The 288,358-nt window shown below is 34.5% G+C and overlaps 13 protein-coding genes and 1 non-coding gene across 70 annotated transcripts; 4 read left to right on the top strand and 10 right to left on the bottom strand.

Annotated features, from left to right (window-relative positions):
• Positions 1 to 20,958: 20,958 nt before the first annotated feature.
• Positions 20,959 to 45,783, bottom strand: LOC129799318 (rho-associated protein kinase 1-like). 2 transcript variants are annotated; one of them, XM_055843120.1, is made up of 7 exons: positions 45,261 to 45,783; positions 41,809 to 42,120; positions 41,540 to 41,688; positions 40,929 to 41,311; positions 40,667 to 40,867; positions 37,643 to 37,760; positions 20,959 to 21,017 (listed from the first exon to the last, which is right to left on the bottom strand). In XM_055843120.1, the coding sequence occupies exons 1-6, from the start codon at positions 45,732 to 45,734 to the stop codon at positions 37,660 to 37,662; spliced, it is 1,620 nt and encodes a 539-aa protein (XP_055699095.1). In that variant the 5' UTR covers positions 45,735 to 45,783; the 3' UTR covers positions 20,959 to 21,017; positions 37,643 to 37,659. The 2 variants fall into 2 exon arrangements, with proteins under 2 accessions (XP_055699095.1, XP_055699094.1); XM_055843119.1 differs by lacking the exon at positions 20,959 to 21,017 and having other exon boundaries at positions 37,607 to 37,760.
• A 16,866-nt stretch (positions 45,784 to 62,649) lies between these two features.
• On the bottom strand, positions 62,650 to 135,468 carry LOC129799312 (phosphatidylinositol-binding clathrin assembly protein LAP). Of its 50 annotated transcripts, none has more exons than XM_055843088.1 (16): positions 134,865 to 135,465; positions 105,498 to 105,640; positions 101,826 to 101,901; positions 101,343 to 101,363; positions 101,077 to 101,103; positions 96,270 to 96,494; positions 95,856 to 96,186; positions 91,703 to 91,868; positions 91,291 to 91,591; positions 88,490 to 88,585; positions 86,287 to 86,349; positions 77,394 to 77,526; positions 73,261 to 73,360; positions 72,690 to 72,779; positions 69,148 to 69,389; positions 62,650 to 65,758 (listed from the first exon to the last, which is right to left on the bottom strand). In XM_055843088.1, exons 1-15 carry the CDS (start codon positions 134,986 to 134,988, stop codon positions 69,177 to 69,179), a joined length of 2,109 nt encoding a protein of 702 aa, XP_055699063.1. In that variant the 5' UTR covers positions 134,989 to 135,465; the 3' UTR covers positions 62,650 to 65,758; positions 69,148 to 69,176. The 50 variants fall into 50 exon arrangements, with proteins under 50 accessions (XP_055699063.1, XP_055699054.1, XP_055699059.1 ...); XM_055843079.1 differs by having other exon boundaries at positions 69,148 to 69,386; positions 77,394 to 77,607; XM_055843084.1 differs by having other exon boundaries at positions 77,394 to 77,607; positions 86,287 to 86,346; positions 91,703 to 91,820; positions 134,865 to 135,464.
• A 3,546-nt stretch (positions 135,469 to 139,014) lies between these two features.
• On the top strand, positions 139,015 to 140,653 carry LOC129809793 (probable arginine--tRNA ligase, mitochondrial). The gene is made up of 2 exons (XM_055859887.1): positions 139,015 to 139,191; positions 139,250 to 140,653. Exons 1-2 carry the CDS (start codon positions 139,015 to 139,017, stop codon positions 140,651 to 140,653), a joined length of 1,581 nt encoding a protein of 526 aa, XP_055715862.1.
• Positions 140,651 to 201,196, bottom strand: LOC129799320 (28S ribosomal protein S9, mitochondrial). Its single transcript, XM_055843121.1, has 7 exons — positions 201,005 to 201,196; positions 200,733 to 200,939; positions 200,497 to 200,670; positions 196,347 to 196,677; positions 196,125 to 196,240; positions 140,939 to 141,101; positions 140,651 to 140,825 (listed from the first exon to the last, which is right to left on the bottom strand). Exons 1-7 carry the CDS (start codon positions 201,194 to 201,196, stop codon positions 140,734 to 140,736), a joined length of 1,275 nt encoding a protein of 424 aa, XP_055699096.1. The 3' UTR covers positions 140,651 to 140,733.
• On the bottom strand, positions 146,528 to 188,558 carry LOC129798452 (uncharacterized). Its single transcript, XM_055841601.1, has 7 exons — positions 188,211 to 188,558; positions 185,221 to 188,104; positions 172,605 to 172,738; positions 162,229 to 165,090; positions 151,612 to 151,681; positions 151,420 to 151,559; positions 146,528 to 151,362 (listed from the first exon to the last, which is right to left on the bottom strand). Exons 1-7 carry the CDS (start codon positions 188,333 to 188,335, stop codon positions 148,482 to 148,484), a joined length of 9,096 nt encoding a protein of 3,031 aa, XP_055697576.1. The 5' UTR covers positions 188,336 to 188,558; the 3' UTR covers positions 146,528 to 148,481.
• A 3,422-nt stretch (positions 201,197 to 204,618) lies between the features above and the next one.
• On the top strand, positions 204,619 to 221,135 carry LOC129799317 (poly(A) RNA polymerase GLD2-like). Its single transcript, XM_055843118.1, has 6 exons — positions 204,619 to 204,772; positions 205,120 to 206,197; positions 210,912 to 211,734; positions 211,813 to 211,956; positions 215,960 to 216,266; positions 219,493 to 221,135. Exons 2-6 carry the CDS (start codon positions 205,415 to 205,417, stop codon positions 219,776 to 219,778), a joined length of 2,343 nt encoding a protein of 780 aa, XP_055699093.1. The 5' UTR covers positions 204,619 to 204,772; positions 205,120 to 205,414; the 3' UTR covers positions 219,779 to 221,135.
• Trnat-agu (transfer RNA threonine (anticodon AGU)) lies at positions 210,465 to 210,537 on the top strand. The gene has a single exon. It is a non-coding gene; the product is annotated as a tRNA-Thr (tRNA).
• A 4,815-nt stretch (positions 221,136 to 225,950) lies between the features above and the next one.
• LOC129799322 (coagulation factor IX-like) lies at positions 225,951 to 228,100 on the bottom strand. Of its 5 annotated transcripts, none has more exons than XM_055843126.1 (3): positions 227,962 to 228,100; positions 226,750 to 227,343; positions 225,951 to 226,688 (listed from the first exon to the last, which is right to left on the bottom strand). In XM_055843126.1, the coding sequence occupies exons 2-3, from the start codon at positions 226,858 to 226,860 to the stop codon at positions 226,017 to 226,019; spliced, it is 783 nt and encodes a 260-aa protein (XP_055699101.1). In that variant the 5' UTR covers positions 226,861 to 227,343; positions 227,962 to 228,100; the 3' UTR covers positions 225,951 to 226,016. The 5 variants fall into 5 exon arrangements, with proteins under 5 accessions (XP_055699101.1, XP_055699103.1, XP_055699104.1 ...); XM_055843128.1 differs by having other exon boundaries at positions 228,069 to 228,096; XM_055843129.1 differs by having other exon boundaries at positions 226,750 to 226,928; positions 228,069 to 228,093.
• A 2,881-nt stretch (positions 228,101 to 230,981) lies between these two features.
• On the bottom strand, positions 230,982 to 260,458 carry LOC129799321 (uncharacterized). 2 transcript variants are annotated; one of them, XM_055843122.1, is made up of 3 exons: positions 260,283 to 260,458; positions 246,559 to 246,826; positions 230,982 to 232,185 (listed from the first exon to the last, which is right to left on the bottom strand). In XM_055843122.1, exon 3 carries the CDS (start codon positions 232,183 to 232,185, stop codon positions 231,148 to 231,150), a length of 1,038 nt encoding a protein of 345 aa, XP_055699097.1. In that variant the 5' UTR covers positions 246,559 to 246,826; positions 260,283 to 260,458; the 3' UTR covers positions 230,982 to 231,147. The 2 variants fall into 2 exon arrangements, with proteins under 2 accessions (XP_055699097.1, XP_055699098.1); XM_055843123.1 differs by having other exon boundaries at positions 260,181 to 260,458.
• LOC129799323 (uncharacterized) lies at positions 253,251 to 253,838 on the top strand. Its single transcript, XM_055843130.1, has 2 exons — positions 253,251 to 253,565; positions 253,638 to 253,838. Exons 1-2 carry the CDS (start codon positions 253,257 to 253,259, stop codon positions 253,797 to 253,799), a joined length of 471 nt encoding a protein of 156 aa, XP_055699105.1. The 5' UTR covers positions 253,251 to 253,256; the 3' UTR covers positions 253,800 to 253,838.
• A 9,129-nt stretch (positions 260,459 to 269,587) lies between the features above and the next one.
• LOC129809628 (uncharacterized) lies at positions 269,588 to 270,529 on the bottom strand. Its single transcript, XM_055859586.1, has 2 exons — positions 270,209 to 270,529; positions 269,588 to 270,147 (listed from the first exon to the last, which is right to left on the bottom strand). Exons 1-2 carry the CDS (start codon positions 270,425 to 270,427, stop codon positions 269,671 to 269,673), a joined length of 696 nt encoding a protein of 231 aa, XP_055715561.1. The 5' UTR covers positions 270,428 to 270,529; the 3' UTR covers positions 269,588 to 269,670.
• Positions 270,530 to 272,437: 1,908 nt separating this feature from the next.
• LOC129810213 (uncharacterized) lies at positions 272,438 to 273,333 on the bottom strand. Its single transcript, XM_055860537.1, has 2 exons — positions 273,064 to 273,333; positions 272,438 to 273,007 (listed from the first exon to the last, which is right to left on the bottom strand). Exons 1-2 carry the CDS (start codon positions 273,274 to 273,276, stop codon positions 272,561 to 272,563), a joined length of 660 nt encoding a protein of 219 aa, XP_055716512.1. The 5' UTR covers positions 273,277 to 273,333; the 3' UTR covers positions 272,438 to 272,560.
• Positions 273,334 to 273,678: 345 nt separating this feature from the next.
• On the bottom strand, positions 273,679 to 274,649 carry LOC129810208 (uncharacterized). The gene is made up of 2 exons (XM_055860533.1): positions 274,329 to 274,649; positions 273,679 to 274,262 (listed from the first exon to the last, which is right to left on the bottom strand). The coding sequence occupies exons 1-2, from the start codon at positions 274,563 to 274,565 to the stop codon at positions 273,732 to 273,734; spliced, it is 768 nt and encodes a 255-aa protein (XP_055716508.1). The 5' UTR covers positions 274,566 to 274,649; the 3' UTR covers positions 273,679 to 273,731.
• A 10,118-nt stretch (positions 274,650 to 284,767) lies between these two features.
• Positions 284,768 to 286,109, bottom strand: LOC129804439 (G kinase-anchoring protein 1-like). Of its 2 annotated transcripts, none has more exons than XM_055851744.1 (3): positions 285,755 to 286,109; positions 284,969 to 285,694; positions 284,768 to 284,911 (listed from the first exon to the last, which is right to left on the bottom strand). In XM_055851744.1, exons 1-3 carry the CDS (start codon positions 285,953 to 285,955, stop codon positions 284,870 to 284,872), a joined length of 969 nt encoding a protein of 322 aa, XP_055707719.1. In that variant the 5' UTR covers positions 285,956 to 286,109; the 3' UTR covers positions 284,768 to 284,869. The 2 variants fall into 2 exon arrangements, with proteins under 2 accessions (XP_055707719.1, XP_055707708.1); XM_055851733.1 differs by having other exon boundaries at positions 284,969 to 285,697.
• Between the last annotated feature and the right edge of the window lie 2,249 nt (positions 286,110 to 288,358).

Raw genomic sequence — 288,358 nt, forward strand, 5'->3', positions numbered from 1 at the left:
TCGAACCAGTGGTTTAATGCAGCTTTCTAAGGTCTGAAATTTTTGAACAAGTAAAAGTAATTGTAACATCAATTACTCTTAATTCAGAATGAAATCAAACAGCATCGTCTAGTTTTGAAAATGTTCGACATCGAATTTTCGAAAATCGATTTTTCGATTAATCCGTCTTTCGATTAATTCGGATCATCCTAAGTTGAGCGATATGATGAGTGAATCTCAGGTCTCGATCACTGTATAACTTGTTTATTAAAAGTCTAACAAACGGACCAAAACCTCTCAAAATTATGCCAATTATTTATGTCAATGTATTCCCACAGTCAGGCTCTTACAATATCTGTGGACTATTGAAGATCTCCTACTTAAAATTTGGTTATGAAATTCTATTGAATTTTCTAGAGGATTTATCTGTTTTGTTCTTCATATCTGCAATGAATCTTTCGCGATGCAATCTTACCTTAAAGATCCCATTAATCCGGAAAGGCGACCATCAATTACCTAATAAGCCAATCAATATTGGCAAAACTTTGACTCTGGGCTGGTCCATCGATAAAAAATCCAATCAACATAAATCACTTTACATCATCTCGCTTTTCTTCTTCGCATTTCTCCACCTTCACGTCCTCCTTCTAGCATTTGACAGACCATCATTGATGGTCCATGATTGTGTGTCACGAAATCAAAAATTGCTATCAAATGATCAGCCGGATAGGCCACTGCGGGAAAAAATTATCCAAAGGCCCAAAAGCGAAATATGAAAAATCTGTTGGCGTCAGGAAAGTGATTTCTGTGTTTTTGGGTGAGTGAGAGTTTGATGAACTGTAGAAATTCCTATTTGAAAAATATAATTAAATAATAGCGGTTACTGCATTGGCCATTACTTAATAGCATCTTTTCGGCAGACGAACCGGGATTGTTTGGTGATCTTTTGGGATGAGAAATGGGCAAAAATTTGCAAGAGATGACTATCTCAAATTTCTTTATAAACGCCACATGTTGTCCAAACAGCAGCAAAGTTTAAGATGTACTGGATTAAATTAAAAGATTTTGCACATAATGCTTTTGCTTGAGAACCTGAATTGATGATCGCGATCTTTTAATGCAAAGTGATCTCTTCAGTAGGAATATCATCATAGGGGAAGATAGGATAAACTTATACAGAGAGGTTTATAATTTCTGGCAAATTTAATCTAGCAAAAGGCTTTTCAAATAAATAATACTGCTTAGAATATTTAAAATTATTATTGCTGAATAACAATAATTTTTTATGTTATTACATTATTTGTTGTGAAATACCCAAGTAGCAAAATAAAGTCAGCATTACGTAATTTTTATCATATCGTCAGAATTTAGAAATTGGAATAAGTTTTGCGTTATGAAGAGGTAAATATTGATGGATAGTGTTAAGAAGTTAGGTTAGGGCCAATAGGGTTTGCATTGATCCTTCAATATTGCATGTCTGAAATCCTGTCAAGTGCCTGTGGTTTATGCTCGCGAAGAGCCTTGGCTAATTGTAAGATTAATGATTACTCTGGTTCTCCTGGAGGAGGTTGAGCGAGGGGTTAGCCAACAAATTCCCTCGTGCAAGACAGGATTTACGCTGAAGACCTCAGTGCCTTATGAGGCCTTATGATTTGGAATCTAAATTGCTTTGGGTCTCAATCGGCCACTAAAAATTCACTCCAGGACATGAGGAATTTTGAAGAAGTTAATGACTTCAAAGAAGTACCTTGGTTTGCTCCTATCGACGGGAAACGAAGACGGGATAGAGGTTAACGAGAGACTAGCAAGGAACATCTTGTGATCAACAATAATCAAGAGGTATACTCAAAACAGTCAAAATGTAAGGACAAAACAGAAGGTAGTATACAGTCGAAACATAAGGTAGTAAATGGATGATCTTTGAGGACCAAGGATCTATGGGCCTTTTCATGAGGCAACTAAGGGAAATCCGAATAAGGATGACCCTTGATAACTGGAAGAGTTAAAAAAGACCAACTTCGCTGTGCCTATACGGACAAGAAGATAAAGCTAGGTCAGAAGGAAAGATTACCAAGAAATTGTATAAGCGGTATCCGGTTAGTACAAGAAGCAGAAGATGAACAGCGGAACTTAGGCCTTCCCGCAAGGGGAGTTCAGAACATATTATTATTGTTTTCTTATACAAGGATAGGGTCGTCGTTTCCAGGCATATGAGAAGATGTCCTCAAACGAAATTGAAGAATAGAGTGGATTATATCTTCAGAACCCTGAGGTGGTGCAACGCTAGCGGACCGGTAAAGGTGTTATCCAGTAAGCTTTGTCTCTAAAAAAAACGTACACGAACTGAACATTATATCGACATAACTAAGGAAGCTACCTATTTTTCACTTCAGGAGAGTAAACTATATTCAAGACACCTGATACTCACTCCTTAAAGACTGAGGACAGTTACCTAAGGGCCCTAAAACAAACTTTCGGTACCCGTATAGGCACTCCCCTGGAATGTAGCCTACAGAGTTGAAGACAAAGCGCACTTTTACGTGCACATACGTATGAAAATTTCTCTGCTTTTGCAACGGTAAAAAATAACTTAAACACTTTTAAGTAACTTAAAAGTGGGACCTGTTCCCCTTTTAGAAGTTACTGCTGATCGGCTCTGTGAGATGAGTAAAGGAGCTGGCTTCAAATAGCTTCATATAAAAAAGAGAACTTGCCATGGAGGTGCGTATAGGATATCAAAGGATTTGTATTGGTTGGTTCAGCCCTTGACTGGGTTGACATGTGTCGAATAGACCGCACGTTTTTCATAAATAAGTAACATAGCCTAATATAGTGGCTATAACTGAGAGAATAATTCAATGGTAATCGCTAATACAAGAAAATACGTTTTACTGACGCAATTTTACCCCAAGAAAATTTCTTAAGTCCTCTAGACAAAACTTTGAAAAGACTGATGTTCTCTTTTGGTCAACCCAAATGTAATTATTTATGGTCAAATTAGAATAATAATAAGTCCACTCCAAGGACTCCAAGACTTTTCAAAGAATGACGTACATACACACAAAAAGTAAAAATTTGCTACTCGGGTATCATTAAACAAAGCGCGCGGGTGAAATCATTAAACCCGGTACAGTTGCGATCCATATTAGTGGTTCATAACGTAGAAGGATCCTCATGTTCTCGGTATCCATTGTCCAAAACTTGGATTCGGTTGACTGGTGCTTCTTGGCTGAAATACAAAGATATTTGAGGCTAAGGTCACACCAATCCTGATCGAAGTACCGAGCCAGATTAAGGATATCATTCCTCAGGATATAACTCCCGCTCTTTGTCAGTGCTTGAATCCTGGGAAAACATTCAAGGTCACACGTCTGTGAGATTACTTCAGTAAATTACCTCAGTGATCTCAGAGGTAAGTGAAGCTGTTTCTATTATTTCTCGACATTCAAATACCGATGAAGAACGAGAGTTATATCCTGAGAAGTATAATCAAACAATTCCGCTATCAGTACAACATTTACTTTCTTGTCAGAAACGACAGCCTGAGTCAGGTTCCGCACCCGATCGGAATTCCTGTGACTTTAACTTTCAAAGCCGATAAATTTCGGTTAATAAGTACCAATTCATCGAAATCAAGTTCTATACAATGGGTATCTGACACATTGCCAGTCAATGGCATAGCGAATAACGAGTACGTCATGATAGGGGCAGAAACCAAATTCATCGATATCGAACTTGCTGTTGCAGGATCCCCCAAAGTAGGATTAAGTCGAACAATACTAAGCGGTCTAGATTCTAGAAGGCTAGAATGTTCATGCCAAATGTAGTCAGGAAAAGGACGGACTAATTGTTGGGCAACAACCGCAACAAAGCACGGAAATTTGCTGACCTTCTCATTGGACATTGTTTAAAAAACAAATCAACAGATAAGGAATAAAGACAGGAAACGGTACTGTAGTAGTAAATATGTGACTGCACCAGTCTCTATAACAATACCAGGAGTCTCACTGTGTAAAGTAATGCTAGCTTCAGAAGGCCTAGCATAACTGAACCCAATCTGTCTAATGAAGCTCATCCAAAAACGAAGCTCAGTATACTGAACTAACTGCCTCAGTATAAACTACCCGCAAATCCTGATTCAAGTTATTATAAACGGAAGGGGATGTATAATGGGTCCAAATTGAGACCCAGGTGCAGACGGTGAATCAGTAAGGGCAAGAAGCACAAAGGAAATGGAGACCCATGAAGCATTTTCATCTCTTCGTCGTCGTGTATCGTTCTCTAAGTAAGAAATTGCGGAAGTAAATTCTTATAAACGGCTTATAGCATCCTTGGTTCCATTTCTAGAAAGATTCCCCAGAAAAACTATGCAAGCCATTTTGAGGAGGCGTCGATCTCGAGGCAGACCTAGGACAAGAAGGCTGAATTAAATTCAGGATCTTGCTTTGAAGCGCCTTTGGGATTAAACCTGAACATCTTCCTGAAGTTGAGGAGGATCGACAAACGTGGGCTGCTAAATTGGATCTAGAGATAAGCGGCTGAAAATTATGATAGTGGTTCCATTTCTGTGACTACTAGACATAAAGTGACGCATTCTTAACACTGTGAGAAAAAAAAGAGGGTGCGATTAACTTTTTTCCTCATAAATTTAACACTTTTTAGGTGTAAAAATATATCAACATTTTTTAATGTTAATTTTACACCTTTTGAGGGTAAAATCAACACGAAAAAAGGGTAACTTTAACCCCCAATACACCTAAAAAGGGTAATATTCACACCGAATTCGGATCAATACTGCAGGGTAAAATTAACATTTCCGGAATGTTATTTTAACTTTTTCGGATTTCTCTCAGTGAAGGGACTCAAGATTTTCTCCTGGAATTTAAACACAAAATTCTCATTATAAGTCTTTCAAAAGTGTATTAAAGAGATTTGCCAAGTCTTGGTTCTATAATGCTCTAGATAGACTCACGGCTTAAGCTGAGAAACGGCTTACTACGAAACTGATTATCAATGTAATCTAATCACTATTTTGATTATATTTACGTTAAGCTGTCTTTCGGCTTAAGTTGTAGGTGTGTCCAGTATAAGACAGCTATTTAGCTTCTTGGGGAGGCTGTTGTTTTCTAAGCTGGATTTAGAATCGACAGTGGATCTGAAAGGTGAATGGATTTATGATACTTGTCACTTCCAATATCTAACCTAAATCCGCTAAAGAATCGTTTTGTCTTAATGTACTTGATATAACATGTCAAAAGACCGGCACAAGATTTGTGATATAATCGAAGATACAAATAAACCGAACTTTTGTAATTTAATTAGATTTTGAGTAGTACAATTACCGTCTTCATCATTTGCAACGCATAGTCAAATTAATTTGGTGCGAAGCACCGTAACCGAAAAGAAGCTCTATTGTTGTCAGATCTTAACGTCAAACCTCAACACATTGACTAATCTGGAAATCACGACTACCGTGAGCCTTATAAGGCCTACCCCACAATTTTTGCTTAAATGTTCCTCATCTTTCTTGTTTCTCTTTTTTCTACTCTCACCAATTTCAATTCAATTTGTATCTTTCTGGGGGCATATTAATGTCATATTTGATCAGAAGAGTGATCAAAAGGCTGTCTATAAGTGTCTTCTTCAATTTTCTATGGGAATTTTGTTTGCTCTTTGTCAAAATTTACCATTCTCTCAAATAAAGGTAGCAGGGATAAATGCCATCGCGAGATGCTTTTAATGTAGCGACAAAGTAATTATTAAGTAATTCTCGATCAGGAAATCCGATGTAAAAAATATATATATTATGCTAATTGTGCCGATGGATTTGTTGATGTTGTGAAAGAATCGATTTGGCTAGATGTCGAATGGGAAGGTTAGAGTCAGAAAAAGGAGATTTCATCTTGTTTTTTTTTGTGTTCAAGAGATCATTGGAAGAGTTTTCAATATTGACAAATAATCTCTTTTGGAGGAGAGATATTACCTTTATACCAATGAGGTCAATCTTCCTCCAACGAAGATTTTTCTTAGAGATTCACAGGCGAGGGGGGCAGAGAGAGAGAAAAAAATTAATAATTACTTAAGCAAACTGAATTCCATATTTCTTTCTCTTCTACACCACCTCAATTGGGTCTTTCTTCAGCTGGATGCTGCTGCTGCTTTAATTGCTATTATTAACTAACTGCGATGAATATTGCAAGGCAATTCAATTCACGATTGATGCAATCCCACCGTTGGTGTGTATTTGGTGTATTATGTGCTTGAAGATTTTTATCTTTTGTTTATTCTCGCCATGGCAAAAATTCAAACATTATTGGGGGCTCCAATTGTGGATCAACAATGAGCAATGTGTGTTAATTTCCATTGATTCCAATAAGAATTGGACTTTTTTTTCCTATATTATTCCTAATCACCGGAGATCCTGGTCAATTGATCAAATTTTGTGATAATATTGCGTCTACAATATTTTCTGCAATTCCAATGGATTTGGATTGCATTAGGGTTTGAAATGTTCAAGCAAATTGTTAATTAATTACTATTGAAAATTATTGGTGGATTATTTAATTTTGAGAGAAATAGTCTAAAAATTTAAAAATTTAAAAAAAAAATTAAGAATACTTGTAGATTAATTGACCTTCAAATCCTAGGTTTAATTCTTAAGGCTAAAAATTTCTTAAGAATAAATACGCAACGTAGAATCTAAGGACCTAGGTGATCTAGGTCTAGCTTAAGCTAAACAAATAGTAACACTTACTGCGCTTCCGGAAAATAATTTGCTAATTTTGCGAATTATTCAATTAAACAGGTTTATAAATCTGTTCTGTTAATCCTGGATATAAGGACACATAGAGATGTGAGTATATAAACCCCTATAAATTGAAATTAAATTACATTTTCAACAATTTTAAAATCAGACAAATAAGACCTGTATATAAGATGTACCTGAAAGTGGGGAAACCGAGAGTTTAACTCAAAGGGGTTAGTCCGGTAGTCATCGGATATGAAAAGGTTAAGCCCAGATTGATAACCCTTGCCTTGGGAAAAGGATTTTTAATCTAAATTGAAACTTGTTTTCTCCAATGATTACCGAATCATCTATGTGAAATAAATTTTCAACCAAAATATTACATATTTTTGGACGATCAGAAAAAAATAACAGAAGAGATAAAGGATATCATTCAAACCTGCTTTAAAGCTTGAAATTAAAAAAAATGAATTATTAAAATTTTAATTATATTTTGAGATTTTAAAATATAAAATAACGGCTTAACAAATCAGAAACAAATACTATTAATACAAACAACTAAATTGTATTCCTTCTTTGTTTTTTTTTTAGATAAATAGTGAAATAGTCTAATTTCGAAGCTGCTCTAAACGAGAATTCTTCAGAACTCCTAATACTAAATTTTTATTTCTATAAAATAAATGTCATAATCTTATTATTTGTCATTTTGAGCTCTAGATAATTAGAAAATCCATTCATTATTGATAAGTTTTAATAAAAAAACTCGTCCTACTTGGAGAAGAATTTGAATTAGAATATTCTAACCTAAAATGCTTTCTAACATTTTTTTAATAAGGTCAGCAAATGGCGTGAAAAATTTAAAAAAAGTTGTAAAACAGAGGTCCGGGTCAAAATTCCAAACGCCAAAGTCCCTAATAGAACAAGATCCTAAAATCTGAAAAGTAAAAATCCCGAATGGGACAATATCCTGAAAGGGCCAAAATCTCGAATCGTTCAAAATTCAAAAAGAGCCAAATATTCCAAGAGCCAAAATCCCAATTGGTGGAAATCCTGAATTGGTAAAAATCCCGAATGAGTCAAAATTCCGAATGAAGCAATATCCTGAAAGTGTCAAAATCTCAAACGCCAAAATCCTGAAAACCAAAATGCTGAAAGGGCCAAAATCTCGAATCGGTCAAAATTCCGAAAGAGCTAAAAATTCCTAAAGCTAAAATTCCGAATTGATCGAAATAACCAATTAGTCGAAATCCCGAATGGGTCCAAATTCAGATCACTAAAATCCCAAATAGGTCAAAATCCTGAAAGAGCCAAAATCCTAAAAGACAAAATGCCGAAAATCTCGAATCGGTCCAAATCCCGAATAGGTCAATAAGTTAAAAGGGACAAAATCTCGATTCGGTCAAAATCCCGACAGGGCCAAAATTACGAAAGCCAAAATATTGAAAGACAAATAGGCCAAAAAGATCTCAAATAGGTCAATATCCCGAATGCTCAAAATCCAGAAATGGCCAAAATCCCGAAAGTCAAAATTCCAGAGAGCCAAAATCCCGAATTGGTCAAAATTCCGATTTTCGATATCCTTAAAGAGCCAAAATTCAAAGCCAAAATGCCGAAAGAACAAGAACCCCGAAAATAACTGTTTAAAAATTGATAGCTATTATGATTATGATGGCTTAGTTATCAAGATCCTGAAAATGATATTGCTTAGGATTACAATTTTGATTAGCTTTAAAGGATAGTCTATAGTTTACGTCTCGCTAAAAGTGAACTTTGGAACCAAATATATCAATAAACCTTATTTGGGGTCCGGATTTGTTAATTTTATCACGGGATTAAGCATCGATATTTAATGTAATCACTGTTATAGTATATCTGATGTTCCACAGCTATTTTGTTGGACTAAAATCTGGTATTGACACATTTTTAAGAATCTAAGTGACAAATATTGGAAGTGATAAAGGAAAATGAATTTATAAAAGCTGGAAGCCAGATTCCTATCTACGTGAATAATCCGTAAAATAAAATGTTAGACCGATTTTTTTAAAGGTTGTAAAATTATATTAGCCAAAAAAATCTTATCAGGCACATTTTGAAGCTTTATAATAGAGCTTTCTATGAAATAAAAGTATGAGACGAAATATAAATTAGATCTTGAGATATTAAACTGTTTATAGAGTATGTATTTTGATAATAAAAGCCCAAATTCGGTCATTAAACTAGCCTAGTATGAACAAATAAGTGAATAGTTTTATTAGAACATAAATATTCTTGATCGTTAAATTCGCCTCTCAGGTAGATTAAAATTCCTTTTGTGCAATTAAAAATTCGGAATGAACAATAAAATATGAGATTTAAGAATCATATCAACAACTTCAGAAATTAGAGGCAGGGGAAGGCATTCCGGCTTCGCACACACTCTGGCTTCGATCACTTCATATTTTTCCCATATTCCTTTAATAATGAATCTGACCTATAGTGGGGATGTATTTTAATAACTGATCTTAAGTGACAGACTCCTTGAAAAAAATAGGTCAGATTGATTTAAGGAATATGACAAGAACATGAAGAGTTCGAAGCCAGAATATGTGCGAAGCTTTAAAGCTTTCCCTTACTTATTAAATATTTAATAAGTTCTTAACTCAGTAGATTAATTTTAAGAAGTTGTAGAACATCCACATAATTGAACAATATATCAAAAAGGTGCAAATCTGTGCATGACTTAGTTTTAAAACTAAGTACAGTAAGGCCTCGATAGAGTCAACTAGTTACTTCTAGGTCTGTTGAATCCATTGACACTATTTTAGTCCGAAGAACATTATTTAAAATGAGAAATTTTGATCGAAATGCGTATCATTTTACGTGTGTAGGGGAAAGTGCCCATGCTTTGCACGGTCCCAAGCTTCATAATGCCTAAATTTTTCCTATGTTTCTAAATAAATGTGACTCCGCAATATTTTTTTTAAAAACAGGACACTTTCCCTTAGTTTTTAAAATATAAATGTGATGAGCCACATTTTTTGAAAAACATAGGAAAAATTTAGACATTATGATACAAGCCTAATAAAAAGTGAAGCTATTTTGCAGATATTGCACCGCGACTTAAACAAATTTCCTTGTAATTCTTGTATTATTTTGGCGAATATTATGAAATATGTATTTTCAGATAGCTTTTAATGCAGGATTTCGAAATATATCAGACTGATAACTCAATTCTCTTTAGGAAAAAACTTGTCAACAGTCTTCAGTGTCTCTAGGCAAAAACGTATGGAAAAATAAAATGTCGAGAGGCCCCTGGTGCAAAGCATGCGTACTTTCCCCTACTATGTCATTGATAAATTCAACACGATATTAGAATATTTTAGTAATTTAACTCATCAATTCTATTATTAAAGATTATTGTAAGTCGCTCATTTGGCTCCAAGTTGACACTACCGGAGTCCGTCGAGTAAAGAAATGGCCGTTGACTCTATCGAGGTCACACTGTATTTAATTAGTGTAAAAGTCCTTAATTAAGTAGTTTGCATTAAGGATTTGAAAAGTATTTTTATTAAGCATTACTTTAATTAGGTTAGATCCATCAAAGGGACATGGAAAAATTATGAAATGTTCGAAGCCAGAAAGCCTTCCATTATTAATTTTTATTTATCAAAAATGATGTGACCTAATTTTACCTATCGTTAAATTAGGGGTTATCGCCCTTTCTGAGTTATGTAAAATTCGTAAATTTTAAGTAATTTAAATTTTTCTCAATATAGGAAAGATATACATTAAGACCTTATGTCGAAAAGAATGTTTTTTTAGTCATTAAAGTGCAAAAGATTTCGCGTTGATTTAAATCAACGAGGAACAACTACAACTCAATTTTATTTTAATAAAAAAAAAACATAATGTCCCATAAAATTCCACTGCAATTTTGATTTTTTTTGTAAGATACTCTCAACATATTGAAGTTGATGCAATAGCGAATAGCATTTTGAATGAGTAATAATTTAATCAGAAACCTAGCTTATGTTATGTCATTGTCTCTCAAAAAAGCCTCTATAAAAGGTGAGACTTAAAAAATGCTAATTGCAATTTATCTTAGTATCTACAATTAGTTGTTTGTTTCATTATTGTCGTGTAATAAAAGTCTTTTAGATAAGAATGTTAGAATTAATGTAATTTAATATAGAGGTAAGTAATATTGTGGAGATTTGTGCATTTTAACCTGAAACATTTCCGTTTTATTTCACTTGAAATTTTAATTGATATTCCAAGAGGTTGTTTTCCTGATGTTTTTTTTTAGGTTTAAAATTGGATGGAGAGGTAAGATAGAAGCAGAGTTTGACGGAGAAGTCTTGCAATATTCTTCCCAAGACATCCAATGCAAAATTATGAAAAGGTTAATTGAATTAATTTCCATCCTCAGCCAAATAGTGCAATTAATTTTGCAATGATGTCGATATTTTTGGGTGGAAAATTGTGGGGTATCCCCTTTGTGAAGTCTCGCCAATCTTATTGGGATATCTTGGCTTTTTGGCAAATACCTCCAACAATTAAAATGCCATATCAATTTTGGGCTTGAGGAATATAAATGCAAAGTGTCTCTGTTGCTTCCGAATTTGCTGAGATGATTGCATCGTTTCTTTTACATAAAGGGGCAATTAAATAATTTTACTCACCATCCAAAGGTGTTTGCTATTTTTTTTTAGTGCTAGAAGAAATGTTTTTAAAAATCTTTTGGAGGAGGATCTCAAGAGATCATCTTCATCAGCTTCTTTCTTTTTCGCTTCTCTTTTTTTTCGCCGAGGTGAATATCCAAGAAAAGTGAAGAGTGAAAATGAGAGTATAGTCACACAATTCATCATTTTTCGAGACACAATTGTAATATAATATTATTTTATACCATACACACCATACCAACTCTCTTCTTGGATAGTGACTTGGGGCTTCTTTTGCCGTGTGGCATCGTCATGTTATGCCATCCAAATGAAGTCTGTGAGTATTCCCATATAATCTCCATCGTCGGAGGGAAAATGTTGCAAAAAGCCGCGTGCACTCAATCATAATTTTAATGCAAAATGAGTTAATTTTTTATCTCACACTGTGACTTTCCAGAGATGATGGCACACACGAAAAACAAGAAAAAAAACAAAGGGAGAGGCTAAAAGTGTGCTCAAAAAGTTTCTGCAAATTCTTCCATATCCTCAGGCCTCAGGGAACCACCTAACCTGGCCTTTAATACCAAATGACAAAAACCTTTAGTGATTGGAAGTGAATGGCCAAAGAAATGACCAACAATTTGCGATCGTCGCAGCTTCTGAACTCATTTTGAACGCCTATTAATTTAACGGCTATCTTGAGCAACAGATCCAATTTCTTCATTTTTTCGCACTTCAACGATCGATTTTTGTGCCATTTAGGCAAATCCCAAGTCGATTGAAGATTGCATGAGTTTTTTTTTGTATTTCTGTATCAAAAATAGTCACCTTCATTTGCAATCTTGAAGCATTAAAAAACGAGCAAATAAAAAGTGTTAGTTTTTTCACCCATTTTATAGTGGTACTATAAATTAAAATGCATTCCAATTTGTTTAAATATATTTACATGTAATAAAATGTACTAAAAAAAACACAAAACATTTTATTTCTTTTAAAATGCTTTAAATAAATCTTAATCAAGCTACCGATAGGAGATTTAATAAGAGATATAATTTTAATTTTAATTTGATAAATAGGAAATTATCCCATTAAAGTACTCAGTTTTGGAAGTACATTTTCTAGGGGAAAATGGTTTTGAGAATATGGTGTTTCTGTATGGAGTCTATTTCATTAAGATATTAAATTTAGGGTGTCCTGGTATTGATCTGAATCTATCCCATTGAGGTAATTGTTTAATGACACTTTGGTATTGATTTTAAGACAATCCGGTATTAAGTATATCCTATTTTGGTATCGATTTTAGGATATTTGGCTGTTGGTTCTATCTTATTGCGGTATTGACTGTATCCCATCGGGGACAGGATCAATACTTTAATAAAGAGAATCGATTCCATAATATCCTAGAATCAAAACTTCAGTGGGATAAAAACAGTAGGGTGGTGTCACCACTTCTCGCCAGTGACCCACTTCTCGCCACCTATAGTTAAATCGAAGAAAAATCATATAATATGAGTAATACAAAGGATATCAGGAAGAAAAAGTAACGCTGAATATATTTTTTTAATAATATTGTCGAAAATAATTGAGTTTGGACCTTTTCAAGTAGGTGGTGAGAAGTGGTTATTTTTGAATTTTTAATAAAAAATATATTTTTTAAGTAATCCACCGTTAAATTAAGGGACTATTAGTTTGATATATCTATAGACAACATATCTAAGTAACTTTGTGTCAAATTTAAGTTACTTTATAATAAGGGTAAAAAAATTATAATCAAATTAATTTCAGTTTTCCCTAAAAGTGGCGATAAGTGGTTACTCCACCCTACCGGGGTGTCCTAAAATCAATACTGAAGTGGGATAAAATCAATACCAAAATGGGATAGAGCCAATGCCGACATAATTTAAAAAATGTCGAAATGGAATAAAATCAATAAAATAAGGAACAGAATTAGTACCGAAATACCCTAAAATCAATACCAAAATTGGATATAACCTATACCTGATGCTCTGAAATCAACACCAAATATGAATTGAATCAATACCGGAATACACTTAAATCAATATCAAACAGAAACAGAATCAATACCAGAATACCCTAAAATTAATATCAAAATTGGGTAGAATGAATACCAGAATACCCTAAAATCGATAACCCAATGATATTAAATAAATGGCGCAGTGGGTTAAAATCAATACAACAACACCCTGAAATCAATACTGAATTTTATTAAAAATTAATTAATGTGTGGTACTCAATCAATGACAAGGAATTTTTGAATTGTACCCCAAAATACCATACAATTTAATATCCACGAGGTATTGGAGCCCTTCTAAAAATATCAAAAGCGTCTTATAAATTTATTGATTCAGGATTTTGAACATTGGGGATTTTGGCTTTCGGGATTTTGGCTTTTTCGGGATTTTGGCATTCGGGATTTTGGCTTTCAGGATTTTGGGTTTCGGGATTTTGGCCTTTCGGATTTTTAGCGTTCAGGATTTTGGTTTTCGGGATATTAGCTTTCGGGATTTTGGCTTTCGGGAATTTGGCCTTTCGGGATTTTGACCGATTCGGGATTTTGGCTTTCGGAATTCTGGCTTTCGGGATTTTGACTTTTCGGGATTTTAGCGCTCAGAATTTTGGTTTTCGGGATTTTGCATTTCGGGATTTTGGCCTTTCGGGATTTTGGCCTTTCGGGATTTTAGCTTTCGGGATTTTGGTTGCCACCAATTTTTTCTCTGTGTACCTATCTGCAAAATGTCAGATTGTGCGACTGCCATAAAGATCATAATGAAGTGGTTGTGTCCGTAGTAAAAGAAAGTGAAAGATAGTGTCTGAAGCGTTTTATACGAGAGGGTTTGAGGCTTATGATATGTAGGATATGTGATTATTTGAGGTTATGTCTTAGTAGACTTTAGTTAACTTGTGATCAAGAGATGACTCATTGAGAAACCCTTGCCAACTTTTTGAAACACGTTTCGAGGAACCCCAAAATTTCATCGCGAAATCTGTGAAACCCAAAAATTAAATCGCAAAACCTAAAAAACAAAAAAATGCCAGTAATTCTGAAGAACACTCGACGCGAAGATGATTTAAAAGAAGAAATGGAAAAAGTTGATGAATTTCCTTGAGAGAACCCCTTTGAAGACGAACGGCGGTAGTCCTTGTCAGTGAAGATGATAATGAGACACTCTTTGGTTATGATAAACTTGAAGGTTATGTCCTACAGATTTAGAGGTTATGTTTCAGGGTGCTATAAGAATAACTTGTGGAAAAATCTAAGATTATCTTGGGAGTGGCTTTATTTATTAACTTTATTTAACTTTTTGAGGTTAAGTTAAGAAATTCTTATTTGTTTTTTAATGTTTATAGGATTCAAGCGTCAAAATTGTTACTTGAAAAAAAACTTGAAAAAACTCATAAGGTCCTATTTAGTGGGCCTTCATTTTTGAACTCAGAATAATTAATATCTTTGTTAATATCGGATATTAATATCGGGGAAGGCGTTCCTGGGCGATATACGATCAACAGATTCTTCCAACACGAGGCACCTTGTAATGATTACATTGTAATACCGAATAAAATGTCTTGATACGATTAATAATAATAATAATATCGGATGTTATTATATTTAAATTTTTAGGTTATGTTCAATATGTTACTGTAAAACTATTAATGTAACCCTAAAAATAATTAGTGATATTATTAATGAGCATTTGACTGTTCTTAAGTGGTCCAAGATATTCGACTTTTCCTTGTAGTGGTTCCTGTCACGACTATTTTATGGTTTAGACCACGGTGAGAACTGGGAAAAACAGTCAAGACAGGAAGCAACAGAAACTTTTGGAAACAGTACAATTCTAAAAAAAAACATGTAATTCTTTTATTTGAACAGCATCCTAAAATATTCTCTCATCGCGGTAATGGTCTCTCGACAAAGTTTAAACAGTCTGCAAAATTATTGCATTTAGTAAAAGCTTTCACTCAACTGCAAAACCGTGCAAAACAATTAAAAATTGGCAAATGTAAACGGATAGTTTATATATTAATAACATTTAATATTTATTTACACGGGAAATTTATTATTTTACGTAAGACATATTTGTAGTATAAAATTAATTTGAAAAAAAAATCTCGTGGCTTTAACATCGCACTGTTTTTCGCGGAAGAATTGATGTTTTTAGTTTTTTGCAAACAAATTAAAACCCATTTATTCCTATCGTTGATTGTGAAATTTCTCATATTTTAGGATTTTTTCTTGCAACTATCAAAAACCAACAATTCCCACTTGAGAATTTGAAAAAAAAACATCAAGGAAATGGGTAAGAAAATCTCAGAAAAATGCCAAAGAGTTTTACAAAAGTGCAACATTTCGGAGATGTAAACCTTGAAAAGTCAGAGCATTAAAATGATTTCTGTTTCATCACATGGCCGTAATGAAAGAAAAAAAATTAAATTGAATCTTCTCACTGTCTTGTTAATCAAATGGCGTTAGGAGGAATTAATCAAGACCGATGGATTGGATGATCATCATTATGGAAGACTTCGACGGGTGGTGAGGTGAAAAAAGAAGCCAGCAAAACAATCTCACGCAGGGCCAAAAGTTTCGCACAAAAGCTCTCCGTGTGGGAAAGAAATTTGTAACTTTGAGACCAAAAGAGATGAAAATGTATTATCCCAATAAATTGGTCAAGGTGTTTATGGAAAAGCTTCACGTGAAAGTGATAATTTCCAGTAATATTTCTTTTCGACAAATAAAATGAATTTCTGCACCTCATAACAATTGAGCATTGAACCCATTAAAGATTGCAGAGCTTCTTTTTTCAACTGCCAAAGGTCATCTCGGTTAGCAATTTCTCGATCTCCCCGCATCGATTTTGTGGTGGAAAACAATGTACTGCGCTGACTTGAGATGCAATTTGAAGAATTTCCACTAATTGCCAGAGAGACTCAATGGGAGATGTTTGATTTTTGCGTGCAAAAGATCATCTATGGAGAATTTCTTATGTTTTGTTCTTGTACGTGATGCTGTGCCAATTCAATTTATACAATATACACGGTTGCAAATGTGAGAAAAAGAATTTTTGTGAAAGAGATCGTCGCGGAAAAGCTCACTCCAAGCAATTTACAATTCAATTAACGCACATGCCATAAATTGAATCTTTCACTCTCAATGGAGGGTATGAGAACGCAGTGGGATGTAAATGGTTGAGGGGTTCCTATTTTATTAAACAAAATGATCTGCTATTTTTTAATAATAAATTAGGAAAAGCTGTCTGGCTTCGAACACTTCATATTTTTCCCATATCCCTTTGATGAATTTGGCCTAATTAAAGTAACATAATAAAAACACTTTTCAAATCCTTAATGCAAACTGCTTAATTAAGGACTTTTACATAGGCCTCAATTAAGCACTTAGCATTAAAAGTGAGTCATGTACACGTTTGCACCTTTTTGATATATTTTTCAAGTAGTATATCAAGTAGTGTATCACAAACAACTCCTTAAAATTAAGTTACTGAATTAAGAACTCATTAGACACTTAATGAATAGGGGAAGGCTTTCAGGCTTTGCACATACTCTGGCTACGAACACTTCACATTTTGGCCATATTACTTAAATGAATCTAATCTTATGGCAATATATTTTAATAACTAGTCTTAAGTGACACATTTCCTAGATCACATTCATTAAACTGTTATAGGCAAAATATGAAGTGTTTGAAACCAAAAGTATGTGCGAAGTCTGAAAGCCTTTGCCAATGACTTAATTTTAAGCCGTTTTGGAACATCAAACTACTTAAAAAATATATCAAAAAGGTGCAAGCGTGTGTATGACTCAGTTTTAAAACTAAGTACTTACTTAAGGCCTGTGTAAAAGTCCTTAATTAAGTAATTTGTATTAAGGATTTGAAAAGTATAACGTAAGTACTTATTAAGTACTTTCGCTAATTGTGTCAGGTTCGTCAAAGAGATATGGAAAAAATATGAAGTGTTCGAAGCTAGAATGTGTGCGAGGTGCAAAGCCTAAAAGTCTTCCCCTCGTATACACTAATATTGTTTGGAAAGTTACTAGAACTTAAAGATTCTATGAAAATTTCTTTATAAGTCCAAATATTTTATTTTAGAAAAATAAATTTAGCTTTATAAAACTAAATTTAAGCCTTAGTCAACAGCCAGCGTATTAAAGAAAAGAAAATTCGTGTATTCGCATAAATACGAGGAAAAGATCATAACGTTTCTTTGTAAACATAATCTTGCGAAATTTGTAGATTTATGTACTCGGTAAAAATATTATTAAAAAAGTAGTACTAAAATTCGAACTTCAGGAAATATCAAGCTTGTTTTTAGTACAAGTTAGGTGACCCATAACACCTAATTTATTTATTTATTTAAATTTAATTAAATTAGATTTTTGTCCACATTCGCATATCTGGCTAGATAGTAAGAAATTCTGCAAAAGAGTTAAGGGAAGAGTACCCCGGATCGGAATGTTAAGAGACATGCTTCATATTTAGTTGAAAATATAATCCTCAAAATGTTTTTTTGGTATTTTTATGTATGCTAATTGATACATTAGTGATCCCTTTAACTGTATCCGTGCTTTCGAATTTTTAATTTTTACAATAAATTAATAAAAAATATGTGTAATTGCAAACTTGCACTGTGTACCTCGGATCGTCAGGAATTTAATCAGGTGTCTCAGGGAAAATTGGTTTTATAAATTAAATCTGAACAAATGCACTGTATTCTTGTTAGACTTAAATGTTAAAAAGTAGCTAATAATTTAAAAAAAATCATTTAATTTGGAGCAACAATGTGGTATTAACCTGACGATCCGAGGAACACTGCCGATCGCTGGTGCTCTTCCCTTATGCGTTTAATAGAAGCTTTAACTTGACTTCAAAATGATTAAAATTGGCAAAAACAAACAGAGAGTTTATAAATATATAGTACTTAAAACATTTAATATTATTTATAAGAGAAATTTACTTATTTTTTAATTATTTATTTATTAATTTAACCTATGTCGTAGCTACTAAAGCTCAGAAATGTGTAGTAACTGTCCGACCTGTTCGACCAGTTTTTTTTAGTACAATTCAAATAAGACGCCACATATACATACGTCTAATGGTGTTATTCTTCTATTCAAATGAAAAGTAAATATGCTTTTCAGTACTTTACTGTTCTCAAGCGCTTCTCCATTACCATACAAAGAAAAGTTGGTAATGCAGAAGCACTTGAGAACAGTGAAGTGCTAAAAGAAACATTATGTCAAAAAACACCACAAAACAGTGTTAAAAAACACAGGACTGTTCTCAAGTGCTTCTGCATTATCGACTTTTCATTCTATAAAAAAAACAATAATTTATATACATAATTTATTTAGATGGGATTTCACATTTATAGTTTGATTAGACTTGTTCTGAATATAGGCAATATATGTTTAGAACACGCATTAGTTTTAGCAGGCGATCAGACACCTAGGCTCTTCTGAGCCCCTTAGTCTACCCGACAATCTCTAAATACTCGACAATCTCAGTTTGGGTCATTTAATCAGTTTTAGTACTATCAGGTTTAGAGTATATTTTAGGAATAGTACTAAAACCTTATATAAGGGATAAACAATCAGGAAGTGACTTATGAGTATCAAATCCGGGCTGATGATCGGCAGCTGATCAGTGTTCAAAGGTAAACTCAAGGGTACCCTTATTTCTCCTTTATCCTTACGTTTAGAACAATTTTAAGAATTTAAGTTATGTGTGCTATTGTATCAAACATTATATTGTTTCAAATTGGAGCAACTTCATTAGAAAATGTTTCGAAATAAGATTACAAATTAAACTGTTTAAATATTTTTAGTACATGATCAATCATGATCAATCGTGTTTAACGTTATTTTGAAATGGTTTCGAATAAAGTAGCTCAATTTTAAAACATGGAATAGCACCATTGTTCTCTTGAAAAATAAATAAGGGAATTCTTTCTCCTGAACATTTTTTAGTACAGGTCTGTTCTCAATTGCTTCTGCATAAACAACTTTAGACAATTACAACTGGGATAAATAATCGTGGCAGGAACTAATACAAAGAAAAATCGATTATGCAGAAGCAGATGAGATCAGTCATTGGAATAGCACGATTAGTACAAGTTCTAAACTCACTCTTTTTAAGGATTATATAGTAATTCTTTCACCTAATTTGTAAAACAACTTTCATGAGCAAATCTCTCAAGATCCACGATCTCGATGACTATCTACTTTACCAAATTGATCACCAAATAGAGCTATTTAGTATGCAGAACCGTGTCTGCGGTACACCCCCTGACTTTCACGATTTGCAAGTGCGAAAAACATACAATGTTTGAGCCCGTGATCTCGGTGCAATGCCGAAAATTCAATTTCTCGCCATTTGACGCGCTAAAAAGCGCGTCCAACGTGTTGTTAATTGACTTGGGGATATGCACTATGATCACGATCACCTCTCACATAGGCATCGTGCAACAAGGAATTTTGCTCTTACTTCTTCCCAATGTCTCTTTGGGTATTTCTGTTCTTTTATTCTGGGGGAGAGACACACTTTCCTTTCCGAGGAAATTTTTCCTGTTTTTTTGGATGTCCCAAGAAAACTTTGGGCAGAAGGTTCAAATTCAATATAGAAAGCAATTTATGCGAACACTTTAATGTTTTTTGCCACAATCCGTGACTATGGCGATTTGTGACGCCTTTGCAGCTTCTCGAAACTGCGCAAAGATCCCCTGATGCACGAGAAGGTGGAAGTTTGTTAATAACAAATAAATAATAAAAAAAAAGAATCATGAGACGTTTGATATTCCAGGAAATAACTTCTGCTTTTGATGCATTTTCTTTCACTTTGTGGCCACCCGCGCAAAATACAAAGTGAAGAAAAGTTATAAGATAAACATGACACGAAATTAAGATGAATTTACAATTCTTCCATATTCAAATTACGGAACTAATTCGTGCGACCCGACAAAAGAGAGCTCACTTTGGACTTTTATTTTTCATTACTTTTTTCCTTCTAAAAAGATGATGGAAAATAAATTTTTACTGTCTACGGGTAAAATGAAGAAAACAATTTCCTGACTCTGGGGCGATTGTCCGGTAAAGAAGATGTCTATATGACTTTCGGATGGGTTATTAAGTTTTTGGCCAAATTGTTGCCATGTTTCTGCGAATGGGATGGCAAAAGAGAAGAAATCACTTTTGTTCCATACCACCATCATCTTCTAATGCGATTTATGTAATCTCATCAAGATGAGACGCACTTATCTTGCGCGTACATCTTACCGCCAATTTTCCATCTACCTCATCTTTTACACACAAAAATTAACAATAAAATATGATGAAAAATACTAGATACCATGTGACTAATCGAGAAGATGTACCATGGATGACAAAGTACAATGAAGGTGTTTTTGTCACTTTTTGCTTGCGCAAATAGGTACTTTTCACCTGAAAAATCGCACATTTTCTCGCATTCACTAAAATAACCATCCAATTTCACTTAAAATTCCCATTTACAATTAAACCATTTCAGCGTTAGGTGAATTTTGATTGAGCATCTCGCGTACTTACCAATCTCATTCAGTGAAGATGATCTGCGCGCCGGATGTGAAAATCAACCTGCCGGAGAGCTGTGAAAAGAAGTTCAATTAGTGTTGCAATTTGTTTTTCCTCTTAACTCTCTTTGATCTCTCAACATCGCAAAAAAACGCTAAAGGGGGTGTCGTTGAAAGAATTATGTCTTATCTGATATTGAATGAACTATGTCACTGAAGGACTTAAATTAATAATATTGCGATACATTAGGGGAAACTGGGGCACCACCAAACACGGGGTACTACCAAACACTGCGATTTTTTAATCGGATATTGGATATCAGAGGATAAGACCGATAGGAATTTATAGGCACTATAGCGATGCTTGTCCACTGAAGGAATGGTCAAGATAGTCCAAGTAGTTTAGAAATAAAAATTAGTGTTTGGTGGTGCTCCAGTTTCCCCTATCCTAGCTAGCAAATTAAGTACTTATTCAGTATTTAAAAAGTTCTTAACTCAATGACTTAATTATAAGGAGTCATGGAACATCTAACTACTCAAATAAAGCCTTTGTAAAAGTCCTTAATTACGAAGTCTTCATTAAGGATGTGAAAAATATTAGGTGAGATTCTTAACAATCTCACCTACTATAATCCTAACAAAATTTCATGTCGTCCGATCGCGCTCAAACTTGGCCAAAATGTGTTTCGCCACTTCCTGATCACGAATATATGGGGGGCTAAGTTACGTTCCCGGCCGGCCGGCCGGCCGTCCGTCCGGCCGGCCGGCCGTCCGGCCGCTCTTTGGAGCTTAATAGCTCCTAAACTAAAAAAGATATCGACTTGCGGTTTTCGGCAAAGGTTATATATCGGGTGAAAATTGCAACATGGTGCATAGACCCCCCACCCCCCACCCCTCCTTTCGCCATTTTGAAGACCCCCCTTTTTTTGTTTTCTCAATAGCTCCGCCCCTATGGCATTCAGCGGGCTCAAATTTTAGTATGTTATAGCTGGGCCTTAGAGCTTTCCATCAGTACTAAACTTAAGGTCCCCCGACCACCCTGACCCGAGCTATAAGGGTCCAAAAAAAATTTCTTAAAATGGCCATAACTCCGGTTCTAATTGTCAGAATTTAAAAAGTGAGGGCTTTTTAGAAAGCTCTCGTGAAATGCCACTTCCCCTTCTAACATCGCAAGTTCATAAAACCACCGCTAGGGGCGCTATTATTAAAAAGAAAATTTTTAAATCTTAAAAGTTAAATAACTCAAAAATTCCTTATGCAATCGGGCTGAAATTTTAGTATGTTGTAGCCGTTGATTATACCTATCAAACAAAAAAAACCTTAAGTCGATCCATAACCCCTGACCCGAGCTATAAGGGGTCAAAGTTCGAACATTGACCGGCCTCTATCTCCGGTTCTAATTTACATAGCGACCTAAATTTTACCTTTTTGGTTTCGTCTCGATGAACACTTTCAGATGGAAGTTCAAAAAGTCACCACAGGTGGCGCTGTGATAGCGTCAAAATTCAGCGACATTCAAAGTCACTTTTCTCAAAAACGGCATTGTGCAAGTTAATGAAATTTTAGTATGTTGTAGTCCAGTCTAGGACGTTTCCAAAATGGTGCGTAAGCGCGCTGTGGTTTCAATAGAACCGGAGATATGAGGGGTCAAAGTTCACGAAATTCAAAAAATCATATCTCCGGTTCTATGTGACCGATTTTGATTAATGAGGGCTTAAACGAAAGATCTCACCAAATGCTACAACTTTCTAGAATATTTGAACTTCGTGGGACCAACAACAGGGGCGCCACAGTCGAAAAACCAATTTCAATATCACATAACCTCAATTATCTCGACTGTCACTGAACCGATTTTGATGATTACTTCAACATAATTGTAGAGCACATTTGTCTCTACATTTCGTCCATACATTATTTTCCACTCAGACTACGCTATCACTCCGATTTTGCCGTTTAAGTGTGAAAAAATTGATTTTTCCCATAATAACGCTTTGAAATCACTCAGATGCCAATTTGACTGCCTCTACTCCACCAAGACACTTAAAATAGGGTTTTAAATGGAAAGTCCCACAAAAGACAACAATTCTTTGATATAGTTGAAGTTCAACAAATGACTACTTGGGCACTCTGGATGAAAAAACGAGTTAAGAAACAAAAAACCTCGATTATCTTGGCTTCTGAGTAATCGATGAGATCATGTTCTATGGAAAAATTATAGAGAACATTCTGGTCTACATTTCACCCATATAACACTTTTCAGTCAGTTCATCCAAATCCTTGATATTTTTGTTTAAATACAAAATTTGTATAATTTCACGAATTTGATTCAAGATAACTGAATGGCGTCTCCCAACTTCAGCTCTAAATCGAATTTGCATGCATTCCGAGTTAGCTCACGTTAAGAATCTCACCTACATAAGCCGGTTAGGATTATCTGTCCCTTTAAGTACTTAATTAAGGCCTTTCAGTTAATCACTTTTTAAGTAAGTCTAACAGATACTGTTATGGATAAATGCAACCCTGCATGTGGAACGAGTGTGGTGCGTGTGGAATGAAAGATTCCCTCCATATTAAATCAGGACGTAAAGAGAATCCTAAACGATTTTGACATCACACACCACCTGAGACAACAAAAACGACTGAACAACGCAGAGGAAGACGGCGAGTAATAGAGGATGCGTCTGCTCTTGCCTTAAAAAGAACCAAACGAATCCAAAAGAGAAATTATGGTTTAATAAACAGGTTCCATATGTTGTCTATTTTAATTTGAAATCTTAACAATAAGCAGCTTAAAAGATGGGAAATGTACTGTACGATATGAAAGTCCAATGCACGTAATTGGATTAAGGAAAGGCATTATACGTATAGGTAGAGGACTCTCCGGTCATGACCAGTGGCTTGCTTTAAAGTGAATTAACAAGTAGCGCCAAACCATATCACATCTAAACCCGTACCTCAATAAAAATTACTAAAAAAAAAAGTTGAAAACTAGTGAGAACTATTTCCTAAAAATACCTTCCCAATTGATAACTTGAAAGTGATGATAAAATGATCATAAAGTTCAAAAAACATTTAGTCGACCACTGAAGGAGGTCCATATCCAGGACCGAAAGCTCTGGGCAAGATTGAAGAAGTGTTTTTTTCTTGTGAAATAACTTGAAATGTACTAGCCATTACCGGAGAGTCCCTTATCTGTTCAATATAACCAACCATACGAAGCCCTAAACCCTTAATTAAACCCTTATTAAGACACCAAAGTTCATTATGACCATAGAGGTCCTGCAGGGACACATAGTGTATAATAATAAACCAATAGCTTAATCAATCATCAGTTTAGTCTCACCGAAGATCGTCCCTTGCTACTACTCGGATACTACAAAGTCTCGCACTGGATATGACAAGAAGTACAGATTCAAAACTATGACAAGTTTCCAAAAAATATCATGGTTTGTATGGCGATCTGCATATTTTGACGTCAGAGCAAGACGTTCAGAGTGTCTTCAAACACATCTATTGACATATATTGGATTATTATCAAAACGGACCTGAAGAAGGTTAAATCTCTCCAGAATATCGAGGACATTAAGAAAAAGTTGAATAAAATGGTCAAAAACTGCGACACGGTGATCTAGTAAAGTCCTTGATTGTACGAATCAAGAAAAAGCTGCGAAATATTACTAATTAAAAAACTTGAAGTAAAGCTTCAAATATGTTTTTCTTTTTTTATATATTAAGGTAAAGTACCCTTTATTCGACCGGTTCCTCTATTCGACCGGTAGATTTATTTATTCAATTTAATTATATTTGCTATAATATTTTGTGTATGATCTAACATTAATAGGTCAATTATTCTTTAAATAATACGAATCAGTGACAAATTCATAGAAATTGATGAAATTCACCATCAAATATTCAAAAATTTACCCACCGGTCGAATAGAGGAACCCGGTCGAGTAAGGGTACTTTACCTTATATAGTTTTTTTTGAAACATTTTGGGAACAATTTTATCATGGACACGCCTTACAATTAGACGCCGTAGATTCCACTTTCAATAGATTTCTCACTAAAATGACTAAAAATTTTATGAATGTTTCCGCTATTCTCTATTCCAGTTTCCACTTCCTGCTACAGGATGTACTACTAAAAAAGTTATTTATTAAGGACTTATATTGTGTACTTGTATAAATATCTTTTTTAAGAACATGAGCATTGTGTTATATGGGATCTTATAAAAAAAAATTAATCCAACGGATAATTACTGAATGTCATTAGATTAGGGTATTATTTTCGTCTTATAACATTTTTGATAACCTTAAACAGAATGAAATCCAGGGCATTTGCGTTATAGAGCAAGCGCCGTTCTCCTTAGTCCATGAGGTAAGGTGGAGTCATCACTTATGGACGTTATATACATTTATGAACAGGATGTAAAAATTTTAAATTCTTACCTACCACAAATTTGGAAAAATCATAAAATTGTTAAAAACATCATAAACTAATAATTTGATGATTTTTCGAGAATTTGTTTTAGGTAGGAACTCATGATTTTTTAAAGCTGTTCATAAATGTATAACGTCCATAAGTGATGACTCCGCCCTACCCAATTAAGTAGTAGAATTCTTGGTCTTCGATGCAAGTGTTATGGGTTCGAATTATCTTTACGCATCATTCCTTGATAGATCTAGGTTTAGGTACTTTAGTAGACAATAAGAGATTAACTCATAAAATCAGCTACAAAACACAAACACTAAGAACCAAGCATTAAATATTAAAATCACCACATTCCTATACTCTTGTATGTAAAAGGAAAAATAAATTTTTATTATTATTAAAATCAAAACTTAAGTGAATCGTGAGAATTTTTTAATTTAATAAAAGAAAACGATTCGAACCGTTTCAGGAATTCTAGATCAATTAACGTTTTTGAATCGAAGGCCAATTAATACAATGAATAAAATATTCTGATTTTTAAAAAGCAGGAAAAGTTAAAAGTATTATTAAAAACATTACTCAATTAAAATTTTTATCTTTTGATGCATGTGGCTCATACAACCTGAGAAAGAGTTTTCCACCGTTTTACTCTGGAGGTTGGTAACCAACGCTAAGACGGCGGCGGCCGCTATCACACAAACATTGAATTTCTTGTACAACTATATCTGTCAAAATTTTGCTTTCAAAAACTCTAGCTCAAAAGCAGTAATTGAAAATAAAGAGAAATAAAAATAAATAAAATTCCGAAAAAAACCTAAATTTCAAATTTAAGACAAGATATCCATATTTCAATTTAGAAGTTGTGTGTCCTTAATTTCCTAAATATTGATTGTTCAGATTCAAATCTACCATACTTAAGTTTCTCCCATTTGAAATTCCTCTCTGTGTGATGCGTATTATAAAACAAACAAATTTTACATTGGAGGCAGTTTTTAAAAAATATTTTTTCGCAATTTTCGTTTAAAGCTATATGATAACTATGAGGAGCAGTGGAACATCTTACTTTTTCATAATTACGGCTTTTTCAGTCTTCATACTACACGGTCGTTATAATTAGCTAAATTATGAAATTAGAAAAAAACTAATCCTATTAATTAAACCGACATTTTAGAAAAAAACCTTCTTCTAAGAAAATGATCACCTTCCCTGGAATCTCAAACATCAACATAGAGAACAAATTATAAAATTTACACCTTTTTTTGTTTGAGACATTTTGTAACAAAAATAATCTTTAAATTCCGATAAAAACTATCGTGATTGTGGCACATATATTTATTTAATAAATCATATATATTTCATTCTCTTAACATAAATGTGTGTATAAATTCCCATACAAGATTTAATATTATATAAATAGCAATAAAGGAAAGCATTTTTTTACCATTAGGTTTAAAAAATAATTATCAGCACACCCGGCGGTTTTTTTTTAAATTTTATTAGTAATTCCATTTATTTTTCAATTTATTTACTTAATTTAAATTCAAAGCTCAACCACTATCAATTTCTCTAATTTCTCTATCGAAAAATGCGCATTTGAAAACTTTTCTTCAAGAGTAAGAATATCATATTTTGTGCAATGTAAGGCTTTTGAATTTCGTTTTAATTTGCAAAAATTAAAAAGTTATTTAAAAATTATAGCCCGTACAGAAAGCTTTTTTTATATAAATATCGTTTTTAGACTTTTTATTTAATATATTGTAAAAGATTGAGATTCTTTTTTCACAGCTTTTATTTAATCCTGTATTTTCCGCTTTTTTTTTGAAATGATACTACAAATTTTAAGTTAGCTCCATCCTCATAATAAATTCTAAGTCATGTCCTTTAAGGAGTAATGACGGACTGAGCCCAAACAGAAGTAGATTTTGATTGTCTAATAGTGTCTTGGATGAAAGGTAAATGGAACTCTATTTGGACAAAAAGTCGTTGAAGTTCGAAGAAGTAAAATTCAACTTCGAATTTTCATACTAAATTTTCGAACAAGGTGGGGAAAATTTATCAAATATCACACTAAAAAGCTGGCAAAAGAGTTACTCAGTGATTATGGAGTGATTAAATACTGAGGCAAGAACGGTAAACGTCGTTGTTCTGTTTTTTTTTCCTCACAACAATGTGAAGACGGACACATTTTGACATTTGAGCACTTCGAAATTCTAACAGGATGTACCTCAGCCACCTTGCGGAATTATCAAGAAGTAAGAAAGTTTCATTTTTTGATTTTCAAATGGATTTTCGAATTTTTCAAGATCTACTTCTGTACGGAAAGACTAAAGACAAATATAAAAAAAAATAATATCTTATTATAATTTAAGTTATGGAAATATAGAATTATTTGTATGATACAGTCTGTAATAGAATGTACATTCTAATGACATTAAATAAGCATTTATCTATTTAAAGGCAACGCTCCAATTTTATCAGAAATAGTACCCAAAATATCTTTTTATGGTAAAATAAGCCACGCCCACTGTAAAAGTAAATTTTCAAAAATTGAAACAACACAATGTACCTATTTTTATAAATTTTGAGAATTATTGATAAAAATTGAAATTTTCTTTGATTTACAACAAAGTCACCAAGTTCGTTATAAACCGAAACTGTTGCAGGGGGCGTGGTTTATTTTTTCATGGAGTAAGACTATTAGCTCTACTTCTGATACTTTTGAAATAGCATTCGAAATTGCCGCATATTCTTTGGACTCTGAATTTTGGTAAATTTTCACTTGAGGAAAAGCCTTATATATTTCAGTAATATCTCTGCTGTTTTGAAGAATTCAATTATGCTAAATGATGTGCCCCTTGAGGTGTAATGTAATCAAATTAACAAGCTTCGAATATTTCTTCCATTCATACCATCTTGGGAGAGTTTTTGCCGTTCCTCCCACAATGTTGGTTCTGAGAGGGAAAGGTCTTTGCATTTCTTGGACAATGGTTAGGCAAATTAATATTTTTCTTCACTTGACAAGCCAGAAAGAAAAAAAATCCCTGTTGGATTTGCATGCCTACGTAAAATTTTGAAGATTCCTTCATTAATAATCTGTTGGCTTGTGAAATTCCGTTTTTTGAGGAATTAACGTAGAATTCCTGGGAAATTGCACAATCGGTGCAGAAAGGTGGAAAAAGTTAGTTCAAATGGTTGAAATAAAAGAAATTATTGAATGAGAAATTCAAATGAATCAGCATTGTCTCCAGGGAGACCGTAGTTGGTGCAGAACAAGATCAGAACCTTCAAATTGGCATTCGAGGGGTCAGCAATGGGGGAAAAAAATTCATAAATTAGTGTTTAATTAAAACAGCAATTAATAATAAATGTGATTTGTGTGGCAGGGGAGTCAAGTGAGAAAACAATGGAAATCTCTTGAGCACTATCGCCACTTCACGATCATGTTTCTCGTCAATTGAGGCGCCAAGAGCAAATCACGAGATTCCAGGGAGACCCTGGGCCAGGTGTTTTGTTCTTCTCTCAAACCTCATCTCTGGCCACCAGCAGACTCCCGGCCCCCCCTTCCCCTTGGACTTCTCATTAGTCTCTTGAGAAATTAATTACTGTAAAGAGTTGCTTCTGAAACATTTTTTTCTTCTTCACTCTTTCGCGCGAAAAACTTTCAAAGCTCGCCCACAAGATCATAAACACAATTTTCCATTCATGCCACTAAATGATCTCCTTGACCATTTAGATGTCTTTCACACGTGGCACCTCCCCCCGAAATAAAACACCATCCACCCACAATTAAATTATGCTCAAGAGTGGACAAAAAAAGGCGTGTGATTTCCCTTTGAGATTAGATGAGGTGCAAGTTATATGCAAATTGGGAACGTGTGGAGTATTCAAAGTGTCAAGTATTCATATTTACATCATTTTACTATCATTTTATTGTGCCACGAGAAGCCCAAGTTTCCTCTCAAGAGGCAGCCACAAAAGTCTCACGTTTGACGAAAGAACCCGTAAAAGATGACAAACGAACAAGAGGCATTTCACTGAAGTAATGTTGATGTTCTGTATTCTCTTTATTTACAACATATTCCAAAAATGTTTCTAAATTTTTCGCAAAATTCACAATTATTCGCAAAATATTAGGCAGTGATCAGCATAGAGGTTTAGCCTAGTTCGCGAAGCTCTCAAAATCCTAGCGATCATTTCTATTATTTTTTCATAAATCAAATAGATTAATTTAGATAGATAAATAGATAGATAATTTATTTCATCAACAATGTCTTAATAGCGCGTTACAATAGGATTTTTGTGAGATGTTTGTGACTTTGCGTCCACCGCCGTCTTAGCGTTGGTGCCCAACCTCCAGAGCAAATGCTGGAAAAGCTCTTTCGTATAATAATCCCTTAATAATCCAAATTGAAGTTAAATTTTTCGAAAAAATTTCGACTGATAGGACATAAGAGCCATTACGGTTTATGTTTAAGCTTTATAAATTTGAGTGAATTGAATACAAGTCAAAGATCACAAAATATTGGCGATATTCACTAAATATTCTCAAGACATTTTGTTTTACAATATTTGCACAATATTCGTAAATTGTTCTCAATATCATTTCTTCTCGCATTTTACGAATTACTCTCCGATATTCACAATATTCGAAAAATATAATACTTAAATGTTTTCGCAATATTCTCAGTAATAACCATTCCTACGCACTCATTGTAAAATATTTACGGTATTCGCAAAATAATCAAGATATTCACAAAATATTCGTAGTGCACGCACAAATCAATATTTACGATATTTCCAAATATACTTGCAATTGATTCTCAATGTTCCTGCAACTCGAGATATTTCAAAATTCGAGATGACATTTGATAAAAATTCGCAAAATATTTTCAGTAGGGTAAGATGAGGTAATTTGGAATCATGTCTAATTTGGAACTTTGAGATTTCCTAACAATTTTAGATGGCAAAAGAGAAAAACAACAAAGAAGTACTCTCGAATGTTAAGTCTCGTACTTCTTCCTGGTTTTCTTTTTGTCCTTGATTATCTGGAACAGTGGGAAAATTTCAAAATTCCAAAATACACATAATTCCAAATTGCCCCATCTTACCCTACATGGTGTGCTAATTAAGTACAACTTTTCAAAACGCTCTATTATTATTTTTATTTCGGTCTCTGAACGAGAGAAAAAAATAGTAATCTTTCAATGTTTGAGAATCTATTTAAAATTCTGGATGTAACCACTTCTGGTACCACCTACGGTCCTTAATCTGGCGATAAACCTATCGTACGCTGCCCGACTGTGAGCTTCTTCCGAATTATGAGGCCATGCGAAGGGCTGGGCTCAGCTCATCTACATTTTGCTATTTTTTAGTCCTGATTTTGGCCAACAAAATGCCATATACGGAAAAGACAAGCAGATTTGCATCCGGGAACCGTGAAGGCCATTGTGTGGTCGAAATGATCAAAAAAGACGTAATGTTTTCTCCAATTCTGTTTCCCGCGCACAATTTCTGTTAGACCGTCTTCAGACTAGAGGTTTGGCCTAGTTTGCGAAAAGCCTAAAAGGCTATCAATTATTTTTGGTTCTTCAGGATCTAATAGATAATTTTGGTTTAATAGCCCAATCCTCAGTCATTTTTTCGAAAAATCTTGATTGATAAGAAATTAGAGAAATTAAGCCATATGGTGTAGCCTAGATCTGAAGTCCGTATAATGGTACCGAGACTTGTTGGAACTTCCGTATCTCTCACGAAAATTTTTGTATGCAAACAGCTTCAGAATATTCCAATTTTATTCCATTTTTAGAATTCAAACCATTCAGCCCACCGCCCGGTATAGAGAATTTAAAAGAACTCGTTATAGTTCCGATACTTTGGATGTGTTTCATGAATAAAGCACATTTTCAGCACTTATTGTACTTTCTACGCTTTTTACTCCTTAAACTTTACAGAGAGAGCAGTGGATATGTATAATCCCCTCGTCAAGTTGTTTGTTCGTATGTGTGGTACAACCGCTATAAGTCAAAGGGTTAGAGACAGAGACTTGACAGTTTTGGGGAACCCCATAATTCGGCCCCCTTAGCATTAACATTCCCCTGATTATTCCTCTATCACTCCTCTTTCCATCCAAAACAACATTTTTCATATTATTAGAAATTATTTTTTCATATTATTTGTATTATTATTATTTATATTATTATTATTTAGATTATTATTTCATATTAGAGGTTTACCAAGCCGACATTTCATCGTTATACGAAAATATCATTTAATTATTCCAAATTACGGTTTTCAATATTAGAAGTTTAAAACACCCTAGAGAGCGTATTTCTCATCCGAATAATATCATGATCGCGCTTGTTGGAAAGGTCTTGGAATTTCTGATGTGTTTTGACGAGTTCAAATCGGTTGTGAACCGATTACGAAAAATTAACTAATTTTTATCAGAAATTCAATTTTATTTCTGTTGAGCTATTTTGAACAAATTTTTAAGCAAACTGATATGAAAGGGGCTTTTAGAAAACAAAACTAAAAATAGAATTCTTCAGAATGAGGAATTTACTTAAAAAACCGCTAATGTTTTTCTGAGTTTTTTTGAAAATGATACAAAGAATTTAAATCTTCAGTAACACAAAAAATCAAGCTGTTTTTTTCGTTATTTATAAACAAAAAAACATCTGAATTAATTCTGGTATTCTATATTTATTTTAAAATTTGGAAATAACTCAATGCAAAAACTCCCTAGGAAAGCTATGTAGGCTATTGTGAAGAGGAAGCGACCTCGGGGCAGACATAGGACAAGGTGGCAAAACAAATTCAGTATCATGCCCAGGGATACCTTAGGATCAACCGTGACCATTTTCCTGAAGTGGCGTAATACCGGCTTCAGACCTAAGGCTTAACTATATGGCTTGATTGCTCTAATTTATTATCAATTACAATTTTTTGGAAAAATTATACTTAGAATTGGATTATTAAAGATAAATAACCTATTAGGCTCTCAAAAAGCAATAAAATTGCTCGCTATTTAGGATTTTGAACCTTCGGGAACTGGGCTAAACTTCTAGTCTGAAACTCATATAAGATCGACAGGCTTAGGCTGCTAACCTGGATGTCTCAGACGCGCTACCCCGACTGGGGTAAGCGGTTAAAAATTAATAAATAACGGCAATTTATAGAAAACCCCAATAATATTTACAGCTTTTACTTTGACAAATGGAAGTGCTTTAAGAATAAAAAAACTTAATTACAAAGTTAATGAATGATTTATGTTTAATAGAAAAAAAATCAAGGTTAATGTCAAAAAGTCATAGAAATTAAAGGAACAAAGAAATATTATTCTTATGGGTACCGGATGAAAAAATCATCCATTACGAGGGATTGATAGTTTAAAACCAAATGATACTAGAGAATTTCATAAAATGGTTAAGATCGTGCAACAAGTGCATGTCTATAAAGTTCGAAACTTAATTTTCTTTTACACTTATTAAAGCGAATTTAATTAATGAAAGTAGTATCCCAAGTGATATTTGAGAAAATCAATTTTTCGTAATTTATTCTCAAATTAATTTGAATTTAAATTTCGTAACATAACTGCTTCTGAGTTAAAGCTCTTAAAGACATATTTGACATAAAGGATTTAAAAGAAGACCATGTCTGAGTGAGTAATAACAGCCACCACCGTCTTAGCGTCAGTATCCAACCTCTAAATTGAAAACGGTAGAAAATTTCTATTCCTTTCTAAAATTTTTAAGTCAATTTATTCTTGTAAGACACCACATAAATATATGTTTTCAATTTACTTTTTTTTATCTTTTCAATTTATTTCTTTTTCTCTTCTCTTTTTCTACGATAACGGTGCTTAATTTTTTAATTGTCAAGTTTTAAAATCTTTTAAGCATTGCTTAAAGCTAAACTGGGAGAAACTTCAGAATAAGCAAAGCTGACAAGCTGCAATAGAATTGTCAAAGTTTATTAAGTTCCCATTATCTGGTCTTATGCTTAACCTGAACTTAGAATTAAAAATCTTTAAATTGTAAAATAAACATTAAATCTTTAGGCTTTCAATTTTCTTTCCCCAAAATTGAGATACTGATTTTCAAAAAGTAACAGACATATTTCTAAATCAATCGGAAATTCAAAAATTATTTTAATTTCTGAAGACTTTCATTCACTTTCAATTAGTTTAACACAATCCAAAATAAACTTAGGCTGATTCTAAGATCTCAATGAAATCTTAAGATAAATGTTAAGAGAGATTTTTAGGGCTAAATCTTAAGCTTGAGTCTATTTAAGCCCTAGCCATTATATATTCACAATATTCGCGATATCTGCCTTACATGCAAACTACTCGTAATATTTCCATAATTCCCAGAATATGAGTTTTTATATTCGCCATTGAAATGCCCCCTGTGCCTGAATAAAGAGATCATCAAGCATTTCTTCAGCACGAGCCTGAAGATTTGTCATTGCACCCAAAGAGAAGCAATTTAATTGTTCCTCCCAGTAATCCGCTGAGTATGAAAACGAGCACACAGCTAGTCTCAACTCTGGAGGAATTAGAGCGCCACATTTTAATGGTGCAAGGGCAAAAGATCTATAAATTGACGAGAGAGACCACAAGGAATTGCCACATACTGCAAATTCCATATCATTGTCTTCTTCATGTGAGAGAAATTGCCCAATTTCTTATTTATTTAAAGCGAAAAAGATTTTCACTCTATCGTCTCGTCCGCCCCACTAAAAAAAAACCTTTTTATATGTAAATCGCTGCAAACAATTCAAAACAATTCGTTTTCATTGAAATATATTTCAATCTTCATCAGCACCGAAAAAAAATACATTTCAACGGCTCTTTTCCCTTGACTTGATTTGAGCGCTTCTTTTTTTTCAGGCAATAAATTTTTCAAACATCTTATGTAAGATCATCTTCTGTGGATTTTTCGCTGAAAAGATACCTAATTGTAGAGCTTTGGAGAAAAATCAACAAAAGATCTTTTGGAAATTGATTTATTTTCCTCGGCACGGAAAAGTTATGATGAGGTTGATCATTTCTAAGATGGATTGAAATTAATATTTAATATTTCTCAAATGCCAAATTTCTTAAAAATCGCAATTAAAGGGAAGTTAAATTACTGAATTCATTCTTTTCCCAAAAATCAGTTAAAAAACCTATACTTCGGGTTTTACGAGACGCTTTAATCAGAAAATAAATTTTTTATTTGTTTTTTTTTTTTGGTCAATAAAAAAACGAATTTATTTGTAATAAAATTCGCTTTTGATCAGTAATAAATCAATTTTGATCAGAAAAAAAGTTAATCTTGGTCAGATATTAATTTTTCTCAAATTTCTTAAATAAATCAATTTTTCTTAATAAAAGTCAATTTTAGTTAGAATTCAATCAGTTTTTCTCAATAAAACAAAAAAAATATTAGTCAGATAACAAAATGGATTGGACATATGAAATAATATCAATTTCAAAGTTTAAAAATCGTTTTTGATTAGTGAAGAAAACTGAAATTAACTCATAAACAAAGTTAAAATAAATCAATTTTTCGTAGTATAAAATCTAGTTTCGAGCGGTCCAAAAAGTCAATTTTGATTCGAAAACGTCATTTTCAATCAAAAATAAATCAACTCCGGTTATTAAAAAAATATAATTTGACCATACAAAAATTAATTTCCATAATAAAAACAAAGCAAATCAAAATTGATTATTTAACTGATTTAACTAATCAAATTGGATATCTGTTGCTTACTTTCAATTTTTAATGGCTCTGGCATACTTCTTGAAAATTTCCTAAAATAAAATTCACGTTCATTTCTTTCTAAAACTTTTCGAATGTGTCTATCCCAGTCTTTCACACCTCAAATTTGATTGAACTCAATTGAATTTTGTGTGATGTTTAAAAGAAGAAGAAGAGGCGAAAGAGTGGGATAGACATGCAAAATAATTGAGAATGAAAGATATGTGAATTTTTATTTTTTTGAAATTTTCCTGATCTAAAAGGGTTGTCGAAGCCATAACACCTCCGGAACAGCTTTTATATCAAGAAAATTTCATGAAATCAAAATTGACGTTCCCTTTTTTCTCAAACATTTTCATTTTGCATATGTTATCCCAATTTTACCGGTCTTCTTCTTATTATGAATGTCACAAGATATTTAAGCCAGTTAAATCCAATTTTGAGTTATAAAGAAGAAAATGGACATGGACATGTGCAAAACATTTAATAATATGGCTATTGCACATTTTATCGATCAGGAAAATTTCATGAAGTCGAAATTCGAATCTCTTTCTTTCTCACACGCTTTGCATATGTCTATCTCATCCTTTCGCGCTCTTCTTCTTCTTTTAAACATCACAACAAATTGAATTTAGTTAAATCTAATATTGAGTGGGAAAGAAATGGGATAAACGTATGCAAAACCTCTGTAAGAGGGAAAAGGATGTGGATTTTAATTTCATGAAATTTTCCTGATCTAAAAGGTTTACTGAAGCCATAGGAAACTAAATTGAATTTCAGCTGACCAAATTTGCTGCAGGAAAATTTCATTACATGTGAATAATGATTTAGTTAGGGGAATGTAGGCATGGTTCGCACAGAATGAACCTTCAAACGATACGAATTTTCTCCTTGTTTGCAAAGAGCTGATTTACCATTTATCATCTCGTCTCATGAGCTTAATAATTATCTATCTTATGGCTAAGATATGATGAACTAGCTCTTTGTAAACAAAGAGAAAATTTGCGTTGTTTGAAGGTTCACTCTGTGCGAACCATGCCAACATTTCCCTACGTTTATCCTTATCTCTTCTGCTATAAAATAATTTGATTCCATCGTGTTTTCTGCCTAGGGTAAAGTGATATAAGTTGGGCATAGTGTTACAAGTTGGACATGCCTTTTTTCTTGATAAATACAGTACAAAATTTGTTTTTAAGCACAAGGAACCAAATTATAAAATAAAGCATTAAAAATATACAAATAAAAAAAAAAGAAGTACTAAATTTATCAAGAGATAAAGCCCTATCCAACTTGTACAATTGTGCAACTTGTACTACTTTACTCCAGTTAAAGCTTTAAGAGCTTTAAATTTCAAAGCTTTAAAGCTTTAGCTAAAGAAAGCGATTAGAGTGGAATATTTTATGGTATTATGTGAAGGAGTAAACATTTTCCAGTAGTTGAAGAAGCAATGATCCACCTCTTTGGGTAAGTTTTATCGATTAAGCAATTAGATAACTGAGGAAAAATGATGACCAGAGATGATCAACACGAGAAGACACAAAATCAAACGATCGCACGGGAAATTTATTGCACGGTAGCTTCCGCAAAAGAAAATTCCCATCTGCAGCAGTGCAGAATTTTTCGCGGTGTCATTGGTCAATTGGAGGTGAATCTGGAGGAATTCCAACAAAAGTTGATGGCATGCACACGATCCCGCATATCAATTGATGTCACGATCAGTGAAAGTCCCTTTCTAGCTAATTCCATATGGTGGTTGCATTCTCCCAAGCCACCCGAAAAAGAAGATCAGAAATCATAGAGATCAATCACTGTGCAATGAGATGATCTCTCCTGATTATCTAAAAGAGTCTCTTAATTTATTCCACATTCCACATCGTGGTATTATTTATTTTCTCCTTTGCAAATTTCCATCGAAAAATTCAAATAAATAGAGAATTGGATTAAAAAGAGTCTTAAAAATATTGGATGGTGCAATTTTCAAACGAGAGAAGAATTTCATTAAAAAGTGATCACATCAGATGAAGTGAAAAATCCATAAATTTTATCATATTGAAGTTCTCGCGCAGACTGTGAGAAGAATTCTGTGAAATTTTTATGTCTCGCGGAATTTTTGAGAGACAAACAAAAAAAAAACATAAGATCTTGGGTATATATGAAGAATTTCTTTCATTTCTGTGCATTTTATAATATATTTTAATTAGATGAAGTTTGCACGCCATGTCAAGAAAAATATGACTTGTCTTATTCATCATTTTTTTTCTAGAGCTCTCTATGGCTCATTTTAGGCATAACAACCACAACACCTCACATATTAATTAGACGACGAAAAATTAGCTGCAGTTGCAGAACAAAACATACATTTTGCCGCTCTCAAAAGGCGGGATTGTTGAGTCATGGAGCCAGTCAAATGACTCCAAGATGGCAAAGAGGAAATTGTAAGCAACATAAAGGGGAGGTGAAAAAAGATTGAGACACATTGAGAATGCTTTTTTTTGCAGAGAAAATTGAGTCATATTTCTTACCTTTGAGAAGACAACAATTAATCCTTCCCCATCTTGTTCATTGACACAATTAAGCGGCTCATTCTCTTGATGTCCTTCCTCGTTGGAACATCGGACGTGTCTAAGCTCACGTTGTCCACTGTTTGAGAAAGAAAAGACATTTGCAAAACGATCTCGTAACATCGAACTTTTAATTGGGAATATAACTTCTAAGCAATTCAGCGAATTTATTAACCTTTTGAATTAAATTATGGGATATTTTCTTCAAATTCAGCGCATTTATATGAAATTCAGCGCTTTTACGTGCAATTCAGCACTATTACTTTTGATCTAAGAAACTTTTTGGGGATAGGTTGCAAGTATTCAGCGCCTTCCATTAAATAATATAAAGCCAACTTGTTACTTTTAAACACAATTCAGTGATTTGACATCAAATTCAGCCCTAATAGTTTTTTTTACAGAAAAACGGTTAGAAGTTTGATTAGAAAATATTCAGCAGGTTTTAACACATTTCAGTGGCATATCTTTCATTTAGCTGAGAAATATTCAGCGCTTTTCGTAAAAAATCTGCTTACTTGTAAATTCTAAAATGTAAATTTGAAAACAAATTCAGCACGTTTGAAGCCAATTTCCTACTTTCAATTCAGTGTTTTTACACTAAATTCAGAACTAAATAGTCATTTTCATATAAAAACGGTTTGAAACGATCATCTAAGAAGTTTTACAGATTAGCTTAGACATATTCAGCGCTTTCCTTAACAATTCTGCTCACTTTCAAGATCTGAAATGTTAATTTCAAAAGAAATCAACATATTTGAAGCCAATTTGCTGCTGTTAAACACAATTTAGTGTTATCACGATAAATTCAGCGACTATATTTTTCATATAAAAACAGTTACAAAATTTAATTAAAAAAATTTTAGGGGATTTCAATACATGTAAGCGACACAATTTCTCATCTAAGAAGTCTTTAGCGGTTACGGTAGAACTATTCAGCACTTTTCAGAACAATTCTGTTCATTTTCAAAATCTTAAATGTTAATTTAAAAAGAAATCAACACATTTGAAGCCATTTTGCTGTTTTTAAACACAATTCAATGTTATCACGATGAATTCAGCGACTATATTTTTCGTATAAAAACGGTTTCAAGTTTGGTTAGAAAGCACTCTACATGTTTCACAAAAACCAAAATATTTCATAAAAGTATCTTTTTGTAGTTATGTAAGAAATCTTCAGCACTTTTGTAGTATATTAAATAATATTTTGAGATTTATGGAGCAATTCAACAACTTAGTCGCCTGTAAAAAAACAATTTTATGGCTCTTCAGCTCATTTTTATAAACAGACAAATTAATTTTTATCAATTCAGCGCCTAACTTTGTTTTGACGAATTGCCTTCGAGAGGTTCATTAGAAATTCAGCACTTTATAGAATATTGAATAATATTTCGAGTTTAAAGTTTGATTCAGAAACTTTTCACCTAGTAAAATCTACTATTATGGCCATTCAGCAAATTTCGATATAATTTAGGTTATGTTTTTCAACATGCAAACAAATCAATTTTCATCTATTCAGCGCTTAACTGTGTATTACGAATTGCTTTTGATAGATTCTTTAGAAACTTAGCACCTTTATTGGGTGTTCAATAATATTAGGAGACTTATGTACATTTCAGCAATATTTTAGCAAGTATAAAACACCTGTATGGCAATTCAGCACTTTTCTATATAATTTGCATTACAATTCTCAAGCAAACAAATCGCTTATTTTCAATTCAATGCTTCAATTTGTGCTTACAAATTACTTTGGTAAGGCCCTTTGTATATTCAGCATTTTAATTTTTTGCTGGAATAATTTTATCCCCGAAATTTAGAATTTGCAAACAAATTATTTTAATTCAGTGATTTTTTGTACTCAGTGAATAATTTGAAACTTATTCCAGGAAAAAATTAAAGTGCTGAATTTACAAAGGCCTTAGCAAAGTAATTCGTAAACACAAATTAAAGCGCTGAATTGATAATAATTGATTTATTTGCATGAGAATTGAAATCTAAATTATATAGAAAAATGCTGAATTGCCATAAAAGCGCTTTTTACTGGCTAAAATATTGCTAAATTATCCATAAATTACCTAATAACATGAAATATCCTTGCAATATTCAGCAATTTATTTTTAAATCAGAATTAGTTTGTAAGCAACTTCAACAATTCAGCACTTTTATTTGTCTTTTAATTACTTGCAGAATACTTTCCAATAATTCGGCTTTTATGCTTTATTTTTTAACGAATTTTGACTAAATTTCGGAACTTCAATGGTGCTGATTTCAATTCAGCAATTTTTTGTTTAAATATGAAATGTAAAATTAGAAACTTTTATGAGAAATTCAGCGCTTTCATTTGAGCTTTAAAATTGTTTTTAATTCAATTTAAGTATATTCCATGGTAATTCAGCAATTCAGCAATTTAGAAATGAGACGCTCAGAGCAGAGGTGGTTACCTTTGTAAGCATTTCCCTATTAAAACAGTCAACTTCTGCTCTGAGCATCTCAAATGTAGAAATATATTCACATTTTCTTGCTGAAATGCATTTTAAAATATTTTAAATTTATTCAGCGCTTTGAATTCTATTCAGCACCTTCAGCACTTAGTCTACTTCTCAAAAAAAATCTTTGGGATAGTTTTTATAGTTTTCAGCGCTTTCAAATCAGTTTCTCTAATTTTCTGACATAAGGTAAAGTACCCTCGAGTCGGCCGGTTCCTCAACTCGGCCAGTTGAATTATTTAACCAATTTTTTAACATTTTATAGTCAATTTCTATGAAATTTTCACTGATTTACGTTATATACAATATAATAGACCTTATAATGTTAAATCGGTAAGACCATATTATAACAAATCTAAGTAAATTGAATAAATAATCCCACTGGCCGAGTTGAGAAACCGGCCGACTACAGGATACTTTACCTTATAAAGTTTTAAATAAAGTGAACTAATGAATCCGCTGACAAACATGAACTTTAAGATTTTTTTCAAGAGGTACTTACGAGTTTCTGCAAAGTTCTTTTCAGCTTCCTGCAGGATAGAAGTGAGTTTCTTGATATCCTGCCTCGGGGAGATCTTTTGCAGGACTCTATCCTGCTGACAATGTTCATAGACAGCAACTTGGTCTTTGGGAAGATTAAAGTTGAATTTATTCACAAGAATTTCGCATCGATTGTGGGCGTCACTGAGGATTTTTAGGGCTTCTGAAATGCATTAAACATTGGGTAATTTTCTTTTGTTGGTCTCCTTCCTGACCTGACTCACCTTCATGATTTTCCAGCTTAAGATCATCTCTCTTTCCAAAGATTGACCAATCAGGAGCTAGTTCCTGATCTTCTGGGCTATGATTTATATTTCTCAAGGAGAACTTTAGAGTTTCGAGGGAAGCGATCAGCTGAATTCTCTGCTGAGAACGCTCTTGAATCTCTCTGCAGTACTTCATCTGCCGATCTCTTTGTGCAGCAATCTTCAACTTGAGATCAGTAATCTTCTGATCACGTATTCGATACTCCTGCTCAGTTGTCTGCAAATATCTGTCATGTTGCAGCTCAATTTCCTTCCGCTTCTCAATGAGTGACACACGAGCTTCCCGGAGTCTCTCAGCATCGGCCATGAACTGCTCTGCATCCGGAAGTTGCTTTTTCACTCTTTAGGTGAAAAGATGGAAATCAGAGAGGTGGGAAGAGGTGCGAGATTTTCAGAGATTTTGCCCAGAAACGCGATGATGAGCCAAGTGTACATGCGATGGTAAAAGAGGAGAAAAATGAGCTACAGAGATTTTTGCCTAGATCTAATGATGGGCGCGAGTGTGAAAGCAATTGTTGTTCTTTCCTGATGGAACGATGAAAAATGAAAAAAAATGAAGAAGCCCTCACCTGGCTTCAATGCCTCCAAGTTCCAAGCATCGCGTTGCACTCTGCAGTGATCTTATCTCTTGCTCCACTTCCTCCACACGAATCTTGAGATCGCCAATTGTCTCATGACTCTCCCGCTGGGCCAGAGGCAACTTCTGGCCAGATTCGATCTGTTTTGAGAGGGAAAAACATCCATATAATGCGATGCGTGTGGTGCGTGCGGGAAATTATTCACACGCGAGAAAATATTGGAGGTCACATTACTCCCACGGCTACTCTGCCAGCATTACCTCCTGCTCCATTTTTCGCTGCATCTCCTCATGCTGCTCTTGCATCTCAAAGTACCTCTGCAAGTGACTCTCCAGATTCAGTTGCAGCTTCCTATAGCGATGCTGGAACTGCCCACTGAAGAAAGCCAGACGCCCAAGGCACTTCCTATGGAAGGTCTCTGTCTCAGCTGTGAGACTCTTCAGCATTTTTTGGTCCTGCTGGACATACTGGAGCTCTAATTTGGACTTTAGGGTATCTTCCAGGAGGAAATCAATGATCTTCTTGTACGAAGCATTGACGTACTGAGCAGCTTTGAAAATTGTGGAAGCATCCTAGTAATAAGATATTATGCTAGAAAGCATTCTGATCAAGGAAACTTTTCGGAATGACCGTTTGGGGCCACTACTCAAAAGAAGATGGAACTAACGACTTTCACTTTCAGTACCTAGATGAACTTTTCGATCATGAATACTTAGTGGAATGATCACTTGGTCACTTGATCACCAATTTATTAAGGTACATATTTATTTTGGAAATTTTTCAATTTTTCAATGTAGGGGAAAGTACTCTACCTTCGAACGTTCATGCCTTCGAATAATTTGAATTTTCTTTTATTTCCCTAAGAGACTTAGGGTAAGTGTGCCAAATTCCGGCCAGCTTGTAATTTCGGCCACATTTTTTGTTCCTCGAATTTCATTGAATTTTTAGTTTTTGCATACTCTAGAAATAATACAATGAAAAAATAACAAAAAATGTCGCTTCGACGAACAAGATGATCTAAAAAAAGACATTAGAAGAATTCCAGAAGGGTAAGGAACTGTGAAAATGAAGGTGGCCGAAATAGGCCACAAATGTAATGTCTACATTTTTATGCATTTTAGAATGTATTAAGAGTGAATTTAGAGAAAATAAAGATGATAGACTGTCTACAAGGTTCCAAGGAACACTCCATATAAAAAAGTAACAGATAAATTCAATTTGTATTAAAAATATTACATTTCAAACATAAGACTTTGGGACTTGCATGCAACTATGCCGAAATTTGGTACACTTACCCTACACGTAATTATCTTGTAATTATCAATAATTGATGATAATCTAACTAATATTTAATAGAAATGTGTAAGTCTTCTAGGAAAAACAAAAGAAAATTCACATTATTCGAAGGCATGAACGTTCGAAGGGAGAGTACTTTCCCATATAGTGAAAACTTGAGAAGAAGATAATATTGAGAAATCCTATTTTCACCTTCAGTCCCTATTTTCACTTTTTAACTTTCATTCAATCTTGCAAACTTAGTAGAATGACCACCTGAGCACTAGTTCAATTGGCGATTTTATTGGTTATTCGAAAACTGAAAACAAGCCTTAAATAGGCAATATTGGGTTCACAACAACAATGAACTATACCAACTAGTTTTATATTTTTATTGCTTTGGATCACAAGAACCTAGCGAAATGTCCATTTGAGGCGCTAATAGAGTTATTCAAATTCTTCAATCCCCGATAACAAAAAAAAAAGATTTAATGGCTCTATTCAGATATATAACGTGAATTCAGTTAGATTCTGAACGGAGCCAATGTAGAGATTAATACTTCCTTTCCTCAGATACAGTATAAACCTCAACCGAAGAGAGTTCTCAAATCGGGAAGATAATTACTGAAAATAAGGAGTATTCCCATTCATAACTGTAGTTCGATTTTCAAATGATGTCTTGGATAAAAGATAAATGGAACTCCAGTTTCACAAAATGTCGTTGATGTTCGAAGAATTTAAACTTAGTTTCGAACTAAATTTTCGCACAAAGTCTGGAAAGTTTATGAAATATCATATTAAGAAGCTGTTAAAAATATTACTCAGTGATCAAGTAAGAGAGATCGACACTTCGAAATTCGTACAGAAACTACTTCGGCCACCAAGTGTGTAAAACGAGAATTAAAAATGTCTTTTCTTTAGCTCTCGATATCCATTTTTGAATTTTTTCAAAGAATAATTTTGAATTGAATCAATAATAAACATAATATTATTCAATTTTGGACGATATTTTCTTTGCATAAATCTATCACTCACAAAGAAAATATTTAGAATGACAGTTTGGCGCGCATATTTATTAATTTATTTTACCATTTCATTTTTTATTCTCTTTTGAGTGAGAAAACTTTTCAGAACGACCGCTTGGGGCGGTAATGATTTTTTTAAAGACTTTATGATTGAACAAGGGGCAAGTTTCAAACAGAATAAAGTTGAAGCTTTATTCAAAATAATTCACATTTCTAATGTGTTTAATTTTCAATATTTTATCTCTTCTTAAACAAGGGAAATTTGCAGAATGTCCACTAGTGGCGCTGTTTTGTATTAAAAATGCTTTTAGATTAGGTTAGAAAAACAAAACAACTTAAAGCTAAGGTTTTTGTCACTTATTTTTTAAAAATATTTGCAGAAGTTATAAAATATTTTCAAATTTGGGTAAATTTTATTTTTCAAAAATGCTAAAACTAAGTAACTTCACGGAATTGCCACTTGAGGCGTTTGTCTAATTTACAATCTAAAAAAATCTTTCATGTAAAAATATATTCTGTATTGTTTTTTTTTATAAAATAATTTGTGAGACTCCAAAATAATATTGCAGTACACACAATACACTAATCAATGACTTCTTCACATGAAAATTTCGTAGAATTGACACTTGAGGCGCTCAAGTATTATCAAACTGTCACATCTGTCACATGATGAATTGTAATGAGATATAAATTATTTTAATTGCTTTTCTGAATTATTTGCATAGTTCTAACGAAAGATATTATCTAAAAATTAACGTAAGGAAAAAGTAATTTTGACGTAACGACTATTACATGATAACGTCAAAATTACATGCTTCTTACGTTGAGTTTCTGATTTTGTGATAAAATGTTCGTAGTAGCAGTAATTTTATTTTCTGCGGTGTTTCTACGAAAAACTGACTTTCAGAACAAGAAAACTTTGAGGATTTTTCACAAGGGGCGCTCCAGTAGTTTTAGCTGAAATTTAAATAATCCGAGTAAGAAATTGTAACGGAAACACACGTTTTTAACCGTTATTTTGGGAAATTTTCTAAATAAAGCATTATTAAAAAAAAATTCTCAACTTCGCATTTATTAGGAAGATCCAGCAATGGTACCTGGCATGATTTTCTTGATAGGGGTATTAAAACCGGGGTTATAAGGTAAAGTACCCTTACTCGACCGGGTTCCTCTATTCGACCGGTGGGTCAATTTTTGAATATTTGATGGTGAATTTCATCAATTTCTATGAATTTGTCACTGATTCGTATTATTTAAAGAATAATTGACCTATTAATGTTAGATCATACACAAAATATTATAGCAAATATAATTAAATTGAATAAATAAATCTACCGGTCGAATAGAGGAACCGGTCGAATAAAGGGTACTTTACCTTATATCGTTTCTGTCCCAGTATCTCCTTTAGTTACCTGAAACTCCACGTAAGACCTCTTTCCCCTAACATTCATCTTAGGATTCTTGTCCTTGAACCCCTCTAACCTCTTCAGCTCCATCTCCAGTCCCGGAAGACTTTTTTCAAGCTGAATCGTGCGACTCTGCACGAGATTCTTGTGATACTTGAGGTCCAGAACTGCAGCCTTCATCATCCTCACAATAAACTCCAGTTCCCGGTGTTCAATGTGCTGCATTTTGGGCGGAAGCCTCTTGAGGACGCTGTGATGCCTAAGATCTCCAGTCCTCCAGATCCTAAAGAGTTCCTGGCGCTTCTCAATAAGATCCTCATGCAACTTCTGGATATTTTCATGGAAGAACCATTCCTCGAGCATCTGCTCATGATGCTCCACGGTGAGTCCTCTGTCATGGAGCTTCGTGAGCTTCTGCCACAGCTGGACTTTGTCCTCCGTTGTCCACGAGACATCCCGCCCAAAGATATCCAAATCCATTTTCCGAGACAAACTGACGGTTATTTTTGTTATTCACGACGCAGCCAACTGCTCATAAATGCCAGGCGTGGGTGGTTAGATAATCCGATAAATGACTCGATTGTGGGATTATTTAATATTGGCAATTGATTCAGGAGGCACCACTAGCAGTCCATCAATCATTTTATCACTTTTTGCGATGCGATTTGAGAGGGAATTGAGGGAATAATTAGGGTGAGTGTGCGCGATTCCTTAATGATCACCCACGATTATAATGGCTTCTGATCGATCGAAAAACGGTGATCACGCGTCTCTGGCAAATTGATGGGGGAGAGTGAGATCTTCTGGCATTCACTTCTGGACACACACAGCATGGCCTTTTTTGTGCGCTCCAGCCATTCACGACCAGGTCAACGGGTCAGAGATGGAAGACGACAGCAATTGTCCGGGGATCATCGTGCTCGAGATTTGCATTTCCTGGACAGAGAGATTGGGATGGCAAAGAAAGTCACTTTCATTTTTGCCGAAATCAACGTGAAATCATTGTGAAATAAATGCCTTCAGATGACCAAATCTTTTGAGACTCATTGTCTCCTCAATAATCTTGCTGATCTCTGAGCATGTTCATCTTCGTGTTTGAAACTTTAATTGCTATCCCTTCTCGTGATTTTGCTTATCATCTCTCTCTGTGGGAGATAGGGTTATTTACGCTATTTAGAGGAGATGTCGCATTTTATAGACACCGTCGCTTGAGTCAACAATTATGCTATCAGAAATATTGAAATTTCCTATCTTGATCTTTATTATTTTCTCTTACAAAAGGAGTATTGAAAATATCACAATGGCATGCCAGTTTTTCTGGACGAGAAGAAAGGGCCTGGGCAAAGAACTAAACCACGGATTCCCGAGTCTGTGACTTTTGAGATATGTTTTAGAGATTTTCCTAGCGGACATTTCACTCACACGGTAACGGCGTTATCACACTTGCACATTAAAATTTTAATGTGATTCACATTAATTGTCGCTTGTGAGCGTCCAAATATGTTATTTGTGTCTTTGAGTCACTTAATATTTGGAGTTTTTCTATTTATTGATAAAGAAGTGGACTTGGCCTGCAAACATAATTTTAAATTTACCTAAAGCATAAATATTTTTCACATTAAAAAATTAAAGAGAAAATTGCATTAATTTTTCGCATTAATGCTATAAATCAATTTATATCAAATTTTGCGGGCCAAGTCTACCTTTTTATCAACAAATAGATCAAATTTTGAATACAAAATGATTCAAACACACAAATTACACATTTGGACTCTCACCAGCGACAACTAATGTGAATCATATTAAAATTTTAATGTGCAAGTGTGATCACACAGTAAGATTGGGTAATTCTGGTAATTCGGAATCATGTCTATTTTACAATTTAGAGATTTGAGATCACTGTTTCAGATCTATTCACTCTTTAAGCATGAAACATTCCGCCAGACTACGTCCAAAACATATTCGAAAATAAAAAAAAATCAAAGAGACGTATTTCCAGTGAATATATTGGTATTTCCCCTTAAAATTATGACTACATGTTTTTAGATTCATAAAAAAGACATAATATAATCCATTTTTGAGTGAAAATGTGTAAATCTATGTCGAAAATATCAAAAGTATAATTATTTTACATATTCTTGCTGTTATATTCACATAATGTCGTGAAATTGTATGAATATCATGTTCTGATATTTTAATTACATTTGTTCCGTAAAGGAGACAAGTTATATACAACTTGTGTTCTTTTTGTATAACACTGCCAGTTTGTCAAATTCTGCTTTATTTACTAATAAGAAATACATCTATGAGAAATTTAGAGTCTGAAAGTGCATCAATGTCACCAGTATAGTGGAATATTGAGTTAGAAGTGATAAAATTCAGCAAGATAAGGAAAATTCACAGATAAATAGTCAATTAATACTGTGTTTGTTTGCTAAAAATTTCTTTCTTTAATTGCAGTGTATAGCAAAAGTGAAAATTTCAGAACAGTTTTCTGATCATTTATTGTAAAACTGGAAAACTGCAGAAAGTGTGCCCAAAAATGCTGAAAAAGTTCACCAAGATCATAAAATTGCGCTGTTTTGAAACTTGATGTTGTGCTATTGTTATAAAGAAACTGTATTGTAAATATATTGTACGACATAATGTAAATAAAATAACAAAAATGTGTAGGGTGGAGTTACCACTTATCGCCATGTTTAGGTAAAAGAGGAATTAATTTTATTATAACTTTTGAACTCTTATTACAAGATACCTCAAATTTGACACAAAACTACTCAGATGTATTGGCTTTTGATTCGTGAAAACAATAATCTTAGAATTTAACGCTGAACTAGTTAAAAAACTAATTTTTATTGACAATGCAAAAATAACTACTTCGTCGCCACTTTTTACCACTTTTCGCCAGTTTTGTAACCACTTCTCGCCACCCACTTGAATAGGTCCAAATTCGATTATTTTAGGCAATGTTATAAAAAGAATATATTCAGCATTTCTTTTTCCTCATGATCACCTTATTTTTACTCACTTTAAACGCTTTTTCTTCACTTTTATTTAAGAAATCAAATTATACGTCTACTGCAGAAAGTAAACCTATTCGTCGCCTATTGAAAAGAGATGGCGACAGGTGGTAAAATTATTCAAAAATATTACCACTTTCCGCCATGCCTCATTTTTATATAAAAATAATATAAAATGAAATATTAATTAAATAAATACTAATTTTATCTACTCCGCAAGTGTAATTAAATATTAAATGGACAAATTACTGATCCAAAAAGGTATTTTTTGCTTGATGAAAATTTGATGACACTTAGTATATTTGGTTAGAAATATTGGATTCGATGCACTTGCTAAAAATATTACTCTAAAAAATGCTCAAAATCATAAATCCAAAACGAATAATTATTATTTTTCAACTCTATACGTAGCAGCAGTAAAAATACAAAGAACTTTGCGGCTCATTAGCGAGAAGTGGTGATTCCAGTCTTAAGACGTATTTTCTTCTACATTTCTTACTTTATCAAGTTATAATGCATTAGTTTATTTCTTTGGAACTAAAATAAGATTATGGCGTGGAAAATTACAAAAAAATATGTGACGGAAAACTCAATTTAATGGGAAAAGTATGCTAAAAACATTGACGAGCACTGATATTTGTCCAGAATTGTATTTAAAGTGATGTATTCTATCAATAGACTCAATAACAACCACAAAATTTTCTTTTCTTCAATTTCCCAGCTTTCTATTGCGAATTTCAAGTCTGGAATGAAACATTGTTCACTAAAATTGTATCCTTTAACGAAAACAATCATTGCATCAAAGTTTCATACACGAATAAAGCGATTCGAGGAAAATATTTGATTTTCAGCCGATAGTTATAATATTGACATTACAGAATGATTATATCTTATTCAGTCATAATGGATACATTTTACCGTACATAATGCCGTGATTATATATAAAATAAATAATTGTTATATTTTGGATGTAAAAATTCCCCATTCACCCGAATATGGGCCTCTTTTAAACGGTTATATTAGAAGAAATTTGTAAAGTCTTCGCCATCATTTTCGTATAGATATCAGACATCTCTACTCATTTATAGCGATAAATGCTCCTTGGGGGGTAGGGGGGGTTCTCTATGACTGTAAGTCAATATCTCATACCGTTTGCCTCTATCTGTGTCAGAAGTTGAATAAAAAGTGAATTATATGACTGCTCTTTATTTGAGGTCCAGCAATAAAATAGAAGAACAAAGGACAATTAAAAAAGAAGTCCTAATTCAAAACTGCCCCACTTCCTCCTACTGGGGTAACTTTCATCATATTAGGAATAATTTGTGATATTTAGCTGTCTGAAAGACATAAAATATTAAATTGAAGTATTTTTATCGGAAATTTAATGCTTAAATGTGTTGAAGCCCATCAAAGCCTTCCCCTAAGTAAGTTAATCAATTTTGATATATTCTGTAAATCAGATTATTAGCTAACAATTTCAATATTTTGTATTTTCCATATTTCTTCAGTTTTTTCTTGAAAACTTTGCACATTTAGGAAGTTTCATGAAAGCTCTCAATAGTAAAAATTTGTATCCTTTGTATCTTTTATTCTATAAAATATTGAATTTTGAAATTTTTGTTTAGGCAAATTTTGCCTCAGTCTCCCCTATTTCTAAAAACAATTAAAGCAAAATAAATTTATTTAGATAATTAAGTGTCCTTAATATTGGCCAAAATGCAATTATGGCACTAACTGATTCAAGCGACGAGGTAGCTCAAGACACGAAAAACTTTGGTTGCATGCGACATCTCACGCAACTGAGTGGGTGAGAAAATCGTTGAAGCTTGGAGAAGTGCACGAGAATTTCATAATCTGGTGAGCATCTTCGTTCACACGTCATGGACAGTGACCAAATATAGCCCGGAGGAGTGGTCTCAGGGATGGTGGGAATCGTGCAATTTCCCCGCAAGATCAACTTTCTTCCACAAAAAGAGTCACGCAGTGAGACATTTTGGATGATTTACGAGCTGATCTGGAGGAAAAAGCTGAAGAAGATTTGGAGCAGAGGAGAAATTCCCTAATTAACTATGCACGGCTGAAGTTGTTTTGGACGTTTGACCGAGAGGAGACTCTTGTATCCGAAAACCTGCAATCTGACCATCGCAGCATCACGAGCACTGAAGATGATTGCTGTGGCAAGGCAGCAATCTACCCGATATGCTCAATCTCCCGGGAAAATTATTTATAATTATTGTGAAACATCCATCTCAATTCCTGCGCCCAAGAATTGCCCAATGTGCCCCGCAGAGTATTGCAAATTCTGACCAGAGAAGCTCAGTTTTTATCAGAACAAACTATCACACCAAAAGCCAGATCCAAGCCAGATTCAAGCCAGATGGGAGATCTTGAGAAAGACTCTGGGCTGGAGGAGGAAACTCTGGCTGGAAAATCCATTGGCCTAAGAAATCTCCTCAGCAGCAGTGCAGGGAAAAACTTCCGGAGCTTCGCAGAGAGAATTGAGTGCGAGGGAAAAAAATGTTACAGAATTGCTTTAGGAGCTCAAATTATAGACTCCGATGAATTACTTAATTAGTCTGCAACTTCGGAAATTTCTTGTGAGAGTGAGATACCTTTCGCAAGATTCTGCGCAAGAAAATTTCATGAACAATCCCCAAGCACATTGCATTCTTTTTTTCTTCCACACAAATCTGCAACATTGTTAGAATTACTGAAAGAAATTTGGATATACATTAAAATTGGACTTGAGATGATTAGGCAGAAGAGGATGCATGATTTGCAATGTTCCTGAATGTTCCAGTATGTAACACTGAGAAAAATAAAATACTAAAATCATCAAATTTCCGAATTGAAAATTCTGCTAAGCAACTAATTGAAATTTAATTTTATGTTTCTTTTAGATTTGAAAAATATTATTTTTACCAGGATAAAACGATGTACAGTAGACTCTCGCAAATTCGGCTCTTTTAAGATCGGGCTACTTTTTAATTCGGGCAGCGGTTACATTTGAAAAAAGTTTGTTGACATTTTTCAAGTTTGATTATGATTATCAAATGAATCAAATATACTCAAATTTGGCATGGTTTGTCTTAGTTTTGATGTGATTTTGCATTATTGAGGGATTTTCATGCAATTTACGATATAATGAGTATTTAAACTCGATATGTGTATGCACATGAATAAAAAATCGTTGCATTTCAAAAAGTTTGTCGCCCGAGTTTCTGTCCAATTCGGCTGACATTTCGGTCCCATATGCCCGAATTTGAGAGAGTCTACTGTAACTCCGAATGATTTCTAATTTGGAATTTCAAGATTTGACCACTGTTTCAGTCTGGGAGAGAGAACGGAGATCACGAAGAAGTACAGGCCTTCCCACCTAAAACAGTGAGGAAATTCCAAAATTAAGAATTACAAATGATTCCGAATTATCCCATTTTCACTAAAGTCGTTAATCGTATAACCCACAAACAAGTTCGTAAAAATTTGTACTCTTTTTCACAAACATTGTTCGTAAGATGATCATTGGACTACACAGAAAAAAATATTTTGTAAAAATGTTTGTGAATTCCTACGGAGTCCTATTTAGTCCTACTAAATACTAGCAAATAGTATAACTCACAAACAAGTTCGTAAAAGTTTGTACTTTTTGCACACAAACATTGTTCGTAACAGGATATTTTGACGAACATTTTTTGTACTTTTACAAATATTACGAACATTTGGTCCTTGACTTTTGTTTGTCTGGCAAAGAAATACGAACAAATGACAAAATTTTACTAACTTTTTTGTGTGTTTACGAACATTTGCGAACAAATGTTTGTAAAAGTATAAAAAATGCTACATAGAAAAAAATATTTTGTAAAAATATTCGTAAATGTTTGTGAATTCCTATGGAGGACTAACGAAATGCTCGCAAATTGTATAACCAACAAATAAGGTCGTAAAAGTTTGTACCTTTTTCACAAACAATGGTCGTAAAATGATCACTTGACGAGCATTTTTTGTAATTTTACAAACATTTGTTCGTAAATGCTAATAGCACATAAAAATGTTCGTAGAATTTTGTCATTTGTTCGTAAATTTTCGTTTGCCTGACGAACATTTTACGAATATTTACAAACAAATGAGATAATTTTATGAACATTTTTTGTGTGTTTACGAACGTTTACGGACAAATGTTTGTAAAATTACAAAAAATGCTCGTCAAGTAATCATTTTACGAACAATGTTTGTGAAAAAAGTAGAAACTTTTACGAACTCGTTTCGTTCTCAAGAACTAAAATAGACCATAACTGTTTCCATACGTCGTTTCAAGGAAAATAATGAGTAGAGAATATTAATGCTGCTCGCCGAATTTTCACCACTGAAAATTTACGGGAAAACTCATGGAAAATCTGGGAAAACCCGCGGTCCAGGCTAAAGGTGCCAACTCCCGATCAGCCAACTGCATCACGCCACCAAGCTGACATTACAGGTTACTCCAGACTGACTGAATGTCACATGGCATTGTGATCGGGTGAAAGCTTGCTCGGAGGGAATATTCGAATTCGGATTTCGATTGAACTTTTCTTTTGTGTTGGTTCCTGTCATGACTATAAGGTGATTTTGGAACACGACGAGGACGGGGTAAAATATGAAGTTTTGTATAGAGAAAAGAACTTTACATCTTGTCTATCATGATAAAGAAAATGTAGAAAATTCTATGAAAGCATTAAATTAATCTTGTCGATTTCCCAACCGAAATCCGAATTCGAATATTCCCGCCAAGCAAGCTTTCACCCGATCACAATACCATCTGACATTAATTAAAATAACATGTGGGAACAGTCATGGCCTTTTTAGTACTTGAGAACAGTAATGTGCTAAAAAACATGCTCATTTTTTCATTGGAATAGCATCATTAGACACCTTAAACTGTCTATATATATTTTTCAAAAAAAATCGAGAAGATTGGTAGTTTCTTTGTCCTCTAAAAAATCACAAAAACAGCTTGTTTTTAGTTTCAAAATTAGGGGAACCCTCAAAGTAAGTCAAAATTGATGAAAAGTATCCGAAATGTTTGAAATTTCAGAACTAAGGACTTTAGAAGATAAAACTTGAAACTTTTGTATTTAGAAGTTTCTAAGACTCCAAAAAAACTCTCTTACAAATAGAACGGGCTTTAACGGGAAATTTTCATAAAAGTCTTGTCTCTTAACTCTGTTGCGTCCCACTTTTATTCAGCAGATGAATTCATGCGTAAAATTGAGTTTTTCCTAATGCTTTATGATCAAATATAATAGTTTAGAGAGGAAAAAAAAATTCCATTGCGTGAAAACTCGGAAAAACCCCGGGTCATGTATGACCCTATTGTCCTCAAGGGAAGTGTACATACCATTTTCAAAATCTATATCACGGGCTTTTTAAGAGTTTTTTTGCTTGAAGTTACTAATTTGGCCAAAACCATGGCAAACTGATTTGTTTTGATGAACACTGTACTCCTAGTGTTCAAGGAATCTTCCTGGTAATCTCTTGAACAGTCACTGTCACAATATTTTGAGTGATATTTGGCAAAAATAAACTTATCCACATATTTATTCACACACAATACAATTGCACAATATGAGACGCTTGCAGAATACTCTAAAATATTGCAAAATATGTTATAATTCATAAGATATAAGATGAAATGTCCAGGAGCAAGATGTCCCACATGCATTTCACAAAGAAAAACAATGTCCCAACTACATTTCGCTATAGGTTTGGGACGAAAACACTGTTACCCTTGGGGACAATAGGGTCATATATGACCCGGAAAATTCTACACGCTTTTCTGGAAAATTGAGAGCAGTTTATTATATCAAAATATGCAATATACAATCTTTCGATATTCTATTTTGTGTTTTTAAAGAACTTTTTGCTGAAAAAAAACTAATATAAAAAATTTTGAAAAAGAAAAGTCATTTCACAAAGTTCGAAATTAGTGATTTTTGATCTCAAATATTTTCTTTTCCTGAATATCTGGAGTCTTGAGAAAATTAGCCAAGAATCTTACATCCTTCTATTATGATGTCGTGCACAAACCGATAGATTTCAATTAATGTAAATAGTCAAAAAAAAAGTTTTTTCCGCGGGTCATATATGACCCTAATGACGCGAAAGAGTTAAGAAATTAGAGAAGTTAAGCCTATAGGACTAAAGCTAAAGTTCGAAGACCGTAACGGTAGCATTTGATTTCTGTTTTTGTACTCCAAAATTAATTAATAAAAATGAGTGAAAGAAAAAAAATCCTTTGAAATCGTTCACTTAGATAATCTTTTATACCAAATCTTAGAAAATTAAAAAAAAAAAATTGGGAACAGATATCAGCGCCACTGGCGGGAGGAAACAGTTCCCCTGTAAAGAAGGAAAGATTGCTAGCTTTAGTGAATATTTCGCTTGAGCTCTATTTTTACTATTTTGATTGTTTTTCATTATTTCTATTGCGAGAAATATTGAATATGTAAGCCTTTACTCCGCTGGAGTTACTGTTTTCCCGCAGAGTGGCGCTGATAACTGTTCTCAATTTTTAATTTTCAAGCTATATACTAAAACATTCACCCAAATTGAATAACAAATTTCAGAAACAAATATAATATTATTCCACTGAATAGAGCATATTGCCAATTTTTCTAAGCAAAATTCAAAACTTACTTTAAATGATTTTTTTATTAAAAAACGGGTTTTAAATTTAGTACTGTGTTATTAAAGAAAAAAGAAAAATTAAAAAAAAATCTAACATTCCAAATGTATTTCCATTTGGAGCCAGGTTCTGAATTAGGCTATTCAATCTTATCTTCAGTAATATTTCAGTTCAAAATTCAAGAGAATATTTTTCTGAGTGAACAGAGCAATTTGCTGGTAAAGATGTTGCCATTCTGGTTAATTAACAAATGTCTTCCTCCAAAAACATCCATTAGAGCACGATTTAGAATGATTGAATCTCTCTTGAGACAACTTTCTCCTTGATCAGATTCACGTACAAGATGATAGACTACAAGCAAAATGCCTCAGTTTTGAATTCCAACTGATAAGGAAAACGTGCCTATCACCCGGAATGTCCACAGAACGTGAGCAAATCATCAATTCTCGCGACTCTCCGGGCACTCTGGGCCAGCATAAAAATCCCAGCACAGCTGCCAGATGCTATCAGTCACTGGCAATGGCTCTGAAAGTTCTCATTCTCTGTGTTCTGGCCACTTTTGTGGCAGCAGCTCCCGTTGAAGATGATCCAGAGATTCACATGATCCATGGAGTTCCTGTTGAGGAAGCTGCCCATGAGCTTGAATCTACAAACCCTGACGACAATCCCCATGATGGGATTCATGTGGTTGATGGAACGCCTGAGGATGGATTTGAAGTGAAGGCACCTGAATATCATCACAAGCTCGTGCAGGAAATGGAATCTGACTTGAAACCACCGGAATCTCTTCCAAATATTCCCATTCTTCACGATGATAAACCAGATTTCCACCTGGACGATTACACATCTTACATACCTAAGCTTCCAATTGAGCATGAACCTGTCCCTAAGATACCAAATCTCCACCAGATTCCTCATGGAATACCCCCAATGCCAAGCTTTGGAATGCCTACGCCTGTTATTGTCAGCCCTATTCAGTTCAAGAATCCTGAGCACGAAGGGGAACCAGGAGAACAACAAAAGAACCATCATGCAGAGACCTGGATTCACAGCATTACTTACAGGAAGGAGGGCTATCATCACTAGAGGAATCTTAAGAAGAAGAGAACACCTGAACCTGGACCTCCCGGAGCTAAGAATAACGCATTCCGCCTTTAAAATAATATACGTAATAAAGCATATTGCAAAGAGAACAAGGGAAATTTGTTATTACTCCAGGGAAAAACATTCATTTTTATTTCTTTTTTAAACAGAAAATATTCAAAACAGAGAAAAACCTTCCAATTGTTCAACTTTTAAGTGAATTTATCCAAGACGCAGGCTAGAGCATTGTACTCTAGGCTAGAGCAGTAAATTGAGAGCAATTTTTCCGCGGGAAATTCTCTATGTAATCCAATAAAATATTCATTGGAAAGGACAGAATTCAATAAATCATACAAGTACATCATAAGCAAATCAGACATAAATCATAAACAAATCAAAAACAAAAAATAAATTGGAATTAATTAATCCGAAATATCTTGAAATTGCTATAAATCACTGAAGACGTTACTTGATTTTCTCATAGAATAATTTTTACGATTTGTTGGAATACTTTTATTCAAATAACAAAAGAAAATAAAATAAAACAAAGAGAAGCAGAATAAAGAAGACCGAAATTCCAATTAGTCTGACGCCATCAGAAACAAATTATCAAACAAATTATTACAATACTCTTATTCTTTCTTAATTTTGAATAAAATTTTTGAATTTATTGAATAATAGAGTTCATGCCTTCAAATATGAAATTCTTTAATTTTTCCTAAGAGTGTAACTGTGTTATCATAGGGGAGGGTGGGGCAGTTTACCTACGGGGCAGTTTCAATTTTTACATATTCTTCTTATACTTTTGAAAGGAATGGGATAAAACCTTTATGTTATTGAAGAGATAAATGAGACCCATGTTCATAAAAATAATTAATTTCGTGATTCTTCTCGTTTGAATTCTGTAATTGGTTTTATAAAACTGCATAAAAATGAAACATTTTGTAATGTTTTATTTTCAACAATTTCTGAACCATTGCACTTATCTATCGAAGTAACATAATTGTATTAAATTACCAGTGGTTTTATGTTTATTTATAAGGCATTTAGCGTTGAATGAAATCTAAGACGGTTCTGACAATTTTGATTTGAGTTCCGAAACTTCGCTAGGGGCAGTTTCATGCAAGCACACCGAGAAGTTTCCAGTATCTAACAATTTACTTTTTCAATAAAAATTAACTTAAAATGACCATTGAAAACGTTTTGTATCTGTTTTTGTCGATAAAGTTCGAAATTATGAAAAATAGTATTTCCTAAAAGTTCATAAAAAAAATTTAAAAAAATAATCTTTCAGTGTTTTTTAATTGCTTGAAAATGATAAATTTAATTGTTATAATATCTTTTCAAAATGTTTTCAGCAAGATATTGTAAATTTTTTTTAGTATTATAAAAATTCAAGACTTTAAAATAATATTATAAAACTGTTATACTAAAAAGGACATGTTCTAAGGCGATATAATGATCTAACAATGTACAGAATTGGCTTAGCACTACAAAAGACATTTCTTTCGTTTAAAAATTCAAAGAGAATTGCTCAATTAATGAGAAATAGGCTTGAAAATCCTTGGCGATATTTTATTTTCTCTGTATGATTAATTAGTGTTCAAATTCTGTTATAAAGTTCTTGTTAGATTATATTTTTAGGTTTTAGAGTCTTAGAAGACTTCAAAATAGTAATTTTAATCAATTCTGGTATCTCAAATTTCCTATAAACACGTTTTATCTTTCTCAAAAATTGCCTCATTTTTATCTTGAAATTGCCCCGGAATGGGGGACTTTCACACATTCTGCCTTTCAAGTGAAATGAATTTCTCCACAATAGACTAATAAAATTAAAGGATTATTGGTATTATTTTTATTAACCCTAAACCCAACTGTAATTCACAGAATATACAAAGTTTTACTTCTGTTTATCATCTTTTTGCAAAATGGTCTCAAAATCCATTTTGCAATTTAGGGGTGAAACTGCCTCACCCTCCCCTACTTGCACATTAAAATTTTAATATGATTCACATTAATTGTTGCTGGTGAGAGTCCAAATGTGTAATTTGTGTGTTTGAATCATTTTATATTCAAAATTTGATCTATTTGTTGATAAAAAGGTAGACTTTGGCCCGCAAAATTTGATATAAATTGATTTATAGCATTAATGCGATTTTCTCTTTAATTTTTTAATGTGAAAAATATTTATGCTTTAGGTAAATTTAAACTTATTTTTGCAGGCCAAGTCCACTTCTTTATCAATAAATAGAAAAACCCCAAATATTAATGACTCAAAGACAGAAATAACATATTTGGACGCTCACCAGCGACAATTAATGTGAATCACATTAAAATTTTAATGTGCAAGTGTGATAACGCCGTAAGTCTCTTAGGAAGAGAGAACGTTACAAGGGAGAGTACTTTCCCTACTAGGCTAATCTTTTTAATCCTTTCAGAGAATAGATCCTTCCCAAGAAGCTTTTTATAAAATCTTTAATAAAGAATACATATTTTAATAATAGTTCAATCTCAACACAAATATAAAGTTCGACATTCGATAACAATTTGAAAAAAAAAACAAAAAAATTGAAAGAAAAGTTATTTTGTGCTTTTCTTTTTTTGTTGGGTGACCTGGGTGGCTTTATTTAATTTGCAGTGAGTTCTAAAACCAGTAAGTTTTCTTATAGAGAAAACTTCTTGTGAAAATTGATACTTTGAAAAGAATTAAAGCTACAATGGAGAACACGTTTGTTCTGGATTGAACTTCAACTTTTCATGCCAAAAACAGCTTTTGGAAAACGGGTTAGAAAAGCATATTTCTCGTTAAAGTATTAAATTTCTTATTAAAGTATTTCAACTGGATATTTCCTCCACTTTTACAAGTAAAATGATTTCCAAACAATAGATTTAGAATTTAGAGAAATTCATGAAGATCTCAAAGAGAAATTCATGAAGTTACCGCTTTTCAATCGATTTGAACCGATTTATAAGTTGGTTTAGGACAAACATTATTTATCGGTTCATAACTGGTTCATTACGGGTCCAAAACTGATTTGAATCGATTTATAATTTACTCAACACATTGTACAAAATATCTATGGAGTTATAAACTTTTACTCATCGCGAAAAGCCTTATTATTGAACTCAAAGGATGCAAAAGGAGCATTAAGAAGCATTGAAAATAGAATGACCTCGACCAAAGTATTCCAGTCATTCCAGTTATACCACATTCCATCACAAACTCTGTGTTGAAGTTTTCAGAAAGTCTCCGGAAGAAACATCAGATCACAGAGGCTTAGGGCCTTGACAGTCCTGAGGATTAGCCGAGAGACGGCTTAGTGTAATTATACTCGACATAATAGTTAAACTTAACTTCCATCATTTTCCACTAAGTCGTCTCTCGGCTTAAGTCGTAAGTGTGTCTAGGGCATTACACAGTGCCCTAAGAGAGCAAGCAAAGGAGGATATTATAAGGTGGGTTCTTTATGCAGCCAAATGTAGCTTTTCCATCACGAAAGTCTGATTGGATTACTATCCCCTGCGGGGAGAATCAATATTAGTAGTACTCCACTATTACGAGAAAAATATTTGGAACCATAAAAACTTATTAAACAAAATAATAAAAACTTGTGAAAGTGCATAAAAAATGCTTTTCTTTTCTTTTGTAAGGTAAAGTACCCTTACTCGACCGGGTTCCTCTATTCGACCGGTGGGACAATTTTTGAATATTTGATGGTGAATTTCATCAATTTCTATGAATTTGTCACTGATTCGTATTATTTAAAGAATAATTGACCTATTAATGTTAGATCATACACAAAATATTATAGCAAATATAAATCTACCGGTCGAATAGAGGAACCGGTCGAATAAAGGGTACTTTACCTTATTAAAATTATTTTATTACTAAGTTTGTTTTATATAATTTGAAATTGTGGCCATAAGTTATTCCACGAGTGGCCACAAGTTCGTAAGAGGCCACAAGTTATGAATTTTACATGGTTGGGAAAATCACATATTTTCCGGAACTTGAGGGATTTTCCTAGTAAATTCATTTGGATATATTGAAGGAAACCACTTGAGAAATTACTCTTAAAAGGACAATGGGCAGAAATGTATGGGAGCTGGTCCAACTCTTCCCCACAGATAGGAGTAGGCCCATTTTGTAGGTATAGGTGTATGACTTAAAAATTACTGAGACCCGAGTCAAAAAGGATTGTCAGTCCTAGGGAAATTAGCGATATCCTTCTGAAAATTCAAAAGTTTAATGTTTTATTTCTTGAAAACGGCTTAACCAATCTTAATGAAATTCGGGTCAAAGCTAATGTGCGATCTAAGCTTTAAATATATATTTTTGGATTTTATCTTTGACTGCTCTATCTGGTGGCTCTCATACAATCTAATCGCGTTTTAAAGCCTTCGAACATTACAGGACAATAAAATGAAGAAAAAAATCGTTTGACGGGAAACTATTGGTATTTTGGGAGTCCTTGGTGCGTCTTGAACATATCTCAAAAAGAAACTTATAGTCCGTCGCGTCAAGTTTCTGAGATATCTTAAAATAAAAGTTCTTAAAAAAAATAGGTAGAATTATTTTTATGAAACTTACTTCCTTTCTCGATAACGGTATATCGTACGTTGTCAGTGACAAAGAACTATTTCTAAAGGAGAACTCAGGGAATATTTTCCTAGAAGAAACCTTACCCCTATCACTCCGTTTTCCTTGTAGTTATCCAGATTTTCCTCAAATATCCTCGAATGTCCTTTAATTCAATTAGAAGTATTTCGTCCTTTTTTCTCCTTAAAAGAAATATTCTCCTCAAAAAAGGTGCTACGGTTGCTGAAGTTTGTAGGGTTGGAAAGGTACCGTTACCAAGGGAATTTTAACGAAAGGCTCAGAGTATAATGGCTAAATTAAAATATTTTTACACTAAACTTATTATTCAAATTTTTTGAATAACGGTAACTTTTAGGACCATGTGATCTTCAGAGGTTAACTCTTTTTCTTTCAAGGAGAATGTTTACTGAGCAGACATTTCCCTACATTACAATCCTTTATATGAATTTAAAGAATATTCTAGGATTTATTAGGTAAATCTGGAAAATTGCAGAGAAAATGAAGAGAAAAAGATATAGTTTGTTCTAGAAAAATCATTGAGCCCTTCTTTACAAATTGTTCTTTGAAATGACTAACATAAGATAAACTGTTATTTTATAAAAGGAGTTTTGTAAAAAAATCGTTACTTTTCTTAATTATATGTTTTATATTCTAGTGCTTTTCCTACATACTTTTGGGGTTGGTCCCGGAACAAAAGTTGTTACCTTTGCCAATACCTATTCGATGGTATATGTCTTATTCGTGGCGAAAGGTTGGACCATTTTGCCCACTGTCCTTTTGCTTTAATTAGTCAAAAAGATCATCAGCTGTAAGAAGATATGTCCTTAATGTGGCCATAAGTAATGCCTGCGCCTGCACCCTATAACCAACTCATTTCAAACTTGTGCCAGCTGGGTTCTGTATTAAAAACTTTCTTCCAGATATTTTCGGTAATGCCAGCTGGTTGATTGAAAATATTTAGTGTTTTTTTCTTGTGAAAAAAAGTATTTTAAATCCAAAGATTTAATTAAAAGTTAAGTGCAATCATTCCCCTACAAGGTGAGTAAATCGATTTTTATGAAACAATAATATTTTAAAAAGAAATTAGTGAATTTGTGGCTGTTTACATTTTGCTCTAAAATGGGCGCTTCGCAAATCAATATTTTTTTCCGGGAAGAAAGAGCCAAAGTCCTTCTCATAGGAAATGTCTGTGGTTACTGCTGAAGATCTCGCGGAATGGTTTCAGAATTGTCTAGAATATTCTTGTAAATTGAGTGATCCAATTAAAAGACCATTTGATCCACTTAGCGAAGAGGCGATCCACAGCTGATTTATTTTCGAGTTGAAAATATTGCTACCATATCGTACATTTGAGTATGTCTAGCTCGCAAGAATAATAGCGTTAGGGAACAAGTGCAGAATTTTAGCGTTTACTTCCATGGAGTCTTGGCCGGAAAGATATCGGAAAATGTACTTGGACTTGGAATATTCAATGGAATTTTTTTTTCAATTTCCAGAGAATATTCTCAAATATATTAGCAGAAAATTCCTCGAATATATTTCGCGTATATCCAAGCGAAAGACATATGATAACTCCGTGGAACTTTACGCAGAATATTACCAGGTTTTTCCATGGAGACTAACGCGGAAAAATAGCGGATAAATTCCACGGATTTTTCTTTTAAAGTGAAACCTTGCGGCCGATCGGCTATAGGGGAGCTCTCACAGTAATTAAGATAAATCACATTTCCGAAAAGTTTTCTTGAATTTACCACGTATTTTTTATATTTTGTCATATGAATTTGTCATACTGTTACAGAATCCCTCTGCAAGTCTCTTAAACCGTTGAAAATATTAATTTATTTTTTCCGGGTTTTTCTTAATGAAGATAATCATGTCAAAACGATTTTCTTGTAGGTCATAAGGGTTGACAATTTGGGGACAAGAAAACTCCTAAGCAGATTCCAAGATTCTAAAGTTAACCATCCAATTAAAGATCTTGAAAAACCTCATTTTCCTTGCTAATCCTCAAAGTTTTCATGTAAAACGCAGTTTTTGATTCAAGCTACATTTATATATTTCAATTTTTCCCTTCTATTACAATTCTTTTCTCGCATTTTCTGGAGAAAAGCCACTAGCACTCTCTCTCTTTCTCTCTCTATTTTACACACTTGATTTTCATGAGGTCCTCGAGCATCCTGCAGCCTCATCATCTGCACAGGCTTGTTCTTTTTTTGTTTCAACTCCCATTTTTCTTTAAACCTTTTTTTTTGTATTTTACGTAACACATTGTCAATATATATACTATATATAATATATATTTCATATCTCTTCATCATTGTATTTATATTTGATATAATAATTTTTCTTCTTTTTTTCTGTAATTAATGCAATGAATAAATTTGCGTAATCTACGTAATAACTTTTTTTCTTGTAACACGTTAACATAAAATACATTATATCTGCATTTTTTTCTCTTAAAATTTTTCTTCATAATATTTATAATTCATAATTTTTGAATCTTTTTTTTCCTTTCTCAATAATTTTGTTTCTTCTACAATTTTTTTTCCTTTTTCTTTCAATAATTAAATGTAAAAAATAATATATATAATCTTTCTTTTTTCTATAAATATTCCTCGAAAATAATTATTTTTTTGGGGGAGAGGGATGACAAAAAAAAATATAATAGAAAAATATATAATAAAAATGATCTATATACAAATTTCCACAATTTATAATTAACTTAAAGTTACCTTCAAATATTCAATCAATCCACTAAAGTCAAGAAGAATTGTAAATAGTTTTTTCTAATATTTTTTTCTTTTTTTTTTTACTTTCAGCATTTTATTTTTCTCATTTACTCTCTCTCTACGTTCTTCAATTACTCTCTCGCGATTTTTTTTTTACTTTTTTCTTTTGATAATTTATTGTCGAGGAACATTTTCTTTAAACTATTTTTTTTTTCTTTTAATATTTTTACAATATTTTCTCCGCTGATTTTTCTCACTTTTTTTTTGTTCAATGGAAAAGCGAAAAAAATCTTCATTTAGCAATGGAAATAAATAATTTATAGTTAATTATTATCAACAGATTTTCTTTACTATTTCACAATTTATATTTGTTGATGATTATTTTTTTTAATGCCTTTTCAATATTTTTTTTTCAAGTTAATGATCGATGACAAAAATAAATCACAAAAAGTCAGTTTTATTCGATTTAAACAGGCAGAAAAATTAATTCTTTGTTCCCCTTTTTTCCCCATTTTCTTTTGCAGTCTCTCCTCATTCACACTGCAAAATGGCACAATTTTTTTCTAACTCATTTAATTATTTAATTTCTTTTTCTTTTCATACGCAAAATGTGCCGTTTTTATTACTTCAATTTCTAAATATTTCAATCAACATTCTCTTTCAACACTCAATATTGTAAGCCCTACAGAAAAAGAATTATGCTTCCCTTATGCGTAAATCTACAATGAAAATACTGAATGAAAGATTTTCTAAATATTCTTGGTAAAAAAAAGAAATATTTAAACGTCTGTGAAACGTTTTTTCTTTACAGAGAAGAAAAATTCAATAATTATTTCTTGATGGATAATTAAATTTAACTGGAATGATGAATTCAACAAAGGTCCCTTCAGTGGAGGAATTTTCTAAAATCGAAAAGAGGTTAGAATTTAAAGTGAGGTTATGTTGGCAATCACATAAGCTTAGAAGAATTTTTTTTCTGAAGGAGAAGCCTCTCAATTCATCGTCCAAAGTATTTTTTGCTTCAAATTTTAGCATTTAGAAGAAACTAAAAGAGATCTGGAAACGTTTTTGCTTGTGAATTCAGAAAGTTAGGTTAAGTTTCCCTTGTAATTTTAAGGTTATGTACCTCAAATCTTTATATTTTACCTGAATCTCTTCTTCTCTTTAAAAAAAAATCAAAAGAAAAGAAAGTCCAGTAAGCAGAATTATGTAAATTTCCTAAAATCTACAAAGAAGTTTAAATTCAAATTGAGGTTATGATGGCAATTGTACAAACTAAGAAGAATTGACTCAACGGGAAAGCTTCATAATTTATCGCTTAAATTCATTTTTACTTGAAATTTTAGCATTTGGAATAATCTGGAAACGTCTTTATTAACCAATTCAGAAAGTTAGGTTAAGTTTCCATTGTAATTTTAAGGTTATGTGTCTCAAATCTTTATATTTTAACTGAATCTCTTCTCCTCTTTCAAAAAAATCAAAAGAAAAGAAAATTTCGTAAGCAGAATTATGGAAATTTCCTAAAATCTACAAAAAAAAGTTTAAATTCAAATTGAGGTTATGATGGCAATTGCAATAACTTAGAAGAATTGGCGTAACAGGAGAGCTTCATAATTTATCGTTTAGAAGTGCTTTTAACTTCAAATTTTAGCATTTGGAATAATTCAGAAATGTCTTTGTAAACCTATTCACAAAGCTAGGTTAAGTTTCCCTTTTAATTGTGAGGTTATGTAGCTTAAATCTTTATATTTTCACTGAAAATCTTCTCTACTAATATAGTTACGTCTCGAAAATAGACTTTCGGACGAGAATTTTCGATCCTCCGTACCAACATAACCTAACTTTTCAACATAAACTCCCTGCAATCCTGGAACATTCCTCCACTGATGAAGCTTCACAAAAAAATATTTGGTGGTCTCTTCGACAATATTTAACCCTCTAGAAAAAAAGTCAGGGTAATTACGGGGCAACTGTACAAAAAAATTACGTAACAATGAGGCAAAGAATTCTTTGATACAATTTGCATCAAAATTATGCACAGAAATATCCTTCGAACATAAATTCCCAACTTCAAATGAATTTTGTCAATGAAAAGAACTCCCTTCCTAGCTAATTCTCTTCAATTAATGATACTTCCTTAACTTTTTGAACAAGAACTAAGATTACACATTTAGCTCAATAATTGGCCTGGGACATCTTCTGTGAGACTTCTTTTTCTCTCACAAAACTTTCTACAAGGGGTTTGTTTTTTTTTGCTTTTTTCTTCTTGTGAAGAAAAAAAAAGTATAACGATGGAGTTGCATCTAATGCTGTGACAATTATTTTCAGTACAATTTCCTACGTCTTTCCTTCTTCTCCAACATCTCATTTACAATGCAATGAACTCATGAATTTTCGGACGAATAAATTAACTGCAAAAAACAAATGTTAGACTTTAATAAATATTCATTTTTTTATTACAAAAGTAAAAATCTGAAAGTAAAGAAAAGATATATCAAATAGAATGAAAAGTCTCATACATATAGCCAAGAGGTTAGAATGAAATTTGAGGTTATGTTGTACCTAACCTCAAATACTAAATCAAATTTTATAGTCCAAAATACTTATATTGAGTCTCATTCCTAAAATAAGCTGTATTAAAACATCGTTAAAGAAAAAGTGTTAAAGATTTAGCCGACAAAGCTGTTGGATATCTAACCGACAAGGAAATTTTCTAGAGATCTAGGCGATGAGTAAACCGTTGCAGATCTGGCCAACTTTTTTTTTAGAGATCTAGCCGACAATAAAATTGGTGAAGATTTGACCGAAGATTGTTTCGAGATCTGACCGACAAGGAAATTGTTGGAGACCTGGCCGACATGATTTTTTGGATTCGAGATCTACCCGAAAACGAAAATTGTTGGTAATCTGACCGACATGATTGTTTGAACATCTGGCCGACACGATTATTTAGAAATTTGTCCGACAAGAAAATTGTTTGAAATTTGGCCGACAAAAAAATCGTTGAAGATCTGACTGATGAGAAAATTGTTGGAGATCTGGCCAACAAGACAATTGTTAGGGATCCGGTCAACAAGATTGTTGGAGATCTGACCGAAAAGGAAACTGTTACAGATCTAGCCAATATTATTTTTTGGAGATCTAGACGACAAGAGAATTATTAAAGATGTGGTCGACATGATTGTTTGGAGATCTGGCCGACAAAGAAATAGTTAGAGATCTGGCCGACTATTTGGAGATCTGATCGACACGATTGTTTGGAAATTTGGCCGGCAAAGAAATTGTTGGAGATCTGGAGGACATGATTTTTTGTTGATTTGCCCGACAATTTTTTTTGGAGATCTGGCCGACACGATTGTTTGGAGATCTGACCGACACGGTTGTTGGATATCAATAATAAAGTTGTTGGAGATCTGGACAGCATTATTGTTGGAGATTTCACCGAAAACAAAATTGTTTGGAGATCTAGCCGACAAAAGAATTATTAAAGATCTGATCGACATGACTTTTTAGACATCTGGCCAACACGATTGTTTGAACATTTAGCCGACACGATAGTGTGGACATCTGGACGACAAGGAAACCGTTGCAGATCTGATTTTTGGAGATCTGGCCGACAAGAGAATTATTAAATATCTCGTCGACATGATTGTTTGGAGATCTGACCGATACGATTGTATAGAGATCTGGCCGACAACGAAACCGTTGCAGATCTGGACAACATGATTTTTGGAGATCTGACCGACAAAAAAAGTGTTGGAGATCTGGGTGACACGATTTTTTGAAAATTTGGCCGACAATATTGTTTGGAGATCTAGCCGACACGATTGTCTGGGGTCTAGCCGTCAAGAAAATTGTTTGGAAATTCGGCTGACAAGAAATTTGTTTAACATTTGGTCGACACGGCTGTTTGGAGATTTTGCCGACAATACTGTTTGGAGATCTGGCCGACACGGTTGTTGGATATCTGGCCGATAATAAAGTTGTTGGAGATCTGGACAACATTATTGTTGGAGATTTCACCGAAAAGAAAATTGTTTGGAGATCTAGCCGACAAAAGAATTATTAAAGATCTGATCGATATGACCTTTAGACATCTAGCCAACACGATTGTTTGGAGATTTAGCCGACACGATTGTTTAGACATCTGAACGACAAGGAAACCGTTGCAGATCTAGCCAACATGATTGTTTGGAGATTTGGCCGACAAGAGAATTAATTATTAAAGATCTGGTCGACATGATTGTTTGGAGATTTGACAGACACGATTGTATAGAGATCTGGCCGACAAGGAAACCGTTGCAGATCTAGCCAACATGATTGTTTGGAGATCTGGCCGACAAAGAAATTGTTGGAGATCTGGCCGACACGATTTTTTGGAGATTTTGCCGACAATATTGTTTGGAGATCTGACCGACAAAAAAATTGTTGGAGATCTGGCTGACATGTTTGTTTGGAGATCTGGCCGATAACGAAACCGTTGCAAATCTGACAAACATAATTGTTTGGACATTTAGTCGACAAGATAATTGTTGGAGATCTGACCAACAAGATTCTTTGGGCATTTCTTCAACTTGATTTTCGGGCGTCTTGGTCAAGCCAAGAAAAGAATACCTCAAATTAAAAATGAAGCTTTTTACTATACATAACAGTCACGCCAAAAGCAAGAAAAGTCTTGAAAGTTATTTTTAGATAAAATCCGGTTTCTAAAATTACATAACCTCTAAAAATTACATTTCATCTAGCTGTAACTCCTAAATTTCCGGTCAGGAAAAAGAAATATTAGTGTAAATTTTACCATTCAAAAACTAAGGTTAAAAAACTTGAACCTTTTTTATGTAATTTTGCAACATGGGTTCGCATAACCTCAAACATCTGTCAAATTTTACTAATTTTACAGTAAAGTAATGGTTAATCGTACAAAGATATTCCAGAATCGCCTAAGGATATTCCAAGTTTCGCAAGTCTCAAAATTTACTTTTAGATAGCAAATTTACATGAGGGTTCCGGAACTCACAATTCCTTTTCTAGGTTATGGTCTTTGATGTAAATCCCTCTTTTTCAACTCAAAAAAGTTAATATAAATTGCTTGAAAGCTGTCTATTTGTTCTTCATTTCAACAATTTAATAGTAATGAAATCGCACAGCATAAAAAATGCAATACTAGGTTATGTCATTTCTGTGTACATTTCAATTTTTCTTAACCTCTGATCCATTAAATTTTTTCTCTTACTGTTTCTTTCAACTAAGAAGTTCATTTAAAGCAGAAAATACTATTAAACTAAAAGCCGAATCACTTTTTTTTTGGAAGTGATATAACCTAAATTTGAATTATGAGTAATTATTTTTAAATTTGTATTTATAAACGAAGGGTAAATTCAATATTTGTACCAAAAATCTTTCAGAAAAAAAGTTTAAGAGCTTTACCAAAAGATGAAAATTCTATAGGATAGACATAACCTTAGTTTCCTTCTTAAATGCTTTTGGATATTACATAACCTAGAATCTTTCTTTTAAATCAGGTCTTTTCAAGTTTTGCATTTAAAAATCCGCTTCTTTGAGGCAATTCTGGATTTTATAAGTTATTTTGATGAATTTTCTTAGAAATATTGATAGTTTTTTAGGTTATGTCATTAAGATTTAGGTATAACACACATATCCAAAAACTAACCAAAGATTTCAGGGTTTCTGGTGATTCTTGGACTAGAAACATAACCTCCATTTATATATAACCTCATTTTTCAACCTAACCTCTTTTTCTCAGCTATTTGAGATCTTTTCATTAGGAATCCCTCCCTACCTTGGTTTTAAATGATGAAAAGTCCCAGTTTAGAGGGCTCCAAAGGGATCAAGTTGGACATTGGCTTGCTGGGGGACAGCTGGTTGAGTTGGTGCCACTTGTCCCTGAGGCATCATCATCCCTGGCGCAGGTTGTGCCATCATCCCTGGCATTCCCGGTTGTCCTGGCATTGCTGCCATTCCCGGCATGGCGCCCCCCATTGGAGCACCCATCATCGGGGGCCTCATGGGAGCCATTCCCTGCTACAAGACACAAAACACTCAATCATCCAGCAAATCTTCTCTACCATCCAACACCAAGGAACACAGAAGAAAAATCTCCAGGAAAGGGGCAGTAAAAGTTGTTACACACAAACAAAACCAAAAGAACTTTTATGGCACAAAAACACGCACAGCTAAATAAAATATTTTGGAGTTTTTGCAAATTATTCTCAAATGCAAGACACAAATCACCATTCAAAGTAGTACAAAAACATTAGATAAATTAATTAGAAAGAGATAAAAATAGAAAGATTTCCAACACCATTCCTTTTTTTGTCTTTTTGCTTGCATCTTGAACCCATTTTTCCTCCTGAACTCCTTTTTTTAGAACTTTTACAGAGCTTTCAACCAAGAGTACAATATTGTGTGATAGAGGGACTTGAAGAGACATTCACAAGAAAGCTACTTTCTCAATGCAAAATCCTTTTTTTTTTGGAGAAATAAACTGGAGATTTTAGCAGGTTTGAGATTTTATTTTAAAAAAAAACACTCAAAAGACTTGCAATTGAGTAGTATTGTAAAAGAATATGAATTACTTAGAATATTATGTTAAAAAATAACCTCAAAAAAATTATTGCGAATTTACACTGCAATGCAACTATAAAATTTTATTTTAAAAAAGGTTATGTCGAAGAAACAAATCGTAAGAACTTAGAAGAACGTTCTACTGAATCATTCTTGCGTAAAATCATCTAGAAATCTTATCTAAATTTCCGTCAAAAAGTTTAAACGATAAAAAAAATTAATCAGCCAATAAGACATTAATAATTTGAGGTTATGTTAAACTTAACCTCAAAAATTCTAGAAGGTTTTTGTATTACAAAATCCTTTGCGTAAAGGAATTTTTGATAAATAGCCATAACCTTGGTGATAAAATAAACTTGATCCGAAAATTCATTAAATTAAAAATATGTCATATCCTAACCTCAAAAAAGGAAAAGGATCACTCAAAATGTTTAATGAGTGTTTCTTAAATCCTAAAATAAGAAGAGACGCCGGATTTGTAATTTTAAAGAGAAAATTATATATTACATTGAATATGAAATCGTCTTGTTATGACATAACCTTTCTTTTCGAAGTTAGACCATACCTAACCTCAAATTCTAGGATAACTTTTCAACCAAATGAACGAATTAGGCTCAATATTTGAACAAACTTTCGAATAAAACCGTTCAGTAGCAATACTAAAACCTCCAAGCTTCTTACGAGTGAGTTATAATTTATCATTTTCAACGCACCTACAAAAAAATCTTGTCTTTAACCCTGCAACTGAAGGAAACTTCTAACCTCAATTGAAGAAGAAACTGCTATCAATTTAATTAGGTTCTGAACTAATTGACAAAATCGCCTAGTTTGTAGCGAACTTAATTTATTGATTATAGTGAAAATTACATAACCTAGAAAATCAATTGTATACGTACCAAATACAATTGAAACAAATTAATAACAAAAAATCCAGTATAGAAAAGAAGACACAAATTTAAGTTTATACCATTTTTGTCAAGTTAAAACTGTAATAAATAAAAAAAATTTCTAGTAAAATCCGTGTTTTCAATCATTCAAATGCTGCAATTTGCTTCTGTATGCGAAATCTTAACGTTCTGAATTTTCTAGGTTAGATATATTCAACATAACCTCATTTTACAGTGCGTTTTCAAACCAATTTCTCACTGACATTAAAAGCAAATAACATTAAAGTTCCATAAATTTAAATTCACTTGCAGTTTTCGTAACCTTGATTTTTTCCCAATTCTAACCTCATTCCAAGCCAATCCTAACCTCAATTTGAAATCGAATTTATTGTGATAAAAAGAGTACTTATATATGCTGTCTTGGGGCCTGGGAAAACCTAATTTTCCGCTTCCTCTTCTCTTCCTGGGTTTCCCAAGATTGCTCCATTCAATCTCCTCGTTAGCGCAATCTCGCGGGAATAGTGTTTAATCCGGAGATTTAAGGCTCTTGCTAAAAAATAACGGTTTTGTTTGGCCTACACTACCGACCACTACATATTGAGGCTAGAATGATCGCTCGTAGAGCAACTTCCTCTGAAGTTAACACAATTTTAAAATTATTAGCAGTTTTCTAACCTCAAATTATCAATTCAAGGTTTACCGGACGTCGAAAAATTTATAAAATTAATATTAAAATTAGTTTGAGGCGCTTTAGCTAACCTCAATTTCCAATTAACAATCCTTTTGATTACAGAAATGGTTAATTTGAGGTTAAGAATATAGTTTGTTTATTTTAGGTTAGAAGAGGATTTTAAAAGTATTTTACCGTCCCATTTCTTTCAAATATTTCCTTCATTTTTCAATTTCCTTCAGAAAAACATTTTTTTTATGAAAATTGTTCCCAATGTGCCTTAAAAAATAAAGGTTAGGGAAAAAATGAGTATAATACAGTATTGACAATACGGTTTTATACTTATTTATGATTTCCCTAACCATATTTTTTTAAGGCTTCTTCAAATTGGGTACAATTTTCATCAAAAATTGCTTTTTTGAAGGAAATCGTCTGCACTGTTGTTAGTAGAAACGTCAAAATTCTTTCAAAAATGCATTTTTTGTCGAAAAGTGGTCCTAATCCTTTGGTCAACCTACAGAGGTCTATAGAAAATTAATTCCAACTGTCAAAATACTTTAAAAATCTTCTAACCTCAATTTGCAATCGACTTTCCTTGTCATAGTAAAGTTATTAAAATTGAGGTTAGGATCATCACATGTGAGGCTATTTTCTCTGAGATTGAATCAATTTTGACTATTTTACAATTATCTAACCTCACTTTTAAGGAATTGCTAGCATTAAACTGAAAATAACTTGTCTTTAGATTGCAGAAAAGTTTTTTTTATTGAGGTTAGGATCTCTGCTAGTCGGACATTTTTCTTTCAAATTAAATATTTCAAATTTCAAATTTAATATAATATATTTTAAATACTTTTGCAGGTTTCCTAACCTGGAAATACTATTGAACTCTAAAAAGTAGGATTATTTGAGAACGAAGCCAGTTAGAACGATTTTCTTAACCTCAATTTTAAGTGATTTTGTACCGATGGACAATGGCTTCTGATGGGTTTCCCTGCATATTCTAACCTTCAGTTACTTTATTCAGTTATGCTCCTTAGCTAATAAACCCTCCAACAACAACATCAATTAAGAGAAAACATTGAGGTTAGGGTCGACAATTTTCATAACCTCAAAAAAGATCGCAAAGTTGCATCGCAGTATAATTTTTTGGTTGCTAAAATCTCCTGGTTTTCGCGGCCAAGATCACATCTCTCTTACCTGATTCAAGTACGGTGTCATAGCGGGAAAAGGAGCGTGTACTAACGGATGTATTGTGCTGGGACTTGGAGGAACTGGCATGCCTTGCGCCTACCACACATAAACACAATAACCGAAAAGAAAAAGAAAAAAAATCGCGGAAAATGCAACCAAAATGTAAGTTAAAAAAAAAACTTTAGAAATTTAAATTTATTTACACCTCAAATGAATTAAAAAAAATCATTGAAAAATTAGCATTATTATCCAAAATAGAAAAAAAAGTTTTGTGTGTTAATATTTCCAGAGACTCTTCTGGTAATAAGAGTCAGAGAAGTAGAATTATTTACAAAATAAAAGTCAAATATTCTCAAAGTAAATTTTAACCAGAAAAAAATATATTAAAATAATTAAAACGTTAATAAGAAAAATCATTAGAGAAAATAAAATTAGGAAAAAATACAATTTACAATATCTAATGCAGTTTCTGAGATAGTGGCTAATTGCTTGTCATTCCGTGGCCAGACTCTCGAGGGATTGTCTCAAAAGTGCAGAGCGAGTGAAAGGGTGAGAAATTGGGGTTGATGGAACTTACCATTGGACGATATCCTGCACCAGTTGTCGCCGCCATTGGCTGCGGTGTCCAATTTGCTCCTGGCTTTGCGGCATTCTTTGGGGAGTTCCACTGCATTCCTCTGCCAAAATCACATTATCCCATTAATTTTGTTACATTTTACAAACTCTGGGACATTCAGGGATTTCTGAATTTCTGATAAATTCTCTGAAACTAAGTTTTAGCATTTTCATGAGAACTTTTGCTCCAGAATGTAAAACTTTTTTTGATAAGACGGCGACAGTCGCAACTAGCAACTGACTCAAATTATTTCAATTTTCGATCACGAAAAACCGGTAAATTCGAGGGAATTTAGAAATATTTGAAAAGTGTCATTTTAGTGCCAAGTTTCTTCGAAGATTAAATTAAAAAATAGGCCATTTAGCGAATGCACGCACCACAAAATATCCCAACTAATTGACTAAGTAGTCAATAAAACTAGAATTCTAATTGTATTAGGCTACCAAATTTCAAAGAAAAGTAATCTAAAATCCTTTTTACTCTTAATTTTTGATTAAAAAAGAACTATTTCTCAGAGACGCAAACCTTTTTTGCCAAACACTGTAACGGTTTTCGCATTGTTTCAGTAGTTAATTCTTGTTAAATAGAATTTCCTGAACAGCGACGACATATCGCAAAAGATAATGCAACTTCTAATTGCTTCTGAAACAATGCGAAAACCCTTACAATGTTCTGTAAAAAAGGTTTGTGTCTTCGAGAAACAGTTTTTTTCATATGACTAGAAATTATTAGATGAGATTCTTAACAATCTCACTACTAATTTACTACTATAATCCTAACAAAATCTTATGTCCTGTGATCGGCCCCAAACTTTGCCAGAATGTGTTTGGCTACTTTCTGATCACGAATATATAGATGGCTAAAAACCGTTCACGTCCGTCCGTCCGTCTTTTCTTGTTCTTTTTTCAATAGCTCCGCCCTTATGACATCTATCAGGCTCAAATTTTAGTATGTTGTAGTTGGGCCTTAGAGCTTTCGAACAGTATCAAACTTGAGGTACCCTGACCCCCCTGACCCGAGCTATAAGGGTCCAAAAAAATTTCTTAAAATGGCCATAACTCCGGTTCTGATTGTCAGAATTTAAAAAGTGAGGACATTTTGGAAAGGTCTTCTGAAATACCACTTCCCTTCTAACGTCACAAGCTCATAAAACTACCGCTAGGGGTGCTATTATTAAAAAGAAGATTTTTCAATTTTCTAAGTTAAATAACTCAAAAATTTCTTCGTGAATCGGGCTGAAATTTTAGTATGTTATAGCCCTTGATTATACCTATGAAACAATAAAATACTTAAGTCGATCCATAACCCCTGACCCCAGCTATAAGGGGTCTAAGTTCGAAAATTGACCGGGCTCTATCTTTGGTTCTAATAAACATTTTGAGCTAAGTTTTGAGTTTTTGGTTTTGTCTCGATGAGCACTTTCAGATGGAAGTTCAAAAATTCACCACAGGTGGCGCAGCGATACCGTCAAAATTCATCAAAATTCAAACTCATATTTCTCAAGAACGGCATTGTGCAAGTTAATCAAATTTTACAGTATTGTAATCCAGTCCAGGATGTTTCCAAAAAGTGGCGAAAGTGCGCTGTGGTTAGAATAGAACCGGAGATATGAGGGGTCAAAGTTCACGAAATTCAAAACGCCATATCTCCGGTTCTATTTGACCGATTTTCATGAGTGATGGCTCAAACGAAAGATCTTGCCAAATGCTACAACTTTCTAAAACATTTAATCTTCGTGGGACCAACACCAGGGGAGCCACAGTTGAAAAGCCAATTTCAATATCACATAACCTCAATTATCTCTCCACGTGCTTAACCGATCTTGATGATTACTTCGACCTAACTGTAGAGAACATTTATGTCTATATTTCGTTAATACAACATTTTTCGATCAGATAATGGGATCTGTCCGATTTTGCCGTTTAAGTGTGAAAAAATTGATTTTTCCCATAATAACGCTTTGAAACCACTCAGATCCCAATTTGACTACTTCTTCACGACCAAGACACTTAAAATAGGGTATTAAATGGAAAGTCTCACAAAATACAACAATTCTTTGATATAGTTGAAGTTCACCAAATGAACACTTGGGGCGCTCTAGTCGAAAAAACGAGTTCAGAAACAAACAACCTCGATTATTTTGGCTTCTGATTAAGCAATGACATCAAGTTCTACGGCAAAATTATAGATAACATTCTAGTCTACATTTCACCCACATATCACTTTTCTGTCAGTTCATCCAAATCCTTGATATTTTGGTTTAAATACAAAATTTGTATAATTTCACGAATTTGATTTAATGTAAATGAATGGCGTCTCCCAACTTCAGCTCTAAATCGAATTTGCATGCACTCCGAGTTAGTTCACGTTAAGAATCTCACCTACATAAGCCAGTTAGGATTATCTGTCCCTTTTTTTCGAGAAATTTGTACGCAAGCATGTTACTAATATCCAATCATGCACACTTCTTGACCAATTTTCTCTTTCAGAATAGTTCTCTGATTTGTGAATAAATTTAATGTGTAGCCTGCTTCTCACGTTCTTCTGCATTATCGACTTTTCTTTATGTTGGTTTCTGTCACGACTGTTTGGTGGTTTCAGAACACGGCGCGAGTTGGGGAAAATAGTCGAGACAGGAACCAATACAGAAAAGTCGATAATGCAGAAGAATTTGAGAACATCCATGTACCAAAAAATACTGAGGAGAAAGATTTCCCCCTTTTCATTTTTCATTGGAATAGCACAATAAGCCAGAGTACACCTGAAAATCATGCGAAAAATACTTCACAGGGAGTTATATCTTGTGAATTTGAGCATTCCGCAAATCTGGGACGCTTGGCCATCTTTCTTAATACTACACTCTCCATTGCTTGCCAAAACAAATTGGCAGATGACGATACACAAATATCGATCGTGCAAAAGTACTTCAAATGGTGCAGGTCTCGGCTTATTACGAAAATTTTAGCAGAGCTTTCTTGAATAAAATTTTGAACAATATTACTTTAATCCCTTGTTGAATTTTGTTTGGGGTCCTTTATTACTTAAGCCGGAACTATGCCTAACTTAATTGTTTTTTTCTTTTTTTAATTAGAGGTTAAGTTATAAGAAGATTTTCCTGTATTTATTGTTTTTTGCTCACAGATGGCGTTATACAGATTTTTATAACCTCATCTTTCACTGCATAATTCAAAGAATATTTATTTGTGTCCTATTTACAGGAAGAATTTCACAGTCAGCTAGCAGTCAGTTAGCAAATAATTTATCCACTACAACTTAAAAAAAAACAATATTTTTCATTTTGTAATGTCTTTTTTTTTGAAGATCTTTGAGATCTTACCTTCTATCCGACTATTTGTCGCTAACACAACTGGTTTTGAGGAGAAAATGATAACTGATATCGGCTTGAAGTTTTCAGGTTCAACAAAGATTAAGCACCCACGAGGGGCCTTTAAATTAATGATAAACTGATTACTGATAGATCCAACTATCTTTTGGAATACCGACAAATTTTGCTTTCTCAGACAGGAATTAAGTTTGACAATTCCATAAAGAATTTTCGATAAAAAATAACTCTATTCCTTGAATCGTGAAAAGGCTACGGCGATTCAGAACATTACAAGTTTGTTTGACTATCGTTACCCATCAATCACAGTTTGCAGGAAAAAGCAGCATTTTCAGCACATTTTTGCTGAATAGGTTAGCAAAAATATGCTAACCGGTTAGCAGTTCTCAAACAAAAAGTGCTAACCAGTGCAAATGGCACTGCAATGCGAGTGTCGTTTTAAGGTTAGCAGAATTCAGCTGAAAATACATATCTTTTAGCTGAATTGAAATCGATTAGCATTTGCTGCTCGTTGGGTAGGTTTTCGAATATCGAAAAATAGATTTTCGAAATTCAATTTCAAAAATCTTAAAATGCTATTTTTTGATTTCGACGGAGTTTTGGCATATTTTTGTGTCGGTTGCCACCAAAAAACTTTCGACTGAACCAACGATTTTTTTCGAAATTAGAATCCTAGTCATCGAAATTTTGACTTTTGTGACACTTCATGATTTTCGAAAATGAGTCAAATAAGTTTAAAAAATTGACTTACTTGACTTGAGCCGATGCGCTCTTATTGATGGTGAGATTTTCCGCTAAAGACGCCAAGGAGCTGTCCAGGTCTCCGGTGAGCACCTTTCCAGTCGCTGGAGCCGGTTGTGCCGCCTGGCCAGCCGCCTGCGGACCTGCAGATGGGAGACCACTTGTTTGAGCCGAGACACCAGCTGCACCACCCGGTTTTAGTACGTCCCCAAGTGCATCGAACCCTTTTTGCACCACAATTCCGTTTCCATCATGTTTCACCAAAACCGAACATGGCGTTTTTTGTTTTTTTTTTTTTTACAAAATCATGTGGTGGATGCGTTTAATTAATTTAACCCCATTCATACATTTATTAAAACCGTGAATTTTGAACGTGAGTTTTTTATGTTATTCAAACAAAATGATCAATGGTGATGGGGTTAATTTTTTGCGGTGATATCGTTCCCAGAATCCACAAAAATATGAGAATTTATTTTACAAAATTTTAAAGTTAATAATCACGCAAAAACCAATTTTTTTATTGTTTGTTTTGCCAAATGCATCCCCACGATACCGATGGATTTTTTTTTTGTGGAAGAAGGGTTGGTGGTATTTTTTTTAATACATGATGTGTTGGTGTGTTGTGTATATGTGTGCCAGGTGGGAGGGGTGTTTCATGTCATTATTTTGTAGGCGGATGGCCAAAAAATTGGAAGGGAAAAAGAGAAAAATAGAAATATTCCATTAATATGTGTGTCCATGTTAGTCAAAAAAAAGAAAAATAATAAAAATGATAATAAAACTATATCTAAAATTTTGAACATTTAAAAAAGAGGACTTTAAACACAGGGAATTTACTTTCTAAAGCACTAAAATGTTTTATGGTTAAATGAGGCATGATAATGGACTTCATTCTCTTATTAGACCCAGAGGTTATGTTACAATTTGAGGTTATATTGAGTCTAACCTTAAAATTCGCAATCTCCGGTAATTTTCTGTGAAAAGAATTTTGGGTATTAAAAAAATTCTAGTAATTTTTTTTATGAATGTAATGTTTAATTTGAAAAAAAAACAACAAAATAACCTCAAAAAAAACTTGCGGTTAAGGTTTTAAACTAACCTCCAAGACTTCAAGGCAGGTACAACAGAAGAAAAATCTGAACATGGGTAATCTTGAACCGGTGATATTATTTATCATAGAGAAGACAGAGCTCTATTTTCTGATTCAACAAGATCTTAATTTTTAAGGTTAGAATACACTAAATGTTGAAGGTTAGGATCAAAAGTCCTATCAAAACCACAGTGCCAATTAATAGTCTTGTTTCTCGAATGGCTGAATTACTAATAAATTCTTAATTATAAATTTATTAATTATGCACTTTCATTTTTTTCAATTTTCAGGCTCTAACCTAAAACTAACTTCTTCTAGGTTAGGCCTTGTTTCTCCCAATACAAAAATAAAACCTTTAATGATGAAGTATTCATTTTGATTTTCAATTTGAGGTACAATAAAAATTCTAAAAAGAAAAACTACAGATAATGTATATTTCGTGAATAAATAACCTCAATTTTTTAAGAAAATTTCAAACAGCCAACAACCGTTGAAAAACATTTTTTTTGTAAATAGGCCTTTACCAAAATTTTAATACTATTTTCAACTCTGTATTTTCTTTTCTCTTTAACTACATTAAAAAGGAATAAAAAAAACATAACCTCAAAATCATTTGAAATGTTAAAATTCGTTATTCATGGATAGCAAAGGTGAAATTATTTACCTTTTTAATACCAGGCCTTACCAATTATTTTTTTTGTCAAAATCTAGTGTAAAATTGCCTAAAAGTACGTGACAAAATACCTAACCTCAGAAACGTTTGCATGGTTAAAATTTAAATCTGTTATCTATAAATAACTTAAAATATCCTTGAAGACTTTTTTAATGTTAAGCTTTACTAATTCTCTTTCATCTTACTCTGAATTAAATTTGTTTTCTTGAAAATCGGAGCGTATATTATAACCTCAAAAATGCCTTTGAACGATAAATATAATTTATTATTTGTAGATAAGGTAAAGTAACCTCCAGAAAACTGTTCTGACTAGGTATTTCTCGTTTTTATTTATTATTCTTATCAAATATTAATTTAGACTTGTCTGAAAGTTCGAATGTTTTGAGGTTCGAATACTCTAACCTAAAAAAATTTTTAATGTTAAAATTTGTAATTCATATAAAACTAAGATTAATATCAGAGACTTTCTGCCTATAACTTGCTATATGTATCAATTCTTCTTTCATAAATTGAATTAGTATTGTGTGAAAATTTAGAATTTATATCATAACCTAAAAAAAACGGTTTTGAGGTTAAAATATAGGTACTTATTATTCATAATTATTTTAAGTTAACCTCAAGAAGTGTTTTATTCATAAGAATTTTCCACCTTTATGTATTCTTCCACTCAAATATTAAATTAAAAAAATTACAAAAAATCGTAGGAAATACTTTAACCTCAAAAAGTGTTTTAGGGTTAAAAATTTACGATTTATATATAATCCAAGTTAAAGTCAAAAATTTTTCCTGCCAATAATTTGTCAAATTTATTAGTTTTTCATGTCAAACGTCGAATTAAAGCTTACATCGTAACCTCAAAAAAAAACTTTTAGGTTAAACTAGATGCATTATTTATTATTAAGCTGTGTTAACTTCAGACATCTTTTGCTTCTCTTTTAAGGTTAAAATTTTCAATTCATATAATTCAAGTTAAAATTAAGGACTTTTTCTGGCAGTAACTTGTCATGTTTACTCTTTTGTCAAAGTTTGAATCAAAATTGTGTAAAAAATTGTAGCTTATGTTATAAACTTAAAAATGTTTTTGAGGTTAAGAAATACATATTGGGTATGGATAATCTAAGTTACCCTTAGAATTTTTTCTGGCTAGAATTTTGTCATATTTGTTAATTCTTTTTTTCAAAGTTTAAATGAAAGCTCTGCGAAAATTCGCAGAAAATATTCTAAAATCAAAAAGTGTTTCTTTTTCGGTTAAAATTACGGTTCATATAATTCAAGTTAAAAATCAAGGAATTTTTCTACCAATAACTTGTCACGTTTACTAAGTTTTTGTCAAAGTATGAATTAGAATTGTCTTAAAATTCGGAGCTTATATCATTATAACCTCAAAAATATGGTTTTGAGGTTAAAATAAACTTGAAATTTAATTTTAGAAAGGCTTTCTGTCTTGGAGTTTGTTTTGTCGAAATTTATATTAAAATGGTCTGAAAATTAGGAATAAATAACCTACAAAACGTTTTTAAGGGTAAATTTTAAGGTTAAATTAGACACTTTTTGTTCTGGACCCTGCAATAACTAATTTATTGCTCTCAGAAGCCCAGAAGACGAAAAGTTTCATGCTCCCTATTTCACAGCCCAACCAAGACTGCCTGCCTCTATTTCCCTCTCGCATGCCCATTCCCCTCGTGCTTTTATGAAGGGAAATGGGACACAACTTTCAAATAAAAGGACGTAGAAAATTGTACAAGAACTGACTCCTACAACTTTTCGTGGTTATGATTTCCTAGACTTCTTAATTTTTCTTGTCAAAATTTGTATTCAATTATCTTGTAATATTTTATAATTCGAAGCAAAGAACCTAAACTCAAAAAATGTTTTTGAGGTTAAATATTAGATTTGTAAGTAACCTAAGTTAATGTCAAGTTCTTTTCTAAGGTTATACCCTTGTCAAATGTATTTATTCATAGAAAACTTCAGATATTTTTCTGAGGTTATCTGTCGTTAAGTTTTTGAGGTTATCATTTAAAAGACAAACTGAATAGGTTAGGCTTGTCAAAAATCCTAACCAAACTTTTGCAAATATTTTAATAAGGTAACCTTTTTTCGCTAACAAGAGAATGAAGCCCTGTGTATGGTGTTAAAACATGTAACGAAAAATTAAACAAACAACATACAAAATGTTTTGTGATGCATAAAATGAATGAATAATGATTGTTATTTATCCCACCATTTATGTGGTGGAAAAAAAACCAAACTAATGAAGTTGAGTTATTCTATAAACCCGGCAAATGTGTGTGTCATTCATCTTCCAGTCCAAACAATGAGATGTGTTAGGAAAATATTACTAAAAGGTTATGAATCTTCTAATTTGTCATATATAATTATTATCATACTCTTGCCTTCTCTAAAAGTAAGACACTACCAACTAATTAACTAGCAAATTTCGCACTGTCTACATTTGGTTTCTCATCTTCTTTTATCCTTCTAAAAACTAATTGTGGTGTTAAAAGCATTTCAACAACTGGGATAAGCATTGTAAAAGCATTTTCACATAAACATAACCTCAAAACAAAAAAGAAAAGAGAGACAACTTCAAATAGAGAATATCTAAAATGTTTCATAAAGCACTATAAAATATCTCTTTTTCATAAAATAATAAAAATAAAATGAAAGAAAAATAGGATTAATAATGATTAAAATTTTAGATTAATACTGAGACTATGAAAAGCCAATTGAGAAGCGAATGAAACAACCAAAACTCTTTCTCACGTCCTCAAAGACATTAAAAAAAAAAACTTCGTTCTAACAAAATTATCAGAAGAATTCCAACTGAGACAAGTTTTTTTTATGATGCGAGAAATTATGACAAAGAAGCGAATGATTTTATGATATTCCGTTTCCCAAAGTAATGAAAATACTTAATTGTATTTTCATTTGGGCCAAAAAGATTTCAGAGAGCACATGAAAATCCTTTTACTGGCAGAATTGAGAGAACGAAGAATGAAGGCCAAAAATAAATCCAATAAACAGATGAAATTCTCCATGAAATGCAACCTAATGTGAAGGAAGGGTTCATTACAAATGACGCAAATGACTGAAGGATACAAGAGAGGAGGACTTTAACTTACAATCCTCTCTTATTTCCTGAAAACTCGAGTGAAATGGACTAAAATTGGCAGGGTGAGTTGGTTTATTTGCAGCAAAAAGATCTTCATTAAATAAACATATTTACTGTTTATCCAAGACACACACCAATTTAAAATTCCAACGATCGCCGTCAAAACCTGTTCCTATCTTCAAATTTAGGTCCTTACATCATGTTTTCATGAAAACATTCAATCAAAAAGGCTCTAAAAATTCATTAGCGATGAAATTATTACCAAAAATTTTCATATTTAGCCGAGACACATACCATATAAATTAATTTTATGCCAGTGTCAAGAATTTTACTCATTATTCAAGGATTCCAATTAATGTTGGAAGACTTCAAAGAAAGACTAGCATATGACCTCAATGAGAGGTCTCCAATTCGATCCTGGATGCTGTCAGGAATTTTTCCTGTCTCCAATCCAGAGCGGACTGGATGATTTGAGTATCACTTGCTCTGATTGATGATTCTCTGTACTTAAATTCAATTAATATTGATCAAAAGGTTCGCAAAAATCTTACAAACTACGTGAATTTCATAGTTTCGACCACGGCTTCTGCGAGTTAATATTTTTATGTTTACCGGTTCATAACCGATTTATACTGATTCATAGCTAAAGTAAAAATATGTCTATAAAACCGCACAGGAAACAAGAAATTTCGTTTTTGAATAAAAACATTTATCCATTAAAATTGTTCTTTTGAAATATTTCAAAAGAATAAATGTAAATAAATAATTTTCCGGGAAACCGATTGATTACCGGTTCAGAACAAGTTAGAACCGATTAAGAAATGTCAGATTTTCAAGGACCATTTTATGCTATGGATCGGTTAAAAATAGCACTATTGTGCTAGGCTTATCTGAAAAGAAATGCGCTTATGTTAACGTAGACATGTAGTCATCACGGTGTGCGTCTTGGCTATTTTAAAACTCTTTACAGTATTTTTTTACTTGATTTTCTTTGGTGTGTCTACCCAATTTTGGCATTATTCTGGCATTTTTCTCTCTTTAAAGCATTCAAAATGTGATTACGAAGACGAATTGCGTTTAAAAACAAATAAGAAAAGTCGAAAATTTAATAATTTTAATTTGCTTTTTTCTTTTGTCAAATATAGGCATCTGTAATTAATTCCGGTTTCGAGGCAAAATCATTTTAAATACGTTTGCTCAATTTTATAGCCTATAAAAATCTAAATCGGAAGTTAAAAAAATTGTAGGTATTAAAATCGTTCAGCTTAGCCCAGACTCAAACCTTGCAAACCGGTAATTATGGTTTAGTCCCATTTTTCTTATATGCCTGTTCAATAAGGCACAATAATGTGTACAAAATTATCTAAAAATTGTGATAAAGGATGTAATTTATTTATAAAATCAATAGTCGGACTTTCATAGAGACGAAAATGATTAAAAATTCGTAAAAAAGAAGTCTCAAAAAATATTTTTAATGCTAAAACTTTAACTGTGACTAAAAGAATCACCGTAAAATTACGGTCCTTAGCAATAAGTGCATACGCTTTCGAAAATTCAATGGGTAAAATTTAAAATCTTCAGTTTTGACAGTTTATCTGAGACACCCACCGACTTGAAGTATTTTCTGTCATTTGCAAAAATTCTTCAGAATTTTCCCGAAAAAAATTTCATGATATTTAATTTTCAGGGTGTGCACAATTTCGTTTTGGACACTCAGTGCGTCAAATATAGAGCACTTGCTCTATGATGCAAGTGTCCCGGGTTCGAATCCTCCTTGGCCTCTACACATTAGTAATTTCTTTAAAAAATACCTTTTTAAAGAAAATTTCCTCTATCCTTGTAGGCAGAGACGTCAGAATTTTTTAAAAAAGGCATTTTTTAAAGAAATTTCTACTAGTGTGTAGACACCTAGGTCATCAGGAGTTTTTCTGACGTGTTCTCTCCTTGCGGGAGGCCTAAGTTTGTCTATGGAACGTTGTGGCACCATTACTATTATTATTACAATTTTGTTTTCATGAAATTTCTACGAAATTTCAATAATTTGATTTTTAACATATTATCCAAGACACCAACCAAATTGTAAAAATGTCACAGATTAGTTGGTTTTAATATACCTGGGTATTTTTAGGCTTTGATGTAAATAGAAATTTTTTCTATTCATTTCTCAATATTTGAAATAATTCAGATCAATTTAATTTTGGCATGTTATCCGAGACACCCAACAAATTATTATTATTATTATTATTATTATTATTATTATTATTATTTATTTTAATCAAAGCTGATAGGGTCCGCCCCTCTTACATAGTTTGATTAGATGAATAAAAAGAAAGTTACAAGCAAAGAAGTAAAATAATAGGCAAAAAAAAATCAGAAATCCAAGATTAGCCCTACTCGATCTGGTAGAATCTAGCAATGCCAGCCAGTGAGGATCTGGCATGCAAGGGAAGGGAGTTGAACAAGACAACTCCGTCAACAAAAATTGTTCGCGATAGCTGGTTAGAGTGAGCTCTCGGCACCAAGAGTCCCCGCACCCTGGCCGAGGCCCCAGGAATCAGAATTAATTATGCCGATTAAAATTACTGTCGACATTGTATAAATTAATTTGATTAAAAATTCCATAATTTTTCTTTGGTTTCGGAATGGATATTGATTTTATCTGGCGCATACTTAATATTTAAAAAGTATACCTGAAAAATTGAATTTTTACGTTTTATCCAAGATATACTAAATGTCTTGGATAAAAAGAATAATTCTGAATGATTAGTTCGTTTTAAAATACCTGGGTATTCTAAGGTCTTGGAGTGAATATAAATTTCTTCTATTAATTTATCAAGAGTTGAAATATATCACATTAATTGAATTTTGACATTTTATCTAAGACACCCAACAAATTATGTCGATAAAAAAATCCTGCCGAGTGTCGACATTGCGTAGATTAATTTGTTAAGCAATTCTATAGTTTTTCTTTGCTTTTAGAGTGCATATCGATTTTATCTTATTCATACTCAATACTTGAAGTATACATGAAAAATTGAATTTTGACAATTTATCTAACACTGTCCAAGCGTCTTGGATAAAAAAAATAATCCCGAAAAATTGTAAATTAATTTGTCTGGATATGATTAAGAATGCTTTGATATTATGACACATTTGAGTACAGTAGAGTTCCTCAAATTTGAACATTTGGAGGGTATAGATGACATTTCTCACTCCTCAAATTTGAACAATATTTTCAAAAACATAACGGAATTTATGTGAAATTCACTTTCCCTAAATTAAGATAAACAACTTCAGAGAATATATCAAAGTAATTTATTGTGAAATAGATGGAATTTGTTGCGGAAGTTAATATAATACGATAATATTGAGGAAACATCAGAGAAAAATGGCATTCCACGCAAAACTTTCTTCACATAACCTCAAATTTTACATTTTGAACTCAACCGTCGTTCAAATTTGAGGAGTTCAAATTTGAGGAACTCTACTGTACCTCAATTGTACTACTTTATCCAAAAACTTTAGCCAAGACACCCACCAAATTTTCGATATTTTTTATCCTAATGCTGCAAATCTCCCAACCTCACCTTGATCTAAAAAAATGGGACATGACAACAATGAAAATGGATAGAAATACACAGAATGGACATCAAACAGCGGAAATAACGATGAGAGACAAAAGGATAAAAAAGGAAACATCAATCGAAGACTAAAAGATAAATTGCGGACAAAAGCAGGACGAAACACGAGACCTCCTTGGGCAAGCCTAACAGGAGATGCAAAGGCCGCTCCAGCTGGATATCCGGACATCACAGGCTGTTGCATGGCTGGCATTTGCGACTGACTGGCCACTTTGGCGGGTGACTCTGTGCCAAGAGCCATGCGAATGGTGTCATTGAGATCATCAAAAGCACTTTTAGCCGGCGAGGCTGTGCCCGGTGGCGGAGGCCGCCCCGGTGGTCCTGTCGCTCTGCCAGCCTGCACCTGACCACCACCACCACCCCCAACACCACCCGCATCTTCACCTGGTTTCTGGACCTGCGCCGCTGCTCCTCCTTCGCCCATCATAAACGGATTGTCCAGGGCTGCTTGCAATTACAAAACCATTCGCAGATAGATAACGTCGTTTTTTTTATAGACAATTTATCCAAGTTTTTTTTTTCGTACAGTGTCGGAAAGAGATAATAAAAGAAGAAAATGATAAGAGATAGAATCAAGAGGGAAATATCTTGGCAATTTAGAATATTTTCTTCAAATGCTTTTTCAGTAATTTAAAAATCTTAACGAATTTTTCGAAAACTTTTAAAATTTTTGGTAACTGAATTGAACTCACTTTTTTTGAAAAAAAATTAATATTATAATTTTTTTAATACTTTATGAGCACGAAAATGTCTTTAATCTCTGAAATCTCAGGATAACTGGAACATTTTGTAAGAAAATGTAGATTGATTAACGTTCCAAAAGAATTAAAATACCTCGGTTGAATTTTCGAACATGTCAGATAATTCGAATATTTCATCAAAATTTCAAATACCCTAACGATTTTTTTTCGAAAATTCTGTTGTATTATTCAAATGATCTTAATTTCGAATAATTTAATGTATTTATCGATCATTCTGTAGTTTAATTAAAACGCTTTACCGCAATTTCGAATATCTTATCAACTTTTTCGAACATCTTGCAATGTCATTTGCAAGGTTTATCTCGAATTCGATTACCTTACTGAATTTCTCGAACATATGTATTTTTTGAGCACTATTGTCGAATATTTCCAATGATTTATTGACAATACGAATAAATTATTGAATTGCTGAAGAATGTGTCACGTGCTTTGAGTGTTTATTGATCATTCTGCAATTATTCGAGTACTTTAACGACACTTCGAATATCTTAAAGAATTTCTTGGATTGTGCCGATTAATTCGAATGTTTTATTAATATTTCGAATACCATCAGAATGCCCTGAATATTCGTGTTGTAGTTCGAAATTTTATCGACTTTTCGAACATGTTGTCGAAGTTATTAAACATTGTAATTTAATTCGATTGATTTATCGACATTTCGATAAATCAATATCTTATTGAATGACTACAAAATGTATTCACGTAATCCGAGTGTTTTTTCGACATTTCGAGTATCTAATCGAATTTATTAATCATTCTACCATTTATTCGAGTGCTTTATCGACATTTCGAATACCATCAAAATTCCTCGGACATACTGTTTTGCAGTTCGAAATCTTATCGATTTTTCGAAAATGTTGTAGAATTTATTGACAATTTTGTAATTTAATTCGATTGTTTCATCAACATTTCGAATATCTCTTCTATTTTTTCAATCATTCTGTTATTTATTCGAATACCTCATAGATTTTTCGAATATTTGAATTGCATCGCTTTTGTCGCTTAATTCAACTATTTTATCAGTATTTCGAATATCTTTCAAAATTTCTCGACGACTGTTTTGTTGTTCGAAATCTTTATCGACATTTCGAATATCCTTTATCGACATTTAAAATTATCTTATCGAATTTATCGCACATTATGTCATTTAAGTCAAAAAAATTATCGACATTTCATCGAATAATTCGAATATTCAACCAAGTATCTTGACAGTTTTCGCAAATGAAAAAAAAAATAAAAAAATCAAAAAATCAGCAAATCAATTCAATCAAAGTTTTCAATAAAATTGATCCACAACTTCGAAAAATTTTATATTATTGAATACGGTTTTTTTTCCTGCAGACATTTCCCCCTTGACTGTCTAAAAGGCAGAATTTTGTATCAAAACACTAGAAAATGAACCTACAATTCTAATCCAATTTCAGTATAAAAAGAATTGCAAGAGTAAAAAGGGAATAGAGTGTTTCCAAAAGGATAATCGTCCATTTGGCATTTTATGGAAGAGGGAAAAAAACAGAAAGGTGAAAGAGAAATGCTTCAAAATGATTATCCCACGTGCAATTATTTCTCACTCAATTTACGTTAATTTATTAAATATTCTGTTTGTATCTTTTAGGTTATCCTGCAAAAATCCTAAAGTCTCTCTCTCTCCATGCACTACTGCACTATCAAGTTAAAAAATTAATTCCGCATATTTTGTCACTCTTATTGAAAAAAAGGGACGGATGCTCAATGAAAAATTAATTCATTCTTCTTTGTGGTTAGAAAAAAAGAAGATTTCGTGATTCTTTGCTCTTTTTTTTTGGTTTTTTTGGTAGTTTACTCACCAGCGGGTTCTGTTGAACCGAAGACTGAGGAGAAATTGCTGTCCGAGACGAATGTGTTGCCCTGTTGTGGAGCTGCACCAGCTGTTCCATTGAATCCTAATGTGAGAAAAAGAACACAAGAGAAACACATGTTAGTTAGTGGTTTAATTTTCTCCACTAGAAAATATTTTTGCTCCACATTTTGGCATGATTCATGCCAAAGTAATTTTTTCCAGGTTCCAAAAATTCTTCTTCCTGGAAAAATTATGATGCATCATTATGTTTGTAATATTCATAATAAAACAGCGTTGAAGTGGTGCCATAAAATGGAGATACCATGGAGGAAAATTACAATAAAAAATGTGTTTCTCCTGAAGAGGTAGGTTTATCATTAAAAGATAATGCAGGATATTCACTGTGAATTTTTCAAAGTTTTTTCAATGACCTTTAAGAAAGTTTAATTGGAAAATATACACTTGATTCCATTTGTGACAAATCTACTAGGGGGCGTGGTCTATTTTTCATAAATGTGGATCAATAGACTCCCCTCCTCCGTTTTAAAATTATAAAGTGGTTTTAATTAAAGGGACTATTGATAAATAAAGGGATTATCAAGACACTTATCTTCACTGAACTATTTAACTCCAGTAGCCTTCATAAAGGGGCGTGGCCAGAAATACTTATGGGAGGAGCTTTTTTAATGTGCATTCTCTGGCTTTCAAAACGGATCTGCGAATCGTTTTTTTCGTCGTAGGAAATCTCCGCCTGCAAGCGCTTGGATTTTCTCAAAATATATTCACGAATCTAACGATTTCCGGATAACCAGGTCATGCCCCTTTCCTCCAGCCAACTGTATAGCTAGAAGTCAAACAGTTGGAGAAAAGCAGTAACTCATAAGCAATCAAAGTGCCACGAGTTTCAAATTCCCCGTAATAATATAAATATGGGTTCCCTGGGTACCTTGAGAAATATATGGGATCCATGAATTCCCCGTTGATTCCCTCATAAAATGGGTTTATTGGGTTCCCTGATAAAATATTAGGATTTTCCAGGTTCCACAAAAATGTGTCAGTTCTCCGAGATCCCTGAAAAATGTAAGGGATCCTAGAGTTTTCAGTGAATTTCCCTGGAGGTTCCTGAGTATGGGATCCCCGGATTTCCTATGGATTCCCTAAAAATGAGTTTCTCGGATGCCCTGAAAAATGTAAGAGTCCTAGACTTCTCAGTAAGTATTCCCTTTGATTCCCTGAGTGGGGTCCCTGAATTTCCCGTAGGTTCCCTAAAGAAATAGAATTCCTCGGGTTGCCTGAAAAATGTAAAGGTTCCTAGAGTTCTCACTGAGTTTTCGTTGAGATCCCTGACTATGGGATCCTGTGGTTTTTACTGTGGATTCCCTAAAAATGAGTTCCCCGAATTCCTTCAAAAATTTATGGGTTCCCTAGGTATCCTTAAAACTGTATCAGTTCCCCGAGTTTGCTGAAAAATGTAAGGGATCCTGGAGTTCTCAATGTTCTTGAGTACCCTGAATATGGGATCCCCAGGTTACCTGTAGGTTACCTGAAAAAAGGAAATCCCGGATTCCCTAAAAAAAAAATACAAGGGTTTCCCAGGTTCTCCAAAAATGTATCAGTTACCCTGGTTCCCTGTAAAATGTAAGAGATCCTAGAGTTCTCAATGGGTTTCCTCCCTTGAGTTCCCTGAGTATGGGATCTCTGATGAGTATCCTGCAGGTTTCCTAAAAAATTAGTTCCCCGAATTCTCTGAAAAAAAAATACATGGGTTTCCCAGGTTTCCCAAAAATGTATCAGTTCCCTGAGTTCTTAAAAAAATGTGAGAGTTCCTAGAGTTTCCAGTGAATTTTCGTTGAGTTTCCTGTATATGGAATCCCCGGGTTTCCTATGAACTCCCTAACAAAACTGAGTGCCCTGAACTCCCAGAAAAATTACATGGATTCTCCAGGTTTCCTGAGTTCCCTAAAAAATGTAAGGGTTCCTAGAGTTCTCAATGGGTTTCCCTTGAATCCCCTAAGTATGGGATCCCCGGGATTCCTATGGGTTCCCTTAAAAATGAGTTTCCAGAATTTCCTGAAAAAATTGCATAGGTTTCCCAGGTTCCCCAAAAATGTATAAGCTCCCTGAAAAATGTAAGGGATCCTAGACCTCTTGGTGAATTTTCCTTGAATCCCTTGAGTATGGGATTCCCGGGTTTCCTGTGGATTCCCTAAAAAATGAGTACTCCGAGTTCCCTGAAAAAATGGGTTTCCAATGTTCCCCAAGTTCCCTTAAAAAATGTCCGAGTTCCCTAGGTTCCTAGACAATCATCTAGGTTCCTAGAGTTCTCAGCGGGTTTCCCGTTAGTTCCCTGTAAAAAATGTATCAGATCACCGAGTTTCCCATGGATTATAAATAAAAATGAGTTTCTCGGTGCCCTTAAAAAATACATAGGATCTCTAGGTTCCCTAAAACAAAAAGGGGTTCTCAGTGACTTTCCCAGCTTCCCCAAAAAAATGTATGGGTTCCCATGGGTACCCTGACCAGGATAACTAGGATTAGATGTAGCAAGGGTAGCGACTTGAGTTGTTTTGTTTTGAAGGTCATCTACGTCAATTTTCAAGGACAAGTTTTCAAAAGGCTCTAGACCGGCGGCCATTTCTCGACCGATTCGATCAAATTCGGTTTCTTTGGAAAGGCCTTGGAATTCTACAACATTCTTTGAATTGAATTTTCCATTAGAAATTCACTTTGCTTGGAAAGAAAACCTTATTTCATTTTCAAATAACCCATTTCTCTGCAAAAAAAAAAAGAAGAAAAGAACAATCGTACCATTACTCATCCACATATTCCCAGCGGGTTGTTGCTGTGCGAGTCCCGGTACGACTGGAGCAGCTCCAGCGGCTGGTGGAGCTGCAAAGATATCAGCAAATGGATTGCCCAGCTGCAGAAGATCATCTGAGGCCTTTGACGGTGCTGTAGGAATGGCTTCACTCTGTTTAGCGGCTCCATCACCACTCGGCGATCCCCCAAACAAATCAACAATTGGTGCTGATGCTTGGGTAGCCGGTGGTGACGATAGGAAGGGATTTGTGGACGAATTCGTGCCACCAGGTGACGAAACTTTAGACTGCTGGGAATTGTGTGAGACCAAAAGGAAAGAACCATCAAGAAAATGACCAGGGAAAGCTTTTTTTCTTCTCCAGAGAGAGAAAGAGAGAAAAGGGCAACAACAACAACACACCTTGTACTGGTTCATTGCGGCTTCCTCTTCCGCCAGCGCCTGAGCCTTGAGCGCCTCATCGATACCATTTGTATGATTATCAAATCGTGCTGACGCTGCAGCCGTTCCAAACGATGAACTAGTAGAAGAGAGGGCAGACACACCACTCTTTACGTTCTTTTGGTTGCTACACAATCATTTTTTTTTGTTGTTGTTTTGTGTGCCGTGTTCGTGTGGTTTATTTTTTTTTTTGCATTGGTCGCCGTGAAGGTGTTTTAAAATATTTTTGGCGGGGGTGGAAAGGTGTGGAAAAATTGTGATAGGGGAACAAAACATAATTTTTCAATTGTGAAATTGTGTGTTGACCAAAATAACGAGAAAAAAATATCACACAAAGTTATATTGAAAGCAGCAAAAATTAAGTGAACAAATAAACAATTACAGTACGAAAAAAAAATTAAAATATTTCAAGCAATATTACGAAAATGTTTAAAAAAAACCACACATATTTAAATAAATGTTTACACAAAAATGATATCGACCAATTTACACAGTTGACCAACACAAATTGCCAAGGTAAATTTACATTAATTAATTTATGTTTTTTTAATATATTTGTAAAAGAAATTACACAGATATTTAATTTTGTTGCAAATCAAACATTACACACACAAAGATCAAGGTATTTTTCACGTAAAGGATAGAGGTTGGGTTTTTTTTTCGTTCGGGGTTGAGAAGAAATAAAAATCGGAAAAGAAAAGAAAAAGAAATAAAAAAAATTATTACTATTGTGAATATTGCCTAGCTATATAGTTTGACAAAATTACATAAACTATTTTTTTATTAAATGATCTAATGGTGGAAAATATTCTGTGCTCTACTTAAAAATTGGACAAAGTGATCTAGAAATTTTTTACGAGCAATAAAATGCACAAAAAAATAAAAAATAATTTTGAAAATTGTGTTTTAAGGCTGCAATTTTAGTGTAAACATTCTAATAATCCTGGAAAATGCTTTAAATAGATATTTTGAGGGCTTAACCTCAAATTATTTGCTACATAACCTCAAATTTAATCCGTTTTTTCAAATTGTTTTACTGTAGACTCTCGCTGAAGCGGCTCTTTTCAATCTGGCGAAAAATTTTGTTGACAATTTTCACATTTGATTTTAAAGCAAATTTGTTCAAATTCGCTGTAGTTCTTCCTATTTTATCGTGATCCTTTACAATTGAGCGCTTTTTGTGGAATTTACAGTCTATGACGCCCAAATCTATCGATAAACCGGATGACATTTTGCCTCAAATGCCCAATTGAGAATTTGAGGTTATGTAAAACCTATGACTTTAAAACTGAAGATCAACCGAAATTCTCAAAAAATTTTAAAACATAACCTAAAAAATATTTGAGAAGAAAATATGTGCAATATTTGTCCTAAGAAATCGGTTGAGTGTTTCAGAACAATCAGCCGACTGATTTAACTCTAAAACACCAGTTCAATCGCATATCAACTTCAAAACCTTGAAATTTTCGAGGTTAAATTATACTTAACCTCAAAATTTCAAGAAAAAATCTTTATCAAAAAAACAAATAGACTCATTAGAATATCATCTCAAAATTTGCCCAAGCTTTTTCAATAATTTTCGGATAGGTTTTAGAGGTAGTCCAGGTGAAAATTTCGCCCAAACATACCTATGACCGGAAAATTCGCCATTTTGAATTATTAAAGGTCAAAAGTCAATATCAATTTGGAGGGCCCAATTTTCAAACAATTTGGTTATTTTCACTTATAATTAAAAAGAAAAACAATATTTTTCTTAAACAACATAACAAAAACTTACTAAACAATTTAATATGATCAAAATTCATTTAATTTTTCAGGTTAGGATTCGAAACACTACATCAGTTCCTTTTTGTTAGGGCTACCAATCATGAATACCTTCCCATTGCAGAGCACGAGACTATGCCAAATTACTAATTTCACCTTAAACTAATTTAACCTGCAACTCTTTTAACTAACCTATTAATCAACCTGCTTTTGAGGTTAGAATTTGATTCATTTAAAAGTTAAATTACTTTTACGTCATTGTTGTCGCTCTTTTTTCCTTTTTGTTAATCAAAAATTTCCATACACTGCAGAATAAGGGACATTAAAGGCACAAAAATTTTAAGGTTAGACTTGCCATAACCTAAAAGATTTTGAATTAATTTATTCACCAATCAGGAGAACTAAGCCCATTTTTTCATTTCTTGATCTCATTTATACGGGCTTCAGACCTAAGGCTTAACCATATGACTTAACGTTTATAATTTCTTATCAGTCAAAAGTATTTTGGAAAATTTAACTTATGATTGTATTATTAAGGACAAATATGACCTATTAGATTCTGAAAGAGCAATAAAACTGGTTGCCATTTAGGATTCTGAGATATTTGGGAACTGGGTTAAACCTGCAGTCTGAAGACCGCTTTAGGGTCTCATTAACTAATTTCGGTAACACAATAAATCTAACCATGTGCCTCCTTTCCTCCCTATATCATTTGCTACGTGTTTTCCTTTTTTTGCGAAATTTAGAGATAAAAATTACAATCAGTTAACACTGTGAAAGACATTCAGAAGATCGAAAGCTACGGGAAACCAAATAGTTATGAATGCTCTGGATTTAAATAAACTTCCAGTGGTGACTCTTCCGGAAGGGACACAATGTAACTTCGTATTTCTTCACTTTGGCAGAGTACACTCAACTCTTCGTTATCCGGCACTTCGTTATCCGGGTGACAGCTGCCAAAAACTGGCGGTTGATATATTCAAAATTATTTTCACTAAACATGAAGTTTGTCCAGAGTGAATTAAAGTATTATTAACATTGTATCGAAGTTTTTAATACATAATTGTGATAAAAAATGAAACATAAGCACACCATGAAGAAAATTCTCTTTTTCTTTGTCAGACAGAAAATAAATTCACACTGCACAAAATAGAAAAACCGTTGATCATTCAAAAAACCTAAATGTCATTTTGTCCCCCAGTCAGCCGGATAACGAAGAGTCTACTGTATTTAAAGTGTTTTAAAATAAATAACCTTAATTTCATTTCCAACTTGCTCTACTTCTCTCAAATGAACAAATCTGTGAAAATAATTCCCGCATATTCGGAGCATTTTAAATTTCCTTCTATTCGAAATTTGACTGAATGACTTTTTGGAGGTTATGTTCAAAACATAACCCCAAATTATGAAATAACCTCCCAGCCCAGCTCGATAAAAGATTTAAGCTTATGGATTTTTTTAAGAAATGGTAAAAATATTTTTTTTCTGAAAGATTACCTTTTAACTCTTCCATATTTTTTAACGTTCTTTTTCTTTTTTTGATAAAGAAAATTAAGGTTGGAGTTCTTCAAATTTATGACTTTCGTAATGATTGGAACTCAAATTTTTTCTAAAAAGATGATCTTAATTAATTTAAGATTCTAATTCGGTGTTCTCAGAAGATTTTTACTTCTAAAACCAAACTTTTTAATAATTCTAACCTAACAAGATTGTCTCTACAAACAAAATGGTAAAAGAAATTGATAGAAAAACACCAAATAACATTTCCCACGAGAAAGGTTATGGATTTAATTATCTGAATTGTCCTATAATTTTAAAATCTTTCTAGATATATAAATTGGATTTCTCTGATTAATTTTTTCTGTGATTTTTGATATTACAACTTCAAAATTTCCAAATGAAAATGTCGTTGAACAAAATACAGAAAGTATTGAACAGTGTAGTAAGTATTCTAACCTAGATTTTGTCGAAACTAGAATATTATGCATCTAAAAGACAAAGAAGTGTTTAGAAACACCTATTCTAACCTCAAAAACTCTTCATATCCTTAATTTGATAATATTTTTAGAGGTTAGAAATATTTTAGGTTATGTTGCAGTATTTTTCGCACTTATTATTGGTTATGATCACACTTCCAACGAAATGGAAAGTTTTAATGTTTCCTAGAATTACCTTTGACGCATTTGCAACTTCACTTTCTATAGAACATAGAAAGTTTCCTTAATTGCCGCTTGTAGCGCTAAAATCGCATTTTCGATTATTTAGTAGAGGAATGTTTATACCAAAATTGCAGCTGTGGATTGAATTTCAAAGAATAATTGTGTGGAAATCGTTTTGGAATGGAACTTACCTCGCTGTTTGAGTTGGAGTATTAGCGGCTGATCCCTTTTTCCCCTCCAAAAATGCCAAATGACCCTCAAGGGCGTCCAATAGAGAGCTTGGGGCCTTTGTCAAGTCCGGCAATTCCCCCTTATCAATGCCCATATTTTCCGCCACCTTCAGAAACTCCCCTACACGATCCATCCTCACCAGGAACTTCTTGTACAAGTCCAATGCATCCCGACACTGTTTCTTATTCATATCGAAATATTTCTCCAACAAATTAATAATTCCGTCATTGTAGCATGCAAACAGTCGAATAAGATCGCGAAAGAGCAATGTGAAGCACATGCTGATAACACCTGTTTTAAAACAAATATTTCACACAATAAATATTTATGGAACTTTCCTCTATCGCTAAAAACAAATTTAAAAAAAAATTCACCATTCGTGAGGTCATTTGCCGTGCAATCAAATTCAAGAAGAGCATCAAGTTGAGCCTGAAGCACCGGCAGAGTCTTAAGCAATTTATCAGCATTCATTGTCCTGATAGTACCCTCCTCCTTTCCCCTCTTCATTTTGCAAAAGTCAAAGGCCACTGTACGATAGGACAATGCCTTCTCATTTAAGTATTTCGCATATCGCCGAATGAAGGGCGACATATCGTATCCTTTTGTCACGAGAAAAAGAGAATAGAAAACACAAATTCCCTCACATTAATATCAATTAACCTTTTCATAAAATCCAACATAAATCTAATTAAATAACCCTTTAAAGCAAAAGTGAGCAGCCGAGTATTAAAAAGAAAACTAAATAAATAAAAATATTATTAAATTTCAAACACCATCTTTTCTCTCCAAATAGCCAGATTAAATATTTAAGTAACTGTCTCTTTCACAGGAGTTACTCAATTTCTTTCATAACAACTCAAAAACGAACAACAACAAAAAAAAACTCTTTGAAGCTCTTCCACCTTATCTTCGTCTTGAGAATATTTTTACATTTCTTCAACTCTAATATAATAGAAAATTATTTTGAACGAATAACCCGATAGAAAAATTCATTTCATGTGGTTAAATTATTATAAAGACCAAAAAAAAAACAGAAATAACATTCACTTTCACTTTAAATGCAGGATGTATACAGAAAAAAAGTATCACGCATTTCTATTTTGTAATATTAAAAAATATATAAAAAAAAAACAAAAGAAAAAAATTAAATTACCTTCTACAAACAATTAAATTAGCCTAATGTTTAACTTTTTGTAGATTCAATATCTCTCTTCGCAATTTTTTGTTCTATTAAAAATTGAGAATGAAACTTGAAAAACGTTCTGTCCAGGGTCAGATGCTATTGATGATGATTTAACTTAACGAAATGATAGAGCTATTCTAATAAAAAAAAAGGTGGCAAAGCGTCCCAGGCTTTGCGAAATGCTCAAACTCCTCACTTAGATTTTATGTCTCAAAAGTACTTTCGCATCATTTACCGTTTACCGGTACACAACCGATTTGAATCGATTCATAAACCACTCAATAGATTCCACAAAGTAGTTTAGAGAGTAATAAAAATTATATTCGAACAAAAATTACTTATCGGTAAATAACCGGTTCATTACCGGTTGACAACCGATTTTAACCGACTTATAAATCACTCAAAATGTTTCTCGAAATACACCTCAGCGATAATTTAATTGAATTTCGTATAAAAATTATTTATCGGTTATGAACCGATTCATTACCGTTTCAAAACCGATTGGAACCGATTCAGTTTTATAGGAAATTCCAAGACCTTTCCAACGAGCCTAAACATTACCCCATTCGCTTGATAAATGCGCTCTGTAGTGTATTTTTAACCTTTGACCTTGAAAAAACGTTATTAGGAATGATTCAACGATATTTTCGTATAAGGACGAAATGTCCGCCTGAGTAATCTTTTAAACATATCTAAAAATGAAAAAAATCGCACGACGCGTTTTCGAGCAATCCCAAAAAAACATGGTTTTGGAGGGGAAGGGGAGGGGTGTGGGGAAAATGAGGGACATGCTAATGATCCTGTGATCGTCTTATGGGGGGTCCCCCGAAGGTCCCAAGTCGTCATCTTTTACCATTTGGCCTCTAAAGCTGGTGACAACCAGACGGACAGACGAACAGATGGACAAACCGTGTGACGACATTTCTCAGAAATCGTCTGAAACGTGAAAATTTGTTGACAAATGTGGTCTCCGGGGGATGGAAGGTGGAAATTTTGGGGGGATGAAAAAATCAAGGGATTATATATACTGCTCTCTCCGTGGAGTTCGAGCAGTAAAATGAACATATTTTGTTGGCACAGTACTTTTTTGTGTTGGTTCCTGTCTTGACTATTTGAAGCGACGACACGGCGAGGGCTGGGGGAAATAGTTGAGACAGAAACCAACATGTTTATTCTTCATTGGAAGTGACCAATTACCCTAAAACTTTCAACCTGATTCACAATATTCTGCTTGCAAAAAGGGTGACACAGCGTCTCATGCTTTGCGAAATGCTCGAAACTCGTGACTTAGATTCTATACCTCAGAAGTATTTAGTCAACATTATCTAGGTCAATCTTTTTTTCCATTTTCCTCTTATCCTCCCCTCCACCCCACTAAACCCATGTTTTTTTTTTAAACAGCTCCTAGATTTTTTTTCATTTTCGAATATACTTTGGAGGTAGTCGAGGTGAATATTTCGTCCTTATACATCTTTGTTCGAAAAACATTTCGATATCGAATTTTCAAGGGTTAAGGTTCAATTAATTAAAAGGGCCTATTTTTCATCCGATTTGCTTGAATTTGGATTTCTTGGAAAGGTCATGAAATTTCTAATCTAGCTACATCGGTCACAATCGGTAATGAATCGGTTAATTACCCATATGATCTATCGTTTTTAAATATTCTTTTCTTCTGTCTTCGGGTCTTCGGTGAATAAGCATCTCTTTACAACATTTTTGATTTTGAAATGCTTTTGTGAAAAATAAATTTAATTGCTACTAGACCAGTAAGCACCAAAAGACTACGCAAAAAGATAATTCACGAAGAACCCTTTCTAGTCAGTTCGAGCATGCAAAGCTGGGACACTTTGGCATCTCTTTTATTTTCTTAGAAAACTTTTGAATGCTATTAATATTCACATACCCCCAAATTCGAAATGTTTCGAAATAAAATAGAAAGTTTGACGAACTTTCTATTTTAATCGTGACACAAATGAGAGTATTAAAACAGCTAATTGAGTGATTTATTTTAAACACAAACCGCAATGGGACATTTTTCAAGACTCGCCGGTGCATAGCACAGTGGGATGCATTTCGAAATTCCTTATTACAGATACCTGTAAGGAATTTATAATGTTTACTATTTAACTTTGATGGAGATGATGATTTCTTCGTCTCCTCTGCCAATTTCTTTCCAATTGTTCGTAACTAACCACAAATATCCACTTGATCTCATTTTTAAGTGTAATTATTGACAAATACACTCCTCAATACAGCTTTAAAAAGTTTCGAAATAAAATCGTAAAGTCGGGAAAATTTGGGAGCATTCTAAAAGAGAGCTATTCGCTCCGTTCAGTAATAACATTTCGAAGAAACAAAGCCTCTCCAAAGCCAAGCTAAATCTACTCGAAAATGCACCGGAAGATGCAAATTAAGCTTCACTTCCTCGCCGCTTTAGCGCTGATTGTTCTGTCATTTCGAATTTCGATATTTTTGACACTTGAATCGTCAAAAATGTCAACTTTTGCTCACTTTTGTGTAACTCATCGGTTTAAACGTTCGAACTTCCAACGGGTTTTTAGGTAAGTTCCCTCTAATATACCTTCGAATTAGTACAGAAAAATCTGAAACGAAGAGACCTATCAAATCAGGAACGCTTAGTTTTTTTTTAAAAAAACTGCCCTGAAGTAAGCCGAAATCCACTCGAAAAAGGTTGGTGTTTCGGCTTACTCGAAAGTGTCTTGGCTAAAAGGTCTACTAGTCATTCCCATAGGTTTTTATATTGAATTTTTTGTGACGCTCACAAGAAAAAGAAAAGAGCATAAGATTGGAATAGACATACAGAATGCGTTTCTTGAAACACAGTGATGAACATTTTAATTTCAAAATTCAAAATTTTGATTTGCCGTATCAGAATTTTCACAAAGTTTCGATAAAGAGTCATTCTGGAAGATTAGAGGGGTAACTGACATTGTGTAGAAAGCTAAAAATCAGGGAGAAGACCTGCTTTCGGGTGCGACAATAATGTTTCTCTTTTCAGGGACAAGACAAACACAAATTTTTTTGCCATCTTGTTATGCTGAAAAGAGAAAGACCGCTGAGGCACCCGGAAGGAGGTCTTCTCCCTGATATTTAGCAGTCTGGAAGATTTTATGATTCAATAGCTTTCTATTAAATTCCCTGTATTATAATCTCATTGAGGTGCATAAAACATTAAAAGGTCTGCGAAACAAAAACTTTTACCTCATTACTGTTTTTTTTTCCAACCGACACGATTACGATTACCGTTTTTAAGTTGACTGTGAATATCACTTCAGTAAGGAAAATTTGGGCAGTATTAAAGACTGGATAGTTCTTCCAATACGAGAAAGAGACCGTAAACGAAGGAAATTTTCTTATTATTATTATTAATAAGTGAATGATAAACTCCCGCTAGAGGGCGGTGACCCTAAGAGATGCGTAACATAGAAACTATTTGAATTTGAATAAATAACTGCAATACTTTAACAACCCGTTGAGAGAAAAAATAGGCTGTTTTAGCTATTTTATAAGAAGTTATTAGAATATTTTTGTTCAGAAAAACTCAAAATGAGACTAAATAAAATAAAATTCTTAATAAATAACACTAACAGCACTAGACCCTTGACAGATCGTGTACATGAGTTGAATCACTTACAGCAGACTTGGCGTGCAAAGTTTTATTTTCTTTGCTAATTATAGGTACAATTTGTGGCATAAATAAACCAAATTATTTTGTTTACAGTCAAAAGCAATTAAAAGAGGTACCACAGAAGGTATTGCACCCCCTCCAATGTTGTCATTTGTCAAGTGATCCAACGAAAAACTGAAAATTAAAACTACAAAATGGGAATTTCAAAATGTAATACTCCTAAAGAAAAATTTATGCGGAAAGAGAGCAAAGAGGCAAGAGGGCAACTTGGAATAAACATAGTCGAGCAAAACAAGGAGAAGAATCTCAAAATATGAACAGAATATTATTACGTTTGTATTAAACATACCAATGCTACTATCCCTTGAAGATAAATCTGAAAATGTTTCATCATTAATTTTTCCTCCGTATACATCCCGCTTTTTCGTTATTATTTTTGTAAAATTTTTCATACATCATTCCATCATGGAATTTTGTACAAAATCAAAAATGCTATGTATCAAATATTTTATGCATGGATTTGACGTTGTTTGTACAGATTCATGTGCAAATATTTATACTTTCAATTCATTATTTCAGTAGCGTTTTTTGTTTTCTTAGACACATTCAACTTACCAATTCTTGCTCCAACAGCTCCTTTTGGGATTTATTTGGGGTAGGTTATTGTGGCAGATATTTGTTTTTTGCAAATATGTTTGGTTTAGTATGTTGCAATATTGGACAAAGAGAGAAAGGTTTGCATTAGTTTGGAATTTATTAGTAAAAAAAATATTAAAGTATAAATTGGCAAGAAACAAAATTTGAAGTAATAAATTATACAAAAATTGTAAATTTGACGTAAGCATATTTCTTTAAAAAAAATAAATAAATAAATAAAATACAAAAAAATAATAGCAACTCATCTCACCAATCACCTGAGTAAATTATGTTAATGATTCTTTCACAGTGAAAAATAAACATAACATCAACAGAAGGTAAAAGAAAAGTATACATTAAATTGTTACATCGGTGAGGTAAATTAAAAAGCAAGAAAGTATGGTAATTTGCAAGAAGAATAAAAAAATACAATAACTGTTTGGAAAAATTCTCTCAATTCACCTTGTACACCTCCTTTATCGAGGAAATTGCTTAAATTAAATGTTGAATTACTTGATGCTAAATATTGCATGAATCTCTGCAAGAAGGATGCAAAAAAAAGGAGGCAAAATATTAGAGAATTTGCCAGTTGAATGTAGGGTGAATTAACCACTTTTTGCAACTTTAAAAATATTCTTGAAAAAAAAAACATTTTTTTACAGGAACTACTCTCAGTGTGTAGAGGTCTTGAAGAAAAATGAAAATTTTGAGGGGATTTTTACGAAGCTACCCTGTTTTGGTTCACCTTCGTAAACAAATTTTCCTACCTATGTACGCCGCATATTCACCGTAAAAACTACACCGGACACAAAGATTTGCGCATTATTGTTCAGATTCAATTTTCATCTACTTGCTTCAATCGTTTCTAACAGGTGATCATGCGTTTTAAATAAATGCACGAGGTCCCGGGATTATGCACATTCTCAGAACTAAAGAAAACGGCACGAAATGACCTAATGCACCCAAAAAATTTGCATAAGCTCAGGAGACATCTCTCGAATAAGATACAGGAACGCTGTGATGTATGCAAAATATTGTAGCGAATGACCATTTTCAATCCCCAAGTTAATTCATTTATCAATTAAATAATTGATAAATCGCCTGTCGATCCATTTGTGGCATTTATGTATTTGAACATATTTAGAAGAAGCTGTTGTAAAGCCCGAGTCAGTAGAATCCCTTTTAAGACTCCTTAGTGGTGGAACAGCTCTATTTACAATTAAGGCTATAATTCATGCAAGCAACACTCATCGTGTAGGTAGAACAGTCGAATACAATAATCGACAATCCGATCGCTCTGAGGAGCTCTTTTAGAGCAAATATTTGGTTCACGATTAGTTCCTCGCCTGCCAAGTTCCCCAGAAATGTGGCCACTAATTGTTCATGGTGAGCATTCCCGTTTGCCAATTCTACACTGATTGACACTGCGATCTCTTATTTACTGTGTACTCGTATTTGCATACATTTAGGGGTAATCAAAAAATAGTTCAGAAAGTAGCTCCTAATGGTAAGCAAAACGCATAATTCTGTGCGCATAATCCCGGAACCCCGTGTATCATTCGCCAAATATTCCATATCGGCTTGCGCAGTGTAATCTAAAACTGTGTTTTATCCCCAAAGCCGGTGGTCAATAATTTTGTGTAATGGCTGGGAATCTCAGTGGCGCAATAGGCAAGAGCGTTGGTTCTTGGGCGGAAAAGCGGTCTTCAGACCAGAGGTTTAGCCCAGTTCCCGAATTGTAGTATTGATTGATCAATCTCAAATTGTAGTATGTTATAGCCGGGCCTAAGACTTTTCGATTAAACACAAATTTAAGCCACCGACCCTCCTGACCTAAGCTATCACCTGTTTTAATTATCGGAATTTGAAAGATTTTAGTGTTTTGGAAAGCTCACGTGAAATACTACAACTCTTCTGACGCCTCAACTTCATCCGACTCAATCGAAGGTCCGATTAATCGAAAAATCAATTTACGAAATTTCGATATGGAATATTTCGAAAACTAGACTATGCTTTTTCCTTTAAATTTTAGTGTATCGGAGCTAAGGTCTAGACCTTTCCAACGGTGGGTCGTTTTCCTCCCTCGATGATCCCTGACCTGAGCTATAATCAAAAATGTCTTGACCGGACTGTATTTTCGGTGTTTATGAATCGATTTTGATGATTTTTTTGGTAATCCTATTTGAGATCGAACCTTTCTAACGGCGGGTCTCATCTGTCCCCACCCAACCACCCCAACCCGACCCTTACTATAACGAAATGGACCGGACTCTAATGTGTATTAACCGATTTTAATGAACACTTTTTTCTTTTCTTTGCCTTCTATAACCAAATTATTTAGAATAGAAAATGACCAGTGATAAGCCCAGATAAGCTTATGGTAGCTGAGATTCTTTACAGGTGACCTCGAAATGCGTACAACTCGATTGTAAGTTGAATTTTGAGGGTAAAGAATCGCGTCGAGCCAATTTTATCCATTTTGGCCACCGAGAAGCAAGCATTCCGAGGTCGATTGTAAAAAGTCTAAGCTACCATAAGTTTATCCGGGATTATCAGTGGTTTTATTTTAGCGTCTTGAATCTAATAAAAAATGTCTAGGCTCCCAATTTTATGAGGAAGTGTACACTGTTTGGCAAGTTATCACTCCACGTGTTAGATTCATTAATTGAAAAAGAAAAAAAATCAACTTTTACGAAGCTGTAACAAAGCTGAAAAGACTCGATAAGAGATTAAATTAATCAGAAAATTTCTTGTGTTCACCGCGCGAGGGCAGAACTAGCGCTGTGAAAATGATGTTTCTGAATTTAAATAATTTTGAATATTTTGGGGCATTCCAGAGATCAGCTTTTAAAGTTTACTTTACTTTTTTCACTGTGACATGTAGAACATTTATTTTTTTATGTCTCATAATAATTTATTTTCATTGCGGATTTTTTGCAGTTGTTTTTCATTACACGAAAACCTCAGGGAATTTTCCGCGAGATTTTTGTTTAAAAATTGACAAAATAATTGAAAGAATGGTCAGATTATTGAATAAATAAAAAACACTGATTTTATATTTTTATGTAATCCAAAATATTTATAAAATAGTAGGCTAGGTGCATGCATTTCTGTAACGCATGAGTTTCATATTAAATTATTTAATCTCCATTATTCCAAAAAACTCTTATTATTCGATATAAAAATATAAACTACAATTAACCAATAGGTCCAATCAACAAGGATATCTAAGACCAGTCGTTGATTTATCCCCTTTAACTGCAGATTTTTGACGAGATATTTTCGCTATAACAACGTTTGCAATAATTTCCCTAGATATTTTAAAACAAGCGCCTCGCAGGTTGACCTTTTTATATGGAGCTATTTGAAGCCAATTCCAAAATTGATCTCGGACTCAGCTCACAGTGCTCCAAGGAAAAAAAATTATTTAAACAAAAATTTAGTATATTTATCCCTCCATACGGAAAGGTATCTTGCAATACGGAAAAACTTCTCACTTTTTAAATATTTAGCATAACGATCACGAGTGCAGAAAAATTACCATACGCATTTTTTTGTGAAAGCAAGAAATTGGCTTCAACTTTGAAGGCCACTCGCCGGGGACTAGTTTTAAAACATTTTCCAGAAATGTATTAATAGATAACAATAATAATATCCTTGTGGTAAAATTAAGCCATTTTAACAAAATAAAGTACGTGAAATATCTCCTAAATACACATTCCGTTATTTATATTCGGAAAAAAACACAATTTGAATTTCAAATCTTCGGAGCATTTTTGTGTTGCGCTTAAAGTCCACCAGAGGCGCATACAGCAAATGGTAAAAATTTGACAGTTCAATATGGGAAATTTCCGGAATTCGAATTAGGAATAAAATATTTCGTGCTAATTCCCGTGGGAATTTCGTCTGTTTGCACGGTTAATTGTTTTTTTCCAAAAAAATGTATCTTGTTGGAATGTCCACTCCCTCTTTATTTATTTCTTTCAGAAAACACTTAAAAAACGAAAAATATAAATATAATAAATGTACAATATAATTTTTTCCATGTAGAAAGATCATTTTAAAGTAGCGTAAAAGTGGTTATTCAACCCTATTCATATCCTATAGCAAGAATTATTAATAAAAATTTATTACCTCATTTCCATATGCCAGTAAATGATGTACTGTGATGAGAGCTTTATAGACCACCACCCAATTGGTATTTTGTGATCTTTCAATGAGTAAATTAGCCAAATGTGGTATTGATACATTCGGCTCATTGGTACAGTGTACTAAATCTGTAAGAGATTTGGAAGAGAAAATTGGCATAAATTAGACAAATTCTGGTGTTAATTTTCTCCAAAAATAAAAAAAACAAACGTCTATTGGGGCCGTTAATGTTTAGATTGGAAAAATCTCTCGTCATCCTCTGTCTCTCTCGCTCTCTCTATCTCTCTCTCTTTCTTCATTCAAGTGAAAATTGTGTTTCTTTGGAAAATGACACACGGAGAAGTGAAAATGGAAAATACAGCATTCAGTATTTCCACATTCTTTACCTCACAACATTCTCCTTACCCTCCTTTCTTAATTTCCAACATCAAAATGCATAAAGAATCCCAAAATAGAAAATTCATTCGGTCTCTTTTCATTGAGTCGCCTTTTCACTCAATTATAAATACATATCGTCATGTTTTTCTTTTCTTCTTTTTTTTTTCCTTTTTTTCAGAGAAAAACATCCTCCTTTACCTCCTTCATTTCTCAAAATAATAACATAACAACGATTTTCATTGATTTTCCAAGTTTTCTTTGAAAATATCCAACACAGACACATGGAAATTTCTTTTCATTGGGAAAATTCTAATTTAGAAACAAGGGTAGTAATTAATGAACTAAACACTAATCGCAGCTAATATAGTGATTGTTCCTAAAATAGGGTCAATAATTGAAAAATAAATATCCTGAAACTTGAGAGGAAATTGAATTTAACTGAATTCCAGTGAATCAAGTACACGTATTTATCTACTAATTATTCCTTGGGTAAAGAAACTAGAAAAACTAGGTAAATAATTTGCAATTTACGTGCAATTTCTTAAGAAAACTGTTTACGGACTTGTAACTCCTTGCATTTGTATAAAGATTTCATTAATTTTCCAGAAAGTACCTGAAAAAAAAGCTTAATACTAATTTGAAAGTTTAAAAGTTCTCGTAAAGAGCTTTAGAGCATTAAAAGGCTATTAAAATAAAGCATTAAAAATATTATAAGGCCTTAAGAAATTTTCACTTAATGATGAAATATTTTTAACACTACGAATGAGCTTTTAAAAGCCGATTTAAAGATCTAAAGCTTAAAGTTTAATTTCAGAATTAAGGGAAATATCTCATACAATTTTATACACAGTTAAAAATTAAAAATATTGCCCAAAATGTGTTTTTCTTTTTTCCTTCAACATCATCTTGAATCATTCCCTCAATTCCGAGATAAATCTTTAAGCTTCAAATCTACCCAATAGGTTTTTGAAAGCTTATCCTTATTATCTGATAAGAATTTTTATTCCGTTACGGACTCTTATACGGTCCCAATTAGAAGAAATTATCTTCAAAAATTGTTTTTTTGGAAGGGAATGATCTGTACTGCTCTAGGTGAAAACGTTAATATTTTGTCAAAAATGCAATTTTTGACAAAAACTTGCTATCACTGTGTAGTGGCCTTTCTTATTCTTCAAATTTCTTTAAAACTTCATTAAAGGATTGGCAAAGCGTCTCAGGCTTTGCAGAGTGGTCGAACTCGTAACTTAGATAATATACTTCAAAAGTACTTTCGTATCATTAAGCGTTTACCGGTTCTTAACTGATTTGAACTTATTCACAAATCACTAAAGAGATCCCTCAAAATAGTATTACGATTCTGAGGATCGGGTAGAAGGATAGAAAGGGTAGAAGGAGGGGCAAAAGGAGCTCCCAGATCCAAGAAAAACACCAGGATTCCTCTTGTAGACTTTTCGTATTCACTTCTACATTTTTCTTGAATCCCCGGAGCCCATATGGACCGCTTAGAACACCGAAGATAAGGGGGTTCTCTCCCACAGAAACACCCTCGAACGAATCGGGGTGGACCCTTCTTGAATTGCCCACGGCCTAATCGGGGCAGATATCTCAAATCCACTCAAACTCTCGAGTACAACTCCGAACTCCAGAATGAAATACTTCACTCTCTTATGGTTGCGATTGCATATACGCTGCTCGCAAGAATTACAACATTAAAACGAAAAACTCGTATTCTTTCGGAGAATCGCATATAAAATCGGAACAATAGTTTTAAGCGTAATAGAATTGATTTTTGAACAAAAATTACTTATCGGTTCATAACCGGTTCACAAAAAATCTGAACCGATTTATAAATCACTCAAAATATTGTTAAAAATACCTTAGGAATAATATAATAAATTTTAGATAAAAATTACTCATCGGTTCCAAATCGGTTCATAACCGATGGGAACTGGCTAAGGCTTTTCATGAATTCCTATCACTAAGAAAAAAATATAAAAAAGTTAAAACAACTCTATGACAGAGTTGAATTAACTCTACGAATGTCGATGTAATCGTTATTCTTTTTCGCTGTAAATTTTAGTAAATAGAGATGAAATAACTCTTCGTGCGAGTTGAATTAATTCGTCAGATATCGGTATAATGATTACTCTTTTTCGATGTAAAATTTCATCTCGACTGAAGTATATGCCTAAGTGTTTTCGTTTTAAGAATATACTTCAGTCAAGAAGATTTTCGTGTGACAAAGTTCATATCGCTCCTTGGAAATTACAAGGGGCCAACTCAATCTGAGCCATTTTTCAGGAGACAGCATGAAAGATTCAACTTTGTATAAATAATTATCTCAATTAAGTATGTTAATAAAAACAATTTAATTTTTTTCTATTTGTATGAGCATTATTATAAACATCGAAACGTACATATTTTTACCTTTCAAAACATGTTTTTTTTATGAGTTAGCTCTTTGTCATTCTAAATGATGCGCAAATTTTTATGAAATTAGAATGACAAGGGATCAACTTGCTTGAGTTAGTCCCTTGTTTCACAAAAATTTGAACGATAAATCTATTTTGTGCCCCTTGACTTCAAACAAAACTGCGCAAGCAATCATGAAAAGTAAAATTTTGAAAAACTTTTTTAATAACGAAATTTATTGACTCATATCATCTGAAATTTTATTAAATTCTCTGTCTAAGTGCATTAAAACCTCAAAATCGCCAAAAAGTTAGTTGGCCCCTTGTAATTTCCAAGGAGCGATATGGAACACCAATTAGAAATATGCCTAACAGTGTTTCATGAAGACAAGTGATATTTCGCTCGGAACATAGGAAACTTGAGGTGAAGTAAACATAAATAAAGAAAAAGATAAAATAAAAAAATATATATAAAATTGCAAAACATATTCATTTTGGAATTTGATAGAGTTATTTTAACTCTTAAAACGAGTTATTTACAGTCCTAAAAACAGTTATTTACACTGTTTTGTCATGTAAATTTTAGAGAAAAAAAGTTAAAACAACTCTTCCGAATAGTACACCTAAATAGGAGTAAAATCAACTCTAAAATAGGGTAGACGGGGGAATTATTGATCAGTTAAGGAAATGATCAACTTTAACAGACAAAAAACCATATATGTATTCGTATTTTTGAAGTGAAAACTTGTTATAGTCAATCTTGCAGATGTCCTTTACAAGATTGACCACTTGATACATTTATTTTGAAGTGGTTTAAAAAACAAGAAACTTGTCGAAGTGCATTTGCATGTAATATCGATCAGCTGATGGTACTATCGATCATTCGATGCTTGCAATATCGATCAAGGAAAAAATGGGTTTTACACGTACCATCAGGGAATGTAAATACAGAGTAAAAAAAAGATTATAAGGATAATCGTTGGTTTGCTTTTTTACCACGATTATTCTTCCACGACGCACAGAGTTAACCTACAAACAACACAAATTTTTTCTTTATTTGCAAAGAGCTAGTTCGCCATGTCTTAGCCATAAGATAGATCATTATTAAGCTCATGAAACGAGATGAGTAATGGAAGGTCAACTCTTTGCAAACAAAGAGAAAATTCGCATCGTTTGAAGGTTCAGTCTGTGTGAACCATGCCTACATTCCCCTATCAGTATACACGATTATACGTTTATGTAAAAATTACAATGCAAATCATAGTAGTGTAGTTGAAAATTTTTAACTTTACGCGATTTGAGTGATCTTATTAATAATAATAAATATGCGACACTGTATTTCGTGTAGGAAAAAGTGTAGTGATAACATTGAACAAATTACAACCCTAAAATACGTGTATTTATTCCTTTTTCGTGGGTATTTTTAGGAGACAATTTTTTACGCAATGATTTTTCCTTTTCTAAAGTGTTAAATCGTTAATACCACTTAAATAAAACATCTTGTAGCTTCTGCCGTTTGTATAATAATCGGAAGTGAAATTAGGAAGTGTGATTGACAGTTTCATTCGCCCACCATTGATGTACGTGGCAAAATTCAGTCCTCAAATCGGGCTACCACTCAGATCTTGCCGATGAAGACTAAAAAAGTGCCTAAAGCTGGATGTTAACTAATAGCTCAACGCTGGGTCCCCCTCACCCTGTATCAGACCGTTAGGTTAGTCCTGTTCGTTTGACACATTCAAGCATATCGTAAATATGAGTAAGCATAAATATGATTCAAGCATATCAGAATGAGTAAAAAAATTACGAACGAGTAATATTGCCGTATGATAATATTGCGATTAATTGCACTTCCAGGTTACAGGACACCATAAACTGAACTGAGATATGGTATTAGTCCCCTATATTCTCCAAACCTGGTGCTTTCTAATCATCATTTCTTCTGATTGGTTGCACTTTACAATCCAAGCGGATTGAGATATCAAGTTTCAATCTTTAGCAACCCCCCTGAATATTTTTTTCCTAATAATCATTTAAAACCTAAATAGACTCCAGTAAGTGTTGGAAAATTATTTCTCGAAGCTTCAAATATCATAAAAATCACTTCTCTGTGCTCTCTTTAAGATTCTATGTTGTATCATAAATGCTCTCTTGAGCTACCTACGGTAGACTAATCCATTTGGATTACATTTTCACGTGTCATATTGACGACCTTGCCTTTTTTCACTCTCCCCACAAATCTTCAGTCTCTGTGACACATTCCATTTAATTTCGCCGCTAACATTTGCACTTAAGAAAGCCACACGAAAAACATGTTATGATAATTCTTTTTTTTTCGACAGTACCCCAAGACTTTTCCTCATTGTCTCACCATTCGTCATTCACAGTGCCATTGATTGTCACACACAATTAAATTACATTTCTGTGCTCTTTCACACAAAAAAAAAAACATTCTCTTTGGTCTCTTTTTCTTTTTTGCAAGATAAGGCATACCCCAACATTCATAACTTTGGAGGGAAAAGCGAAGCACCAAAAACGCCCACAAATTCCTGTTGCGTACAGCATAATTTGCAAATGAAAAACTTTGCTGATATCAGAAGAACATAAAACCAAAAAAAAAATTACTAAGGTCAAGAACAAATAATTTTAAAATAAAAGAGATAACAACAAAGTTGGTAATTTGGGAAATCTAATGCAAATTTTATGCATTTTGCGAGCTTTAATTGAGAGATAATTGGAAAGAATTTTATTGCGTGGTGTTCAGAGTTTTGAATTTTTTTTTTTTCAATATTCATTTCGAAGAACATTTTCCATTTATATTGAAACATAAAATCGATACAATTTCAATGTAAATTCGTCACATTTAAATAAACCAAACACGAGCTTATCAATGGAATCATGGAACCAAGAAGAATTGATACGATTTTGTAGCAACAAAAAAATTTTATACGCTCCTCCAACCATAAAATCAACTTGATTTTCACTCGCTAAAATATCAAACAGTTAGTAGGAGATTCTCAAAGTAGAACAGATGAGAGAATACGAGTTTTAAGTTAAATTTAACACCACATGCCGTGAATATAAAATCAATTATTGATAGAATATCAAACGATGATGCTTTAGAAGTTAGTGGGATGAGTCATATTTTTTATTCAATTTTTTCTTTTATTCATTTTTTTCCAATGTACTCGACACAAATTTATTCATTTTATAATATCAATTTGCAATGACGAGAAACAATTCTTGTAATTCAATATTGCAAATTGATCGTATCCAAAGACAAACTCAACTCACAGAGATACTATGTTGGAGATTCAATCGCGAAAAACGGTGCATGAGAAAATATCATCAGACACTGAAATTCCACCAAGAATTCCATCTTTCTTGCGGTCACATCTTCAGCAGCTGGCTTCATTGGTAAATAGCACACAAGAAAGTATCGAATGTTTCAAGAAAAGTTCCGCCTTATTTAACTTTGTTCATTCTCTTTGACTTTCAGACCATCTTCACCGTCCAGTGAATCTTCCAAAGAGGGCTTATTTTTGGGCTCTTGCAGAGCGTATTTCCCTCAGAGAAGATGAATTAAAGAAATGCAGGAAACTATCAACGAAATTTGATAATCATCTTCCTCTGTTTGACCATAATTTTTCAGTTACAGTAAATAAAGTTTTTCTCAAATAGAGAGACTTTCTCCCAGAATCTTCAGCATTCCACCGCATTGTAACTTGGTAATGTACACTGTTAGAAGTTTATCAGAATAACCCTCTATTGTTATAAGGGTTTGAGACCAAAGATTAAACCATATGACTTAACTTCTCTTATTACTTTTTCAACAATATTTTCAAGAAAATTTTAATTTAAGATTCGATATTAAGGACAAATGATCAACTTACACGCAGAGAAATTATGTTCTAAATTCAATTACAAAATGGGATAATTTTGGGATTGAAAGGGCTCCAATACCATTTTGCGATTGAAATCAATCCAATTTTGTGATTGACTTTTAGAACAAATTGTGTTTGATTTTATCCTATTTTTTGCGATAAATTATGCTATAAAAACAATCTCAGAATGCGACTGAATCAATCATATTTTTCGATAGTTTCAATCGCATTGTGGGATAAAAAAAATTCCATAATGCGATAAAAATAATCTTAAAATGTAACAAAAACAATCCCAAAATGGGATAACAACAATCCCATTACGCTATAAAAACAATCCCAAAACGAGGTAAACACAATCACATAATGTGATAGAATCAAATCCAAAATTCGATAGAATCAATCACAAAATGGCCTAGATTCAATCGCATTGTGGGATAAAAATAATCCCATAATGCGATAGAATCAATCCCAAAATGAAATAAAATTAATCGCATTGTGATATAGATTCAATCGCATTGTGGGGTAAGTTCAATCACGTTGTGGAATAAAAACAACCCCATTTGCTACTCTAAGAAGTGATTTTCTAAAAATCAATCACATCGTGGTATAAAATCAATCTCATTGGTTCCTTAAAATTCAATCTTATTTCCCCTAGATTTAAGAAATTTTAAGATATTTCTGAGACAAAAATCATGTGATTGAAACAAACCCACTGTGATCGAATTTGGATACTTAAAAATTTGTCTGCGTGATCTTGAAAACCAATAAAATTGTTTATACCTCCAAGAACTTGGATGAACTCCAGTCTGAAACTCATGTTACCGTAAAGATAATACTGACGATATTTGACGGTAAATAATGTTATAAACTATCATATTTTTTCTAGCATAATGACCAGCGCACAATAACTTTTGTTTTGTAAACATGTTTTTGACATTTCTATGAGAGTGAGTGAGACCTAGATCTAGTCATTTCGCTCACTCTCATAGGAAATTTTGAAAACATGTTTATAAACAAAAGTTATTGTGCGCTGGACATAATAAAACCGACAAGTTTAATGTATAAGACACACAACAAGATATCCAAGACACACAACGTCAAACCTTTCCCTATGTGCAAATGCAGACGATTGTTTTTTTTGGATCTGCACGGTATTTCTATATATTAGAGAATTATTAGGTAATTCTATATATTAGAGAAACTTTGACAGTTATTTCTATACAGAGCAGAATTATATTATTTCGACGGCTCAGAATATAAAACGAAAAGTTGCGAATGACCAACTTTACAGGAAAACGATTTCAAGTTGAGATTTTACATGCTGAGTATGGGATTTTTAAGATTTGAAACTTTGACACCCCTATACTCCCCTTGGGGAATAATTAATTTTCCGGTATAATATTCACAGGGAAGGTAGAGATCGTCAAGCAGTACCCGCGAAAAGTCGAGAAGAATTTTGCAAATAACCGATTTATTCGACTTTGATTTTGATTAGTCGATTTATTTATTTCGATCGGACTTTTATCGGTGACATTCTATACATTGTTCAAATTATAATTTTTTGTTCGGTTTACAATGTGTATGAGAAGTATGTCCATTCAGATACTTCAATCATTTGCACCGGGCGGGACATGAACTCATAACAGTGACAGTCGAGCCGGGGCCCAAGAGCAGAAACGCTCTTACCAATTGCACAACGGACCCCCAGAGCAGAATTACTTGTCATTAATCTCTGTCGGCTTAAGTCATAAGTCATAAGTCTGTCAACGACATTACCCAACATACGTAATTTTGCTATGTAATTTTTTATTTAAAAGTTTTAAGTAGAAAGACTGCACTCTGGAATGTTTGAGCCACTTGAAACGTAATGAGTTAGACGTAGAATTTCGATTAAAAAGTAGATGGCGCGAATATCGTTTTACTGTCAAAACAAGAGCAACAAAAATATTCTTAAGCAAAAATAGTAATTTGACGTGGTTTTCTGGTGTCTAATTATGCGGAAAATGTGGAAAAAGTGTTCTGTCACAGACATAGTTAAACCAGCCTTAAAGAAAGTGAGTTTTAAATTGAAAAGTATCAGAAACAAAGTTTTCCAGATGATGCATGGTGTTGGAAAAACATTTTTGGGTAGAAAACTAAAGGAACTTAAGAGTGTAATACGGGCTTCAGACCTAAAGCTAAGCCATAGGTTTAACTTCTCCAATATCTTATCGGTCGAGATTTTTTTGGAAAATGTTGACTTAGAAGTGGATTATTAAAGGCAAATGACCTATTACATTTTGAAAAATCAATAAAATCGGTTGCCGTTTAAGGATTTGAGACCTTCGGGAACTGGGCTAAACCTCTAGTCTGAAAACGGTCTAATCCACGGATGAGATTGTTTCTGAGATACCGTAAGTGCAGGTGATTTTGTCCCCTGCGGGTGACTGACCCCCTCCTGTTCGTAAGCTTTTCTTTACTTTAGAACTTAAGGATGGCCTTTACCGATCCGATCTACAATGTATGATCGGTAAAAACCGTTCTTAAACACTAGAATTAAAGAAAAGCTGACGAACATGAGGGGGTTAGAGTCAACCGCATCCACGGTACTACGTATAGCAGGTCTGGAAATACCGAATTAGTCCAGAAATAAAAACATGTCCCAAACATCCCCTTTATGTCCCACGGTGCCCGAATTTGGGATGTTTGGGACAGGATGACACATTGAACATTTTTTCTTCTCCAGGGCTCAATAGAATTCTTTTATTGAAGTCAATACCTTGGGTACACGTGCAGTATAAGATTCTAAAACACTTTCAAGGCTTCTTAGAGTAATACCTTACAGTCAAAACACGAAAATGTGTCCCAAATACCTGGTTTATGTATTTGTTTTCTTCTGTCATTTCTTGCTAATCATTTTTAAAAATTTTGTTTATTTTTCTGCGACATGAGCGCCCGTAGCGGTCGTTAGATTAACTTTGCATGTACTAAATAATTCCAAATGACATTAGCTTGATTTATATTTGTATTTGGGCAATATGGTGTAATTTCTTGTTGTTCTTAAAAAATTATGATGACGACATAGTCCAAGAACAAGAGAAAAGATAAATTATGTATTTTCTGTTTTCAGAGAAAATTTGGTCAGAATGTTGGCATTTTCTTGGAGAAACGCCAGCATTGTCTCTACATCTCAATCTTCAAAAAGATATGCAAAAAATTAATAGTCATTTCGCACGTCTGCAAATGAATTTGCACAAGATTTTCACAAAATAGTCCCTTGAGCCATTTCAATGGCAAAAGTGTGATATTGTGTTTATGTTTACTAATGGCCTCTACGCATTGGGAGAAATTTTTGTCAAAAATTTCTTTTTTGAAGGAAATTCCCTGGAGCGTTGTAGGGGGAAACGTCAAATTTCTGTCAAAAACGCAATTTTTGACAAAAATTGCTCCCAATGTGTAGACGCCTTAAGTACCACTGGATTTTTAACCGTGTAGTTGAACAAGAGACACAAATTGATCTTTTCTGAGTGAATGAAAGAGAAGTAGATTGAGAGAAATTGCGCACGAATATTACTTCCAAAAATAGTCTTTCAACACTTCTAATACATTATATTTTGTCTCATTTTACTCCCCAAATATTTTCTCCATTGTATCCTCTCTTCCTAATTTTCCCCAAACAGAGACAACATATAACCACCCACTCATGATTAAATTTCAATTAGATTAATTTTGAATTTGTGTTTCTGGAAATATTTCTGATGGCTTCATTCATGTAGAAAGTACAACAAAAAAAAATAGAATGGAGAAAGGCCTTATCGCTAATCTCGCCTTCTGCCTAAATGAATTTTCAGACAGAAAACATTGCGTTTGGGGAGTTTCTTTTATCACAGAAGTAATTTTTGAGTCTGGTAATTTTTTTTATTTTATTATTTTTTATTATTCTTCCCATTGAATTCTGCTCTGATTGCACTCAAAATCTTCCCCCTTTTATATTTCTTTTTTTTTTATTATTCTCTGCGCTCTATTTCGCAATTACATTATGCTCAAACGTCTTTCTTCTGCGCCATTGACATCGTCACAACACAAGGAGATTGATTATATTGTTTCGTTTTTGGCCCAATATAGCGATATTCAATTATTCTTAGCCACTTGACACAGTGAAGGTCGTAATTCCCGCTGTGATAAAGGAAAACAACACGATATGCCTTGAGAAAAAGCACTCAAAATTTCCTCAATTTTCTCTTTCTTTTCCTGTTAAAATTTTCTTAATATCGTGCCCCCTCAACATTGAACATCTTGCGTATCTTCCTCCCTCAAAGAAAAATTACACACGATTGCCTTTTGTCGCTGGGAGTAAATAAAAAATTGACTTCTCGTGAACCTCGAGCAATTGATAAATATAAATCAGCAAACGAAAAAAAAAGTCGCGACAGTGTGAATGAAGAGATTTTAATTCAGAAAAGTGCCTTGAAAAATTGCAAATTCTAGCAAAATATCCGCTGCTTGTTTCCTACACTCAGGAAAATTTGTGTGAACGAATATTCTTTGAAAATAAACCTTGGGATTGAATACCAATAATACCAATATGGAAAGAATTCGAGGTCTTCAAAAAATTTCGAGCTGAAGAATCTTTGATCCATATATCTTTTTTTTTATCAAGATAAAAAACTATTGGTATTAAAAAAAAGCCTTTGGGATTGAGTACCAATTCGTCAGATAAGAAACAACGGGATAAAGAAAAAAATTAAAAGTGTAGCAGATATTAAATTTAAAAGGCAAGAGAATCTTTATTCAATATTAAAACTGTTTTTGGGATTCAGAAAAATATTCCTGGGTTGACAAAATAATGTGGGATTAAATCCCAATTCCTTAGATCAAAGAAAAATCCAGACTCTTGAAAGAATTCGAGGTCTTCATGAAGATTTCTATCTTTAAGTGCAAGAATCTTTATTGAATAAAAAATTTCTGGGATTAAGAAAATATTCATGCCTTGTGAAACTTGGGATTCACTACCAATTTTCTGAAGTACAAGAAAATCTAAAAATCTAGAAGGAATTCAAAATTTAGAAGTTATCTAGACTTAAACGAAAGAAACTTCGTTGAATAAAACTTTTTTGGGATTAAAAAAAATTCTTAGCTTGAGGAAAAAATGTGGGATTCAATCCCAACTTCTTGAATCAAAGGAAAATCTGGAATCTGGAAAGTATTCGATGTCTTGAAGAAGATTTCTAGCTTTAAGTGCAAGAATCTTTGTTGAGTAAAAAATTTCTGGAATAAAGAAAAAAAATATTCATGGCTTGTGAAAAAAATAGGATTCACTATCATTTTTTTGAATAAAAAGAAAATATAAAAATTTAGAAGGAAATCTAAGTTTAGATCTACCATCAAACGAAAGAATCTTTGTTTACTAAATTTCTGTGATTAAGAAAAAAAAACATTCCCGGCTTGAGAAAATAATGTGGGATTTAATCCCAAGTTCATGAATCAAAGGAAAATCTGGAATCTGGAAAGTATTCGAGGTCTCGAACAAGATTTCAAGCGTTAAACAAAAGAATTTTTATTCATTTGGGAGAAAAAAATGCTTGGCTGATGAAAACACACTGTGGTACTCAATACCATTTTTTGCATTAAAAAATCGAAATCTGGAAATAATTATAGAAACTTCTTGATCTAGCATTAAGCGAAAGTAGCTTTTAATGAATAATTTTTGGGATAAAGAAAGAAAATATTTTGCGCTTGTGAGAAAAATTGTGGGATTCAGTAGCAATTTTTGGATGAAAGGAAAATCTGGAATGTGGAAAGAATTCGAGGTTTTGAAAAAGATTTCTAGCCTATAGCGAATAAATCTTTGTTGAATCTAAGTTTTGTGGGATAAGAAAAAATATGCTTGACTTGTGGGATTCAGTACCTATATTTCGGATCAAAGAAAAATCCGATATCTTGGAGATTTCTAGCATTAACCGAATGAATCTTTGTTAAATAAAACTTTTCTGAGATTAAGAAAAAAATCGTGGAAAAAAAATTGTGGGATTCAGTACCAAAGAAAAATTCGGAATCAGGAAAGAATACAAGATGAGGAAAAACATTTTTACTCGTAAGCGAAAGATTTTTTGTTGAATAAACATTTTCTTGGAGTAAAAAAAAATATTCTCAAATTGTGAAAATAAAATATTGGGATTGAGTACCATTTTGTCAGATAAAAAGTGTATTCCGAATCGAGAAAAAATGTAATGTCTTCAAAGAAACTTTTGATTTAATGCAAAATAATTCTTGTTCAATATAGATAATGTTGTTTATAGGATGAAGTAAAAACAGTTCTATGCTTGAGAAGAGCTTTGGGATTCAGTACCAATTTCTCGAATCAAATGAAAGGACTGAATTTGGAAATACTTCGAGGTTTTTAAGAAAATTCCTGGTTTAGGATAAAGAAAAAAAAATATTGGCGTGTAGAAGTTTTGGGATTGAATACCAATTAATCACATTAAAATAAAATTGAGGTTTTAGAATTTATTCGACGTCTTGATGATAGTTTCTTATTTTTTAGTGCAAAAGAGAACTTAATTTAATTACTAAACATTTTTTGAGATGAAGAAAAAATAATTTTAATTTGTGAAAAAACATGGGATTTAATACCAATCTCTCGAGTCACAGAAAAATCAGGAATCTCGAAAAAATTCAAGGTTTTAAGGAACATTTCTATAGTTCTTGGGACCAAGAAAACGTATTACTGGCTTGAGAAAAATTTTGGGATTCAATACCAACTTCTCCAATCCTCTTCCAATCCCAATCTAATGAAATTTTGAAAGAGTCAAACGGGCAAGGAAAACCATAATCCAATTCGATACAATGCCTCCAGATAAAAACAATCAGCTAAATTCTTGAACGAATTTATCTCAACAAGATCCGCAAGAAAATAACTGAGCATAAAAAAATTCTTTAGTGGAATTCATTGAGGAAAAATTCCACAATGAGTTCTCTCTCACAGAAATTTATCACCACAAAAAGTCAGCCACTCTCAAGTAAATTCCTATTCTTCTTGGCGGATGGAAACGAGAAACAAGAACTAAAACGATCTTGTTTGAATTTATAATTGCAAACAAGCATCATACTATTTTTTTTTTTCATTTTAAATTTCTTTACTTCCAAGCACCACCTTCTCTTGCATAATTCATTTCCGTGGAACAGCTCAAAAGCCACTTAAAATATTTATATATTGTGCAAAAAAAAATTCTTTCAAAATGTCACAAAACAATAAAGTTAAATAAAGAAATAAAATAAGGGAAAACAGTCATAAAACTTTCAATTTAAATATTAAGATCCATTTCATTGGTATTCAATCAATTATTCAACACTTGAGACAAATTTTTAATTAACTCATCAATCACTTGGAGAAAAAAAAGAACGTCCCATTGGCTTGTGGATGCTTTTAACGACAATAGCAAGAACCTTCGGCAATAAATTGAAACAAATCAGAGTGTATAAGAGGAATTCAGAGAGAGAGTCAGATCTTTTTGGACTTCTTATTTTGGTATCTTACCAACACCAGCCGATTCCAATTGCCTCCTCTCTATACTAAACAATTCAATTACACCTTGTTGATTCCCTTCCCTTCATCTTTTCTGTATATCGCTCTCTGGGCCTCTTCGTACTATAACAAGATGTTCTCAATGGTCAAGTGCTTCCGGTTTGTTACATTCTACTCTACATCTTTCTCTTTCATCCACCCATTTGCCCTCCCTCTCTTTTAGCACATAAATCTAATAAACGTAGAATGAAATAGAGTGCGAGACACACTGAAAATGTGTATCATCATTTTGGTCGTACGCAAAGATTGTGCCCAGAGTTGATCAATTTCACGTGAAAGGATTTCCATAGTTTTGAGATAAATCTGAAAATTGATCGAAAAACACAAATTTCTGGTGACGCAAAGGGGATTCGAACTCAGGACAATTGCATCTTAGACCGAGCGCTCTACTACTTAGCTTATTCCATAACCAAATATTCGGGAATTATACATCAATTACGGGTACTTTACCGATTAAGACCAATGCAGCCGGATTGGAAATTTCAAGATTGTTAAAAAAAATTCAAATTTGATCTTCGAAAATTCGATATCGAAATGTTTTTTTTTTCGATCATAGATGATTTTGAATTGAACTGTGCGTATTATTGTCTACAACAACAAGCGACGACACATGGCAATTACGTTTCTTTTTGCCGTGAGACATCAGAAATTGCTTCGGTTTTTGTTACTTTTTGCCCCATAACTTTTTTATTACTTTTTAACCCAAGGGGCCAGAGCTCGGCGCGCGCCGACTTTTAGCCGTTTTTAGCGCGCCGCCCAGCTTTTTTCTTAGCCGCCGCCGCCGAGAAATTTTGAGGCGCGCCGCCGAGCGCGCCGCCGAAAAGCTTTTGGCGCGGCGCCGTTAGGCGCCGAAAAAAACTTTTTGCATTCCAACACAACTTTTTTTAAATGTAAATTTTTGCGATTGTTAAATAGGAAGTGGGGCACTTTGAATTGGGACAACTTTGAAACTGTCCTAAGGACGGATGGGTCCCATCCGTCTCTACCCCAACCCACTGTACCCCGACCCTTACTAAAATCAAAATGGACCGAACTCTATTTAAAATGTTTATTAACCGATTTCAATGAACTTTTTTTATTTTGTTCGTCTTTCCCACTCGGACTATTTAAAATAGGGACCAGTGATAAGCCCAGATAAGCTTATGGTAGCTGAGATTCTTTACAGGTGACCTCGAAATGCGTTTACTCAACAGTTTACAACAGTTTTAAAACAGTTTACTCGACGCGATTCTTTACCTCCAAAATTCAATTCACAATCGAATTTTCACGCATTCCGAGTTGCAAGCATTTCGAGGTAAGCTGCAAAGAATCTTAGCTACCACAAGCTTATCTGGGCTTATCACTGTTTTTTTAGACCCTGTTTTCATATTTACTCAAATTCCATAATCGTTTTCTTTTGAAACCTGTGCTCCACAATTTCTTTTTGTCATTAAAAGACTAACTCTATTCCGTAAATTTCTCACGATGCTTTTTTTTAGTTGTTTTTAATAATTCTTTTAATTTTATACTCCCTCCGTTCCGAAATAAGTCGTACGTTTGGCGAAAAATTAGGGATTAAGGAATGGTTTCAGAGACTGTTTTTGTTATTTATATAAATATCTTATGAATGAACTATCCTCCATGTTCAGGGATAATATGGGGATCCTACCACGATGGTAAGTTGAGGAATCATTATGTTGAAGTTATCCGTTTTTCGCGATTTTTTCAAAGAGCTCCGGTAGATAGTTAGTTACTAAAAAATGGACTGTGATTAACATTACAGGCTCGAATTTGTTCTAAATTTTCAATATGCACAAGTAGAACTCAACAGTTATTACCGATATGACATTTTTTATTGCTCAAATTTTGCAGAATGAGCAATAAAAAGAACATCCTTTTTTTATGTGTTTGAATATCTGGATGTCAAAAGGTGAGAGATAGGGACTTGGGACCTTTAGCGAACCCCCATAAGTTGACCCTGGGACCATTTATATGTTTCTCTAAAACATATCCAGAATTGAAAAAAAAAAAATCACACGACGTGTTTTTCGAGCAATCCCAAAAAATATGATTTTGGTGTGGAAGGGGAGGGGTGGGGGCAAAATAAAGGACATATGGTCCCAGAGTCAACTTATGGGGGTCCCCCGAAGGTCCCAAGTCTGTATCTCTCACCTTTCTGCACCTATTTTAGATTGAAAATAGAACGCCAAAAAAAGACATTTTTAAGACATTCGTTCCTCAACATACCATCAAAACTGGACCCCAATTTTAGTACTGAACATTAACAATAGTTCTTTACAAGAGATAATTGTTCATACTCAAAACATTTACCAACAAACTTTCCCTTAATCCCAATTTTTCCCAAACGTATGACTTATTTCGGAACAAAAATTTTTCTCAAACGTACGACTTATTTCGGAACGGAGGGAGTATTCTTTATTTTCTAAGCGCTCTCTAAAATTGTGTGTAAAATACGCACAGCGATAACAAAAAAAACATACCTATAGAATCGTTTCCAAAATACGCACAGCGCAAGCATAAAACGCTGTCCAAAATCGTGTTTAAAACACGCACAACACGATCATAAAATGGTTAGGAATGCGCTTAAAATCATGTACACTTCTTTCATAAAACGATTAAGAATGCTCTTAAAATCACGCACAGCTGAATCGTAAAACGGATAAAAATTCGCTTAAAATCACGCACAGCTCAATCGTAAATCGGTTAACCCTCTAACAGTGTTTTCTTTAATATCCAAAAAAATTAGTTAAATAATTTTGTCTAGGGTAATTAATGGTCCACTGAACTCAAAAAAACCATCCATCCTTCATTATCTCTTTCCTTTTGGGCGCCAGGTGAGAAAAAGTAAAGACCGCCTCCAGGCGGTCATATCGGTTTAAGGCACAAAATGATTGAAATATTTTTTTATTGAAAAATAGTGAACAAATAATAAAACAAATGAATTTTAAACGTTTTTTATGGATGAATGTTCTATGATTATCTAAAAAATGATAATTTTTAGGAAAAATACGTTTATAATTTTTATAATTAGACGTTAATGAAGCTCAAGGTGTTTCAATGAGACTGATTCTAAACTAATAGGTCGCAGGCCAAGTATGAAAGCGTCACCTTCTTTTATAATTTGAAGATTCTTTGAAATACATTGCTCATCTTCTGGTTTTATTTCATGATTTGGGGCATTAAAGGACGAGTTAGGGAATTAATCATCACTGTTGAAGTCTGCTTCTTTATCAATTTCACTTAATTCGCAGAAATCGACCATTTTACTCATTCTGGACAGACATCGTGTAATCTAAATTGTTTTCCATGAATAATATATTGCAAAATAATAATATATTTTATTAGAACAAGCAAAACAATGAAAAAAAATCGGTAATTTTTGAAAATTTTACCCTTGAACCGATAAGACCGCTCCCAGGCGGTCTTCCTTTTTTTCTTCTAAAACTCTTACTTCCAGTTTTTTCACACTTATAAATTAAAATATACAAACTAGAAAAACATATCTTTCAGGAAATAAGATTCTTACTACCGTTAGATTACTTTAAAACAATCTTTTTTGCACTTGAAAACGAAAAATGTCGCGAGCAACAAGTCAAAATCAAAATTCGCTTAAAATCACGCACAGCTGAATCGAAAAACGATTAAGAATGCGCTTAAAATCACGCACAGCTGAATCGAAAAACGATTAAGAATGCGCTTAAAATCACGCACAGTTCAATTATGGAACGGTTTTAAGCGTAATCTTAACCGTTCGTTAGTGAGTTGTGCGTGATTTTAAGCGAATTTTTATCTGTGTTACAACTGAGATTTGCGTAATTTTTAGCAATGTTTATCCGTTTTACGATTGAGCTGTGCGTGATTTTAAGCGAATTTTTATCCGTTTTATGATTGAGCAGTGCGTGCTTTTAAGCAGAATATCAAACGTTTTATGCTCAAGATGTGCGTGTTGTCAAGCGGAATATCCAATCGTTTTGTACTTGAGGTGTGTGTGTTTTTAAGCGGAATATCACCCGTTTTGTACTTAGGCTGTTTGTGTTTTTAAGCGGAATAATAAACGTTTTATGCTTAAACTATGCGTGATTTTAAGCGCAATATTATCCGTTTTGTGCTTAAGCTGTGCGTTTTACGCGGAGTATCTGCCCGCTCATGCTTGAGTAAGCATATTCTCAACACAATCTTGCCCGTTTTATGCTTGACCTGTGCGTGCTTTCAGCACAATTTTATTTAACAAATAGAGATAAAACCTTAAAAATAGATAAATTTCATAACTAAAAATAGCAACGGACCTTCTAAAAAGTGAAATTTTTTATGCATATTATATCGTACTCCATACATAATTTATACGGTTTGGAATAGAATTGAAAATAAATGTTATTATCGTAATAATTATAGTCGTTCACTTAAAAAGTGCAATTTCATTTTATTTACAAAACATAATCTTTGCAATGCATTTTGAAAAATATATATCAACAACAGTCATTAGCATTCAATTAGTAAATTTTTATATTTTTCACGAAAATTTAATAAATTTCATGAAAATTTCATAAATTTAATGAAAAACATTTTAAAAAAAACGTATCTGACAATGACAACAATCGTAAGAGTTGTTTTCGAGATATCCCTAAAAAACATGTTTTTAAGGTCACCCTCTAACGGGTTACAAAATAAATTTCTCGCTTTCTTATATAAATAAATATAAATTGCAATAAATTGCACTATCGTATTTGCCAAAATTAGGTAATATGCAAAGTTTCATAAAGAAATTTCTTCCAATGGTCCGATTACTTTCTTTGTCACGGTAATTTTGTCCTCCGAAAGGATCTTTTTTCAAAAGGGTCTCAAAAAACAAGGTCCCAACTCCGAACCGCTAAATCTTTAAAATTTTTAAAAGAAAATTTCATGGGATATAGTACAACAGTTGTATTTATATATGCTTAAGAGGCTTAAGAGTTTAATTCATACTTTCAAAAAAAAATTATACTTTTGAAATAAAAAAAGTAATAAGAATATGTTGTTTTTGCCATTCTGACCCATACAATCCCTTAATTATTATAAAAGAAGTATCAAAGCGTCACGCTCTGTCTGTGGAGTTCGATCGGTAAAATGAATAACTGGACGAATTCCAAGACGGTTAGTATTGTTATTTTTCTGAAACTACGTATAGGTTTCACTTCAGCTCATAGAATTATTTATTTTGTCAAATAATTGTCAAACAATTAAAAAAACCCAAAGCGATAATTTACAGAGCTTTCACGAACTATATTTCTTGAGAAAAATACGGAATATTTGAGGACAGCAGATTTTGTTTAAATTTCTGCACGGAATTCGAAGAAAAAACAACCGGCGCGCTTGGCGCCGCCGCCGCCAAGAGCTTTGGCTGGCGCGCCGGCGCGCCAGCCGCCGCTGACTGGAAAACGAAATTTAGCCGCCGCCGCCGAAAGGCGTCTCGCGCCGGGCTCTGCAAGGGGCCATTATTAATAAAAGGATTTCTGAAGAAAAGAATTTTTGGAAAATTCTAAAACACATATCGGCTTCATATTCAAAGAATCCATATCATTTAGAGGAAATATTCACCAGTAAGGGAAAGCCTTACTTAACCTTCGAACGATTTAAGTTTCGAACAAAAACACTTTTTTAATGTGTTCTAAATGAATTTGGCCCATTATAATATTATATTTTTATAGCTAGTCCAATGCCTCAAATTTTCAGAAAAAGGCTGTGGGTGAAATCCTTAATGAACATAGAGAAAAAAACGAATTGTTCGAAGCTTGAGTCGTCCGAAGGTAGCACGCTTTCCCCTAGTGCATTAATTTTGGAAAATAATTGGGTATAAATTGATATCTGCTGTAAGGAAAATATTTCAAAAACAGGGCTAAAAATTTCAAGACACGACACTGGAGAAGGTCTATGAAGGCTATCTACACTAAGAAAAAACCTAAAAAGTTAAAACAACTCTATGGGAGAGTTATATTAACTCTACGATTATCGATGCCATGTAATTGCTACTCTTTTTCGTTGCAAACTTTAGAAAATAGAGTTAAAACAACTCTTCGTGAGAGTTGAATTAATTCGTCGGATATCGATGTAATTATTACTCTTTTTCGATGTAGAATTTCATTTCTACTGAAGTATATGCTTAAGTGTTTTCGTTTTAAGAATATTCTTCAGTCAAGGTTTTCGTGTGACAAAGTTCATATGGAACATCAACTAGAAATATGACTAACAGTGTTTCATGAAGACATGTGCGTGCATCATCATACATGATATTTCGCTCGGAACATAGGAAACATGAGGTCAAGAAAATATTAATAAAGAAAATGATAAAATAAAAAAAACATAAAATTGCAAAATTAATCAATTTTGGGATTTCAAAGTTATTTTAACTCAAAAAAATTTTTTTTAACTCTTGGAACGAGTTATTTTCAGTCTTAAAAAGAGTTAGGGTAAGTGTGCCAAATTCCGGACAGCTTGCAATTTCGGCCACCTTTTTTGTTCCTCAAATTTCCATGAACTTTTAGATTTTACGTACTCTAGAGATTATACAATGCAAAAGAATAACGAAAAATGTAGTTTCGACAAACGAGATGACGTGAAAAAGATATTGGAAGAATTTCCGCAGGGCAAGGAACTATGAGAATGAAGGTGGCCGAAATAGGATACCAAAGCTATGTCTATATTTTTATTCATTTTAAAATGTATTAAGAATGATTGTAGAGTAAATAAAGATAGTAAACTCTTTACAAGGCTACAAGCAACACTCTTTCAGAAGAAAGAATAAAAGAAATCAATTTGTATTTAAAATATTACATTTCAAACTTGAGACTTTGACGCTTGCATGCAACTATGCCGAAATTTGGCACACTTACCCTATTGACACTCTTTTGTCATGTAAATTTTAGGAAAAAAAAAGTTTAAACAACTCTTCCGAATATTACACCTAAATAGAAGTAAAATCAACTCTAAAATATAGTTAATCGAAAATCACAACGAAAAACAGTTAATTCAACATCGATTCGAGTAAGTTTTACTCGATTATTTTTCTGAGTGTATGCAAAAAAATGAAGCCGCTATCTATCTATCTATCTATCTTTCTATCTATCTATCTATCTATCTATCTTTTTTTATTTTAATAGATAGAGTTCCGGTTTAAAAGAATTTTTCGGGACCGAAAAAAGCTCGTAAAATTGCATATCTGCAGGAGATATCTTTAGGATAAGTTATGGAAGCGCCGTGATGTATGCAAGAAATTTTCGGCGCCAAATTTTCAGCCTATTTTCAACGCCAACGGTTCAAAAGAAATGTATTTCACATTAACCACGTGAAAAATGTTGTATACACTTAAGGGCACTTCAAAAGTTATTTTATAAATGAGTTCCCAATAGTAGGCAATTAAAATCAAATTCTTTCAATCTGTTTTCACTTAAGCCGGAACTCCCTGTATTATCAAGATAAAAAGTAATTTTTTACACCAATTTTTATCTAAACATTTCTCAACTCTGTCATCTAGTTTTTTTCCTAGAGAGCGTCCAACAGTGTATTACAGTAGCATAATTTTTTATGTGTAAAAAGTGTCACCATGAAAGTGATAAAAGTCTCAAATCGTATCATGAGCACGCGAGAGAAGAAAAATGCTACATTTCGAAATGAATGAAAAATAATACAAAATGCGACATTGTTTAAATCTTTTTCTATTCAAAATTTTCTCTTTTTTCTCTCTCTCTCTGACGAAAATGCGTTTGGAAAAACAGGAGTCACTAATTAATTCTTTTCTCTTACTAACTAACCCCCCGTGTGTCTGTTGAAATGCTAATAAAAACGCGTCTTTTTTTCAGTTTGCTTTTCGAATGTTGTTTGACAATTTGAGTGTCATCCAATTTGAATCATCGCTTAAAAATTCTAAAGGTAATTGACCTGGACAGGAAGTTCAAATGGGAGAAAAATTTGCTGAAAAATCTTGTTTTTTTTGTGTTCAAAATTTCTAGAGAGGGAAAATTCTTCAAGATTCGCGCACATCTGATTTTATTTATTTATTTTTTGGCAAGGTTGAGTGCGTCAATTTGAAAATTGGGAGCACAACAAATCGACAGCCAAGAACAACCTTGACCTCAAGTCTTTGTCTCTATATAATGTCGCTCTCACAAGAAGCATACTCTCGCACTTATTCAACTTTTAAATGACTTCTCACAGACCTCTCATTCTCTCTTAAGTCCACGTTATTCATGCAGAAATAACGATCTTCCCATTCACATCTTCGGAATCTTCTTCAGAGCTCAGAGAAACTTAAGGTAGAAAAAATTATGATTCACGTAATCCACGTCTACCTTTTAGGCATTTTTCTGTCTTCTCTCTGACTCCACAAACATCATGAAAAATTCCTCATCTTCTTGGCTCCTTCGTGACCTCCCCCAAATAGCTCCCCAAAACATCAGAAAATTCCTCGTACCAGAAATCTCACAAATCTCTGGTTAATGTTTTTCTCCCTGTCAATCTCTCTTCTTTCTCTCTCTCTCTCTCATTCACCTCTTTCACGTATTTTCCCACCCACACCTCACCCACCCTCCTGCCACCCCCCGCGACCCCCCCCACAAAACGCTTTTCATTCATGACGCATGCGCTTCTTGTGAAAAATCTTTTACATCGTGCTACAAATTGACTCACTTGGCAAACTTTAACAAATCCATAAACTTGTAGTTTTATTTTTTGAATCATTTACCATTTGGGCTTATCATTATACAAACGATTCATTAACAATTAGTTGCATTTTTTCAAACACTTCTCTTCTATTTCGATTAAAGATCTCAAACAGATTTTACGCTCTGATGAACATTTCATCATGAGGAATTTCCACCATGCCCAACATTTTTCTTCTTTCCAATTCTCTCTTCCTCCCTTCACAACCTTACCACTCATCCAACACAACATTGTAATAAAAATCAATGCAAAATACTACCACAACAACAAACGCATCAAATCTGCTAAAAATTACTTCCAAATTTCTGATTTTCCCAATAATTTATTGCACGATAAACTAGGCAACAACTTTATTGCCCCCCTATCAATACCCAAAAAGAGAATCCCCACTGAATAGTAAACCACTTTTTTTGTCTGATTTCCCTGCGATAAGGCACTTGAAATGACAGATGAGATTAAGATTTAACCAACAAATAATACCTCTATCAACAACTTATTTGCAAAAAGATTTCAGAGAATTCAACTAAAATTCACTAAATCATAAACCAACCACTGAAAAACTCCCCGAAAAACAATTAAAATTTTCTTATGAGAATCAAATAGGAATTCTAAAGTGAAATTTTTATGGGATTTTCAACGAAGAAGTCAAAAAGCCATTAAAAACGGTTATTGCTTTGATGCTTGAAAGTTGCATGAACTTTTGCAAACCAATTGAAGTTACAAAGTCAAGAGTGTATTATTTTAAGAGCTATTAATTCTGAGACAAAGAAATCTCAAATATTTCAAACTCAATCAAAATTCTTGGTATTACTTAAAGTTTTAGTAGTAGTATCACATTGACCGTTATATCCTAAAAGTTACTGGCAATGCCGAACCACTTTTTATTGCTCAAACTGAAAGGGAAAGCACTTATATAATCCACGGATCTGGAATTATATCAGTGCTTCAACTGTTTATCTTCCTCAAAAAAAATATACTAGCATTCGATTTTACATGCACCGAACGATATGAAATATCTGCTTCTGATTTTCAATGACCCCTCCCCCTCAAAAAAAAACATAGTCAACGTATTTCAGAACGTATTTAAAAAAGGAAATAGAAGAATTAAAATAAAATTTTGAAAGCTATGAGTAATTAATTCCGCGTCCAGAATAGGGATAGGGGTAAGTGGGGAACCTTTGAAAGTGGGGCACCTTTGAAATTGGGATTTTTCACCTATTTTTAAATAAAATTGAGCCTTATCGTGATATAATTTAGCTACACAAACATATTGAGAAGCTAAATTATATCACGATAAGGCTCAAATTTATTTAAAGCTAGGTGAAAATTCTCAATTTCAAAGGTGCCCCACTTCCCCCTAAGCGGTTGAAAATGATAATGATGATGAGTAATTAAGTTCAGTAATTAATGACCAGGCAAACGAAATTATTTTTAAAGTAATTTTGGGATCCGGTCAAAATCTTGAAATACCGGTATCTTGAAAATACCGAATGGGTAAAAATCCCGAAAACCCAAAATCGCGAAAAGCAAAATTCCGGAAAACCAAAATCCTAAAAAACAAACTCTCAAAAAATCCAAAATCCCAAATGGCTCAAAATCCCGAACGCCAAATTCACGAGAACTGAAATGCAAAAATAAAAAACAAAATCCCGAAAAACCAAGAATCGTAAATGGGTCAAGATCCTGAATGGGTCCAAATTCCAAAAAAAACCAAAATCCCGAACTCTAAAATCACGAAAACCGAAATCCATTATAACCAAAATCTCGAAAGCGAAAAGTGAAAATAAAAAAAGCACAATGTCAAAAAGCCAAAACCCTGAATATATTTTCAGCCACAATCTGAGCCTCTCGTTTTGAAACAATCACAAGATGCTGGAGTGATTCGTATTCGTAAATTGTCACTGATTCGAATTATGTATGGAATAATTGACCTATTACTGTTAGATCATACGCCAAATATTAGTGCAAATATAAATAAATTGAATAAATAACTCTACCGGTCGAATCGAGAAACCAGTCGAGTGAGGGAACTTTACCTTAATTTCCGTATTTTGTGCCTTTCAGGGTTTTGACAATTTGGAATTTTTGGTTTTGTGATATTGGCCCTTTCGGATTTTTGACTATTTTTATCTTTGACTTTTCTGGATTTTAACTTTTCAGAATTTTGAACCATTCGGGATTTCGACCCATTCGTGATTTTGTGTGTTCGATAAGTTGGTTTTCTGTGTTTTGGTTTTCGGGTTTTTGGCTAACATAAGTGATTTTAACAACTCAAAAAAATTGGAAATGATGAACTAGGATAAGATGGTGTACTTTGGAATCATGTCTAATTGGGAACTTTGAGATATTCTACCAGATTATACGGGCTTCAAACCTAAGCCTTAGCCATATGGCTTAACTTCTTTAGTTTTTTAGTAAAGAATTTTTCAAAATTTAGACTTAAGATTGGATTATTAAGGGCAAATGATCAATTACATTCTGAAAAACCAATAAAATTAATTGCTATTTAGGATTTTTAGACTTTCGGGAACTGGTCTAAACATCTGGTCTGAAGACCACTTTTGATTTCAAAGCGAAAAGCCAACGAAGAAGTACTCTTCAATGTAAAATCATGTACTTCTTCGTGGTTTTCTTTTCCCCTTTGAGTACCTCAAACAGTGAGAAAATCTCGAAATTCTAAAATAAACATAATTCCGAATTACCGAATCTTATCCTATTATCCGACAGTCACCTTTTGGAGAATAATATAAAAAGATTTTATTTTCATAATAATTTTAAGAATATTGCGATATCATAACCAAAGTTGATTTTTATGAATATTATAAAATAAAATTAGAAATATTTATTCTAAGTTAAAATAGAAATATTAAATTATATATAAAATTCAGGATTTTTATATTGAACATCTCAGAAGCAATGAAAATACGGTAAAATATGTTACAATTTAAAAAAAAATTATTGTCAAAATCGATTTGCAATTTGCATTAATATTCTTATATGATAAAAAAAACATTTTGCTTTATATCTATAAAAACTTTGTTACGGGGTAGATAGACACCTTTGAATTGGGACAGTTTTAAAATTTAGTTTTCTCTTCCCATTTTGCAACGAAAATTAGTCTCATTCTCATACAATTCAACTTCACGAATTGCTTTGTGGATCTAATGCTAAATTATATTATGATAAGGTCCAGTTCCAAAGGTACACCACCTCCCCCTATGTATTTTTTTAGTCAAAAAAATCAAGTAAAAATTTTCATGGCATATTATTTGTGTGTTTCAGTATACTCAATAACTTGGTGTCAATACCTCTATTGAAAATTGTAATGAATAGCTCTCAAAGTCTAGGTGAGAAAATTCCACCAATATTTCAATATAACCCTTCCACGTCTAGTGTACTTCGCGGAATAACTAAACTCGCAGTCCGCCTTTTTAAGCAATATACTACGATTGCAAAAAAACGGACTTTTTATCGTTTCCGTTCGAAGTGTATTTGGAAGCAATGCTAAGATGGCGATGGTCGCAAGGGTAGACAGAAGCCAGAGGCACGACATTTCCCAGATTTTCCATAGTTTCTTAACGTACCAAAAAAAAACTTCTTAGCGAAACCAAAAAAGAATTGCTATCTTCAGGAGACATGCTTCCTGGAGACCATTTTTCTCAATAAATCTTTGCATTTCAGACGATTTCTGAGAAATGTCGTCACGCTATTTGACCGTTTGTCCGTCCGGCTGTCGCCAGCTTTAGAGGCCAAACGATTAGAGATAACGACTTTGGACCTTCTGGCGACCTTCCAAAAGCCGACCCTAGGATCGTTAGCATAAAAAAGCATCGTGTGATTTTTTTTTCATTTTTGGATATGCTTTAAAGATTACACATGCGGACATTCATTTGATACACTTGAATTATTCCTAACAACGGTTTTTTCAAGGTCAAAGGTTAAAAGGTCTCTGGGGAGCGGATTTAACATCAGAATTGTATCATGTTGGGCTCGTTGGAAAGGTCTTCAAATTTCAGACAAGCCTGAAACAGTTCCAATCGGTTATGTACCGCAAATAAACCGATTCATAACCGAGTTAGTTATTTTGGGAGGTCTTTTGAGTTATTGAATCCGTGCAGTAAATTGGTTGTAAACCGGTACACTCGTAGAACGAATTTCGCGCGGAGTAAAAGTACAGTGGAGTTTCTCAAATTTGAATATTTGGGGGGTATAGGGGAGACTGGGGCAAATTTGTCAAAACGAAAATTTCAATATTTACTATTTTCTATAATAAAGGAGACATCATGAAGCCCTCATGAACCTTTTTAAACTTACAAAGTTTCAAGGAATTCGAGCAAGGATTATGTAAAATAAAAAATAACGAAATTTTGAGCCCCATTTTGGAATATTTGGCTTACAGAAAATATCAATACTGATTAGCTCAATTTAAGCACATTTTTCATTAAGATAGAGAAAAATTATCTTCGACAAAGTTGTAGAGGAATAAATTTCCTACAAAAATATGTCTATTTGATATTTTTAACGTTTGCGAGAGTAAAACATCACAAATTCTCCGAAGAGTGACAAAATTTGCCACAGAAATTTTGAGAATCTCCACAAAATCGACTTTTAGAAAATGATTCGAAAATCACATTTCTTTCGAGATAGAGGAAAATAGTCTTTTGCAATGTTGTAGAGCAGTAAATTTCCTATAAGAATATACTCATTTTAAAACGATTAAGTATTCTCAGAGCTCGTGAAAGAATTAAATATGCGTTTTGACAAGTTTTACCCCAGTCTTCCCTAATCTGGGAACATATTTTTACGAAAGTTTTAGAGATTATACGCTCTTGTTTTTTACTTAAATGTTTTGAATACCAAAATTAAACGCGGGGATGTTTATCTTTTATAAATTGGCTCGATAAACGTATTTCCTTACAAAATAGAGGAAAATTTCTTTCACAAAGCTGTAGAGCAGTAAATTTCCTATAAAACTGCGCTAATTAGAAATTTTTGAAGCGCTCGAGCAGCTTGTAAAAAAATAAAATATCCGTTTTGCGACTTTTTGCCCGTCTCCCCTATTCTGATTTTTTGGAATACTGTTTCAAAGTCAAAAACATAAAAAAGTATCCTAAACTCCCCGATCTCCCCTACTTTTGAAAAGTATACCATCTATGTCACGAGTTCGAGCATTTCGCAAAGCCTGGGATGCTTTGCCACTCTTTTTTAACGAAAATTTCCCTTATTGTGGGCAGAAACGTCAAAGTTTTTTTTAAACAGGAAATTTTTGAGAAAAATGCTTCTAGTGTGTTATAGGATATAATGTATCACGGTCTCTATTTCAATTAGGAATTGTGAAATTTTTTTTATATTTAAATCGTGTTCTGTATTAGGTTAAAAAAATGGAATAAAATAAAATATCCACTTTGGCAAATATTGCCCCAATCTTCCCTAAAAAATTTATTTTAAAATATAGTGAATATTTCACACCTCTTTTTATTCGTCTATTTCATTTGGAAAAATAACAATAAAAAAGCTTTTGTTTTTCAGAAGTTTCAGTTTTCGAAAGTTAAACATACTCGAACTGCCTCATTCTTCCCTAAATTCGAAAAGCTATTGCCCTTAAATCGATCGATTACATAAATTCTCCATTTCACAGTTCGAGCAGTAAAATTCATTTATTTATGGGAAACATTATTAGCCATTGGCCCACAAAGGGTTAACTCTCTATCCCTTCCCCCATTGAGCTCCATGGAGCCCATAAAAGAGCAAATATGTTGCAACATGGACCCATTGTTGCAGATTTTATGAGGCAAGAACTTGCACAAATCCCATTCTTTGGGTCATTTAGACAGTTCCTTCACCCTTTTCTGTGGAAGCATTCCTCTCCATTTCCTGACAAATCTCACCCCAATGTTCTGACCTTTTGCCAATGACGTCAGCGTGCGCCCCAAGCGACTGAGATTTTTGTTGCGTAGAAAAGGCGACGATTCTTGGGGAGACAAGTGAAAAAATGTGGCTCTGGGAATTGAGCAAACACGCACACCCAGAAGATCGGGAGATGATGAAGGTAGGAAGAAAAAAAAACCTGTTTTGGGAATGTGTCTGCAGATGGGAAGCCAACAAAAGTGACCGCGTGTCAGATGGAGTTCTGGTCAGTGTCCGGGAATGATGAGGAGGAGGAGAGGGAGAGAAGAGGGAGAGGAGGAGGAGGGTTCTGGCTGGATGGTTGGGCAGCCAGCTGGAAAAAACGATGAGGAGGATGAGGAGGATGAGGATCAGAGTTGGAGAGAGAAGCTGGATTGTCCTCAGGGAGAGTGAGAGAGACAGCCGTGGAGGCGACTTTTCTATTGATTGGCGCTGACCGACTTTTCCCCACCAAGGACGTCCCCAGAAAAAAAACAGCCACATGGGCCAGACAGAGTGAATCTCTGGAGGTACTTACAGTCTAAGTGCTTCTTCTTGGGCCCAATCATCTCTTCGGTGGTGGCTTTGCAGACGGATTTTGCCAGGCCCTGGCCAGCTAAACTGTGCCGAGCCGCGAGCAATCTGTCATTGAGCGACGCCATTTCTCAAAGACTTTCCTCTTCTTCCTCACAAATTCCTCAGGAAAAAGCCGTTGGAAGCTCCCCTAGAAAAATCGACGATTTTGAAGCACCTTCCGGATGTGTGCCTTGGTGGAATGCCCAAGTGGGGCGCTGACTCAGTTGCCGGTCAAATCTTCACCCAATGAAAAACTCTCACTTGCAATTTTCACCCAGCACACTTGGATCTTTCCATTCCAACACATACACTGAGAAATTTTTCAACACTAGCCACACACTCCACCTTCAATTTTCCCGTCAAATGGCGCCTTTTCACTCACTTTCACACGCGCCCCCACACTGATTATTGCACTTTGGGCTCCTCACAATCAATTTCACACAGCTGAGTGTCCAGGAGCACGTCCTGATGCCTCAAATCACGCACAAATTCAGACTACTTTTTCCGCCCAGCTCCGACTTTCCACCGTCAAACTTGTCGCATCGCAATCGGCTCCAGTGTTGCCAACTGCCAACACTTCGATGACAGTTCCTCCTAAATGCTAAAATCTCCGAAAAATCTCCTAAATTTCAAATGTTTGAATTTGGATTTGAATATTCACCGGGAGTACACTCGACTCTTCGTTATCCGGCTGACTGGGGGACAAAATGACATTTAGTTTTTTTGAATGATCAACGGTTTTTATATTTTGTGCTGTGTGGATTTATTTTGTGTCTGATAAAGAACAAGAGACCCGTCAAATCATTATTCTACCTGCCGATTTTACTCTGAGGTTTTTTGAATTTTAACGGTATATTCCAGTGTATTCAGAGAAAATATGTAGATTTTCTGCTGAATTTCTGCTAGAAAATCTATAGATTTTCGGCAGAATTTCTGCAGAAAATCTACAGATTTTCGGCAGAATTTCTGCAGAAAATCTACAGATTTTCGGTAGAATTTCTGCCGAGAAAATCGGCATAGTGTCCATTACTTCACAAAAATATTGTTGATTTATGTAGAAACTGTAGGAGTTATAAAGAAAATGGTATGTTCTGCTTAACAAGCATTACCGATTAAACATTTTAAATAAGTAAAAAGATGCGAGCAAAAATACTAATTTTTTTAAAATCGCCCATGGAATGATACAAAAACACGAAATTTAGGTCGATACTCTGCTTAAAGTTTTCACTTCACTTTTCTCTACTTGTAACACGGCGTCGCAGAATTCTTTATTTTATATAAACACCGTGATATCACAAAAAATAACTCTATTGAATTTTGCAAACTTCAGTGAAAAATTTTTCCATCTCTTCTGACACATCTTGTCTGGAAAGTCTGGAATGTAGAAAAAATCTACAGAAAATCGGCAGAATATCTACAGAAATTCGTCAGAGATTCGTCAGTAAATCTGCCGAAATATTCTGACGAATTTTGTCCCAAGCCCAAATAAAATTCGTAAGAATATCAACAGATATTATCTGCAGATATTCTGTAGAGGTGTAGATTTTCTCTACAGAAATCTTAAAGATATCTGCAGATATTATTTGACGGGGAATTTTCTTCATGGTGTGCTTATCTCTCATTTTTTATCTCAATTATGTATTAAAAACTTCGATACAATGATAATAATACTTTAATTCACTCTGGACAAACTGCATGCTTCGTAAAAAATCGTTTTGAATACATCAACTGCCAGCGTTTGGCAGTTGTGACCCGGATAACGAAGTGCCGGATAACGAAGAGCTAAGTGTATTGCCTTGTCAAGAATATTTATTGTGTGCGTATATCCAGAGGAACCAACATATAAGGAAAAAGTCGTTTTTCTGCTTTTGTAGTGGTAGTCGCCAGCATTTGAAAAAACCGTCGCTAAGATTGCTTTTTAAAGTCGATTTGCAAAGTCCAATTAATGAAATTTCAATCAAAATTGATGCTAACATAAAGAAAATAGTTTTCAGAATTAGTTTTGTGACATAGAATTGGTTAAAAGGCATGATTTGATAGCAAAAATAGGCTAAATATGCGTCGCCCAGCGACTTTTGCAACATTTCATAATTCGTGGAAAATTTTTAAAATCACGTGGCAAATCGGTGACTTGTAAATTGTAATAGAAAATTGGAGAGTTTTGGAAGCCCTTCTGGCTATTTATTTTTTGAATTCTCCGTGGAAAATCTTCTAAAAATTGCCTTGAAAAAGTGCTTGCTTTGCTCGAAAAATGCACCAAGACGGTTCAGTTGTCAAATAGAAGATGGCGGACAGTGCCCTTTGGGACATTTCTCTTGATGTTTTCACGTCATTTTGCACGGAAGTAAGCAAATTCCCGTAGTTAATTCATCAAAAATTATTAAAGAAGTGGTCAGTGAAGTGATTTGTGGGAAAATTCTGTGAATTTTACTGTTTTTTCTTGTGTTGTTTTAGTGTGAAATCTGCCATCGAAAATTGCCCTGCAGACCGTATTTGTCATCTGTTTTGGGGCTCTTGGCGGCCTTTTTTAGACATCCTGATACTCTATCTTCTCGGGAAGAGGCCCTAGAAGTTCTAGGTAGCTCCCAGAGAATCCGTGTACTGTTAGGATGCCTTCCGGACACAGAAACTAATTCCATTATATGACCAGAAGTGTCATTGACTAGAAAGAAATTCCTTTTTGTCCTTCAAGAATTGTAAAAATTTCACATCCTTTGCACTGTAAGGATTCTAGAATAGTTTTTCCATTGTCTTTTGGTTTCGAAAAAACCTGCAAATTTCACAAATTTATCACAATTATCATATTTTTTAACTTTATTAGCTCTCTCTCAACAAAGTTAGGCAAGAAGAATACCTAAAGAAAAATCAAAATTCCTAAAAACATTAAAAAAAATAAATGCAACATCAGCCACTTTTTTTATATTTGCCAGATTTGAATGCAAAAATGACTTTTTCCTTTAGTGGTGGTTCCTCTGGTATATCCTTATCCTTAATAATTTTCACATGCATTTTTTTAATGGTGGATGGAAAACAAAATAATTTTTGTTTGTTTATCAGAATACGGAATAGGAGGATAGTTAAATGGTTCGAATGATTATACCTATTTTTATTATTATTATTTTTAATAAAAGTCGATGGCTATTCCATGACAAAAACCTAACTTTTTTGTATAATTTTTTTTTTTGCAAAATTCTGAAAGTAGAAAGCATCTATTTCTATATTTATTTTAATTTATTTTATAAAATCTTTCAGCAAGCAAAAGCAGTCAGTTTTTTAATTATATTTTATATGGACATTTTTTATTTATCTATTACAAGTTTTGTATTTTACAAAATTCTATAGAACTGCCTTTATTATGATTAATAAAAATTACATTGAATTTGTTTCAGAGAAATTGAGTTTTATAAACTAGAAAAAAAAAACAAAAAGTCTTTCAAATTCGTGCATTTGGAAGCGAAATATCATCCAATTTATGGAGAAATTTGGACGTAGAACAAAAGAACAATAGTATGAAAACCAAGTTTTTTTTTTATTTAAATTTTCTAGATACAGTGCCCGCTCTCTAATCCGGATCGCCGTAATCCGGACGAGTTATCGACAGTTACCTTTAAAATCATTTTGAGGTTATGTATGCATGTGTGTTCAGCAATGAGAATGAATTATCCTGTGAAGTTTTTGTTCAATAAATGAAGTATAATAGCATAGAATTCTCTAATTTTGTCCTTTTAAACTTCTTTAAAACTTTTATTCTAATTCTCGGAAAAAAACCTTGTATTATATTTTCAAGACGTTGAACAAATTCAAAAAATCCATCCGGATTATGAAGCGGACATCTGTCAAATTGTCTCCCAATTATCCGGATTACGAAGCGGGCACTGTAACTTCGATAATTTCTAAAAAAAAAAATATTCTCCTAAATAATTCTCCTAACTCCTAGATCAAAATTTTCGGACCTAAATGTCCAATCGAATTTCCTTCTTCTTATTCTTCTTCTTTATTTTATTTTTACGGCTGTCGGATTCAATTTAGATCCATATAGCCAACATCGAATTTCCTAAATCTAACGAAAATCTCCTAGAGTTGGCAACACTGCTCCCATTTCGGTTGTCGAAATGTCGAAATACGAACTGTCTTCGTGGAAATCCCACCAATGCTTACCACCAGATGGCAGTTTTTTCCATCCATCTTGTCAACACGAAATCCACAAAATCACCTCAACTTCCCAGGCTGTTTTCCCCAAGATGCTGGACAAAATTCACAGATTTTCCTGCATCACCTCATTCCTCAAGGTCTGTACTATCAGATTTTCCACCACCGATGGAAATTTATTGCTTCCTTTCTCCACAGCGGAGGGGTATTTTCAACCCTTCTTCGCGGGCTTTTTGCTCAGCTTCCGGGAAGATTCTCGTGGAATTCAGCTCTCCCAACATAGCCAAACCCTTCCATGTCGGCCACCTGAGATCCACCATCATTGGGAATTTCATAGCTAATCTCTTTGAGGATTCTGGGCAGGCAGTTTGGAGAATAAATTACCTGGGAGATTGGGGAACGCAATTTGGACTCTTGAAACTCGGCGTGGAGCAGCTGAATCTCACCGAGGAGGACTTAAAATCCGACCCTATTAAGCAACTGTTTAGAGCCTACGTGGCGGCTAATGAAAAAGCTAAGGAAGACGAAGGAATCGCGTCAAAAGCTAGAGAAATCTTCTCCCGGATGGAACTGGAGGATGGGGATGATTTATCCAGGTGGAATCTGTACAGGGAGTTCACAGTGGCTGAGCTGAAAAGGGTGTATAGTAGACTCGGAGTTTGTTTTGATGCGTACGAGTGGGAATCAATGTACAGGAGGAAGAATATAGAGGACATTCTTGAGGATCTCAGGAAAAAGGGAATTTTAAGTAAGGAATCCGACGGGAAGGAGACCGTAGAGGTAAATGGGCGGAAAGTGGCAGTTGTAAAAAGCGACGGGACGACACTTTACCTGGCCAGGGATATTGCAGCTGTCCTGGATCGGATGCAAAAGCACAATTTCTCTCACCTTTTCTACATTGTCGATTCCGGGCAGAGTGATCACTTCCGGGCCCTTTTCCACATTGTCCAGAAGCTAGGAATCACCCAGGTGAGTCATGTGAAGTTCGGAAGAATAAAGGGAATGAGCACGAGAAGGGGGAGTGTTGTTTTCTTAGAAGACATTCTCAATGAAGCTCGGGATATAATGAGGGAGAAACAAGTGAAATCCTCAACGACAAAAGTCAATCTGTCGGATTTGACCGACAAAACAGCTGATATCCTCGGGATTTCCGCTGTCATCGTCAACGACCTGAAGCAACGCCGGCAAAAAGATTACAATTTCGACTGGAAGAATGCCCTGCAAGTGGAAGGGGACACAGGAATCAAACTCCAGTACACTCATTGCCGCCTGGTCAGCCTATCTGAAAAAGCCGGAATAGAACCCGATCTCACCCTCAATCCCGAACTCCTCCCTCACACAAAATGCCAAGAAATCATCCTCGAACTCGACAAATTCCCCTCAATCCTGGCCAGAAGCCGCGAATCCCTGGAAGCCTGCATCCTGGTCACCTATCTCTTCACCCTCTGCAACACCATCAGCCGCTGCCTGAAAACAGCCCGCGTGAAGCAAGAACCCAGCCTGGACCTTCAGCGTCAGCGACTACTCATCTTCAACACTGCCCGCAAAACCCTAGCCCATGGAATGAAAATTCTCGGGCTGCAACCTCTAGATCGCATGTGAATAAAAGCTCAATTTATTTCTCAAAAACAAAAAAAAACTATTCTTTAGAATTCCTCTATCCATTGAAAATCTCGTCCACTTTATCGCTTCTTCCAAGTGTACTTGCGTCTGGCTCCCTCCTGACCTGGTTTCTTGCGTTCGCGCCGCCTGTAGTCTGTCTGTAGGAGTCCAGCTGCCAAAGAGAGTAATGATAAATTGAAAAGAGAGCCCCATTGACATTACAATACAAGTTCACAGTCCGCAAACATGAACTTCTGCGCAGATATGACAAATTGATTTGATTACCGAGTCGCATTTCTTCCACGATCTCAGGGCTCAGGAAGCTCCGCAGTCCCAATGAAATGCCCAATCGGATGGCACCCGCCTGACCTGCTGGTCCACCTCCAGTCACCGTAGCCTCAACATCAACCTTTCCCAGCATATCCGTGAAGATCAGCGGGAAAATCACCTGGAAATTCGAGAAAATCATCATAGGAATCCCAGGAACCTAACTGGAAAATACTCTTCCAGGAAAGATCACAGCATTCAGTCGCGGAAGTTTGAGCCATTTGAGTCCCAATTTGCGTGTGCCTCCTGAAGTTAATTTGATAATGAATCACAGCTATTGATAGCTTGCAAAGAAGGTACTAGTAAACTTCGTGGAATGCTCGAATCAGTTGGAATCGGTTCTATTTTGTCCAGGATTCCAAGACCTTTCAAATGAATCCACATGTATCGCAATCGGACAAGAAATACGCTTCCCAGAGGTCTTTTAATTTCAGTTTTCGAAAAATATTTACAAAAACGAGCTTAATATTTGTTTGCCTTAACATTAAAAAATGTTGATATATTTTTACACCTAAAAAGTATTAAAGTTACGAGGAAAAAAAGTTAACCGCACCCCCTTTTTTTCTCAGTGAGTAAACTTTGTGGAATGCTAGAATTAAAACCAAATCGAGACATAATCACTTGGAATCGGTACTATTTTGTCCAGGATTCCAAGACCTTTCAAATGAACCTAAATTTATCCAAATCGGACAAGAAATACACTTCCCAGAGGTCTTTTAATTTCCGTTCTTGAAAAATATTTATAAAAACGAGATTAATATTTATTTGCCTTAAAATAATCTTGCTAAATATTGCGCAAATTAAGCCAAAAATGTGAGTTGTTAGCTTTAGATATTCGCCAGAAAATGGGTTAAGAGGGTAAAACAAAGGTGGTCATGTTATTGACCACAGGGTTACCGGGGTTACCTGAAGTCCCCAAGTCGCTATCTCTTACTGTTTGACTTCTAGTTCTTATAAAAAGCGAAAGAGTTTTTAAAAATCAACATTTTCAATGATTATTTCCCAAAGAAATACAATTTTCTAAATAATTTTATTTTTTCTCGAAAAGATACCCAAGTAGCAAAAACTAGTTGAGTAATGGCCTGGAGGGGAATTCTGTAACGCTCTGGCAATGCCATATGACAAATTGGGTTCGAATCTTAGGAGAGCTTTTTCGAAAATGCGATTCTGTAGCCGTATCATTGCCATTTCAACTCACGTGGCATTGTCAGAAGTCACATATTTGAGATTTCTGGCAATTCAAATGACAATTAATTTTGTTGATCAAATCAACCAAGACGTACTGTATTTTCATGAATTCATCAAGTAAAGGGATTTCATTAAAAATTCAATAAATTGCATTTTCGAACTCATATGATATGACAAAAAAGCTCAAATGGCATTGTCAGGTTTCGAACTCACGCGTGACAATGCCACGAAAATTATAGAATTCCCCTATTGGACACACTTACGACTAAAGCCCAGAAACGACTAAGCTCTCGTTCATAGCCAAGTCAGTTCCTGACACACTACAAAACCAGGCTTAACATTTTCTTGCACTCACAAAACATAACTTTCGCGGATTTTTGTGCAGATATTTCTACTGAAATGCACTACTACACCTTTGAAAATAAATCTACACTCAAATTTACTTCTCATTTCACTTATAATAACAAGAAATATCCACTAGAATCGTATAAATTGTCTTAAGTCGCGAAATAGCTTCACTTCACAAATAATTGTAATTAACAATAATTATTTCACGTGAACTGAGATATAAATTTATCAATAGTTCCTTTTTAAATACAGTAGGGGAAAGTACCCTCCCTTTGAACGTTCATGCCTTCGAATAATGTGAATTTTCTTTTATTTTTCTCAAGAGACTTGCACGTTTAAATTAAATAATATTTACCTTATCATCAATTATTGATAATTTCATGATAATTATGTGTAATTTTGTTAGGGAAAATAAAAGAAATTCACATTATTCGAAGGCATGAACGTTCGAAGGGAGAGTACTTTCCCCTACATGTAAATTGCAATAAAAATATCTGCATAAAAATCCACAAGATCTACGTTTTGTGGATACCAGTAAAGAACTAAGCCTTGTTTGTAGTGTTTCAGGAACTGACTTGGCTATAAACGAGCTCAGTCATCTCTGAACTTTAGTCGTAAGTGTGTCTAGGGAATAAGTCTATGTACAGTGCACGCTTTTCCTTATTCGAATCGGAGTTATTCACATGGCATCTTGACGATTTCATTTTTAAAAATGCAGTTTATGTATGAATTAACCCAGAGGTGTGCAAGAACCGTTTGAAACCGAACAAGCGTCAAATGAAAATTGTACGTCAATGGTCAAAACGCTACGCGAACAAACTAATTTTGACGTTTATTTGGTTTCGAACGGTTCTTGCACAACCCTGAATTAATCTATGAAATTTTTATTTAATGGATCATAAAACAAAGAATTCTCTAATAATTTCCTTTTACTTAATCTTTATTTTAAGACGTTGAACAGATTCAAAATATCCATCCGAATAACGAGACAGACACCTGTCATTTGGTCTCCCAATTATCCGAATAAGAAAGCGGACACTGTATAATCTACTAGGATTTTATCAAATATTGGCCAAATTACAGGGAGTTCCGTGGAGTTCCGTCTTAAGTGAAAACGGATTGAATGAATTTGACATGAATTGCCTACTTTTAGGAACTTATTTATAAAATAATTTTTGAAATGCCCTTAAATGTATGCAAATATTTTTCACGGTGTAAATATGAAATACTTTTCTTATGAATCGTTGGCACTGAAAATAGGCTGCCAAACTGGCGGCGAAAATGTTTTGCATACATGGCGTTTCCATAATTGCATCACTGAAGTAAATTCGCAGGCTTTTTTCTCAGTCCCGAGAAATTTTCTCAAAGCGAAACTCCCTGCAAGCTAAAATAGGTACCTTGTCAACTCTCTATCTAAATTCTCAGAAAAAAAAGAAAGACGTGGGTAAAATAAAGGTAAAGTTAATGACCACAGGGCCCACAGGGTATCTGAAGTTCCAAATTCGCTATGTCTAAACATTTGACTTTTAGCTCTTACGAACGAAACTTCCAAATTATAAAATCTGTAAATATCTCAATTGCTAATTAGACACATATTTGTAAAGATTTAGGTTTTTTACTAAAAAAAAATTGATTTACTAAGAAAATTTACTCTAACGACTGATTTTGTTGCTTTTTTACGGTTTAACCGAGCTCAATATTATTGTTCGTAACATGATTGCTTGACGAGCATTTTTGTACTTTTACAAACATTTATTCTTAAATGTTTTACAAACATTTGTTCATAAACAAAAATTTACGAAAAAATTACAAAATTTTACGAACATCTTTTATCTGTTTGCGAACAGTTACGAACAAATATTTATAAAAGTACAAAAAATGCTCGTCAAACAATCATGTTACGAACGTTACGAACAATATTTGTGGAAAAAGCACAAAATTTTACCAACTTTTTAGAGGATTTTACGATTCACGAGCATCTTGTAATCCCCCTTTAGGAATTCACAAACATTTACGAACAATTTTACAAAATATTTTTCTCTGTGTAGAGGAAAGTGTCCATGTTTCGTACGATCCCAAGCTTCTTAATGACAAAATTTTATCTATTTTTTTCAATAAACGTGACTTATAGCACTCATATTTTAAAAATTAGGGGAAAGTGCCCAGTTTTAGTCATCGTTTGTCATTGACATTTTAGTCAATACGAAGCTTGGGATCGTACGAAGCATGGGGACTTTCCCCTAAGTTGTTTCGAAGAACATTTCTTAACAAATTAACAAGTTTTGATGGTAAAATTTTCACGGGTTATTCCTTCAATTCTTCCAACCGACATAAAATGATTTTTATGGTTCCGGCACACCTTTTAGATCGGAAAATTTTCATGAAATCAAAATTCACATCCCTTTTTCTCACGAGTTTTGCATTTGTCTGTCTCACTCCAAATTCGATTGAGCTAAATTGAATTTTTTGTGATGTCAAAAAGAAGAAGAAGAATGCGACAGAATGAGATAGATATATGCAAAGCGTATGTGAAAGAAAGGTATTCGAATTTAGACTTCATGAAATTTTCCTGATCTAAAAGGTGTGCCAGAGCCATTACACTAAAAGTTTTGCCGATATATCCAATTTCTGGATGGGAGAAAGTTCTTTTTAATGAAATAAATTCCTAGATTTCATGAACGTTAGGGATGTTAGCATTGTTAACGCACAATGAATATGCATAGGGTAAGTGTGCCAAATTTCGGCATAGTTGCATGCAAGCGCCAAAGTCTCAAGTTTGAAATGTAATATTTTTAATAGAAATAGATTTTTTTTCATTCTTTCTACTTTAGGAGTGTTGCTTAGAACCTTGTAGACAGTTTATCGTCTTTATTTACTTTAAAATCGTTGTTAATACATTTTAGAATGAATAAAAATGTAAGCATAGCTTTGGTGCCCTATTTCGGCCACCTTCATTCTCATAGTTCCTTGCCCTTCAGGAATTCTTCCAATGTCTTTTTCACGTCATCTTGTTTGTTAAAGCTACATTTTTTGTTATTCTTTTGCATTGTATAATCTCTAGAGTATGTAAAAACTAAAAAATCATGGAAATTCAAGGAACAAAAAAGGTGGCCGGAATTGCAAGCTGTCCGGAATTTGGCACACTTATACTATCAGTCTTTCGATATTCTTTTCTCATTATTTCCACTTCTACAAAATAATATTGCGTGAAGTTATTCTTAGCATTATTGCAGGGAAAAGTAAACCTATCACTTCTTACAAGATTCAAATGACGGAGTTACTATTGAGGATCACAAAACCCATAAATTCTCGATTAATAGCCCCAGTTGGAAGATCATTTAATGCTAAATCTGGGCAGAAAACTGCCGAGAAAACAGATCGGAAGTGGCAGAGAGCAAAAAGTTTTTTTTTTGCTGGTGTGAGAAAACATTATCCATTTGGATAACACAATCCCCGCATGTAAAATTGAGAAGAATCCCGTGGCAAAGTCTCTCGCCCAATCCAACAATAAACTAATCAGGAGGCACTCTATAGCGTCGCTCTCTGATAATGGAGTGGGACTCACAACTGGCATCCCGGAGTACAAAAGACTCAATTGAATTGAATAACATTTTGTAATTGAACTCGTTACCTTGAATGTTGAAAACTTCTAAAAACTCCATGATCATCACACTCAATCTCACCAACACAATTCATATTGGAATTTTGTGGAGCGCGCAAAATGCTGAAGGAAGAAAGTCATCCACTTTTGGCCCAGAACACGAGAATTTGTCATATCCGTTTCTTTTTTTTTGGGAAAAACGGTGGATTTTGGTAAAAGACTCTCATTGTCTCAACTAAAAGCATATGACGCCAAATTCACTGACACAGAAAAATCCCGCGGGAGATGTGCAAAAAAAAAACAGCCCTATTAAACCTTGAGACAGTTAGAGCAGGTGCTCGTGTCTTTGCAACCATGAATCATCCGAGAATTGTTCCAGTTTTTTCCATGCTTCTGGCCATTTTAATAGATCTACTGTAATTTGTGGCAATAGCACAATGTTTTTCTGGTAACATATTTCTTTTTTTTTTTTAAATTAGTATCACAATAACAATACAAATATTTTATCAAAGATATTGGGGATTGCGATCTACCACAGTGGCTTGCAGTTAAATAAAGCAGACTCTGAAAACGTCTATAAAAGTGGACCTAGAACATTTTTTCTCATTTATTCTTTTAGGTTTTTTTTGTAATTCGAATTAAGTGTCAAAAAATGGCTTGAAAAACTTTTTAAATTTGTTTTTAATGCATTTTATGAAGAGTATCGTAATTATCGTAATATTATCCGCCATTGAAATTGAGCGGCCATATTTAGCGTCTGCGTTAGAGGGCGCTTAAAGCTAAATGGCCCCTATAGCCAACGGCCGCGGCGATTCCATTGGATTTCCAGCAGCCTTTTCTGCCATGTCCGCTGATTTTACCGCTAAAAATCCGCGTGGAATTCCCTGGATTTTACCGTTCAAAATCCGCGTAAGCTTCCGAGACGGAATTTGACGCTAAATTTCTTCCTAGCGTTCCATGGACATTTGCGGAACTCCGTATAGGACCGTCTAATAAGAAATGTCCGCGAGTTTCCATGGACTTTTCTCCAACGAATATTTCCACGGCTTTTCCTATGGATTATTAGCGGTATAGTCGGCAGTCAGCCCTTTAAAAATTTGGAAAAATCCTCTTTATTTCCACGAAATTCTCCGTGGAAATTTCCATGCAACGGCCTTAGAGGCTTCCGTGGTTAAATATTACAGAATTCCACGACTTTTCCAGTGGATTTTTTAAATATATTTTTCTTCAAAATAATTCCAAAAATTGATTAAAAATTCGTGGAACTTAAATAGAGAATTTCCACACAAAAAAAACATCCACAAATATGGACAATCAGTGCCAATTGGAAGCTTAGAACTTGGAGAGTATTCATCTATCAGACGAACACTCAGTTGTTCTAATTTTGAGTTAAAAATATTGCTACCATATCGTTCATTTGACTATGTCTAGCTCGCAAGAATTATAGCGTTAGGGCGAAAAATAATTGCAGAATTTTCGTGCTTACTTCCATGGAGTCTTGGTCGGAAAGATATCAGAAAATATACTGGGAATATTCAAAGGAAATTTTGAATCAATTTCCAGGGAATGCTCTCAGATATCTTGCAAGAAAATTCCTCGGACTTTTTTTTCTAGGAAATCCACACGAAAAAAAGCTGATAACTCCGCAAAATTCCAAGCGGAATATAAGCGTTTATTTCCACGGAAACTCTCGCGGAAAAATAGAAGACAAATTCCAGGGAATTTTCTGTTACTGTGAAACTTTGCGCCCGATCGGCTACAGGAGCATGCAAAGGAAGTGTCATGTTATCTGACAACATTAGGACGCGATTGAAAATGAAGTTAGCTGCAAGTCGACACGACATTTATTTTTTGACGGATTTGGCGTTTGTTCGCGAGTGAAAGTCGATCAAATATGGAGTTTACTAATGCCCAAATTGTCTCAGTTTTTTTTTTCATTTTGCTCGATTATTTTAACTCTAACATTGAAGCATTAAAAATCACATTAAAAAACTTCATTTCGTTACCGAACTTCTTGATAACAGAAGAGGGTAGAGATCAGGACCAGTCAACACGAAGAAGCTAGTGAAAACCCATCCAAACCATACAATTTACGTCAAAATCGAGCCGTATTACTCCCATATTTGACTACTTTTGGTCCACGAAAGTCGTAAGAAAAGAAATAAGTAAGCCAGTATCAATTGTATCACTTTTCTACAAAACAGAACTGAATTCCTTCGATTTGATCACAATACTACCAACTTTACAACCACGATTAGAAGTACCACAACCGGAAACTGAGAAAAAGTCATCTAGGTCCATTTTTAGAAGTTTTCAGGTTTCACTTCACTGTCTCCGAAGCCACTATACACGATCTCATGATCCTCAGACGCACTTTCTGCTATTTTTCTGATAATTCTGAATAATATGCAGCAGTTGATCAATAGACGAGTGACTGTGTTGAATAATAGTCTTCAATTCGCGAACCTCCTTAGTCAACATCTCAATTTTCTCAGCATTCTCCTCTATCTTTGTGGTCAGCGTACAAATGCTTTCCGTTTCAAATCCATAGTCCGAATCCGTTGATTTGTCCACAATTGCACTGTTATTGTTATCAAATTTGTTCTTGTACGAAAAGTACGTTGCTGACGTGCTTCGAGGAGCAATTGTATGGCCAAAGTGTTTCCTCTGCCTCCCAACTTCGTAAGCTGCGTTCAGTATGTCCCGCGGGAGACGCTTCTCACCTGGGTTTAGCGGCTTGACGCACAGGACAACCCGGTAGGCTTGTGGTGATACCAGGGCTGTGTAGTGCAGGAGATTCCTCAGCCAGGTCGGTAGGTATCCATTGAACAGAGCTGACTCAATGTATGAGATCAATTTGGTCTGACGTACGAGCTTGGACAACCCAGCTGTTTTCTTCAGTCCCTGGATATCATGTACAGCGATTCCTACGAGTAAGTTCATCAGGATCACGGTGACGAAGAGGAGGAAGAGGACGAAGGTGATCTGCGCACTGATCTCAAGGAGGAATGGTGGATCCTTCCCATCGGGATCATTGATCAAGAGTTCAAGATCCTGTTCTCCGGTCATCATAACGAGAACTGTTATGAAACCCATGAAAGGGTTCGCAAAAGACGACGAAGATGGAAAGATCACGCAGAAACTGATTGTAAATCCAACTAGCATACATGAATACGCCATGAAGAGTTTAGCAAACTCCCCCTGAACTTTTGTATACATAGCCACGTAGGCACCAAAAACTGGTAGTTGTCCTATCATTAGCATAAGATTCGTCCATCCCAGGAGCACAGCAAAGGCCCCTATGTGATTCTGCCAGGTGTATGTGCGATTGGTGTAGATGTAGGAGATGACAAAGACACTGGTTATCACAAACCACTCAATTATGTTCTCCGCTTGGGTTACATAATACCGGAAAGAGGAATATCCTGTGATGCCGAAGAGTTTTCGAAATATCTCAAAGATCGTAATTGCTACGAGGACCCACCACTGCATCTCCATTACAAATGGATTGTTTCTCAGCATATCCCCCAAGATACTCTGTTTCTGACAGAGTTCCTGCTCCTGAATCGTCTCCTCCATATCCTTGCTTCCATTGTAGCAATTATGGGCTAAGGCTGTCAACACGTAAAGCGTAAGGAAGAGGACGAAGATGAAGCAAAAAACCAAGCGACCGATGTAGTACTTTCGGATCTTTCCCCATTTGATGTAGAGGAAAGCACTGCATAGCGGATGCTGCAGGAATTCCTTCTGTCCCTCATTTACAAAGGTGTTTAGGTAGTTTATTTCTCGTGGATAAGATAGGTGTAGGAGTTGCCTGAAGTCTAGTTCAAGTTCAACTTCGCGATTTGCTGTATCCTGGCTGTGATGGAGAGTTATGGCAGCGTCTAGTTTGTGCGTAACCATTGCAAGGGATGCTGGGGTTTTCCGCGTAATCACATTGAGAGCTGAGGTTCCTTTCTTGGATTTTGTCGTGACATCAGCCCCATGGAAGATCAGCATCTCTACGCATTGAGCCAGGCCATCGAGAGCAGCCAGATGCAGAGCTGTAAACCCATAGACATCTTGATGGTTGACATTGGCTCCCCAGGCAATAAGGGTTTCTAAAATATCAAACGCTGACTCTGACTTGCCTATTCCAGCATGAAGAGCAGTTCTCTCATCGAAATCCTCGGCATTGGGATCTGCTCCTCCGAGCCTCAATAAAACCTCGCAGCATTCTAAGCTTGCTGCCCGAGCTGCTAGATGCAGCGGGGTAAATCCTCGGTGATTCTTCAGCTTAGCGTCAGCTCCCTTGGCCAGAAGTAGAGTGACGCATTCAACATTTCCCTCATCTGCTGCCAAGTGAAGAGCTGTGGACTCCTTCTCGCGAATGCAAATCCTGATATTTGGATCAGCATCCTTGGCACTTAGCAAGGCTTCCAAGCATTGCGCTAACCCTAGATCTGCAGCTAAGTGAATGGGATTGGTTCCATTAGACTTGACGGAGTTCACATCAGCCCCATGCGTGATGAAAAGCTTGACACAGTCTACAGCATTGGCCCGGACAGCGCAGTGCAGCAGAGATTCCTCGTAGCTGTGCGTGAGATGCTGCCTCCTGGTATTAATGTCCACGGATGCTTCATGTTGTAGGAGTACACTGGCCGCTTCGACACTATTCCCAAAGGCAGCACAGTGCAATGGCGTATAGCACTTTGTTTGTAAATTCGGATCAACACCCCGATTAACAAGGAACTTTGTACACTTGACACATCCACTGAAAGCCGCCAAGTGAAGTGCTGAAATTCCATTGATATCACTAAAATTCACATCAGCTCCCGTGTCGATGAACTCCTCCAAGAGATCCCATCGTTTGAGATAAGCAGCCCAGAGGAAGCTTAGATTCCTCTCGGCTTTGGTTGCTGTGGCAAAAATATCCACAACATCCGTACTGAGAATCTTCTTCTGTTCAATATCCTCAAGAAGCTTGAGACGTCCACTGGTGACCTTCATCTGCTCCAGCAGACTTATCCGTAAGGTATCACTGCAGATCTGCACACTAAGTTCTGTGCTAGGCTCCTCGAAGCTATCATACATACTTGGTGCACTTTCAGCCGGCGGTGATGGTCCAACTTCCATATACTCAAAACCCTCCGATGGATACTGTTCCTCCAGCATAGCCTGAGGATCATTCCTCCAGCGCACCATCATCTGTGGCGCCATAGTCTTGAATCTGCCACGGAAAAAGGGAGAAAGGAAGACATCCACCCTTGAGAATTTCAACCAAAAATTCCCCTCAATCATTTCCAGCCAATAAATCCCTCACCGTGGTGACATAGAAAGTGGAATGTGCTCATTCTCAACAGCAATACTCGCAGCCCGAGATGATCGTCGACGTTTTGCCTTAATCACTGATTCCTTGTGTCCAGAATTTTCCATTATCTTCACACTTCGACCCTCCATCAACTAGCACTTCTCACAAGTGATCTTCGCACTTTAACTTGCTCAAAACTTTCACATCATCACTCCACATTTCACTAAACTTCCCCAATTTTCTGCATTTGCAGATCACTTCAATATCCAATTCTCTCAATTCAAAAAAAAAAAGATCAAAAACTTATCACCACTTGAACTGAAAATCCAGTGATCTTGTCACTCGAGCTATCCTCCAAAGACTGACTTCAAAATTGCCTCATAAGATTTTCTCCCCTCCACACTATAAGAGTCACCAGCTTTTGTAGCAATCAACTTGAGGCTGTGATTATTGAATTGTTAGAGACAATTGTTATCACTGATAGTGGGGTCAGACGGGGGAGTGGACAATATTGTCCAGAAAAAAAAATTCTTGAGCAGTGACCACACAACCCAACACCACGAGACACAATCGTTGACTATGCACTCCACACCAAATAACTTCCGAGAGACTCTCGAGAGAAATCTCTCAAGAGGCTCCCCCAGCCAATCTTGGAACATCGTTTTAGGTAGGATTACATCATGATCTTACCTATTGTGACGGCGAAAGATATTCATATCTCTGGATTAAACTGATAATGCCCCAAAGTTGGTTTTGAGACTTCTTTTGAGACCTCTACACATTGAGAGTAATTTTCGTCAAAAATCGCATTTTTGACAGAATCTTGACGTTTCCACTACAACAGAGTGCAGTCGACTTCCTTCAAAAAAGCAATTTTTGACGAAAATTGTTCCCAATGTGTTCAAGCCTTTAGTTAACTGTTTCTACAAGATGAATTGAAACATCTCTAACTGGGAATGGTACCATAAAATGGACATTTTGGTTGACCAATTTTGATTACTGTACACAGTAAAAAATTTTTGGCTGCTTTACCGTGATTTTCATTGTAAATTTTACATTAAACATGTAATCGTGTGTACTAATACACATTTGTGTAATTTGTACACATTTTGTCTGAAAACTGTGTAACTTGTACACCTTTTATTTGAAAACTGTGTAATTTTACACTAAATATGTAAGAAAATATACAAAACTGTGTAATCATTCCCAGTTTATTACACGGTTAACAATTACATAAAATTTAAATTACACATTTTCAGATTACACGTTTTGTTGAAATACATAATTTGTGTAAGTTTACAAGAATAATCGTGATAAAAAAGCAAACCAGCGATTATCCTTGTAAATTTTTTTACTGTGTATTCTAAAAACAAATCTTAATAAGTCTTAGTTTTCCATATGGTATCATTCCAATGAATTCGACTTTTCGTTGTATCGGTTCGTGTTACGACTATTTGGAGATCTTCGAACACGACGAGGACTGGAAAACAGTCGAGACCGAAACCAACGCCAAGGTAGAAAAACAAAGAAAGTCGATAATGCAGAAGCACTTGAGAACAACTAAACGCCAAAAAACATATAATACATTCTTTCGTTAAAATAGCACTATTACTCATCAATAACTCCCGGACTCCCGATCAACACTGGGCATAATAGTGCTTATAATTTTTAGAACTTCAACCTTGATATCAAGGCTCGACGTCAACAACTCTTGAACATATCTATAATTACCTAATCTAGTACACAAATATCTTATTTACTAAATTTCCCTTGTTTTTCTTTGGAAAAAGAATTCTAAGTTGTTTTTAATCCTCAAGAAAAATATTTAAAAAACATATTATATTGATAGTTTAATTTCAGTAGAAAACCTAAAAAAATTAGAAGACCTCAAAGATTAATTTCCTGAGCGTCCTCTGTCTTAAAGTTGGTATCAACCTCAAAGAAGAATTAAGCTAAAATCTTAAAGAACTTCTTTATTTTTATAAAATCAAAAATAAATATAATTAAAGTTTCATTTTCAAATACCTAATGTGACATTTAGTATGCAAACCATATTCCATTGAAGTTTACAAATCGTGAATCACTTCAAAACTTTTTCAATATTGAATTTCCGATAAATAGTTAATCACTGTTTTCTTATATGTGGTAAATACCCCCACCAGAGAGGTGCTTTATCTTCCTATGAAACTGAAAAACGGTTTCTAACCTGGTTCGTTAGGAGTTACTTCAGGACTTCAGGACTTTCCGGAAATTTTTCTCCTCTTTCTCAGGTATAGATCAGTCAAGTTCAGTTTGAAATTGACCATTCTAGTGCAAGTTTTCCAGATTTTTGTGTAAAGGTGAAGAATTTAATGATTTGACAATTGATCTCAATACCTGAGGGCTAATTTTTGAAACTCTCACACGCACCCGCGAGCTCTTTAGTGGCCGAGAGAATTCAAATCCTTCTGTAACGACTTCTTTAGGGGAAAGTGGTGCACCACCAAACACGGGGTACCACCAAACACTGCGATTTTTTTAATCGGATATTCGACTTAAGAGGATAAGACCTATAGAAATTTATAGGCACTATAGGGATGCTTGTCCACTGAAGGAATGGTCGAGATAGTCCAAGTAGTTTAAAAATAAAAATTAGTGTTTCGTGGTACCCTGTGTTTGGTGGTGCCCCAGTTTCCTCTATAACATAAACTATTCTTTGGATATACTCAAGAATCGCGGGTTGTGCGAATCAATTTCTCTCGTCCACTAAAGAGCTCGCGGGCGCGAGTGAGACTTTCAAAAATTGGCCCTCTGAATATGGGAACGGAATATCCCTGAACGGTTTAAAACCGAACCAATGTCAAATGAAACTTCTTATGTCAATGGTCAAAACGGTACCTGAACAAACTCACTTTGACGAACTTTATGTTGTTATCAAAAACGCGCTTTCGTGTAAAAACGATCAAATGAATGAATAAACACTGATTTGACAAACTTTTAATCAAGCATTACAAATTCTATTTACAAAGATGAACTTAAATTAAATGAGGATAAATTCAATTCCTCAGTGCTATTACACTTACTTGCTTATTACACAAATCTTTTGATTCGTCAATTGGCGTTAATAAAAATCCCAATGATTAATTTTAGACTTGCAATAATTAAGTAAAATATTATGCTTTGATTTAGTCCGGAAGGAAAAGCCGGACTTCGTCTCCGAAAATCTGGGGTGGAATAATAAGTTTTCGACACTGTTGAATCGATAGTATCGATAAATTTATATCTGTTAGATTAAGTGAATGTCGACTTTCTACGTTTTGTTGGGCCAATTATTATGGCATTCTTAAAAGAATCTGATTGTTGATAAATATCTATATTAGTTATAGCAGTCCTGCTATCGTTTAAATTTTTTCATAATCGGCAGTCGATAGTATCCAAAATGAGTTATCATGTCTCCCCTATTTAAATAGATTTTAACAGCTTTTTTCAAAGGATACGCACGGAAAGTGAAGTTACTAAGGATCTTTAATTCGATGTGGATGGTTAACTTTAGAATCACAGACCTTTGAGCTTTCTGATTCCCAATTTTTTTTTCCAAAAAGGGGTGGCAAAGCGTTCCAGGCTTTGCGATATGCTCGAACTCGTGACTGAGATGCTATCTAGTAAAAGTACTTTCGCATCATTTTTCGTTTACCGGTTCTCAACCGATTTGAACCGATTTGTAAATCACTCAAAAGATCCCACAAAATAATTTTAAGAGTATAATAAAAATTATTTTCGGACAAAAAATACTTATCCGTTCAAAACCGGTTCATTATCGGTTCACAATCTGTTTGAACGGATTTATAAATCATTCAAAACATTGCTCGAAATAATTTAGGACTAATATAATTGAATTTCGAATAAAAATTAGTTATCGGTTATGAACCGATTCCAAACCGATTGGAACTGGTTCAGTTTTGTCAGAAAATCCAAAACCTCCCCAACGAGCTCAAAACTTTGACCTTAAAAACCGTTATTAGGAATGATTCTACTGTATTTTCATACAAGGCCAATTGTCCGCATGCACACAGAAAAATTTTGACTCTAAATTTAAGAATATAGAAGATCCTGGGAACTTAAATTGGACGTGAATCCCCGAGGCGTTTAATTTTAGAAGCTCTGACCCAAAGAAATGGGCTAGAATCCTTAGCTCTTTCAAATTAAGAGATCGGGAACTTAAGTTCAGCATTAGCTGGAAAATGAAAAATGTCTACATATTTGCAAATTGCAACTAAAACTAAATGATCAAGGATTTAGAATTAGGGCATTGGCATTCATTCAATGGGATTTGAAATTAAATTCCTGGGTGTTTCTGTTTAAGAATTTTTCATTTTTCTGTGTGTGGGTAATCTCTAAAACATATCCAAAAATGAAAAAAATCGCACAACGCATTTTTCAGCAATCCCAAACAAAACATGATTTTGATGGGGAAGGGGAGAGGTGAGGAGAAAATTAGGGGCATGTTAACGATCCTTGGGTCGACTTATTGGGGAGTCCCCCTTAGGTCCCAAGTCGCCATCTCTAACCGTTTGACCTCTAGAGTTGGTGACAGCCGGACGGACAGACGAATAAACAGCATGACGACTTTTCTTATAAATCGTCTGAAACGCGAAGATTTGTTGAGAAAAGTGGTTTCCGGGGGGGGGGGGGGGTGAAGGTGGAAAATTGGGAGGGGGGTGATAAAATCGATGGATTATATATACTGCTCTCCCCCTGTTGTTCTAGCACTAATAATAAAAACTCATATTAGTTCTATTAGAATCTATTTTCTGGGCCAAGTCCAGCTTTTTCTTGACTTAAACCGCTAAAACTTTTCAAATCCTCGCAACCACCCTCAATTGACTCACAACCGAAGGGATAACAAGATAAGCTACTAAGTCCAAGAATTAGAATTCCTCTTGTAAACTTTTATTTAACTTCACTACCACATTTTTCCTCATTTCCCGTGGATCAGATGGGCCACTTTCGAGGCCAAAGATAAAGGGTTTCTCACATACAAGATCAGCTTCAAACTAACCAGGGTGAATCTTTGTGAGATCGTCCATGGACACACTGGGGTAGATCTCCAGAATTTAAGCTTCCCCAATTTCAAATTTTATCCAAAACTGGAGAGTTAAAACATTGCCATAGTTGCAATTGTGTATGCGTTGCTTGCAAGAATTATAGCCTAAAAGCGAAAAATGACATTCTTGCACAAAATCGCAGCAGTATGTTAGCGACAATTAGTGTAGTCATCAAATTTTCTATATACAGTATAGTCTCTCAAATCTGAATCTCTCAAAATCGAACAACGTTTGGATTCAAAATGTCAGTTGTGAGGTTATGTTAAAAAAAATCGTGTTGTGAATGATTGAAAATCATATTTATGTGTTTCTTCCTGAATGTTTACATACATTATGATCGTAAAAAATGAAAAGAAAGTAGAGTGAAAGGAACGTCTATTGACACTTTAAGAACTCGTGTCAGTACCTATTGACACTCTACTCTGTACCATTTGGGATACGAAATTTGAACGTCTCTGTTTATAGTAAAAGGTATATTACAGAAAAACGTTATATTACTTATATTTTATTAGATACGTTAAGTAATTTTCAACATTTTGACAAAAGTGTCAATAGGGGTTCCCTGTCGAACAGACGTTTCTCCGACCCTATGTTACCACTCAGAGTTGTGAGAAAGTAAGGGAATTTTGTTTAAAGTACAATTTAATTTCACAAAAATTTGGTTAGTTTTGAAAAAATCGTTCGAATTTGGGAGGTGAGGAATGTCAAAAATACTCCCCGAGCGTATGAATTTAGAAGACTCTACTGTAGTGTAACAGTAGGGCAGATTCAAGATGTCCTAAAATCCCTAGAATTTTTTAGCTTCATCAAACTGCCGCTAGAGGCACTAAGATCGCACGAAAGAATTAAAATTGAAAAAAACTCCATTCCGTGTATTCCAATTAAATCCAATTGAGTGGAAAAAGAGACAATTTGAACTCATTCCGAGTTGGTTCATACAAGAATGCCTTATCACATGATCTTTAATGCTTGTTTGCTTATCCTATAAGCCTAGTAATTTGGAATTTGAGATGAAAATTTACAATGCACGTAGAGAAGATTCGCAAAGTGCAGGCCAAGAACCTCATCATAATTCCAAGTTTAATCGCATAAGAATCTCCCTGGCTACAAGCTTGAATAAATTTACCCCTGACTTTGTCTATTTGTCTAAATTTGTGTATCTTTCTTTTTGTGACTGTCTCAAGCTTAGTCTCAAGTTGGTTCTCTTCTGTTTTTTTTTTGTGTATGGAAAGATTTCGTTTGCAAAACGATCGCAGACTGATAAGTTAATCGTCACCTGTCTGTTGCAATTTCTCCTGGGTTTGATTGATCATTGATCGTGATCTCTGATGACCGAGAAATCTCTCTGATGCCCCAGATCAAGCATTTCACTTTTTTTTTGCACCTCAGTCACCACCCCCGCATTTCGCCTTAGCATTGTCACAATGGCCAGACCACAAATGACTCTGTGCGTCACTGAAGAGGCTTTATAAGATCATCCCAGAGAGTGATCAATTTGTGGGGGAATCCGCGTGCGAGCACGCGTATGACCAAAACCAAGCAAAAAAAAGCTAAGACAATACCTCAACAATGTTGCAAAAATGCCAGTCGTGCAAAATCCTATTGGTAAATATTTAGCAATGTGGCTAGACCGCGTGTGACAGAGCTCTAAGGAACGAACCAAGAAAAAAAGTAAACCACAGTGTCGTGGGAATTTTACAATAATTACTGCAAAATTCTGCCTTCAACAGAATAAAAAAAAAAACAACAAAACAGTTTTATTTATGATTTGTGGACTCTTTTTTTTTCCTCTACGTGCACCTGACGAGAAATTCTTTAGCATAATTCCTCCGCTTTTGAGTAAATATTTAAAGGATGGCAATCAACAAATCATTCTGGAAAAAATGTCTTTATTTAAGAGAATAATTAATGCAATATTGTACAAATGTAAATTGTTTACTTTTAAATTTTTTTCCTGTTATTTGCTCTTGCAGATAAAAAAAATCCGTAAAGGTAACACAGTAAAATTAGCATTTATTACAAATTAATAAATTCCTGCTTCGACGAAATTAATTTGTATAATAATAAAAATTTTGGCAAAAACTCTTCTCAAATCTTCCTTCTTCTCCCACAATCTTGTATTCGTCCCCTTTTGTCTTCGATTACTTTTAAAGATTTTTTTTTCAACAAAGAGAACATTCAAGTGTAGTCAACTTTTGTAATACTGTACGGCTCCGATAGAGTGAACACATTTGATTCTTGTAAATCTGCAATGTTATTTATTATTGTAGATACTATTTCACTCGTTAAAAATTTTCTTAAGTTCTTAACAAAATTACTTTAAAATTTTTACATTAAACTTGGAATTTTACATATTTTTTCACGGCATTTAAAGTTTTTAGAAGTTGACTCTATCGGGGTCATACTGTATTACTCTTTATAAAGTAATACATGCAACACGGATGGAACATTTTACTTTAGCTCAAGAAATACTTTAAAAAAAATCATCTAAAAACGATTTTTCAACATTATTTTCTAATCATTTTTTACATTCTATAAATGTAAAAAAAATTTCTAAAGAAATAGTCGCAGAAAATGAATGAAATGCAAAATAAATAAAAATCTATGAAACATGATACACAAAACATGAAACATAATAATTATTTTTATTAAAAAAAAATCAAAATATTTTGAGGATTTTTTCATAAAAATTTGAAAATACAAGAAGAAAAGCTACATTTGACATTTAGATAATTTTTTGAATTTTTAAGATTTTCAAATGAAGCAAATAATCCAATATTTCACACCATAAGTGAATAGAAATTATCTTTAGGGGAAAGTAGGGCACTCTTGAAATAGATCTTTTTTAAGTGTCTATTTTTAAGTAGAACTGGACCTTACTAAGACATAACTTAGCTCAATCAATTACAAAGCTAAATTGCACTATGATAAGAATGATAAGGCTCAGTTTTATTTAAAAATTGGAGAAAAGTTCTATTTTAAAAATGCTGCAATTCAAAGGAGTCTCTCTACTTCTCACTATATTGATGTTGATTCAAAATTTAAACATAGAGTATTTATAATTTTGTCTTTTTATAAAAATAAACACTCGAGATTCTCCATGAGTTCCTTTATAGGAAGACCAGGGTACATTTAGCCAGCAAATAAAGCATTTCCACGAATGATGGAAGAAGGTGTTTTCACTGTGAAGTGAAGTGCAAACAATTTATTTATGGAAATTCGCTCAACTAACAACTCGTTGGCACAATAGTATCAGAGGAAAACTCAATGGATGGCACTGTTCCCCATGGAAACATTCTGGAAAACTGTTCCCAATTTTTGTTTTTAAGCTTTTATGCGAGAAAGTTCAAACAAATTGAACATTTTTTTATGATACGATTTCGATGACATTTTAGTATACAGTCGAGTTCCTCAAATTTGAACTCCTCAAATTTGAACGACGGTTGAGTTCAAAATGCAAAATTTGAGGTTATGTGAAGAAAGTTTTGCGTGGAGTCTGAATTAGAACTATTTTTCTATGGTGTTTCCTCAATATTATCGTATTATATTAACTTCCGCAACAAATTCCATTTCTTTAACAATAAATTACATTGATATATTCTCTAAAATTATCTTTCTTAAATTTGAGAAAGTGCATTTCATATGAATTCCGTTACGTTTTTGAAAATATTGTTCAAATTTGAGGAGTGAGAAATGTCATCTATACCCCTCAAATGTTCAAATTTGAGGAACTCTACTGTATGTTGTAACTGAGATCGAGATCTTTCTAACGCTGGGTCCCATCCGTTTCTACACCAACCCACTGTACCCGGACTCTTACTATATTCAAGTGGACCGGACTCTATCTCTAATGTTTATTAACCAATTTCAAAGAAACTTTTTTTTTCTCTTGTTGGCCTTCTGAACTCAGACTATTTAAAATAGAAAATGACCAGTGATAAGCCCATATAACCTTATGGTAGCTGAGATTCTTTACAGGTGGGTCTCAGTTTAGGTATGAAAAGGTTTCTGGCTCATCCTCAGTCCCAAATAAAGCCATCTTAGTGAGGAACTGGCATTAGTCTCAGGTCTGAAGCTGGCCTTTGGGTAAGATGAGGTAATTCGGAATCATGCATATTTTGGAATTTTGAGATTTTCTCAATGTTTCAGGTGGTCAAAGAGAAAAAGAAAAGCACGAAGAAGTACAAAACCTTAAATTCGAGAACACTTCTTCGTTTTTTCTTTAGTCATTAAAAACTATTAGGAAATCTCAATATTCCATATTAGACATCATCCCAAATTACCCCATCTTAATCGTCTTAAGTGAAAGTGCATAAAATTCTCTATCTCTAATTCTGTAATTATTGAAAAATCCTCAAAATGCCACTAAAATAGCTTTGGGGAAGCTTTGAAATTAGGCTTTTTCACCTACAGTAGACTCTCTCTCAATCGGGAATATGGGGCAAAATGTCATCCGGTTTAGCGATAGAATTGAGCGTCAAAGCCTTTGTAAATTCCACAAAAAGCGCTTAATTATAAAGAATCACGATAAAATAGGAAGAACTACAGCGAATTTGAGCGAATAAGCTTCATAATTAAACGTGAAAATTGTCAACAAAATTTGTTGCCCGATTGAAAAAGAGCCGATTGAGTGAGAGTCTACTGTATTTTTAAATAAAACTGGACTTATCATGATATAATTCAGCTCCACAAATCAATTGCTAAGCTAAATTACATTATGATTGAGCGGTGGCAGCCAAAATCTCGAAAGCCTAAAACCCGAATGTTCAAAATCCTGAAAGGAATGAAATTATATTTCAATTTCAATTTATATATTTCTCCTCAATTAATGCTTGATTGCGTCTGCCGCCGACTTACCACGACCGATCTCATCAGGTAAACGGCAGAAACCCTGAATCATAGATCGTATATGCCAAGATTTGAAGAAAAATGTTTAGAATAATTTTCCAGGACACAGAAGATTTCCCTTTGCCTCTAATAAGCGCGGTTGCAATCGTGGTAGTAGCTATGACACTTTTAAGAATTCGGGATTTTAGCTTTCGGAATTTTGGCTTTCGGGACTTTGACCTGGACCCATGATTAGACTCATTTCCAGGAGAAAAAAGCCCAATTCAATTTCAAAGCTGCCCCAATTCAAAAGTGCCCCAGGGTCCCCTAATGAGACCAATGCGTGAAACATGAAACACAAAACATGAATGATAAATGAATGAGTTCTGTGTTTCATTTTTCATTTAGAAAACAATGTGCTTTATTTTCATGTGGTTTATTAAAATCAAAGAAAGCAAAAATGTGAGAAATATGAGAAACATGAAAAATAAACAATGTTTCATCCAATTTTACAAAGTGTATTACCTCGAAAGTTGACTACGCCCGATGACCCAGCTTTAAAAAAAACCTACAGAGATTTTAATTTTTTAGAGAATAAAATATTACATTTCGACTTTATCACATTAAATTTTTCTTTTTCTTCTTTTCACATACAAAAACTTTAAAATGCTGAAGAGCCAACATTTTTCATGTACTTCTTCTTCTTTTTGTTTCTTCTTCACCTTTTCTCTTTGTCAATTCACAAATCTTTCCTCCCCCAAAAAACAGTTGCCAGGCGACTGAGGAGGAGTTTTGGATTTATGCTGAGACAATTTTGAGATTGAGAAAATCCCACTTGAGAGAGAATGTGAGGAAAAAAAGAGAAATCAGTCTCTGAACCCTTGGTCTTGGGGCACATTTGGACAATCACTTCTTGTGACTCTTGTGACTGTTGCTGTGATTCTTGGACATAAGGGTTGTTAGTTGATCAATAAGTGCATGATTCTGATGCAGAATCGCCTTCAGCTCCTTCACCTCATTCGTCAACATCTCAATTTTCTCTGCACTTTCTTCGACTTTGGTCGTTAGCGTACAGATACTTTCTGTCTCGAATCCACAATCTGATTCACCTGAACGGATATTGTTGGCATTGTTGTTCTCTATGAGTTTGGATTCGGCCAGTTTTGTGTCTAGTTTCATTGGGTTCTTGTAGGAGAAGTAGGTAGCTGTTGAATTCCGGGCAGAAATTGTATGCCCAAAGTGTTTTCGCTGCCTCCCAACTTCGTAAGCGGCCTTTAGGATATCACGCGGGAGACGCTTCTCGCCTGGGTTTAGGGGCTTCACGCACAGGACAACCCGGTAGGCTTGCGGTGAAACGAGGGCTGTATTGTGAAGGAGACGTCTCAGCCAACATGGTAGATAGCCGTTGAAGAGGGCAGATTCTATGTAGGAGATAAGCTTGGTCTGACGTACGAGCTTGGAGAGTTCAGCAGACACTTTGAGTGCCTGGATATCGTGCACAGCGATTCCCACGAGGAGGTTCATCAAGATCACGGTGACAAAGAGGAGGAAGAGGACGAAGGTGATCTGTGCACTGATCTCCAGGAGAAAAGGGGGATCTTTGTCGTCGGGATCGTTAGTCAGGAGTGATAGATCTTGTTCCCCAATCATCAACACCAGAACGGAAATGAAGCCCATGAAGGGATTGGCAAACAGGGAAGATGACGGGAAGATTACGCAGAAACTGATTGTGAATCCAATCAACATACACGAGTACGCCATGAAGAGTTTAGCAAACTCTCCCTGGACTTTCGTGTACATAGCGACGTAGGCACCAAAAACTGGTAGTTGTCCTATCATTAGCATAAGATTCGTCCATCCTAGGAGGACAGCAAAGGCCCCTATGTGATTCTGCCAAGTATACGTACGATGCGTATAAATGTACGAGATCACAAAGACACTAACAATCACGAACCACTCAATAAGATTCTCAAATTGTGTCACATACTGCCGAAATGAGGAAAATCCACTGATACCACAGAGTTTACGGAAAATCTCTACAATCGTTATGGCAACAAGGACCCACCATTGCATCTCAATTACAAAGGGATTATTGCGCAACATATTGCCCAATATTGACTGTTTCTGACACAATTCCTGCTCCTGTATCTCCTCCTCCATCTCCTTACTGCTGTTGTAGCAATTATGGGCTAGGGCTGTCAACACGTAAAGCGTAAGGAAGAGGACAAACATGAAACAAAAAACCAAGCGTCCAATGTAGTACTTTCGGATTTTTCCCCATTTGATATAGAGGAACGCACTGCATAGCGGATGCTGCAGAAATTCCTTCTGTCCCTCATCCACGAAGGTGTTCAAGTAACTGATTTCCCTTGGGTGACAGTACTGCAGGAGTTGCCGAAAGTCTAGTTCAAGTTCTACCTCGCGATTTGCGGTATCATGGCTCTGATGACATGTGATCGCGGCGTCTAGTTTCTGACTGATCATCTGCAGTGATGCAGGTGTTTTCCGCGTGATCACATTAAGAGCTGATGTCCCCTTCTTGGATTTCGTCGTGACATCAGCCCCATGGAAGATCAACACTTCCACGCACTGTGCCAGACCATCCAGGGCCGCTAGATGCAGGGCTGTAAACCCATAAACATCTTTGTGATTGATATTAGCTCCCCACGCTATCAGCGTCTCCAGAATATCCAGAGCCTGATCAGACTTCCCAATAGCTGCATGAAGGGCAGTTCTATGATCAAAATCCTCAGCATTTGGATCTGCATTCCCTGTCCTCAGCAACGATTCACAGCACTCAATACTCGCCGATCTAGCCGCTAGGTGCAACGGCGTAAATCCCCGGTGATTCCTCACCTTTACATCAGCCCCTTTGCTCAACAACAAATTCACACACTCCACATTACCCTCATCAGCCGCCAAATGCAGAGCCGTGGACTCCTTGTCCCTTATACAATTCTTAATATCCACCTCTGCAGCTTTTGTCTCCAGCAACACCTCAAGGCACTGCACATGCCCCAGATATGCCGCCAAATGTATGGGATTTGTCCCATTTGGCTTCAAGGAATTCACATCAGCCCCCTCAGCCATAAACAACCTCACACAATCAACAGCATTTGCCCTAACAGCACAGTGCAGCAGTGATTCTTCACAATCCTGCTTAGCTGTAACCGTTGCAATACTAGCACCAGCTGTTATTAACATCTTAGCCGTCTCTGGGGAATTCCCAAATGCAGCACAATGCAGAGGTGTATAGCACTTTATTTGCAGATTCACATCAATTCCGCACGATATCAAGAAAGCCGTACACCTCACACAACCACTAAATGCCGCCAAATGCAGTGCCGAAATCCCATTTGGATCTGTATACTGCAAATCAGCACCAGACTGCAGTAGTCCCTCCAGCAAATCCCATCTCTTGAGATATGTCGCCCACAGAAATGCAATATTCTTCTCAATTTTTCCCACATTCCTAAAACTCTCAACAACATTCTCTGTCGTTATATTCCTCTGTTCAATATCCTCCAGCAGCCTCACCCGACCATTGCACGTCTTCATCTGATCCAGAAGATTACCCCGAATTGTCTCACTACATATCTGCACACTCAGTTCTGTGCTAGGCTCCTCAAAGCTATCATACATACTGGGTGCACTTTCAGCCGGCGGTGATGGTCCAACTTCCATATACTCAAACCCTTCAGCCTGATCCTCCAGCATAGCCTGAGGATCATTCCGCCAGCGCACCATCATAGCCGGTGCTACGGTCTTGAACCTGATTCAACATAATTTTCCACTTTTAAAAACACAAATTCTTCTTTTTTTTTCACACGAAAATTTCCTCATACGAATTTGACTTGATGATATCGAGTGTGGAAGTGCTTTTCCCAAGGCAATCTCTCTCTCTCTCACCCAAACACTTAATCATGATCTTGAGATATGCGATCGAACAATCACAGATTGTAGGAAATTTCCCACAAATATTACATACGGGAGATCTGCCCTGCATTAGTTATGACTTTTGAATCTTTCTTTAAATACTCTATAAAGATTTGTCAGCATTTTGCAAGTATTTGACCCATTTGACCTATTCAGGCTACAGGACATACCCTATTCACGGGTTTCTTTAATATCTCAACCACTGGACAATTACCTAATTAAATATAAAAAATCCTGAAGAATCGCAGGCATTGAGGCCATTTACATCGTCGCATTAGATTGAGATTGGATTGTCCCAAAATCCGAATCCAATCTTGTCTGTTTACATCGTACTGTTGAGATTGAATTGGATTTTTAGCGGGATGTCATTTTTGTGAGGTTAAAAATAATATTTTCGATTTTTAAGTTGGATATTTTGCTTAAGATTCTTAAATTTAACTACACAATTTGCTTAACATTACGTTCATATCCTTGTTTAAGGAACTCTTCAAAAACTTCTTGGTTACGATTTTTTTACAGTCTATCGTCACAACAACCTCCTTCTCCTGATCAATTTAGATAGAATAGGAGCTCAGTCTCCTTGCTTTGCCACCTCTTTTAAACTTGTCGTTGCCCATATCCTTGCACAATACACAAAAAAGAAATCCTGAAAATTTTATTTTGTGCGACTTCCTTACCAAAACAACACAAATAGGGTTAGTTTTAACGTCAAATGCAACTCCGAATTTCGCTTCGCGCACTCCGAAAATGTTTGAGACAATTGGGACAATTTGAATCCAATCCAATTCGATACGAGGGGTCGTATTGGATTTTCCGTTTATATCGAGAAAAATTAAACAAATCCCAATCTAATGCGGTGACGTAAATGGCCTCATTGATTAAGAGGTTTAAAATTAGGATTAAGATGTAAATATTCAAGAAGTCCTAGGGAAATTTACGAAATGCTTGTGATTCATTTAACCTACTTAAAAATTCGCAAAAAAGCTTAACCCTTTAAGGACGAAACGTGTTTTTTTGATCAAAAATCAATAATAAAAAAGAAACCAACAAACAAAATTAAATGTCTTACATCTAACCTTGGACAAACCAACGGAGTCTGATTCAGTGTAATTTTTGATTCTATGAACGATGGGGACAAAAATAGCTTAAAAATATAAGTAATTTTTCTGACGAAACCAATGAATAAGAATTTTTACTATAATGAAAAATATTATGTATGAGTAGTGTATTTTATATTCCCAAAAGGGTTCTGCTTAAAAAAAATTTGGAATTATAAAAAATAATAAAAATCATTTATTAGTGTGGTCATTTGAAAATTTGTCACTTTTGAACTTATATATTTATTAGGGGAAAAGCTCATAATTTTGTCCAGTTTCTTATTTTGGACACTTTGAGGATAAAATTGGACACTAAAAATAAATTGATTAAAATGATGGATTTTTATTCCAATATTTGATGAAAAATGAATTCTATCTAATTTTTGTTCTTTTTGGAAGATTTTAACACTAAATACGTTAAATTTTGAATAAGATTTGATTTAAAATTGCTTTGTTGAAAACTCAGTGAGAGCAATTGCTTATGAGAAATATGACAGAACTTCGTGTTTACTTCAGTCTTATTTAGCTAAATATGGGGAAGTACTAACAATCTTTCTGCGATATTTTTAAGTGATATTATTGAATATTCATTAAATATTGTGTTGAGTCACGTGAATGATGATTTGTACATTTGACCTGAAGTAAGATTTGATTGTGAATTACATTTTTCATGAGAAAAATGGGCAGTTTTCTACGAGGTTCACCAGTGAGGTGATAGTCCTTATTTTGGGCAGGTTGATTTTTCCCGAAATTTCGTGAAATTTTAGCTTTTGTGATGACCAGAGGTTGTATAAATGCCTGGAGAAACAAAATAGTATCATCTCTACGAACGATATGTCGTGAGAAAAGCCTTAAAAGGCTCCCGGAAAGGCCAGGACATGAGCGAATCCTCGAGTACTTGGAGTACCGAAGTCAACTCACTTTATTGAATGATACGTTTCCCTTACATGAACAGGAAGAGGACTTGGTAAGATTGGTTCATGAAATGAAGAACAATGGGCATTCTGTTGAGGCAGATTAGCTGTCCAAATTTACAGCCAAGTTGGCCAAAATAAGAGTCAAATTCACCTCTACATATCAATTCATTTTTACACGTATTAAGACTAATTTTAGTAAAAATAAGACGATAAATAGCTTGCTAAATTTCTAAACAACCCTTTTGAAATGAGAGTAACAAAAAAGTCAATTAGTATTGAAAATATCGCACTTCAAACTTAGAACATCCATGCTTATAAGCAGACTGTCCAAAATTATGAGCCCTTACCCTACGTCACAATTTTCTTTAATTATTTTTTTTTTTGTTTTTGATGTTTTGTCTCAAATTATCAATTATTCCTCCGGTTCTAATGTACAGAACTTAATAAATAGACGTCCGTTGGAAAGGTAAGTAGTTGTGCTTTAACTTGAAAATAATTTGATATTTTTTCAAAAAATCCTTGGGGGCGGAAAAACAAAATCTAACTAAAATTTCTCAAAAATAACCTAGAAAGCAACTTTTGAAAAATCATATAAACTAAACTAAACTAAATATTAATGCACTCTCTTTAGCGTACAATAGACTCCACTTAGGACTACATTTTTGCCATAAAAGAGACCCTGCTCCGATACTTCTAAATGCCTTATTTTTTTTATTTTTGTCAGAAAATTTTGCAGAAGAAATGCTCCTTTTTTTGAACAGATTGTTACCATGTGGGGTAACAATCTGTTCAAAGATAATCGGTTCAAAATTAATCTCAGAATCAGAAGTGAAGGAAACGTTTACAAAATAATCCATATTAACGAAAAATGTTTATGAAAACAAAAATTTACGAACAAACAACCTTATACGAAGAACTAAAAACAAGATTTTATGAACTTGTTAGTATGTTAAAAGATTCACGCGCATTACTTAAACTTTCTCAGAACTCTACGAACATTTACAAACAATTTACAAAAAAAAATGTAACAGGTTTAGCTACATTAAAAGGATTTAATTGTATTATGGACTAAAATAATTTTTTTGGATAAATTGTGGCATAAATTAGATTGCCGAATGAGAGTCTTTAGTGTTAGAATTTTAATATAATGTAAAGGTATTATTATTCTTAATTTTAATTTATAGATTATAAGATTTTAATCCTCAATTACGCATTTATTTCTAAATGTTGACCGAAAAAGCGGGTAAAACAATTCAGCTAATTAATTCAAATTCGAATCTTTATTATTTGTTGTAGTATTCAATCTGCAATGTGAGGATATTTCTAATCACAATCTTAACCAGAAGGATAGAAAGTAAAACGTATTAGGAAATAATTCGCAATTGATTATAGTAATTATTTCCACAAAAAAAAAGTATTGCAAACTTACTACGAAACTGGAAAGAAAATAAGATCCCACGTTTTTTTTATTTAATCACACAAATATTTAATCATTTATATGTAAATTAATTGATAAATTTATTAAGAAAACAATGTGTGAGAATCAATCAGCTAAAGTAAATAAAGTTATTCTTTGTTTAAATTAATGACAACAGCGAAAAAATTGAGTTTTATGTTATTTTTCGTCAACTGGGAAAATAAATTTTCTTTATTTTATTTTTCATAAATTGCACTTCAAAATGCTTCCTTGCAAAACGGACTGTGTTAAAGTATGCACAATTTATTATTTTTTTCTTGCGTCTTCTTGATTGTTATTTCAAAAACTTATTTGGAAGTATCAAAAATAAAGACTTACTATATTAAGATAAAGGTCAGCGACGCTTTTTATTTATATTAAAAGTTAATCTCAAATTTTTCAATATTTTAAAGGCTTTAAAAGATCATCGAAAGTAGCCGGTTTAGCCATATGGCTTAACTGAACTAATTTCTTATTGGTCAAGATCTTTTAAAAAGAAATTAACTTCGGATTGCATCTTTAAAGGCCAATGATCTATTTGAGACCCTCGGGAATTGCGGTAAGGCCTTAATCAAAGACCACTTTTTAATGTGTAATCATCCACAAAAAATTAATTTTTATCGGTTGTAAGTAATACAAATAATTTTTTTTTAAGAATATCCAGTCCTTTGGCTATTCAGGGTCACAAAAAACGCAAAAAAATTTACCTCTTCAACTAACTTAAAGAAATTTGTTTTTTCAATTTGAAGCTTAGTTAAACTTAGGCGTTCTTCAGACTAGATGTTAAGGCTAGTTCCTGAAGATCTCAAAATCCTTAATAAGAAGCAATATTGTTAATTATCCAAAATCTAATTGACCACTAATATATTCAATCCTAAATGAAAATTTTTCAAAATATCTTAATAAGAATTTAAAGGAGTTAAGCCATGGCTAAGCCTTAGGTCTAAAGCCCGTATTATAAGATCTTTATTAGAGAATCCGAATTACAAACAACGAGCAATATTCATACACGATAATCTATCCACAAAATCTACAGTATTTAAATAAAAAGTTTGAAAACCTATCTGCCTTTGAGTATTATAAAGTTCATTGAATTTTTCCTTAAAAACCTAAGGAAAATTTATTCAAAAATATGAATTAGTTTTTGAAGACTGTTTAACGCTAAAAACACAGGATTTTTCTTAAAACTGGGGGTTATTTTAATCAATTTTTATTGAAAATTCTTCTTTTTAGTTATCAATAAAACCAATAAAACCATCGATCAATTATTTTGAAAATTTCTCTTTTCGATTCATTTTTTTTGTTATGAAATTAAAGATATTAATGGTTAAAAGTTTAGGCTTTACTTCACGTAAAGGTGTCAAATATTTTCTCAAATTAAAACGTGTTATTTTTAAAAATAACAAAGAAAAAGGACCAAAATCAAATCAGTAGAAAAAACATTTTACCAGTTATGAGCTTAAATCGAAAGTAAAAGCTAAATCTGTAATTCGTATTACCTAAGCTTGATCGTAAAAATTGGTAAATTAACGTCAGAAACTTTAAAGATAGGTAAATTTCGAATGATCAGTAAAAAGTAAAATTTCTTATCAGCAAACTTGCAAGCACTACATGAAGTTCGCATACACTCTGGCTTCGAACACTTCTGATTTTTCCCATATTCCTTTAATGAATCTGACCTAATGACAATATATTTAAATTAGCTTAGTCTATTAGAAAGTCAAACACTTCTTGAAAATAATTAAATAAAATTCATTAACAGAATACGAAAAAATTGGAAACGTGCGAAGCCAGAGTGTGTACTAAGCTTAAAAGCCTACCCTTAATATTGAGCTTTACTATAAATAAAGCTTTAGGTTTATTCTCTTTGGCTGTCGAAAACTAATAACCTTAGGCATTACACGTATTTCTTCCCTACAAAACTTTCTATTACTTCTGGAACAAATATTTAATTTAATTTCGTCAGTAAATTAACGACTGATCGAGTTAGGAAATTTGGGTATAATGCATAAGATACTAATTGTATAAATCAGTTTCATTTTTGTAAATATTCAAAACATTTACTAACCAAAGATTACTATTTTATTTTTCATTTAGTATAATTGTTTTATTCTTAATTATCTTTTATTTTTCATATTTTTATTTTTTTTTAAGTATAAATTGAGAAAATATGAATATTTCCATAAAACCCATCAAGCGGAACAAGACAGATAATTCATTCAATGAGATGTTCTAGCTCAATTTAAAAGAAACATCTAGAAAAAACCTAGGGTAAGTGTGCCAAATTTCGGCATAGTTGCAAGCAAGCGTCAAAGTCTCAAGTTTAAAATGTAATATTTTAAATACAAATTTTTTTTATTCTTTCTTCTGAAAGAGTGTTGCTTGGAACCTTGTAAAGAGTTTACCGTCTTTATTTGCTCTAAAATCATTCTTAATACATTTTAAAATGAATAAAAATGTAGACATAGCTTTGGTGCCCTATTTCTGCCGCCTTCATTCTCATAGGTCCTTGCCCTTCGGGAATTCTTCTAATATCTTTTTCACGCCATCTCGTTTGTCGAAGCTACATTTTTTGTTATTCTTTTGCAATGTATAATTTCTAGAGTACGTAAAATCTAAAAGTTCATGGAAATTCGAGGAACAAAATAGGTGGCCGGAATTGCAAGCTGGCCGGAATTTGGCACACTTACCCTATTTAAAACATTTACTAACCAAAGATTACTATTTTATTTTTCATTTAGTAATTGTTTTATTCTTAATTGTTTTTTATTTTTCATATTTTTGATTTTTATTTTTTATTTTTTTTTTAAGTATAAATTGAGAAAATATGAATATTTCCACAAAAGCCATTAAGAGGAAGAAGGCTGATAATTCAGTGAAATCTTCTAGGTCACTTTATAAAAAACATCTAGAAAAACCTATTGATCTTCCCTCCCTGAAATATTTATCACTTTAATAAAAGCTTATTCTCAAAAATAATACGCAAAGTATAATTTAATTTACTGGCTAATTGAGTCTCAGTCTTTCATAAATGCTAATTGTAATGATTAAACTCATTTCTGTAAGACTTTCAAATTTTTGTTACCGTAAACGAATTTTCGATTTTTGAAAGATCTATTAACTAAATTAGTACCGTAAATGCAGGTGAATTTGCACCCCTGTCTTTCGTAAGCTTTTCTTTAATTCTAGCTCTTAAAAATGACCAGATTTAAGTTTCCTTATGGTCGCTCGATCATCCTTAACTCCTAAAATTAAAGCAAAGCTACGAAAAGCAGGAGTGCAATCACCTGAATCTACGGTATCCAATTTTGTTCTACCTTTAAACTGCTAAAATTAATCAAATAATGTGATTTCTTGGTCGAAATTAATCAATTAAAATAGACCATGAGCTTAATTATCTTTTTCTTAGTTTTTTGTTTTATTTCTTTGTTTCAATTTGACGATCTTTTTCTGTAAGTCTTGTGGTTTTTTCTTCAGTCAAAACTGATATTAATTAGTCTGTCCAAAGTAGCCATACGAGTAGTCTCAGAGTTTATCATATCGCTCGCAAAACCTGTCGATCTTATCGATTTTCAATAAATAAGAAAACTGCAGTAGATATATTGATCTTTTTTCCGAAAGAACTAGAATTATTCACTGAGAAAATTGCTTTTAGAATCTAAAATAAAATCACTATAGACTACCAGGAATTCTAAGTTTGGCCCCGGTCTCCCCTACTCCAGTATTTCTCCCATTGTTACAACAAACTTGCCCTTTGAGAGCACAATCACTCAATCATCAAATCAATTTCGCGATCGGTGATCTTTAGGTGAGGAAATTGATCGCGATCATTGCAAAAAGTTCAACTGAATAATAAAAAAAAAGCTTAACACAAACACACCTTGGTGATGTTGGTGAAAAGGGTGAAGCTTCATTGTCCATAGCCACACTGGCAGCTCTGGAGAATCTTCTGGCTTGGCGATTGATCGCCGTGGCATCATTAAAAGCAGGATTATCCATTAATACCTCCGGAATTTTTCGTTAACGGTCATAAAATCACTCTCATATCACAAAAATTCTCAGTAAAATCTCTTGTCAAAGTAATAATATTTGCACAAAAAGATATCACACAGGACAGAAACTTTATTGAACTGTAAGCAAAACACTCAAAATATTGACCTGAAAGATCACTTGAGGATCACTTCTTTTGCACCACAAAACCAACCTTCCTCAGTGACTCACAGACTTTGGCGATTTTTGATCCAAAGATTAAAAACGTTTCTGTGGAGGGAATTTTGCTTCCGACCAAGAGCACAGTTCGCTTCCAACTGAACACCGATTGCTTTGGAGAGATCACAGACACATTAGAGACCTTCTCCAGCGCACCAGCAAAGCTCCCTCGCACACATTCTCGCACCGGGTCTCGAGCAGAATGGGGAGCGCTCTTTTGGCATCTAAAAAGCCCATACTCTCTTGGCCAGGGATCAATTAACTCACCTGAGGAGAGAGGTGTAGTCAATTTCCACCGTGTCGCAGGTCGAAATTTCTTGCAAATCTCCCTCTCTCGCTCTCTATCTCGCTCTCAGTCAGTGAGTATCTCTGGATGATCAAGAGACCCGGCAAAGATTCGGACAATGACGATACATACAAACCGTGTAGGAGATTACCAGAAAATTTCCGCTTCACACAATTTGGGGCCGTTCAAGTGCTTCTCTTCTCTTCACTAGGTATAGAGGAGAGTCGGGGTATTTAGGACACCTTATTGTAGGTACTCGATACGTTCAATACTAGACGTTTTCAATACTAAACCTCCGTGCGATACTCCTCTCAAAGGGGTAACCCTAAGAACGCTTTTAAGGGAAATCGGAGCCGCTCCGAGAGACATCTATGATGTCAATTAAAATACAAACGGAAGGTTTAAGCGTTGTGAAAAAGCAAGTGATAGGGGAATGTAGGCGTGGTTCGCACAGAATGAACCTTCAAACGATGCGAATTTTCTCTTTGTTTGCAAAGACCTGACCTACCATTTCTTATCTCGTTTCATGAGCTTAATAATGATCTATCTTATGGCTAAAAAATGACGAACTAGGTCTTTGCAAACAAAGAGAAAATTTGCGTTGTTTGAAGGTTCACTCTATGCGAACCATGCCAACATTCCCCTAACCAAACCTAGTGATAACCTCATATAAGCTTACAGGAGCTGCAATTCCTTCATTGCAAATGCGGCTTATGTACCGGTCATACCCGATTTTGCCGAATGGTCAGTTTTTGGAATGAGGAATGTCTAAAACGTATAGAAAGGTCATAGAGAATTTTAAGACCTTTCCAACAGTACCACAAATTTACAATTCGGTGAAGTCGTTGAGCAGCAAATACTATTAATATATATAAAAAAGGTATATAGCGAGTGTACTGTACGTGAACTTTTTTTTAAAGTAAGGTTATATTTAACATAACCTAAAAATTAATAAGATATTTTAACCTCTAGAAACGTTTTTCTGGGCAATAATTTTGTTTTGTTTCAATAAAGTGTCGCTGTCGCACTAGATACTATCCATCACTTCATGCTTATGATTTCATCCCTGACATTTATAACTTCCTTAGTTTCCTCATAAAAATGATTTTTGTTAATAAAACATTCTGGAATTTTTCTCCTCCAAGAAGTCGAAATTTGTAGCAGAGGGCATATTTTTATTGTTTCGTCAAAGAAATTTGAGGTTATGTTTAGTATAACCTTGAAAATTGAAGTTTGAGGTTATCAAAAATTACGAAAGTAATTTGAGGTAATTGCCGTGAGATGGCGCTCTTGACAAATAACAATCTTGACAATAAGCCAGTGTTTGCAAAGTGAAATGGAGATGCGACAGTCTAAACGTGAAATAGAATAAGAAGAAGAAATGGAGGTTTCTTTGCGTTGTAGCAAAACTTCCGAAGATACGAAGCCCAAATGCGGCTTAATAACTATTTTTAACATCTGAATGGTAAAAGAAGTGATCGGGTCTTTCTCCTTTTTAAAAAAAAACTAAGAAACTTAAGAAAATCTTACATCACGATAAAAATATTTTAGTTTTTTAAATGAGATTTCCGTTCTAACCACAAATTTATAACTTTTTGAGGTTATGGTTGATATAACCTGAAATAATAAGCTAACCTCTATGAAAAATAATGAAATGATAAGAAAATATTTCCTCTTGCGAGTAGAAGCGCCAAATTGCTTGGAATAAGAGTCTCTGTATCAAAAATTAGAAATTAGATCACACAGTTTAGAGAAAATACTAAAAAACCGTCCCAATTGATAGTTCCTGATAGTTATGATTTATATTATTGTGAATAAGGCAAACGATCCTCAAGAAATCAAGAAACATAGTTTAGGCGACCACTGAAGAAGCTCCATATCCGGATCGAAAGCTCTGGGGAAGATTAAAAGTGTTTTTAATCTTGATGTGACTTATTCTCACTGGCGATCACCGGAAAATCTTCAATCATACATTAACCATAGAAAAATTTCAAGGTTTGTGGGTTCAAAATGTCCTTATAGGTTATATAAATATCTTAGCAATTATCTTATGCGTAAAGGTATTTTTAGCAAATTATTCTTTTAATGAATACACGAAAGATATCTTCTAAATAGAAATATTATACTTTTTACATTTTATTTCTTTGTTAATTGAAGATAATTTTAGGTTTTTGCCAGGTTCTTTAAGGTTAAGCTCAATATAACCTCACATTTTAAAATAATAACCTTAAAAATCCTAGAAAACAGAGTTCAACTTCAGGAGAGTAACCAGGCAAATTTGGTTTGAGGTTACTTATTCATATTGAAGATTGTTTTAACCAAAAATATAACCATGGACAGTATTAATTTGATGAAATTAATTTGGGAGCTCAGGTGAAATTTTGCAAATTTCACCTGAGCTCTGTAATAAATTACCCATCTGTCCCCTACAACAGATCTTTGCCAAAGACATTTTCCCGTGTATGAGTGTTAAAGAAGAACTAACACACACCCAAATGAACTCGCCAATTCAACTGGATAATATAACTTTTACTAAATTCGTCTTATTGCCTGGCTTTTTGCGTTATCCATCGACTCACAGAAATCCCCACAATTTCGAATTAAAATTCCTTAGGTGATCAATAAAAAAAAAGATGTAGCACATGTACAACAAAACCTCCTTTTGGGAAATTCTTGGAACTCTGCGCGCGATCAACGACGACAAAACTTTATCTCACAAATCGCGTCGATGGGTTTCCATACTGCAAGTCCCACGATCTTTGATTCTTGTGCAATTTTTTTTTCTCGTATTAATCCACAAAAATTGCGACGAAACCAAAAATTTATCGTATTTGGAATAAGGTTGTAAATTTATATTATTTTTGGGAGATTTCCATTTCTTGGGTAAATTTTATTATAATGTTTTTCTTTGTAATCTAAACACTTCATCTTCTCTGAACAATATATTTCCATTAAACAAGGTCGTCATTTTAACCATCCACTTTGTAATTCATAATATTTTTTTTTTATTAGACATGAGCAGAATTTGTTCACGCAACGTTAAAGATCAGTTTTATTGTTGTTCACCAAAAAAATAAAACATTCCGATGGGCTCTAGGTTGCAGAAAAAATACAAAATTCCCTCTATATAAAATAAATGCCCGAAAAATGGGCATCATTTCTTTTGTCACCAAGTCTGTCCTCAACTCTTTGGGAAGTCTCGTGAGTAAAATACACAAACTTGACACTGAATACAGGTTGACTTGAAAATTCGAGTAGCGGAAATGAAAAGAGCAGTATGTAAACGCAAAACTTATTTAATTATTGCAAGTAATCCTATTTGACTTGAATCTACTTGGTCCATTTCTTTTCTATAAGTTTACGTTCGTTACTAGAATTAGAAGAAAAACGGTTAGAGATAGCGACTGGAGGTCTTCGACGACCCCTTCCACAAGTTCCATAAGTCGAAAAACAATCGATTTATTATAACAAAAGGCAGTGGGAAGAAAAGAATTCAAAAACGTTCAATTGTTGTCCCATTTGTCTGATTTTCTAACGTTATAAATTGTAGGTTATCTAGGCTGACTTCTCTAAATATACGGCAACGGTTTTCAATCACTCTTTACAACATTGTTTACAAAACCAAAGGTAAAACAGCTCTAAAGTGTGGATTTCTAATTCATTTGGGACAAATATGAATTCATTTGAAAGACCTAGGAATCCTCAATGAGCTTAAAACGGTTAGAATCGGTTATACCTAGATATTTCACTCAACGGTTTTGAAACGTTAATACACAGGTTATAAACTGATAATTGAGCGATAATCGATAATTGAACCGATAATGTTAAGCCTCGATAATTCACTCAACGGTTTTAAACCTTTAATGAACTGGTGACTCGATTATGCCTAGATATTTCGCTGAACGGTTTTGAACCGTCGAAGAACTGGTTTTGAATCGGTTGAGCACCCATAATACATTGAGCGGTTTTGAACCGTTTTTGCACTACTGGTTATAAATCGATAATTAAGCGATAATCGATAATTTAACTGATAATGTTAAACCTCGATAATTCACTAAACGGTTTTGAACCGTTAATGAACTGATTGTTAATCGATTATGCCTCGATAATCCACTGAACGATTTTGAACTGGCAACAAACTAGTTATGAACCGATAACGGAGTGATAATCGGTAATTAAACCGATAATGATAAGGCTTGACGTTACACTGAACGGTTTTGAACCAACAATGAACTGGTTAGGAATCGATTATTGAGAGATAATAATTGATATTTGAACCAATAATGTTAAGCCTCGGTTTTGAACAGTTACTGAACTGTTTATGAGCATGATTCCGTCTGCCGCCGACTTACCATGACCGATCTCATCAGGTAAACACAGAAAACACTGAATCACAGATCGTATAAACCAAAATTTATAGAGATTCTGGAGAGAGAGAAGTTTCACTACCCTACCGCTAGATTTAAGGTAGAAAAGTATCGAATTCCTTACCTAGAGAGACAAGTGGGAATAGTGAATCGGATACTCAACCGGAAAGGCCTGCATCAACCAAGTAGTAAGAGAAAGATAGAGGAGAGCCATTGCGAAACCAGATGTTTCTAGTTAGAATTTAATAAAGGGCTATTATGAAACGAGGAGCGAACTTTACTTCTGAACCAGTACGGTGTGGTCTACTTCCTAGGGTACCCCTTACCTCCCAGAAACGTGACAATATTGTCTTTTATAATTCCCTAAGTAAAGCACTATAGAACCATAATTCTTATAATCCGCCTATAGCGCTCTTGAATCGGTCTCTGTGTCTACTAAAAGTAAAGTGACGCACTCATAAAAGACTTAAGAATTTGGTTCCGTAAAGCGGTCTTCAGATTGGAGGTATAGCCCAGTTCCTGAAAGTTTCTAAATCCTAAATGACAAGCAATTTTATTGATTTTTGAGATTCCAATGAATGATTTATCCTATATGAGTAAGTTTTAAGTCTGAAGCCCGTATAAGGCAACTATTTTGCTTCTTGGGAAGCGTGCACAGCGAACATTAGACCACGTCTCCCCGCGAACCTGGGAAATTTTGAAAGGCCGTCGGGAATCTTGTTTTGGGAACTACTTTCGAAAACCCTTGGCAGCTCAGGAAGTTCTCGAGAATTTGGGAAATATTCTAGACCTTGTGTAGGCTCTTATAACTCGAGACAGTTTTCGAAATCGTCAGGAAATCCGGGAAATCTTGAAGAAAACTTGAGAGTCCATTAAGAAACTAAGAATCCTTGATAGCTTTAGGGCCCAAATAGACTCAGGCTGATCCTCGAGAATATTTAGCATACAAAATATGGCAGTGAAGGATCCGGTAAATGAAGGAATTTTATACAAAGATCGAGCATCATCCTGAGTCTACTTAGGCCTTTAGGATGCCTAGGATACACCGAGAAAAATTTGGATGGTATTTTCTACAAATCGTGTCTTTAAATTCTACTGCGTCAAAAGATAGTAGAAAATACCATCCTCCATAGAAACTTTTCTTTAGAATCTACCATCTTGACATTTTAAAATTTACTATCCTATGGATAGTAAATTCTAACAGCCGGATGGTAAAATCTACTATCCTCATTTAGATTTTACCTTGACCTCTCTTAGATTCTAATATCCGGGAAGTAAATTTTACTGGCCGCATATTAGATGTTAAAATTTAACTGGAAGACAGTAAATTTTAACGGAGGATAGTAATTTGGATTGAAATTACTATCCAAGCCAGTAAAATTTGCCATCCTGCTGTTAGAATGTCATTTTAGAATATCGTGGGTGCCGATGCAACAGTTCCCGATATGCTTTGAATACATTATAGGAATTCGTGGTGCAGCTGGAAGATGCTGGACTGTCATCACAAAGGTCGCGTGTTCAAATCTCGGCGGAGTCGTCAATTTTCACGCACCAAAATGGCTTGAAATACAGAGAATGTCATCCAAGAAGGGCCCCAAGCCCTCAAACAATGGGCAAAAATCAATGAAAATAAGGAAAAATAAATTTTTCCGACATTTTTCATTCTAATATCCGGCTAGTAAAATTTACTATCCTGCCAGTAAAATTTTCCATCCGGATAGTAAAATCTAATATCCGGGGATATTAGAATTTACCATCCGGCCATTAGAATTTACTATCCATGCAATAGATTCTACAATTTTTGACAGTCCAATTTAATATCGCGTTTGCTGGGTGACTTTTTTACTATCCGGCCATTAGAATTTTGTATGGAGGATGGTAAATTTTACCATCCACATTTTTCTCGGTGTACCTTGAGTTACTAGTGTGTCTTTTTGAACTCAGGAACTCAAGAATTCCTCAGAAACTGTCAGAATCTCATTAGTATTTTTTAACAGAATCATGATAAAACAAATTTCACATCCCGTGAAAAAAAATATACAAAGTATACATTTGTGTAAATTTTGTGTAAAATATTACACAAAAGTGCAATACTACACAAAAATTACACATTTGTGTAAATTTACACTGCAGATCGTGGTAAAGCAGCTGATAATTTTTGTCAGCACAAGAATGATCTCATAAGCAGGCAAGCGAACTTTTCAAACAACCCGTACCAATAAAAAAATGCCCAAGAACGTCTTTTCTGTCGATGGGAATTTTGAAATGCGGAAAAATATGCCAAAACTATTTTTATTTTTTTTTCTCAAAGACAAATCCGTAAGAAGAGATTGTGTTGAAAGTGCGAGCACATGTCCTAAATACAGATCAAGTGAATTTCCGCAAGATCTCTCTCTGTCTTTACCAACTTCTTGCTCAATTTTTGTACTCATACATCCAATTAGTATATCCCCCAAGTATAATAACTCAAAGGAGAGAGACTCATAAAAGTGCATAAAATAAATCAATGTTATTTCATAATAACGGGTCCATTGCACATTTTGTGCAGAGCAAAAATCACCACACACATTTTAAGTCGCCAAATTGTGAAACTTTGGTGCACTATTTGGTATGTTATGCTATTAAGTAACTTTCTTCTTCTCATTTCTATTGGATTTGCCACAAAAATGATGACTTGAAAACTTACTGCCGCAATCCTCCAAGACTCCAAAATGGTAATTCCTCTCCACCTTTAAATCTTTGTGCTAAAATCCAGTTTAACTTGTTAAATCGCCCCAAAAGATATTAACGCGCCTTTATTGTCCATTTTCCAATTTATCCTGCACAATTTAATTGCATTTTGATGCAATATTCCCGCCCAAAAATACCGTGTAAAATATTATAAAATTAGACGAAAAAATAAATTAGTAATGTAATAAACAACTTCTTGCATGTTTTTTTCCAATAAGTAGAAGGAAATACCAGTTCGCTAGACTCTAATTTGAATTGAAGTGAGTCAATTTGAAAATGGTAACGTGTGAATTTCATTGTCCAAAGTTTTTTTTCTTCTTCGTCAAATGCGGTCCATTGAAAGATAGTGATAACATTAGTGTTCTTAAGCTTAATTGAATCACTAAACGTGAAAATACGTACTTTATAAAAATTATAGCCATGTAAATATATATTTTAATTGAGTATTTAGTTTTAATAGCTTCATTTCTGTGAAAAATTGTCCCGGAAATCCAAAGCTTAGGCTTAAGGTCAATGCTCAATTACTGTCGTTAATACGACGAGAAAAAATTTCATGAAGGGCTAACAATACAGAAATGTGACAAATATTTCCCAAATAGATAACACTAGAGGAAAATTCGCGCGTAGCTAAAATGCCTAATATGTAATTTTAGGGAAAGTTAAATGTACTGAATAAGTAATAGTAATCCAATAGTCCCACTTACAATATAAATAAAAAAAGGAGTTGAAAAACTTACAGGGGAATCAAGGATAATGTCAAAAAATTTGCCTGATGAAAGTACACACATTTGACTTACGTCAAGTCGTATGTGTGTTGCACACATGAAGTATACATCTAAAGAGAAAATTGTCCCAGGGCGAGACATTTATCCACACGGAGAGTATCATAACATTCTTTAGGAAGGATACGCTATTTTTACTGTCTGGAACAGTATTATTGTGATTTTACATTCGATTTTCCGCAGGAAAGCAATTTTTCACTTTTAGGTTATAATTCTTGAGAGAAATGTATATACAATTGCAACTTATAAGCGGGAGCAGTATTTCAGTCTTGGGTTCAGAAAGTTTTGAGTTGAATTTGAACATCTGTCCCAATTTCTCTGTGAGTGATCTCTGAAAGATCCGCCTCGATTCGTCCGGGGGTGACCTTGTGGGGGAAAATCTCCTCATCACGATATCTAAAGTAACGCACACAGCTCCCGAGATTGAAGAAAAATGTAGTAATGCTGTTAAATAACAGCCTAAAAGAAGATTCTGCTGTTTTTGAGTCAATTAAGGGTGGTCGCGAAGGATTGAGTGGGCATATCCTACCCCCAAAATCGTAATACAGTAGAGTCTCACTCAATCGGCTGTTTTTAAATCGAGCAAAAAATATTGTTGACAATTTTTACGTTTAATTTTGAAGTAAATTTACTCAAATTCGTTTTAGTTTTTCTTTAGCGTGATTCTCTAGAATTGAGCACGAGCACCTTTTGTGGAATTTACAATGACTTTGTCGCTCAAATTTTTCGATAATTCGGATGATATTTTAACCCAAATTTCCAATTAAGGGAGAGTCTACTGTAGTATTATTCTGTAACATTCTTTCTTAAGAGCATTTGAAAACAACTTCTGTAAATGAAACAGTATGTTTTGGTTTACAAGAAATTCAAGAAACATAACCACAAACAACGATATAACCTAAAAGTCAAATTAATTACTAACGTCAACTACTTAACGCTAAACTTTCTAGGAATACATTTCTCCTCTTATAATTAATAATTTCTATCGACAATCTTTAAAATTACTTTTAAAAAAAACTATGCTCACAAAATGAACTAACCTTCAAATCTCGTGTCACATAACCTCAAATTGATGTCCAAAAACAAATTTCGAGAAAAAGAAATAAAGAAATCCTGTCACGTTGCATTTATAAAAAGTCTATAGAAACATTATAATTTTTTTTTAAATAAGATTAATAAATAACCGCGGTTCCGACCGTTTCCGGGGATTTTCCGAGTATGAAGATTTCTTTGAGTTCTCTAAATTTACAAACGTTTCCAAGTGACCAAGAGTTCTTGACATTCCTTCCGAAGACGTGCTTGAGTTTAATAATCTCACATAATGTTTAATAACCTCATAATGATTCAGTTTAATAGCCTCACATTTCGCATTGTTAGGTGACATTAAACATAACCTTAAAAACATTTACGGAAGCAATAGAAACTATCCGATACTGTTAATAACAATAACCGATATACCAATGATCTTCGGGGATTTTTCAAATTTTTGAGGACTTTTCGAGTTTACTGAAATAACGAAAGTTACCCAATTTTTGAATTTTATTGATTAATTTCCAGGTTACATAATTAACATTTAAGACTATACAATTATGGTGACGTAAAGAATCCCAGTATTACTAAGAATTCTTAGCATTTAAATGGATTACGAGCTTTCTTCAAGATATCTGAACAGTTCCGGCGACTGGCTTAAGATTATTAACCATACATTTTGTATTATAAGGTTATCTTAAACATAGCCTTAAAAAAATCTATCGAAACAATAATTGTCCGATAAAGTTAATAAGTAGCCGAGTTTCTGAAGGTTTCTGGCGATTTTCCAAGTTTCTGAAGATTTTTCTAGCTTTTTGAAGGTTTTCTAGCTTTCTTCTAGATTTAGTAACGGTTTCGGAGCCTGGCTTGGCATTAATAACTAACATAATATCTCACTTTAATAACCTCACATTTTGCATTGTTAGGTTATTTTGAACATAACCTTAAAAAAAACTCTAACAAAACAATAAAAATTCTTCAATTCGATTAATAATATCCGAAATTCTGACAGTTTCCATGGATTTAACAAATTCCTGTAGATTTTTTCGTAAAGAATTTCCGGGTCACCAAGGGTTTTAAGCATTCCCATGAGTTATGCTCTTTCTTAAGTATTCCCTACGGTTTCGGAGGTTGGCTTAAGTTTAATATCCTCACATAATGTTTAATAATCTTATAACAACTTAGTTTACTAAAACCTTACATTTTGTATTGTAAGGTTATGTTGAATATAACCTCAAAAACGTATCTGATACGGTTTAAAATATAGTGTGTCCCCGGTGTCCCATAAATTACACAAGATTTAAATTGAATTAAAAAAAACACATTTTTTTCTCAATTAATTTTTTTGCAAATTGAAAAATAAAGTACATAAGGTAGGGTTTATTTATTAAATATCGCATCCAGTAATTAATCTCCATAGCTCTGATGGCATATGAATCCTTTCGTCGAAAGTTACCCTGACATTTTTGAACAAATGTGCCTAAATTTTGATGATGCGGTATCAACTTTATTTAAGGGTTCTTAGCTTTCTCATTCTGATCTCGCGTTACTAAGAGTTCCAGAAAGTATTTCCAAATTACACAATTCAACATTACACAAAATTAGTGTTACACATTTTTAGATTACACATTATTCTAAAACTTTTTGTGTACACTGAAAGAAATACGAAAAAGTTAAAATAACATTCCGGAAATGTTAAATTTACCCTGCAGTTTTGATCCAAAATCGGTGTAAATATTACCATTTTTAGGTGTATCAGGGGTTACAGGTACCCTTTTTCACGTTAATTTTATCATTAACAAGGAATAAAATAAACATTAAAAAATGTTGATATATTTTTACACCTAAAGTGTTAAATTTCTGAGGAAAAAATGTTAATCGCACCCTCCTTTTTTCTCAGTGTAACTAAATATCCCGTTATGGTGATTTTGAACTTAACGCATTCAGCATTACACAAAAATTAATTACACAATTTTAAATTACACTTATTTTCAAGCATATTTTTGTGTAATTTTAAAACGATTGTCGTTTCTAATCGTTTTAACCTCTTAGCTGCCCTATCTACCTCATATTTATTTGAATAATTTCTCTAAGATTGCTTCCGAATAAATTTATTGAATAAACCTTCAAAATTGCAAATTCACATTTCCCCATAAAACCCATCGCAATTAAGTGTTTAGAATTCAATAAACCCATTATTTATGGATCAGAATTAATGGAACTCTAGCGAAATCGAATTTTCCGCATTTGTAGAATCAATAAAGAACATAGGATTCCCACATTAAAAATTCCAAGAAAATTTATAAGAAAAGTATTCTCTCTTGATAAACTCCAAAAGAGTAAAGAAAACACAATTTTATAGCTTAAACACTGCGATGGTTGATCGTTAATCTGGAAAATCATGCAAAGGAAATACTTCATTGCTCTCTAGTTTTTTTTTTCTTTTTACTTTAAATCTTTGTAAAGTTGTATGGAAGCTCTATTTCGTGCTTTTAAAAACACCGATGACGATTTTTATGTCATTTTTTTTTGGTGTGTGAATAGCAACATTTTTGTGCACAAAAAGAATACCCGTGAATTATTTATAAATACATCAAAAAGTTGAATAACTAAAAAAATACGATAGACACTTGTTTATTATTCTCTCACAGACAATAACTATCTATCGTCATCGATGGAAGGTTCCGGTGATATATCACATTGTGGGAAGCTTTTCATTTTTTTTTTCGTTGGGAACAAATTTTCCATCCAGAATCACTAAACAGAGGAACAAAAAATTGTGATGTCGTCAATGTGCGGCAAAAAAAATCAGAGGGAATTTTGTGCAAAAATATTCTTTGAAAAAAAAAACTGCTGACCAAAGTGCTTGTAGGTACATTTAATTAACACATCTCTGTACAAACTAACATAGTTATCATACTCAACATCTCATTTTAACAATAATTGTACAGAGCTCTCATGCATATGCCAACATCAATTGAATAAATGCTTCCCAAGAAAATATCTAAGTCAATCTTCAAGTGTGATAATCTCGATTGATATACTTGAAGAGGAAGTGCTCTAAGCACACTGACAAAAAAAGAGCCCCTCCTAATCCGTGATTCTACCTTTCTTTATGGACTTTTTTCTTGTGGTCGTTGTTGTCTCATGACTCTTGGACATGACAAACAACAAGTGCTCGAGCGTTGAGTGATTTTGATGCAATATCGCCTTTAATTCCTTCACTTCATTCGACAATATATCAATTTTCTCAGCATTGTCTTCCATCTTCTTCGTCACCTCATTCCCAGGGCTCTCAATCCGATGAATGGAAGGACAGATTGATTCCTGCCTTTCCAGTACCTTACTCCCATTCCTCTTACTTCCCTTCCTCCTAAAACTGTAATTTATTGATGTATCTGATCCATCATTGGACAATGTATGCTCCAAATCTTTTCTCTGTTTACCCACCTCAAGGGCCTCATCGAGTATCTCCCGCGGGAGCCTCTTCTCTCCCGGATTTTGTGGCTTAACACAGAGTATCGCACGGTAAGCATGCGGAGATACCATGGCCGATTCATGTACGAGCTTCCTCAACCACCTTGGAATGTACTTATTGAATAGTGCCGATTCAATGTAGGAGATCAACTCTGTCTGACGCACAAGTTTGGAAAGTTCAGCAGATTCTTTCAGTGCCTCAATGTCATTAACAGCAACACCCACCAGAAGGTTCATCAAGATGATCGTGATGAAGAAGAGAAACAATATAAAAGTAAGCTGAGCACTGATCTCCAGTAAAACAGGCGGATCTTTCCCATTCGGATCATTCGTCAACATTTCCAAATCAATCTCTCCCGTCATGAGGATCAACACAATGATAAAGGCCACGAAAGGATTCGCAAAGTACTGGCTATCCGGAAAAACAATACAGAAACTTATAGTAAACCCAATGAGAACGAAGCAGTACGCCATAAACAGCTTTGCAAATTCCGTCTGAACTTTCGTATACATAGCCACGTAGACCCCAAAATAAGGCAGTTGACCAACCATCAGCATCAAGTTCGTCCATCCTAGAAGGATAGCAAAGGCCCCAATATGATTCTGCCAAAAGTACGTCCTCTGCATATAAACGTAGGAAGTGATAAAAACACTTCCAATCACAAACCATTCGATGATATTCTCAAAGGACGAAAAGTACTGCTTAGCTGTGGAGTATCCACTAATCCCGCAGAGTTTCCGAACAATCTCCACGAGCGTAAACGCCGCTAGGACCCACCATTGAATCTCAATGACGAAAGGATTGCTCCTTAGCATATCCCCAAACATCGATTGCTTCTGACAGAGTTCCGTTGCTTCAATCAAGGCCGCTTCTTCCATATCCTTGCTACTGTTGTAGCAATTGTGAGCTAGGGCAGTTAGAACGTACAAACTGAAGAAGAAGATGTGGATGAAGCAAAAGATCAACCTAGCGATATAGTACTTCCTGATCTTCTTCCACTTGAGATAGAGAAAAGCCCTACAGAGAGGATGCTGAAGCACATCCTTGTGGTTCTCCTCAACTATCTTCTTCAGGTAACTAATCTCCCGTGGATGGCAGTGTTGTAGTAATGGTCCAAAATCCAATTCAAGTTCCACCTCACGATTGCTAGCAACCTTGTGAGTATGAAGTGTTATCGCATGATCAAGTTTATGGTCTATCATTTTGAGTGACGTAGGTGTCTTCCGCACGATCACATTCAGAGCAGTTGTCCCCTTCTTCGACTTCAGTGTTACATCTGCTCCGTGGAAGATCAACGTCTCCACGCAGTCCGACATTCCGTCCAACGCTGCGAGATGCAAAGGCGTAAACCCGTAGATATCCTGGTGGTTGACATTAGCTCCCCATGCGATCAGAGTCTCCAGGATCTTGAACGACGTCTGCGTCTTCCCGATAGCTCCATGAAGCGGTGTTCTGTGATCAAAATCCAACGCATTGGGATCTGCTCCTCCGATACGAAGCAAATTCTCTACGCACTTCAAACTCGTCGTCCTGGCAGCCAAATGAAGAGCTGTCAGACCTCGATGGTTCTTCAGCTTTGCATTGGCACCCTTAGCCAGGAGCAAGCTTACGCATTCTGCATTTCCATCATCTGCAGCTAAATGCAAGGCTGTGGATTCCTTGACACTGCTACTGATTCGTACATTTGGATCAGCATCTGGAGCGTTCAGAAGAGCCTTCAAGCACTTCACTAGCCCAAGATCCGACGCCAGGTGAATTGCATTCGTTCCCTTAGGCTTGACACAGTTCACATCGGCTCCGTTACTTATAAAGAGCTTTACGCACTGCACAGCATTCGCCCGGACAGCACAGTGGAGTAAGGACTCCTCATTGTTCTCCTTCTTTGTGATTATCGTCAAATCCGCCCCATTCTCTATCAGAACCTTGGCAGTTTCCACTGAATTCCCAAAAGCTGCGCAATGCAGTGGAGTGTAGGCGCCAGTCTGAAAGTTAACATCAACTCCCCGAGTGATAAGGAACAACGTACACTTTACACAACCACTAAAAGCTGCCAGATGCAGAGCAGACATTCCAATGGTATCTACGTAGCAGAGTTCTGCCCCTACTTGGAGCAGACCCTCAAGAAGTTCATGACGCTTCAGGAAAGTCGCCCAGAGGAAGCAAAGATTCAATTCAGCCTTACTCGACCCTTCCAAAGCTTCCTGTATATTTTCTGGCGTAACCACTTGATGCTCAATGTCATCGAGTAACTTTAGCCGTCCATTGAGTAACTTCATCTCCTCCAGGAGATTCTCACGTATCGTATCACTGCATATTTGCACTGTTATTTGTTCACTTGGCTCCTCTACAGCCTCATACACACTCGGAGCAAATTCCGCTGGTGGTGACTGCCCAACTTCCATATAGTCACATCGATCTGGCGTCGCCAGCTGGGCCTCAATCACTGCCAGTGACAAGTTTCGCCACTTGAGACGCAAATGCGGTGCTGCCGCCTTCAACCTTTAAACAAATTTCCCCGAAAGAGATTTTTGTTGATCATAGAAATTACCCAAAAACTGAATCGTGGGATTTTGAGCGGGAAATCCCTAAAAGAGAAATTCCGAACCTGCTACTCTGTGTCAATGGTGTTGTTTCTGCCTCTCCATTCTCTGTTGACGTAGAACTCGATCCTCTGGTCAATCTTTCACGTTTTGGCCTTGCAGTACCCTCCTTAAATCCCAGATTTTCCATTTTTCATCCTCACTCAATACACTTTACCTCACGGAGAAATCCTCTCTCAAACTGACGATATTTTGCCTGGCGATGTGGCCTTTTCACCGTAAATTCCATGCAGATTTATCTCATATTTGCAGATCCATAAAACATCCATCATTGAGGAGCAATTCCCTCTGCTCTTTTATTTTTCTTCATCACATTCAACACTTTTCATATCACTTGAATTCTCACCGTTCTCACACCTTTAATCGCAATACCTTCCACAACTGACAAAAAAAAAGAAACACTGGGCATAATTTTCACGAATATCTATCACAGTGTTAGTGTGTCTTTTTGGTATGTTTCCATTTAAATATAAATGAATGCTAAGAAATGAGAAAATCTCACGAGAGATATCATTTTACTACCACTTAATGACGCGCTCCACAAATAAATATTGTAATTGCTCTGTGTTTATTCAAATAGAGTAGAGACAATTAAATAATTGATGGTGCAACAATCCCTCACTCTCACGTTTTTATTCCTTCCTCCTCCACAACATTTTTCCTCCTTTCAAGAAGAAGCTTTCTGGAAAAACCCTTTGACATTTTTACTCAATTTGTAACCCGTGGGCTTCAATGAAATTCGTCTGAAATCTTTCGAATCATTTTGAATAAATCAATTATTTAATGACTGGATGGTTTCCTTTAACTTAAGGTATAATAACGAGAAATTTTAATATTAAGCTTATACTTCGGGAGAGCAACACTTTAGCTGATCAATATAAGATTTATCAAGTGGAATAATTCGAAATTGGGGATCTCAGAGAGAAATCAGCAGAGTCTTGTCTGGTGCAAAGAACTAAATGGAAAGAGGCATTTTCGCTAAAGATCCGAAGCTATAGCTCTGTATTTCACCACTCAATACTATCTACTACAGGTCTCGGCCAAAAAGAGCATCCTTTCCTCAAGAAATGTTCTCAAAACTTTATTCATAAATTCAAGAAACGATTAAAAAACACATGAATTTAGAGAAATCGATCTTATTTCAATTTTCGAGGTCGGTTTGGGTCCTTCGGAAAATGTTCCACTTGTCCGTTACTCTCCCTTCGAACGTTCATACCTTCGAATAATGTGAATTTTTTTTACTTCCCCTAAGAGACTTACACGTAATAGTCACGTAATTAGCAATCATTGATAATAAGCTAACTAATATTTAATAGAAATGTTTAAGTCACTTAGGAAAAATAACGGAAAATTCACATTATTCGAAGGCATGACCGTTCGAAAGGAGAGTACTTTCCCCTAGTTGCTACACATAAAAACCATCCACACAACCATCGAAAATGCGTAGTGCAATTTTTTTCATTTTTGGATATGTTTTAAAGATTACTCAGGCGAACATCTCGTCCATATACGAAAATCCCGTTAAATTATTCCTAATAACGGTTTTTCAAGGTCAAATGTTAAAAATGCTTTAGAAAGCACATTATCAACCGCATGAAGTCATGTTTGGGCTCGTTGGAAATGTCTTCGAATTTACGATAAAACTGAACAGGTTCCAATCGGTTTTGAATCTGTAATGAACCGGTTCGTAACCGATAACTAATTTTTATACCAAATTCAATTAAATTAGCGCTGAGGTGTATTTCGGGAAATATTTTGAGTGATTTATAAATCTGTTCAAATCGGTTGTGAACCTATAATGAACCGGTTATGAATCGATAAGTATAGTTTTTATCCGAAAATCAATTTTATTACTCTTTAAACTATTTTGGGGGATCTTTTAAGTCACTTATGAATCGGTTCAAATCGATTGAGAATCGGTACACGGTAAATGATGCGAAAGTACTTTTGAGGTATAGCATCTAAGTCAAGAGCTGAGAGAAAAATAAAAAGTGATTAATCATTTCCTAAAAATACAGAAAATTCCCCTTTCCTTCAGCATGTGAAACTAATAATTCCCAAAATACACCGCTTTGATGAATTTGGAAAGTTTCATGAATATTTCCAAAATACCCAAAATTTCAAAATATTTCCATGAAATTTTTCTTTTAAATTTTTTTTTATATATTTTTTTAATTTTTTTACTGACCGTTTTTAGTAAAAATACTGTTCTTTTTTTTAATTTTTCCTTTCATCTTTAGTGTTTTACTGCTCATTTTTTAATTTTTTACTTCTCATTTTTTTTTAAACTTCTTACTTCTTTCTCTGAAAATTCCATTAAATTTCTTTCACGTGAAAATTTCTAAAACTTTGTAACCTAACCTTAAAAAAAAAGTTTTGAAAACCACGAATTTTTTAAAACTTAGTTTTGTCCATACAAAACATTAATTAAAAAAATTATAATGATTGAGATTTCATAAGGTTTCAGCAGTGGATCTTAAATTATAAGAAAAAATTAAAAATTTAGTATTTTTCTCACAGAAAAAAAAAATTGAAACTCAAAAGATCTCCTCTTTTTCTATTTTCTTGCCCATAAAACCAAAAAACTGAGCCTAAGAATATCTCTGTCTGATATCTCCCTCCCAAGAAAACTCCACGTGAACTCAATGAATTGTGACGAATACTCTTGTTTGCATTCTTCCCAAACAACAGCCCGATCTCACAGGCTGATAACAATTAAGAGAATCGTCATCATTCAGGCACAGTGTCTCTGTATCAAAGTGCCAAAGTTGGACAAAAGGGTGATGATAGAACACGAGCTAAGCACGCGGAACGATGGATGGAAAAATAGAATATCTATAACGAATCACTTCCTCATCCTGCCTTCCTCCTCACTCAGCTCTTTCGTTCTCGCGCGGGGACCACACAGTCAATGGACAGAGAATCGGAACATGTGTTATTTGCTGCCCCATTCATCTGGGGACACAAAATAGCACAAAGACAGCCGCCAATTTTTTCACTGAAACCCCAAACACGCCCAGTTCCGGCAACTTGTGCACTATCAATCACAGTGACCAGAAATCTTAGCCGTCAGGACAGCAAAGAGCCCTTAATTAGCTCAGAATTTCATTATCACCCCAAATGCACGATAAGAAAAGAGGAATTTTAGAAAATTCCATGGAAATGGGTACAATTTGTTGCTATGAAGGCTCTATAAATAATTTTACTATTGTCTGAACTACAATGTTTGTGCACGACAGCCACAAACAGACTTCATTCAAACAGATGTGGAATTCTTTCTTGGGAAATAATGCAACCAACACAACGACAAGTGCCCGTAGACTAATCTAGAATGCAGGATGAGTAATCCAGTAAACCAGATTTATTCATTGCAAAAAAAATCTAAATGATTATTATTTTTTTAATTGATCCAAAATTTTTTTATTGCATTAAAGTTTTTGGATTAAGTAATTAGTGGGAAAATTTTCTGATCATTAGCAATTTCAGAACAAAAAATCTAAGAAAAAATCAATTATTACTGAATAGAATCCATACAAGTACTTAATTTTGGAAAAAAATTGGAAGTCTATGAAAAAAAACCAAAACGAAAAAACGGTTAAAAACGGTCTTAGGCATTATAGAAGATGAAACCAAAGCAGAAAAGACTATATAACAATAATCCAAACCTCTGAAATCATCGAAATTATCAAATAATTAGCCAAGACACATGTCAAAAAGTGAAAATGTAGCAAATACCCTACACCTTAATAAGGAAATACCTAATTTATAAAGGAATCATAAAATATTCAATCCAATACAACGCTTAATTTCGAATTGCATTAGATTTAACCTGTCCCATTTCGTCGGTTCCGAAGAAGACTATTGTAAGTCTACTTACAATAATATAATAGGATGGTATCATTGGATGCAGAAACCTTAGATCTATATCCCCACAAGATTTTATGTTGATTAAGATGTTTCTGCAAAAATTACAAGAAAAAAACTTAAAATCAGCGTGCCCAATTATTGAGTTTTTTGCTCACAATTTTGCTAAAATTAATTTAAAAGTAGTGTTAACTAGAAGATATTCAATGCGTAGGTATGATGAAATAGTATCAAAAGCTAAAAGTATACTAATTGTAGTGAAATTAATGAAAATAAATTTTAGCTGTCAAACTTTAAACCCCTTTCCTGTAATGTTTACATTTTGGACTTACAATAGTCTTCTTCGGAACCGACGATTTGTTGTAAAAAATTTTCGGAGCGCGTGAAAAGGAATTCGGAGTAACATTTGACAGTTAAATCTAACCTCATTTTATGATTTTTGGTGGCAAAGTGACAGAAACAAATTATTTTTATGGATTTTTTTCTGTTTCTTTCGAAGACGTTAGAGCTGAAAAGCCTAAAAAACAACAAGGATGAAACCTATACCCTTTTTCAAATATTACAAGAAAACATAGTAATTTAGTAGACGACAGACTTTTAAGATAAGAAACTGTCAGAAGACATTTTTGATAAATTAGCAAAAATTTAGCTAAGATTTTACACCGGGTTACTAGAAATTAATCAAAAATATCTATTTAGAAGTTTACATCGTTACTAACCTCACAAAAGACAGTCAATCTAAATGCGACCGGTGTAAATAACCTCAATGAGAGATCTGCTCTTAGTGGGGTTAGAATGATTTTTAAAAAAGTTCCATAAATAATCTTATTTTGTCGGGAATTACACGAAAAATGCAGAAATTTGGGATTTTGCGTAAAGCAAACTTCATTCGTTCTCATCGGTTACGAAAAGAATCGTATTTCCTTTACGATTGAGATTAACATGGAGTCTCTTAAAAAAATTTACACAATTCACAATTTTTATTACATTCAACTTTCAGATATTCAGATCCTTGATATCCGAATGACAGTTGTCAAATATTATTTAAAAAATCCTCATTTCTTTTGTCATTTTCAACCCCAATCATCCAGATACTGGAGATTTCTATGATCTATTTCCGGGAAATTTAAACGGACTGACCAATAACAGTAACATTTGAATTTCTAAAAATTGAACTTCAGGCAACTTCAGTCAATAGTCGACACTTCGATAAAAATTGTGAAGCTTACAGTTTTAGCCCTAAGTAGCGCACGGAAAATTTAACATTGTGTCGATTTTGATAATATTTTCCTTCATTTTCTTTTATAATTTGAATTTTGGGTGACAAATTCTTGTCTTAAATAGTTACACTATATAAATAAATGTTGTTTAAAAACATTTAGTGTAAATTAGCAATGAGAACCGTTGAGCTTCGAGGAAAAAGCGGCGAACTAGAAAATTTCGATTTTTACCATTTAGGAAAAATGGAAAAATCTTTTTTTTCTCAGCTGCCACTTCATTCTCCGACGACGCTCACTTGTTTCCATTGCTAAACCGTTAAAAAAAACTTTAAGTTTAAGTATTTTGTATGGAAAGAATTTAAATTCAGTGGCATTTACGCGTATTTAATAGCGTCTCCCCGCGTTCTCTTAGATTTTTTTTCCTTTTCACAAGAATCACCTACTGATCTGATTGATCCATTGATTGTGTCTAAATAAGTTTAAACTGTATAATTTTATTTGTTTTTTATCTTCCCAGTTGGTTCAAAATAAGAGGTTTCTGTTTTGTGCATTTCCTGAATTGGCACAAACATTATTTTAAGAATTTTAAGTAACTTTCAATTTCGATATTTTATATTCAAATAGGCAAAAGTGCCTGTGCTTCGTACAATCTCAAGCTTGGTAATGACTAAATTTTTCATATGTTTCTGAATAAATGCGAGCCATCTCTTCCATTTTTTAAAAATTGTATCGTATAAAGCATGGGCACTTTCCCTTATGACAATTATGGACTTTTAAAGCATTTTAGAATAGTTTTGGATAACATAATTACTATAATTTCAATTTTATGAAACAAAACACAGATTTGACAACTGAGGAAAGGGCAATGAAGCGTTGAAATATTTGGCAAAGAATTTTGTGTTTTGCTGTCCTGAAAGGATTGCAGTTCGTCTCCTTGACTTTCTAATGCTATTGCTGCCGTGAACTTTGAAGATTTGAAGAAATCTTCACCCTGAGGCATTCGTGACCAGTGTAGAGACTAAGTCTCCGTCTTTACGCTCTGGAAGCATTATATTAGTCTGGTCATCATTAATGAGGAGCATTTCTGCCCGAATCCCAGTGGCATGCAATTGCCAATACCAGAGACTATCTCAAGACCACGAACGGCATCAAAATGGAAAAGAATCTTCAAAAAAATCATTAGTCCTAAGAGCAGGGGAAACTCTTGGCGAAAAAAATCCTTTTTCTAAGTGACTTCTTTAGCCTTCAAGCCTACAAATACACAGCGATCCCAGTAGTGTCGCCTAAGTTCATGGAGATTTCTTCATTCATATTTATTTGTTATACTGGCAAAAATGAAAGGATATTATATTATGAATTGATTATTACCGTTTATAACTTGATTATTATAGGTTGTTTTTTTTGACGTGATTTGGTGATTTTTTAATTTACCCTTTTACTTCATGCGAGGAACACATACTCGCTATGCTCATACGCGTTTCGTTATTGAGCTAGGGTATTGTCTGACAAATGGCTTGGGTAAAACCTTCTGGGACTTCAGTGAATGAGATGGAATGCTGCGTACATCACTTATACAAATTTTCCTTCATCTCTGTAGCTCGAATCCCTTGTCCGGGCACTAAGAAGTTGCATTAGATTCCCTATTAAACCAATGACTTATTTGTCGAAAATAAAGTTTAAGGAGTTTAAACACTTTGGCTTTCTTGTTGGTCTTGGCGGTGGCAGCCAAAATTCCGAAATCTTAAATCCAAAACGACAAATTCATGAATACCAAAATTCCTAAAGATTGAAAATCACGAAAGTCAAAATCCCAAAAAGAACATAATTATATGGAGACAATATGTGGAAAAATTTCCCTAGTAGAAGAATAGCTATGACACTTTTAAGGATTTAGGATTTTAGCTTTCAGGATTTTCGCCCTTTCGGAATTTGATTTTTCCGGATTTTGACTTTCCGAAATTTCGATCCAATCGGGACTTCGGCTTTTCGTGATTTTTACCGGGATCCGTTCCTGGACATCACTAGTTTCTTTTGACCAAATGCGTAATATTATTCTTAACATTATTACTCCGAAATCTAATTTTATAAGAAACATCAGTTCGGATTTTTTGTAAAAAAATTGGACTCAAGTTTTTATTTATTTTACTTCAAACTGAATATTTTTTCATTGGGGGCAAAAATTCTTTGAAAATAATTTCCTCAAAAAAAGACAAAAAATTAAGTAAAATAAAAATGTCTGTCCTGAATTTTCAAATGTCTGGTCACTAAAATTTTGGCGGGCTCACGTTTCCCATCGCTCATCCATTGAGAGACACGAAATGAGTCTGGACAAATTGCAATGCTTGTGCCAAAAATATCCACAATTGGCCAGAGAAAAAAAGAGCCTCTGATTGCCTTCCATTGTCTCATTAATATTATTATTATATATTTTTTGCTGAAAGGGTCATAATGGCAAAATAAACATAACCGTGCGTATGACTCGTGCGCTGCTTTCTACTCACAAAACCGAAAATTCCCAGAAGAAAAAATAAAAATTAGCATTTTCCATTAATTTGCATGTGAATAAATTGAGGCTGGGATTGTTTGTGAAGAGACATCCACACTGCATCATTTATCTCGGGAGGAGCAATTAAGGCAGTGCTGGATGGCAAATTTGGCGAGATGGGCGCAATTGACGCAAATTCGCGCACAAATGGCTAAACACTTAAATTAAATGCTGTGATCTTGTAAATCAGCCGCTTTCGTGGGCGCCAAAGATCAACGAGAATAGAATTATTTCGACTGCCAAAGTTTTGCAGAAGAAGAGAGAGAAAAAACAAAAGGAAGGGGACTTACCTGTTCACGACATTGATCACTGCTGAAGTATTTGATGTCGCTGCCATTGATATTTATAACTCCCGCACCTGGCTTTCTCACCGTCACCTCAGCACGTGCTGACTTCCGTGGGCAATCTTCGGAGAGTGGGACCAGAGAGAGAGAGAGACAAAGAGAGAGCAGAAAACAGTGGCTTTTTAGCTAAAGATCTGGTTCAGAGTGGTTTAGCGTGAGAAAACTTACTGGAAATGGTCACAAATTGTCGTCCATTTGAGTCTAACTGAGGCTGTGGGATGTCCTCAGAACTTGCCTTAACGGACAGAGGTTTCCGGTACTTCTCAATGAAATCCCGAACGCGATAGGAATAGGGAAGATCTACCAGGCGATTCATGGCATTTATGAAATTTGTATACTCAATATCTAGAATTTTCTCCACCAAAACATCCTCAAATTCCTCCTTGGGAAGCCACATTGAAGAGGAAATATCCAATCTGAGATTTGGATCAACTTCAACGCGCTTCCGGATCATTTGATCCTCGTACGTATTCAACTGATTGATATTCTCAGCAATGTCCTGCAGGACAAGTTCCGGGTTAAAAAAATATGTAACTACAATTCAAATGCAGTGGCGTAGCAAGGAGCTATGGCAAGGGATTCGCAGAGTGCTCGAACTCTTCTGTTTATCTTCCTGAACAAAGATTAAAGAGGCCCAATTTATACATAGAGGGTTATTCACGGGAGAAAAAATACCCATTTAGCTGAAAACAGTTTTATAAACAAGCAAATTCATTAAAAATAAAACAAAGGAAACCTTCAAAATACAAGAAAATATTTATAGAAGCAAGAAAATAATTGTAGAAACAGGGACATGATTCTAGATACACCAAAACGTTTCTAGTAACACGAAAACGTTTCTAGAAACACGAAAACGTTTCTAGAAACACGAAAACGTTTCTAGAAACACGAAAACGTTTCTAGAAACACGAAAACGTTTCTAGAAACACGAAAACGTTTCTAGAAACACGAAAATGTTTCTAGAAACACGAAAACGTTTGTAGAAACACGAAAATATTTCTAGAAACACGAAAACGTTTTTAGAAACACGAAAACGTTTCTAGAAACACGAAAATGTTTCTAGAAACACGAAAACGTATCTAGAAACACGAAAACGTTTGTAGAAACACGAAAATATTTCTAGAAACACGAAAACGTTTTTAGAAACACGACAACGTTTCTAGAAACACGAAAAGGTTTCTAAAAACACGACAACGTTTCTAGAAACACGAAAACGTTTCTAGAAACACGGAAACATTTATAGAAACAGAGGAAATATTTTAGAAACTTGGATCCGATTCTATCAACATGGAAACAGTTCTTAAAACAATTAAATAATTTCATTAACTCGAATTCGATTTTGTTAACTCATCGAGAATGCATTTAAAAACCACAGAAATACATCCAAGAAACATGAAGAAAATATTTCTAAAATCATGAAACACGAAATGTTTCCATGTTTCTAAAAACAGTGAAACAATTTTGAAAATGTTTCTAGAAACGTGAAAATATTTCTAGAAACAAAAACATGATTTTAGAAACTGAAATCCGATTTTGTAAAGTCATCCAAAAAGCATGAAAACCTTTCTAGAATCATGGAAAGATGTCTAGAAAGAAAAACAATAACGCGTTTCTAGAAACACGGAGAAGCAAAGAGATTATTTCAGAAACTCAAACCCATTCTGTAAACACGAAAATGTATACAAAACTCACGGGAAAGAATCAGAAAGAGTTCCATAATCAAAGAAATGATTTCAGAAACTCGGTTCTGATCCTACAAACACGAAAAAATCATTCAAAAATTACGGAAATGTATCTGATAAATACGAAAACGCTTCTATAGAAACACAGAAAGACTTCCAGAATCAAAGACATGATTTTATGAACGCAGTACCCGATTCTGTAAACACGAAAAAACATTCAAAAATTACGGAAATGTATCTGATAAATACGAAAACGTTTCTAGAAATTCAGAAAAATTTCCAGAATCAAAGGCATGATTTTAGGAACTTGGTACCCGATCCTGTAAACACGAAAAAGCATTAAAATATCACGGAAATGAATCCCAGAAAAGCGTAAATGTTTCTAAAAACACGAAAACAGTTCTAGAAAGAGCGAAAGAATTTTAGAAACTTAGATCCGAATCTGCAAACACGAAAATACATTCAGAAATCGCAAAAAAGCATCCGAAAAATGGGAAACACTTCTAAAAAAAAGCAAACGTTTCTAGAAACAAATAATTGATACCATAAACTCTGATCCAATTCTGTAAATACGAAAATTCATTAAAAAAATTGCATTCAAAAATATGTGAGACACGAAATCATAATTTTATAAACGAGAAGATGAGGTTAAAAACTCAAAACCCTCAAAACCGATTCCGTATTCACGAAAACACATTCAAGAATCACAAAACTGCATTAAAGAAACACGAAAACGTTTCTTATAGCATAGAATAAAATATAGAATATTTATTTGGTTAATGCCCCGGTTGAATGCAACAAGTTGGGACTATACAATATTATACATTTTAATATAAAAGACAGATATGTTTACAACAAAAAGTATACAATCAGATGCTTAACAAGACGAAAAAAAATGGAAGTGCTACAGAGTTGCGATAAAAATTAATTAAATATTTAAATTTTAATATTATTAATTTAGCGTTTGATTGGCACATGATATTATCATTAAGTGTTGAATAAAGTTTCTTTCATTCATTTGTGGATTTGTTGCTACGAATGAACCAAGCTTTCCAACAATAGTTCACTCATCCAATTATATTCATCAGGAGCTAAACACGGAAACGTTTTTAAAAACCTAGGTCTTGTTTAAATTTTCTTTAAAAAGGCATTTTTTAAAGAAATTTCTACTAGTGTGTAGACGCCATTATAGGCAGTTTAAAAAACATATGTACAAACAAGTTATTGTGCGATGGACATTAAAAAGCACGGAAATGCATCCAAGAAACACAAAAGCATTTTTAGAATAATATAAATGATTTTGATTTTGATTTTTTGGGAATTAATTTGGTTTTCCAACTGAAATGTGTTGAGTTCGATCCTGAAAATCATCTTAACTTTTTTAACATAAAATCTTCTTCAGAATTCCGTCAAGTAAATAATTTAAGCAAATCCCTCAACAAAATACATTTATTACAGTATAGCCAAAAAACAGAATTTTTATTTAGCGATTACTTCGGTCGAACTATATTTTACGAAACTTAAACAGCGTATGGTTTGAAACTTTTAATTTCATGATAGGCGAAATTTCTAGAACGTTTGAATTGCCAGAAATTCGTAAATCGAAAAGGAAAAAAGTACTTTCTTACAAAAAATGGGCGTGGCCTAAAATTACTTTTCAGCGGAGCTACTTTGGAAAAATTAATATTACAACCCGTTAAAGCACTGAATTAAAAAAAAATGAATTGCAATAAGGAGTTCTAAATTTTAACTCACTTAAACTGTTTCAAATGATCAAACAGAAAAGAAAGGCACAATTTAGAAAGGAGGGCAGTTAGGAAACAGCTCAACTTTATATCCCAGCGACCACTGAATTTTACCTGTATTTTCAGTTGAATGCTGCTAGCCTTATCAGTGCCATTTCTACTGGTTAACACTTTTTGTACGAGAACTGCTGACTAGTTAGCATTTTTTGTTGATCAAGTCAGCAAAAATATGCTGAAAACGCTGCTTTTCTTCAGCTAACTGTGCTCGCTGGGATCTACAGTCAAATTCCTCAAATTCGAACGACGAACGCTCGAATTCAAAATGTATTTTTAGGTTATGTGAAGAAAATAAGTTTCTCAAATTCGATATGGGAATAAAAATGCCTTTTTTTGCAAAATATTACTGCATAAAAGGAAAAGGAAATTTCACAAGGAAGATTTGTCAAAATATACGGGCACTTGAGCATAAAGAACGGGAGAATGCATGGTAGTCAGTGACTTTAATGACAATAAAGGGCATTGAGATTAAGTGCTGGAAAATCAAGAAAAAGTATGAGCTGGAAAGAGCTCAATAGTACAATAGCCCGGCTTTTAGTGTGTCCGGCTTTCAACACTGTCCAACTTTTAGTAAATTACCCTAAAAGCCCTACACTGCATACAACTCAAGAGTACTCCGTGCCGAAGGAAAACAACTTTATCCCTATCCCATCAGGAAGCACTCCCCAGAAAGAGGACCTTACATAAATTCGACTGGTTTTAAAATTGTTCAGAGAATAAACGGAATAAACTAAGTTCGGAATATAAATCCCCCTTGGAAGATACCAATCCTAACTACGCCACTGCGCACTGCTCTAGGGACTCCTAAAGAAGAAATATTCCTAGAAAACTTACATGGAGGACCTGAAAGAAATTCGGCCTGCCCGTGTAGAACATACTGTGATGAGGACGTCCAGTCTCATCGAATTCTGCAGCCTTCCGGGCTGGGAAAACCTCCTCCGGAGGCTTCATCAAGGGCCGGGCTCTCTTTGAGTACAGTCCCGATGGGAAGAGGTACTCAATGGCATTCTGGGTACAAAATGCAAGCTAATGAACTACCCTTGGGACACACAAAGATTTAAGGGACTCACATCAACATCTTCCTGGGTAAAAGTCTCCGGATCCTCTCCCATCATGTTTGCCAAGTGACGCTTCCCTATCTCATACTCAAATTTCTGATTTCTCATGAATTCCTCATGCTCTCTTGCCCTCTCAACATAAGCCTTCATGGCCCGACTTGTTGTCTCCTTTCGGAGGGACGGGAAGGCCCGCACTGTGACTTCTGAGCCCCATCTCTTCTACAAATTTTGAGGTTAGACTTACCAAAAGGGAGAAAAATGGACAAAAGCAGAAGGTGACTCACTGGGATTTGTGTTCCTGCAATGCTGGGGATTGTGCTGAGGAGTCCTGGGGCGTTGAATTTGTGAATTGCACGAAATAAATGCACTTTTGCCATTATTTTCACTGGGAATTCTTCACTGAAAAACAGCGGCTCACACACACAAACACACGCGCGCCATGCAATTCCGGCAATCGGTTTACCGCTGACGGCCATTCCGGAACACTTGCTTGACAGCAGTGTTGCCAACTCTAGGAAATTTTCCCTAAATTTAGAAGATTCGAGTGGGCATTTAGGTCCGAAAATTTTGATCTAGGAGTTAGGAGAATTATTTAGGAGAATATTTTTCTTATAGAAATTATCGAAATTATCTATAAAATTTATCAGAAAAATTGCGACAAACACAATCTAACATGGAAAATGTCAACAAAAGCATTTAAAAAAGCATTAAACGTATCTACACATTAGAACTGATTTCTTCAAGAAATACTTCAAAAAGATTTTAAAGAAAAATTCCTATTTTTGAAGAAATTTTAGGAGAAAAATTCTTCTACATTGTGTTTCTTTTCTTCAAATATTTTTGACAGATTGCTAACATATATTCCCAAGTCTCTTGCTCTTGGGATGGTTTTTCACGAAAATTTGTTGTTTCGCTGCTGAAAAATGTGAGAAAAGTGTTTGTGGAAGTTCCTTAGGATAGTATATTTAGTGAATTTTTGTAGACAATATCCTAAAAATGCAAAAGAAGAGTGGTTTTTGGGGATTTCATTCTGGTGGAATCCCCAGTTTTGAAGGAACGAACATTTCCACACATTTTTCCCCTTTTAACGTAATCCCAGCTTGATTTTTTTTAACTTTCCCATACTATTTTCACTTTGTTGTTTTTTACATGTTTCTTTAACGAATTCTTTTGCATCTCTATTGACTTTCTGGAATACGTGAATATAACCTCAAAACTTTGTCCTCACTTTCTTGAATATTGCGTGATCGTGATATTCGCAGTTTGCTGTGAATAAAAATCGTTTTTTCGCGTTAATCTCAAAGACATTTTCAACAGAAGAAAAAAAAAGTGAGAAGAAATGTTCCTTTCTTCAAAGCTGCGGTGGATTCCACCAGGAATGAAATCTCCAGAAAAACACTCTTCTTTTACATTTGGTGTCTACACACTAGAAGCAATTTTCATCAAAAATTGCCTTTTTAAAAAATTCTGATGTTTCTGCTTACAAGATAGGGGAAATTTTCTTTAAAAAGGCATTTTTTAAAAAAAATTTCTACTACTGTGTAGAGGCCATTAAGGATATTTTTCACAAAAATTTACTAAACATTATCCCAAGGAACGTCCACAAACGCATTTATCATTTTTTTTCAGCAGTAAAACAAACAAATTATCATGAAAAATAATCTCGAATCGTGATGTTTTCCTTCAAAAATTCTGTCAAAAATTACTGTTGAATTTTGTTCCAATGTGTAGCGAGTAATTTCTTTCAAATTTTTTATTATGAAAATGACCTTTAATTGGATTCATTCTGGAAAGAAATTGCCTACACATACAAATTTACTTCAAAAACCCATCTTTTTATCAAAAATTCATACCAATGTGAAGGCAAGTTTTTTTAAGCATACTTCAATTTTGATTATGTTTTCCAATAGATGCTTTCTACTTTCAGAATTAAAAAAAAAAATTATACGAAAAAAGTTAGGTTTTTGTCGTGAAAAGCCATCAACTTTTATTAAAAATAATAATAATAAAAATAGGGATAATCATTCGAACCATTTAACTATCCTCCTATTCCGTATTCTGATAAACAAACAAAAATTATTTTGTTTTTTATCCACCAGTAAAAAAAATTGAATGTGAAAATTATTAAGGATAGGGGAAGGTTTTGAACCTTCGTACTAAAAAAGGAATCCAAGATTTAAGATTTTTTACTGAATGCCACACAAACCGAATCAATTATATCACTATGTAAAAAAAATCTCTCACTTATTGGGTTCATAATTCTGCCTCACAAAATTCCTGGAAGTCCTTGGATTTTCCTCTACAGGAAAATGAAAATGTAGTAGCATTTTTTACGAATGTATCCGGTACCGGAATGCTTCGTACCATTTCTTCCAACCCCTGTAGGCCTCATTTTCCCCGGAAACGTTACACCGGAAACAAAAATTTGGGCATCACTACTTAGATGGTACTTTCATCTACATCTTTTCACTGTTTGCAAAAGGTATCACGCATTAAAAGATCAATTTTAAGCAATTTTTCTAACATGTTTTTTGACACTCGGAAAACCATGTTTTCCCTGCATTCTGACAGTCAGTTCAGAGCTCGGTTAGGTGTGATTCTCTTATAATCACACCTATTGTAACCCTCGGATTTTCTCTGACACCTCCAAACAGTCTTACAGAACATATTTCGGACACAACTAATTTCAAAAATGACCAGCCATCACTTTAAAATGAAATGTGGAAAGTTTCACTTTAAAACAAGGAAAATTTTATGAAAAATACTCGAAATACATCGAAGTGGCAACAAAAGAATCACATCTACCTTAAACAGTCTAGTTTCATCACTGCACAAATCAGAAAGAAGCAATCACACCTATTGTAATCCTCGTAATTTCTTAATACTTCGAATCTGTCTTACAGAACATTTTTTGAACATCAGTGATTCTTAGAATTACCAGTGATTAATTTAAAGTTAAATGAGGAAAACTCCGCTTGAAAACAAAGCAAATCGAATGAAAAATTCTCTAAACGCACCGCATGGGCAATGAAAGAATCACACATACCATAAGCAGATTTAGGCTTAATGTTCGATTTGACAGAAGCGAAACAAACATCTGATGAAGTCTCACTTTGCTGTGGAAGTGCGTGTTTTTCTTCGAGATTTTCTTGAAAAATGTTGTAATCGTTGTAATATCACAATTTTCTTGTCAACTTGTTCAGTGAAATCTCTGAATGGGTCAAAATATCCAAAGCGTCGTGCACAGTGTGTCCCAAAACAGTCTGGAATTCACAGAGTTGGTAGTCAATGATTTTGACTGATATTTTTACGAACCTGCACTGTAGGCAATCTTTGTGAACTTTTCATCGCCTACAATTCCACCCCCTTCTAGCGAAAGATTTTCACGGTAAATATTAACCCTGATAAACCTTCTATAACTTGGAATGTTGTTTTTCTTCGAAAAGACTCTGGAAGCGTGAAAAAATGCATAAAATAATACACATCAGAATTGCGATTTTAGGCCCATTTTTTATTTTTGCTTCTAGAACCCAGGAAAAAAGGCCTAGGCTCCCAAGGTTGTCCGGAAATGTGAGATGTGGGATTAGCCATAAGAATATATGACCATGGATGATATTTATTTAGTAACTTGAAAAAAAAATCAACATTTACGAACCTACGACGTTACGAAGCTGCAAAACCTTCCCCTAAATAATTTGAATAAATATTTCACCTGGTCGACCTGAGGAATCTAGGGTGGTCGAATAGAGAGGCGGTCGAATAGAGGATACTTTACCTTATTAAGGATATACGCACGCAATACATATTCTTGACAAGGCAATACTCCCGGAACTCCCGATGGATTATTCAAATTCAAACGTCTAAAATTTAGGAGATTTTTGGGAGATTTGAGCATCTCAGGAGGAACTGTCATCGAAGTGGTTGGCAACACTGCTTGACAGCCGGTAGCATGTGAATTTTTGGTCATATCTGCATATTGTAGTTTTTCTTTTGAAAATTGTACCATACAGAGAGGTGTTCCGCCAAATGGAAATGTGGAAAAATCATCCATGGTAAGTTGAGAGGAAAATCCAGTGGTTTTTCTTGGGGATAAAAGGGCGTTTCTGGGTGAAAAATCGATTTTTCCGGAAGGTTTGCCGAGGGAGTTGCACCCTCTCAGAAGACCTTCGGTGGATTGGCTTTTGAGATGAATTTTTGGCGGCAAACAGCCTGATTTTCTGAGGCATTGTACTGCAAAAATGATTGCTTATCAGAGATAAAAGACAGGCTTTTACATAATAGCCAAGTCTACTGGGTGAGATAACAGTTTTTTGGGCTTTTTTCTGGGGCATCTTTACCGTTTGTTTTTAGCTTTTGGGAGCGTCTGTCCAGCTGAACACTTGTCTCTCTTCTCTTGCAGATTCAGATGTCGTGCAGAAGAGTGCTAGCCCAAGATTGGTCATCCAGCAGGTAACTCATCCGGAAGGTGTTTCAAGTGCAGGTAATTTGTTTTTTTAAGTGAAAAAAAAAGTGAAGTGACTGAAGAAGAAGAAAAGTAATGATCCAGCACAGTGGATGAGTTCCGGAGGATCTTTGGGAGTTGGCGAAGAGTGTGTTAAGTGTGTTGTGTTGTCCCTCAGAAAGAAAAAAGAAGAGTGAAGTGAGACTGTGAAGTGTAATTGTTGATTCAATTGGCAAGAAAATCAAGAAGAAATATGTATTCATCCCGGAATGAGATCATGGTGGAATCCCAGAATGATCAGCAGGGTCAGAAGAAGTACAATCGCCCAGCTAACACAAATGTTAAGCGGAGGAATGCATCTGGTGGTCAGAATGTGTCCACGGGTGGGAATAAGAGGAGGATTCAGTATCAGAATAACAACAAAATCAATCAAATGCTCTTCCCAAATGTCTCAGACAGACGCTCCTACCAGCCACAGGGTGACCTTTCGCCCGTGATTGAGATCACAGTTGGCGGAAATAACAAAAGAGCCAGTCAGTACGCAGGGCAAGCGCAACTGACATCTCCTGGGCATCCAACGGGGAACACTGGGCCCGATGGTCAGTGCACCAACGACGACCAGATGCACCCCTCAAAATTCCACCATCCGCACTACAATCGCAACCACTTCCACCACAACTCCCACCATCATCAGAACAATCATCACAGCTCCCGGACGGGGCAGTATCTGTACCAGGGAGATGGCAGGAATGCAGGCAGGGCCTCGGTGGATCACAAGTGGCACTGCAGCGGATGGGGAGCGTGCACTTGTGGCTACCAGAAGCATCAATGGAGTGGCAGGGATTACTCAAGGACGCCCAATCAAAAGAGTTCCGGGAATTTCATGTACACGGAGCCACCGGCCAACAGTCGGTCTCCTACGCCGAGTCTCAAGTCAGAGAGCCCCCCAGCAATGACCCCCAATGTCCTCAATTCGCCCATCCTGGCCAGTCAGCTAGAACTCAATCAGCTGATGACCATGTCCTCAGATTCACAGGTGAGTTCAATTTTAATTAATTTTGATCCATTTTGCAAAAAAATCTCTGGAAACATTTGAAAATTAAAATTGTTAAAGCCTGCTACATATTGAAAATTTTTCCTCAAAACTTTCCTTCAAAATTTGATTTTGAAGAAAATATTTCTTTCCTCATTTTTTTTTTAAATTATTTCATTACGCACAGCTCAAATAAATTAAAAAATAATAAAATATAAATAAATAAAGATATACATAAAAAATAAATATAAATATATCGATGAATTAATTTTAAAAAAATGTATAAAGCTTGAATTGACTGAAAAAATTTAGTATAATAATAACAATAAAAATAGATAAAATTTAAACACGATTCATTTTTCTTCAAAATTTGGATACAAAATTCGATTTTGAAGAAAATATTCCTGAAATTTGCTTTTTAAAATTATTTCATTATGCACTGTTCAAATAAATAAAAAAATAAAATAAATAAAAATATGAATAAAGATAAAAAAAATTTAAAGAAAAATTTATTGTGCTTAAATTGAGTGAAAAAAATATAATAAAATAATAATAATAAAAATAGATAAAATTTATCGTGTTTAATGATTCATTTTTCTTCAAAATTTTGGTGCAAAATTCGATTTTGAAGAAAGTATTCTTTCCTTAAATTTGCTTTTAAAATTACTTCATTACGCAGAGTTCAAATAAATTAAAAGATAAATAAAATAAAAATAAATATGAAAAAATAAAAAGAGAAACTTAAAAAAAAATAATATAAATAGAAAGATAAATAAATTTAAAAAAGTATAGAGCTTGAATTGACTGAAAAATATAATAAAATGATAATAATAAAAATAGATAAAATTCATCGTATTTACCAATTTCATTTTTCTTCATAATTTTGGTACAAAATTCGATTTTGAAGAAAATATTTCTTTCCTGAAATTTGCTTTTTTAAATTATTTTATTACGCACAGTTCAAATAAGATAAAAAAATAAATAAAATAAAAATAAATAAATAAATAAAGATAAACATAAAGAATAAATAAAAAATGAATAAAGATTAATAAATTAAAAGAAAAAATTATAGAGTTTGAACTGACTGAAAAAATATAATAAAATAGTAATAATAAAAATAGATAAAATTTATCGTGTTTACCGATTTATTTTTCTTCAAAATTTTGCTACAAAATTCGATTTTGAAGAAAATATTTCTTTCCTTAAATTTGCTTTTAAAATTACTTTATTACGCCCAGTTCAAAAATATTAAAATATAAATAAATAAAAATAAATGTGAAAAAATAATGATAAAAATAAAAAAATAAATAAAAATATACATAAAGATAAATAAATTTTTAAAAAAAAATATAGATCTTGAATTGATTGAAAAAATATATAAGAAAATAATAATAATAAAAATAGGTAAAGTTTATCGTATATACCGATTCATAACCGTTTCGAACCGATTCAGCAAGTCAAATAAAAAAAAGATTAAAACAGCGTGAAAAATAAAGAATTCAATTTTGAATGAAAACATTTAAAGGAAAAGATTTAGATAAAATAATTTAAAAATAAGAGAAAAATATGTTAATGATAAAAAATTAATTAATAAATAATTCATAATTTGTTCTTAAAAATAAATTTTGTTTTACCCTAACGTAAAAAAAATTTGAAAGCAAAAAATGCTTTTTCTCTTGACATTTGTAGCAAGTTTTACGGGTAGGGGAAAGTGACCATGCTTGATACTGTAAAATAATGTCCAAGATTTGTGATTATTTTCTGATTAACAGACAAACCGAAGCGATTCTTGCACTATGACAAAAAAATGTCTCACTTATTAGGTTCATAATCCAACCTCAAATAGTTCCTGGAAATCCTTAGATTTTCCTCAAGAAGAAAATGGAAATTCAGTGGCGATTTTTTACAAGTTGGGTCCGGGGCCTTCCTGTATAATAATTGATTCGACAATTCGGAGGCCCATTTTCACTGCAAAAAATTCACCGGATACAAAAAATTGCACATCACTATTTAGACGGAACTCTAATCTATCTGCTTAAATCGTTTGTAAGACTGGTTATTAGTTTTAAAATTACTTTTATCTAATTTTTCTAAGCCATGTTTTTATAACATTAGGGCGCTAGCGAAAACCATTTTTTCACTTTGAGTCCATGAAAATGTCATTCTGCAACCTTAAAATTCAGGCAACAGGGTTGAAGATTAGGTCAATTGTCGGTAAAATTGGCGGATTGCAATATGTGTAATTATGAAATAATCACATCTAATGATATAGTTGCCACATTAATATTATCATTCATGGACCCTTCTTAAAATATAGGATGGACACAAGTAGAATTTATGAATTTGTTACCACCCACAAAAACAGTGTCCATCAAGTAAAAATATTTTTACATAAATATTAGTACTGATGACCCCTCTATGTGCCTATGATAGTAGTTTTCGTGAACAGCGACATTAATTAAGAAATATTTATGAAATATCATGTATCGAAATTACAGTTTTGGGCCTATTTTTGATTTTTGCTTCCTGAAACTAGGAAAAAGGAGCTAGTATCCTAATTTTTTTAGGAAATGTGAGGCTTAGTACCAGCTATTGAAATATATTGCGATGAGTCATAACTATTGATTAACATAGGAAAAAAATAGTTATTATCAAGCTTGGATCGTATCAAGCATGGTCACTTTCCCCTAGTCTGGTAGTTTGCCGATTCATTACCGATTTAAAACCCCGTCAATGACCCTAAGTAACCGGTAAAACATTTTAGGACCCTCCGCAGCAAAAAGGAAAACAGAATGGGAATAATTGAAAGAAAATTCCGCGGAATTAATCCTGTATTTTTTCCACGGATTTTTAATTATTTCCAGGGACATTTATTTCATAAATTAAGGCGTCTACACATTGGGAGCAATTTTCGTCAAAAATTGCGTTTTTGACAGAAATTTGACGTTTCCTCCTACAACGCTGCAGGGAATTTCCTTCAAAAAAGCAATTTTTGACAAAAATTGCTCCCAATGTGTAGAGGCCATTACTCAAAAGATCCCCCAAAATAGTTTTAAGAGTAAAAAAAATTACTTATCGGATCATAACCGGTTCACAACCGATTTAAACCGATTTATAAATCACTCAATATATTGTCTAAAGTAATTTAAAGAGTAATACAATTGATTTTTAGGCGAAAATTGTTTATCGGCGCATAACTAGTTCATTACCGGTTTATAACCGATTTATAAATCACTCAAAATATTGCCTAAAATATATTTAACGAGTAATACAATTTATTTTTTAACAATTATTTCTTATCCGGTCATAATCGGGAGTGATATCTAAATTACTTAAAACATTGCCCCAAAATCTTAAGGATGACATAATTGAATTTCTGATTAAAATTAGTTATCATGAAGGTTTATTACTGGTTTATAACCGATTGAATTTGTCTCAAGTTTGTCAAGAATTTCAAAACCTTTCCAACGAGGCCAAACATGAACCTATTTGATTGATAAATGCGCTCCTTAAAGCCTTTTTTAACCTTTCACCTTGAAAAAAAAACGTTTTTAGAAATTATTCAAAAAACGTAATTGGCAATGATTCAGGACGTACAGACGGATATAGGACAAATAACGCAAAATTTGACGTTATTTCCTACAATGATAGGGGAAATTTTCTTTAAAAATGCATATATTTTTTTTAATTGCTCCTTGTGCCCTAGATGCCCTTAAGTGGTTGTCAGGTTAATTGAGGTTATGTGTTATGAAAATTGGTTTTTCGACTCTGGTACCCGTAGCGTAGGTCATACGAAGTTCAAATGTTCTAGAAAGTTGTAGCGCTATGTGAGACTTCACTTGCGGCCTTACGCGTTAAATTCGGTCGAATAGGACCGGTGATATGGCGGTTTGAATATCGTGAACTTTGATCACTCATATCTCCGGTTCTATTGTAACCACAGAGAAGACACGTCACTTTTTGTAAACTTAACAGCCTTGACTACAACACTCGAAAATGAGTTTGAATTTTGACGCTATCGCAGCGCCATCAGTGGTGACTTTCTGAACCTTCATCTGAAAGTGGTCATCGAGACGAAACCAAAAAACCAAAATTTAGGTCAAAATGTTAATTGGAACCAGAGATATAGGCCGGTCAATTTTCATTTTTCAACTTTGACCTTTTATAGCTCGCGTCAGGGAGGTTAAAGATTAATGAAAGAGTATATTACCCCGCATGGAAGTTACCTTGGCCAAGTTTTTGTCAATATATAAAAATATTGTGGTATGTGGCCTCTATAGCTCAGTTGGTAGAGCACTCGTCTAGTTAACGAGAGGTCTCTAGTTCGATTCTGGGTGGAGGCAGGAATTTTTCCTATCTCCACTGAGAAAAAACTGGATGATTTGAGTGTCATTTGCTCTGATTGACGATTTCTCTGTACATAATTACAATTAACATTGAACTACTAAAGTTCGTAAAATTCTCACTATAAAAATTACCTTGAATTGCTTTTAATAACGATTTTTCAAGGTCAAATGTTCAAAGGGCTCTAGAGGTCGTATTTCTCAACCGAATGGAGCAAGTTTGGTGTCGTTTGAAAGGTCTTGGAATCCCTCAAACATCTGAACCGGTTCCAATCGGTTATGAATCGGTAATGAATCTGCGCACAGAGAAAATCAATTTTATCGATAGCTTGTCCCAGATAGTTTAGTATCCCTCCCAAAACAAACAATTCCAGTTGTCCATCGGCAATCGAAGTCACTACACGAATGGCTACGAATCAGATTCTTCCCATTCGAGTAATATGCAACAGCAGCAGCATCAGCAACAGCCCTACGTCACTTCCTGTGACTACTTCTTCGATCTCTCCTCCTCAAGCTACCAGCTGGGGGAACTTCTGACACCTCAGCAGCATCAACAGTTGGTAGCCAGTAGTCAGAGTTCCCTCAGCAGTAGCCACACAGCCTCAGAGGATCAATTGGCGCCCGGAAGTGCCTTCAGCTACGAACTCCTGCCCTACATCAGTCCTAGAAGCTCCTACGGGATGCTGTACTCAGAACCCACTCTGATCAATCATGAGATGGATGGGTATCTGAGGAAGAGATTTGGGAGCATAGCGGGATCTCCTTCCAATGAACCGAGGCGGGGAGGGATTACGGGATTTCCGTCCAGGAAGCTAAAGCGTCAAATTGTAGAAACGCCTCCGGATCATTTTATAGCCAGGGCGCATCTGGTGATGACCAAGAAGGTGCCGAAGCAACTGCTGACCGGTGGGCAGTGGGATGATCTGTCACAGATGGTTTGGAATAGGTTTATGGGGGTGCAACAGACGGAGGAGACGTACGTGAAGAAGATGAACTTGTGGAAGAGTCTCTTTGTCTACATTAGAAGTCAGTATCCACGTTTTGGGCTGTATCTAGTGGGATCGACGATGACGGGCTTTGGGGCGGACACTTCGGATGTGGACATGTGCTTACTGTCAAAATACAGGACAGAGCTAGAGCCGAGGATAGAGGCCATTGTCAATTTGACAGAACTTCAGAATTTTTTGGCACTGAACAGTAAGCTTTTTTTTACCCCTTTCTTTCTGAAGAAAGAAGAAAACTTCTTGATTGTTTTTTTTTCTTTTTCTGTGGCAGAAAAATATGAAATGTTCCATCTGATTGAGGCCAAAGTGCCAATCTTGCGCTTCCGAGATGTGGAGAATCATATTGAAGTGGACCTGAACTACAACAATTGTGTTGGCATCCGCAACACTCATCTGTTGTACTGGTACTCAAATAGTAAGTAATTTTTCTCTTTTTGTGTGATAACTGACAATTTAAAGCTTTTCCGGGAAGTGTGAAGTACTCGGATTCGGATTGAACTGGGTTCGATTCTGAGTGTTGTTGAAAAAGTTACTTTCAATCAAGGTAAGTAAACTGAATTGAACAGAACTGAAGGTAAGTCTACTGACGTGAATCTTACGTTACTATGACAGTATAGTAACTCACGTCTGAATTGGTTCAACATCGTAAGGATTTCGTAAGCGTTTCATCGAAGCTTGTAATCTACGAGTGATCTTCTAATGAGGGATGATTTTCAGTTAGAGGAAAGATTGCCTTAGAGGAAAGCTCGAGGGCGAATGGAGAGAACGCGCGGGCAGATCATCGAACCTCTGGCGCCGGATACCACTGTCTAGGACTCAGACTTAGTGGATCGATCGTCGGGATCGCACTTTAATGAAACAACTTTATCCAGTGACGGTCGGTGTAATACTTATTTATTTATTGATTGAGTGCAAGGCACATCGATCATACACATACACATATATTCACATACAACATGGTGCCTCTTGGCCGAAATACCTCGGTATTTCAGGCAGAGGTAACAGCAATCCTGATCGGAGTTCTATCCCATCTCAGGAAACAACTCCCTTTCATGATCTCGCACAACTGCGAGGTCATTCTTCATGGGGTACCAGGGCACTGATACCAGGTATAACGAAGAAAGAGAAAGCAGACCGCCTTACGGTGGTAGGGGCGAAAACCGAATTCATAGTTACTGAACCTACCGTTGCAGTATCCCCAGGAAAATGTTGATAGCGGCCTCACGGAAATGTGACGTCGGTCTACATTGGGTACCTGGACATAGGGGTATAGCGGGGAAATGAAGAAACGGTCCGCCTCGCAGTAGAGGGAGCAAGGACCGCCTTCATTGGTCGCGAACCTGTTGTAGGGATTTCCTTGCCAATGAAGAAATCTATTATACAGGGGAATCTACTTTGACAACATCAAGCGGTCTGGGCGGCTACAGGACACTGCCGTGTGTCTAGAATCCAGACCGTCCAGACGTGGTAGATGACTATGTCGCTCACGGCTCACTCGAGTGTCAGTCTGTCACACGCTTCCAAAAATGGTGACCTTTAGCGATCTTTAGCTCGTCGGTTGCGTCTACCTCTGTCGTATCTGCATTTCTTAGAGTGAATTCGCTAGAGTGCTATGCTAGAGTGAATTCGAAGACGTCAAAAGTTATTGTTTTTGTTCAGTGGTCATGAAGTTTTTCACAAATTTTCTAAGTTTTCCGCGATATTTTAGCAAAACTGGAGTGAAATTGGTATTAAAATAATACAAAGTGTGTACAAACCCGAGAGCAGCATCTGTATTATTTTAACACCAATTTCACTCCAGTTTTGCTAAAATATCGCGGAAAACTTAGAAAATTTGTGAAAAACTTCATGACCACTGAACAAAACAATGACTTTTGACGTCTTCGAATTCACTCTAGCAGTTTTTCACCGCAACTGATTCACTCACTCATTCATAATCACTTTTCTAGCAGTTGTGAACGCGAGCGGTGAATCGTTCACTTGTGAACGTTTCACCAGTAAACGTTCACGATTTTTACATAATCCACCCCCTGGTTGCAGCAGGCGAATCGGCGAAGACGTGATGGAGCTACCTTACGTAGGAGGAGGCTCTATTTCAGTGCCCATGGGCCCGAGCACTTTGGAAGAACGCTTTCGCGGGTCTTGAAATAATAATAATAATAATGGTGGCACAACGTCCCCTAGAGGAACTAGGCCTTAACACAAGGGGAGTTCGGTACATCCATTATTATTTCTTATACAGGGATACGGTTGTCAGTCCCATGCTCCGAAGGGTCTCGAAATGGGTCCCGAATAATTTCCCGTGAATCGTAGAGATAGGTTCTATGAAGAGGGGTTCCGAAGTATAAAAAAAAGGAGACAGGTACACAGAAAGAACGGAAGACTGGCAGCTATTGAGCTACAGAATGCTCCAACATCAGAGGTTGAGAAAAGTGAAAGGTGGGGAAAACAATATATCGAGTTTAGGCGCATTGTCAAATGTAATAGCTCGGTTTCAAGTCCAAAGGAGCTCGAGGAGGCGAGTTGTTTACTCCTCACTCTGCTTATTGTTTCACCTCCATCTCTATTGCTGGCATATGGGTAGCTCGCATGAATTTTAGCGTTAAGTGTAAATGGATTATATTGCTGCCTTTTCTATACCTTTCCTTGAGGGAACTTTAGGTGACGTCCTTAGGGATGTTCTGCGATAATTTCGCGTCATAACAATACTATCGTACCATGAAAGTAAAATTGGGGTAATATTTTCGTAAGTTAAATTACCTTTATTATTTTTTTTATTTAGACGTTTTTTTACTAAATTATGTTATTGCTCACTGTCGAAAATTTATTAAAAAAAAATAATTTGTGCCTCCCCATTTACTGTTAAATGATTAATAGTATTACTTTGGCTCAGATTATTCCACTCGGGTAAGATATCAATGGCGTCTTTGAAACAAAATGTGCTCTGGCATTCTTCACAAAATTAATTATTTGTGAAATTTTCCTGATTTAAAAATATTTATGAATTTTCTTTCGTCAAATCTTCGTTAAGTTTTTCGTAATATTAAAGAAATGCTGCGCTAAAAAAAATGCAGTAAGAAAAACAATAATATATGGCTTGTTAATTGATTTTGGGGGTTTTGTTGATAAATGAGCACATGACGGGACGCGTTTTCTTATCAATTTGCAATTGAAGATTGGCCTCTCGTGGCTCGTGATTCAATGATCGTCTGTTTCTCAGAGATCACGAGAATGAACTCGATAGCGTTTTTGAGTGAATAAAGAAATAACACCACGTGTGTAACCAGGGGGGTGACATTAGCTCTGAAAAGTGCGACCAGTTTTAGTGTAAAATTTTCCCTGTTTTCAAACACATTTCACGGGATATCTCCAAAACTACGTAGGTTGCCTATTTGGGGTTTTTGGTTGCCTATTCAATATTAAGTAGGCTTTTATTTTGTCTTTGTAATTTTAACTAATTCATTCCACAATAATAGAAAACACCTGATAAACACGAAAGTTTTTTCGGCACGCTAGAAACGTATGGGAAACATAGAAAACCTCATGCCCATGTGTGTAACAATCGATTATTTTTTTTAAAAGAAAATTTGAAAAAACCAGAGGGTCGTGAAATATTGGGTACGCTGAATACGCTGCTTTTATACGAAATAAGTTTCACTGCATAATTTTTTTAATTTTTAAAACATATTTTACTCCAGAGCGTTTAATTCTCGACCGATTTGGTCAAGATTGGATTTATATGAAAGGTCTTGGAATTCCCTATCCGATTGCATCAGATCCAATCGGTAATGAATCGGTAATAAACCGGTAATTGCACTTTTGCACAGAATTCAATTTCAGAACGGTTTTTAGAGGATTTATCAACAAATTTCAGTTACAAAGCAGCAAACATATTGAAACTAAATTCTATACGTTTTCAAGCGATTTTGAGCAGTCTGCGAATTTTCCTTCCACGTTTTTTTTAGCTTAAGTAGCTTTATGATTTTTTCTAAACAAGATAAAAATAGATTTGCACCTAAAATTCTCCGTAAACATTTATGCCGACTCTTTATCCAATTAGCATTGAATTTTTCTTTCTAACCTAATAAGAACAAATTAATTATTGTTTATAACTTTCTGAGAATGGCCTTTAGACAGTTATTTACTTCCTCATTAGCTCTTCTGTGACCAAATAAAGAAGACATTGTAGTTTGTACCATTTTTGGACAGATGGATTTCAGAAATATTTTCGCGACTGCAAAATAAATGTCCTTCACATTTTCATAAGAAAAATGCAAATGTGCCAAAAAATTATCGTCAATTTACGCATTAAAATCTCTTCCACTCTCTTAAAGAATCTAATGAGAAAAGCAAATAATAAACTTTTAAGGTGGCCTAAAGTGCTGAGAGGGAATATCTTTTTGCATTTCTGTCCGCAGTGGATTGGCGCGTTCGGCCTCTGGCTCTGGTGGTTAAGGCATGGGCTCAGTATCACTGTATCAACAATGCCAAAAACTCAACAATCTCCAGCTACTCGCTGGTGCTGATGGTGATACATTTCCTTCAAGTGGGCGTCAATCCCATCATTCTGCCGTGCCTGCATGAGACGCATCCGGAGAAATTTGGCGTTGCAAATGACATTCGTACCATCAATATCAATGAACAACTTAAGCCGTTCCATTCGCAGAATCAACAATCTCTTGGTGAACTCTTTCTCCAATTTCTCGAGTACTTTAGCAATTTTGAGTAAGTACTATTTATTTTTATTTATCAATTGCAAATTCTTATAAAATTTAACCAGAAATTTCAGTGCAACAATTTGAATTTTTATGGCAAATTTTTTATAGGAAGTTATTCTACACTTCTTTAGGCTAATTTAAATAATATAGACATCCCATAAACAAGAATAAACAGAATGGTTCCTATAAAATCCGGAATAATATTTTTATAGCATATCCATAAAAAGTTGATTTTTATGGTTCTTATCTTCTCAGGATAATAATACCTTTTCGACAGTAATTCATTTTTTTTAATAACCTTCTTTATGCCGCAATAATTTTATTTCCAAGAATTTGAATCAATTTTTACAGTTTTATAGCAAAAATACGATATTATAGCAAGGTCAATTTGACAGATTTTACGTTTCAGAATCAAAAATTTATTTATAAAGTCAACTAGAAAAAATCTTAGAAGCGTTAAAAATGAAAAGAATTTCTCGAAGATATTTTAGAAATTGTGCTATAATTTTTTGCTATAAATTATTCTAGAGAAAGCTTCACAAGAAAAATTTCAAGTGAGGCTGCAAGGCTTATGAAATTGGTCAGGTCACACAATTTCGGATTTTATACACTTTTTCAGTTATTTTTATGCATTATCCAATAAGTTATAGGATAAAAGATAGTTCAATGAATGACCTTGCTGATGTGCTATAAAAATGATTTTTTAAATAACGTGCAACTATTTTTTTTTTAGAAAGTACAAACCAAGGGAACGATTTTTAGTTTACCATTCTAAATTCATTTTTCACCTATTCGGCATAAATGTTCCCATTTTCGCCGCAACTGTTCCCATTATCCTTGAAAATGTTTTATATTTTCGCTACAATTGTTTTCAACGCAATTATAACCATTTTCACCTTAACAGTTCCCATTTTCTCCATAAAATCACCCATTTACACAGCAACTGTTATCAATTTTCCGTAAAAGAATCAGAATCCACCACAACTGTTCCCATTTTTCCCCGCAACTGTTCCTTTTTTCGCCACAGTTGTAAACACTTTCACCTCGACAGTTCCCATTTTCACCACAATTGTACCTAATTTTTTCATAGCGACTGTTCTCATTTTATTACCGCAATTAATCGAAACTCGCCACAACTGTTCCCATTTTCGCCTCAATTAGTACTCATTTATACAGAAACTGTTCTCAGGAGATGAACGGAAACACTGAACTTCTCTTGATTTTCACAGTTTTATTGCCTACGATGTTTTCAGGATGTTCAGTGCTTCCATCCATCTCCTGAGAACAGTTGCTGTTAAAATCGGTACAGATATTGTTCTGATGGCAGGTTACAGACTAACAGCATTTTAAAATAAATTTGCTACTGTACCTAAATTGCCACGAGTCATCCAGAGAACCATTGTTTCCATTTTCAATCATCCATGGTATCGTAACAGTTCCTACTTCCTCCGCTACTGTTCGCAATGTACAAAAGTCATCCATAGTACCTTAATTTGTCATCTCCTCTAGGATTGTCTTCATTTCTTCCATAGTTCTTTCCAATTAATCTAAATTTACCTTTAAAAAGTCATCCATGGTATCGTAATAGTTCTTATTGCCTCCATTACCGTTCCTAAGCCGCCACAAAAGTTTACCAAAGTATTTTAATTTGCCTTTTGTTTGTGAGTTGTATCAGTAACTTCTAAATTCATCTTAAAAGTCATCCTTAGAATCGTAATAGTTCCTGTTTCTCCCGTGACTGTTTTCTGTTTCGCCGCTACTGTTCTCAATTTAGTTTAAAAGTCATCCATTTTACCGTAATAGTTCCTATTTTCTCTGCTCTTTTCCTAAATCGCCAAAGGTCATTCATAGAACTGTAATTTTTCATTTCGTCTGGGAATATTTCAATTTTCGCCGCAACTGTACCCAATTACCTTAAAAGTCATCCGTTTTACTGTAATAGTTCATACGTCCTCCGCTACTGTTCTTTAATCGCCACGACTCATCCGTAAAATCATAATAATAATAACTTCCTCTGGGATTGTTTCAACTTTTGTCGTAACTGTTCCCAATTCATCTTAAAAGTCATACATTTTACCGTAATAGTTCCTATATCCTCCGTTACTATTCCTAAATCGCCACGAGTCATCCAGAGGACCATAATTTACCACTTCCTCTGAGATTGTTTCAATTTTCGCCGCAACTGTTCTCAATTTACTTTAAAAGTCATCTATTGTACGGCAACAGTTCTTGTACACCCTGCGACTGTTTTCAATTCTCCAAAAGTAATCCATAAAACCATAATTTGCCTTTCATCCAGGATTGTTTCCATTTTCGTCGCAATTGTTCGCAAGTCATCTTAAAAGTCATCCGTTTACCATAACAGTTCCAATACCCCCTGAGACTGTTCTTAATTCACCTAACAGTTCCCATTTCTTCCATTATTGTTCCTAAATCACCACAAGTCATCCATAGAACTGTAATTTTCCATTTCCTCCGGCGTTGTTTCAATTTTCGGCGCAACTGTTCCCAATTTATCTTAAAAGTCATCCTTTTTAACGTGATAGTATCTATGTCCCCTGTTACTGTTCCTACATCGCCACGAATCATCCATAGAACGATAATTTACCATTTCCTCCGGGGTTGTTTCAATTTTCGCCGCGACTGATCTCAATTTACCTAAAAGTAATTTCTGTCTATTGTACCGCAACAGTTCCTATACCCCCAGCGATTGTTCTCAATTCGCCTCAAGTAAACCATAAAACCGTAATTTGCTTTTCATCGAGGATTGTTTCCATTTTCGCTGCAATTGTTCGCTATTCATCTTAAAAGTCATCCGTTTTAACCTAACAGTTCCTATACCCTCCGGCGACTGTTCTGAATTTACCTAACAGTTCCTATTTCCTCCACTACTGTTCCTAAATCACCACAAGTCATCCATAGAACTGTAATTTTCCATTTTCTCAAGGGGTTGTTTCAATTTTCGGCGCAACTGTTCTCAATTTACCTTAAAAAGCCACCTATAGTACCACAACAGTTCCTATACTCCCCGCGACTGTTCTTAATTCTCCTAACAGTTCCTAGTTCCTCCACTACTGTTCCTAAATCACCACAAGTCATCCACAGAACCGTAATTTGCCCTTCATTCAGAACTGTTCCCATTTTCGCCGCAACTGTTCCCAATTCGCCTCAATTTGTTTTGCTTTAAACAACGTTAGCAAGGTTGTGAGGAGTATTTTCTTTGGCATTTCTAGCTATTCTCAGTACGCTATCTCAGTGAGAACAGCTTCGTGCTTATCCATTGAGTACTGTCGGATGCAACGAAGTCCCAAGAATGATCAGCATCAATGGAAACATCTGTGCATCGAAGAACCTTTCGATCTCACCAATACGGCTCGTTCTGTCTATGACAGTGAAGTTTTTGAGAAGATCAAGTGCATCTTTGTTTGGTCCTGGAGAACTTTGGAGGCAACAATGGATCTCAATGCCATCTTCAAGCCAGCCTATGGCTATCCCTTTCACTCTACACCGAGTCGCTAAAAGACTTTTGCGTGTGTTTAGTTATTTTTTTTCTCAAAAACAAAAAAAAAAAGACTGAGCATTTGTCACGATCAAGGAGCAAAAAAATATCCCCTCATCACAAAAAAAAAAAAAAAAACAAAAAATAAAATTAATTTGGGAAAGAAAAGACTGGCTCAGGATAAAAAAAAATCAAAGATGAGGGAGAAGAAATTGAAAGAAAAAGCTCCAATCATTCCCATCTTCAGAGATTCAGTATTTAATCTGGCTATCGCGATTCTCGAAGTGAAGTTTTTCAAGTGAAAACACAGAGAAAAATATCTCGGACTTTTAATTGTCAAAATGGAGATTTTTCTTCCTATCAAAAAGGATATTATTGTGAAGATTATAATTGTTGCTCAACTAGTCGCATAGCGCCAAAATTTTCAACGTTAAATTAGGAAAAAGTTCACTGTAAAAAAAATAACTGAAAATTCTTTCTCTTAGCCACCCCGAAAAGAAAATGGCAAGAAAAAGGACAATTTATATAAAAAAAAGTTTCTGTGAAACTCAATTTTTCATCAAGGAAAAGCACTCAGTTTGAGTTGCAAAAAAAGAAAAATTTTAAAGTGAAGAATTTAGCTGAGGAAAAATTAGTGAGAGAGTTTAAAAAGTGCCTTTTCATTTTCATCAAAAAACAAACACAAGAAAATCACTTGGATATTTTAAAAAGAAAAATTTAAAAAAAAGATGTGAGGGCACTTTGTAAAAAATTAAAAAAAAACATGGCTGTGATTAGCAGTTTCAAGCGAGTAAAAAGCTAATTAAGAGCGTAGGAGATTAAAGAAAAAAAACGCGTTCAGTCTCCGGAGAGACAATGAAAAAAATGGGAACAAAAATTGTGAAAGGAAGGATAAAGTAAAAAAAATCAATAATTTTGCAATAAGGAAAGATAAATCATAAAAATTACGGTTTCCGGATTTAAAAAGTTAAAAAAAATTAATTTAGAAAAAAATGTTGAGCTTTCAGTGTAAAGAAAAAACCTTTAAAAATATCCCCCAAAAAAAATATTTAAAAAAAACTAGTAAAAAATATACCAGATAAAAAAACCATTAAAATTACAAAAAATTATCCCATCGATTTGCAGAAAAAAAAACAATAATAGTTAAAGAGTATTTTGTAAATGAGAAAAAAAATTGCAGAAATGCTAGGATTGAAGGTAATTTTAAAAAGCGGTCTCTATCATTAAAAATTTTGCGCACAAACGGTTTATCAGAAAAGAAAAACTTTCAAAGTGAAAAAAATCAGTTTTTGAGTATAATGAGAAAAAGCTAATGTTCCATTTTTATTGTTCTTAAGGGGATTTACCAATAAACTGTACGAGAGAGAGTGCAAAAAATGTTTTTTTAAATAGCGTTTTAAAGGCGTCCACCGCCGACTTATTCCTTACAAACCCCATTGGGAAAACGATCGACATGTCTTAATTAAAGTTTTATGGTGAAACCTGGTTCAATTTGTCAATCACAAGGTAAGTAATTCAATATTTCCAGCGAAAAGTGTTTATTTATATTTTTAAGTGCAGTTGTCAAAATGATTACTCCCTCCGGGTCGAAAAAAACCTTACGTTTCCTTGAACATTTTTTCCAAAAAACCCGAAACTCTTTTCGGAACCGATATATGTATGATAGTGGTTGAGCGGCTTGGTTGCCAGAGGTTTCTGCAGAACCCTCAGTGTTCCTCTGAACGATCTACAACGATTTAACCCTCTAACGGTGTTTTCTTTAATATCCAAAAAAAGTAGTTAAATAATTTTGTCTAGGGTAATTAATGGTCCACTGAACTCAAAAATACCATCCATTCTTCATTATCTCTTTCCGTTTAAGCGCCAGGTGAGAAAAGGTAAAGACCGCCTCCAGGCGGTCATATCGGTTTAAGGCACAAAAAAATGAAATATTTTTATTGAAAAATAGTGAACAAATAGTAAAATAAATGAATTTTAAACGTTTTTTATGGATGAATGTTGTATGATTATCTAAGAAATGATAATTTTTAGGAAAAAAACGTTTATAACTCTTATAATTAGACGTTAATGAAGCTCAAGGTGTTCCAATAAGACTGATTTTTACCGAAAGGTTACAGATCAGCTATGAAAACGTCATCTTCTTGTATAATTTGAAGGTCCTTTGAAATACATTGCTCATCTTCTGGTTCTATTTCACGATCTGGGGCATTAAAGGACGAATTAGGGAACTCATCATCACTGTTGGAGTCTGCTTCTTTATCAATTTCGCTTAATTCGCAGAAATCGACCATTTTACTTATTCTAAACAGTCTTCGTGTAATCTCAATTGTTTTCCATGACTAATATATTGCAAAATAATAATATATTTTATTGGAACAACCAAAACAATTAAATAAAAAAATTGGTAATTTTTGAAAATTTTACCCTTAAACGGATAAGACCGCCCACAGGCGGTCTTCCTTTTTTTCTTCTAAAACTCTTACTACTAGTTTTTTCACACTTATCAATTGAAATATACAAACTAGAATAGCATATCTTTCAGAAAGTAACACTCTTACTACAGTTAGATTACTTTAAAACAATTTTTTTTGCACTTGAAAACGCAAAATGTCGCGAGCGACATTTTGTTGTTTTTTCTCTGACCTTTCACACAAAACTGAAGATTGTAAGCAAACGAAAGGTCAAAATGAGTTCAGCTTCAGAAAATAAGTTAGTAAGACTATAACTGAGGACACTGTACATATTTCAACATCAAATAAGTAATATTATCGCAGTAATTGCGATTTATAAAATGACCGCCTGGAGGCGGTCTTACCTGTTAGAGGGTTAACATAAACCAGGGGTAAATTCTGTAACTTTGTAAGAACGTGAGAAGTGCTAAAAATGAGAAAATACCGAAATTTTTCACTTAAGTGTGATTCTCCATGCCCATTTTTGTGACATTTTTCACGATATTTTCGTGACACTTCTCACAGAATGATAGTTCAGTGACTCAAAAAATAAATCGGAGTACAAAGTGGTCGATTTTTTTTAAAAGTGTCACTGGTGACTAACTCACGAAAATTAGAGAATTTACTCCCAGGGGGTGAATAACTGGTTCTCAGAGTGAACTGTGAGCGGAGATCGGTAAAATTGTACCGATCTGGAGCTAAAAATTGCCATGTCGACATTATTTTGCTAAGAATTCAACAGATCGGCACAATTTGACAAGAAATCGGCAGATCGGCGTGATCTTTAGCAAAAATCGGCAGGATTTTACCTAAGAATCGACAGATTTAAATGTCAGTTAGCTGTTATGAGAGCTCCTATCAAACAATTCCACTAGGAAATTTTAATGTACTGTATCAGAAACACTAATCTTCTAGACTTACTCAGCAAACCGGCTCGAGATCGACTAAATTCGTGTCAAATCGGCACAATTTGTAGATTTGCCGTGAACCGTGAGTAGCACAGTTATCTACTTCTTGACATAAACTAAGAGCCTTCACAAACCTGAAGATTAGCCGAGAGAAGGCTTAGCGTATTTATAATATATTAGAAATAATGGTTAAACTAAACTACATTTCCATCATTTTCCACTAAGTCATCTCTCGGCTTAAGTCGTAAGTGTACCTAGGGCATAACTCTCAATACTAATCCTCCCTACGATACCCCTCCCGAAGGGGTAACTCACAAGCTTACACTAGGAACGCTCTTAGGAGAAATCAGTGCCGCTCCGAGAGACATCTATGATGTCAATTCAAATACCAACAGGGGATTTAACCGATGAAAATAAAATTAAAGTGATTTTAAGATAAAGCTTAAACCGGAATGGTTACCTGCCTTGAATTCAAGTTTCTCTTTCCCCACGACCTCTAGCCATTTGTGATTCTGGCTTTGGAACGAAATTTACCAGATATGACAAAACTTTATACGTAGAATCATTTCATAAGTATCTCAGTGTCTATTTATGTCTTGACGATTATTTTTGGAAAGTATGTCGGAAAAATACACACTGTATTGCCATATTTTTGCAAAAATTCTTGATGCAGGAGATGAGGGAGTTACGACAATTGCTGATCTAAGCGACCGTATGCTTGTTACCTAAAAACACACATGTACTGAATCTTGTGTCAAGGTTTAAACCTCTGTAAATGGCTCTGAATTACCCCAATCTACTCTACATGTCTACCAAATTTTACTGTTCCCATGAAGAACAGGAACAGTAAATTGACTGTTCCCAAGAACAGACAAATTTTGTACTGGTCTTGTCAATAGTAAAATATTACTGTTTCTGTTAACAATCAATTTTTACTAATCCTGCGAATGGTTAAATGTTTCTCCAATTATAAGAACAATAAATTTTACTTTTTCCATATAGTGGGAACAGTGAATTTACTTCTTCTGCGAACAGTCAAACTTTACTATTTCCACGAACAGTAAAATTTTACTGTTTCCATGAACAGGAGAAACGGTAAATTTACTGTTCCTGAGAATAGTCAGAATTTGTACTGACTCTGCGAACAGAAAATTTCGCTTCTTCTCTAACCAATCAATCTACTATTCCCTGGAATAATTTTTTTACTGCTCCTGCGAACATTAAAGTTTTACTGTTCCTAGAAACAGTCAGAAGAAGTTATAAATTTAGTAGAAGTAGCAGTTCCTGTAAGGAGCGAAATGTTACTGCTTCCTTAAACACTAGGAACTGGTAGAAACAGTAAGTTTACTGTTTCCGAGAATAGTAGGAACAGTAAGTTTACGTTCCCAAGAACAGTAATTTTTTTTACTGCTCCTACGAACAGTAAAATTTTACAGCTTCTGTTACCAGTCAAACTACAATTCCCGGGAACAATATATTTTTTCTGATCCTGCAAATAGTGAAACTTTACTTCTTACTTTGAACAGTAGAAACAGAAATGTTAAATTTACTGCTCCCAAGAACAGTTGACTTTGTCTGATCTTGTGAATAGTAACATTTTACTGTTCCAGGGAAGTCACATTTTTCCCGATTCTGCTGGAAATAAAAATTACTGTTCCTGTCAATTTGTTTTACTGCTCCTGCGAACAGTAAAGTTTTACTGCTTTTTTGAACAGTAAGAACAGTAAATTTACGTTCCTGAAAACAGTCATTTCTACTGCTCCTGCGAACAGTAAAATTTTACTGCTTCTGTTACCTGTCAAACTACAATTCCCGGGAACAATATATTTTTTCTGATCTTGCAAATAGTAAAATTTTACTGTTTCCATTAACAGTAGAAACAGTAAATTTACTGGTCCTAGATTTTAGTAAGACAGGGGCCAAGATTTAAAATTAAGCTGCGTTTTCCAACATAAAGACCAAAATTTTCTTGAGAAAAGTTCTTTAGGTACTGGAACCTTAAACTTATCTTTGATCCATTCCTATACCATGTACCGATATTGACAATCTATCGGATTTGAACGAAAGTACAATCACGTTCTCAAGTACGTTCTGAATTACGGTCTCAAGAGGACATTGCGTTTTAGCTTAAGCTTCTTAAGCTTGAACTTCTAGAATAAAGTCAAAAAATGTTCTTAAGATCACAAAAAGGCTCTAGAGAGTCTAGACTACTTGAAAATCGCCAGAAATCTTATTTTAATCCGATTTCTATTGATTTTAAGTGGTTCTGATAACTGATATTTTTTTCCAAAGACCGAGTATTAGCATTCTTTTTAATAAAAAAAAGTCAAGGGGGGTTTCTACTATTTTCCTTTGACTTTAACACTGGATGTTTCCTACAAATTGTTTGAAATTCTCTAAAGCATTTTCAAAAATGATCTTTATCGTTCTTTTGTGTTTAAAAATCTATAATTTCAATACAAATAAACCTGGTGAATTTCGTGAAAAGTTTGCTAGACACCAATAAAATGCTAGGAAAATCATCTGAAATTGAATTAGAAATGCTCTTTAAAAGTATCAACAGCTTTTCAGCAAAGTTTCTTTCAAGATTTCATCAAAAATTCAATGGAAAACCGATTTTGATTATTTTACGGCAGATATGGAAAGCTTGAGAGATTCCCTAAAAACTCTTCTAAGGCAGCATTAGCTTTCTTCTTAGTTTATTAAAAGCTTACCCATGTCCCCAAAAAATCCATGCGAAGTTTTCAATACTTAGATTTTAGTCAACGTTTTCGTTCAGTCTTCAGCGTGAAAAGGGGTAATCATCTGACGCTTCATGAACCTCACAAAATGACTTTTCAATTTGCATACATATTTATTTTTTTATCACTTTTATCCAAATTTAAATTAGAAACACAATATTAGTTGTTCATTTTCTCCTTGAGCCACTTCAAGTAGAAAGACACATTTACGAAAACTCCCGTTTTTCCTGGAGTTCCGCATGGCATCCAAGTCCAGCTTGCAATTCCGTAAACTTCAGCTTTTCCTTCTGCGTTATTAACCGTAAGAGGACTGCCGGAATCCCCACTGCAGGCAGCCAGGGAACCATCAAGGTCTCCAGCACAGATATTGCTCTCGTGCATTGGGGTTCCGGGGTAGTTAGTGAAGCAGAAATCAGCGGTTTGAACGGGGAGATCAGCTTTCAAAAGTTTGTCGGGATAGCTTGGAAAGAAGCCGTTGGAAATGGATCCCCATCCGGAAAGTGTGGCAGGTCCAGCGGGGTAGAAAGTGTCTTTAGAGGGCAAGTTGACACTGTGAACGTATTCGTTGAATTCAAAGGGTTCTGATACCTCAACCAGACCAACATCATGAGGACCAACATCTCCACTGTAATCCTCATGAACAAAAGTTCTAAGAACCTTCCTTCTCTGTTCATACTGATCCGGACTCTTAATACTATGAGCTCCAGCAACAACTTCATCCTTTCCTTTTAAGGCATGTACGCAATGTCCCGCCGTAAGGACCCATCTCTCACTCAAGAGGGATCCTCCACAAAAATGCGTTTTTTTAGGTGAAACCCATTGAAGTGAAACCTTGAGTAAATGAATAAATTTCATAACTTCCGAATGGATTAGGAACCTAGATGGACCTTACCATGTAAGGAAACTCATGCGGTTGAGCTGGTTTTCCTCCAACAATCTTGGGTACAATAGAAGCCGCCATAGCGGTTCCAATCAATAAAATTGTACACAGAATAACTTTCATTTTCACTTCAGGAAATTATCTCAAAAACAAGAAGATATGAACTGACGGTCAGTAGTATTTCCCGTTCGCTTTTATAAGATAGATAAGGGAAGGAGCTCTCGAATTTAATCAGTGAAGTGCATAAAAATTTCAAGATGATCCCTAGGTTGGTGGTCACACGAGTGGTCACTTATAAAGTATTTACATTCATTGAAAATTATCGCATAATGCTAAGTGGAAGAAACTTGAGGAATATTGTTTGGAAATCTCTCAAGTGGCCCCGAAAGTTATTTACTTTTGTTTGAGCCATTACAAACTAGGATGTGATAGAAAGTTGAGAGGGAATTTCCCATGTGAAGAAACACTACAAGTTCTTTGAAGGAGAAAAGATAAATTCAAACAAAGAAACATTTTCCGAGAAATGGTTTACGAAACTGCAGAAACGAGAAACCCTTGTCAATAAAAATTGAAATGAGTAACCCCTTCTTCTTGTGACATCACAACCTGGGAAGAAAGAAAGGCTTCGGCTGACACACTAAGTCCTTAATTAAGTACTATTTAATAAAGTTCTTAACTTAATGATTTAATTTTAAAGGTGTCGTAAAACATTTGACTATTTAAAACGAATTTTAAAATGAAACAAATGTCAGCGGTTTATGGCGAAGCGAAAATGAAATGACATGACAAAACCTTAACACTAAGTACTTAATTAAGGACTAAGATTCAGTGGCGGCAGTTTCCGTAATTTTTCAACCGATTATCGCAGAGAAAAGTTCAACTTTCAAATATTTCGGTTCAACTCATTCTTCTTCTTTGCTGAGAAAAAAAAGAGGGTGCGATTAACATTTTTTCCTCATAACTTTAACACTTTTTAGGTGTAAAAATGTATCCACATTTTTTAATGTTAATTTTACACCTTTTTAAGGATATAATTAACATGAAAAAGGGATAATTTAACCCCTAGTACACCTAAAAAGGGTAATATTTACAACGATTTCGGATCAATAATGCAGGGTAAAATAAACATTTCCGGAATGTTCTTTTAACTTTTTCGGATTTCTCTCAAGTGTTTTTATATTTTGTGTAATTTCAGTGGAACTTTTGGAGGAAAATTCAACTTACTTTGCTTATCAACTACGCTTGCTACGATAATCGTTTGAAATTTACTTCAATTATCAATGATCTTCTATTACACGCTATAACCGTAGTAATTATTTTTTACTGTGTACCTTCAGAATATCTTAGAATTGAACTGATGAACCGAACAACTTTCCCCTTCTTATTATATCAACTGATAAGAATTAGTTAAGTACGTCAATGAATAAAATGATAGGAATTTCTATTTTCTACTCGAATTTTCCACATTCCAATGGATGCGCACAATAAACACGTGTTGTATCTTCAAAAGAAACAAAGCATAATTTTAGGATGCAACCGCTCTGTAATAGAATTCGGTTCATTTAGTTGTTACAAATAAATTTAAAAATTTGAAAATTTTCCCTCCTGATCTGAATTACTCGCGCCGAAAGATATGCTAATCGAGGGTAGCGAGGGTAGCGTATATTTGTGTAACTTCCGTGTCGGAGTAAATGTCCCGTTGGTTGATGGGAGAGCACACGATGGACCAGAAATTAATCAGTCTGTGTCTAGTCTTTTAAGAGGGTTCATCTCTCTTCAAAGTGCAAACTATTCTAAATTAATAAAATAATATAAGTTCGATAGATTATGTGTTGACAACTCTACTCCAAGTTTAAAATAAGAAAAAATAACTAATAAATTTACGACAACATTGGTAAACGAGGTAAACGACATTGATTGTCGTTTAGTTGATGAAAACTTTTTTGAAGGTCGCTAGTTGATATTTCTTACCAATCTGTCTTCAGTACCCATTACATGACAGAGGAGTATTAGTTAGAAATTAAAATAATAATTTACAAATAGTAAAAATCGATTTATATGTTGTAACAGACCGTACAGATAAAAAATGTTGATTAGTCTTTCAACTGACTTGATCAGAATTGTTGGTCAATCAAAAAACTAATCAACAGCCGATGGAAATGTTAGTAATAAATTAAATGGTAACGGTTGTTCGTTTTAGCAATTTTCATTTAGAAAATGCCTCATTTTCTACAACATTTTAAATCATAATACTTTAGAAATCAGCTGTTGATAACAAAAGATCAATTGCTGAAAATGGTCCACGAAATGTTGATTAATAAATACAAAAACTACAACCAATGATCCACTATTGATAACAGTCGACTAAATTTTGATTAAGAAAAGCAATGACTACAACCAAAAATCTACTACAGATCACATTATATCAAATGTTGATTAATACACAAATATTAACCGTTGATAGTCCTCCTTCTGGCTAGTGGCCTTCGAAGTTGAAGCCACCGCTTCACATTCACATACAGATTCGTATGGGAACCAAAACTGCTCCGTATGAAAAAAACAATTAACCGGGGGCTAGCGACAATCTACCAAATATTGATTTAGAAATACAAAGACTACAACTAAAGTTTAACTGTTGATAATAATCTACTAAATGTTGACTAAGAAATACATAGTAACGTCTTAAGATCGACTCTTAATAATAATCTGCAAAATGTTGATTAAAATACAAATACTACAACCAAAGATCTTCTGTTGAAAACAATATACCAAATGTTAATTACGAAATAGAAAAAAACAACAAAAGAACAATTGTCGATAACAAACAACTAAATGTTGATTAATAAATACAAATATAACCAAAGATCAACGGTTGATGAGAGTCCACCTAGTGTTTCGTTGATTAAGTAATACAAAAACTACAGCCAAAGATCCTCTGTTGATAACCATCTACTAAATTTTAGTTAAGAAAAACAAAGCAATGAGAGTCCACCTAGTGTCAAAAATCAACTACGGATTACAATCTAACAATTTTTTAATCAATAAAAACAAGAAAAACAACCAAAGATCAACTGTTGTTTAGTGAATATTGATTTTGGAACACAAGGAATACAGCCAAAGATTAACTGATGACGGCAATCTGTCAAAAGTTAATTAAGAAATACAAGAAATTCAACCAAAGATCAACTGTTCATAACAATCTACCAAATGTTGATTAGGAAATACAAAAACTACAACCAAAGATCAATTGGTGTTGACAATCTACTAAACGTTGATTACGAAATACAAAGACTACAACCAAGGATAATCTGTTGATAACAATCTACCAAATGTTGATTAGGAAATATAGAAACTACAACCAAAGATCATCTGTTGTTAACAATCTACCAAACGTTGATTACGAAATACAAGGACTACAACCAAGGATCAACTGGTGGTAACAATCTAGCAAACGTTGATTACGAAATACAAAGACTACAACCAAAGAACTTCTCTCGATAGCAATCTGTCAAATGTTTATTACGAAATACAGGGACTACAACCAAAGACCATTTGGTGATACCAATCTACCAAATGTTGATTACGAAATACAAGGACTACAACCAAAAATCCATCTGCTGATAACAATCTACCAAATGTTGATTACGAAATACAAGGACTACAACTAAAGATCATCTGTTGATAGCAATCTACCAAATGCTGGTCACGAAATACAAAGACTAGCCAACGATCAACTGCAGTTAATAATCTACCAAATGCTGATTACAAAATACAAAGACCACAGCTAAAGATCATCTGTTGATAACAATCTCCCATATTCTGATTAGGAAATACAAAAACTACAACGAAAGATCAATTAGTGTTAACTATCTTTCAAACGTTGAATACGAAATACAAGGACTACAACCAAAGATCAACCGGTTATAACAATCTACAAAATGTCGGTGACGAAATACAGGGACTACGACCAAAGATCATCTGTTGATAACAATCTACCAAATGTTGATTACGAAATATAAAGACTAGCCAACGATCAATTGCCGTTAATAATCTACCAAATGTTGGTTACAAAATACAGAGATTACTGCTAAAGATTAACTATTGATAACAATTTATCAAATGTTGATTAAGTAATACAAAAACTACAACCAAGAAACAACTGTTGACAACAATCTTCTAAACGTTGAGAAGGAAAAACAAAGACAACCAAAGATCAACTAAAAAGACTAACTACTGACAACAGTATATCAATTGCTGTTCACTAGATGATATTTTCCTCGTATTTTATTAAAACAACTTTAAAAAATCTTAGCGAGATAGAAGCATTTTTATTTTTGAAATTCGACAGAGAATTGCATAAATACACCGATATTCTTGAGAAGTCTAATTGATATTAGTTGTCCAGTAGATTCAGTTATCATTGTCATCTACTGCAATGACATCTTCATCGAGGGGACGCTTGAAGTCACTCTCTGAGCCACTAACATCCCCTTCGCCCCCTGAATCTTGACGCTGATTTTCCTGGTCATCCACGAACTTGTGGTGAGCATTCAAGTGTGTGTAGATCCGAGGAAGGTTCTGCATCACATAATTGGTGTTCTTGGACAGATTGTCCTTCTCATCGGTTTCCTGGGCCGTTGTTGAAAGATTGACGGCTCCGGGAGACTTGATGGCACCCTCCCTGGGCGTGGGAATACTGAAAGCCGATCCATGGCGATTCTTGGATTCGAGATCGAAGAATTGGGAATTGTTGTTGTCAGGTCGGAAGCCCGAAGAGGATGGTGAGGAATTTTCTTTGCTGCGAATGTGTCCAGAGACACGGAGGTCAATGAAGAAGTGCAGAGGATCAATTCCGTAGGGCGGATAGAGTGAGGGATACCAGACGGGGGGAGGTGGAGGGAGCACTAGATCTGTCGGAGAAGTCAGGGTCGCTGGGGGTTGATCCACAGGTGGTGGACTGGATGCCTCAATGGGCGACTGAACTTTCTCGGCTCCGTTCCTTGATTCTGTGTCTTCGAATCGTGGCACCTTTTCAGAGATGGGAGAATCCTCACGTTTTGAGGATTTTCCTGTAGTCAGTTCTAGGGGTTTATCTGCTTTCTCTTCGAAATCTTTCGGAGGAGTCACGAGTTGATGCTCAAAAGGGATTCTGTGGTGACTCCAGGAGCGTTTCCGTGGTCTCCTGCCCACGTGATGAGGATGGTGGGTTGGTGGCATGTGACTAGCAGCTGTAGCCTGCTGCAGACGATTGTTGGCTTCATTGTTCTTTGCCTGAACCAGGGAACGCAGCATTTCGCTGAAGAAGAAATTGTGAGGAGCCATAGGGGCTGAATAGAGATAGGGAGGAGTTGCTGCCAGCAATCGACTCACGAGGTCCTGATTGCGAAAATCCTGAGGATTCATGCGGGTTTTCGGAGGCAAAGTTTGCGACGAAATCTCCTCGGACATCTGAAAGAAAATAAATTTGATTGATTTGGTTAATCTTCAGTCTCCAGGACTAACTGCTGTAAAAAGGTATTGAAGCAAAGTCCTTACAAATTGGCGAGATAATTTCAATTCATCTCGACTTAATCTCAATGCAGAAAAGTTTTCCATTAAATCCCAGAGGAAAAGGGATGAGGTATCAGTCTGAGTGAATATCCCTTTAAATTCAGATCATTCAGATATTTAATATCCATACCGTCGGATAGCTCATCAGGACGAAAAGATGGTGATGGACAACTTAATTATAAAATACATAATAAAACCGAAAAGTTTTTGACGACAAGCGACAACGATGACAATGGCATTATTTAAATTTTACTCCCATTTCCATGTTACCAAAGTATCTCTCCCTGGCTCATTCGGACAATGCTGGTGTGAGGGGGGATTTTATGAGGTCCGGGGGAAGCTCCCAGACCATCATTCTGCAGATTCACGATGCAGTTTGCTGATTTAATTTCAAGAACTGGAGCAAATTTGATTTTTGCAAATAATCTTACACCACGGAAAATTAAAAACGATATCCCAGTGCTTTTTATGAATTTTTGCAGTGGCAGTGCGGAAAATTAAGGGGGAATGTTATTCGATCTAGCAAGAATATTTTAGTTGCCTGATCTTTCTAATTTTATTAAGCATCAATCCCTTTTCTGGAATCATCATTTTTGCATAGTTTTTGGGGCCATGGCGGTTTACTATGGACGCTAACTTGTTCATAATGCCTTCAGAACACCTTTTAACTCGGTATAATTTCATGAAATCAAAATTCACTTCTCTTTCTTCCTCAAAATATGTGCATAAGTCTATCGCACTCTTTCAGATTTGAAATTGGACTGAACTAAATTGAATAAAAATTCAAAATCCTAAAAGTTAAAATCCTGAACATCACAAATCCCGGAAGCCAAGTACAAAATCCCGAAATATCCAAAATCTTAAAACTTAAAATCCCGGACACCAAAATCCCGGAAGCCAAAATTCCGAAAACCAAAATTACAAAAATACAAAATCCCAAAAGTCAAAATCCTGAAAACAAAATCCCGAAAAATCAAAAATATAAAAGTTAAAATCCCGGCCACCAAAATCACGAAAGCCGAAATCTCGAAAGTTAAAATGCCGGACATCAAAATCCCAGAAGCCAAGATCCCGAAAGCCAAAATTACTAAAAATACAAAATCGTGAAAAATCCACATCCTGAAAGTCAAAATCCCGAAAGTTAAAATCCAGAAAAACCAAGATCCCGAAAAATTCAAAAACCTAAAAGTTAAAATCCCGACTACCAAAGTTCCGGAAGCCAAAATCCCGAAAGCCAAAATTACTAGAAATACAAAATTCTGAAAAATCATAAATATCAAAATCCCGAAAAAACCAAGATCCCGGAAAATCTCAAAAACCTAAAAGTTAAAATCCCGACTACCAAAGTTCTGGAAGCCAAATCCCGAAAGCCAAAATTACTAGAAATACAAAATTCTGAAAAATCAAAAAATTATAAAAATCAAAATTCCGAAAGTTAAAATCTCGAAAAAACCAAGATCCCGAAAAATTCAATAACCTAAAAGTTAAAATCCCGACTACCAAAGTTCCGGAAGCTAAAATCCCGAAAGCTAAAATTACTAGAAATACAAAATCCTGAAAAATCGAAAATCCTAAAAATCAAAATCCTGAAAGTTAAAATCCCGACTACCAATGTTTCGGAAGCCAAAATCTCGAAAACCAAAATTACTAGAAATACAAAATTCTGAAAAATCAACAAATCCTAAAAATCAAAATCCCGAAAGTTAAAATCCCGAAAAAAACAAGATCCCGAATAATTCAATAACCTAAAAGTCAAATCACGACTACCAAATTTCCGGAAGCCAAAATCTCGAAAGCCAAAATTACTAGAAATACAAAATCACATAAAATTAAAAAATCCTAAAATCAAAATTCCGAAAGTTAAAATCCCGAAAAATCCAAAATTCCTAAGAATCCAAAATCTCGAAAAATCCAAAATCAAAAATCCTGAAAGTCAATATCTTGAAAGTCAAATTCCCGAAAGTAAAAAACCTGAAGGTCAAAATTCCGAAGTCTCAATCCCGAAAGCCAAAATCTCGAATTCTTAGAAGTGTCATACAGGAGGCAAAGGGAAATTTTCTGTGTTCTGGCAAATTATTCCACAGATACTCCTCCGTATTATTTCGTCTCTTTTAGGATTTTTACCATTCGCGATTTTGGCTTTCTAGATTTTGATTTTCGGGATTTTGGCCAACATCGCAGTATTTTATACATTTTAGGGTGAAAGGAACACCTATTAGCGTTCATATTGTTTATGCAAAAAAGAAGTTTTTTTTAAAGAAAAGATGTCGTTTAATCGTATAAACCTCTGTTTTGAAGTGAAAAGTTTTATAATTATTACATTATTTTTAAGCTATAATGTTTAAGGAACGGCCAGGAAAACCTTTAGGCCACGCCTATTTTTGTAATCAAAGATTTAGGAAAGAGATCAGAGATTAAACCATTCAGTCAATGTACTAGAAATATTTAAGATAGAATGTTCATATTTTGGGATTAGTTTCCTACAGATTAGTAGATGATGAAAAAAAAAGAAATTATCTATTATGGTGGCGCGGGGAGCCTCTGTCAAACACACTTATTAACGGTCACTGAATTTAAATTTTGTGCATTACCCAGCAAAACTTCGATCTGCAATTCTGCACTTTTGAAATTTTAACGTTTCTGGTCATTCAATTGGATACTTCGTGTGGCTTCGGGATAGTCGTGCGACTTCGTGAGCATCGCGAATTTCTTTCGTGTTTTCTAACCATTTCCTTCCCCTTCGTATTTTCTATTATGGTTGATTTAATAATATTGTATTATAACATTATAATAATATTGTAAAAAAAGAAAGTATTCACGTAAAATTGTTGAATAAAAATTGAATTTTAAATAAATTGAAATACATATTTTTATGTAGTTAAAATAATGTTTAGAAACATTAGAAAGGGTAGAAGAAATTTAGAAATCATCTAAATACTCTAAAGAAATTCTGCCGATAATTTTAAAATTTTCTATAGAAATTCTGCAGAAAATTCTGCAGAATTTTCATACAACGATCGGATCCACCTTAGAACAAAATTCTGCAGAAATTCTGCTGATTTTTCGGCAGTTAGTAATTCAAATCTGACGAATTTCTGCAGAATTCTGCAGAATTTGCCGGGTGGGTAATTCATTACAAACTCTATTGCTTTAGATAGAGTGACTATCCAAGAACACCAATTGGCAACTAGAATTCAAATCAGGAAAGAGGAAAGAGGCCAATTTTAAGAAATTCGACTGGATGTCGTATTTTCCGTCCGCCATTTTGAGCAAAAATTTTGCAGGACCTTCCGCGTAGCGAGAAAATAATAACAAAATGTATTTTCAATTCTGTCGAACTATTTTTCTCAAGTAATTGAATAACTAACGTTACTAAAAATTCATTTCCGACAGCAATTCGGATAAAAATTGCCCAGAAATAAATCATCAAAAATCACTCAATTTGCGTATGATGTATAATACCATGGTAAGGAATGGGTTAAATCGGTTTTTTGTGATCAGGATTTTCTAGATATAATCTTGACAAAGCTTTACGTAAGGTTTATGAGTTATCTCACCTAATATACACCGATGTGCCCCCATAGAACCACCCCTAGGCCCTCGTCTGAGCTTATGACAGCTTTTTCATTTTAATTCAACTGCGTAACCTTCCCCCTTCATATGGAAAACCAAGAGTTCTTTTTGAGTAATAGGATAGTGATACTTGTGGTGAAAAAAGTTTTTCATCTCTTGTTCATTTGAAGGAAAAATCGCGTATATATTGCGCCTTCATTTGGAAGCCACAACGAGGATGTGTTTGATATCGCTCCGAGCAAATTTCACACAATGAACATCACAAATGTCACACTTTCCCTCATCCCCTGCAGGATATATCATGGGTCCAAAATAAAGTGGAGGTATGATTTTCCAACCTCACGTGTCTCTCTCCCTGACAATTTTGCCCACCCAACCACCCCACAGCAAACACACTTCCTGATGCTTTCGCCCGAGTTATGAAGTGTCGGTTGGCGCCAAGAGGGGCCCGGAGGAAGGACAATGCTAGAGGAATTGTGGAGTGGCATGTGGAACAAAATGTGTCTGATTTTATTGTTAATACACCCATTCGGATGAGGATCTACAGAACCACAGAGAATTCTCAAATACACCTCATCCAGTCTCCCTCTCCCCCCATTTTCTGCCACAAAAGAAGTGACTACAAATTGTTACCATTACATACAGCCACAGATTGAAATTTTATCCTTTTCCCACCCTGCCATGGTAGACCTTTAGGGGTTTGGCAAGGAGGATTTTCCATGGTGAATGCATTAAATGTGAGAGATGTGAAAAATGCGAGGAAAAAATTTATGAAAAGCAAAATCTTTCGAGTGTAAATGAGGGGAAGGAGTTGATGAGAATGTTTGGTGATAATCGTCTTAGAATTTCTCTATGAAAAGGGTATCAAGCGGTTCGGGATAAAGGGAAAATCTCTCAATGTCTCTGAAAGGTGAGGAAAACCATCCGAGCATAAATACACGTTAATTGTAGTCAGAGTTTATCTATTAATTTCATCAGATTTCATTAGTAAAATGAAGAAATTATAGTAGTAAATACAGTAGCTGCCCATTGAAATACGCTCATCCTTTGGAGATGTCATGTTGTAAATGTTAGTAAGTCTGACGTAATAATTTAGTTATATCTGAGACCCTTAACCCTTTAAGGACGATAAGGTTTAAACTTGGGGGTCAGAAAAAATATTTTAAAGGAAAAATTAGGAAAGTAAGAAAAATTTAATTTTTGGGTCACCGGTGACCCAATCGTCCTTAAAGGGTTAAGAGTCATATAACTGAATGAAGGGAATTATCAAGAAAAATAGGAGAAAAAAACGTGTCTAAATAATGTTTTCTTATGGGGGGGGGGTTACAGAAGACTGAAAGTTGATATCTTTTACCGTTTAAACTCCAGTACGGTAACAAATTCAAAAAATCTAATTATATATAGAAAGGTGGGGTAACTGGATCGTTTTCTGAAGAGTGTTACTTAAACGCTTGTTTTTGGACTGATGAAATTCTTTTTTACTTATTCTAAATCCATAGAATTATTCACTGTTTCATTCAGAAACATAATATAAAAAAAAATATCAAAAATATTAAAGAAAATTTATAAAATAGTGATAATACTGAAATAGGTCAGCATGCGCTAACTGGGTCGCCTTTTCGCTAATTCACTTTTAATTAGACCTTTGGATTTAAAATACTTTTTTTCACAAGGAAAAAACAATAAATGTTTTCAATCAATCAGCTGTCATTAGAGAAAATATCACTGCTAGAAAATTTTTAATGAAGAACCCAGCTGGTACAAGATTGAAATGAGTCGATTACACTCACTTATTTAATGGATAAAAATATTATTTTTGCTTTTTCTCAAACTTGAATAGTTATATTATGTTACTGTATAGTGACTATATTACGGAAATAAAAATAAAAATATTATTTTAAGTGGATTAGTCATAAACGATCCTGATAGCGAAGCGCCCAGATTAGCATACTTGACTATACTGCTCTATTTTTGAGTTCGAGCTGTAAAAATTCACCGTCAGACTTTCCAAACGAATAGCTCCCGACAACTACCGATTTTAAGCAGTACGTAAGCGGTATTAGCGATATTTTGTTTGACAAGTTAAACGTCAAACTTGTCAAAAAATTGTGACAGGTAAGATCTACATCATTAGTTTTAGTTATCTAAGATAACTTAAAAATTAATCAATTAAAAATTTGATAACACTTCTCCTAAAGGCCTCTACACATTGTGAACAATATTCATCAAAAATTGCATTTTTGACAGAAATTTGACGTTTCAACCTACAGCACTACATGCATTTTCCTTCATTGAGAGAAATCCGAAAAAGTTAAAACAACATTCTTGAAATGTTAATTTTACCCTGCAGTATTGATCCAAAATCGGTATAAATATTACCCTTTTTAGGTGTATTGGGGGTTAAATTTACCCTTTTTCATGGTAATTCTACCCTTAAAAATGTGTAAAATTAACATTAAAAATGTTGATATATTTTTACACCTAAAAAGTGTTAAAGTTATGAGGAAAAAAAGTTAATCGCATCCTGTTTTTCTTTCTCAGTGTTCAAAAAAGCTATTTGTAACAAAAATTGCGCCCAATGTGTAGAGGACTTAAAGAAAAAATCTAAATGTTGGTCTGACCATTGCATTCCCATTAGCTGACAGGCGTGTTAAAATTTCAGAAAAAACAAAAAAAACGTAAAGCAAGAGAAATATTACTTTGTGGAGACTAGCACCTCAATATTCAAGGGTCTTAATCCTGATTTTTTTGATGGTCCTAAGTAAAAAGCTTTATTAAATAATGGTCAGCGTATCGTTGCCATTCTGACAATAAAATTACATACATTATGATTGTTGTCAAACTAGTAAAATTTTAGTCAGTCTACTGACGAAACATTAAAGACGTTAAAATGACGTTTTCATCACCTTACGTAGTGCTTATAAGATAAAAGTAGGACACCAATGTCCCTTCGGGAAGCATCAGTGAGAAGGTATCAACTCAGAGTGAAACTTCAAAGTTCCCCATCGTTTATTCCTTTTTATCTTTTGATCTTTAATTTTAACGGGCGTAAGCAAAAAAATCATAAAATATCGGACACCTTTTGCATTGTATGATCTCCAGAATAGGCAAAAATTAAAAATTCATGGAAATTTGAGGAATAAGAGAAGTGGCCAAAATTGCAAGCTGATCGAAATTTGGGACACTTACGCTATATGCACAGAAAAATTTGGAATTCCGAACAACAATATGAGGAATCGGACAACTCACTTTTAAAACTCGATAAAAGGTTAATTAAATAGCTTCAAAGTATTTTTTTTAATTGCATATTTACCATATTATTACTAGATTATTACCTAAGTAGGGGAAAGCGCGCTACCTTCGGACGAATCAAGCTTCGGACAATTCAAGTTTTTCTCCATGTTCCTTATGGATTTCACCCATAGCTCTTTTCTGAAAATTTAAGGCATTGGACTAGCTTTTAAAATATAATACAGTAGAGCCCCGCTATAGGCCATACTTGGTTCCAGATTTGACACTTGGGCCGCACTGTAGTCCATGTCATTTTCTTTAAATTATAAACGACTTTTAGTATTGAAATTGCTCAACGGCTTCCACTTTCTTTGCGATTGTGGTACTTGTCCTCGCTCTCTTCATTATGGATCACAATTATCACAACTACTCAATAAAGTTTGCCAAAAATATTAAAATAATTATGACAACATTGCATGTCGCGCACTAAAAAACATAACCTAACTTAAAATCAGTGTTTTGAAATCAACGGTCGATAAATTGTGGACTATAGAGCGATGGCCTATAGCGGGACTCTGCTGTATTATAATGGGCCAAATTCATTTATAACACATTAAAAAACAAATGATTTGAGCGAAGCATAAATCGTCCGAACGTAGCGCGCTTTCCCCTATTACTATTTTTCTTTTTCCGGAATTCCAAGTTTGAATTCTAGTATAAATTGAATATTGAGTTATTGAAATTTCGGCGTGAAAAGGATTTTATACGAGAAATGCTAAGTCTTTTCAGTCTTGTTTGGTTGTCCCCAATTTTTTTTAATTTAATAATTTCATTAAATATTCATTGAAATTTGTCTTAATTAGGGTTCAGATTGATTGGTTCTATAGATCACAAATGAAATTTTCCTAGGGTAGTACGTTTTTTGTGTGCTGAATAGACTTTTTGTCGGCAGTTCCCTACAGAGGTTTTGTTTGTAATATCGTCCACTTGTTTTGTGATTTAATATTTAACAAAGTTTTAATTTTTCAATTTTCATGTTGTACAATGACGTAAGAAAAAGCGCAGACTGGATAGCTTTGCTTTTTATTTGCTTGGAGGGTGAAAGCTTCCTGTTACGATATTGTACACAGAGTGGACGATATTACATTTTTTACCAGAACCACTATAACCTTATGCTTAATATGTTACTTAAAGTAATGTCTGTAATTTCAATTTGTATTAAGTATATTATACATCAAATTCCGGACATTGCTGCCTCTTTTCAACATGTCCGAAATATTGTCCCATTCCCCTATGATCAAAATTCTTCTCACCATTCTTCAATAAGGATTTTAATTTTAAAAATGACACAAGTTTCTTTCATAATCCTTTGCTATAAAATCTGATACGGAGGCAAAGAACGATAAAATCTTAAGCTGTAAGGAAATTAAGTACTTCTTTTTCCCATTTATACACAGAAAATCCTTTCTGAGCATCTGTTGTACAAGAACTTTTTTCCGTTTTTTTTTGCCTTCACTCGAGCGGAAAATTGTGAGTGTTTGCATTGCTAATAAATCTCCTTTTATTCCATGTTCCATTTCTATGATGGTAGGGGGAGGCTTTGAACTTTCGCACACAAAAATGATGTTCAAGTTCAGTGAGTTTTTCTGACTACCATGCAAACCGTATGGATTCTCCAACTATGCCAAAAAAATGTCTTACTTATAAGGTTCATAATCCCACCAAACAAAATCCCAGGAAATCCTTAGATTTTCCTCCAGAGGAAAATGAAAATTTAATGGCGATTTGTCCGATAGATGAATCAAGTTTCTATTATCGCACACGATTCACGCCATCATTGAACACCCCATTTTCACCGTAAATTTTGCACCGGACACTAAAAGTTGCACATCATTGTTTAAAGGGAACTCTAATCTACTTGATTAAACCATTTTTATAAGGAATAAAACATTTTAATATCACTTTTTTGGAACTTTTCTGAGAGATGTTTTATTGACATTAAAAACCATTTTTTTGCTTGATTCTACGAGAATTTCACTCCGGAAACGGTTAAATCTGATGAATACTTTCTTGAAAAGTCCAAATATCACCAAATTTACACGAATCAATAAGTTTTTAAAGCTAAAAATTGACTAAAACTCAGCAAGCGAGAATACCACACAAGATTCCACCATTCCTCCACGGAGCCGGATATGCACAAAAACGTTTGAATGCGCATCATTGAAGATTTCTCTGTTCCTGCAGCTGCAGGAATCGGGATTTAGCACAGATATTGAGCTTCAGCAGGTGAACAAGCTAAAATTTTCACAAAACATCTTCTTACGGACAATTTCTTTTCTTTGTCATGCAAAACAACACAATAGTGAGGTTATGTCAAAGATTGTCAAAAAGCAGTTGTAAACTGTATGAGCTTATTGCAGATGTGATTCTTTCATTGCACATTCAGTTTGTGCAAGCTTGAAAAATATTTTTATATCAAAGAAATCCAAAATTGCTTAATAATTACTCAACTGCAACCTATTTGAGTCAAATTACTTCTTGTTTATCAACTTTACGATTTTTAAGTTTTCCTTTTTAGTGGTGGATCAAATCGGTAGATTACAATAGATGTGAATATGAGGGATCGCATCTAAAATGAAGTTTCTTGGAAAATGTGAGAGAAGCCATGTCTTCTATGTGCGATCGATGAATCTGAGTCAAGTTTGTGAATTTTGTTCCACCCACAAAAAGTGCCTGTTCAGCCTAAAAGATTTTTACTTAAATCTGATTCCTAATAACCCTTCTACCCTCTGTGATAGTAGTTTTTCAGAAAAGTGATATTAATTCTGCACAATCGTATGAAATATTGCACAGCAAAATTACAGTTTTGGACCTGTTTTTAATTTTTGTTTCCTAAAACTAGGGGAAAAGGATTAGACTCCCAATTTTTTCAGGAAAGGTGTGATTTAAGACTAGCTACTAAAATATATAGCCATCAGTGAAAGTTATAAAGTAATACCGGAGAAATTCGAAGTGTCCGATGGTAGCGTATGTGCGAAACATCAAAGCCTCCCCCTACGCTAATTCCTCTTTCTTAATTTCCATGAAAAATAATCAAAAAGCGTAGCATTTTTCGCGGTGCTGCAAAGAAAAATACAAAGAGTCCGAGGAAAAGTTTAGCAATAAAATTTGTCTTGTCTGAGATTTTCCTTGTTTGCTTAGTGGCACCCCCTCATACCTCTTTTATTTATCCCTTCCAGAGGGGGGCGGGAAATATTCAAAAGTGATGAGTTGGGTGGAGATTCCATTGCTCACACCCTCAGCACAATTTTCTTGCTATTAAATTGCGATAATAAAAATGATGAAACGGCTCCATTTGTACCATCTGCTGGGAATAACGATGATTTTTCTGAGTGCGTTGAAGGCAGATTGAATTAATTGTTATGATTAAAATATAGAGAGATTTTTAATGCCATCACCGAATATATTTATGCTAAATGAACTTCCTTCTTGGCTACACTTTTCCCTGGCAATTTAATTGGATAATATCCTGTATCCGTTCTTCCTCTAACACTTCTGTTTGTCTTTTCAATTATAATTTATTCGTGAATTTCTTTGACAAACTTTCACGTCTTCTCATTTTTCCATTGTTCCAAAATAGGGATGGAGGAAAGTGCCTTCAGTTAGGGGGTATTCACTACAGTATTTGATGTTTAAAAAATTACGAATTTATTTTGTTGTCAAAATATTTTGACATCAAATTTTATCTGTCTATCAAAAACACATATAAAGTTTATTAATTTAGGAACTAAAATTTTCTTAAAGATATTTTCAATGTAACCTCGATTTTTCTTAACCGACTGGGACAAGTTTTAGTTCGTTGGAAAGGTCTTGGAATTCCTGACTAGTTCGATTCGATTTCAAGCAGATATTAGTTGATATTTAATTTTTACAAAATGTTAAATAACTTCAAGAAAAATTTGTTTCAATTTTTTGACTTCAAGGTTCTTTTAATTGTTTAAGAGGTTAAGTTTAACTTAACCTCAAAAGAGAAAGTGAATTCATTACAAGAAATTATCAAGTTTAACATAACACTCATTTTTTTCGTATAATTCAAAAATAAACGTAATTTTATAATTTTCTATGATCTAACCTAAAAGATTATAATGTAATCTATTTATGGGTCGAAAACACCAAATAATTCTCAAAGTTCAGTCATGCAAATGATCTATAATTCTAATTTTCAATTTTCTATCTCAAAAATATTATTCTTAAACATTTCGTATCAAACTTAATTAAAGTTTTTGTGAAGTAATTTGTTATTCAATGAATTCCCAAACTTTTATCAAGCGAATTTTTCAAGTATTTCATATTCTTCAAATATCAAGCGTTTCATAAGATTATAAAAAATAAAAATAACTTTTTTTTTTGCAAAAAGTTAGTTTAAAGCTTCCTTATAGTTAGTCTTTAGTTCCTTAGTTAAATCTTAACACATTATTTTTCATTCATCTTTTAAGCTAAGCAATTTAATTCTCCAACACTAAGGGAACGTAACTCCTTTGTGGTACAATTCTTTTGCAATGTTTTTTTTAATTAGGGGAAGTGTGCCAAATTTCGGCCAGCTTCTAATTTCGGCCACTTTGAGTGTAATTTCGGCCATGGAAATAAATTAATTAAAATTATGTATGTGATCTTCGAATAGTCAATGAATTCATTTTGCTTTTAAATATTTATTCATTTTAGGATGTATTAACACAGAGACCGTTAAATTTTAGGTATAATTTGAATTAAAATTGCGTTGTAAAAACTCAGTGCGGAAAGAGTCTTACAAAAAATGTGACAGATCGATAGTGTTTCTAGCAGTCTTCTGATTTGTGGTGAAGCGCAAAAGGTTTTCCTTCGGTGTTTTTCATGAAAATTGATTAGTTTTCATTAAAGATTGTTTCTGTTTATGTTAATAGTGAATCATTCTTTAAATTTCGGGTGAAATTTCCCAGATGGATCCTATATTTCGCGTAAAAAAGTATATACTTTGTGAGCGTCTCTCCGATGAGGTAGTGTTGCCTATTCCGGCAACATCTTTTGCTTTCCTAAATTTCTTATTCATTTTGTGTGTTTTTTTTTTAAATTTCTGAGTTCTACAATATCCAGAGAAAAAACCATCGCTTCTATGAAAAAAATGATGTGGAAAAGGCATTGGAAGAGTTCAGGAAGGGCAAATTGCTACGGGAATCCGCGCGTGATTTTGAGATGCTACTCTTCAGGTGTTTAGGACAAATTACACGGAAGATCTCAGGGTTTGTGAGTCATATAAACGTATTAAATTAAATATTAAACTCGTTCCGTTTGACGTTTTGAAATTTTCTATCCGTTGCGTCACAAAATGTGGTCAGAAAAAAGGTGGCCGAAATTTCACTCAAAGTGGCCGAAATACTACCCAAAGCAATGTCCATGTTTTTATTAATTTTTCAATATTTTAGTAAGTGATTTAAAGAAAACAAAGATGATAAACTAGTTTTCAAGGTTCCACACAACCTTCTCGAAAAGGAAGTAACAAAAAATATTAATATGAATTAAAATTATTGCATTTCAAACTTAGGACTTCGGTGCTTATATGCAACTATGCCGAAATTTGGCACACTTACCCTACCTTTCTCCAATTTTCTAGTTTATTTATTTTTGCAAACACAAGTTTGATTCTAAATACGAATTTTAAGGAAGCAGAACCTTAAAAAAATTACTTATAAAGATAAAGCTTCTGCAAATTGTATTAAGGAATTATTAAATCAATTTTTTAACGTTTTTTAGTAAATTTCTATTAAATTTTCACTGAATTGCATGGGATATGGAAACTTCGTATTCTACATTTCGTCTTTCATACATTTTTTTTTACAAAAATTGAACATTTCGTCTGCCATACATTGCACATAAGCATATCAACCAACAAAATAATATAATTGCAGTTTTGCAAGGTCCAGGGCACGATGCGCTTCTGGTATGAGTTTAAATTCAAACTTCGAGCTCTAATTATCAGTATTGCCTGTTGGGGCAGAGGGAAATTTTCTGTGCTTTGGGAAGTATCATATAGTAACACTTGTTCAATTTTTGTACAAAATGTGTGAAAGACGAAATGTAAAATATGAAATGGTAAAATACGAAACAGCTTAGAATACGAAGTTTCCACAATACGAAATGTGCAATACGAACATGTAAAATACGAAATGTAAAATACGAGGTTTCAAAATTCCATGTAATAGACCTTATAATGTTAGGCCGCTTAAAACATACATATTATAAGTAATAAATCTAAGTAAATTAAATAAATAACCTCACTGGCTGAGTTGAGCAACCGGCTGACTACACTGCACTTTACCTTATTCTTAGGTCAGTTGAGAGAATCTGTAGTGGCTGAAGCTCTTAAGGCAATCGCATCATTATAGAAGAAGAATCATTATAGAAGTCGTTAATGTTCGAAAAATTGAAACTTCATTTCGAATTTTCGCACTAAATTTTCATACAAAGTTGGGAAAATTTATAAGATACCGGAGTAAGAAGCTGTTGAAGGACTTACTTAGTGATAGTGTAGGGCTTTCAAAATAGCATAAAAGATGAAGAGCGACGCTCGAAACTGTTCGAAATTCGAACAAAAAATGATCATGTAGGTAATTTCGAAACAAAAAATAAAAATGTCTCTACTGGCTTTCGAACCCGATCTTCGAAAGTCTTTTCCTTTCGGAGATACTCCATTTCATTTGGAGTATGTATTTATTTTCCTAAAATGACTACCCCTTGGCTCTTCTCATCTTCCACATTTTTCAAAGAAGAACGATGACAAACAATTACTCTCTCATTGCTAATTATTAACGACTTCTATCCACCTTCTTAGCAAGAAGACGATTCCCCACAAGATTTAGCTTTTCTTCTCGTTTTTTGGGGCATGAGGAGAAAAGGACGAAAAAGAGGAAAATCGAGAGGGATAAATCCACTTGTCGATTGTCTCATTTTCAGAGGGATTTTCGCGATTTCCACGAAAGAGAAATTGATTTTTCACTCGACATTCTGCATCAAAATTCCTCTGAGGATAATAAGAGGATGTGGTTTGGGAAGAGGATTTTCACTGTAAAATTTTGTGAAATGATATTGTCTGGGAAATTAAATTTTCCATCCAACAAAATGGAATTATAATTTGTATGAGAAATGTTTGTGTCTCCTTCAGTAGCTTCGTCTTTCAACTATTGTTGCTTATTCTATCTTATTAGACAAACATTTTCTCATGCGGAGGCCCCTCGTACCCTCGTGAAAAACCACCCTTTTCTTGAGGATTTTCCATGTAGGATGGATTTATGGGGGTAGGGGGGAGGGTTGTGTGAATCAACATGAGGTCCCTCAGGACACCCATCACACTCACAGAATTTCCATTGCAGACACTTGTGGTGGAAGACAAGTGAGCATTTTCACCAATTTATAATCCATTGAAAATGTCTTTACCTTTTACTTGTTTTCTTCGTCCTCGAAAATCCTTCCTTTCTTCAGTGCCAAAATACAACAATGTAGACGCCTTGTGGGACAGCAAGAACCTATTCCAAATGCATCCTTTCTTCCACGTAACTATGTTCTTCAAACACAAGAGATTCCTCACTTTTCCTCAATCCAACAAAATTTCCCACAGACGATGCATGAAGGATTTTCCTTCCGCCCAGGTGGAGATTTTCCCCGAAAATTATGATGTCTCGAGATGATCTTCCGGCAAAGTTGTCTGGCAAGACACAAAATGGATTTTAGAGAGACAATAGAGGAAAATCTGCAAATGGATTTTCATCACAATTAAACTAATTTATTATATCCCCAGCACATGACTAATTTCCCCAAAGGGGTCCTCTTCTACCAATTTTCCTTTCACTTCACAGCTATAATTGTTAATTTTCGGAGATAAGCAACTTCAAAATAAACTCAACTATCTTCACATATCATCTCATATGATTTCCCAAATTTTACTCTTCAACATTTGATTTTCCTCTTACGTCTTCTCCCCAAAACTCTTCATTCCCCGCATTGGAAAATTTCATTATACATCCAATAAATACCCTCCCCATTCGAATGAGAGTGAAAATTCATCAATGCAATCGGATTTGATGCAATTCGCGTTTTTTTTTACCATCCATTTACCATCAAAAAAAAAAATTTTGCTGCCTTTTTTATGGTGCGGTCTATATGTGGGAAATTTTTAATCATTTTTCCGTCTCTTTGCGGGCTCATTTTACATTTTTTCTGTCACCATTCTCTCCCCCTGGGCAACATATCGAGAATCACTCTTAATTGCTCAAAGGGAAAATTGCGAGCTTGGCATAAAAAAAATGTTCAAATGATAGGAAATGGCATTAAAATTTGCAAACTCCATCCGATATGTGAATTTTTTTTTGCGATTTTTCAGCTTTGATCAGAATGATTGATCCTTTAATTCAGGGTTCTATGGATTTTTAAATAATCTTCTTGGAGTCATTTATCAAAAGTCTGTGAAAAAATTGTTTAATGTGATAAAATGGACAGATAAACCTAGATCAGTTTAATACAGGTGAAATTCCTAACGTGAGTTAGATGTTGAGAGATGTTATTCAGTAATTTTGTATCAATTTTAGGATAAAAAATCATTTTTTAACGACAAAATAGGATAGGGGAAAGTACTCTTCCTTCGAACGTTCATACCTTCGAATAATGCGAATTTTCTTTTAGTTTTCCTAAGAGACTTATACGGGCTTCAGACCTAATACTTAGCCATCTGGCTTAAGTCCTCTAATTCCTAATCAGGCACGATTTTTTGGAAAATTGTTGTTTAGGATTGCATTATAAGGGCAAATGATTTATTAGGTTCTGAAAAATCAATAAAATTGCTTGTTATTTAGTTTTTTGAGACCTTCGGGAACTAGGCTAATCCTCCAGTCTGAAACCGGCATTACACATTTAAATTAAATATTATTTGGCTTATTATCAATTGTTGATAATTCCTTGATAATTTAGTGTAAATCTCTTATGAAAAACTAAAGAATTTCACATTATTCGAAGGCATGAACATTCGAAGAGAGAGCACTTTCCCCTAGATGGCATAATCTATCGTCAGTTAAATCAGCATTTGTCGTAACTTCATTTTGACAACTTTTCAGGAGACGAAATTTTCAGTTCAATATTATTTTTCTTAAAAATGAGCCCCGAATGCGATACTTTTGAGTCAAAATAATGAAAGTGGCACTAATAAACTGTAAGTTAACTCGAGAAAATCTTTATAAAATTATTTAAAAGCTGCAATATTGAGAAATATGTTAGAAGAAACACAATAATATTTTATCGTAACTTCCATCATTTATAAAGCTGTAACTTCCAATGTATGGAGATTCTGGAAGTTACGACAATTTTTTAAAATGCATTATATCAATTTGAATAGTTCTAATGATAATAAGCGCCATTATTTGACTAAATTAGTCAATAATACTGTTATCCCTGTCCCTAAAAGCTTTTATGTCATAAGTTTTATTGAATAAATTTTGTTCGCCACGTCGCTTATTTTGTTTTGAATTAATGACAGATGGGCAGGGATTTTTTCTCACTATTTTCTCACAAATATCGAATTAAAATGATTTCATGTTACACTATTCGCATTGTCTTTCGATATTTGGAAGAGTTTATAAACGTTTTATTGAGAAATATTGCAATTTTGCTGCGTTTTCAATTACAAGCAATTACAAGCCACGCAAGTAAGCAAAAGAAGTTACGGCAAATGCTGATTATTGAAAATTTTGTATGAAAATTTGTCGTAACTTCACCAAAAATGGAAGTTCCGACAAATTCTGATAAATTTTTGTTAATTAAGGGCACTTACGATAATTCTTGTTTAAAATAATTTTTATTGGGCTTATAAAAGTTTCTTTTTCACAAGTGCGTTTAATAAACAAAATTTACGCCGATTCCAAATATGTATAGATCTCAAAATCGCAAAAATGAAAATGAGTGCTTTGTGTGGTGCCCCAACCAAGATCTACTGGATTTGTGCGATCGGTGAATTATTCGGCTCCACTCATTGTCAATAATATGGCATTGAGATTTCCTGTGCTCTCAATGGAGAATGTCAGGTCCTGGATCTATGCTGCAAGCGTTCAGGACGTCGAGGGAACCCTGAAGTCGACGTATGCTTAGTGTTTCATACTGTGTCCACAAACAAGTGTTTTAACCGTTCCAATTCATATCAATCCACACCATTAAATAAACTTTTATGTGCTATGCAAGAAGCCAAACAGCCTTTATGGCTAGGTTTTCTTTAACTTCTCTCTGTGAGCATACCCATTTTCCCATTTAGTGTGACCTACGTGCTTATGTATGGTCTCAAAATATACAACCAATGAAGGGATTTTCCATCGTTTTCATCCCGGAGGTTGGAATCGACGCTAAGACGGCGATGGCCGCATGGGGGGTGGGACAAAAAACAGAGATGATAATAAACAAATCAATCAATCAATCAATCAAGTTACGATAAATGGTGATTTAAGTGACGCTATGCAAAACTGATGTATGGACAAAATATAATATGATATGAATATATATATATATATCATCTAAATTGTGCCTAATGGTGTCTACTGTGTCTACACTTGAAGCAATTTTCGTCAAAAATTGCATTTTTTTTTTAAATTCTGATGTTTCTGCCTACAATGATAGGGTAAATGTCCTAATTCAAAACCATTTCCAGACGCTTTAACTTTGACAGAAGATTCAACACATTAAGTTCATATTTTTTCTGAAGAGAATTACATAAATTTGCTCCTTGTCTCTTCTAGAATGTTACTGTTTAGTGAAAATTCTTTAGATATAATTTGAAAACTTCTTAAATACAAGAAAAATACGCGAGCGTAAAATGCTTCTTTTGGAAACAAATTAATCCAAATGGAGACAAGGGAAAGTTTCTAATTGGAGACAAACAGTGTAAGTGAAACCGCGAAGAAAGGCTTCCAAAACCTTGTTGAGTTGCTCTTGAGTGCAGGATTTGTTCTTATTCCTGGTCTTTTCTCCTTTCCCATCTAAAACAATAAGAAAATCTCTACAAAAAATCATATTTCCGGGGTTTGAAACCCTTGTTGTTCACGAAATAGGTAATTATTTAACCCTCTAACGGTGTTTTCTTTAATATGCGAAAAAAACTTCAAAAACAATGTTTTCTAGGATAATTATGATCCAATAAAGTCGAAAAAACCATCCATTCTTCATTATCTTTTTAAGTTTAGGCGCTAGGTGAGAAAATATAAAAAAAAATTTGAAACTATTTTTGCTTCTAAAATTCACATTTTTACTTTTTTCAATTTTTTTAAATAAAATATACAAAGTAGAATGACATATCTTTCAGTAAAAAATAAATTTATTTTAGTCAGATAACTTTAAATCGGTATTTTTATGGAAATTGGAAATGAGTTTTTTGCATAAATATTTTTTGTTGCTTTTTCTCTGACCTGTCACACAAAACTGGGAATAGCAACAAAACGAAAAGTCAAAATGAGTTCAAACCTTCAAGAGCACTATAGCACTTTTAAATAAATAAAACCTTTATTGTAGCTGTAAATGTGATTTTTGTAAAGACCACCTGGAGGCGGTCTTACCCGTTAGAGGGTTAATTTGAAAACTTCACGTACCGTTAATAATAAAGATTAGCACTTAATTTAACTAAAATTAGCCAGAAATATGACAAAATGTTAAAAAAAAAACGAATAAACAATAGTCACTTTATTGTGTTTTTCATTGGAAAACATGGTCGATCGATGAAAAATTCGATGGTGAAAAGGTACACTTTTAATTTTTCTGAGAAATTAACAAATTAAAATTTGTGAATGTGAATGGATTTTCGCTTTATTTGGAGCAAAATTAACTAAATAATGAAACTGAGGTATAGAAAATACATAAAAATAATAATTGTACTGTATTTATCATGAAAAAAGTGGCGTTTCCATTTGGAGTAGCGAAAAATTTCCATTTGAAGCAGGTTTTGAATTAGCTTAATTCACCCTAGGGGAAATTTTCTTTAAAAAGGCATTTTTACAAGAAATTTCTCATAATGTGGAGAAGCCATAAGAAATCATCAAGATCGGTTAAGCAGAATTTAAGATAATTGAGGTTATGTATTTTGAACATTGATTTTTCGACTGAAGTGCCTTTAGCGTTGGTCCTAAGGCGTTCAACTGTTCTAAAACGTCGTAGCGCTTAGCGAGATCTTTCATTTACGCCCGGCATCTACACATTAGTAGAAATTTTTTTTAAAACTGCCTTTTTAAGGAAAATTTCCCCTATCCTTGTAGGCAGAAACGTCAGAATTTTTTAAAAATGGAATTTTTTAAATAATTTTTTACTAGTGTGTAGACGCCATTTACTCGTAAAATTCTGTCAAATAAAACAAGAGATAGAGAAAAGGCTCATAATTTTGTCCAGTTTCCTATTTTGGACACTTTAAGGATAGAATTGTACACTAAAAATAAATTGATTAAAATTATGGATTTTTAATCCAATATTTGATGAAAAATGAATTCTATCTAAATATTTGTTCTTTTTGGAAGATTTTAACACTAAATACGTTAAATTTTGAATATGATTTGAGATGAAATTGCTTTGTTGAAAATTCAGTGTGAGCAATTGCTTACGAGAAATATGACAGAACTTTGTGTTTACTTCAGTCTTATTTAGCTGTGGTGAAGTACTAACAATGTTTCTTCGCTTTTTTTTAGTGATACTATTGAATATTCAATGAAAATGAACAACAATGGGCATCCTGTTGAAAGAGTTCTAGTTCTAGAAGATACAGACGATAAACTACACTTCAAGAACGTTGATGCTAATATGCAATCTATGCTAAATTATGATGCTCACAGCCGAAGTTTGTTCTTCAAAAGTGTCTCGGGAAAAGGAGCTTTCTTTGCATAAAATGTCACTGATGTTCGAAAGTTTCGAATTTCGAACTTCCATACTAAAACTTTGCGCAAAGTCATTAAGAACTTATTCAATGAATTACTCAATGCTTATGGATTGAACATTAATGGGACAGGAATATTTTGACGGCAAGAATCTTTTGAAACTGAACAAACGTCAAATGAAATTTGTACGTTAATGGTCAAAACGCTATCTGGACAAACTTATTTTGACATTTATTCGATTTCAATCGCTTCTTGATCACCCCTGACATATATTCTTACCATTCACAAGTAGATCTTGAAAAATTTGAAAATCTATTTAAAAAGCCAAAAAAAAGAGACTTTTTTTACTTCTTTATGATTTCGCAATGTGGCTGAGGTACATCCTGTTCGAATTTCGAAGTGCTCAAGTGTCAAAATGTGTCAGTCTTCGCTTTGTTGTGAGGGAAACACAAAGCAACGAAGCTTACTATTCCTGTTCCTTTTGCCAGCTTTTTAGTGTTATATTTGATAAATTTTCCCCACCTCGTTCGAAAATTTAGTATGAAAATTCGAAATTAAATTTGAATTCTTCGAACATAAACGTTTTTTTTGTGGAAATAGAGTTCCATTTACCTTTTATCCAAGACACTATTGGAGAATCAAAATCTACTTGTGTTTGTACCCATTAACGATGTTAATACTCAAGATATTTCGAAATTCGAACAAGAAATACAATAGCCACCATGTGGACAAAACGAGAAGCAAAATTGCTTTCTTGGCTTTCGAAAATGATCTTCGAATCTGTTTTCTCTCGGAAACACTTGGGAAATTAACCATGACTGATCAGAGCAATTGGAACGTGTCCAACGAGGATTAGATCATAATTAATGGAAATTTTTCGTTTAGCTTTGCATTCAGTTTTTCATTCTCATTATTATTATTGGAATTATCATTTACAAATTATTTTTTTTTATACAAAAATTTTATTCACTGATAAGCGATCATTTAATCGCTTTTTAATAGTTTGATTTAGCAGTCACTGACTGTGCACAATAGTTTCAAAGTATTTATATAGAAGATAACTTTTCATCATGGATTTATTTCAATAATGTTTTCGAAGCGAACTGTACTTAGTGATTTTCTTCTCTGCGTGTTCTTTTTTCACTTAACCTTTCAAAGAGTATTTTAAAAATGTGAAAAATAGTCAAATTGTTCATTTTGAAATAAATTTTTCTATTTTATCATTTTTAATTGCAGTCTTTTTACAATATGTCTGTGAAGAGAGTTGAGTGCCTAAGTTTAGTTGAGGATTACGCAACAATCGAATGTTCGGTCAGACTGAGAAATCGTACCACAACTTTCAACAGGATCACATTTATTTTAAACTACGATGTAAATCCCATTTTCAGATTTACTCTCTTCTATAAATTTTCAAATGGTATGTATCGCAAATTTCTGGTTGACATTACAGAGGATTTATGTGGATACATTGAGGGAAAGAGATTTGCTCCTTTAATGAATCTCCTTTGGGGCTCTGTAACGAACTATACCAATATTGAGGGTTGCCCATTAAAGAAGGTACGATGATCACCAATAAGGTTGTACTCTTTCTGCGTAATTAATCGTTTAATTTTAATTTTATTGTTTTAGGGCGTCGAATACTATATCAAAGATTTTGTATTTGATCCTTCGGTATTTCCACCAGGAGCAATTTCGGGCCAATATCGGGTTGATATCAGAACGGTAAATGCTATCGATAGAAAGAAAATATTTCTCATACAAGGTTATGCAGAAGTAGAAAGTTTACTATGAGAGCAACTTCCAATGCACCTTAGCGAATCAATTAATACCCAAGAAGCTTATGATATCCAAATAATGTATATGTAAAATATAACCAGTATTTATCAATATCGTGATATTTCTAAAAAACAATTAATGTAAAATAAAATGCATATAAATCATGTGAAAATATTGTACAATATATATATATCAGTAAAATGACTTAAAAATGTAAAGAAAAAAGACTAGTTTTCTTTTTCTATTAATGCAGCTGTCAAATTTTGGTGAAATTGTGTAATAACACTGAAAGAAATCCGAAAAAGTTAAAATAACATTTCGGAAATGTTCATTTTACCCTGCATTATTGATCCGAAATTGGTGTTAATATTAAGCTTTTTAAGTGTATTATGGGTTAAAGTTACCCTTTTCCATGTTAATTTTACACTTAAAATGGTGTAAAATTAACATAAAAAAATGTTGATATATTTTTACACCTAAAAAGTGTTAAAGTTACGAGGAAAAAACGTTAATCGCACCCTCTTTTTTCCAGTGAATATATGGGTAATTTCGAAAACATATTGCTGGATAAAATAATTTCCACGACCGATATTTTCCACACAGGGCACAAAGTTTTTTTCATAAAATGGTTTTAGCTCCGTTTAAGAAATGGTTTTTAAGAAAGGTCTCGTGAAATTCCACATCTGCTAACTTCTCACATCGGAAGTTCGTAAAACCACCGCTAGGGAAATCTTTTTATTAAAAAGATAATTTTACACTTTTTTAGGTCACCAGATCCTTAACTAATTTTTAGACATTCTTCCTACACTGAAAAAAAAATGTTGTAAAATTGTTTCTAAATGTTTGTGAATTTCTACTGAGGGCTTACGAAATGTTCGAAAATCGTATAACCCGTATAACCGACAAATAAGTTCGTAAAGTTTTGTGCTTTTCCACAAACTTTGTTCGTAACTTGACCACATGACAATCAGCTTTTGTTCTTTTAAAAACATTTGTTAGTAGATTTTTGTTTGTCTGGCAAAAATTTACGAACAATAAATGACTAAATTTACGAAATTTTTTTTGTGTGTACGAACATTTACGAACAAATGTTGTCTTTTAGGGGAATTTAGCAACGCCATAAGACAAATTGTGTTCGAATGTCAGGAGAGCTTTTTCGAAAAAGTGATTCTATAACCGTGACAATATCATGTGACATTGTCGGAAGTCATATATTTAAGATTTCAGGCAATTCAAATGACAATGAATTTTATTAAGTAAATCAACCAAGATGGACTTATCATTAAGTAAAGAGATTTCATTAAAAAATCAATGAATTGCATTTTCGAACTCATGCGATGTGGGTCGAAAAGCTCGATTGACAATGCCACAAAAATTACAGAATTTCCCTACTGGACCGTAGAAGTACACTGCCACAGAACGTTGTCGTTTTGTAATGTCACACACTCGCGTTTTTGGCAGATTTTAACCGATTTTCGACAAATATGGACAAATACATAATCGAAATTGATAGGTAGTAATGCCTATTGATAGTATCGCTTGGTGTTTAAGCAACTTGTCTTGTATGATTCCCCGCCAGTCACACAAAATGTTCAGTTGTAGCGTTCCTAAACAGTAACGACATTAGAATACAACTGATACTGATAGATTTTTATTAAGGACATTTGTTTAATTGTTAAGTGTTTTAGTTGTAATGGGATCTTGGTCACAATAAGCCGACAGGCTTTAGACCTATATCAAGGGTAAGGGAGGATAAAAAAGCAAAATACTCAGCATTGTCTTCCGTGTCCAAATTAGATTTGGCCGTGCTTTCGATTTTGATGCTTTGACAGGGGAAAACTACAATATTTTGGATTTGAAATATTCGAGCAATATCCCTTTTCCATTGAATGTACCAATTCGATATTGGAAACGTTTTCTATTATGTCAGAGAAACAAAACTTCAAAAGCCGATTTCTGATTGTTTGTTTTTGAGTCGAACCAAGAAGCTCCCATTTTCCTTCATTTGAATTTTAGTATTGCATGTAAACTCTTGGAAACACCTTGGAAAATCATGTTTGATCACTATGTAAACTTTCTAGAACATTTGAATTTTGTAGGACTATTGCTAAGGGCGCCACCAAGAATGCCACAGTCACAAAACCAATTTTCCTAACACATAACCTCTATTACCACGATTTCCAGTTAACCGATTTTGATGACTACTTTGTAATAAAACATGTGTAATCTATGTTTCATCTGTGTTCATACATAATTTTTTGCTAAGACTATACCATCTGTCCGATTTTATCGTTTTAGTGTTAAAGTTTTAATAACTGAAGTTCGTCATATGGTCACAATGAGCGCTCTCTGTATTTTCACTTATCATAAAGTATACATATATTGTGCTATTGATCATGAAGATGCTTTCCACTTTTTCGGTTTAAATTTTGTTTATTTTTAATTTCGGTTTTTAATTTAAATTTAATTTGGTTTTAATTTCACTCTTTCAAGATGCCTTTCTATCTTAGCATTGGTTTTAACCTTTGGAACAAAACAAAATTGACATTAAGATAGAAAGAATTAGCTGTGATCATTTACAATCTCAGCATTTGTGGTCCGAGGTGAAATCCACTTCATTAGATCGGGACCAAATTTTCGATCTACACGTTTTGACACTAAAAGCGGTTTTTAGTAGACAGCCGTTTTGTCCGTTCTATCCGTTCCGTCTTTTACGTCCGTCCATCCTATCCATCCCGTCCGTCCCGTCCCCCTCGTCCTTTAGGTTCGCCCCGTTCTTAATGCCCGTTCCGTCCAATCCCGTCGCCGTCTTGTCCATCCCGTCTTTCCCACCCATCCCGTTATTAACGCCCGTCCCGTTCGTCACATTCGTCCCGTCCGTACCATCCTTACCGTTCGTCTCGTCCCATCCGCAGTACAAGCGCTTCTGGAGCGAGAATGGAAAGAGATATCGATTAGGGTAACGTGTAGTATTTCGGGACACTGTTTAGCACTTTTAAGTTTCAAACAGTTTAATGACTTATCAATTTTTTTTCTTTGCTGATACAAATACTTGTGTTCCATGATCTATCCAAAATATGATTCTTCCCGAAAAATCTTGAAAAATGCATCATTTTTTGTAAAAAATAGCAAAAATTGTAAATAAACATTCATGGTATATTCTGGGACAGTTGGGTATTTCGGGTCAGACAAAAATGGCTATTAGGGGAAAGTGCTCTCTCTTCTAACGTTCATGCCTTCGAATAATGTGAATTTCTTTTGTTTTTCGTAAGAGATTTACACTAAATTATCACAGAATTATCAACAACTGATGATAAGCCAACTAATATTTAATAGAAATGTGTAAGTCTATTAGGAAAACTAAGAGAAAATTCACATTTTTTGAAGGCATAAACGTTCAAAGGAAGAGTACTTTCCCCTAGTAAATTTCACTGATCATGATTATTACCTTCGAGTAGAAGGTTCAAGCTTCACTCTGTCATAAAAATTTTGTTTAAGTTTCACTTATAAAGTGGCTTAAATTGAAAAAAAACTTATCACTGTTTGTGTTGATATTAGCAAAATTGTCCGCACTGAAGCTTTACAAAATGTGGAAATGTCACACAAACAATTCACACGCATTTCACATTCTAAATTAAATAAAACTTCTAAAATTTAATGTTTATCTGATACGTAAAGAGCTGAATATTTCATATAGAACTTAAAAATAATAAGAAAATAAATATTTATATGATTTTTTATGTGTTTAAAAATACCCATATTATGTCCCGAAAAGCACCTTGTCCAGAAATACCACACGTTACCCTACCGGTTTTTGGGAAATATTTTGGATCCCTCGACCTCCCTGATGCTTTTTCTTTGGTTGAGACCTTTTCAACGGCGGATCGCACTTCTCCTTTGATGTTCCCTGACCTGAACTAGAGGGAAAAGTGCCCATGCTTTACACGTTCCCAAACTACATAATGACTAAATGTGACTCCGCCATATATATTTTAAAAACAGGACACTTTCCCCTAGTTTTTAAAATATGTGTGCGATGAGTCACATTTATTGAAAAACAAAGCAAAAATTTAGTTATTATGAAGCTTAGGATCGTGTAAAGCATGGGCACTTTCCCCTAATCAAAAATATCTTGACCGGACTGCATTTTAGATGTTTATGAAACGATTTTGATGAAATTTTAGTATATTGTATATAAGATTGAGACCTTTCTCACGGTGGGTCGCATCTGTTGCCACTCCACCCCACTGTATCTCGACCCGACCCTTACTGTACCGAATTTGACCGGACTCTAGGGGAAAGTGACCATGCTTGATACTGTGAAATCATGTCCAAGGTTTGTGATTTTTTTCTGATTAGCACACAAACCGAAGCGATTCTTCCACTATGGCAAAAAAATGTCTCACTTATTAGGTTCATAGTCCTACCTCACATAGTTCTTGGAAATCCTTAGATTTTCCTCAAGAAGAAAATGAAAATTCAGTGGCGACTTTTATACAAGTCGGGTCCGGGGCCTTCCTGTATAATAATTGATTCGACAAATCGGAGGCCTATTTTAACTGCAAAAATTTCACCGGACACAAAAAATTGCACATCAATATTTAGACGGAACTCTAATCTATCTGCTTAAATCGTTTGTACGACTGGTTATTAGTTTTAAAATCACTTTTATGTAATATTTCTAAGCCGTGTTTTTATGACATTAGGGCACTAGCGAAAACCATTTTTTCACTTTGAGTCCATGAAAATATCACTCTGCAACCTTAAAACTCAGGCAACAGGGTTGAAGGCTATGTCAATTGTCGATAAAATTGGAAGATTACAATAGGTGTAATTATGAAAGAATCACATTAAATGATAGAGTTGCCACATTTAAATTATCATTCATGGACCCTTTTTAAAATATAGGATGGACACAGGTAGAATTTATGAATTTGTCACCACCCACAAAAACAGTGTCCCCAAGTAAAAATATTTTTACATAAATATTAATACTGATGTATCAAAATTACAGTTTTGGACCTATTTTTGATTTTTGTTTCCTGAAACTAGGAAAAAAGAGCTAAGATCCTAATTTTTTTAGGAAATGTGAGGCTTAGCACCAGCTATTGAAATATATTGCGATAAGTTATAACTATTGATTAACATAGAAAATAAATAGTTATTATTAAGCTTGGATCGTATCAAGCATGGGCACTTTCCCCTATATCTAATGTTTATTAACCGATTTCAATGAACTTTTTTTCCTTTTGCTGGCCTTTTATACTTAAACTATTTAAAAAGAAAATGACCAGTGATAAGCCCAGTTAAGGTTATGGTAGCTGAGATTCTTTACAGGTGACCTCGAAATGCGTGCAACTCGGGGTCCTTTTAACTCGACTTACTTAAAATTTCGATTGTAAGTTGATTTTTTTGGGGTAAAATATCGCGTAGAGCCAAATTATTTATATCAATGATGAAGGACTGGCGCAATATACTTCGAGAGGGATTTTTCGGTGTTCGCCAGTGAAAAAAAGGTCACCGTAAAGGCACCTACACATTGGGAGCAATTTTCGTCAAAAATTGCGTTTTTGACAGAAATTTGACGTTTCCCCCTACAACGCTGCAGGGAATTTCCTTCAAAAAAGCAATTTTTGACAAAAATTGCTCCCAATGTGTAGAGACCATAAGATGAAAACACTTTTTTCGTCTTGCCTAGAGCTTTCGGTCCCGATGTGGACCTTCTTCAGTGGTCCACATCGGGACCGAAAGCTCTGGGCAAGACGAAAAAAGTGTTTTCATCTTAGGATGACGTTTTTTTCACAGGCGAACACCGGAAAGTCCCTCTCAAATTATTTATATATGCCTTCAAGAATAGTTTAGTCAACGCGATTCTTTTAGAATTTCGAAATTTCCGTAAACTGTTCTTATTAAAATCTTAGAATTGGAACTATTGAGTCCGATAAATCGGACATAAAATTGACAATTTCGGAGTTTCGTTTGTGAATGGAAATGAAGAAGATTTGAAATTCAATTTATGTGAATTAAAATCTAAAATTTCATAGAACGTTATCACAATAGGCAATCATGTTGTTTAGCAATTGAAATGCCGAGAATAGGAGGAAGGGTTAAGCATTGATAGACACAGCCGTCGCATTTTGGAAGTGCTTGGGAATGGGGGAGGATTGTCTAAAATTGAAAGGGACCTCATATGCACGGGGGTTGATGTATCAATCATAAAAGCGAGTATCACCCCGGTCTGAGGGTGAATATCATTGGGTTGTGTGGTTTTCGAAATTTCCTGGCTAAATGCGTGAAAAGCCGAGGGTAAGTCACTGTGGCAAGTGAGTTTATTGAATTCCAAAAGCCTCTCTCACCACTCATCCTAAAACCCCTCAACACATTACTGAAAATTACCAAACACTTTGCATCTCCTGACACTCAATGCGAAAATAATTCACTGGCATTGGGGCATGTTTTGCCGCTTAATCAATTAGCACAGAAATCCTTGTCACTCACTTTTTCTTTTTTTGAGTAAATCACCAAAGGGGAATAGCCAGGGAGTACCCAGGGTATCCTACTTGACACAAATTGTGAATCACTGTTAGATTTATGAACCACTTGTTCCGTCTCCGTTGGCAGTTTAAAATCAAATGATTGCCAGAGATCCCAGTACATGCAGATGAGCGGCTGGTGACGTCCTCCTGCGGTGCTAACAATGCTTCTCGATTGAGATTTCAAATATCCCAGGAAGAGGGGGAGAGTTGTGTATTTCACACAGGCGCGCGCGGAATATTTGCATACTCTGTGGATTTCATCTCTTTCGTCACATGCTGCCACCAAGGCTTCCTTCCAATTCGCCCACTGCATTCTCCACGGAATCACCAGAGACTCAACACCCTCCATCATCATCATCATCGCGGAGGGTGAAAACAAATCGTCCTCTTTTGCTTCTTACACAATGCGTATCCTTTATATCTCTCAAGAATATGCTCACTGACTTCCCTCGGAAAATTGGAATAAATTTTCTTGCAAACAGCTTAGTGGGAAGGGGGGAGCAAGAAGGTCGCGATAAAGGTATCATTTTTATCTCTAAGGGGACTTAAGGCCTAAAACGAGAAACCTGAAATCAATAGCTTTCAAACGTGTTAAAAGAATTTTGTAAGTTCAAATTTGAATTTCGAAATTTCGGAAATCTTTGAATTTCGATTAGAGGAAGAATGGGAAGGCTTTTAAGCTTCGCACTCACTCTGGCTTCGAACACTTCATATTTTTCCCATATTCCTTTAATCTAGTCCCCGGCGAGTGGCCTTCAAAGTTGAAGCCAATTTCTTACTTTCACATACAAATGCGTATGGGAATTTTTCTGCACTCGTGATCGTTATGCTAAATATTTAAAAAGTGAGAAGTTTTTCCGTATTATAAGATACCTTTTCGTATGGAGGGATAAATAGGGTCAATCATGACATTGTATTGGCTTTGGATAGAGCCATGTTTAGCATTCTGGTCCTTTTGGACTTCTCTAAAGCTTTTGACAGCATTTCGCACTCTTTGCTTTGCAACAAATTTCAGTCTTTTTGGATTTTCTACGGTGTCTATCCGCCTTATAAAGTCCTACCTTGTTTCCAGATCACAGATTGTAAGAGCTGGCGAATCGGTCTCATCTCCTTTGGACCTTACTCATGGTGTTCCTCAGGGCACTATTTTAGGACCCATCCTCTTCTCGCTTTTCATAAATGATCTCCCGCAAGTACTTAGGTATTGCGCTTATCATTTGTCCGCAGATGATCTGCAAATTTATTGTTCCGGGGATCCGTCGAATTCATCCCACGTGTTCGAAGCGGTGAATGATGATCTGGAGAGGATCTCTCTTTGGGCTCACAATAATGGTCTTCTGCTGAATGCTAAGAAGTCTCAGGCACTGTTAGTGCATTCGAGGGGTAGAAACCCTACCCCTTTTCCACTTTTCCTCTCGGACGAAGTAATTCCTCTCTCCTCCAGAGTGAAAAACCTCGGTGTTATCTTTAACGATACACTTACTTGGTCCGATCACGTAGCTGAGATTTGTCGCAAGGTTTTTCTTACGCTGCGTACATTGCGACGATATCAATCTCTTACTCCAAGGGAAACCAGATTGCTTTTAGTTAGAGCGCTAATTGTTCCATTTTTCACCTATGGGTGTGAACTGTTCTTCAGAGCACATTGTGAGGTCCAGGATCGTCTGAGACTGGCTTTCAATTCATGTTTGCGTTATGTCTTCGGACTTCGCAAATATGATCACATCTCCGTATATGTTGACTCCGTACTCGGTCTTCCACTGCCCGGTTATCTCGATACCCGTGTGGTGGATTTCATCTCCAGGATTCTTTCAACTGGTAGGCCGCGGTACCTCGCAGAGCTTGTGGTGGCTGGATCATCTTCAAGGTCTTCGTGTCTCCGTGTGCCTGGTTCAGGGAGTCGTAATTTTCGCAACTCCATTTTTGTGGAGGGTGTTATTCTTTGGAATGCTCTGCCCAGGGAGCGAAAGAGGGGGTTTATCCTGAGTCATGTGGCCTCCATTAACGCCTCGTCCTAACTTTATGTCTAGGGCCATTTTATGTACAGAGGACAGTTTGTCCTAATGGTTTTAAATAAATTGAATTGAATTGAATAAATATACTAAATTTTTGTTTAAATAAATTTTTTCCTCAAAGCACTGTGAGCTGAGTCCGATATCAATTTAGGAATTGGCTTCAAATAGCTCCATATAAAAAGGCCAACTTGCCGGGCGCTTGCCTTTAATGAATCTAACCTATTTTTCAGGAATTGTGTGCCTTAAGACTAGTTATTAAAACATACTGCATTGAATATGTCAAATCGATCAGATTTGTGCGAAGATTTATACGGGTTTCAGACCTAAAGCTTAGCTACACAGTAAAAAATTTCGGCAGGTACAGTAGAGTCTCGCTATAGGCCATCGCTCTATAGTCCACAATTTATCGACCGTTGATTTCAAAACACTGATTTAAAGTTAGGTTATGTTTTTTAGTATGCAACGTGCATAATTATTTTAATATTTTTGGCAAACTTTATTGAGTAGTTGTGATAATTGTGATCCACAACGAAGAGAGCGAGGACAAGTACCACAATCGCAAAGAAAGTGGAAGCCATCGAGCAATTTCAATACTAAAAATCGTTGATAATTTTAAAAAATTACATGGACTATAGTGCGACTCAAGTGTCAAATTTGAAACCAAATATGGACTATAGCGAGACTACTGTATTTGTTCCAAAATTAGCTCGTCTACGGACACCCAAATTTTTGGAACAAATTTATATCTATTTTGGACAAATTTGTATGTATTTGGAATAAAAATGTTTTCTTCAGATACAATTTTGTTTCAAAAATATTTATTCCAAAGTAAATTTATTCCAATATTTCGGTCAGTGGCCAAAAGTTTTTACCGTGTATACGGCTTAACTGCTCTAATTTTTTATCAGTCAAGATTTTTTGTAAACCCCTAACGTAAGATTCGATTATTAAGGTCAAACGATCTATCCGATTTTGAAAAACCTATCAAATTGGTTGCTATTTAAGTGTTTGAGACCTTTGAAACCTGGGATAAATCTTTACACTATAGGAGAGATTTCTTTAAAAAAAAATCCTTTTTTAAAGAAAATTTTCCCTGCCTTTGTTGGCAGAAATGCCAGAATTTTTTAAGAAAGGCAATTATTGACTTTTACAAAAATTGCTTCTAGTGTGTAGACACCATTAAGCAAAACTAATTATTTTTTATGGCTCTTTCTCTTACACTTTTTAGATCAGGAAAATTTCATGAAGTCGAAATTCGAATCCCTGTCTTTCTCATATGCTTTGCATATGTCTATCTCATTCTCTAGTACTCTTCTTCTTCTTTTAAACATCACTCTTAATTCAATTTAGCTCAATTTAATGTGGTATGAGAAAGAATGAGATAGTCATATGCAAAACATGTGAGAAAGAAGGGGATCCGAATTTCGACTTCATGAAATTTTCCTGATCTAAAAGGTGTGCCGGACCCATTGGTGAACAAATTAAGCTTTTTACTGACCGAAATTGAATTTTTACTAATCATTCCAACAATTTTATTAATGGCTCCGGCATAGCTTTTAGATCAGGAAAATTTCATGAAGTCGAAATTGGAATCCCTTTTTTTCTCACACATTTTGCATTTGTCCATCTCACTCTTTTGCATTCTTCTTCTTATTTTAAACATCAAAACGAATTCAATTTAGCTCAATCGAATTTGAAGCGCGAAGAATGAGATAGACATAATGCAAAAACGTGTGAGAAAGAAGGAGACGTGAATTTTAATTTTATGGAATTTTCCTGATCTAAAAGGTGTGCCGCAGCCATAACCAAAGGATTTCTTTTTACCAACATTTTTATTTGTTTTCAATTTTTATCAAAATATTGTCCACAATTTTTTCTCCCTTGCACAAATTTATTCAATACGCTTTTCCGAGTTTTCCACAAAGCGAATTTGCTTCTTGTTTTAATTTTTTTCCAATGCGATTTTTTTTTCAAGCTAGACATTCAATCTCTTTGAAAATCCTCTCTAAATAATAGAAACGGTTGCGAGGAAACGCACAATAGCTCCACAAAATCCTCTTTGACCACTCATAACCCAAATTCGAGTACTTGGAGCTAGGAGAATGCTTGTTGGACAACTGAAGAGGAACCAAAGGGTAACTCATTTGTACATCTCACTGACAATGGTTTCTGGTTTCTCGGGTTTTACGAATCCTTCACTGAGAAAAAAAAAGAGGGTGCGATTAACTTTTTTTCCTCATAACTTTAACACTTTTTAGGTGTAAAAATATATCAACATTTTTTAATGTTAATTTTACACCTTTTTAAGGGTAAAATCAACATGAAAAAGGGTAACTTTAACCCCTAATACACCTAAAAAGGGTAATATTTACACCGATTTCGGATCAATACTGCAGGGTAAAATTAACATTTCCGGAATGTTATTTTAACTTTTTCGGATTTCTCTCAGTGTTGTAAAGGCTTCTTGAATTTCGTAAAACGTTGAGAAGCATTAAGATTAGAGGTTATCACAGATTCTGCTAGATCTTCTCAAAGCTCTTGAGTTTCGTAAAACGTTTTTAAGGCACTTTGTTAGATGGTTGTCCACATGAGCCACCCCTTGCGATGAACTGATCCGGTGTGTGAATTGTGCCCAGTTGTGATTGTAAACATTACAAACAAACTTGCACATGAAATACCCCAACTCTAGCTACTATCAATTCTCAATAATTCGCTTTGATTTTTTCCAAATGTTTGATATGAACTTCTCCATCATTTTTATGAAATCAATATAAAAACGTTGCTTTTTATACTTTAAAAGTTTTATTAACTTCATCCCAGTGAATTACAAAGAGTGATATATATTTTATTTGGCAAAAGGATAATGGAAAACATTAAAATGTGGATTTTGAGGATTAAAATATAGAACACCAGAAATGACAATTTAGCTATTCAATTAGGAAAATCCAGCATTTTTTCAATTAGGGTAAGTGTGCCAAATTCCGGCCAGCTTGCAATTTCGGCCACCTTTTTTGTTCCTCGAATTTCTATGAATTTTTAGTTTTTACATACTCAAGAGATTATACAATGCAAAAGAATAACAAAAAATATAGCTTCGACAAACGAGATGACGTGAAAAAGGCATTGGAAGAATTCCTGAAGGGCAAGGAACTATGAGAATAAAGGTGTCCGAAATAGGGCACCAAAGCTATGTCTACATTTTTATTCATTTTAAAATGTATGAAAAATGATTTTATAGTAAATAAAGACGATAAACTGTCTACATGGTTTCAAGCAACACTTCTTAAGTAGAAGGAATAAAGAAAATCAATTTCTATTAAACATATTACATTTCAAACTTGAGACTTTGGCGCTTGCATGCAACTATGCCGAAATTTGGCATACTTACCCTATGGCCCCTACAATCATTGAAGTTTATTCGGCCAACGTATTAAAGCAACTGCCCAATTGTAATCAATAAATAGGATTTAATTTAGGCCAAAGTCTCAATAGAATAATTAATAATACAATTTTTGAATAATTCTCATTTAAAGTATTAAATAATTGACATTAAAAAATTCGATGTCGAAATTTTTTCGCCCATAAGGTGTTTATAAACGAAATTTTCACTTCCGAAACATTATCCGAAAATAAAAGGAACCAGTAGACCGTTTTCGAAACAGATAAAGAAGAATATAGTTGGACTGACTTATGGGAGGAGGTCACTGAAGAATCCAAGCCGAAATTTCATACCATTTCTCCACTAATCCGATTACAAACTTACAGACAAATAAAAAAAATATTGGAAAAAGATAAATCCCTTGTACAAGAACTTTGCAGATTCATACCGATTAGGACCAATGCAATCAGATTTAAAATTTAAAGAATTTTCGAAAAAGTCCAAATTACCCAAATTGATCGAAAAAGCTCCACAGAGTAGTCGAACTTTGATCTTCGAAAATCAAAAATGGTGGCGATTTTTTTGCATCATCATTCAGGAAGGGGTCATTGCCCGTTCCGATTTTCTGAAAAAAGCATAGCACTAAAAATAATTGAAGAGTACTAACATTTACCTTACCAGGAGGGGAATTCTGTAACGCTCTGGCAATGCCATATGACAAATTGAGTTCGAATGGTTCGAATCATAGGAGAGCTTTTTCGAAAATGTTATTCTATAGTCGTAACATTGCCATTTTAGCTCACGTGAAATTGTCAGAAGTCACATATTTGAGATTTCTGGCAATTAAAATGACAATGAATGTTGTTAAACGAATCAACCAAGACAGACTGTATTTGCATACTATCATTAAGTAAAGGCATTTCATTAAAAAATCAGTGAATTGCATTTTCGAACTCATATGATATGACAAAAAAAGCTCGAATGGCATTGTCAGGTTTCGAACTCACGCGTAACAATGCCACGAAAATTACAGAATTCCCCTACAGGGCATTTTTTGCAGAACAAAACACCTGTATTGACTGTTGAAAGCTTTTTTATGAGCTTTTAAAAAAGCCAAAAAATCATTCTATTAAAAAAAAACATTTTAAATCTAAAAACATTTCATCTGGGTTATTATTCTCAAGAAAAACTCAATTTTATCGGAGAAAAGATATTCAGATCCATAAAAACATTTTTGTACAATTAGTGTGGAATCACCAGTTCTCGCCAGTGCCCCACTTCTCGCCACTTACGTTGAAATCGCTATTTTTCGCAATTTATGAAATAAATGAGTCGCAATTTCTTTGTATTGTTTCTGCTTCTACGCATACAATCGAAAAATAATAATTATTCGTTTTGGATTCACGATTTTGATCACTTTTTAGAGCAATATTTTAAGCAAGTGCATCGAATCCAACATCTCTTACCAAATGTACTAAGTGTCGTCAAATTTTCATCAGGCCAAAAATACCTATTTGGGTAAATAATTTGTCTATTGAATATTTAATTGCACTTGTGGAATACATAAAATTTGTATTTAGTCAATTAATATTTCATTTTATATTATTTTTGTATAAAAATGAGGCATGGCGAGAAGTGGTAATATTCTGGAATTGATTTTACCACCTGTCGCCATCTCTTTTCAATAGGCGACGCTAACTTCACTTCGTACATTCTCAGTTGTCAAATCTGCATTGTTTACTTTCTGCAAAAGCCCCATAATTTGATTTCTCAAATAAAAGTGAAGAAAAATCATTTAAAGAGAGCAATAATAAAGTGATCACAAGGAAAGAGAAATGGTGAATGTATTCTTTTCATAGCATTGCCTAAAATAACCGAGTGTGGTTCTTTTCAAGTGGGTGGCGAGAAGTGGTTACAAATTTTACAAAACTGGCGAAAAGTGGTAAAAAGTGGCGACGAAATGGTTATTTTTGCATTATTAATAAAAATCAGTTTTTTAAGTAGTCCAGCGTTATGTTCTAGGATTATTGTTTTCACGTATCTAGTGCCAATACATCTAACTAACTTTGTGTCAAATTTGACTTATCTTGTAACAAGGATTCAAAAGTTATGATTAAATGAATTTAATTTTTTCCTAAACATGGCGATAGCCGGTTATTCCACCCTATCTGTCTAAATGCGGTCTTGTTCTGAGAAATGTAAGCTGAGTTTCTGATTAATTTGTGAGTTGGATTCAAACAGCTCCATATAAAAGAACGGTTCTAACCATGATATTGCAACACTTAACCCAGAGGTGTGCAAGAACCGTTGAAACCGAATAAACGTCAAAATTGTTCTGGTAGCGTTTTGATAATTGACGTACATGTTTCATTTGACGTTTATTCAGTTTTAACCGTTCTTGCACGCCTCTGACTTAACCTATCCACCAGATTGGCATAAGGTTTTTCGCAGTTGGGTATCAACCAATCTAGCCCTTAAACAACTCTTTTTCACAATTTTAAGTTCGGACCAGTAAATATCGCAACCACTGAAATAAAAAAGCGGATTTCTTAATTTTTATATCATCAATAAGAGCATTAATTCAGTATCTACAATCTCATCAAAATCGACAACCCAGCCAATTCCTTTCTCAATATTGGCTTCTAAAGACGGGGACCATTAGGGAACTTATTCTGGGTCTGTCCGTTTAATCAGGACTGGCCACAGGTCAGGGTTTACTTCGAACCTATCCTAGAGGCCGATAATCCCAAGACAATCTCTTTCATGCCTCCCTACAGTCTCCGAAGGTTTCAAGCCCGTTGTCCAGCGTGGCAGTAATCTCTCTACAATATGTATCTGTTTAGGCTTCCCAATCATTTCATTATCATTGTATCTCATTGTAAAGTAAAATGTCAACAAACTTTTTTCAAATAATACTGCCACTCGAATTAACTCTTTCGTCTCCTTTGAGACTCTGGGTACCCATGGAAAAAATAATTTTTTTTAGACAATAAGTATGATAACTAACAATTACAGATTGCATAAATTCGAACAACAATTTTTTCTTAAATTTTCAAAAAACTTGTTCAAACTTTATGGGTACTCTCGTCCCCAAAAATCAAGAGGTCAAATGTAAGGTTATCCCGCCAATGCCCGCCATTTGCTTTTTGACATCAACCTTGTAAGAAAATTCTAAGCGGGAGCGACATTTTTGCCAATATGGCCGACAATTTTGAGATTTGGCAGCGAGGGAGATTGCTTTCAAGGAAGTTTTTCCTATTCTTCCTGATTTTGGTTAATTCTGATTGTCCAGGAAGTGTCTTTTATGCTTTTGAGAAAACTTAATGTGTCTGCAATAACATCGTGTTGAAAGAAATGTGTTTTAAAGTGTTATGTGTAAAATATTATGAGGAATCTGTTGACAAGCAGGAGCTGGGTGTCTTTTTTTAGCACTTCCTGGACATCCCACAAGATACTGGTAAATAATTCTTCTTGTTTTAGTTATCAACATGGTACAGGAGTCCTTTGACACGCACAAATAGTTTACAAAATCGATAATATTGGCTTTGGGAAAATTGAAGATTGTATCCTTTGCGTTCTTTTGGGGACGAGAGTACCCATGAGTTTTCCAATTTCGCAGAGGCGGAGAAAATTCTTTCTCTATAAAAGTATCATATTTGACCACTAAGACTTACAATAAAGTGAGTTTTTCTGAAATTCGTTCGCTGGATATGTTAAGGGAACTCCCCTATCCCAGGGAACCTGGGTAACCTATACCTTTTTTTCAGAATTTTAACTTCCGAATTTTACCATACAAATTTGTCATATGACATTGTCATACTGTTACAGAATTCCCCTTCTGGTCTTTCTAAAGAAATAAAGCCTATTTTATAAAAATTTGTAATTTAATTTATTTTAAATAATTCAAATTATAAAATCTCTCCCTCCTTTATTAAGTACTCCTTCCCATGTTGTTACTATTTTTTCATTGTCCTGACAGCTGAAGCCAGGTCGCTTATGGACTCTGAGAGCACCAGGAAAGCCTCAGATTGCAATCGCATTGAATGTGCCAGATTCTCGTACGCAACGGTCTGGCGTTCTAGCATTTCAATCATTTTCCCATTGACATCATTTTTCTCGCACTGAGCAGAACTCTCATTGTTTGATGTCTCATTGGGATTCGTGGGCGTTTCCGGGGCATCCTGAATTTCCAGCTTCACAATATTTCCTGGATTATTTGTCGGAGAGCCATCTAGGGCGAGGAACAGTGGTTCCCTGGACCTTTGTGACTGTAGAGTAGTTGACGATTCTCTTTTGTATATTATCCATGGAGCATCATCCACGACTTCCTCTACATTGGGGTCAGGAGCAGCCAATTGAATATCCTCTACGGGTATCTCTCTAAAGGTTTCCTTTCCCATTCTCCTCCGGAGGAATTGCATATCACGCCAAGACTGAGAAAGAACTGTGATGAATTAGGATGTCCGGAGACTGGAAGATCTTCCTTTGACTCACCTTCTTCCACACCATCCATGACTTCTTGGGTCCTGGAACAGAATTGAGGATTCGTCCCATTTCCTGCCAAAGTTCTCTCGCCTTGACAAATGTAAATTCCTTGTCGTATTTCTTGCCGTTCAATTCGGGATGTAAATCCATGAACTTCCACATTTGTGCCTTCTGGATGTCTGTCATCCTCCTGCACTGCTTCTTCTCAAGAGCCGACATCCTGTTCATCTTTGCAGAAAGGTGTTTGAACACAAATTAAATCAAAGCTACAAAACGTCTTGGTTTCCACAAATTTCTGTCACTCGATTTACGGGAAAAGATTCCACAAAGCGTGATAAACGAATGGCCGACATAAAAACGACTACGTTCGGTTCGAGTGGTTCTTTTCTCGAAGGGCTACTCATAAAAATAAAAAAAACCTACATTTTTTTTTACATTTTTTTAATTTTTACTATTTTCAAAATTTCTTTTCTATTTTCAAAATTTCTTTTCTATTTTCAAAAAGTAGTGGAAATTAAATTGTATAAAAGTTTAATTACATTTTTTAATGTTGACTGAAAAGAGTAGACGCATTGTAGCCAACTGTACCACTTTCAGAAATCAAAAACCAGAAAGAATAGAGAAGGTTTTCCACAAAATTAATATAAACTTCAAAGAAAAATGTTCCTTGTAAAATCCTTTGTAAAATCCCTGTAAATATTTACGAAGTTAATTTCAGGGTACAGTAATGAGGAGGTATGAGACCTATCGTTATAAAAATCTCAATATTTAATAAAATATTATAAAATTTCATCGAGATTGCTTCTGAAACATTGAAAATATGATTTGGTCAAAACATTTTTAATTATAGCTCAAATCAGGGAGCATCGAGGAAGGAGTAAGACCCACCATTAGAAAGGTCTCCACCTCAGCTACAATGTGAAATTTTACAAAAGTAAAGTACAGTAAAATCTCTTAAATCTGAAATCTAAAATTCAAACGACGTTTGGATTCAAAATGTCAATTGTGGGGTTATGTTAAAAAATTGGTATTCTGGATTAACGAAAATCATATTTATGTGCTTCTTCCTGAATGTTTACATACATTATGATCGTATAAAATGAAAAGGAAGTATGTTTACGACCAAAACTTGCCAGAAAGCACGGCAATTTGATTCAGAGTACAATTTAATCTCACATAAATTTCGTTAGTTTTGAAAAAATCGTTCGAATTTGGGAGGTGAGAAATGTCAAAATACCCCCCGAGCGTTCGAATTTAGAAGACTCTACTGTAGTGAAAAAAATGGTCAAAGTCCTCAATAGCCAAAATTCCGAAAAACAAAATACCAAAGAGACAAAATTCGGAAAAAAATAAAACCCCGAAAACCAAATTACATGGAGGATAATGTGTGGAATAATTTTCCAAAACACAAAAGATTTTCCTTTGACTCAAAAAAACGTGTATGCAATCGTGGGAATAGCAATTACAATTTTAAGAATCCGGGATTTTGGCTTTCAGGATAATGATCTTTTAGGGATTTTGGTTTTTCGGAATCTGGTCTTTCGGGATTTTGCCCTTTCGGACTATGGCATTCCGGAATTTCGACTCTTCAGGGTATTGCCTTTCGAGATTTTGGTTTTCCACATTTTGGCTTTTCAGGATTTGATTCGGGATTTAAGTGTTTTCAGTGTTTTGCCTTTTCGGACTATGACATTTCGGAATTTCGACTTTTCGGGATTTGGGCTCCTTCGGGATATTGTCTTTCCGGATTTTGATTTTTCGGGATTTTCGCTTTTTGAGAATTGGCTCTTTCGGGATTTCGAGACATTCGGGATTTTGGCTTTCGGAATTTTGACCGGAACCCATATAGTTTATCTCTTTCCGGACCGCAGCATATGCTGCAAGCCAATTTCACCATTTTTTAATCAAAAATATCTAAGCTCAGGAATTAATTGAGGTCCTACAAAAAATATCTTACATTTGGACATCCTTATAGTTTGTAATCATCCACAAGAATCGGCTTTTATCAATTCTAAATAATTAAAAAAAATTGTTTTTCATAGAATATTCATATGCTTCTTTGGGTACTCAGAGTCCCAAAAGAGACGAAAGAGTTATCTGAGCGAATATAAAATATTCTTTAAACAAATCCTCTTTGTTCTCCACTACAAACACCAGTTAGAACCATTTGCGTTCCCCTCCAGAAGTATAAGCTTAAGTGTAAAACTTTACTCCCATCAACTGAAATGCGACTTATTTTTCATCAATTTTTATTAATTCGGAGAAAGAATTATAGAAATTACATCGAATTTGTGGAGATCGGCTTTTAATGTTCTAACCTTAGTTCAAAAATAAGATTTGAACGGTATTGACGCCATTTTTTTAACGGTTGTTATTCATATTTTCCACGACTGTTGCCAAGTTCTTGACGGTTTCCGTGAGTTCCATGAGAGTCTCAGCCTGGATCTGGAGTGCCTGAGCCTGAGTCTCAAAGGCTAAGGTCTGACGCTCCAGCAATTCCAGCTTTTTCTTGTAATATTCGTGCTCGACGTTGTCGTCAGCGTCCGCCATTATAACTTTCTCAATTGTTTCATTCTTCACGGCATTCCCAGACCCTCCTCTGGCCAGGGATGGACGAGCTACGGTAGTAACTCCTCGGGGAGAAATCTTCCTTACGGATGTCTCCCCAATTTGAGTCGGTATTGGATCTTCTTCCATGATAGAGTCATCCCCGTAATCCGCAGTTGAAGTCCCTTCCCCGTATGATGGAAGGGTATCTTTGTAGGCCTTCCCGGTCTTTCGCTGGAGGCACTGCATATCGTGCCAGGACTGTTGAAAATATATATTCTAGGTATTCCTGCAAATTAAATTAATTGCAATCTCACCTTTCTCCAGTAGAGCCAGGTTTTCTTGGGTCCATCCATCCCATTGAGGATGTTCGTCAGCTTCTGCCACAAACGACGCGCATCTTCCATTGAGAAATTATGGTCGTATTTGCCTTTTTGGAGGTGCGGATGAGCCTCCATGAAGGATATCATCCGTTGCCTTTGAAAATCTGTGATCCTCTTATGGCGCTTTATTGGAACCGCGTAGTTCATTTTGGAAAATATTCTTGAACCGCACGAAATGAACACTTCCTGACTGAATTATACTTTTTTTTATCTTTTCTGTCACCCTTCGGTTTTATCGGCACGATTCCACAGACGAAATGAACGAAGACTTTGTGGAACGTAAACGAATTGCACTCAAGAGAGGGTTCTTATTGTAAACTTGCTGTACTTTGACTTTTTATGTTGTTCTTTTTCTACATTGTTCTCTTGTACTGTCTTTGCTCAGTCAAATCGAAGCTATTAACCACAAAAAGAATTCAATTTTAGACTTTTATTCAATATTTTTGACTTCTCAAAATGCAGATGTGGATCGATGAGGTTTTTTGTAAAACCGTTCAGTGGAATGTTTTCTCTAATTTTTTTTACAACAAATTTCCTGAAGAAAAACCATTTTTATTTCAAAAAAGTTGTATTTCATAATCATTTAAAATAGTTTTCTCGCTTTATTGGATATTCAAATCCTTCATAATGGAATTCAAAGTGTTCACAGAGTCAGAAAGATCATAGAAAGCTTCAGCTTGCATTTGCATGGATTCGGCCATTGCTTCGAAAGCAAGAGTCTGACGTTCCATCAAAAACAACTTCTTCCTGTAGTAGTCCTGTTGTACGCTATCACGATTATCAGGAACCAGAACAACTTCTGTTTCAGTTCCGTTCTGAACATCCAACTTTTTAGGCTCAACAGTTGTCGAAGTATCTCTGCTGGTACCTGCTGAAGAGCTAGGCTGTGGGATCCTTGATGTTCGCACAGGATTTTGAGAAATCTTCCTGACCGAGGTTTTTCCGGTCTTTTTCCGATCACTAAAAGTATCATCCGTATCTAAAGGATTTTCAATACTTCGGTCTCCATCAGAAACCGATTCTTCGGATGATGCATTTTTGGATGAGCTATCAATGTTCAGGAATGCCTGAGATCGACTGTGATTCCCAAGTTTACCTGCCTTCTTCTGCATAATAACTATATCTCGATAGCACTGATAAGAAATTTTCAAAATAAGAATTTCAGATTGTAAAAAATCCCTTCCCTCTTAAGTCCTCACCCTTCTCCATATTTCCCAAGATTTTTTAGGTCCATCGAGAGCATTGAGGATATCAGCGAGTTCCTGCCACAGACGCCGTCCTACATCCACGGTAAAGCTATAGTCATAGCCCCCGGTTGAGAGCCGGGGATGTTCTTCCATGAATTTAAGCATCCGATGCTTCTGAACTTCAGATAGTTTTTTGCGCCTTTGACGAGGTCTTCCGGATGGAAAATCCGGATCATTTTCATTTTCCATATTTTTGGGTGGTTTTTGCAAAAATCACAAAAATTTCACACGCGATTCCAACACTTTTCACATAATTTCCACACTTTCTGTCACCTTTCGGCTTTTGTGGAAACCGACCGGAAAGTTACGTTCCACAGAGCGAGTGATGCACAAACCACGTGCGAAGTAGCAAAGAAGAGAGAATGCGAGAGAACGAGAGAGTTCCCGCCAAAAATCAAAAGGGGTTAGTCATTGAGGATTAGGTATACATTTTTTTAATTCATTTTTTTTTAAAGAAATACACTCAGCTCTTCGTCATCCGGCACTTCGTTATCCGGGTGACAGCTACCAATAACTGGCGGTTGATGTATTCAACATTTATTTTTACTAAACATGAAGTTTCTTCAGAATGAATTAAAGTATTATTATCATTGTATCGAAGTTTTTAATACATAATTGTGATAAAAAATGAAACATAAGCATACCATGAAGAAAATTCTCTTGTTCTTTGCCAGGCAGAAAATAAATTCACACAGCACAAAATAGAAAAACCGTTGATCATTCAAAAAACCTAAATGTCATTTTGTCCCCCAATCAGCCGGATAACGAAGAGTTGAGTGTATTTGAATTCTTATGGCGCTAGCTAACCTTTACAATTTAGTAAAATTCAATTGTTTGAAATTTTACCCTCTTTCTTTCAAATGATATTTGAAATTTCAATTTCAATTAACAGAATGATATGGAATGATATCAATTTGGAAAAGTTTGGTGTAAAATTTACAGTAGAGTCTTCTAAATTCAAACGCTCGGGGGTATTTTTGACATTTCTCACTTCCCAAATTCGAACGATTTTTTCAAAACTAACGAAATTTGTGTGAGATTAAATTGTACTTTGAATCAAATTCCCGTACTTTCTCACAAGTTTTAGTGGTAACATACTTCCTTTACATTTTATATGATCATAATGTATATCAACATATCTACAGTGAGTGTCAATAGTTTGTTGCCTAATGGATGTTTGAGAAATCAAGTGAAAAAAATGATTTATTAATTAAATTTTATGGAAATTCATGAAAAGTTATACATAAAATGGTCAAATATTATAGTTATGAGGCACGAGTACATCTGAAAAACGCTACTGGTAGACCCAGGGTTTCGACTCAGAAAGTCGATAACCGCATTCTAGGTATCTCTGATAGTAACCCCATGATGTTTGCTTCAAAAATTCAGAGTCGGCTGGTTACAGAAGGCATACAGGCTTCAAAACCAACCGCAATTTAATGAAAGTGGTAAGAATAATTACTTGGTTTGCAGGTTTCCATTGGTAAACAAAACCAATCTGGTTAAAAGGTTGTAAATTCACTTGGAGCGTGCTAAAAACGTAAAAATACAACCTCTTACGCAGTTTGGTTTAGCTTACCAATGGAATCTTGCGAGCCAAATACCTATTCTTATATTTTCTTTCATTTTGAGTTTGATTTTCGAAGCATTTGAAGCCTGTATGCCTTCTGTAACCAGCCGACTCTGAATTTTTGAAGCAAACATCATGGGGTTACTATCAGAGATACCTAGAATGCGGTTATCGACTTTCTGAGTCGAAACCCTGGGTCTACCAGTAGCGTTTTTCAGATGTACTCGTGCCTCATAACTATAATATTTGACCATTTTATGTATAACTTTTCATGAATTTCCATAAAATTTGGCAATTAAGCGACGCCGATTCCTTCCAGCAGTATCTCTGGACAATATCCCACCTTTCAACTTTTTGTAATTTGCCATTATAACCTAAATTATGAATTATCAAAAAACTGATTATTTCTTGTTATTTATCATCACTCTTACACCTATATATTTAACATTGACAGCCTTAAAAATGTACAAATGCACCATTTGCCTATCAAATGACATAAGCTCAAAATGTAACCGGTTTACATAAAGTTGGTTGCACGTTTTCACCTTTTTGAATTAGTTTTTTTAATGAGGCAACAAACTTTTGATTTTTCAAAAATGACCAACTTTTGGAAAACAATTATTTTTGATATGAAATAAAATTAATTATTTTTTTTGAAAACTATAAATAATATCTACGGATTACAAGGAACTCATCTGCAAAAAGAAAAATTTGGAAAAGTATTTTTTTCTATCATTTTTTTCACTTGATTTCTCAAACATCCATTAGGCAACAAACTATTGACACTCACTGTATGTCCGATCTAGGCCATGTAATTACCTACATCAGGCCTGAGCTAAAAGAAAAGCCGAAAGAATTTGGTGGTGCCCGTTGGCATTCTTCGAAATGCCGCGAAAATTGCCGAAAATGAGAGGTATTTTTTAATGTGAAAATTGTTTAATTCCTTAGAGTTAAGTCATTTTCACAAGAAAATCCTTTTAATAATTTAGTTTAATACAGTTATTTGGGTTAATTGTTAATAATTGTCGATATTACAACAAAAACATTGGGATGAAATTTTGAGATGGAAGACTCATATTCTTTTGAGCTGTCTCAAAATTCGGGATAGGTTTGAGAGAAATCCTTTTGTACAACATTATTTTGGTTAATAAGGAATGCAAAAGTACATATTACAAGAAGGGACACGACCTGCTAATAAGGATAAAATAGAGAAGAAAATATTTTGTGGCATTTTAGAGTTTTTTTGCAACCGCAGCGCCGCCAGACGTTTGTCAAGTGACTTATTTGTGTCTCTATCTCTCTGTCACAGTTGAATTGCGGGCGATTCAAGAACTTTCAATTTGAAGTGATATTTGCATTTAATTTCTTTGTATTTCTGCAAGATTCAAGTAAAAGGTTGTGTAGTGAACAGCTATCCGTCTTCTGACAAAGATATCAAGAAGACAATTTCTTTTGCCAATTCTTTGCTTTTATGAACTAGAAAATATTAAGCCAAGACACACATCAACTACCTACAGATAATTTTTGATAAAAGTACTCATAATCCTTAATAAATTGAAAACAAAAAGAAAAAATGAAAGCATCATTATTTAAAATAAATTCCAATGTGCCGCCGAAGGAAAATTGGCAAAATTGCTAATAATTTGGAATAATACTCCAAGTGATTGGAATTATTATAATTTTCCACAATCTTCCCGCCACGATGATAACGGAAAGGGGGATGCATAGCAAAAACCAAGCACCCGGAAGCACTGGATTATCAGATTGTGTGCGATTTTCAGTTTGCTCCATGCTGTACGAACACTTTTTCCAAGCCCAACAATAATTCCCAATGACGGAAAATCTCGAAAACATTTCCCTAAAATCTCCGCATGGACAATTTAAAAAAAAGTAGTGTCGATGTGGGTGAAAAACAGTGATGGGTGACCGGGAAAACTGCAAGAGGAATGGTCGATAATCTCCAGCATCAGGATTTCAGCCAGTGCATCACCATAATCGCGATTGTCCTGGAAAAAAATCCTCCCTCTCGTCAAATAATCCTTCGCGCCTCACACAGAACTCCCGCCCCGCAGATTGTGAAGTATTTGTGTGTACTCCTGGCCAAGTGGGTGGGTTTGGGATAAAAAAAATCCATGGTTAGTTATCCATCTATTTGATGATGTTCACGAATGCGTGCAAGAGAGACAGACAAGAGTCTTTTGTCCCACGAACACCACCCAAAAGCTTTTCTCCTCAATTTTCCTCCACAGATTTTTCCGCACTGAATTTTTCCTACGCTTCACATTGACGGTTTTGAAAAATAAAATAAAAAAATCTGTGCAAACAAGGGGTAGACGTCCTACCTCATCCTTCTATTCAACATCACAATAATTCCTTCGTATCCTGCCATCCAACTCACAAACCATTCAAAATATATTTGTTTGTTGCGGTGAAAATTTTATTGTGAAAATATACCATGTCTCTGCATCAACGTAATCCCGTGTACAAATCATACAAGCGTTGTTTTATTGAAATATTTTTCGCACGATCCCACAATTGGGATTGTTTCTGGAAAAGCAGGGCATATGGGAATATCTCAAAATCCTTAGAAAGGAAGAAAGGAATCTCAGCTAACTTCGGCAAAAAGTTTAATTAAATATAATTAGAATCCAGTGAATATAAATAAAACTACTGAGAAAACGACGGTCAAATTCCTGTAATTGTAGTGAGATACCTTAACATTTCAGGAAAAAGAAATGGTTGTAAGAAACATTTGGTTTGTGTCTTTGCTTATTGTTTTCTAGTGACAATAAATATTGACTTTTAATCAATCAGTCGCTCACTCAGAGCAATAAAATTTTGAGAGTTAGCTGAGACTCATACCATTCTGACCTCTCACAGTCGAAAATTCCCCAAGAAAAAAAAAGACTTTCGAAGATTGATTTCGAAAGCCAAAGAAAGATGTTTTTAATTCCCGTTTCGTTCGCATGGTAACTAAAATATTCATTGTACGAATTTCAAAGCAAATAAGGCTCGTAATAAAGTAATTTTTGTTAAAGCCATGACAGTGTTGAATGTTAAACACATTGACAGTTAGACTATAAAAGGCGACTTCAGCCCATAAATTTCAAAGTTGAACTTTTTCTTAAGGGGGTTCCCCTAATTTTACAATTTTTGCTCAAATCGGTACAATCGGTACAAATTTTGCTCAAATCTGGGCCATATTTGGTTCCAGATTTGACACTTGGGTCGCATAGTCCATGTAATTTTTTAAAATTATCAACGACTTTTAGTATTGAAATTGCTCGACGGCTTCCACTTTCTTTGCGATTCTGGTACTTGTCCTCGCCTCTTTTCATTATGGATCACAATTATCCCAACTACTTAATTAAGTTTTCCAAAAATATTAAAATAATTATGACAACATTGAATGTCGCGTACTAAAAAACATAACCTAACTTAAAATCAGTGTTTTGAAATCAACGGTCGATAAATTGTGGACTATAGAGCGATGGTCTATAGCGAGGTTCTACTGTATACAGGGAAAACTGTGGCAAAGTCACAAATCGATAATTTTAAAATTCAATATCTTCCAAGATTATAAAAGATAGAGGCTTAAAAATTTTCCATAGATAGAGATAGCCTCCATAGACCTTATTTAATGTCGTAAATTATGAAAATTTGAACAAGGAATTTATAAAATTAAAAAAAATATATTGAAATTTTAAGCCCTGTTTTTGAAATATTTTCCTTCAGATACCAATTTTTACATAATTTTCCAAAATTGATGCACTACTGGTGAATATTTCCTATATAATTTGGACTCTTTGAATACGATACCGCTATCCGTTTTAACATTTTATAAAGATTCTTTTCTCGGGAAATCCTTTTATTAAAAATTACCATTTGGGGCAAAAAGTAACAAAAACCCAAGCAATTTCCTATGTCTCACGGCGAAAAGACATCTCATTGCTATGTGTCACCACTTGTTGTTGTAGACAGTGATGGTGATAAAGATCCGAAAAAAAATACATAATACGCACAGACCAATTCAGGAAGATAAAAATTCTGTTAAATTTTACTTAATATAAAATATTTATTTTACAAAGAACATAGACTAATTCTTTCCATTATTTTTTTGTTCTGTTTTTATTCTGCACTTAAGTGACATTTACTTGGCAGAGGTGAGCAAGAGCCGCCTGAAGTCGGACAAACGTCAAATGAAGACTATGTACTTCAATGATCAAAATGTCACCTGTATAAACTTATTTTGACGTTTATTCGATTTCTAACGGTTCTTGCCCACCCCTGTACTAATGAGTATTTATTTATAAATTAATAATAAAAAAAATATAATAAAATATTCAATAGAGTAAAATCTACTGAATTATTTCCACTTCCCCTTATAGTAGAACTTTTCCATGGATGGAGGATGAAAATAGTCAATGAATCAAGAGGAAATGGATTCAATTCGATAGAGCACTTATCTAATTTTTCACCACATTACTAACCAATTCAATTCAACCGATAGCGTGCCTGGGAAAATTCAGTGAAAAACTATGGAGAGTTGGAAATGGAAGCCAAAGAGTGAAAGACATCAATTTTCTAATCCGATTTTTGGTGAAAATCAGTGTAAACATTTCCAAAACGATTTCATCCCCCTGTTCCACTCCAGCTCCTGCCTCTCAGCTGTTGAGGATGTAATGTGTTGGTTTTTTTGAGTGATTATTGGCAGAATCAGGAGTTTTTTTCCAGGGGAATGGGAAAACTCCCTCTCAGATGAATTTAACTGGAAAAAATTCTACCAATTCCCATGCAATTTCGAGTGTCCCTTTTGTTGGGATGCTGAGCCAAGAGCTCAGTAAAATATTGGATTGTGTCGTCATTCCCATGGGACTGAGCTAGAACGACTAAAGGGATGAGGTTTAGGGTAGGGCAATGATTTCGATTTAAACTCTCGGTTTTAGAGGAGAAATACCACGGAGAAATTTTTGGTATATTAAAATATGAGCCACAATTTTTCTTGATTCTTCCAGCACAAAAGTATTTTGGGGGGATGAGGCGAGGAAATTGTTAGTGGAAAATGAGAAAGACACGAAGAAGCGCGCATTATTTAATCCCAATCCCTTAGCGAAATAATTTCCCTTATGGAAAATCCAAAAGGAGGGTGCTGGTATTTGATAATGTCGTTTTTTCCTTCCCTCATACCCCTACGCAGGGGTTTTCTCTTGTAAATGGAAACCTAACCGTGTTGAGTGAATTATTATCTTTTGATGATTTATTATTGCCGTTGGGATTTTTCTCAAAAAATTCACGTCAAGAGACAACCAACGTTCACTCATAAATCATCACATGACTACAACTTGTAATTGAATTTTTCTGTGGATTTTTGATTGGCACATTTTCCACCAACATCCCCCTTCCCTTTGGTTTTTTTTAAAGAATGGATTTTCCGCCCAATTTCCTGTTGTCTCCATTTTTTGGCTTTCATTTTAAAATATGCTAAAATTCTCATGAGCCAACTCTGGGGGAATTTGTTGGAGAATCATGATAAACCAAGACAATTTAAGAATTAAAAAACTGGGTTGTTCAGTATTAACTTTAATTTTTTAGTGCATATTTTCAGCGATAATGTTAAAATAAAAAAAAATGTATTGTTCGTGAGAATTGTAAAATTTTACTGTTCTCAGGAAGAGTAATGGCCTCTACACATTGGAAGCAATTTTCATCAAAAAAATGTATTTTTGAAGAAAATTGTCAGCACTGCTGGCATTGCTGTAGGTAGAAATGTCATAATTCTGTCAAAAAATCAATTTTTGACGAACACTGTTCTCAATGTGTAGAAACCTTAAAGTAAGAGAGTTTTGTCCCTACTATTATTTTCCATTCAAATTTAACCGTTTCAGCGGATAATAAAATTCTTCGCGGAAATTGTGAAAAAAAATCTATTTAGGAACAGTTCGTCAGAACAGTGATTTGTTTAGAATCAGTACAATTTCACTGTTTGTGGGAAGAGTTAAACTTTATTGCTCGTGACAACAGTAAAATTTTATTATTAGCAGAAATAGTAAAAAAAAACTGTTTGTAGGAACAGTAACATTTTGCCTTTCGCATGAAAAGAGATTATTTCAGTGCTCATGGGCACAAAAAAAATGTTATTCACAGGAAAAGTGAAAAAAAACACTGTTCGTGGAATAGTAGGCTTTACTGCTCGTGAGAACAGTAAAATTCCATTGTTCGTGCGAACAGAAAAAACTGTTCTCAAGAACAGTAAAAATTAGTTCGGTTGAAAAAGTCAGAACAGTTGAAATCGGTTGAGAACCACAAAAAGATAAATGATGTGAAAGTACTTTTGAGGTACAGCAACGGAAATCATGAGTTCGAGCACTTCGCTAAGCCTAGAACGCTTCATTTTTTTTTAATGTTACTGCTGCCTGAATTAAAAATAGTCCGATCTTAAAAGAATGCGTCTGGAGTGTTTGGACTACTGGGAGGCCAGTGACTCAAAAAATTATTCTATGGTCATTTTAAGGTTATGTTTTGCTCTAAAAAGCCAGAAATGATTTTTTCTGACACTCTCGGCATTAAAGAATGAAAAATTAAAATTAAAGGGAATCTGACTTAAATGGGATATGGGATTATAAGGGAAGAGCACGAGCGATCGGCAGTGTTCCTCGGATAATCAGGTTAATACCGTATCGTTGCTCTAAATAAAATGAACATTTAAAAATTATTAACTATCTTTTTACCATTTAACTCTCATAGAAATAAACTGCATTAACCGCATTAACTCAGATTTAATTTATAAAACTAATTTTCAGTAAGACACCTGATTAAATTCATGACAATCTGAGGTACTGAGTGCAAAGTTTGTAATTACATCTATTTTTTATTACTGTATTGTAAATATTTAAAAATGAAACGCACAGATATAGTTAAATGAATAATTAATAGATTAATTAGCAAAAACAAAAATACCAAAAAGTGTTTTGGTATTTAAAAAAATAGTAAATAAATAAATATATTTTTAAAAATACCTGCTGTTTATATTTTTAACTAAATATGGAGCATGTCTCTTAACATTCCGATCCGTGGTGCTCTTCTTAAAATAAATTAAAAAAAAAAGAATAAGAAAATGGATTTTTTGAAATTGCAAAACCAATATAACCCCTTAAGTAGAAATAAAAGAGAATGAGCATTTGTAAATCTGCAAGGTGCTTTTTTGCTTCAATCTCTGTATTTTCGAAAATACTTTAAATTGATTATTAATTTTTACTGCTCGAACTCAAAGAGAAAGCATTTATATAATCGTTTTTTCTTTCAACTTGTCACTGTTCTTTAGCTTAAACGGTAAGAGATATCGACTTCCGGTCTCCGATGACTCCCAATAAAATAAAAATATCTCTAAACGTTTTTAGATATCCTCTTCAAAACTATGTTTTTTCGGTTTTCTCAAAATTGGCCCAAGCCTTTTCAATGATTTTCGAATATGATTCAGAGGTAGACCAGACGAACATTTCGCCCAAATATACCTATGACCGGAAAATTCAACATTTTGAAATACAGGAGATCAAAAGTCAACCACTTTGAAAGGTTCATTTTTCAACGGATTTGGTTAAATTTGGATTTATTGGAAAGGTATTGAAATTTCAATCCCGGCTGCATCAAAATCTTAATCGGTAATGAACCGGTTAAGTACCAATTTTTTGATTTTCAAATCCTTTTGTGATTTCTGAATCAATTTGATCTCTAGTTGGATCAGTAAGCACCGAAATATCATGCGAAAAGTTAATTCACGCGGGGCTAGTATGCCCCAGACACACGACTTAAGCCGAGAGATTTCTTAGTTAGTGGAAAACTGATAGGAATTTAGTGAAATCATCATTTTGCTTATAACTACGCTAAGCTGTCTCCCGGCTTAAGTCGTAAGTGGTCTAGGGCATTAGATACTTTATCTATCGATTTATTAAGGAAATAGAACATATCTATTTTCGATCTTGTAATTCAGGAAATTCAGGCTCTCCCCTTAACTTTCTGTGTGGATAATTTGTGGCGCCCAGCAACGAAAGAGTTCCCTGTTCGACCTGTCGCGACGGTGGCGGCCTCCCAAATGTTCAGAAAGTGGTGGCCATCAAAGAACTATTGCTTCAACCGCGTTCGCTTTTTCCCAGCCCGTAAGGATTTACATTGGACCGAACCCTGTTCCGAACGCGTTTGCTGAACGATGTTCAAACAGGGAACTTGCGTTGCTGGGCGGGAATCTTTAAATTTTATTTTTCATCCAAATCGAAATCTAGTTCCACGACTTCCACAAGGTATTCGCAGGTAATAGAAACCTTTTAATTGTTTAAACCTTTCAATTGTTTAATGTCCTTTTTCAAATAATTATTATAACTTTTATAGAGATTTTCTTCAAATAAACTAAGAATTAAATAAAATAAACCTTTGGATTTGTTAATTAAGAGCCCCTTGAGTGATAAATGCGTGGAAAACAATCAAAATTCATTTCAATTAATTTTTCCAAGGGACAGGAAAGAGATAAATTCTGCATCGGCGGCAAATGGTCAGTGAAGTGCGAAGGAGAATTTCGATGACTCTGCCCAAATCCCAAATGCACGTTGGAAATTAATAAATCATCGCCGGACAAACGACGCAGGACGGGAAAAATAGAGTCCGATGGCTTTTTTCCTCAGTCCAGTAGCCGGAAAAGGTCAGAAGGGGGAAAAGTGTCGCAAGAAAGAGAGAAAATGTCAGAGCAGGAGGAAGGGGAGGATAATGCCAAGAAATTTTCCTCACCCTCCGGATCCGGGAAATTAAAATGCAAATGAGAAAGTGGAAAGGGTTAATTCAATCACTTTACTGAGTATTTCACTTGTGGTACAAAAGATTACAAGACAATGCAAAAATACTTTGACTGGAACTCCGGGAAGAGCAGCCCTGGGATTCAGGCAGCAGAGAAGCGAACGGATTTCTTCATTCCGCCATTCTGGAAAGATTTTGGTTGTTTTGAGCTGAAAAGGGATGAGTTTCAGTGACTTCTCACCTTGATCTTCGATCCATCTCCCTGATTCCTGGACCTCTCCTGCTCCAGGAGCACATGGAGATTCCCAATTTCGTGGTAAAGTTCCACCTGCTGCCTCTGGAGCTCATCAATGCGCTTCAGGAGGGACTCAGTCGTGGGATTGGCCAATTGTACACTAATCAGCTTACTCTGCTCCTCCAGCAACTTCGTGGCGCCCTCGTACTTCATCTGCCACTCCGTCACTTCGAGTTTCAGAGCCACCACCGAAGCTTCGAGAGCTTCAATTTGTCGCTCCTTGGCTTCTTCCTCGTCGGCGGGATTTGGACTTGGAGCATCGTCGATCTTTATTACAGTCTCTGGTCCACTCGCCGAACACCCAATCATCCGATACTGCTCCTTCCGGATGATTTCCCTGACTCTCTCCTCGATCTCTCCGAAAGAGAAACTTTTCTCTTCCCCTTCAGTTTTCGCCGGCTCCTGCCCATCGGATTTGGCCATAAACTCCTGCAGGGAGATCTTCTTCGGCTTCTTCCCCTTTTTCCCAGCCCCCTCATCCCCTGCAGGAGCAGCTTCAGCCTTCTTTCTCCGATTCCCTTCCTGCTCAATTTGCGAAAGCAAAATTGCTTCTTTGAGATCCTTCTCGAAGATCTCATCCACCAGTTCAGCATCCCTCGCCTGCCAATTTGACCATTGCTTCTCTGTAATGTGCTCCTCCTTCTTCTTCAGCTTCCTCTCCAGCTGCTTCTGCTTCTAATCCCAGAAAATCCCGCTCAAAAAAAAATCCCACCCAAAAATCAAGAAACTCACCTTTGTTGGCATTTGTTCCTTCTCAGGCTCTGGCTTTTTGGGCTTCTGCACCTCCGGAGGACCCTTCTTCTCCCTCGCCTTCTTCGGTTTGGGCTTCTTACCGGGATTTTCCGCATTTTCCGGCGGCTTTTTGGATTTTTTGCTCTGATTGTCGCCCACGAGTTGCAACACGGAAAATCTACTTGAAGTTGTAAAGGACATTCTGCTGACTACTTCCTGTCCCTCAAATACCTTCCTTAGGGAACCACAGATGGGAAAATTGGAATAGAAAACACCTGAGAAAATGTGCAAAAAGGCTCACAAAAAACGCGAATGAAAAATTGGAAAAAAACTTTGAAAGACCGACGCCACGGGAACTACTTTCAGATGGCGCTGAAGGCATTTGGGAGGTTCCCTTGGTTCCCTATAAAAAATGTATCAACATTCTATGGAAGGTTGGAATCTTCAGTTCGTGTCTGAGGAATTGTACCTTTCTCATCCGTTGAATTTCCACCGAAAAATATTGTTAACTAATTGTCGCTTGGATCAACAATTGCTGTAACCAAATTGTATCGATATAAGAAAAAAAAGTTAGGTCACTTTTTGGTGGCAAATAAATCTTGATTGCAACATTTTAAATTACAATAATTAATTAAATTGAATATTGTACTGTAATTAATTCATTAATTAATTAACTACAATATTCCCTGGGTTCCCTGAAAAAAATACATGGGTTCCCCACGACCTCCCTGAAAAAAATGTATGGATTCCCTGAAAAAAGTATATAAGTTCACCGAGTTCCGTGAGAGTTCCCTGAAAAATGTATCGGATTCCCCGGGTTCCCTGAAGAAATGTACGAGTTCCCCGTGAGTTCCCTGATATGAGTTCCTTGAAGAATGTATGATTTCCTCGAGTTCCCCGCGAGTCTCCCGTGTTCCCCGTGGGTTCCCTGGTCAGATTAGCTCGAGCTCCTCGAAATGAGTTACCCTTGATATTTTCCTGCTCTTCGGGTGCCTCCAGGAGCTTCTTAATCTGAGGATCCTGGTTGATATGTCCTCGGCGCCTTTTAATAGAGCCACCAATGGTTTGGTAAAGAACCTTGGGCATTAAGACATAGTTAAAATTGGATTTGATCAGTACAGTGCCCGCTTTGTAATCCGGATGATTGGGAGACAAAATGACAGATGCCCGCTTCGTAATCTGGATGGATTTTTTGAATTTGTTCAACGATTTGAAAATACAATACAAAATTTTTTTTGTTGATTTTTTGTAGAATTGGAATAAGAGTTTTAAAGAAGATTAAAAAGGCATAATTAGAGAATTCTACGCTATTGTACTTCATTTTTTCCACAAAACAGCACAGGACAATTCATTTTCATTGCTGAACTCACATGCATACCTAACCTCAAAAGTATTTCAAATGTAACCGTCGAGAATTCGTCAGGATTACGTCGATTTAAATTAGAAAGCGGGCACTGTAAACTTCTGGCAACAATCATTGCTCCACTGGAAAAACTCTGAAATTTTTTTTGGAAAAAAATCATTTAAAAGTACAGTATACTCTCGCTAATTCGTCTCTTTTAAGATCAGACTACTTTCTCATTCGGAGAGCAGTTAGATTTGAAAAAAAGTTTATCGACATTTTTCAAGATTTCGAATGAAGCAAATATGCTCAAATTTGCCATGGTTTGTCTTAGTTATGATGTAATTTTGCATAATTAATGGGTTTCCATTAAATTTTCCGTAAGTATGAGTATTTAAACTTAATATGAGTATGCAGATGAACAAGAAATCGTTCCATGTCAAACAATTTGATGCCAGAATTTCTCTTTAGTTCGGGTAACATTTCGGTCCCAAATGCCCGAATTTGAGAGAGTAAAGTTATTTTTTCGGACAGAAAACAAGTTATGACAAGATTTAACAATTTTTTTATTGGAAAAAATAATTTTATCTTACGTCAATGACGTAAAACACCTTCTGTCAAACTGCAAAAAGCTTCTTTTTGATAATTTTTTGTTCCAGTTTTTTGAAGACCCCCTTAGTCACTTAGGATTGGTATGGGACAAAATCAACAGGACATGATGAAACTAAGCAGTTGAAGACTAAGACTAAATTGAAGACTAAGTTGGAGACTAAGCAGTCGGTTGAAAACTTGTTTTTTTTTCGACTGTAACACGGAAAATTGCACACTTTTGCCTCTAACAAAAGGAGATTTTTAGCCCTGGGAGAGGTTTAAAAGGCTTGTATATCGGCTATATGAACAAATTCGTCTAAATGGTGATAGGATATTGTCATTTTCTTGGAAATTTTTTGGTTGTCAAGTTCCATTCCCTTCAAGACCTTGATTAATCTCTTATTTTTGTTCTTTAACTCTTTCGTGTCATTAGGGTCATATGACCCGGGGAAAAACAATTTTTTTTGACTATTTACATTAATTGAAATCTATCGATTTGTGCGCGACATCATAATAGAAGGATGTAAGATTTTTGGCTAATTTTCTCAAGACTCCAGATATTCAGTAAAAGAAAATATTTGAGATCAAAAATCACTAATTTCAAACTTTGTGAAATGACTTTTCTTTTTCAAAATTTTTTATATTAATTTTTTTTTCAGCAAAAAGTTCTT

This window comes from Phlebotomus papatasi, chromosome 1 (assembly GCF_024763615.1).
Source record: "Phlebotomus papatasi isolate M1 chromosome 1, Ppap_2.1, whole genome shotgun sequence".
Classification (NCBI taxonomy): Eukaryota; Metazoa; Arthropoda; class Insecta; order Diptera; family Psychodidae; genus Phlebotomus; species Phlebotomus papatasi.

Excerpts from the sequence above, each read along its gene's own strand:
- LOC129799318 (XM_055843120.1), bottom strand. The coding sequence starts at position 45,734 with ATGGATTTGGATATCTTTGGGCGGGATGTCTCGTGGACAACGGAGGAC. Across the intron at positions 42,121-45,260 it reads GGTCTTACGTGGAGTTTCAG|GATGCTTCCACAATTTTCAA; the intron begins GTAACTAAAGGA and ends TCTTATTACTAG. Across the intron at positions 41,312-41,539 it reads CTTGGAGGCATTGAAGCCAG|AGTGAAAAAGCAACTTCCGG; the intron begins GTGAGGGCTTCT and ends TTTCACCTAAAG.
- LOC129799312 (XM_055843065.1), bottom strand. The coding sequence starts at position 134,988 with ATGGCGTCGCTCAATGACAGATTGCTCGCGGCTCGGCACAGTTTAGCT. Across the intron at positions 88,586-91,290 it reads GAATATGTGGATGAGTAATG|GATTCAATGGAACAGCTGGT; the intron begins GTACGATTGTTC and ends TTCTCACATTAG. Across the intron at positions 73,361-77,393 it reads AGCGCATCGGCTCAAGTCAA|AGGAATGCAGTGGAACTCCC; the intron begins GTAAGTCAATTT and ends TGATTTTGGCAG.
- LOC129809793 (XM_055859887.1), top strand. The coding sequence starts at position 139,015 with ATGTCGAAATACGAACTGTCTTCGTGGAAATCCCACCAATGCTTACCA. Across the intron at positions 139,192-139,249 it reads GCATCACCTCATTCCTCAAG|CGGAGGGGTATTTTCAACCC; the intron begins GTCTGTACTATC and ends CTTTCTCCACAG.
- LOC129798452 (XM_055841601.1), bottom strand. The coding sequence starts at position 188,335 with ATGGAAAATCTGGGATTTAAGGAGGGTACTGCAAGGCCAAAACGTGAA. Across the intron at positions 172,739-185,220 it reads AGAAAGGTAGAATCACGGAT|ATTCCGGAGGTATTAATGGA; the intron begins TAGGAGGGGCTC and ends CGTTAACGAAAA. Across the intron at positions 165,091-172,604 it reads TTTTCACCAACATCACCAAG|GTTCAAGACCGTAGCACCGG; the intron begins GTGTGTTTGTGT and ends ATGTTGAATCAG.
- LOC129799320 (XM_055843121.1), bottom strand. The coding sequence starts at position 201,196 with ATGGCCGTCAGCGGTAAACCGATTGCCGGAATTGCATGGCGCGCGTGT. Across the intron at positions 200,940-201,004 it reads TTGCAGGAACACAAATCCCA|AAGAGATGGGGCTCAGAAGT; the intron begins GTGAGTCACCTT and ends CAAAATTTGTAG. Across the intron at positions 196,678-200,496 it reads ATTTCTTTCAGGTCCTCCAT|GACATTGCTGAGAATATCAA; the intron begins GTAAGTTTTCTA and ends CTTGTCCTGCAG.
- LOC129799317 (XM_055843118.1), top strand. The coding sequence starts at position 205,415 with ATGTATTCATCCCGGAATGAGATCATGGTGGAATCCCAGAATGATCAG. Across the intron at positions 211,957-215,959 it reads GTTGTACTGGTACTCAAATA|TGGATTGGCGCGTTCGGCCT; the intron begins GTAAGTAATTTT and ends TTCTGTCCGCAG. Across the intron at positions 216,267-219,492 it reads GAGTACTTTAGCAATTTTGA|CTATTCTCAGTACGCTATCT; the intron begins GTAAGTACTATT and ends TGGCATTTCTAG.
- LOC129799322 (XM_055843126.1), bottom strand. The coding sequence starts at position 226,860 with ATGAAAGTTATTCTGTGTACAATTTTATTGATTGGAACCGCTATGGCG. Across the intron at positions 226,689-226,749 it reads CGCATGAGTTTCCTTACATG|GTTTCACTTCAATGGGTTTC; the intron begins GTAAGGTCCATC and ends CATTTACTCAAG.
- LOC129799321 (XM_055843122.1), bottom strand. The coding sequence starts at position 232,185 with ATGTCCGAGGAGATTTCGTCGCAAACTTTGCCTCCGAAAACCCGCATG.
- LOC129799323 (XM_055843130.1), top strand. The coding sequence starts at position 253,257 with ATGTCTGTGAAGAGAGTTGAGTGCCTAAGTTTAGTTGAGGATTACGCA. Across the intron at positions 253,566-253,637 it reads AGGGTTGCCCATTAAAGAAG|GGCGTCGAATACTATATCAA; the intron begins GTACGATGATCA and ends TTATTGTTTTAG.
- LOC129809628 (XM_055859586.1), bottom strand. The coding sequence starts at position 270,427 with ATGAACAGGATGTCGGCTCTTGAGAAGAAGCAGTGCAGGAGGATGACA. Across the intron at positions 270,148-270,208 it reads CATGGATGGTGTGGAAGAAG|TCTTGGCGTGATATGCAATT; the intron begins GTGAGTCAAAGG and ends GTTCTTTCTCAG.
- LOC129810213 (XM_055860537.1), bottom strand. The coding sequence starts at position 273,276 with ATGAACTACGCGGTTCCAATAAAGCGCCATAAGAGGATCACAGATTTT. Across the intron at positions 273,008-273,063 it reads CCTGGCTCTACTGGAGAAAG|TCCTGGCACGATATGCAGTG; the intron begins GTGAGATTGCAA and ends TATTTTCAACAG.
- LOC129810208 (XM_055860533.1), bottom strand. The coding sequence starts at position 274,565 with ATGGAAAATGAAAATGATCCGGATTTTCCATCCGGAAGACCTCGTCAA. Across the intron at positions 274,263-274,328 it reads CTTGGGAAATATGGAGAAGG|TGCTATCGAGATATAGTTAT; the intron begins GTGAGGACTTAA and ends ATTTCTTATCAG.
- LOC129804439 (XM_055851733.1), bottom strand. The coding sequence starts at position 285,955 with ATGTCCTTTACAACTTCAAGTAGATTTTCCGTGTTGCAACTCGTGGGC. Across the intron at positions 285,698-285,754 it reads AGGAACAAATGCCAACAAAG|AAGCAGAAGCAGCTGGAGAG; the intron begins GTGAGTTTCTTG and ends TTCTGGGATTAG. Across the intron at positions 284,912-284,968 it reads GAGATGGATCGAAGATCAAG|AATGGCGGAATGAAGAAATC; the intron begins GTGAGAAGTCAC and ends AAATCTTTCCAG.